The 288,358-nt window shown below is 44.3% G+C and overlaps 9 protein-coding genes across 16 annotated transcripts; 4 read left to right on the top strand and 5 right to left on the bottom strand.

Annotated features, from left to right (window-relative positions):
- Positions 1–13,665: 13,665 nt before the first annotated feature.
- On the top strand, positions 13,666–24,783 carry LOC308427446 (vomeromodulin-like; the record flags this gene model as incomplete). Its single annotated transcript, XM_080925567.1, has 14 exons — positions 13,666–13,930; positions 15,809–16,313; positions 16,623–16,724; positions 17,290–17,445; positions 18,204–18,282; positions 18,610–18,667; positions 19,378–19,448; positions 20,699–20,845; positions 21,450–21,572; positions 21,733–21,800; positions 22,022–22,052; positions 23,130–23,190; positions 23,862–23,941; positions 24,646–24,783. 14 exons carry the CDS (start codon positions 13,666–13,668, stop codon positions 24,667–24,669), a joined length of 1,770 nt encoding a protein of 589 aa, XP_080781693.1. The 3' UTR covers positions 24,670–24,783.
- Positions 24,784–36,869: 12,086 nt separating this feature from the next.
- CDK5RAP1 (CDK5RAP1 mitochondrial tRNA methylthiotransferase) lies at positions 36,870–66,202 on the bottom strand. Of its 5 annotated transcripts, none has more exons than XM_080925332.1 (14): positions 66,175–66,202; positions 64,040–64,362; positions 62,452–62,555; positions 61,801–61,835; positions 60,333–60,433; positions 54,207–54,417; positions 52,337–52,457; positions 51,487–51,717; positions 50,485–50,582; positions 49,046–49,101; positions 47,121–47,251; positions 44,072–44,221; positions 40,651–40,791; positions 36,870–37,076 (listed from the first exon to the last, which is right to left on the bottom strand). In XM_080925332.1, the coding sequence occupies exons 2-14, from the start codon at positions 64,341–64,343 to the stop codon at positions 36,990–36,992; spliced, it is 1,770 nt and encodes a 589-aa protein (XP_080781458.1). In that variant the 5' UTR covers positions 64,344–64,362; positions 66,175–66,202; the 3' UTR covers positions 36,870–36,989. The 5 variants fall into 5 exon arrangements, with proteins under 5 accessions (XP_080781458.1, XP_080781456.1, XP_080781457.1 ...); XM_080925330.1 differs by lacking the exon at positions 66,175–66,202 and adding an exon at positions 66,078–66,174; XM_080925331.1 differs by lacking the exon at positions 66,175–66,202 and adding an exon at positions 66,051–66,172.
- A 4,024-nt stretch (positions 66,203–70,226) lies between these two features.
- SNTA1 (syntrophin alpha 1) lies at positions 70,227–96,142 on the bottom strand. 2 transcript variants are annotated; one of them, XM_080924923.1, is made up of 8 exons: positions 95,575–96,142; positions 91,592–91,777; positions 76,762–76,966; positions 74,705–74,912; positions 74,472–74,602; positions 71,913–72,088; positions 70,918–71,105; positions 70,227–70,813 (listed from the first exon to the last, which is right to left on the bottom strand). In XM_080924923.1, exons 1-8 carry the CDS (start codon positions 95,864–95,866, stop codon positions 70,721–70,723), a joined length of 1,479 nt encoding a protein of 492 aa, XP_080781049.1. In that variant the 5' UTR covers positions 95,867–96,142; the 3' UTR covers positions 70,227–70,720. The 2 variants fall into 2 exon arrangements, with proteins under 2 accessions (XP_080781049.1, XP_080781048.1); XM_080924922.1 differs by having other exon boundaries at positions 71,892–72,088; positions 95,575–96,126.
- Positions 96,143–123,897: 27,755 nt separating this feature from the next.
- On the top strand, positions 123,898–213,421 carry CBFA2T2 (CBFA2/RUNX1 partner transcriptional co-repressor 2). 3 transcript variants are annotated; one of them, XM_080924967.1, is made up of 11 exons: positions 123,898–124,015; positions 180,304–180,447; positions 184,314–184,555; positions 189,682–189,771; positions 194,729–194,910; positions 196,647–196,900; positions 199,562–199,647; positions 200,242–200,437; positions 203,724–203,792; positions 205,424–205,611; positions 209,310–213,421. In XM_080924967.1, the coding sequence occupies exons 1-11, from the start codon at positions 123,982–123,984 to the stop codon at positions 209,604–209,606; spliced, it is 1,782 nt and encodes a 593-aa protein (XP_080781093.1). In that variant the 5' UTR covers positions 123,898–123,981; the 3' UTR covers positions 209,607–213,421. The 3 variants fall into 3 exon arrangements, with proteins under 3 accessions (XP_080781093.1, XP_080781092.1, XP_080781094.1); XM_080924966.1 differs by having other exon boundaries at positions 205,421–205,611; XM_080924968.1 differs by lacking the exon at positions 180,304–180,447 and having other exon boundaries at positions 123,974–124,015; positions 205,421–205,611.
- A 6,253-nt stretch (positions 213,422–219,674) lies between these two features.
- On the bottom strand, positions 219,675–234,174 carry NECAB3 (N-terminal EF-hand calcium binding protein 3). Its single transcript, XM_080925156.1, has 13 exons — positions 234,041–234,174; positions 232,464–232,488; positions 230,897–231,005; positions 230,240–230,265; positions 229,983–230,080; positions 222,681–222,817; positions 222,306–222,424; positions 222,074–222,153; positions 221,924–221,977; positions 221,489–221,601; positions 221,255–221,332; positions 220,480–220,571; positions 219,675–220,391 (listed from the first exon to the last, which is right to left on the bottom strand). The coding sequence occupies exons 1-13, from the start codon at positions 234,140–234,142 to the stop codon at positions 220,363–220,365; spliced, it is 1,062 nt and encodes a 353-aa protein (XP_080781282.1). The 5' UTR covers positions 234,143–234,174; the 3' UTR covers positions 219,675–220,362.
- On the top strand, positions 224,538–225,555 carry LOC308427181 (uncharacterized protein C20orf144; the record flags this gene model as incomplete). Its single annotated transcript, XM_080925210.1, has 3 exons — positions 224,538–224,663; positions 224,933–224,992; positions 225,148–225,555. The coding sequence occupies 3 exons, from the start codon at positions 224,538–224,540 to the stop codon at positions 225,553–225,555; spliced, it is 594 nt and encodes a 197-aa protein (XP_080781336.1).
- Positions 227,892–228,629, top strand: ACTL10 (actin like 10; the record flags this gene model as incomplete). The annotated part of the gene is made up of 1 exon (XM_080925091.1): positions 227,892–228,629. One exon carries the CDS (start codon positions 227,892–227,894, stop codon positions 228,627–228,629), a length of 738 nt encoding a protein of 245 aa, XP_080781217.1.
- A 1,180-nt stretch (positions 234,175–235,354) lies between the features above and the next one.
- E2F1 (E2F transcription factor 1) lies at positions 235,355–244,691 on the bottom strand. Its single transcript, XM_080925063.1, has 7 exons — positions 244,371–244,691; positions 239,551–239,641; positions 239,009–239,228; positions 238,106–238,258; positions 236,541–236,655; positions 236,231–236,447; positions 235,355–236,138 (listed from the first exon to the last, which is right to left on the bottom strand). Exons 1-7 carry the CDS (start codon positions 244,614–244,616, stop codon positions 235,891–235,893), a joined length of 1,290 nt encoding a protein of 429 aa, XP_080781189.1. The 5' UTR covers positions 244,617–244,691; the 3' UTR covers positions 235,355–235,890.
- Positions 244,692–261,438: 16,747 nt separating this feature from the next.
- Positions 261,439–278,191, bottom strand: PXMP4 (peroxisomal membrane protein 4). The gene is made up of 4 exons (XM_080924873.1): positions 278,025–278,191; positions 271,414–271,476; positions 267,594–267,792; positions 261,439–262,433 (listed from the first exon to the last, which is right to left on the bottom strand). Exons 1-4 carry the CDS (start codon positions 278,135–278,137, stop codon positions 262,170–262,172), a joined length of 639 nt encoding a protein of 212 aa, XP_080780999.1. The 5' UTR covers positions 278,138–278,191; the 3' UTR covers positions 261,439–262,169.
- Between the last annotated feature and the right edge of the window lie 10,167 nt (positions 278,192–288,358).

Here is a 288,358-nt window from a genome sequence, read left to right as displayed (position 1 = left end):
CTATTGGCTTGGAACATGATAGCATAAAGAATTAATTAATACCATAGCAATTATCAGATTCAGTCTTTGTCTAGTTTCTGCTATGCAGCATCACACACACACACACACCAAACACACACACACAAACACACACTCAAAAAAACACACATAGATAAGAAAGTTCAATGGCTTTTATTCTCTCTCAGAAACCCCTCCCACTCTCTGGAGTTTCTCACTTTCCTGTAATTCTTTAATAAAGCTTACTTCCACTTTGCTTACTCCTGCAAGCGTCCCTGCCCTGAATCTTGACTGGTATGAACTTGTTGCAGGATTGCACTTAAAGGTCCTTTGGTCAAGCACAACTTGTCTGAGAAAAGTCTCATCACACTCAAACATTATATCAACCTCGGAGATGGAGCTGCAACCCGTGGAGATCCAGGACTCTGGAGAGCACATGCTCATTGACCTAAGTGCAACACTTTATCCACTCAGGAAGCCTTCAGAGCTGACCCAGTACCTAGAAGACAGCCCACCTAATAAATCCAGGGAAGGCACAGTACCCAGAGTGTCACGTCTATACTGCCATCAGAGTAGGCTTATCATGACTTAGGATATGCCATCCTGACCTTGTATCAGAACAGTGCCCTCAGTGAACTGCTACTACCCAAGGTGCAACTGGAACATGTTCCCTAGGCCAAATCCAGTATTGGAAGAGATACCCACTTACTGCCTAAAGGACAGACTCAGTTCAAATAGAAAACATGGTGTTTTGAAAACAATGTAGGTCCAGGACTCACAGGGAAACCCACACACTGGACTTAGTTTACACCTGGAATCCAAGAGGTTGATTTCCTACTAATCTCAGAATAGACCTGGTACCAAGGGGACTGACTGAACCTTGCCCTTTAATTCAGACCCAATATCTAGAAGACCATACCTCAATAAACTCAGGGCAAGACCATAATTCAGAGAGCCACTTACACTGTAACTAGTGCAGGCCTAGAAACTAAGGAAAAATCATACTCCCTCTACATAATCCAGGACCCAGGGGGCACCCTCATACTGAACAGAGAGCATCACAGCTCCAAGCGTGTGAATACATGCTAAAATCAGGGTTTATGTAATGATATGAGCATTCTCAACACTGATGTAGGTGTAGACCTAGTACTCAGGTGACCACCATCTTGCTATCCCTAGTGTAGATCTGCTACACAGGCTCCCGTTAGTACAATGTTCCCTGGGTACTCTCAATATCCAGTGGCAGCCTGAACCCTGACCTCCACCTTAATTTCATCAATGGAGCAGCCTGACACACATGCTTAGTTAAGGTACAATTCCTAGAGTCTACTGGAATACCCTAGGGTAGACCCAGTTCCCAGGGAGCCAAGTGCATACCATTCCTTATTCAAACCCTATTCCTCAGGGGAGGGAAGGCTGTCTCCATGCTGACCCTGTTAGCCCAAGCAATACCTGTGGTCCAACAATTTACTCATCTCGAAACAGGTCTGGTATTAGGAGTACCTCTCACACTTCATGGCAGACCCAATTCCTAAGACCAGGCTATACATAGTAGATAGGGTAGGCCAAGTGCTAAAGACAGTAGTCACAATGCCCACGCTTAGGGTGACCCCAGTTCCCAGGTATGGAATGTAAAACCATGTCAGGAAGTTTAGTAAAGTAGAGCAGGTTAAAACCCAGAGACTCAGTGAACACACGCCTGAGACGTAGGTGACTCTCAGCTCCCTACCAAACTCCTGACTTGGAACACACACCATACTCCTCACATAAAAGGCCCAAAAGAGAGTTCTTTACACTAATGAGGTAGCTAGAGGCAGAACCCAGAGAGCTTAGCCAATAAACTTCCTTTCCAGACATTCCTCCCTGCAAAAGGTATTTAATGTCTGGCCCACCCTGAGAAGTGGGCATAGTTCTTTATGCATCCATTTTCCACCATGAACTGTTTAGAAAATCTCTATTGTCAAGATCCACCATGAAGAACCTGGAGAAGGCTTTTGTAATTCTCCTGTTGAAGGCCTCTCTGTGCTACCAGCCACAACCGCCACCAAGCCTGCCTCTGCTAAGCTAAGGAGAAAATCACCCATGGGACAAACCAGCTCCTGCTTTCCCACATCTAAGACTGCACTTTCCTACTCCCGATGCCCCACCCCCACTCCTCCAACCCCGACCTGAGCAAAGGCCCTGCAGCCTGGCACCTACACAGGGTAAGCACAGTCAAACGCCCTACATTCTGCCTCCCAAGAGGCCAAGGCGTTCACCTACAGAACCAACACCTAAGGGTGCCCCAAAACTCTACTTCACACCTCTTTGAACCTCTGTTGACCTGAACCAGTGACAGACCCTAAGAGAGACCAGTGTGTGAAAAACATTAAAATTTGGAAAGGTGGGGTCAGAAGACCTTAAACAAACCATGACTTATGGCAGCGGGTTTATTAGGAAGGCAACACTGTGGATCAGTGCACATGTCAGGAAACACAGTAAAGCAGCGTAGGTTCAGAAACCCCTGCACCCACCTGAGGACAGGAGGAGTCTCCCTACTGCCAACAGGATTCCTGGAGCACATGACCACAGCTCCCCTCATAAGCACAGGACCGCTGGTCACATAGCACAGAACACTGAGTCCTCTATGCCAATGAGGTCTCTAGATGGGCCCTGAAATTCAGCCAATGAGCCTCCCTTACCACATGCTCCTTCCTGATAAAGGGATTTCATCTCTGGTCCACTCTAAGGAGGTTGTACCTATTCCCACAAAGAACAATCAATAAACATTTTGGAACCAAAGTCTGTCTCTCTCATCAAGAACAGCTGCCAAGGGGAAAAGACTTCATTAGCAGGCCACAACAGCTAAGTCTCCCGCAGAAGGTCCCACCACACTCTTGGATAATTGCAGCTAAGCTAAGCAGGAGTTCCCCCTCCCCATGGCCCTAGCCTCCTGATTTCCAGGAGCATCTGAGTGTCCAGAACTCAGGGAACCCCAACTTCACTGAGGATCCAATATTGATAGTGGAAGAGATCACAGAAGCCAGAGATTGTGCACCAGACCAAGGAAGAATGACTCATTGTAATGAACATTTACAAGTGAAGATGTGTGGACAGAGGGTATAGTGTAGAACATGCTGTGGCAAAGTTTCCATGATTGAGGGTGATTATTTTCGTGTGTGTGTGTGTGTGTGTGTGTGTGTGTGTGTGTGTGTGTGTGTGTGTGAAGGGCACATAATAGGACTGGCAGATGAGTGAGAATGGAGTCCATGATATGAAGCTCACAAAGATTCAATAAAGTTTTTTAAAGCACAGCATCTTATACACAGTTGTAGGGTGGGAAAGACCCAGCAGAAAGGGATAGACAATGAGACAGAGTTATCAGGGAGCTAAGCAAGCATACAGCAGTCTATGGATTGATAACCATAACCGCTCAAGGTAACAGAGTTGAGCTTCTAGAATCTGGAGTGTAAGCTCCCCCACGGGCCTGACCCAAGCTTTGACTACTGGCTTTGTTAAGCATGTTCCTGGTATTAGACAGGGAACTACATTCCTTCCCCACACATAAGGGTCTCAAGGAAAGCTTTGCATTGGCTGACTCCCAAAATGTGTGATAGTCATGTATCTTAACCCTCAGTCCTTCTGTTCCTGCCTCCTGGGTAGAGACATCACAGATAACCTTCGAATCCTGACAGGCTTTGAGAAGTGTCCAAGACTCCTGTGACAGTCCTGACACTGAGTGTCCTCTCCTAGAATAGCCTGCACTTCTCTGGGGCCTCCAAAGGTATCCTGTACATTACTAGGGTTCTCTACTGCTCAACCACTTTCCCTAAAGTCTGAGGAACCTCCATTCTCGAACACTGACTAGTACCTAAGCCTGTCACAATTGCCTTTAAAGACTCATACACTTTTCTTAAAGGCATTAATATTATTTAAAGCCTAAAGTCAGTTCTCCCCTTCCACAATGTGGGATTTGGGGATTGAACTCAGGTTGTTGGACTTGGTGGCAAGTGAGTTTTCCTGCTGAGTCATATTTCTGCCCTGTTTATTTTTTTTTTTTTTTTGTATGTTGGTTGATTGGTTGGTTGGTTTTTGGATTTTTGTTTTAAAGACAATGTCCCATGTTGCCCATATTGGCTCTGAATTATTTTTTAATTATTATTTATTTATTTTATGTGCACTGGTGTTTTGCGTATATGTTTGTCTGTGTGAGGGTGTCAGATCCTGGAGTTGCAGACAGCTGTGAGCTCTCATGTGGGTGCTGGCAAATACCTGGGACCTCTGGAAAAGCAACCAGTGCCCTTAAACACTGAGGAATCTCTCTAGCCCCACCCCCACCCCCTGAATTCTTTATGGAACCAAGGATGACCTTTTGTCTACTGAGTGCTGACATTGCTGGTATGTGCTACTACACATGCTTTCTCAGGCTATTTATTTATTGAGACAGGGTTTCTCTGTGTACTCTTGGCTGTCCTTGAGAAGCTACAATGATGCACACCTCTGAATCCCAGCACTCTGGAAGCAGAGGCAGGATGATCTCTGGGTTCAAGACTAGCCTGTATTTCGAGGACAGCCACAGCTACCAGAGAAACCCTGTCTTATAAAACCAGAGAGAGAAAAAGAGAGAGAGAGACAGAGAAGAAAGAGACAGAGGCAGAGAATGAATGTCACCTAGGCAGACAAGACCACACTTCAGCTACAAATTTAAAATATTCAGAAATACAAAGTACCAAGGAGAAGGCCCTAGGACAGTAACTCCCAAAATCAGAATTGATCACCACAGAAACAATGACACATGAGGCCAAACTGAGGCTATATTTAGGGAGACCAGACAAGGACAAGCACAGGGGAAAACAGAAGATAAGGTGGTCCAGCAGGCGTGTGAGATTAAGACAAAGCTACCAAAGGTGGAAATGTCACTGTCTGTGTCAACAGAGCACCTTTGACTAAACCAGCCTATTGTGATCTCTTCACACAGAAGCCATTAAGAGTTGGCACCTACCATCCTTAACAAAGGCAGTTGTGATCCCAGGCCAGCTTTGGACATCCTTCAAAGGCACAACAGCAGGCCAAGTCACTTAGTGTCTGATCAAGCTGGCTTTTGTCACCCTTTTTCCCCAGGTGAGAAACCTGATCTGAATGACATACTCCATGCATCCTGGATTAGCAGAATTCAATGGTTGCCCAACCTCCTGAGAATCAGAGATCAGGAGCCACCACAGTCTACCTCCCAATGTGCCCACTCCAGCCTCTTCCTTACGTTGTTTTCTCTAAAGAACTATTGAGGACAAGAATAGAGGTCAAATAACTGAGAGGTGGCACAACTGGGACCAAAAACATGGCTCAGTGTCCCTCAACTGTCCAAAAAACTAAGACCCAGAACACTTGGGTTCTGTCTTCTCCTGAGCATTGTGGATAACACTCTGAGTTGTGCCCTGTGAGGATCGGCCAGCTGCCCACTGTTCTTTGCATCTGTCATGTCACCAGGACCACTCCGGGGTCTTTGGGTGTGGGAGCAACTGCTGATGTCACAGCAAAAACGTGTGGCTGGGGAAAAGCCTGCACTGGGCATGCTGAGGAAGAGCATAGTAGGGGAACAGGAAGACTGCACCAGGTTCAGCACGTGGGGAACTGGAGCTGCCATGAGTGACCTGGGGTCACATAACCCTCTCCTGTCTCAGCCCTGGGATTGCACCAGACACTGTGACATCACAAACTGATGGAAATGGCAAAGACTTCAGGGATGGGAACCTTGCAGCCTGTCTTAGTAATACAAAGAAAACCTCATCACAGAACAGAGGCACAGAAGCTTGAGAGAAACAGAAAAGAGACAGCCAGGAGTCAGGCTGCCAGACAGCAACTTACTAAGAAAACACCAGCCCCAAGGCAGACAACTAATATCTCAGATGCATCATTCTGTTACAGAACTTGGGGTCACACCTGTGCCACATACAACAATTACATTTAGACACCAGTTCTCAATAAGACAATTAAAAGTTAAATTAATGTTAAAAGCACGCAAAAAAGTTTTCATTAATATGCCAATGCTGGGAAGCAAGACTCAGAGATACAGTGACACACACAGTCTCCTTTAACTCCATTTTTAGGGTCCTGGCATGAACTCTCATTAAGTAGAGGCCAGAGCTATGTCCAGGTAAGCAGCCCCTGGTCAAGATGTGCTACCTGCTGTGAAACCCTCCTCAGGACACAAGAATCCTCTGAGAGGCAAAAGATCCAGCCTTTTGCTTCCCAGACTCAGATTCCATGGGTCACTTCTATTACAAAACAGTGCCTGGATTTAGTCGGAAGCCAGAGAGAACACCATGGTCTCCATACAATAGCCTCATCCTTCAATGTCCATGATGTCTTTCTTTTGATAAGAATATATTCCATTCTGTAGATGTACCACATTTTCTTTATCCATACATTCAGTTCAGGAACATCTATGTTGTTTCCAGCTGCTGGTTATTATGAATAATGGTGCTATATAGTTGAGCAAGTGTCTTTGTGGGATGGTGCAGCATCTTTTGGTATGTGCCCAGGAGTGGTATAGCTGGGCCTTGAGAGACAGTATTCTCAGTTTTCTGAGAAAACGCCAAATTGATTTTCAACGTGGTTGAATCAGGTCGCACAAGCAATGGAGGAGTGTTCCCCTTGCTACAGACCCTCACCAGCATTTCTTCAGTTTTTTTTTTATTTCATTTTTTCTGATGGGTGTACGATAGAAATTCACAGTTGTTTTGACTTGCATTTCACTGACGGCCCAGGACTTTGAATATTTTTAACTACTTATTTGAATCTAATAAATATCCTAATTCTTTATCCTTCTGTTACATAGATCAAATATCCTGCCCAATCATTCCCTGGACATAACCAACAGTTTCCACCAGGATTTCCCCTCCCTGTGCTGCCACAACACTTGATTTTACATCAGCTCCTCCACAATCCCTCTTTCTGTCTGACTGCCGTGATCCTACAGAAGCATTGAAGTGACTGTTTGTAGGCCTGCTACTTCCCAACACAAAGGCCACCAAGTTCCTATGGGAAGCTCACTCGCTCGAACCACCAAAGCAGCCTGTTGAAACCTACTGAGGTCTAAAGACCACTGCTAAAAAGGAAAAAAGTATCACAACCCTCTCTGAACATGGAACTTTTGCACTGAAGAAAATCAAGAAAAACATTTTTTTATCAAAAAAAGGACTAAATCAATGACCTACCTCAGATAAGAAAGTCCCAGCACAGACACAAAAACTGAACAAACACATATACACACACATACACACATACACATATAAAAACAAACGCACATACACACACATGGACACATGCATACAAACATATACACACATACAAACACACATACACACAAATACACACACATATAAACATACAAACACAAATACATACATATAAACGCACACATACACACATACAAACATGTACAAATGCACATAAACATATATATAAACATACATATATATATACAAACACATACATACAAACACACATAAACGTAAATACACACACACACACACACACACACACAGACATACACCAGTCACATACCCTCTCCCAAAAATATCTAACTGCATGGTAATGATTCCAAGTTAGAATTACCTAGAACTTCCAGACAAAGAATCCAAAAGAATGATTACAACTCTGTTGACACATATCGAAGAAGCTGTCACTATCCATCAAGGGACTGAAAACAAAGAGCTGACTGAAAGAGAGAGGTCATCTAAGATATGGAATTAGGACAATATAACAAAGTCAACAAAGAACAAAAGGCTGAAATGAATCTGAAATGAAACCCCAGTGCGCATCTACGCCATAGAATGGATCACACAGAACACAGAAGGTCAGGAGGAAAGGTAAAGTAGAGGAGGTGGATCACTAAGCAAACGTCAAAGATAAACCTTTACATGTCTCTCTGCACATGGAACATGGACAGCTGTGTGACACTAGGAAAGGACACACTTCACTTAGTGGACATGGAGAAGGAAGAATAACAGGATGAGAGAATAAAGAATCTTTATGAACCTTGTTAAGTTTATTTTGTGGGTTTTCATTTCATTGTGCAATGTTTCTGCGTGTATGTGAGCATGTATCCGTGAGGAAGCCTTGAAAGGCCAGAGGGTCATTAGATACCCTGGAACTCACTTACAGATGGTTGTGAGTTGCCTGGTGTGGAAGGGGAGAACAAAATTCTAATCTGCCAGAGCAGCAAGTGCTCTTAAGCATGTAGCCATCTCTCCAGCCACAGCATGTAACATATTTTCAATGAAATCACAGAAGAAATATTCCCAAGCCAACTAAGAAGAGATGCCAATCCCTGTCCATGAGGCACACTGGACACCAAATAGACAGGACCAGAGAGGAAACCCCCACAATATACTGTAACTAAAACACTAAAAACACAATAAAGAAAATGTATTTCAAGTTGCAAGAAGAGACAAATGGCTTGTAAGGGCGGGCTCATGACAATGATACATAAAAACCTGGTAGAAACATGAGTCAAGAAGAGCCTAAAAAGACATATTCAAGTTCTAAGGCCCAAATGCAAAAACCACACTAATTCTCCCAGCACACATACCTACTAATGAAGAAAAAATAAAAGCATTCTATATGAAAAACACATAAAAGAATTCAAGACCAATGAGGCAGCTCTACACAGAATATCAGTAAGAACAATGCAGATTCAAGACAAGGATGAAAACACTTAATGGGACCACAGGGGATAAGCAAACCTGGATGCATGAATCAGGCTGTGGAATGAGAAATTGGGGGATGTCGATATCCTGTGAAAAATGAAGAGTATATTAGAGATCTATGTGAGAATCTGTGGGTTAGAGAACGGGCTCAAAGACTGAGAGCAGTGACTGATCTTCAAGGGATGCTGAGTTCAATTCCAAGAACCAACATGGTGGCTCACAACCATCCTAAATAGGATTTGGTACCCTCTTCTGGTATGTCTGAAGATAGCTACAGTGCACTCATATACATAAAATAAAAGACCTTATATTAGAGAAAACAAAATGAAAACCTATAGTCATCCAGTGCAAGAGAGAAAGTTTTATTGGGAGAAGATGAAAAACAGAACATTAGTGACATGAAAGAAGACTAAAGGATTAAATGAGATAAGGAATCCTGGAGAGAACAGGTGGGGAAATTAACCCAAACTAAGGATGTATGAAGATATGTAATGGAAACCCACTAGTCGGTAAGCTAATGAGAAAACACTTCATTCATCTTCTTTGATTAGGCCTGGCTGTTCTGGAACTCACTCTGTAGACAGGTCAAACTCAGAGGTCTCCATGTCCCAACCCACAACTGATATCATCCAAAGCATGTAAGACCTTACACATGTGGAAATATATTTTTCTAAATTACTCTGAAACAGACAATCCTGCATGATGAGACACTTCTACTCCCAAAATGTAAGTTATTACATGAAATATCTCAGTGTCTAACATAGAAAACAATCCTCAAGTTATTGGTCAGTGAGGTCCCAGATGTACCAAAAACAAAATAGGCTACTGCTCTTGGAGTGCTCTGTTAGTCAGAATATCCATTGTTGCAACAAAACACAATGAACAAAGAAAATTTATATTAAAATGGCTTATTCAGCTTACACTTTCATGAAACAGATTATTACTGAACAAAGTATAGAAGGAACTCAAACAGGGCATCTTCTTAAAGTCAGGAGCTGATGCAGAGGCCATGGAGCAGTGCTGACTTGGTTTGCTCCTCACAGTGTGCTCACCCATTTTTCTTATAAGATTCAGAACCATCGACCCAGGGTTGTCACCGCCCGCATATAGAGGGTTCCTCCTCCAAGTATTACTAATTAATAAAATGTTTTAGGTAGACATTATTGAGCTGTTATCAGATGTGAGGATCCCTTATCTCTGATAACTAGTCTAGCTTCTCTCAAACTAACAAGGACAGGAATCTACCATAACTATTTGATAAGACCCTGTAACAAAGTCATGATGCAAGAAAGATGATGAACCTAAAGAAATCAAGCTCAGTGAACCAGGAAACTCTCCATGCTGGGTGGTGGCTTACATGGTGCCAGAAAGAATTAGGCAGCTTCTGTGGGTGACAGAAAGAAAGTCACCAAAGTGTTGACCAAACAACGATTGCTAGATGCGATAATTCTGATCCACATGGCAAGATATGGCTCCTAGTGAGTAGTGGAATGACAGTTCTGGGTGGAACAAAGCTTCTAAATACATGCACATAAACATAGAGACATTTGTTGCTCTGGACTTGGTCAAAACGATTCGTTCAGTAATGTGAAGAATTTAAGTAACAGTGACTGTTCATCTGTAGTAACTCATCACAACTCTCCAATCTGATAGGCTCAGGAGACACTATCAAAGAAAGAGACAGAAACAGTAGTAAGGGATGAAAAGAAGTATGAACTGCTACCTTCTGAACATGAGTGTTGCACACATATGTTCTAACCAAGAGTGTTCACGTGCACAACACATCCAAAGATGGAAATGCTCAAGAGGCCGGGATGGATGGAGCAAAGCCACACCAAGACGTACCCTGAGGGGATGAGTTATTGGCAGGTATTGAAGGGTGAGAAGCACTGACTCTCCTTAGGACATGGTAAAGGTATGCTGCACACACAAGAGTGGAAAGCCCTAAATACAATCAATATACATAACCAAAATAAACAAAGTGTGAATCTGTGATGGAGAGGAAGTGAGGGCTCTAGAAGCAGGTACTGCCAATTGACTATCATCACATTTCATTAAACAAACATACATTTTTTAAATGCATGAACATTACTGAAAATATAAATGCACACATACTTCTTCATTCATGTCAGGCCTGTTATAATTCCAGAGAAAGAAGAAAAGAAAGAGGTCACACACTATTATACAACTACTGTGCCTAACAGAATCCTAGATCACTACTATGTTTCTATCAGTTTACTCTGTCACTACAATCATCCATCCCTGTCCATCCCTTACTCGTGGGTACCTTCAGATATGCATGGATGCTTTGTGTCACTCATTCCTAAGACTAAGGACTTGAAAGGAGACCATCATATAAAACTATGACTACAGAAACCTTAGTTGTACGATGGGTGCCTATGATTTGGTTAATGGCTAGGTATTGAGTTTATACAGAAAACACTATGAAACACCATAAAAGTCCTTTCAAAGAACGGATCCCTGTCATGTCACTTGTAACCCTATATGTACTGGTATAGCACACAGCCACACAACATCATCTTGAATAAAAGGCACAAACACATAAGAAAGTTTATGAGCATGTAAAATAAAAAGAGGACAGATAAAACTCCTTATGTTACACTCCATAAACACATTAATGGGCGTAATTTATTGGCTTCTCCTCAACTCAATGTTGAAAACACAACACAAAGAACCATCAGGATCCTACAGATGTGGCAAAAATTCTGTATGATGTGCCTGCTAAGCCATCCCAAGTGCAGTTCTAACAGGAATAAGAACTTGCCAACAAAAGCAAGAACAAAGGTCAGCTGCTATTCTGGAAAGCACACTGATCACACCTGCCTTATCAGCACATCTATCTCCAGCCCCTTCCTCCAGCATGACCTTTCAAGGAGGCACTGGATGGGCTATAAAAGGGAGAAAAGGGTTTCAGGTTGACAAGCAGAACCAGGAGCAAGAGACACAGCTTCTGAAGACAACAGCCTTCAACAAGGGGCAAGGTAAGGACTGCCCAGAGGAAGACACACAGGGCAGACCTGGTGGAATGAGCCTGGAATAGGTCACCTCTGCACAGAAAACTAGGGCTTACTCATGGCAATCCAGAGTGTTTCTCTGTTGCTGAACTGCAGGACAGTGAGCTTAGCATAGGCTAGAAAATAATAAGGGCTAATAGACTGCTTTAAGAAAATGGGATACTGGATGCTGAATTCCCAGAGATACCCATCAGGTCAGCATACATGAATTCAGGAATACACACGTAGGTCTTGATTTTTCTTAGAGTGGTTTACATTAATGCCATGCTGTTTACCTTTCCCAGAGGTCAGAAAGAAAAGAGAGAAATCTGGTGTAAATGGGGCGAGATTTAATTTCAAATCAGCAATTTAAACAAGCCAAGGAATGAGCCATTTTCACCACTTTGCTATAACCATGGTCCAATGGTGATGGCAACACAGTACTTGACTTTGCTACTGTTGATACACAGTGCCAACCAAAACCAACATGGCATCCTCTGAGATTCAAACATATCACACATAGAACAGCTTAGTCTGAGAAGGCTCGGTCCATGAATATTACAGACGGAGGCAAAAGAATGGCATGATGCCTTAGAAGCCATATATCTATCAGGTGATGGGTGTTGCTATAAAGCTTGGGGTGTGGCTGCAGTATTGCTGAATGGTTTTTATTATCAAGAATCATTACGGGCCATTTTTGAAAATGTCATTTCAATGATTTGTCTTGAAGTAAGGACTTAACAGAAGGAAAGTGATGATGGTCCTGATAACTTTGCCAAAAATGAGGGAAGAGACCCAGCCCCGAGTTTTACATAACCTGACAGGCTACATGGAAGAAATGCCACCGTCCAACCAGTTTGTAGGAATGTGGTATGGAAGCATACCTCAGCACCACTCTACATGTTAGAGAGGGGCTGCTCAGATCACTCAGCTGGTCAAACTACCTGTCTCCCAGCTTGACGACCCAAGTGTGATCTCTGATACAATCGGCAGAAGGAAAGAACAAACAAAAACACATTGTAATGTGGCTTACAAACATATCATTGGGAACACATATAGGCACCAACAGAAAATAATGGATACATGGAATTAAATTAAAAACAGAGCAGGCAAGGTAGTGCACAATTTTAATACCAACACTGGAGGAAAAGAGGCAAGAAGATCTCTATAATTTCAAATCTACCATGGTCTACCAAGCAAGCTCCAGGATCCAGTATCAATAACAAAAAACACTGTCTAAAAATTAAATAGAAGTAAATGTCGGCGGGGGAGTAGCACTTAAAGATTAAGGGTGAGCAGGGAATATGACAGTCAGATATGGAATAATTACCAGAAGTCACCAGCACATCTCTGACCTATCAAGAATGACTTATGTCAACGAAGACAAGAAAAGCCAGAAAAAAATAAAGTCCAATACTAATTACTTAATGAGATTCTTAATGGAAAGGACCTGAGATTTTGGGCGAGGACACAAAACTTGACCTGATCACACAGATAACTGGGAGGCTGCAAAGGCTGAGGTCATCACACACTGGTAGAGCAATGCTACAAAATAGACAAGTCCTGTGTGCAATCTCAACACTGAAAACAAAACCATAGAAGGGACATTGATGCTAAGAATAACACCAAGCATATGGAACATCCCAGGACAGTAACAAATATACACATGGAACTAGGAAGAGAGACCTCAGGACAGGGCTCAGCTTACACTGACATACGCAGCCATTCCTGACAGTACACTGAGCCATGGGAGAAACACGGGAAAGAGGGGTTACTTCAAGATGTGTATTGCCATGTATCAGATCAAATTCCCATGAACAGATGAGAATGGAATTGTCCAGAATGTCAAAATATGCACCTACAATAGCCAGAAAGTCATCTACACAAAGATCAATGACAGCTCTAAGATCTGGTGAGATTGTGATGTGCTACCCATTTCTTTTCTTCAGGTTTCAGCCACAAAGATGTGGGTTCTCCAGGCCTTGGCCCTCATGCTGAGCATTCAAGCAGGAACACTAGACCTGGTGGAAACACCCCCTGTGGTGGGCAATATTCCTGCTTTTCTGCCTGCTCCCGTCAGCCTGCCTGGAGCAAACCCAGCTCTCTCAGTCCTCAAAGGGTCAGCCACCGATCAACGGTTGCCTCCCAAAAAGCCTGGACCTCCTTCCAAAGGCGGCAAGTGTGTACCTGCAGCCAGATACTTCGTCTCCGGTGGTAAAATCCAGGAATGTAAGTAAGACACATTTCACCTCTTACCTTAAGTCCTGGCCACACTTTACCCATGCTGCACTTCTCTGAGCTCAGACTAAATTCAGTCAATTTTCTGAACAAGTGGATTTAAACATGATGACACTGTAACATCTGCTTCATGCCTACAGAGCAAAGGGATTCTACAAATCCTGCTACAGCAAGAGTCTGAATCCAGGTCATCCTATGCCACTCTAGGATGGCACAGTGCTTGTAAGGTTTACTCTTAGTCCAGGACAAGCTTATGATACCCTGGACAAAGCAACTGTCCAAACCTAAAGGCTGTCTCACGATTAGCCCTCCAGTTTGGTCATACCAACTAAAGACTAGGTCACACGACAGGTTCCTTCTTGCTGGGTTTCAATTATTTGACTAGACTCCCACAGATCCTAAACCCTCACTCTGCTGTTCAGCACTAGGAAACAGAAAATTTAGGATGTCCTGCACACCCTGGAACACATATGCTCTCTCAAAACCCATTTCATCTCCTTCCTGAGACAATGTTCTCAGAGATAAAAGTTCTACTCCCCATGGTTTGCAAATGCAAAGCACACAATGAAGTAATTCTGTTTGAGAAACAGAAAATGGATAGGACTCATGGGATAAATAACAACAAAAACCCTTACACTTCTCTTAGCAGCTCCCTAGAGCAAGGGTCTAGCAAAGCCCTGCATCAGAGGAGGGCAGGATAAACATGCAGGCCCTAATCCATGAACTGGCATGGGTGGCTTAGAATTAACATCCCTCAAAAGAGCAACTTGTGAGACACAGAAGTCCTGGGCAAAGAAACAGCAGCTAGGCTGGAAAGGGTGCTTCAGGGAATTCCTTCAAGGGTGTTGAGCCAGAAATGTCCCTTGGCTCAAACAGCTTCAGCTATAGGTTCAGCAAGGTTGACCACAGTCAACATTTATTTCACTGTTCTGTTTCTAGGCCATCCCTCCCACAGCAGAAAGGCACTCAGGGAGAGCAATCTAGAGACTTGATAATCCTCCAGGCCATGGCTCACTCAGCCTCTTCTATATTTACCCTGGACTTCATCTCCCTCTTCCTACTTGAATCAGACGGGGACAAACACATGATAAGCCCCTTTCTGGAAACCAATGCCCAGCTTTGATCAAATGCAAAGCAAGAGATTATTTCACATTCAGGTAGCAACAATCTTCAACACAAAAGGGGGTCAAGACGAGGCAAAAGGGCAGAAGGACACAGGCATAATAAAGTAGAGAAAAGCCACCTTGTATCTTCTAGACACTGCTACTACTGTAGTCCCTCTACCTTGTGACAGATAAAGACATTCATAAAATGTTTCTTTGTCTACAAGCCTCCAACAAACACAGTGTGGCTCAGGGGACTGATGGAGACTCTAAAGAACAGACTGAAATTGGAAACTAGACACCAGAAAAAACAAACAAGCAAAATAATGTTGGCCTGATGCCCCTCAACAACGCAAAAACACCAGAACAGAATGCTATGCATACTGAGTGTGAGTGGGCCTGGACCAGAGAGAGGAACATATTTTACACGGTTCTTATTAAGAGGAAATAGAAGGACAAAAGAGAGCAAGACAAAAGAAAAATGACAAACATCAGTGATGCTCTACTCTCACTCCCTGTCCATGTAACTTGCACACAAATAGTCCCATCACAAGTTAGCAGCAGTATAGGGTAAAAGAACCTACTGACTCCAGCAATGGTAGATTTCTCTAACAGCAGGCTAACTCTTAACCAGGACAGTGAAAAGACTGGAACATAGAGGGCAGAATACAAAGTCCCTATGTGCTCCATATTTCAAAATGCTATCTTCAAGAAAGAAAGGGTCCTAGGGCTGAGCTGACACCAGATGTCTGTTGATCTCTTTCAGACCTCATGAACACACTGCCCCCACAGATTGAGAACTTGGTGAGGTGTGATGGCGTTGACCTGGAAGGCTTAATTGCTGATGTGTTAGCCACACTGCAGAACTCTGACGTGCTCTCCATCTTAGATGCCGCCTCCCTCCTACAAGGGGCAGGAGGACTTGGCCTTGGTGGAGTCCTAGGCAAGGAAGGCAATGAGGATTCCTCAAAGTCCTCCTCAGGCTCCAAACTCCCTGGTGGTCTTGGCCAGCTCATCCCCGGGGGCCTCACAGACAGCCTCCCAGGCAAGGAAATGCTGAGTGGCTTACTTGGTGGAGACAAGGGCTCTGGAAAAGGACTTCTGAATGGGAATGGGCTCGCCAACATCAAGAACCCTGTGGATGGCATAGTTGAAAATGCAAGCAATTTGACAGACGCTCTCCAGGACCAAGTGAACAATGTGATCCCAGAAGGCATCAATGAGCCTGTGTCAGATCTGCTCCATACAAACCTCAAAGACACTCTCCTCAAGTAAGTGCTTTCTGAACAGTTCTCTGGGGTTTGGACAAAAAAGCTGCTTGTGGGAACTCTCACATTCAACCTACAGCAATCCCAGGACAGCCACCCTTCATAGAAACATATACTTACTTCCCCTGGGATTCACTCGGGTAAATATGACGGGTATTTCGTGAGCACAAAGCTTTGCATGGTGTCGAGGGAAGCTCAGGGGTTATTGGACTAACTGAGATCGGGTGGTGGTGAACTTGCCACCTCTCAGGTATTTCTCATAAGGGCCAGGCTGTTTCCATGACATGACTGAGACTTGTTGTCGTTCTGCAGATTAGAGATCACAGAAGTAACAGTGGACAGCACTGATCTAACCATGAACGCTGATGAGATCCAAGTTCTCTCCATGGTTACTGCCATCATCGAAGGAAAGGGGTGAGTGTGTTTCCACAGTGGTGGCCTGGGTCAGCCTGGATTAGGGTACAAATGCCCTATGCTAGAGTCAGATGACAAAGACACATAATGAGACAGAAGAGCATTGGCTTACCGCCCAGCCAGCCTTACACAGTAAAATATTATCTCAAAACAGAAATATATACATAGCTATATATGAATATAAATCATATACATATACTGAAGTATCAGTAGCAGCCCATGCCTGCTACTGGCAGATTTCTCTTATGAACTTATGCTCAACGTAGAAGGTCTGAGACATAGACTTGGGGTGAACCTTTGTGTGGTAGCCTGTGCCATCAATAATGGGTGACCACCTCAAGGCTTGGTAAGAAGATTGTTTATGAGATACTGAATGACTGCCAAAAAATGACCAGGATCTTCTTCTCCCCGAAGAAATTAAGAACATTTGGATTCAAATGTTCAGTTCTTTCCTCTAGAGGATGACTATGGCCTGAGGCATGAAGCTCTTGCCCTAATGCCTAACCCTCCTCAGGTGCTCCAATCTCAGGCTGTACCCTATTCACTGTCACCTTCTTCTCCACAGCTTGCTTGGAACAGTCGCCACCGCACTGCAGTTTCAATCTAACATGGCCGTAACCATGAAAATTGCTGTTTCCTCCAACAACACCCAATGTGTCAACCTTGATGTCCAAGACACCCATATAGAGGTCAATGAAATGCACATTCAGTTAGTAGAGACGTACGTAAGACCTTTCTTTTTGTTACTGCCTCAATTCAAATGGGGGTGAGAAGGTGCCTGCTGCTCTGCCAGGGTGAGTGGGTTACAACAGTAGACTAGACAAAAAAGAAATGCCAACTAGCATTTTCCCACCTTGTTGAAAAACAGCCTTCTCATGCCTACATTTCATCTTCCCTCCAGACTAGTTTTGTAACCCTGACCATGTATTTAATAAGCAGTACACTGACCAGATTCAAAACTGCAAAAAATAACCATGTGGGCCACACAGTGAAAACCTCTCTGACAGCTGTGTACCTCGGTGACATGTTCATGACTCCTGTCTTAACCATAGCATGCATGCAGGCTCCTCTGATTTCCGGTCACACTGACAAAGCTGGAATGCTTTCCAACCTGCACAGACCTGGCTTTCACTTTTTCTCCTTCCCTGTGCTATTCCCATGGAAGGAGCCATTACATTTTCTTTAGCAAGAGCTTATAAAACTGTGAGTTCAGATTCACAACTTCACCAAGACAAGAAACAGGGCTGTGAATAAGGAAGCTCAACAATCTGAAGGGTCGAGCCATCCAGTTGAATTACGTGTCCTGGGCTTTGGCAAGGTGCCTTTGAATCCTCCTTAAAAACCAAGCCAAGTGCTCCGGCTCTCCACATATTGAGAACACGGGTATCATCCTGACTCCATCAGTGAGATGATTCCTCTAACAGGTGGACAAATCCAAAGGCACAAGAATCACTTATTTCAACATGTGTTCTTTCACAGCGTCACAGAAACTGTGCCTCTGCCTTTGCCCTTAAACGACCTCGTCCCAGTACTACTGACAGCAAAAGTGAATGAAAATGTAAGTCCGGGGAAGGGGGAGGCCTCCTTCATGGAGCTGAGTCACTGGGGAAACCCTGAGAGAAGGAAGCTTGCAGTCTGTAAATGGCCTAGGAGAGATTTAACAAACGCAGGGCTCTCTGGAGCTCAGGGACTACCATGGACAATCAGCACCTCTGGAACACACTGCCTAGCAGCAGAACTACAAATCATAAGATATGGCAGCTGTAGATAACTTCAGCCCATGGGATGCCAGGAAAATGTCAAAGAAGGGGAAGCCAAGGAGAGAAGAACAAGAGGTGGTAAGGCAACACAGGCCTCTGCTAAGCTCCCTGTGCTCACTTCACAGCTGAAGAAGTCCAACTCTTGTGACATCGTCCTCAACGACTTCAATGACTGCAAGAACAGTGAGTACTTCCTGAGAGTTTCTCTCAGAGCAGAGCTGGGCCTAGCACCTACAAAGTTTCATAGGGTGACATGCCACAGGGAGAGACCTCTAGGAGGCCATCCTCCAATACTACAGAAACACAAAAGCCTCCTCAGCACACTTAGAGGACACAGTGGCCCACTTGACTTATCCCTCATCATACATGACTTCTGCCATATGGAAGAGCATAGGACCCAGAGCCTCTGAGGTGTTCACCTGGATCTCACCAACCCGAAAACCTTTCAAAGGAAGCCTTGCATAGAGTCTGAATCAAGGGCATTCTCAGGACCACATCCCTGGGTATCTGAGATTGGAAAAGCTCACAGGATCCCAAAAACATGACGACAGACACAGTTGGTGAGACCTACTGTGTTGAACCACCTACAAAGATGAAGTGAAAAATGGGGCATATTTCTCAAGTTCCAGAGGATCTATATACAGGCTCTAGCTAGCCAGTTGTTCCTTCCCTGAGTAAAAAATATATGAGTACATAAATACATAAATTTTTAGTGTAAAACAAAAGTTCATAGCGTCCATGGAGATGTTGAAGGTATTCAGGGCTGCACCTTGCATCTGGCAGTAGCTGGAATCCATACTGGTTCTAGCAGGAAATGAGAGCTACAGAGTTTGAGGCACAGCAGCCACTGATGGTTGCTCTGTTCTCTCCATTCCTCCCTTTCTCCTCTGCAGCTACTGGCTTATTCAGTTACCAGGTTCATAATGCCAAGATCGATCCCAAAGGACTTTCCATCTTCTACTGTGTAAGTATTCACTGGCTTTTCAGTGGCAACTGGATGAAGGCTGGATGTATATACCTTAGCCACCAAACAGATCAGATGATCAGAACAGTAAAGCCATGGGCTCTATTCAGATGCCTAACGTTTTCCTGGGGTCACTCTCCTGAGTGCCCAGCTGGGACAAGGTCAGTCTAGAGCTCTTCCCTTCAACTCCACAGGACAATGTCCTCAGAGGCACTCCAACAGGGAGGAGCATCACTTGACCCAGTTCACAACTCTGCTGTCAATGAACTACACACACAAACAAAAGCACCCGCTTTTTCTAACCATGCACAACACAACCCGGAAAGCAGAAGCATACCATGACAATTAACAGAGGAGCAGGCATCTGCTGGATTAGGGAGGAGCTCAGCTTTTCTTCTGGAGATTCATCAAACAAACTCCACTCTCTTGCTGAAACACAAGTACATGCATAACATGAAATGAAGCTCATTAAACAACCTGATACACACACAAAGCACATGGCTAAGCTGAGAGTCTGATCCTTCTGCACACTACAAGTGTGGTAACCAGGCCTGGCTCTGTAGACAGTATGAAACATTCCCATCAGGGTGAGGAGTAAGCAGGTGTGTACAAGACACACATGCATGAGTGATGACGGACATGGGTCCCACTTCTCACTGTTCTTCACTGGATATGCCAACAAACCTTCCAAAAGAACTTACACATCAGACAGATGACAGGAGACAGCATACAAAAAAGAAAAAAAACTGAGGATAGAGAGCAAGAGAAAGCAAGAGAGAAAGACAGAGAGGGACAGAGGCAGAGGATGACAGAGTCAAAGGGAACATGAGAGGGGAAGGGAAAAACCAAGGAAATCTACAAAGTCAAGGAAGTTCTTCCACCGTATGATGACTTATGGAACATAGGAGGGAGGGAGGGAAGGAAGAGAAAAGTAAGGGGGACTGAAGGGAAGAAAAAAGAAGGAGAAGAAGAGGGAGCAAGGGAAGGAGAAGTAAGATATAACTGAAACATGACTGAGAATGGCCTTAGTTTTTTAGAACTGTGTCAAGAAGGGATGCAATTAGGAACCATACACATGTCCATGAAATGTGTCAGAAATCTCTACACTTCCTCAGCTGAGGATTTGTGGCCTCTCACAAAAGCTGGACTAAGGCCTCTTCACCCTGCATTTACGCAGCCAAGACACATGGCCTTCACACCAGTGATAACCTGATCAACTCAATAGATTTCCTCTACTTCCCCCTCCATAGGCTACAGCCAATATAGGCAACAAAACAGTGCCTGTGCCTGGAAGTCGGCTGCCTCCAATTCCAAAAAACGCCAGCATTGCGGTAACTGTCTCCTCCACAACACTGAAGACAATTGTGAAACATGTGGCCCAGCAGAGCTCTGTTCAGGTGAGTGTCCTCTGTCAGCCACAGGGCTACACTAGCCTGGATATCAGCTGAGTCTGTCACTTCTGAGGGAAAAGATTCTTGAAAGGATTGAAAAGACCAATGACACAGGACACATTACACTTAGTGATCAGCTGGGGCCTTGATGTCATCAGTGAGACAACAGAAGAAGGCTTGGGGGATAGGGACTGGGGGACAGGAAGGGCAGGAAACATAAACAGTATGAGTGTGACATCCACTTCCCCAGGTACCATGATCAGGTGAAATTGCACAGAAGCATCTCCACCACAGAGTCCACACGGTCATCAGAGATCTTGGGAGACAAAAGGGCAGAGAGACACGTTTCTTCTTTGAAGGGCTTGATTGAAAGGACCATGTCTTTCACAAGTTCCCTGTCCAAAGGCCCACATCATGAAGTAAACAGAGTTGAGGGGTGGGAAAACTCCTGCCATTTCTTTTTTCTCAGCTGCACCAGCACCCAAGCTGGGCAGTGGAGCCTACAAGACAGAACGCAGTCTCTAAACCAAGACAGAAGGACACATGCCTGACTCATGACACAGCTCCTCTGAACTCTTCCCCACACTGACTGAAATCTTTCTCATGACAGATGAATGACCTGGAAGCAAAAATCACCTCTATAGCATTTGCCTCCCAGGAAAACAATGTGCTCAGAGTGAAGTATAAAGTTGACATAACAAAGAATGGGGAGAGCTTCGCCACTGGGGAAACGGTGAGTGCTCACAAATGAAGGACACTGGGTGGAAGAAGGACTTGGTTGAGCGGGAGGAACTCTGTCCAATATCCTGAGGCCCATTTTGTCTTGATGTCCCCACAGCAGAGGGAAAGGCCAGGTCCCCTTGTCTCACACATGCTCTCTTCTGTCATTTCAGACACTACTCATCTCCCATGGCAGTAAGATTGCAAATTCCAAACTGGTACCCGACATCAAACTCACAAGGTACTACAGAACACCCTGGGGAACACACAGGCACAATGGGACCTGGGTCTGGCAAATGTTTGAATTATTAGAGGAATTGGGAATGAAGGCTTACATGATCTCATTTGCTTGTCTATTCTGTCAAGTCTACAGCTGACTCAGCTGAAGTAAGACCTGAACTCAAAACTTGAGTTGTACTGTTCTCATGGACCTAATGTTTCTCTGTCTTTTGTTGCTGACAGGTCTGATCACAGTGTGGTGCCCCCTGAGGCTGTAAGTTGATGTGCCCTTATGTTGATGTTTCCCATGAGAGGTGGGAAAGCATGGCAAAGTCAGACACACAGTGATTCAAGACTGGGGAAAAGAGAGGGCCAGAGAGACTAGAGCACATACCTAACATACCTGCTGTGTAACAGAAAATCAGGCCCCTAACATGCTCTCTGGGGAGCTCTTAAACCATAGCTGCCCATTCCCAGCTGGCAGGCATGCAGAGGTTCCAGAGGCTACAAGGAACATACACACAAACACATAGAAACTGACTCAAAGTCTGGTGTTAATACAAGAATACCCACAGTGGGTACCCAGAGATGGGACACCAAGTGTGTCCCTTTAACACTAGGAGAAGTGCAGGCCAGGAAGCAGCTGATTCTATGGTGACTCCAAGGCCAGCAATCCCCCCATCTCTCCTTAGCAGGGAAGTAACAGAGCTTTCCAGGCTTTGGCACAGTAAGAAGAACTGAGGATTGATTCCTGACCTCAGGCAGTTGCTCATACACATGGGACAGTTCTTTATGCAAACAGTATGCCTCTAAATGTTAAAGGGCAGAGTTAAGGAGTATTCACTATGTGCAGACAGTAGGGTGCTGTACAGTTGCACCCCAACCCAGTACTTAAGTGGTCTGACAAATATGGAAGCAACACCTATGCTTCCAGAGGAGGGTCCCAAGGGCAAAGGCACCAGCACGACACAGAGAGACACAGACCCACATGTCCTCAACCCACATCAGACCAAGCTAAAGGGACTAGTCAAAGTCTTTCTCCCTTTGACCTCTAAATTGCTCCTGAAGTCCAAAGCCACTTGCCATACATGTTGCACAGTAACACTGAACAGGACAATACCTCTGCTCAAGGACCCACAAGGCAAACAACTCCCAATAGTGACTCCCAAAACTTCAAAAGACAAGACCCCTAAGGATGCATGGAAACCCACCTCCACATTTGACCTTGACACATGACAGATTGTCAAGTAGAGAACCACAGGAACTAGCAGCCTGAGATAATGCTCCTGGGCGCTGAGGACAAGCAGAGGACTACAAGGCTTTACTGAAAATGTCCTCTCTTGTCTTGCAGAAGGAAGAAGTGGAAGGCATTATGTCTGAAGTCACAAAGAAGGCCTGGGCCAACTTCAATGGTATGTGGAATTAGGAACAGTAACTGTGAGCATAGCTGGTGCCCTTTAGAGATGGGAGGGGGACATATTACTTAACCACATATCCAAGCACATGGCCACCTTGTCATCTGCTGGGTCATATATACATCACCTTCTCTTTGCATGAATGGCAGCAAGTGGTGGTAAAGAAGGAAACAGATCAAATTGCCTCCTCTCCAGCTCCCATGATACCTTGTTCTCGGGTGTCTTGGGACCACTGTCGTCAAGATATACAGATACACAGTGGACCTGGGGCACCAGGGTCACTCCCCCATAGACATTAGCGATATAACACTGAAAAGCTATGTTGTGCCTCATTGGACAACAATGATGATGGTGCCACGTGCCAGGTGTACACATGTCTGCTTAGTTCTATCGTAGTGCCACTGACCCTCAAATAGGTCGGTCCATCGCTAGTCATCAGTGGGAGGAGACCACCTGGTCCACACCTGCTTTGGGTGCCTCTCTTCCCATACACCATCCTATAGACTGGGATGGACAGTATTCTCAGCACCATCTTGAATGGGTGTAGCAGTGACTCCTCCTAGGCCCACATACAGGTCAGAGACACCAAGTGTGTCTCTGGTCAAACAAGCCAACCAGATCATCATTTCCCTTAACTCCTGTCACAAGCTGATAACTTCCTTTTGCAGAACTGTATAAAAAAATGAATATTCCAGATGGAGTGTCTTCAAATACGTTAATGAATTCTGATGTCAAATTGCTGAAAAAGGTAAGTAACAGACACAGAATTCTTTTCTTTGCTTCTTTTGTTTTGCTCTGCTTTGCCTCAAATCCAGGACCATCACATATTCTTAATCTACCTGTACAAGCAGTGTGAAATGTGACACTGAAACCCTCAGCTTCTCTCAGATGCCTCGAACCTTCAGCTGGCCTTGAGCCCAGACTTCCTCCAGCTGCTGTATATCAATTCCTAGAGAATCTGAATGAGAGAACGTCAGCAATTGTCCACAAGGGCTTTCCATACTCTCATTCTTCTATACTGAACCTATGAGGAGCCAGTCCTGATCAGGGTCAGACCAGATGAATGACCTGTGCACTCTACCTACAGTGACAAGACACACAGCGCACAGTAGGTTATGTGATTGCAGTAAACAGTAGTTACTAAACAACCAGCATGATGCCAGTGCCAGCAGGTACTTCACTCAGGATCTTGTGAACACAAGGGGCAGTGTAGTAAATCTGCTGTCTCTGGGTAGATCCCAACCTCATCTGCATGGATCCACTCCTGCCAGAGGATTCACCTTCAAATTCTCTCTCATAGTGTAAACTCTCCCGGGCTCACTGGCAGGCGTCCTCTCCCATCCCTGAAGCAGTGCTATGGAGATCTGCTGGGGATGCAGAGTTGGCAGTTCTCATGCCTAAACTCAACTTCCAGGGTTAAAGGCAGAAACCATTGTCTTTCTCCCTCCTCAGAATGACCTTCAGGCAACAAACTGAGGCCAGCACAACTGAACCCAAAGTACTGAACAACAGACAACTCCCCTGCGAATTCTTCCCATGCCTCTTTCAGCCCATCCTTATGATTCAGGAGACAATAGCCATGGTCTCTCCGCATGCCTAGGTCCTCTGCCTTTGTGACAAGGTCAAGAAGAACAGTTGGAGGAAACAAGCATTGTTGTAATCAGCTCCTTAATAAACACTGCCTTCATGCAAAAGTGAGAGATGACTCATTCCTTAATGCTGGTGCATATTCCTGAGCAAGCAAAGAACTTCTTACTAGGGGATGAACAGTAACATGAGACAAGAAAATCCAGTGTTCCCAGGCTCTCCGGGGACAATGGTTAAACCTTTCTGCCACTCACCTCCCTGTCTCACTCTGGATCTGGAGTGCCTCACAGAGGCTCAGGTGGGAAAGCCCTGCTCCCCACCTGTTGCAATTGGGAGGTGGGACCTATGCTGTCTGAGGTAGTTCTTTAGGTCACTGGGAGCTTGCCCTTCAAGCACATGGGGAGGCCTGTCTCTTCTGAGCACTTTGTTTCCCATGAACATGCATTGCTATCCACAGGCCTAAAGACCAAAATAATAGGTCACAGCTCTGGTCCTCTATCACTGAGCTTATATTAACCTCTTCCCAGCTGAAGATGCTTACGTTGTTATGCTGTTGAAGATCTAACACCGTCTACAAGTCTAAATACTTCATTATGATTCAAAGCCAACAGACCTGAACCCAAATTCTCCATGTTGAAAATGGAGAAGCCCAGTTAAAATACAAAAGGTAAGATGAGTCAGAGCAGGTAAGAGCCTAATACCACTACAAACTGTGCAGAAAAGGCTGTGTGTCCCAGGTCAGTAAGTACAGTCCGAGTCATGTGACCCTGAGGGACAAGTCAAGACAGTAGTGGCTTTGAAAATATTTCAAATTGTGAATATTTTGCCTCACTGCACTATTTAGATAGAAGAGAGGGGGGAGAGAAAAATGGGGGAGGGAGGGAGGGTGAGACAGGCTAATTCATAAAAACTTATGTGCTGTGGAGACAGACAGTTTGATCTCTGGGGATTCTGAGTACCCAGACTAGCTTACTTGCTATATTCCAGTTCCGTGTGAGACTTCCAGGAAAAATTTTAAGATGCATTAATAGAACCTCAGGAACTACATTCAATGTTTTCTTCTGACCTAAGCACCTATGCACACAATTACACAAGTACCAAATATGCATTAACCTGTATGTACAGGAACAAAAGTAAACCAAACAGAAAAGCAAAGATGCCATGTCAATAAAGGTAAATGAGAAATTGCCAAGAATTCAAAAATATGCACGTATGGAAATATAACTGACATGTCTACCCTAGGTAAACTTCTGCACTACGCTCAGTGTCTGGGCATCATTTCTGCCATGATATCAGATAGAATGATCTTATGGAAACATTTTCTCAATTGAGACTTCTTCATTTCTGATGACTCTAGTTTGTGTCAAGTTGGAAAAAAAAGGGGGAAAAAAACTAGCCACAGATGCAGGTATGGTTCAATATATGAAAATCCACCAACAAAATCTACTATATAAACATACTGAAAAAAAAAATCATATGATCATCTCATTAGATGCTGACAAAGCCTCCAACAAAATCCAACACTCCTTCATGTTGAAAGTCTTGGAGAGATCAGGGATCAAGGCACATCCCTAAATGTAGGTTTTTGTTAAGGCAATACATAATTGGGCAGTGTAGGCAGGGAAAGAGGCTGGGGGAGCTGAAGATGGAGGCAGGAGGCAGAGACTGAGGGAAAGAGATTCCAGAGGCAACATGTAAGGTGATGTGTATGTTTCTTTCAGCATATCTCTAGCTTGATGAGGTTGTTATCATTATTTCTAAGGGTTTCTATGGGTCTATTTATCTCATATAGATAGGCAGTTTATATCTTTGTCCATTGGTTGTAAGCTTATTGCGTAAAGAATTTGTGGATTGAGGATTTAACATATAAACCTGTTTGATAAGTTATCGGACTGTGGAGACATGTTTGTTCGGGATGGTGTGGGAAAGGAACACACCAGGGTGATAGTATCCACCCAGGACAGAAGCAACACAGGCAGTGAAGTGAACCATGCCTGAGTTCTTAGAAGCAGAATGGAATACCAAGAGATTCCAGCAGTGTCAGATGGCATGGTGGGAGCCAGCGTGGCATGGGATAAAAGGTTAAGCAATCTTTTTAATATTTACCACAACACCTAAACATAAGAAAAGCAATATACAGCAAGCCAATAACCAACCTTAAATTAAATGAAGAGAAACTTGAAGCAATCCCACTAAAATCAGGGACAAGACAAAACTGCCTACTCTCTCCCAATCTACTCAATATAGTATTTGAAGTTCCAGCTAGAACAGTAAGACAACAAAAGGAGATCAAGGGGATACAAATTGGAAAGGAAGTAGTCAGATATAACTATTTGCTGATGATATGATAGTATACATAGGTAATCTGTACCAGCTGGTTTTATGTCAATTTGACACAAGCTGGAGTTATCACAAAGAAAGAAGCCTCAGTTGAGAAAATGCCTCCCTGAGATCCAGCTAGAAGGCATTTTCTCAACTAGTGATCAAGGGGGTAAGGCAGGGCCCATTGTGGGTGCCATCCCTGGGCTGGTAGACCTGGGTTCTATAAGAAAGCAAGCTGAGCAAGCCAGGGGAAGCAAACCAGTACATAACATCCCTCCATGGCCTCTGCATCACCTCCTGCTTCCTGACCTGTTCCAGTCCTGACTTCTTTGGTGATGAACAGCAATGTAGAAGTGTAAGCTGAATCAACCCTTTCCTCCCCAACTTGCTTCTTGTTCATGATGTTTTGTACAGGAATAGAAACCCTGACTAAGACACAATCCCAAAAATTCTATCAGATAACTCCTATAGCTGATAAACAACTTCAGCAAAGTGACTGGATATAAAATTAACTCAAAGAAATTAGTAGCTTTCTTTTATACAAATGATAAACAGGCTGAGAAAAAAAATTAGAGAACCAACACCCTTTACAATAGCCACAAATAATATAAAATACCTTGGTGTAACTTTAACCAAGCAAGTGAAGGATCTGTATGACAATGACTTCAAGTTGCTGAAGAAAGAAACCGAAGAAGACATTAGAATATGGACAGATCTCCCATGCTCATGGATCAGTAGGATTAACACAGTGAAAATGGCCCTCTTACCAAAAGCAATCTATAGATTCAATGCAATTCCTATCAAGATTCCAACACAATTTTTTACAGAACTTCAAATAGCAATTCTCAACTTCATATGAAAAAACAAAAAAAAAAAAAAAAAAAAAAATACCCAGGATAGCCAAAACAATCCTAAACAATAAAAGTTTCTGGAAAATTAAGCTGTACTACAGATCAATCATGATTTTTAAAAACTGCAGGGTATTGGTACAGAAACAGACAGGCTAATCAATGGAATAGAATCAAAGACTCAGAAATAAACTCCCACAACTATGTACACTTACTTGATTTTTGACAAAAAAAGCCAAACCATACATTGGAAAAAAGAAAGTATCTTCAACAAATGGTGCTGGACTAACTGGTGGTCTGCAGGTAGAAGAATGCAAGTAGATCCATATTTATCACCCTGCATAAAACTCAAGTCTAAGTGGATCAAGGACCTTAACATAAAACTAGATACACTAAATCTCATAAAAGAGAAAGTGGGAAATAGTCTTGAATGCATTGGTACAGGAGACAATTTCCTAAACAGAACATCAATGCCTCAGGTTCTAAGATCAACAATTGATAAATGGAATCTCATGAAGCTGAAAAGCTTCTGCAAGGCAAGACACTGTCAATAGGACAAAATGGCAGTCTATAGATTGAGAAGAGATCTTCACTAACCCTACATCTGATAGAGCACTAATATTCAAAATATACAGAGAACTCAAGAAGGTAGGCACTAAAAATACAAATAAGCCAATTAAAAATGAAGTAGGGAACTAAACAGAGAATTCTCAACAAAGAATCATTAATCTCAAATGGCTGAGCAGCACTTAAAAAATGTTGAACATCCTTTGTCAATCAAACAAAAATGCAAATCAAAATGACCCTGAGATTCTATCTTACACCAATCAGAATTGCTAAGATCAGAAACTCAATGGACAGCATGTTCTGGCAAGAATATGGAGAAAGGGTAGCTAGCATTCCTCTGTTGCCAGTGGGATTGCAAACTTGTACAACCCCTCTAAAAATCAATTTGGTGGTTTCTCAGAAAACAGTTCTACCTGAAGACCAGCTATACCACTCCTGGGCATATACCCAAAAGATGATCCACCATACTACAAGGACACATGCTCCACTATGTTCACAGGAGCTTTATTCGTAATATATAGAAACTGGATACAACCCAGATGTCCTCAAAGAATGGATACAGAAAATGTGGTTCATTTACACAATAGAATACTATTTGGCTATTTAAAACGAGGACATCATGAATTTTGCAGGCAAATGGATGGAACTAGAAAATATTATCCTGAGTGAGGTAACAACCCATACCCAAAAGGGCATACCTGGTATGTACTCACTGATAAGTGGATATCAGCCATAAAGTACAGAATACTCATGATACACCCCACAGACTCAAAGAAGTTAAACAAGAAGGAAGGAAGGTCCAAGTGAGGATACTTAAATCCCATTTAAAAGAGGAAAGAAACTGGCATAGGAGACAGAGGGAGAGATCTGGGTGGGAGAGGGGAGGGAGATAAGAATGGGTGGGCAGGATCAAGTGTGTGGAGAGAGGCCCAGAGAGCCAAGAGAATGAATAAAAACCTGCAGCTGTTGGGGTGATGGAGAGGCAGGAACTCTAGGAAGTCCCAGAGACCTGGGATGAGAGGAGGCTCCCAGTAGTCAGTGTGGGTGACCTTACTTGAGATGCCTAACAGTGGGCCATGGAATCTGAAAAGGCCACCTTCTGTAGCCAGGCAGGACCCACCGACTCCCACCCCACCCCCAGTGGAGGGAAAAGGACACCAACCCACCCACAAAACTTTTGATCCAAAATTTGTCCTGTCTAAAAGAAATGAAGGAACAAAATGGAGCAAAGATTGAAGGAATGGTCAACATATGACTAGCCCAACTTGAGAACCATTGCATGGGCAAATACCAATCCCAGACACTATTAATGATATTCTGTTATGCTTGCAGACAGGAGCCTAGCATAACTGTTCACTGAGAGGTTCCACTCAGCAACTGATTCAGACAGATACAGAAAACCCAAGACAAACATTGGACAGAGGTCAGAATTCTTATGGAAGAGTTGGGGGAAGGATTGAAGGTCCTGTAGAAGGAAGATCAACAGTATCCACTAACCTGGATCCTTGGGGCTCTCAGAGACTGAACCACCAACCAAAGAACATACATGGGCTGGACCTAGGCCCCCTGCTCACATGTAGCAGACATGCAGCTAGTCTCCATGGCTGCCTTGTCTGGCCTCAGGGAGCATGAATGCACCTAATCCTCCAGAGACTCAATGTACCAGGGTAGGGAGATATCTAGAGGAGTCCACCATCTCAGAGGAGAAGAGAAGGGAGAGTGGGGGAAGAGAGTCTGTGAGGGGGGACAAGAGGCAGTATTCGGGATGTAAATTAATTCATTAAAAACACTAGCCAGAACACCCTGGCTGACCTCAAACTGATGGTCTTGAGCTTGAAATTGGGCTTACTTCAAAGTAAAGGGTTAAACCCTAGAAAACTGAGGCCAGATTACCTGAAGGCCCACAGCTCTTTGCCCACATCTAAAGTCTTGATTTCTCCACAAGCCAGTGCCTTCTCTAGCCAATCCACTGAGGCAAAGAACTGAATAACCCACCTTCTTTCACTTCAAGATTCCCAGACTTCATTCTCCTGATGTCTTCTAAGTTCTACCACCCTGTGTCTTATTTAAGGTTTTCGTTGTTGTGATGAGACATCATGACCGAAAGAAACTTGGGGGCAAGAGAGTGTTTATTTCCTTTACACTTACAGGTAACAGTCTATCGCTGAGGGCAGCAGTTACCTGGAGGCAGGAGCTAATGAAGAAGCCACAGAAAAGTGTTGTCTACTGGATTGCTCCCCCTAGCTTATTCAGCCTATTTTCATATGGAATACAGGATAACCAGTCCATGGTGGCCCAACCTACCGAGAATGGATTGAACCTTCTTCCACTAATGACGATTAAGAAAGTGCCTTCCAGAATTGTATGCATCCTGATCTTATGGAGGCTCCTTTATCTCTGATGACTCTAGCTTGTGTCAAGTTAACATAAAACCAGCCAGCACACCCCAACTAGCCTCAAACTGGTGATCTTCCTGTCTCAGCATCCCAAGTACCAGAATCACAGGAATGTGCCACCCAGACTAAAATCATCCCTAACTCCTCCCGTACTAGCTGGTTCTGCATCAACTTGACACAAGCTGGAGTTATCACAGAGAAAGGAACCTCCCTTGAAGAAATAAATGCCTCAATGAGATCCAGCTGTAAGGCATTTTCACAACTAGTGATCAAGTGGGGAGGGTCCGGCCCATTGTGGGTGGTGCCATCCCTGGGCTGGTAGACCTGGGTTCTATAAGAAAGCAGACTGAGCAAGTCAGGGGAAGCAAGCCAGTAAGTGACATCCCTCCATGGCCTCTGCATCAGCTCCTACTTCCTACTTGAGTTCCGGTCCTGACTTCCTTTGGTGACGAACATTGATGTGGAAGTGTAAGCTGAATAAACCCTTTCCTCCCCAACTTGCTTCTTGGTCATGACATTTTGTGCAGGAATAGAAACCTGACTAAGACACCCTCCTTCCTCTTACCAATGCAGCAAGCCCACCCTGCTGCCTCTGCCTGTTTCTTTTGTAATCCTATTCCATGCACCACAGCAAAACTTCCCTTACTCTGCTGTTGCTGCTCCAGTCACCTACAGTCTAGCACACCCCAAGCCTGATAATCTGCTCTTTATAAAACATGCTTTTTTCCTATTTAAAAGACTTCTGACTAGGTTGTGTAAGATAAGGTTTTAAAAGCACAAATCTTAAGTGTTGCTGGTGGCACTATTTTAAAAAACCAAACACTTTTATCATTTTTGAATAGAAGGTTGTCAGTCCTCAAAAATTAAACATAGAGGCAGCATACTCCCCACCAATTCCATTCCTAGTTATACTTAAAGGCTGACCTGCAAACACTCAAATAAACTTTGAACATATAGCTCATAGCAGCTGTATGAACAATATCAATAGGTGTAAAGTACTCAAATGTCCATTTCTGGATAATTAGTGTTTTGTCTATATGCAATGAGGTATCACTCAGCCATGAAAAGGAATTGGTAAGTGCTGCACTGTGGACAAACCTCAAAAACACTGAGTGAAAAAGATCAAGACTTTTACATTGTTTTTACCATTTTATTGGATATTCTCTGTATTTACATTTCAAAGATTATCCCCTTTTCTCCCACTCCCATCCCCCTCCCCTTGCTCCCATGAAAGCGCTCCCTCTCCCAACCATCCTCTCCACCTCAGCGCCCTGGCATTCCCCTACACTGGGAAAACAAGCCTTCACTGGACCAAAGGCCTCTCCTCCCACTGATGCCAGACAATGCCATCCTCTGCTACATATGAAACCTGAAGCCATGGGTCTCTCCATGTGTGCTCATTGGTTGGTGTTTTAGTCCCTGGGAGCTCTGGAGGGTTTGGTTGGTTGATATTGTTCTTCCTATGGGGCTGCAAACCCTTTCAGCTCTTTCAGTCCTTTCTCTAGCTCCTCCATTGGGGTCACCATGCTTTGTCCGATGGTTAGCTACAGACATCCTCATCTATATCTGTATGACTCTGGCAGAGCCTCTGAGGAGGCATTCATATCAGGTTCCTGCCAATAAGCACTTCTTGGCATCAGCACTAGTAACCGGGTTTGATGGCTGCCTATGGGATGGATCCCCAGGTGAGGCAGTCTCTGGATGATCTTTACTTCAGCCGATGCTCTTCTATTTGTCCCTGTATTTCCTCCCATGAGAATTTTGTTCTCCCTTCTAAGAACTGAGGCACTCACATTCTGGCCATCCTTCTTTTTGAGCTTCATGTGGTCTGTGAATTGTTTCTTGGGTATTCCGAGATTTTTGGGCTAGTATCTGCTTACCAGTGAGTGCATACCTACCACCTACCATGTGTGTCCTTTTGTGACTGGGTTACCTCACTCAGGATGATAGTTTCTAGTTCCATCCATTTGCTTAAGAATTTCATGAAGTCGTTGTTTTTAATAGCTGAGTAGAACTCCATAGTGTAAATGTACCACATTTTCTGTATCCATTCCTGTTGTAGGACATCTGGGTTCTTTCCAGCTTCTGGCTATTATAAATAAGGCTGCTATGAAAATGGTGGAACATGTATCTTTGGTATAAGTTGAAGCATCTTTGGGGTATATGCCCAGGAGTGATACAGCTGGAACCTCAGGTCCTATCACTCCTACGTCCAATTTTCTGAGGAGCCACCAGAATGATTTCCAGAGTGGTTATACCAGTTTACAACCCTACCAACAGTGGAGGAGTGTTCCTCTATCTCCACATCCTCGCCAGCATCTGCTGTCACCTGAGTTTCCTATCTTAGCCATTCTGACTGGTGTGAGGTGGAATCTCAGGGTTGTTTTGATTTGCATTTTCCCTGATGACTAAGAATGTTGAATATTTCTTTAGGTGTTTTTCAGCCATTAGGTTTTCCTCAGTTGAGAATTCTCTGTTTAGCTCTATACCCAAATTTTTAATAGAATTATTTGATTCTCTGGGGTCTAACTTCTTGAGTTCTTTGTATATATTGGATATTAACCCTCTATCAGATGTAGAATTGAAAAAGATCTTTTCCCAATCTGTTGATTGTCATTTTGTCTTATTGACAGTGTCTTTTGCCTTACAGAAGCTTTGCAATTTTATGAGGTACCATTTTGTCTATTCTTGATCTTAGAGCATAAGCCATTAGTGTTTTGTTCAGGAAATTTTCCCCTGTGCCAATGTGTTCTAAGTTCTTCCCCAATTTCTCTTCTATGAGTTTCAGTGTACCTGGTTTTATGTGGAGGTCTTTGATCCACTTAGACTTAATCTTTGTACAAAGAGATAAGAAAAATCAAAACTTTTAAAGGGCCACTTTTTCTCATTCTTTGAGATAGGGTGTCAAAACTAGTCTCAAACTGGCTAGCAGTCCAGGCTAGCCTTGGATTCCTAGTGCTGATTCCCAAGTACTAGAATGTCTGTTCCAAGTATGTACCCCAAGACCAATTTAAGGCCACATTTATATTTTGTTTGTCTGAAACATTCAGATAAGCAACCCATGTAGACATAAAATACATAACTCTGTTAACCAGGGGTTTAGGGGTAACCCTAACTACTAACAGGGACAGGATTTCTTTCTGGAGTCTGGAAATGTTCTCAACAATGATGATTGAAGCTTCTTATGAATATTTTACAAATGTATACACTGAATTATATACATCAAAATGGTGAGCCCACGCCACAAAGTTGTCCTCAAACCTCCAGATGCCTTCTATAATGGACATACATATGTGAACATGCACACAAAGACACATGCGTACACACACATACATGCACATACAATATTCTATTTCAGAGAGGAAAGAGAAGAGGAGCTAAGGGTATATCTTAATGACATTGTGGTTAGCACACATGAGGCCCTGGGTTCAATCTCTCAAAAAAAAAAAAAAAAGCTAATAATAGCCAATTAGCCACAGGAGCATCTGAATCCTGTTATTCACCTAAACAAAGAGCTTCAAAGTATTTGAAACAAAACATGATAGCAACTGCATCAGAAAACACAACAAGCCTACAAGAGATTCATTAACACTTTAGTCAACAGAGCAACTTGAAGGATAAAAAGTCTAGTAGAGCTTTGGACAGCAGCCTGAATTAACTGACATCTATGAAATTCTTGTCTTAGTTACTGTTCTTGTTGCTGTGAAGTAGGTGGACAGATGCAATTTAAGAGAGAGAGATGTGTTTTCCTTAGCTCATCGCTCCAGGTGGGGCAGTCACAGCAGGCAGACAAGGGTAAGTAGAAAGTTAACACTACTGCTCTCCCAGCTTTCTAGTTTTATGCAGCCCAGGAAAGATGCTGCCAACCTTTATGATGGGTTTTCCACCGCAACTAAGCTAATCTAAGTAATTTTCACAAGTGTGTCCAGAAGCTCACCTCCCAGGTGATTCTACATCTTGTCAAGTTGTTAATCAATATTAACCATCACAAGCCTTTACCCAGTAACAGAATACATATTCTTTTCAAGTGTGCAACAAGCATGTATGTACTAGACACATTTTATTCTGAGTCACATGTTCCATCAAATGCAAATAATTAAAACCATAAAATGTATGTTCTGAATGCAGAATTTTAATTATGAAATGAAATGCAGAGGTGAAATTTTCCTTAGATTTAAACATATATAATAAAGAAAAAGGAGTAAGAAAGCAAATCTCCCAAACAACTATCATTGTTGCCTAACTCTGAGCTGTGAAAGCAAAACACTCCCCACTTACACAGCTAATTCCTACATATAACTTACACAGTAAACCCCTAAGGAGTGGGGAATCTTCTTTTAAATTGCAAGAGGTTTAAAAGGTAGAAAAGAATGCCATTATAGCCACACTTAGGCTATCTTAGAATATTTAGATATAGGTAAAACACATTTGTGGAATATTGGCTAGTCAGAAAGTAAGCAACCAATGCTCCTATTTAAAACCTGTCAATAGCTTCTTGAGCTGAAGATATCTGTAGGCCATCTTTGAGTTAAAAGACTTGTTTGGAGAAGAATCATTTAAAGGTTCATATTAGTGCTATAAATTTAGAGTGAAGACTTTTCTGTTGTTTCCTTTTTTTAAAACTTTACCCTTCATCTCTCTGGCAGATACCAAGTCTCTTTGGTGGCTGAGGTAAAAACAGGGACTAGAGTGATGGGAGGTAAAAGCTGGTACAGCACTACATGTGACCAAGAGTAGAGACCAGTTCTGATCTAACAACTCTTTAAGATGAACACTGAAAGAGAACCAACTATCCAGAGATGAACCAGCACTGAAGCAGACTCACATGGACTCTCATGCTAGTCAGCAGTGTCTGAGCAGATTATAGCTAGACACAATTAACAGCTCAGTATGCCCAAATATACAATACAGTCTGTTTCAGCAGTGAGTTTTTCTTTTTCTCTCTTTTTTTTTAAGTTTTATCATTCTTTTTTTTTTTAAGACTTATTTTATGTATATGAGTACACAGTCACTGTCTTCAGACATACCAGAAGAGGGCATCAGATCTCATTACAGATGATTGTGAGCCATCATGTGGTTGCTGGGAATTAAACTCAGGACCTCTGCAAGAGCCGTCAGTGCTCTTAACCACTGAGCCATCTCTCCAGCCCCAGCAGTGAGTTTTACAAGGACTACTTCCATTTGGTAAGAGCTTACAGTGAACCAGTGGATATAGTTCAGTTTATGAGGATTATTTGCTCAGCGTGCATCAAGCTCTAGATGTGACCCCAAATGTGCATACCTAGTGCAGTGGGTGGGACATACCTCTAATTCTAGCATTCAGAAGGAAGGAAAAGCAAACTCAATGCCAGCCAGCATTACAAAACACCTACCTTAGGGGTAGAGTGAGTGAGAACCCTCTAAACATTTTCTTCACCACCACCCCCCATCCTACCCCGCCCCCACCACACACACACACACACACACACACACACACACACACACACACAGTAATGCTGAGGATCTAACCCAGGTCCTTGCTTAGTCTAGGCAAGCACTGAACCAAAGTTACACACAGGGCATCATACAAGGCTAAACGAGTCAGGACTTGAACTAAAATCGAGCTCTAAATATCCCATGCTACCATCTCAGATTTTGATTTTCTTGTGTTTTTGTTTTTACTTCATGAAAATAGCTGCAATGGTAAATAAGCCAAAGACCATTGCTCAGAGCCCACTAATAGGTAAGAACATTTTCCAAAACTCCAAGTGCTTTTACATCTAAAAGATAAAGCTAAAAAGATGCCCATGAAGAAAATCCTCAGGTAAAATAAACAAACAAACAAATGGTGGTTAGCAGCTGAGTCAATCCCATTACATAACACTTGTGCTGAGAAGCACTCTAACAAAGAGACAGGAAGAACCCCACAAATAAGCCAAGACAAAAATAAAAAAGTAGAGACAAGGATGCCACCAATTTATGAAATTTATTATTGTAACAGTTGTTGGAGTACACTTGGTGCAAAGATGCTTCAAGTCTATTACCTTGTCTCCAAAGATGAGAAAAAACGGCCCAAGTCCACTACTAAGCCACCAACTCAGGTCGAGCGGTACATTAATGAGTCTTTCATGGTGGTCCTGCAGAGAATGTGTCCTTTGAGAGTTTGAGAACTGGCAGAGGTGATCTGAAAGAAAACCCATCAAAAAAGACAAGGTAAGCTGACAGTATGCAATGACAGGAAGTGCACAGAGCTTGTATGGCCTCAAGTCAGAAAGAATGAATCCCACAGTCCATCAGGCATGGAAGGCTTGTAAGGGACTGGGAACGTCCAACTGCCGTGACCAGTACTGTGGCAGGGCACACAGTTGCACGCCTGACTGGCTGGAGCCATCAGCTCAGCCTGAGCTGACCTCTGGCCTGCCCAGCGTGCAAGAGAAGGCCCAGCCTCCCACAGGAAGGAACAGAACCACAGGCTCCTGAGTGGGCTGGGCAGAGCAGGACACACCTGGGCCTGCTGGGAGCCTCACTAGTCAAAGAGCAGCAGGGGACTGGGAGGGGAGCTTTCTTCCCTCTGCATTCCCTTCAGTTTGTTACCACAGAGACCACTCCCTCGCTGCTGGCTTGCTTTCCACACTCTGTGAACTCTTCCTTTGTCAACAGAGAAAGGGCCTCCACAGGTCCGGCTGGAGTTTAGTGACATTGCTTTGTTTTCATTATGCCTGTTTTTAAGATTACTTTCTATTTATGGCATGAGATACTGGCTTTCCATTCATGGGGGGGGGGGGGGGGATCTAGAGTGTCCTTTTGAAATATTTACTGTATGGGTCTTTTAAAGTTTTTCAGCTGGTTGGTACCCGAGCTGAATGTATCTGTTAGACACACCTGTGTTTTACATATATAGTAGGTTTATAATGTAAAATTACAAAGTTAGCCTTATGATTTTTGAAAAGTCAGAAAAGTTAGTACTGTGACTTAAAGGAAGCCACAACAACTCAGAAGCATATGTATGTTCTTCTGCAGTGGCACTTAAAAAATTATTACTGCTAGTATTTTTCCTCTAGGGTTAGGCAGATCTCTAACACTTGAATCCCAGCTGTTACACAAACAAATAAAAAATGAAATAAATGGATTTTATCAATGAATACACAATTTGTAATGTCCTTGAAATAGTGTCTTGTGAGTATTTGAATAGAGGCTATAAATTTTTATATTGCATTTTGTCAGAGTTGTGTTACTGTGTTTAAAAAAAAAAAAAAGGTTTCCTCTTATTGAAAATAGACTTTTTTCCTCACATAATATATCCTGAATACAATTTCCCCTCATTCTACTCCTCTCATTCCTCCCCACTTCCCCACCTACCTCAATCTACTTCTTTTCTGCCTCTCATTAGCATGGCAGTGGCGGCTCATGCCTCTAATCCCAGTGCACTCTCAGGTAAAAGAGAACTCATATCTGACTGAAGTCACTAAATTAGGAGTGACATCAATCACATAACCTTCTCTATTTCGTATTTGTTTTTAGAGACTTATTTTATGTGTATTAGTTTTGCGTGTGTGTGTGTGTGTGTGTGTGTGTGTGTGTGTGCCCGCGCATGCATGCATCATCATACCCCATTGATCTGGAGCTATAGACAATTATGAGATGCCTTGTAGGTACTGAGAATAGAATCCAGGTCCCTTAAAGGAGCAGGCCAACCACTAAGCCACTTCTCCAGCACCCACTCCATCACCTTATGTGTGCGTTTTCTCTGGCAATGTTGAGCTGCTTGGTGGAGATGCAGTTTCAGTGAGATGGAATTCAGGAAAACAGGAAAGAATGTATGGATTCCATAAGGGAGTGGTTTCATGCAGTCAGGAGATGTTAGTGGAAACAGTGTGTGAGCAGCAGAGAGACTAATATAGTTTCCTTCCTCACATCAATCCTTCCAGTAAATCTATGTATGAGCTTTTATGTCAGGTGTGGGTGTAAAAAAGTCTTAAGTAACTAAACATCACCTTTTTCTGATCAAATGGAAATCTATTTTTGCAAAAGACTCACAAACAATACAATCTGATTACCAACCTAATCATTTTAATTAAATGACCCATTGTTACAGTGAGAAGAAATTAAGAGGTAATATGAGAAGGCAATATAAGTTAGGTCTCAGGCTGTCCAAACATCCATAAATGAGCTCAAAATGGATTATATAGAAGGATTTCTAGCATTTTGATAAAAGCAGTTTTCCTCAGGAACTTGTAAAACTCAATTCCCATCTGCCACAAGGAGTTATTTGCCTCAGCTCTGGCAGAAGGGACACATGACTGACTGACTACCCGTGGTTGCATATCAAAGCACAGGTTGGCTTACAGGCTCACTCCAAGTACTAGTTATACATTTCAAAATCCACACTAGCTAGCATCCTGGCCTTCTCATCTCAGACCCCTGCTCTCCTCCTCCCCAGCCCCTGGCTATGCTCTGTCCTCACTGTTCTCTTTCTGACAGTTCTCTCTTCTCTCAGACAGCCTTGGCCATGTCCAGTCTATTTCTCTTTCTCTGCTCTGGACTCTTCCATGTGCCTCTGGATAACCCCCATCTCATGCAAAATAAAAACCTTCCCTGACCATGGAGCAGTCATGATTTCTTTACTGCACCCCTTACATATAGCAACTAAATCTGAAGCTACATTGTATCTTAAAAAATAAACTTGGTTAGAGGCTGGAGAGATGGCTCAGAGGTTAAGAGCACTAGCTGCTCTTCCAAAGGACCTGGGTTCAATTCCCAGCACGCACCTGGCAGCTTACAGCTGTTTGATGACTCCAGTTCCAGAGGCAAAACAACAATGCACATAAAAATAAATTATTTTAAAAAATAATAATAATAATCTCGATCACTAAATAGCTCAGTGATTAAGAGCACATACTATAGGGACTGGAGAAATGGCTCAGCAGACAAGAACAATGGCTGCTCTCCCAGAAGACCAGGTTTCAAGTCTCAGGACCCACTTGGCAGCTCACAACTGTTTGTAAATCCAGATCCAGAAGAGATCAATGCCCTCTTCTGACTCCACAGGCTCCAGGCACACACATGATACATAGATATATATGCAGGTAAAACATCCACGTAAAAATAAATAAATAAATTTAGAGGGGAAGAAAAGAGAATGTATACTGCTCTTCCCTGAGGACTTGAATTCAGTTCCTAGTTCCCACATCAATAACTCATAACCACTTATAGCTCTAGATCCAGGGGGATCTGAGTCTTCTGGCCTCTACAAGTGTCTACATTCACATGCGCAAACATACATACAATTAAAAATAATAAAATAGGGTCTGAGAGATGGCTCAGTAGTCAATAGAACTTGTTTTTCTTCCAGAGAGTCTAAGTTTTGTTTCAGTACCCACACTGGAAATTCCCAACTTAAAGAAAGGCATTTCTTGGGCTGGGGTGATGGCTCAGTGGTGAAGAGCACTGACTGCTCTCCCAGAGGACCTGAGTTCAATTCCCAGCAACCACATGGTGGCTCACAGCCATCTGTAATGAGATCTAAATGCCCTCTTCTGGTGTGTCTGAAGACATCTACACTGTACTCATATAAATAAAAATAAATAAATAATATTTAAAAGATAAAGGGAGAAATTAAGTAAGAAATGGGGGGGGGGGGCATTTCTTGACCTAGTGTCAGGGAAGGAACAAAGGACTATAAGACCTCCAGAGAGTAAACTGGTTGTATTCTGAGGTTTTGTCAGATGGACAAAACAAGGAAACTCAAGACAACTCACCTTCACCAGCACATAGTCCCCAGGTTGAGCTCTGACCTTGAGCCCAGGGTTAGTGATATCCTCTACCTCTGCATCAGGGAAAATCACCTTAAGGTTTGCATCATTCCGGCCACACAGGTCTGTAGAAGAGCGTTTGCTGAACTGCAGAAAACAAAGAGAAAAATTTATGCATCGGTCAGTAATAAGTTTTAGGAGACAGAAGACAGACATTGAGCCTTTTATCTGAGACTCTCCAGGATCAGAACATTTCTTAATGAGGTAATCTAAAGGCTCAGTATGTGTGGCTGTTCCAGTAACAGGACAGCATGTGGTGCACAACTCTGATGACTCTTTACAGACTTGGCTTCTGCAGGAATGATTTTCAACAAGCATGAAGTCTAGAGTGATGTGCTTGACAAATCAACATTCATGTTTCCCAACCTCATAGTAAACACGTAGGACTGCTTATTTGGCTTGAGTTACTTGCCAACTAAATATGCTAATTTGAAGACAGTCTCTACCATAGCCTGGGACCAGAAAGAAAGATAAATCACAATGAGAAGTTACGTTCTAGAATATAAGCAAGTCTTTCTATGCCTGCCAAGATTCAGTGTCAGGAATCAAACTGACCCTCTAGCCTAAAACCAGAAAACAAGAAAAAATACCAGGAACAACTGTCTTCAGATATTAGAAAACAAGTCAGACAAGACAATGACCAGTTAGAAACAGAGCAAATGAACTGAGTCCTCCACTCACTCCTGCTTTCAAACAGAAAGGCAAATGTCAGCCAGAGTATGTAAAGCAGAGACATACAACATGGGGTTCTCTTTCCTTAACAAGAAAGATCTGCTGGATAAAGTAGAAAATTGTAAAGCAAATTCTAGAAAAAAGGAGAATTAAGTAGAAAAAGACTTTTGAATTATCTCTGGGTTTTCTGATTTTTTGCTAAATACATATGTGTAGAGTAAAGAATTTCATAGACTCAGGCCAACAGAGTAACCTGGAAATAGTCAGCAAGACAGTTAGTTTGGCATTTCACATGTTTTTGGAACGTGTTTTGGAATTTGCATATCAACACAATTAGTATGTAAGGGAGAGGGGCCTCAGTGTATAAGAAGCCCTTGTTCTAATGAGAACTTGAGTTTGAATCCCCAGCGCCCACATAAAAAGCCAGACGTGGACACATATGCCTGAAGGCCCAGTGATGGGAAGCAAAGACAACCAGCTTGGCAGACAATTAGCCTAGCAGAAAGGAAAGTAGAAACAAGCCCTCCTTGTTGGCCCCTCTTCCCTAGCTGCAGCCTGTCACTTCATACAAGGCCGGGTCTACAAACACACCCTGTGCCATATGTTAGAACTACACTGTTAGTATAGGGACCTAGAACCCCTTCCTGGGGTCCCTACACTTAGCCAAGAAGCCTAGAGGACCAAGCTCTCAAAGAAATTATGACTAAACATGCCTGAACAAACATAAACAATAAATCTAGTTCTAAAATTACGTATATGGCTTCCAGAAAGACGCAGTCATATTTCTCACTATTCTCAATATTTCTCATATTTCTCTTGCTAAGAGCAACTAATGTTGAGATACATATATATCAAATGTTAAAAAATAATTGACAAATAGAAATTTCAAAAACTAAAACAAACTCTAGAAGAATAAACAGAGCTTCAGACACTTATGGGACAAGACAAAATCTATCATTTGAGCTCATATTACATCACAATTCAGAAGAGTGTTCAATCCAGCAGCAAATACATTGAAATCTTAATAACAGAATGGCAGAAGAGGAAGAAAAGAGTTCAATTATCCAAGTAGTCAAGTAACAACTAAACATTTTCTCAAATTTGTGATGTTGTATAGAATCCTAACAGAGGAAATTCATACCAAGATACATTACGGCCAAACTTCTAAATAAAAAAACCTTGAAACCATCTGCTCTCTGCCATTTGAGGATACAGCACTGAGGACAGCCACCTGGAAACCAAGAAGTGGACCCTCTCAAGAACTTGACTATGCTCATCTCTGACTTCCAGACACAAAATTAGAAAAAAATAGTTCCTATTATTTAAGCCAAAAAAATAAAAGGGAGAGAGACAAGAAAGGCAACAGAAGAAAAAAGAAAATGGAGAGGAGAGGGAAGTGGGAGAAGAGACAGGAAAGGAAAAGGGAAAGAAAACAGAAAGATCAATAAACCTTGATGTATCCTTCCTAAAAGAGTATCTTTCCTAAAATTAGAGAATTCCAATAAAAATATCCACTATTTCTCATCAGAAACATAAAGACCAGCAGAAAATCAAGACCAGAAAGGGAAGCATTAACAACTCAGATTACAATGTACAACAAAAATATCTCCTCAGAGACTGAAGAGACAACTCAGCAGAACTAGAGCACCAGTGCTCTATCCTAAGGACCACAGTCCACGGTCCAGATCCCAGCACCCACTTGGAGGGACACACAAATGTAACTCCAGCTCCAAGGGAGCTGACACCCTCTTCTGACCTCCTTGAGCACTCATACACTCATACACGTATGCACTCACTCCCTCCCTCCCTCCCTCCCTCCCTCCCTCTCTCTCCCTCTCTCTCTCTCTCACTCACTTTCGAGAGCGTGTGCACCACACACACACACACACACACACACACACACACACAAATAAAAATAAGTTGAGGAAAGAAACAGGAATGACGACAAACCAAAATTAAGAAAATTTAGACAGAGGCTAGAGAGATGACTCAGCAGTTAAGAGCACTGACTGCTCTTCCAGAGGTCCTGAGTTAAAATCCCAGCAACCACATGGGAAGGAAGGAAGGAAAGAAGGAAGGAAGGGAGGGAGGGAGGGAGGGAGGGAGGAAGGAAGAAAGGAAGAAAAAGAAAATTTAAACAAATTTATCACTAGAATATCCACAGGAAGTTCTCTAAATGTAAAAGAAAATACTTGGTACATTAGGAAGGAAAAAAATTGGCATGATTATATACATAGAAAATTCAAAACATAACAAGTAAATAAGCTGGAACCAGTGTTTACCAAGGTCATGAGACACAAGATAAAAGTGAAAATTTGGGGCTGAAATTGTAGTGTTTCCAGCATGCAAGGGCATTAGGTTTGGTACAACATCACATAACCTGAGCATGACAGTGTATTTCTGTAATCCCAGTGCTTAGGAAGATACAGGCAGGGGGCTCAGAAATTCAAGGAAAAGGTCATCCTTGGCTGCATAGCAAGTTCAGGGTCAACTTAGGTAAGCCATATGAGACCAGGTCTCAAGACATGGTTGCTGTGTGTAACACTTGCTGTCCTAGAACTCACTCTGTAAACCAGACTGGCCTTGAACTCAGATTTTTCTGACTCTGAGTGTTAGGATTAAACGTGTGTGCCACCATGCCCAGCTAAAAAGTAAAATTTTAAAATAAGAAAAAGAGAGCGGTATGTAACCTTACCCCTTCAACCAATACCAGCTGGGTACAGCCCACTGAGGTCTCATTGGCTTTTGAAGCTTCTTCTCTGAAGACAGTGATAAGTTCATCCAAACGCCTTAACTTCACTTCTTCTGGAACATCATCTTTCAGCCTATGATACGCTCGTGTCTTCTGTAGAACAAAACAGGATAAAGGTCATTACTGACCTGTAGAATCCTCAGAGCACAAAGAGGGGAATATATTCATTCTAATCACAAGTTACAGACATATGATTTAGTCTAAAGCCCAAACCTAAACCAGACTTACTTCTCTGGTTCTAGGAACATTCCATGAGAAAGGGTAACTGAAATAAAATCTTTTTAGAGTCATTCTAAATCTATCAAATGAAAATCACACACGGCTGGCAGGATGGCTCAGTGGTAAAGGTGCCTACAACCAAGCCTAATGACCTGATTCGATCCTAGAACCCATGTAGTGGAAAGAAAGAACCAACTCCAACAAGTGGTCCTCTGACCTACACACATACTCTGCAGTACATGCACACCCTACAAAAGCAGACAAAGTAAATAAATAACATTTTAAAAGATCATCACAGACTCAAAATTAGTCTTTATATTTGTCCTAAGCTTATATTTGGACACAAACTAAATAATCCATACACTAAGATATTCACCAGTGTTGCTTATAAAGACATGTAAAGCGGTCTAAATACTCACCAACTAGTAAATTGTGGTTTATCAACACAATGGAGTATTATGTAACTGTTACTAAGATAGTTCCACGTGTACTAATGTAATTGCACTAAAATACTCTGCAAACTGAAACTAGCAAAGTAGAAGTCAATGTGCATGTCTTTGGTATGGAAAGTATTCATGTTTATGAACACATGAAAAGTGATAGAGAAGTTGCCTACAAGAAAGGAACTAAACCTGGTAGCAGTTTATGTGAAGTTAAACGAAAATGTGTTTTAACCCTGTACTTTACACTCTAAATACATATTACCTAGTCCGAAACAATAATTACCTTGAAAAGTGTTTTAATGTCACCATGGGTAAACAGTTACATATGTCTTTATGCTCATGTTCAAGCCAGGTAGAGAACCACTGAACTAGGCAAGAGCCAAGGAATAAAAGAAAAGGCTAAATACCACTGTCTGGAAATTCAAACCAATCTACCCTGAAAGAACCACCATACCCACAAATGAAAACAGAATGGGGAATAGGTGTAAGATCCCAAAGCACCGGGTTCTCCTTGGTTAACCGTCTGATGGCAGTTACTACACAAGAATCAAAACTCTAAGTGCATTATATACACTGTCTTATTTAAACTCCAGAACAACTCTGAGCTGGTACTGTTATTCCCACCTCACAGATCACTAAGGGCTGTAGATAAGGTCACTGTGACTACCTGACAGGCACAAGATCTCCACTGTGCTGAAAGGCCATTTCCCATCTAGACCAGCCTCACCACTTCTCTTGTGGATCTATGATGGCCACAGAAAGAGAAGCAATATGGACTATAACAGGCTCCTAGACGACTCATTTCTGAAATAATTTTGTAAAACAACACTGACTACAGAATACTACCCACTGTCAGGTTTTGTCTTAGTTTACTTATTTGTTTTTAACTTTTGTTTTTGAAACAGTCTTAAACTATAGCCCACGCAGCTTTTATGCTTGAGATTCCCCTGCCTCAGCCTCTTAAGTGCTGGGATTACAGGCACATAACCCAACCCAGCTACCATAAGTATTTCATAAATAGAAAAACCAGCATGGTATTTTTCCTATCGAACTCCTGAAGTTTGCTGGTTGTAGTGGCTCACACCTATAATGCTAACACTCAGGCAACTAAGTGAAATAGAAGGAAGACAGGATTGAGTCAGCCTGAGCTTCATGGTAAGACCTTATCTCAAAACAATGTCTAAAATTTGGCATAATATATAAAAATTAACTAGAGAAAAGAAAATAATTGATAGTAAGATCCAACAATTTAACTGAGCATGGTGGCACACACCTTAAATCCCTGAACTAGGAGCAGAGACAGACAATCTCGCTGAGTTCAAGACCAGCCTGATCTGCACATCAGGTTCCAAGCCAAGGGCAGGCACAACTGTAACCATTTTGTTCCATGCCTGCCAGCCATTTCATAATTCTGCTGCTGACACAGAAAAACAGCTGGAATCAGAACAGGGTTAAGTTGGCCACATATCCTGTTAGGTTCTGAGGTTTGTACTCATTTTCTTTAGAATTATTTATTTATTTATGTATATAAGTACACTGTAGCTGTCTTCAGACACACCAGAAGAGTATTACAGGTGGTTGTGAGCCACCATGTGGTTGCTGGGAACTGAACCCAGGATTCTGGAAGAGCTTAACCACTGAACCATCCCTCCAGCCCCAAGGTTTGTTATTCTTAAGAAAGTCTATAACCAGGCTAGAATTTCTCTACAACTGCTCTTCCAGAGGTTCTGAGTTCAATTCCCAGCAACCACAGGGTGGCTCGAAACCATCTGTAATGAGATCTGATGCCCTCTTCTGGTGTGTCTGAAGACAGCTACAGTGTACTCACATACATAAAACAAATAAATCATTCTTTAAAAAAAAAAAAAGAAAGAAATTCTACAACCAAAGACTCCACTTAGGACCAATCAGATTATAGGTCAGTTTCAACTATTGTGTCTAAATTACCAAAATGGTTTGAGTAACAGCTGACCACCCTACAATACTTTCTGTACCTGCATATGAGTTCATTGTGGTTTTTGTTTTTATTAACTGGCCCTGGGAAACATTGGAGGTCAAAGTCTTAGCCCCAGAGTGTAGGCTGCATCCCCTAATCAATAAGTCCTGGGTTGTGAGTTCAATAAACTATTCTTGCCTGCCTGAGACCAGAGTCTGTGTGGCAATGTCTGGACCCCAACAAGAAACAACTTTAAAAAAAAAAAAAAAAAAAAAAAAGATACTGGGATTTTACTAGGTCTGCCTTGCTGTCAAACCCTCTTCTACCAGACCATTGCCAATCAGTCCCAAGCTAGTAAGAGAATGACACTAACTGTCTCTTGTCAAGAACTTACTTGCCTCATGCTGTATGCAAACAGAAAACCGGTATTGTACTGAACTTCTCGAAGTAAAGACACTGTCTGCAGGTGATCATCCTCTGTCTCTCCACAAAAGCCAGTGATGAAGTCGCTGCTGAGGCTCACACCTGTCAATATATAACAAAGAACGAAGACCAGTGCTTAGAGTACTGCAGCTGCCTATCTCTAGAAGAAATGTGGGTGTCGATGACAGAGAGAAGGAAAGCAAATGGGATGAATTTCCAAACTACTCAGTCCACATCTAAGTAAAAAAGAAGTCATGCCGGTCATGGTGGTCATGGTGGTGCATGCCCATAAGTTCAAGGCCAGCCTGGTCTACAAAGTGAGTTCTAGGACAGACAGGGCTATTATACAGAGAAACCCTGTATTGAAAACAAAAAAAGGAGAAAAAAGAAAAAAAAAAGAAAAAGGAAGTCATTACAGAGCAAGAGTAAGAAGACTTGTTTTCTACATCATCCCAGAACTGACTTCTCACTTTACATTTCCTTCAGCACTAGGAAATAATTCTTGGCTTCAAATGCTAGATTCAGAGATACTGCAGAAGTGCAGAGTTGCCAACTGGTTCTGCATTTTGTGGGAGGGGTGAAAGAAAGGGTTAAAGAGTGAACCTTGTTATGTGCTAGGGAAGCATTCTACCACTAGCATTCCAGCTCCCAGGCCCTGCTTTTATTAATGAATCTCTCCATACTTCACAAAAGCATACACATCTATGTAATTTGTTTTTGTTGCTATCATTTGGAGATAAGGGATTGTTTTTCTACAGTACTAGGGATAAAACCTGGGGCTTTGGACACTCTATCTCTAAACTAGACTATATCTATATATTTTAATAATTCATAATAACTGTACATATGTATATATGACCAAACACTGATCATATAATAAATTTAATTTAACATTATGTTCATTTATAAAACAGTACCAAGGGGCTAGAGAGATGGCTCAGAAGTTAAGAGGCCCTGCTCTTCCAGAGGTCCTGAGTTCAATTCCCAGCAACCACATGGTGGCTCACAACCAGCTATAATGAGATCTAATGCCCTCTTCTGGTGTGTCTGCAGACAGCTACAGTGTACTCACATAAATAAATAAATCTTTTTTAAAACGTGCTGTTATGTCACTAGCTATTCAACTGCCACCAAAATCAGAAGGCATGAGCACTATTTATTTTACAAATGACAAATCTTTGTTGTCACATAGCCAGTGACACAGTACTCACTACAAAGCCAGTACACCCAGGTGCAACATCATCCTGACCCATCAAAGCACAAATAAGTCTGCATAATACAAGAATCAGGAAATAGAACTTGGAGCTGGGTGTGGTGGCACAAACCTTGAGTCTCAGCATAGGGAGAGAGAGGCATTTGGATCCAACCCTGTGAGCTTGAGGACAGCCTAGTCTACATATTAAGTTCTAGGCTCGGAAATTTTTAAAAAAACAGAATTTAAGAGAAATCTCAGACAACATTCTCAACCAAATCTTAGCAAAACAGACAGTAATTTTATTAGAAGGCAAGAGAAAGAAAAAAACATATAATGAGATCATGCTTAAAATCTGCTATAAACCTAATTATATCTGAATACATGGTAGCGCATGTTATAATCCAAGCAGTAGCAATGAAGATAACAAGACACAGTGTCAAAATCCAAGTGCAGAGATTCAGTTCAATGGCAAAGCATATGCCCATAAGACATGAGCCTTGGGTTCAATCCCTAACAACACGCACATACAATCAGAAAGACAGAAAGGAAAGTGAAACAGAGAGAGAGAAAACTAGGGAAGTAGAAAATGAACACAGAAGCAGCAGAAACTATGACATGATGTTGTAAGGGATTTGCCAGAGGCTGGTGTGGAACAAGACAATGTGAACTATGGTGATGCACTCAGCATTTCTCAAATGTACCTGGGATAGACTCTCTGATATGATGAACTAGTGCCACATATGCTTCTCTTGAATACCTGCAGTAAAGAAAAAAAAGAAAAGACCCAGATGAACTATTCATCCTTATCAGGGGAGGGGAGGGCAGGGTTACAAGGTCTCATGTAGCTCAAGTTAGCCTTAAACTTCTGTTCTTCCTGGCCTTACCTCCCAAGTGTTCATCGTAAGAGTGCACCACCACACCTGGATCAATCTTATTTAAATGAACACTATACAGAGACAACACTATGAACTTACACATATATTCCTCTGTCAGTTTGTGATTTCACATCCACAAATGCAGAGGAGTACCTAAAAGCACCCCTTTGGGCCAGTGAGATGTCTCAGCAAATAGATACTTGTTACCAACCCTGATGATTTGAGTTCAATCCCTGGAACATACACGGTAGAAGAAGAAAACCAACTCATGACTTTTGTCCTCTGTTTTACACACACACACACACACACACACACACACGCACACGCACACGCACACGCACACGCACACGCACACACACACACACACACGCACACACACTGCAGCTCCTAAGGTCCTTACATTTAACAAATCAAGAAAAAAAATCAAACATTTAAGAAAACCTCTAGGAGTTGGAGAGGTGGCTCAATGATCAAGAGCACTGTCTATTCAATTCTTAAAACCCACATGGCAGCTCACAACCATCTGTCCCTCGGATTTCAGGGGATCTAATGCCTTCTTCTAGCCTCCTTGAACAATGCATACATGTGACAAAGACATGCATGCAGGCAAAAGACCCAAACAATAAATAAAATTTAAGTCCTTTAATCTTTGCCTCTGTGTAAAACAAGGCTGTCTAGTTCTATGAACTCTGTCTTGGGCCATTTTATAGCCAATCTCACCTCTGCAAATTTATTTCCAAAGTGAGTCATATGACCTGCATTTATAATCTAAGACCTAAAAGTCTTTATTACTCCTGCAAGTTTTTAAAGACGAAAATTTCACTGGGTGGTGGTATAGCACACTTTTAGTCCTACCACTTGAGAGACAGGGGCAGGCAGAACTATCTCTATGAGTTTGAGACCAGCCTGGTCTCCAGAGCAAGTTCCAGGACAGCCAGGGCTACACAGTGAGATCCTGTCTTGAAAGACAAAACAAATCAAAACAACACTCCCACATACACACAAAGAAAAAAAAATACTAAAATTTAAAATATGGTGCCCAGTAAGCACTTACTTTAAAAAATATTAAGCAAATAGAGACTCAATCTGTTTAGGGGCTGCACAGCAGCAGATTCAACTGTCCACAGAATTACTCAAACAACAATCACGTGTTAATTCACTACTGTGTGTTGTATACTATATTAGGTCCTTAGCAACAAATGCAGTGTTAGTGATTCAGGAAAACTAGAAAGATAAAGAATATCCTCTCCCCAAGTAAGTCTGACCCTCTCCGCATGGCATCCAGTACACGGTTGCTTCCACTCTGGGCTGGAAGGTGGATCTGCTTACAGATGTTGTGTCTCTCATGAATCAGCTGCAGAACCTGATTAAACAGAACACATTATGGGTTACCTAAAGCTCACCAAAGAATCATGTAGAAAAAATATTTTCTACATTCTGGGAGGAGGCTGCTATTGTTTTGTTTTCACTTTTGTTTTGTTTCATTTGAGAACAGATACACTATATAGACAAGGCTGACATCCAACTCAGCAATCTGCCTGACCCTGCTTCAGAGTGCTGGAATTAAAGGCATGTAACGCAGTCCTTGGTAGAATACTCCTCTCACTGTTTCTCCTCAAAGGCTAATTTTCAAGTAATTAAAAGGTTGATTGGGTACACATTTAATTTCAGCACTTGGGAGGCAGAGGCAGGCAGAACTCTAAATTCAAGTGAGTTCCAAGACTACACAGAGAAACCCTGTCTTGGGAAAGAAAGAAAACAGAAGACACAGTCTTGCTAAGTTGTCCTAACTGGCCTGGCACTCACTTTGTAGCCAAGGCTGGCTTGGAACTCATAATCCACCAGTGTCAAATTCCCAAAGCTAGGATTATGACCACGAATCACACACCGGACAAGAGCTGGGATTTGGGCCCAGTGTGTCTCAGGCTACAGTCTGGAAACTTTCTCACTACATCACATTGCCTCCTCTGTTGTCACTGTCCCACCACCATCACCATCACTGCCATGAGCTGCCCACCTCGACAGAACATCTCACTACACAAGTGATGCCAAGCTCTCATTCAAAACCATCCTATCACCTTCCTGACCCTGGGGGACTTAAATATCTTGCCAAAGGACCAGTAGGTCTGCAAGGAGATACTGAAATGTAATATAGAATCCCCAAAGCAGGATTCAAGGTCACAGCTACATACAACTGGGCCCAGGCAATAACATGCTTTAGGGTGCTGATAACATTTGTCACAATACTAAATATCAACAACACTCACCTCATCGGGGAAATCCTTGGGGTGAGGAGAAGTGAAACGGATCCTCATTTCAGGATCTATTCTTGAAACCTGATCCAGAAGGTGAGAAAAACGAAGCCCTCCTTGTTTGGGTTTATAGTTGGTGGTAAAGCCACGGCTGAGGTTGGTAGACCCTGCATTATTGAACTGGACTTCTGAATTGTCCCGAAAACTATTAACATTCTGACCAAGAAGGGTCACTTCTTTTAGCCCCTACAAACAGGAAAAACATGTTGAAAACAACTTTAAAACCTGGTGAACAGCTTCATGCCAAACCACTGATAAAAAATTAGCTGAATCAAAAATAAAGGGCAGCTCTGCTGCTTTGTCAAGGAAAAAAAATTTAGCTGAATCAGGAGCTGAAGAGATGGCACAGTGGTCAAGAGCACTGGCTGCTTTTGCAAAGATCCTGAGTTCAATTCCCAGCAACCACATGGTGGCTCACAACCATCTGTAATGGAGATCCGATGCCCTCTTCTGGTGTGTCTGAGGACAGCGACAGTGTACTCATATATATAAAATAAATATTATTTTAAAAATGTGCATGCCTATAATCCCAACTCAGTAAGTAAAGGCAGGTTTCTATCACCATCAATCCCTTAAACAGAATATATCTATCCTAAAGAAGTTTTGTCCTATAGGGGAATTGAAAATGGGGAAAAGGGAGATAAATTTAGTACTTAGGGAAATAAAAACAGATTTTACAAGCTATCAGTGATGGAACTACCTGTGGCTAGGCAGTGGGAAGATATAACATAGGCTACATAATTAGAAAGGTTGTCCTTAGCTTGGTCAGAACACGCTCAGCAGAAGAGAGCTTGAATAACTTCACCTGCTCAGAAAGCTTCCTCACTTCATCTAGAATGGAAGCAACTGGCCGACTCCTCTCCCTGCCACGAGTGAAAGGAACGATACAGTAACTGCACATGTTGTCACAGCCCCGCATAATTGATCTAAGGAAGAAAGTATCAGGGCACAGTTAACAAGGGGGAAATGTCGTCTTAGCATATCTCAAGCAATGGGTCACAGCTCTACAGTTGTCTTAGGTTTCTCTTTGCCTCTAATGTCACACTGCACTAATGTGAGATCTGTAAGTATGTAATAACAGACTATGAACCAGAATATAACTGGTGGGGTGTTGGTGAGGAAGCACAGCGGTGAAGGCTAACTCAGCTACTGTTTTACAGGTATATTAGTGTATACCTATACTAATATTGCAACTTTATATAGAAATTAAAAACAAACTAACTCTATATCTATACATGTTATAAAACAGACCCTAAATTTAAAAATAGTTTGCATTTCTCATACAATCTTTTTCTTTGAAATGGGATCTTATGTGAGTCAGGTTAGACTTAAACTTCATATGTAGCAAAAAACCATAGATGATCTTGAACTCCTGATCCTCCTGCCTCCAACTCCCAAGTGTTGCATTTACAAATATGCATCACCATATCTGACCCCAGATTTGGTTTTCTGAGTCAGGGTCTCTCAATGGAGTCCTGAATTACTGGTAATGCTGTGGAGCCCAGACTCCCCATGAACTCACAGCAGGCAATGTTCCTGCCTCCTGCTCCCAACTGTCAGGACCTTCTTCCCAGCTACTATTTTCTAGTTCTAAAACAATGGCTTTCCAAATAACAGTGACTAGCCAGGAACACACAAAATGGCCACAAATGTACAACAATCTTTCTGCCTTGGCCTCAGATCACAAGCATATACTACAACAGCTTTAAAAAAAAAAAAAAAAAATCTATCAAAAAAGCCCAAGATATTTATTTCCATAAGTGAAAATAAACATAAAACAATAATATTGGGCTGGAGAAATGGCTCATATGTCAAGAGCACTGCCTGCTCTTCCAGAGGTCCTGAGTTCAATTCCCAGCACCCACATGGTGGCTCACATCCATCTTAATGAGATCTAGTGCCCTCTTCTGGCCTGCAGGCATACACGCAGGCAGACCACTATATACATAATAAATAAATCTTCAAAATAATATTTATGTTTTAAAAGGAGGGTAGGAAAAGATTCCATATGTGTATAGTTCTAGAAGGATTAAGTAAATGACAATCTAGGTGGTGGTGGTGCTTTCCTTTAATCCCAGCACTCAGGAAGCAGAAGCAGGTAGATCTCTCAGTTCAAGACCAGCCTGATCTACAGAGAAAATTCCAGGGTGGCCAGAGCTACACATAGAAACTCTGTCTTGAAAAAACAAAAAAATAAGGCTGGAGAAATGGCTTAGCAGTTAAGAGCATTGGTTGCCCTTCCAAAGGTTCTGAGTTCAATTCCCAGCAACCACATGGTGGCTCACAACCATCTGTAATGTTACCAGGTGCCCTCTTCTGGCCTGCAAGTGTACATGCAGATACAGCACTCTTTCATTAAATAAATACATCTTTAAAAAAAGAAAAAAAGAAAAAGAAAAACCAACACATAAATAATAAAAAGAAACAGAAGAAATGACTGACAAAGAAACCCTTGAGAAGTGACCCTCAGAGAGCAGGGAGCAGGGATGACAGGTGTGACAGAGATGATGGTATAAGGGAGTTTTACTGCATCAGAGGTTGGTCTCTGTATGTTGTACCATAACTGAGTAAACTTACTCCTCCTAGGTTCAACATAGTAAGATTAACAGGCTATTTCAAAAGCAAAAGAGAAGGGCTGAGGGCCACTCAACCCCGACTCTCACACAGAGACTCACACAAAGGCAGAAGTGGCACTGGGGCTCGTCTGGACTGGCATGACATCCGCGTAGGTCTCATCCAGAGAGAGAAGCACATTTGCCGCTTGCTGACCTGACTCCACAATGGCCAGCAGCCGGGGAAGGTCTCGGTAGGCATCTGGACCAGCCAAGAGATCGACCACTTTCTCCCTGTTGAGGATCTCTTCCTTCAGTCTCTCAGCCATGCAGCCTAGGAAACAAAAGAAACTAGCACCTTTTTTCCCAGCTCATATGTTCCTGGCTTTTGCTCAGTGCACATGATTTATAACTTACATTGAAGACCAAAACACAGAAAACATCTCTGAGAGTTACCCTTCAAACCCAACCCACAGCACTGAACCCATATTTTCAAATACAAGAACATCAAAGAAATATTCAGAGCAACTCAGTGTTTTCATGATTGCTGGAGATGGAACTCAGCACCCACATTCTAATTAAGCTCACTGTGAATGACTGAGCAGCGTTCTCTGCTCCTCAAAAGCCTCTCAAACAGGAACGGCTTATTCCCAAAGTTAAAAATTAATTGCCATTAAAATAAAAAATATTTTATATCAGAAGCCGTTCCTGTTTATATATATATTCTAAGTTTACAACTACACTTACACTTGTTTCTCTGAGCCTGTAATATTTGCCAAACCTGAGAAATTATATAAATAATTATGCCAATATAATTCATACCCCAAAAACCATTATTTTATTAAGTCCAGAAAACTCTAAAGTGAACTGATCGTGGTAGTGGAGGTAGTAGTAGGCAGCACACACTTTTAACCCCTGAACTCAGAAGGAAGAGGCAGGTGGATCTCTCTGAGTTCAATGAAAGACTGGTCTATGGAGTGAGCTCCAGGACAGACAGAGTTTCACAGGGAAACCGTCTTAAAAAAATAAACAAGAAAATAAACAAACAAAGAAAAAAACCTTTAAAGTTTACAAACTCCTTTTACTGGTCAGTTGTCTGGGGTTTAAGAATTTTATTTTTATTATTTTTGTTTATGTGTATGTGCACTTGTATATGTATGTGCACCTGCATATGAGTAACTGCACAGGAGTGAAGTTGCCATTTTTGTGAAATTCAGAAAAGGGGGTTGAACCCTGGATCTGCAACTCCAGGCAGTTGTAAGCTGCCCAACGCAGATGCTGGGAACCAAATTGGATCCTCTGTGGGAGCAGTATATGCTCTTAACTGCTGATACATCTCTCTAACCCCACAGTTTGTTTTTTAAGATTTTTTTTAAAGTTTTTATTTATAATTAGTGGGGCGGGGATGCAGAAGAATACAGGTGCCTGTGTAGGCCAGAAGAGTGTTGGATATCTCAAGAAGCTGGAGTAAAAGCCAACTCAGGTCCTGTGGAAGAGCAATATATGCTCTTAGCCACTGAGCCATCTCCCCACCCTAGCCCCATTGGTTAAGCTGTTAAGTTGACCCAACCTAGACTTGCCTGGTGGACACCACACAGGAAGAACAGCAGTGAGCAGGTGACCGTCCAAGAGACAAGCCACTATTTTGCACAGGTGTGATGGGTGCACCTTGAAGAGACACAGCCCCAGAGGCTTCATCCCAGGACTTCTTTTTGCTACTGATATGCCTTCTCATGTCTGTCATTGCTGTATTCCTCATATATCTGGCATGATTTGATTGTCTTGGGGAAACCCTCACTGCCTAAAGCCTGGTGTGATTACTTCCTGGATGACAGCCCACTCTGTTGGACAATTTTCCTGCAGATCAACATGAAGATGACCTTTCAGGAAATAATGCTGTTTAGATGATTAATGATTTTATGAAATTCCTGATTTGATTTAAATGGTTTTAGAAAGTTGGAGTAGTTGATAGAAGGTTTTGATTTAAGTGGTTTTGCCAGAAGATATAACAAAGTTAGAATCAAGAATAGGATGCGCCCCCTCTGTACAATAGTGAAGGCTGCATTGGGTACAAAAGGAGTACAGTGAGCTTTCACTCGCTGCAAGCACATAATTGTACTTAGAAAAAAAAAATACAGGCTTGGGACAAAAAAATGACCAAAGTAAACACTGATTCTGGGTAGAGTCTGAGTTCCTGGATTGTGTGATCTAGAGATGTGGCCACAGGTTTTGGTGTGTACCAGGATAAAAGAGAGTTATAAATACAGATGAATAATTCTATTCTAAGAGTAGACAATAGAGAATAGTCCTGCTGAACAGGACTTCAAAAGTAAGACATAAGATAGATGATAATTTATTTCTTGGTAAAAACAAATTGTCATCAGCTACGTTACAATGAACATGTAAAGAGAAAGACAGATGGGAAATGCTTAGTTAGGTATAAGTTTCCAAAGAAGAATATATAATCAATTATCCTGTTGCAATTGCCTTTTGTGTAATGATTTTAATCTGTTTTTGAAGAGTATGTGCTTGTGGTGATTATTTTTAGAGAATCTGTAACTTGTGGCTATGAGGGAATCTTTTTCTACATAGAGAACTCTGTCTTAGGTGGTATAAGAAGGTTAAGAGAAAAAGTAGTTGTCGAAGTCAACTGGTTGGAGTTTGTTCCATCCACCAAATATGTATATGTACTGGGCTGGAGAAATGGCTCATATGTCAAGAACACTGCTCTTCCAGAGGTCCTGAGTTCAATTCCCAGCAACCACATGGTGGCTCACAACCATCTGTATGAGATCTGATGCCCTCTTCTGGCCTGCAGGTGTACATGCAGGCAGAACACTATATACATAATAAATAAATCTTCAAAATAATAAATTTATGTTTTAAAAGGAGGATAGGAAAAGATTCCATATGTGTACAGTTCTAGAAGGATTAGGTAAAAATGACAATCTGGTGGTGGTGGTGCTTTCCTTTAATCCCAGCACTCAGGAGGCAGAGGCTGTGTGTGAACATATTAAGAGTGATTAAGTTAACTACTACAATTATAGTCTACTATGCATAAAGTTAAATATGTTAATCAAATTCTGGGACAGAAAAAATGCAGCATTTTCTTTTGATTAAAGTATTTTTGCATTTAATTTGTGTGTGTGTGTGTGTGTGTGTGTGTGTGTGTGTGTGTGTGTGTGTGTGTTATGTGTGTACTCCAGTATACAGAGGACAAAGGTGGTTCTCTCCTTCTACCATGTGAGTTCCCAGAATCAAACTCAGATCAGCAGATTTGATGGCAAGTGCTTTCCCCACTGAGCCACATTGCCAAAACCCAAGAATTTATTTTTGAACTGTTTCCTGACCACCTCGCCCAGAACTGTCCAACAGAGCTTTCTAATACTGAGAAGGAGTATGCCAGACAGAAATGATTGAAAATGCTGTACAAGCTGGTGGCCCCAGGTCATGTGTGGCTACTGAGAAGCTGAAATCTGTCTGATGCAAAAGAAGAAGTGACTTTAAATGTGATTATCAGTTACCATATTGGTCAGAACATACCTGCAATTTCACTTGGGCATGTTCAGTATTTCACATCAAAGATAACTAACCTGGAAATTCATGATGTCCTCTAGACTCCAAAAGCTACTCCAGTATCCATCACTGTGCATCTGTGTATACATACTACATCAGGCTCTAGAAAGCCTATCAGTCTAGGAAGCTCATCACCATCTGTACTGGTTTTGTGTGTCAACCTGACACAAGCTGGAGTTATCACAGAGAAAAGAGCCTCATTGAGGAAATGCCTCCATGAGATCCAGTTGTAAGGCATTTTCTCAACTAGTGATCAAGGGGGGAGGACCCAGCCCATTGTAGGTGGTGCCATCCCTGGGCTGGTAGATCTGGGTTCTATAAGCAAGCAAGCTGAGCAAGCCAGGGGGAGCAAGCCAGTAAGTGACATCCCTCCATGGCCTCTGCATCAGCTCCTGCTTCCTGACCTGCTTGAGTTCCAGTCCTGACTCCCTTTGGTGATGAACAGCAATGTGTAAGCTGAATAAACCCTTTCCTCCCCAACTTGCTTCTTGGTCATAATGTTTTGTGCAGGAATAGAAACCCTCACTAAGACACAATCTGAGCCTCTATTACTTCCAAGTGCTACAAAAAGCTCACAGGACCCCTCAGGTCATTCACAGGGGCCCCATATCAGATATCCTGCATATTAGATATTTACATTATAATACATGACAGTAGCAAAATTGCAGTTATGAAGTAGCATTGAAAATGTTATGGTTGGGGGTCACCACATAAGGAACTGTAGTAAAGGGTGGCAGCATTAGGAAGGTTGAGAACCACTGCTCCAAAGGAAAAACTCTAGTGCCAGCACCCAGTTTCCTGAGGGGGGTGGCGACGAGGCATGGAGCAAGCAATCATCAAAGCCAAGTCTCCTTTATTTTTGACAATTCTATTCTTTTAACTCTTTGCTATTCTAAGGCCAAAAGCCTCTGGCTTTTGGCAATTATTTCCTGCTGGCTGAAGCAGGGGATTAAGAAAGAAAAATCTAACTATTCAGGTCCTTTGTTCTTCTACTCATGGACCCCTCACTGATCAGGTGAGAGGCTTGGTGTCTGTTAATATTTCATGAGCCAAAGAGAAAAGAGAAGAAAAAGGGAGAATTCAAACATACACACGGACACACACGCTTTGACTGAATCCAAACACCTGTCTCAACATTTCCAAAAGTGTTCATACATACTTACATAATACACATATACCTACACATATATGTGCATACATATATATAAACAGACACATATAATATAGACATATTGTGCATGCATATACACATATACAAATATACATATATACAAATATGTATATATTTGTAGATGGGGCTGTGTGGAGAGCATTTTTGGCACCTCTGGACAGTTGGTGGTGGGGTAATATTAATTTTTTTTGTAATAGTAATATTAATATTAATTTTCCAGGACATCTTGAAGCTAGCCAAGGCAAGAATCTGGCTTCTGTGCTACACCCTGTAAGGGCTAGTATTAAGCACATTTGCATCTGTAGCTCTAGGCAGAGACCCTAAGATAAGGCTATAAGGAAGTACATCTACATCTGAAGTCTGGGGCAGGGCTCTTAAGAATGTGGCACAGGGAAGTACATTTGCATTTGAATCTCCAGGCAGAATCCTTAGGAATGCAGCTCAGGGCAGGGAAGATTTTGGGACGTAGGCACAGCAGTATCCATTTTTGTCTCAGACCTTTTCACCTGACCTCCAGTAAGATGTTTACAGGATCTTTGGTTGACATCTCACTTGTTTTCTGTCTCAGAAAAAAAATGTTACATTTGGCATGTAATTAAAATGATTTAAAAGAGGACAGATTAAACCAAGCTTCACTTTCGGTCATGAGGCTTAGGCCTCAAGTCAGGCCGAAGTCATGCTGCAACTTGAACTTGTCTTTCTTCTTTCAATCCTCGCTCTGGCCCTGGAGACTACTGTTGATTCCCCAAGCTGGTCTCGGACAGGGGTGACCCCCAAATGCCACATATACATTTGGGGGATGGGCAGAGGCCCAGATGCCACACTTTATTTCTTCTCTCTGGACTTCATATACTTCCTTAGACAAAATTTCTTTATAAAATTACCTCAGATAAAATGTTATACAAAAGGGAGGTGACAAAAGGATGCCTATAGTAAATTAGTAAGTTCAGAGCAGTGTTTCATTCTAAAGCTCATTGTAAGTTCAAAGCAACAGTTTCATGTGGCCTTGCTTCATAGTGCTCACCTGTGGCCTCATCCTTGGACCTGACCTACAATGAATGTTTTCATGGATCACAAATCTGTCCCATGCATATTTTCTTTTCCTAGTACCTTTAACCTATGACACATGAAAGTTTACAGAGCACTATTTACAGCTTTTAGAAGGCTCAAAATTACTTCTAGAAATTTAGGAATTACAAAATCATCAATTTGTCTACACAGCATTACTACATAAGAGTACAAATTCATGCTGATCTGCCCAATAGGGTGGACATGCCCAGGAATCATTAGCTATTTAATAATGACAGGAAAGAAATATCAGCAGCAGGAAGTAATCCTGGAACGAAGTCTCAAAAGACCCTACATTTTTAGAGCTCACCCATCACAGGACATCCAAAATGGTAGGCCATCTCCAGAAAAGTCACTTGCTAGCCCCTCCTAGATGGCATCTGTCACAAGTAACACAAGTCTCAAAATGGAATAACCTGAAAATGACTAGATACCTAGAATCCCAATCCTCAGAGGTACCCGGGAGCGTGGCCGCTTTGTCTTCAGGACTTTTAGCTGATGTAAACGGTTCCAGATGGTCTGCTCAGCCTTCTCCCTGCAAAGATCCAAAATGGCAAATATGAGCCAAAAATAAACTATAGAGCAGGATAGGAGAACAGGACAATGGGAAGAAAATAAAAGCCATCTAAGCCTGTTCACGGGTATGTACCTTTAACTCAGGGAAGTGCAAAGAGACAACCAGGGAAAGCACTTCCTACCATTCTTGATACCCTCCCAAATCCCTTCCCCAACTCTTCCGTGAGTCTCCTCCCTTCAAGAACACACACCTTAGTTCTGCTTCTCCTGAACTTGGCAATTTGTTTTTGTTGTTTCACACATTCTGTAGCCCAGGCTAACCTAAAACTCATTATGTACCCTACGATATTTTCAAACTCACAGCAATCGATCTTCCTTGACCTCCCAAATACTAGGGTTACAGGCCTAAGCCACCACCCTGGTTTGATTTTATGTTTACTTAGTATTTTCTGTCGAATGTTAGTGAGCTACTTATAGACCTGTCTTAGTCCAATATTAGACCAAACTCTTTAAAGCCTGTCTTTATGGAACGTTCATTTCTGAATCTCTCCTAACAGCTAGCACAGTATCATTCAACAGAGGCATAAGAAACATGTCAGATCAATGAGTTTATGTTAAAGGCAGCTGTGAAAACACTAACATGCTTTGAACAACAAAAGAGGGTACGTTCACCTTTTTATTAATCATTTCATTAATTTGTTATGTATGTTTGTGTACCCAACACCTGTGTGCCTACCGCCTGTAGAGGGATCAGATCCACCGGAACTGGAACTAAAAACTATCACTTTTGATGAACTTCTTGTGATCAAAGTACTTCCTAACTACCTCAGAAGATGCCACTCATTTCTTTTCAGAATCCTGTTTCCCAACCATTTGGCTACATATCAAACCAGGTACATACATTACAAGAATATGCCATTAGTAGCCAGAAAACATCAGAAACTTTAGGAGCTCAGCACTTTTGATTTTAAAATTCTAATAAGGTATAGAGCTTGGTTTGGGCACTTATGTGGTTATTCTTTCCTTTTTAGACAGGTCTTACTGTGTAGTCCAGGCTGGTCTAGAACTCACAATCCTCAACTTCCCTAGTGCTGGAACTGCAGTGTGCACTACATGCCCAGATAACATGGGTTTTATAAGAGAAACAATCTCACAAATTGCTACTGTGAGAATTAAATTAATATATCTGTGTATACTGTTCACATGGAACCCAACACACAGGACATACTCAGCAAATATCAGCCAGTTATATCAGGACTATCTCTGTTATATAAACAACTCTTAACTCTTCCTGACCTGTGGCCATTGGTTCATCTCCATAAGTCAGCCTCCCTGACATGATCATACACAATATACTCACTTCTTACAGAAAGAACAAATTTGTACCTGATAGAACACGTGACAAGGAGGATCACATCAGCCTAGTAGAGAGCAAGAAAAAGAAACTTATAAACTTTGAAATTAGCCTTGCAAAATCACCAGCACGAAGTCCACCTGCCTTTTTCCCATTATTATGATAAGACACATATAAAATAAATCTTATCATTTTAACCATTTTAAGGACATATATAATAAGAACCCTTGAACATGATAATGCAACCACCACCACTGTCTCCTTTGACAACTTCCCAGCAAAAGCTCTTTATCCATTATGCATTAACTCCTTAAACCTTACCCCCACTCTCCACAAGCTATCTTTGTTTTCCTCTGATTTGGTTTGGCTCTGGAGACATAGTCATCATGGCCTCAAATTCTACACCCTCTGCCTCCACTTCCCAAGGCTAGGATTACAGCCACGTGTTACCACAAGTTTGAAACTCCTTTCCTGAAGATGAACAGCATCACAAGAGCTCAAAATAGTTGAGTCACCAGTTTATGCCAGTCTTACAGTACAAGTCACTAAAAGAATTAACACATCACTCAAAGGAACTAACTCAGCAGGCAACATCCTCTTCCTGAGATTCACTGCATCTGAGAACCTGCACCAAAGCAAAGGAGCCCAAGCCCAGGAAACAGGGAAGCAAGGAATTCAAGTACCTCTTGGAGGCTGCTGGTCCGCAAGTAGCCACTCTTCTGTAAAATAGACCAGGCTATCTCTGTGTCGTTCACATTCATCTGACAGCCATAGGTCTCAAGGTAGACTGCAATGAAAGACAGGCTGACTCCAAGGTAAGCAGAGGGCCACATGTCTTGGGACTCCTTGCCAAAGCCCTCAGAAACACCCAAGGCAACTGATTAGCCACAAAGTCCAATGTTCCCTCAACCCTAAAACACCATCAACTACCAGAAGAACCCCCCCCACGAAATTAGTAACAGCCTTTCAGAACAAGGAAAGACATCATATATACATGCCTATTATATTCGTAGTATTTGAAATATGAGGGCATTGTGCCCCCTTAAGAGTCAAGGAAATAGGCCTATAGAAGCAACTAAAACAGTAAGGACTAATGAACATTTTTATTCATCTCAAGAAAATCCAAATTCAAGTCCCTGTATTACAGTCCTCCCTCTAAACAAAATGGTTCTCTAGCTCTAGAAGCAGCATTAGCCAGAGGGTACAGAATAAAAATAAAAATAGACATGACCATATTATGAAGTAAATATACGAATTTACACAAAGTTCCAAAACATGAATTTCACACTTCAGTAGGCTCTTTCAAATCATATTTCTAGTTACAACTCCATTACCACCAGCAGGCTATAATTCCAAGTGGAAGCCAGACATTGTGGTCATACCCATAAAGCCAACACATGGGAGGCCAAGGCAGGAGAATCATAAATATGAAGCCAGCCTGAGGTGTGTGTGTGTGTGTGTGTGTGTGTGTGTGTGTGTGTGTGTGTGTGTGTGTGTGTATGTGTATTGGAAGATAGTGGGCACATGTGCCATGGTACTAGTTCAGAGGTCAAAGGAGAACTTGTGGCAGTCAGCTCTCTCCTTCCACCATGTGGGTTCCAGGGATCAAACTCAGGTGATCACACTTGATTGCAAGCAACTTTACCTTCTGAGTCATCTTGCCAGTTCCAAGAATAAAATTCTAAATCAGAAGAGGTGGCAGATATCAATGATTCCATCAGTTAGGAGGCTGAGGCAAGAGGATTATGAATTCCAGACTAGCCTAGCTTCAAAAGATAGAGAGTAGGCTTGGGCAAGATGGCTCAGTGGATAAAGGCTTCTGCCACCAAGCCTGATGACTTTTAACCTCCCAACTCACATGGTGTGGAAGGAGACAACCAAGTCTCACAAGTTACCCCATGACCTCCACAGCTACCACATACATACAATAAATGATACAATTTAGATACAATCCTAAAAATTATCATTAAAACAGGGATTATAGTATCTCCATGCATAACCAAAGAGAGGACTGCAGTTCATGTGTGCACAGCTTTTGAGTTTTTTCCTGAGATGAGGATGTTGTCGGTGGAGCTCAGAGCTCCACGCATGCTAGGCAATCACCCTACCACATACATGGTAGGCTCTGATGATTTTATATTACGCAGCCTACCTACACTATTAACTCCCTAAAGCCAAGAATGTAATAAGAGAACAGTAAGAGCAATCAGGCCACAGACGCTGCGATGGAGCAAGGAGGGGGAAATATAAATAAATAAATATAAAGCCAACCTTTTCTCTGCCTTCCTAGAATTTCGCTCCCTGAGAGATAGGGAGGTGGGTCCTCCACTTCTGGAGAAGATGGTTTCTCTTGAGAAACTGAAGCACTTCTTAAAAAATGCTGAAAAGTTGGTCCAATGGCTAGCCTGGAGCTGAAATCCTTCTGAACTCCTTCTGAGCTCTTCCCCTTTGGACTAGAACAGGAAGTGCTGGACACACTGCTATGTGCCTTTTGAGTCCTAAGCAACACCCAGCACATGGAGGTCAGTGGTGTTGACAACCTCTGTGCTTGGAGAACACACTGTAAAGGATGCATGGCACCTGAAGTCCGAAATCTGCAAAAGAATGAAACACACCAGTATTTACTGCACATCAATACAGAAACTGCTCTGGATACTTCTCACTAAAAAAGAAGAAAGTATGCTTTTTCAGGGAGGCAGGGGTTTCATAAGAGGTGTTGAGACTTAATCTCAGGATTATCTTGGGCTGGCCTGGAACTCAACTCCCTGTGTAGTCCAGGCTGGCGGATTGTGAGGTTATGTGAGGTTAGGTTTTGTTTGTTTGAGATCATCCTATGTACCCCAGACTGACCTCCAACTCTCATTACTCCCACCTCAGTCTTCCAAATGCCAGACACAGGCACAGACTACCGTACCCGGTTTGAAGGCACAGTTTTATTTTGTTGCTTTTTTTGTTGTTGTTTTGTTTGTTTGTTTGTTTGTTTGTTTTTTCTTGAAACAGGGATTCTCTGTGTAGCCCTGACTATCCTGGAACTTCCACTATAGACCAGGCTGGCCTGAAATTCAGAGGTCTGCCTGCCTTTGCCTCCTGAGTGCTGGGATTAAAAAGCATGCATCACAACCTCCCTTGAGGTACTCTTTATAATAGTTTACCCATATTCCCAATAACTTGGGAGACTAAGGCAGGAAGATAGTTTGAGTCCAAGAGTTCCAGGACTGCCTGGACAACATATGAGAGCTCTTACAGCATACTGCGTCTTTAATTTACAGGTGAAAATAACTAAAGTAAAGCCAGTAAGATGGCTTGGTGGGTGAAGGCACCTGCCACCAAGCCTGATTCCTTGAGAGCCACACAGTAGAGGGAAAGAACTTACTTCCATAGATGACCGTCTTCTAATCTCTACACTCACACTATGGCACACATTCATGTGCATGAGCACATGGACAAAAAAACAAATAAAATGTAATTTAAAAAAAAAAAAAAAACACTAACTTACTCTCATGTCAGAGAAGAGACTTTTGGTTTGAGGTTATTTTTTTTTCACATTTTTATTTCTGTGCATCTTATGGTATATGAACCATCTTAACAACCCAGGTGTGAGCTTTCAGATCATCTACTTCTGCCCTTTAGTTGCTGTGTGACCATGTTTTAAAAGTCAAATTCCCACCTCTGGACTACAAATGTCACATCTATTTAAAAAAAAAAAAAAAAAGCACAATAGGACCTTACCCCTTGCCACGTTACAAGAATCACACAATAAAAACCTAGATGGAGGGGCTAGAGAAATAGCTCAGTGGTTAAAAACACTGACTGCTCTTCCAGAGCAGGTCCTAATTTCAATTCCCAACAACCACATGGTGGCTTCAACAACCATTCACTAACAGCCCACACCTCTTTTCACAGCATAGACCTTAAAAGTCAGAACGTCATTAATGCCTAGCCCGCTCTTGGCCGGGATCTGAGAACCTTCATTTCTGAGTGTTGGGATGGGGCACGGTCCTTTCTGATAAACCTGGTGGGAGGACCAAAATCTCAAAGTTTTGCACAGTACCGGACGGTGCAGAACCACCTACCACATCCAAGCACCGAGTGCTGGGCGTGGCAGCGGCGCTGCGTTAACGCCCGCACGAACCCGCAAGAACCCATAGCCACCTAGCGAGGCCTATAAGACCCACATCTCTGCTTCACAAGAGAAAACGCTAGGGCTCTGAAGGACGCTGTAACTTGGCCAAAGACATACAGAATAGGAAGCGAGGCTGAGCTACACTCGCAGCGGTCTTACTCAAGGCCTAACGCTGCCCAGTGATACCTTCCCCTAGCTCTTCTGGCTTTTCCTGGACGCCGCGAGCCCGCCTGCGCCACGGAGGGTCACTTCCAGGACACTAAGTCCATCTCAGGCCTCTCACCTCCCACAACTGTGAGGTCCACGACCGAAACCGGAAGTTATCAGCCTGCGTAGGTCCCCTCCCAGGAGTTCTCCGCTGTGCGCTTGCCTAGGTGTGCAACTTCTGTTCCGCCCTGACTTTCGCCCGCGGTGTTCTAACGGAAGCGTTTCCTGCCGGCCTCGAGTCCCAGGCTTTGAAATATAGACGTGTGTCAGACCCACTTCTTTAAATGCTCTACTTCCCCACCCCAAAAAAAATTTTAATAAAGCTTAAAACCAAGTGAGAAGTCTCAGAGTCTGTATCTCCCCTTGCCCCAAGAGAGTAAGGGTTTCTTAGGGGTGTTCTGCTCCCAGAAAATAAGAGCTCTGATATTTCCCCATGTCTGTCACTCGTTTGCTCCCTCATATCATATAAACTTTCCTTCCCTCCCACCATGGGGCTGGTGAGATGGCTCAGCGTGTAGGACACTTGCTGTCAAGCCTGAGGACCTGGAATCCAATCCTCAGAACCCATAAGATGAAGGGAGAACCGACTCCAGCAAGTCCTCTGTCCATGGCCATGCAACGTGCTTCCCCCCACTGTTACCCTCTAACCCCCCCCCAACACACACGTCTCCCAACACGGAAACACACTTCAGTGTTCTCAGGAGGGAGAGGTAGACTGACTCGAAGCCAGACAGAGATACATAGTAAGATTCCGAAGATGATAGATAGTTAGATAGATGGATATAATATGATATGATATGATGATATGATATATGATATGATATGATATGATATGATATGATATGATATGATATGATATGATATGATATGATAAATGTAAAAAGAAAAATAAGAAAAGTGGCTAAAGAGGGGTTTCTGTGGCTAGCTCTGAACTAACTGCCTTCACCTTTTCTGGATCTCCCAAATGGCCCTGAACAGCCTAATTGTTCCTCATCACCGCGTTGTTCCTGTCACATTCCTGCCTTGACCATCTCAGCCATTCTCCCTTTCCTGTGAATTGTGACTCTAGCCAAAGAACCTCTCCTCCCCCAGACCTAACCCATAGTCCCTACACTCAGAAAAGAAGCTGAGAACAGGATTCAGCCAGATCAGAGCCCTGAGATCCGAACCACCTTATGTAGCATAAGTGTTTTTTCAAACTTCACCATAACACCTAGTTTTAAAGTGTAAAACATTTTGGTTGAATAACAAACTGCATGTGGACAGTTGAAAGTCTACAAGTATAGAATGAGTAGCAAAGAGGCGCCCCCTCCTGACCTCTCCCTGTCATGACTCTCATCAAGAGACTGAATTTAGATGGCGGGAAGGAGCGGGGCATTACCACCCAGCCTTCCTCTTGGCCAATGGGCTTTTGTTGTTTTGTTTTGTTCTGCTTTTGTTTTGTTTTTATTTATGTGTTTATGTGTCTGTGCAAGAAGTTGGAAGAACCTCTGTGTGGAAACTAGAGTTGGCTCAGTGTGTAGGATATTTCCAAATGAAGCCAGAGTTACAAGCAGTTTCAAACCACCTAATGTGGGTGTCCAGAATCAAACTCTAGTACAATGCTGCAAAAACTGATCAGTTATCTCTCCAGCCCTCCAACCGGGTTTCTTTAATATGTTACCCCTGTGATCTCTGTGTATGACATTTTGGACCTCACTCTCCACCTCGTTCTTCTATTTCAATGATAGTCTCCGTGTGTGTCCCCGAAAATCCACATTTTAATAGCATAACCTTCACTAAAATGGAAATAGGAGGTAGGGTATTTGCACATTGATTAAGGTCATAAAGGTGGAGACTTCATGGTCTTCATGGTTAGCTTATTTAAAAGACATGAAACTGGTCAGTGGCAAATACATTTAATCCCAGCACTCAGGAGGCAGAGGTTGGTGATTCTCTGTAAGTTTGAAGCCATCCTAGTCTACAAAGTGAGTTCCAGGACAGCCTGGGCTACACAGAGAAAGAAAAAACAAGAACAAGGGCTGGAGAGATGGCTAAGCAGCTAAGAGCCCTGACTGCTCTCCCAGAGGTCCTGAGTTCAATTCCCAGCAACCACATGGTGGCTCACAACCATCTGTGATGGGATCCAATGCCCTCTTCTGGTGTGTATGAAGACAGTTACTGTGTACTCAATATACATAAAATAAATAAATCTTTTTTTAAAAAAAAAAGGCTAGAGAGATGGCTCAGTGGTTAAGAGCACTGCCTGCTCTTCCAGAGGACCTGAGTTCAAATCCCAGCAACCACATGGTGGCTCCCAACCATCTATAATGAGATCTGATGCCCTCTTCTGGTGTGTCTAAAGACAGCTACAGTGTACTTACATATAATATATAAATAAATCTTTAAAAAATAAAAATAAAATAATAAAATAAATAAAAAAAAGAAAAAATCCCAGCAGATGCAGGTGGATCTCTATGAGTTCGAGGCCAGCCTAGTCTACAGAAAGAGTTTCAGAACAGCCAAAGCTTCACGGAGAAACATCTTGAAAAATCAAAATCCAAAATTTTTTAAAGATTAATTCATTTTGCAAACTTAAGAGTGGGAATACAAAAATATTCACGTACAAAAACTCACACAGCAAGACAGAGCTGTACAGTCCTTGGGATCCCACCCACGGTTCAGGCTGATCCCAAAGCCCTATTCTTAGCACTGACTAACTCAACCTCAGGCTGGCTGGGTTCCCTCCAGGGCTGTGCTGCTGACAGTTGAATAACTATGGCCAACTAGTGACTGCTGACTCCAGTCTCCTTGCCCCTAGAGTGGCAACTGTGTGGTGAATACATTGCGTGTGAGCAAGAAATGGATAAGGAACCAAAGCCAAAGGATCACAAAAGCAATGGAGCTGTGGCAGTAGATCCATTGGGGATGGTGAAGGTTTAAAAACAAAACTCCTCCGATTTCAGGAGTTTGGAAACCCTGTGTTCTGCCTGCTTTAGGACCTGAACATTCTCCCTGCAATGATCATCTCTTTCATCTAGTAGGCGAAAATTCCCATGGTGAACACTCACTCCCCCTCCACCCCTCCACCTCACAGCTGTCAGGCAGATGACCTGAATGTGATGGACTGATCTTTGCATTCCACAGATCTACCCACAGGGCAAGCATGCCTTAGGAAGCCCAACCAACAGCCAGGAACAAAAGTGCCCTGCCCTGCCCAGCCCAGTTTTAACTAGTAAAACTGTCAGTGCACAGTCAAGGCTCATGAAAATAAATGTCTGCTGTCGAAGCCATGGAGACTGGACTGGGTTCATCCAGGGTAGGTGCCACAGTACTATCCCAGAAGCTGACTGAAGCTTCTCTACACTGCATCCACTTCAGTGTCTCCTCCTGACAGAAATGAAACCAGACAAGGGAGGTCCCACTGTCCTCTCTGCTAATGCCCTGTGTCTGACCACTTGGAATCACACATGTGATTGCAGGAGATTTTGATGAATTTCTATCCTACTGAGGATAAAGACCTGTCAACTTTGCTCTCAGCTACATCACTGAGAACTAGGGCAGGTACATCGTAGGTACTTCTGGGTGAAGTTGGTAGATGCATAGGTGAGACAGATGGATAAGCAAGACTGGAAAATCTCCACTTAACTGCATCTCCCCATTTCTTATTGCCTAATTCCTAACCGAGCTAATTAAGTAACTTTGTGGGACAGTTTTGTCATTGGCTGAAATTTCATAAGAGACCTAGGACAGGAATAAATTCAACTCAGGAATTCTCAGTTTTCTGACCCACAAAATGGAAGACATGATGAGCTGCTAGATGGTAGTCAATTGTCACAGAGCATAGATAAAGCTGGTGTTTTATCCTTGGAACTAGTTCTCCAGGAAAAAGGTCTTACATCTTGTTCTGGTTCCTCAGGGACTACAGAACCACCTCAGAGTCAAAGAGACACAAACCACATGGGGCTGGAGAGATAGCTCAGTGGTTAAGAGAGTGCTTCAATTCCAAGCAACCACATGGTGGCTCACAACCATCTAATGGGATCTGATGCCCTCTTCTGGTGTGTCTGAAGACAGCTACTGTGTACTACTCACATACATAAAGTAAATAAATCTTTAAAAAAAAAAAAAAAAAAAAAAACACAGACATGGATCCAGGCTGCCTATGTGCTCACAGGCTGTTTATTATTCAAGATGAAAGAGGAGAGAAAACCCAGAAGCCCCTCGGGGCTCAAGGGAAAGTGAACAGAAAGGCTCCTCTTCTTCCTCTTGCCACTGACCCAGAAGACTCCAGCTGCAGAGATCTCAGGGTGGCTTACGGGCCTACAGGAGACCTGGCAGCTCTGCTGTTGACTGGGGATGGGATCCCCATAGGGTCAGGCCCCAGGCTCGGAATGGCTTCTGTGTACACAAAATATCTCTCTTCGAAAGGCACTGGTGGAGGTGAGCAGTAAGAAGGCTGCCCCATCACAAGCCAGACTCACTGTCCCACGTCTGAGTTCTGCTTCCTCAGGCTGGTCTCTGAGGCCCTAGTTCCCCTCCTCTCCCTTCCCTCAGCCCACAGATGAGCAGTCAGTCCGCAGAAGGACAGGTCAGGCCACAAGATGAATGATCCTCTTCAGGGCTAGTGCATCTGACAACTTCTAGGCCAGGAGCCCCAAGCGGGTGACCTTGGCGGACAGGAAAGAGTGGATGATAAAGACCATGGTTTTAGGACACGAATGCAGGTCCAGCTGCTGCAGAGTGGACAGAGAGGAGAATTAGGGATTCTGTCCAGACTGGCTTCTAGGAGAGCATCCCCACCCCCCCCCCCATAATACAGAGGTGGCCCTCCACTTACGATCTCTCCTTCAGCACCCCCAAAGTCCAGGAAAAGGAGACTCATGCCATCATCTGATGACATCTGAAGTTTCTCAAAGGGCTGTCGGAGCAGCACGGCTCGGGCCGTCCCTGGCTCGGCTGCCCACAGCGTGAAGCCCTTGTCAATGTGCACAGAGAGGCTGCAGGGACGGCCATTCCACGTGCAGGCTGCAGGAGAGCAATGAACACAGAACCTGGCATCTCAGTGATCGCAGGCCCTACTCAAAAGGCAGCTCCCAAACCTGGCCATAACTCCCCCAGGGATGGGAGGCTCACTCTGTCATGACACCTGAACAACCACTGGCCCAGTCACTCCATCCTAAAATACAGAAGGGTGGGTATTCAGGGGAACTACAGCTGCTTCTTGCTCCATTTCTAGCCAAATCATGTGCATTAGGGAAGGAAGCTTGGGCGGGGGTGTGGCTCAGTAGAAGAGTATGCAGCTATCATGGACAAGGTCTTGGGTTCAATTCTCAGCACAATAAAAATAAATAGGAGTTAAATTCTGTGATGGACACAATGTTTATCCCATAAAGGCGCATGATTGGCATGGTTAAATTTAAATCTCATATAAACGGATAATTTAGTATTCACTGTTTACCTGAAATTCAAATCTAAATGGTGCACTATCTTACCTACAGCCTCACCCCCAAGACAGGGTCTCACTTTGTAGCCCAGACTGGCCTGAAACTTGCTATATAGATCAGGCTGGCCTCAAACCCACAGCAACCCACAGCTGCCTCTGCCTCCCCTCCCCGAGTGAAAGGTGTGCACCATGTTTCCTCACCAGCAGAACCACAGGGATAACATAAGAAAAGACACCAAGAAACAATGTTTCCTTCCTCCCAGAGAACTGGCATACCCAAAAGCTCAACCTCTGTTCTCTCCCTCCAGAAACACCATAAAAGGAGAAACTTGAATGCCTCTAGGCACAAGAGGCTCCACCTGGCACACCTGTAGACACTTCTTGCACACCTTCAGCAGCCCGGTGACAGCCATCCACCAGCTGTCGGGTCCAGGCTGCCAGCTCTTGCGGTGACTCCACACTGAACAGGTGAGTGTCCACACCATGACGTGTACCCGTGCGCAGGGCAAAGGAGAGTTCTGCGTCATAGGGCACTGAACCCTTGGAGGGGCCTGAGTGCACCAGCCTGTGTGCAGAGCAGAGGGCCAAACATGAGGCCTTGGAGTGGGGCGGGGCCAGGGCAATAGCCTGCATCCTTCAGTTTCTTACAAGGGACAGGAAATGCAGGGATTCACACTTATTCTACCTTACTCACATCTTCACACATGCTTTCTCTGCCTGAATACTCACAATCTCCCTCTGGCTCAGCCTCACTTCCTGTAGATCTTTGTTCAAATATTCCCTCCTCTGAGAAGATCTCTCTAAAGAAGTTCCTTTGTCGCTACCAGCATTACTTTTCGCCAGGATTGCAGAAATTATGCACTTAGAATGCTTTTGACGGGGTTTCACTATGTCACCTTGGCTAGCCTGGAACTCGATATGTAGACCAGGCTTAATTCTTCAGCTCTGCCCCCGAGGACTGGGATTACAGGCATGTGTCCCCACACCCAGCTGAAATTATATGTATATGTATATGTACATAATTTGGCCCAGCCAAAATGATATATTCAACCTATTAGTCTTGGTAGGCTTTTGGCTGGCCTTTTCACTTGCTAGACTAAGGTAGATAAATGTTCTTGTCTATTTTATCCAACACTATATTCCCAACAATTAATTAATGTTTAATTTTAAAAAAGTGTTTAATAGGGCTGGCAAGATTGCTCAGTGGTTAAGAGCACTGACTGCTTTCCCCGAGGTCCTGAGATCAAATCCCAGCAACATGATGGCTCACAACCATCTATAATGAGTTCTAATGTCCTCTTCTGGTGTGTCTGAAAACAGCTACAGTGTACTAATATACAGTAAATGAATCTTTTAAAAGTGTTTAATAAGTACTTGTCTGAATTAGCAAATCACTTGATTAGACAGACAATCTAAAATCTGCCCCTTGTCAGCTGGCCCAGAACCCAGTCCAGGGAGAGGAGTCATGGTAACAAGGACCCCAGACCCTGCAGCTTGATCCTCACTTGTTGTGTGGCCTTGGGCAGCTCACTGTCCTTCTCTGGCCACCAAACCTCTAAGTTCTGTCCCTGAGCCCTTCTGTTCCTCACTCCATCCCCTCTCAGTTTCCCTTGGGAGTGTTAACTGAAGCTCCCACATTTCGGCTCTGAAACTTCTGAACCACATTCCTTATGTTTCACACACACACACACACACACACACACACACACACACACACACCCCTGCCCATCTGGCAAGTGCCGAGCCTGTGAGTTCCCACCCATGTGCTTTCCACTGCAAATGTCACTGTTCTTCCCCATCTGTGTCCCCACCCACCTGCTTGCCTCAGCCCATGTCTCCCAAAGCTGTGGCAGCCTTCCAGCTTCTGCCCTTCCCTTCCCAGTGAACATTCTCTATGGCAATCATAGGGCTTCCTCTAAAACACAGCCCCAGTCTCCTGACACTCCCAGCTTAACCCCTCTGGCATAGCCTGCCACAAGTGTTAAGACAGTGCTAAGGAGATGTCTCAGTGAGAAAACTGCTTGCTGCCCCAGCATGAGGACCTGAATCTGGGTCCCAAGCGTCCACGTAAAAGCCAGCATGGCGGCAGACATCTGCAGTCCTGGCGCTATAGAAAGCGGAGACAGGGACCACTGACCTGTCAGCCAGTCAGTCTGGCCAAACAGCAAGCGCTCAGTTCAATGAGAGACTGTCTCAAGAGAATACTATGAAGTGACAGTGATACCTCATGCCTTTAATAATCCCAGCAGTTAGAGGCACAGGCAGGAGGATCTCTGCAAATTCAAGGCCAATTCGGTCTGTGCTGCAAGTTCCAGACTAGCCAGGGATACATAAATTCTGCCTCAAAAAAATTTTTTACATGTGTGTGTACATATGTATATACACAGAAATATTTATCTATACACACACATATATATATACACATAAAGATATATATGTTTACCATGTGTATATACATACATATGGACAAGTTCTAGCACTTCATGCCTCTGTACCTCTGACCACACCTACAATGTTCTTCCACCTTTCCTCAAAAGGCATACTCCTCATTCATCAAAGCCCATTTCAAATGTCACCTCCTCCTTATGCCTTCCCTTGCCAAGCCAGAGAGTTAAGTGTCTCCTATAACCTTCAATGTAATGGTTCTTCTGTGTCTGTCTCCCCACTTTTAGATTCTCCCTGAGGATAGTGACTGTCCCCTGAACCATGCAGTATAAGATGTAGGTGTCGGTGACTTAGTGACAAATTATCACTTTACATTTTTCTGTTCTGAGCCTCAACTTTATGAATGAGGAAGTGAGGTGTGGCCTAGAAGGAGCAGAACGTGCTTCAGATCACCTGGGGAAGAGCTGGAGGCAGAACAGGGTTAGGGTTTGGAGCTTCTGGGGCCCATCTGAATACCACTGTCCCAAATCTGAGTGCAACTCCGTTCCCCTGCCCCTCAGTACCTGGTGGCAATGAGCGGGGCAGTGCGGGCCGGCCTGCTCAGGGCCTCTCGAGTCTGAGGGAGAGAGCAGTAGAGCAGCAGCTCCTTCTCAGTCAGCAGGGCCAGGGTTGGTGCTGTACCCCCACTGGGCAGCTGCAAGCAAAATGGTGATGAGGAGAATGGAAGGGAAAAAGGTTCCAGGGCCAGGAGAACATGGGGTGATGAGGGGTACCGAAAGTAGGACCCAGCAAGCACCTGTTCTGTCAGCCAGCCAATCTGCTTGATGTCCTGGCTCCCAGCTGTACCTGTGGCTGTCAGCAGTGCCTGTAGCTCATCCTTGACCCAAGGTATGAATGTGCTGATCTGGGCTTGGATGGCACCTGCCCATGACCTTGCACTGGCCTCATCCTTGGCCCTCAAGAAGAGAGTGTCCTGGCCGTCTGCTGAACAGATCTCCAGATACCTGAAGGCAACATGGGATAAAGGACAAGACATGTCACTAGTCAGCTATCCAGCCTAGACATGTGGCCCAACAAACCCACCCACTGCCAAACGGAAGGAAACTACACAGGGCATCCATGAGAGATAAGGACTGAGTTTGTTGCTAGAATCCCAGCCAAAGGTGTTAGAACCTGGCAGGATCTAGAGACAAGAAGCCACAAGACACACATATACATACAAATGTCTACACACCCACTTAAACATGTACTAAGAGCTACATTATGGAACAGAGACCTTTTCTCCTGGTTTCTATGACAGGTTCCTGCTGAGATAGCTTTTCCAGTCATCCCTGATACCTAGAATCTAATTCACCTCCTTATATGAGAAATATATTTAAAATCTTATGATACAAAGTTTACTTATAATAAAGACATAGGCCAAGTGGTATACAAGTGGTATACAAGTACCAAGTAATCAGAGCACTATGGGGGTAAGGCAGACAAGAACACACTAAAAAGACTCTACCCCCACTTTATCTCTACCCCCCAAAAAAGCCAGATCTGGTGGTTCACATCTGTAATATCAGCACTTGGGAGGCTGAAGCAGAAGGATCTGAAGTTCAAAGTTATCACTAGGGCAGTCAAGATGACTCAGTGGGTAAAGGCATGTACATGTAGCCAAGCCTAACAATTCCTGACTCCTGAGACCATCACACACACACACAGAGTGGGGGGGGGGAGACACACAGACAGACAAACAGGCAGACAGACAGGCAGGCAGGCAGAATAAATAAGTGCAATAAAAAAAATTAAAACTTAACTACCTGGACTATATGAAACCATGTCTCAAAAAGAAAAATAAAAAGTTGGGAAAAGAAAGAAAGTAGAAAAGTGAAAAAGGCCATGCCAGCAAGTATGATGGGAGAGTTCCAGGGGGTAGCAATAGTGGTGCTGGAGAGGGTTTCCAAAATGTTTTAGGTTAGTACACTCTTTAGATTTCTGTACTACATGGAGTAGGACAGAAAAAGGAGGCTAGCTCTCAACACCTAAGCCATCCATGTTTACCCCTGCCTTCCTCTACTGCTGAACTAGAAAGCAAAGTACTTGAATTCATGGCTTCCCTTGCAGCTATGCTTGTCACATGACCCAATTCCAACCAATGAAGTATGCAGAGAAGTCTCTGGACATGAAAGGTAAACCTTTCCAAATGATAATCTCCAAAAACAGGTTCTACCAAATCCACCCCTCCCTACACACATAGTCTACTTCTCCCAGCAAAAGTATAAAATTCAAAATACCAAATGTGGTATTGTGTGCTGGTGATCCCATCACTTGTTAAGTGAAAGCAGGAGGATCAGAAATTCAAACTCTTCCTAGGCTATGCAGCAAAACTGAGAATAGCTTTATCTACTAGAGACCCTTTCTTTAAAAAAAAAAAAAAAAAAAAAAAAAAAAAAAAAAAAAAAAATCCAAGAGAAGCCAGGAATACTCCCTAGACCAAGAAACTAGGCATTGGTGGAACATGCCTTTAATCCCAGAACTTGGGAGGCAGGTGGATCTTTGTAAATTCAAGGACAGCCTAGTCTGCAGAATGAGTTCTAGGACATCCAAGGACACACAGAGAAACCCTGTCTCAAAAAAGAAGAAGGAAAAGGGGGAAGAAGAGGAGAAAGAGAGAAGAAAGAAAGGAGAAAGGAGGAAGAGAGAAGCTATGAATACCATCACCCCGAAAAATCACTTATGTATCCATGTGACCTAGAGGTTAATTAAGTACCTGCTACATGCCAGCACGGATGCTGGTATCATGTTCGTCACTTACATACATCATAGATATCTTGTTTGTACTGAGTGCTCCCCCCATTCCAGCCTCACCTGGGCTCCGGGTCAGTGGGAGTACATCTCCTTGAGACATAAGCCATCTTCAAAGATATATGTTTGGCCTCACTGAGGTTCCGGTGTTGGGGGCCAGGGGAAGAAGGCTGCCGCTGAAGAGGTGAGGCAGGAGGTGAGTCCCAGCCAACGGAGGTCCCGCCAGCAGAATTCTTGAAATACGGTGACACCTCCTTCATATACTTAACTGGTCAGGAGAGAGGGCATATTACTGTGACATGAACTCCATGTAGCACATATCACAATTGTCACTAGCTAATTAAGAGCTTAATTTAAATCTACTGTGCTAAGTTTCTAAGCTAAAGCCTTTGGCATGACAGAGGGTAGAAAATATTGGACACATGCAAGTACCCATCTACCCATTTAACCTGGTTTATGGACACATGACTATGTAGAACAAAGACTACACTTTCCAAAAAGGTGTGGCCAAGTGAATAAGTTTGAAGCAAAGAATCAAAAAGTTTGAGACCTTCAGGTGGCCTTTCAAAAAAAAAAAAAAAGTAGCCCACAGAAGCAATGGTGGCATATGCCCACAATCCCAACCCGGGCTACAAAGTGAGGTAAGAAAGGGCAGGAGAAGGAAAGGAAAACAGAGAAGTGTAGAGGAGAGAAGAGAAATGGGAGAGGGATGGGGGGAAAGAAGTAGAGATGGGGGAGAGAGGACAGTAGCTATAACAAGACAGACTCAGAGCACCAAGATGGAAATCAGGATGTGTGGCTGCTAACCACTGTCCTGGTGCTTGATTCTACCTCTTCATACTTCTTTTTCTTTAAGATTTATTTGTTTAGGGCTGGAGAGATGGCTCAGGGGTTAAGAGCACTGACTGCTCTTCCAGAGGTCCTGAGTTCAATTCCCAGCAACCACGGTGGCTCACAGCTATCTGTAATGGGATCTGATGCCTGCTTCTGGCATCCCTCCAGCCTCTCTTCACACTTCTTATCTGCCAGAAGAAGCTGAATGAGATAGTCCTATGGTAGTGTCCACTATTATCCTCCAATATATCAATAGCCCCTTAAGACTTCATTTTCCAGGGTCCTTTGCATTTATAAGTATCCATGTTAGTAATTCTGGCCAATAGCATGAGAGAAGAATAATGTCTGTGAATAGCAGGCTTTGACTGCTAAGGAAAAGGGGTATTCTTTCCTTGCCCCTCTGTTTCCTTTTCACTGCCCGGCAGCCGGACTGATAGGGCACCATCTACAACATGAGGGTGTGAGCCACACTCTAAGGAAATCCAGTAGAGATATTAGGAGGCTGGGAAGAAGGCCTAGCCATGAAGAGCACTTGCTGTTCTTACAGAGGACACAGGTTCTATTCTCTGCAGTCCACAGCTCACAACTGTCTCTTACTCCAGCTCCAAAGGATCCAATCCAGGATTCTTCTGGCCTCAGTGGATCATTCAAGCACATGATACACAGACACATATCAAGAAAAATACCCCAAAACATAAAATAAAATTATTTCAAAAATTAGGTAGTGCAGTCCAGTCCAAATATACATAAACAGATGCAGTTATCTCAGAATTACTTACCAAAACAAAACATTTGGGCTATCAAGCACAACATGCTTACATACAAACAAATAAATGTTTAAATTTTTTAAAAATAACTTTTTACAGCAAAACATCTACCAGCTATGGTGATACCAGCTGCCTACAATCCTAGCTATACAGAGGGCTGAGAAGAAGCATCACAAGTTTGAGGCTTGGTGATTTGGCCAGACTCTGCCTCAAATTAAAAAAAAAAAAAAAAAAAAAAAAAAAAAGGCCATATCACATGACCGTAAACCATGCATTTGAGAGATAGACAAAAGGAAAATCAGGAACTTGAAATGAGTCTGGGCCACATGAGCCCATTCCTACAGGGAAGGGAAAGAAAAGGAATCAGGCTGGAAAGACAGCTTGCCTAGCATACACAGGTACTGGGTTCCATCTCCAGCACCAAAGAGAGAAGGGGGAGGGGCAGGGGAAGAGAGGAGAATGTACTGAGGATGGTGTGACTTCTGCAGAATACTTACCTTGTATGTTCAAATCCCCGAACCCACAAAAAAAGAAAAAAGGAAGAAAAGAGGGGGTAAGAGATGGAGAGAGAGAGCAATCTTGAGAAGGTATTGTGGCTCACACCTATAATCCTAGCACTTGGGAGAGTTTAAGGCACTTAGATTGCCAAGAGTTCTAGGCTAGCCTAGGCTAAAAAAAAAAAAAAAAAAAAAATGCCCTTCACCATCTCAAGTAACTAACATAGGAAAAAGAAGTTAAGGAAATTAATTTAGTTCAGGGCATATGTGTGACACTGGAATTTAGGCCTTACTCTCAGCTTCTACCTCACAGCCTCAGGATGGCTGCCACAGAGCAAATCAATCATTCCTTATATCATAAGATTCAAAGCAAAAAGACAAGAGACAAGCAGAAAAATGGCTGCCTCCTTGCACCTGTATAATGTGCCTGGAAGCCAGAGGTGTTAGCACCCCTGGAGTTGAAGTTACAGGTGGGTGTGAGCTTTACATGAGTCCTGGGAACCCAGCGGCAGTCCTCTGGGGTCAGTGTCCCCATCTAGAGGAACACTGTAAGGTCAAGAACTTCATGAGACTCATCTATGTCCTCAGAGCCCAGCAGGCTTCTCATGTGCTACAAGCTCAGCAGATGAACATTTGTCAACTCTGAAGCCAAAAAACTGTTCACTTAGCCACTGCTCCCCCGGCTGCCCCAGGACCAGGCCATCTTTCCCTGCTCCCACAGGAATGTCCTATAAAGGAGTGCTCCAGCTCACTGGGGCCAGAAACAGGGCTTGGATTTCACAGACCAAGTGACCGCTCCCTGAATGAGGGTGGAGACCTGGGGGCCCCAGAGTCTGGCCATAAATAGCCCAGTTTCAAAGCTGCCCCACCCCCATTTCTGCCTGACTCACTAGAGCAGATAGGGTGGGACTGACTACAGACTCTGGCCTCCAGAGCTGAGGGCATGATCATGGCTAGTAGCCAAGAGTTTGGAATCTACAAGGATAGGCCCAGCCAGAGTCCACATTCTCCCCAGCCAAGTCTCTGGTCCAGCAGCCTGGTAAGGCTCACACAGGAAGCTGAGGCTAATGAAGGAAGCCAGGGGAAAGCCAGAGGTGAGCCCTCAGTTCCATGACACAGGAGACTCCCAGAGGCATTCCACTAGATCCCACAATGTAGTGAGGCCATTTAACTGCCCAATTTAATGGAGGGACTTGGGATCTCGTGTCCTGCTGAGAGGAGTCGCATTGTTTTGGCTCAATGCAGAAGTTTCCAGAGTACTTCCTAGGGCTCAGTAAATATCTGTGACTGAACGTCCTGGCCTGGAATCTTGGAAATCTGTTGGCCAGGCTCAAGCTGTTCCCTGTCAGTCCAGAGTGGGTGTTCACTTCCCCTGTAGAAATCAGACCATGAATTCGTCTTTTTACTAATCTAAGGCCTCTCTCCTCTAACCCAAATGTCAATACTGTGAACAGAGGAACCCATTCTCGTTTGCTGGGGCACACCCAGCTTCTACTACAGCACTTGACCTATACTAGGTATCAGGAATGCTTGCCTGCAATCCCAGCACTGGTGGCTGAGGCATGAAGAACAAATCAAGGACCATACAGGGGCTGGACAGATGGGCTCAGCAGTTACAAGCACTTGCTGTCTGGCAGAAGATCTAGTTTGGTTCCCAGCAGCAACGTAGCTGTGCTTAACTCTAGTTATTAAGGCTTCCTCCACCCTGAGGGTGCCACATACACACATAGTACATATACATACGTTCAGAAAAAATGTTCATGTACTCAGAATAAAAATAATTGTCTTATTAAAAAAAAAAAAAAAAAAAACCTATGTAGGCTACATGGGAATCCCCAGTATTGAACAATGACAAAGAAGTTTGTTTACTGATGTAGCTGATGACATTGCTCATTAGTAAAGTGCTCGCCTACCACACCTGGGGGAAGAAGAAAGGAAGATGGGAGAGGAACAGGAAGTGGGGGGGGAGGGACATTTGTCAAAAGAAGGCCCTATGGGGATTCAAATTCCCTAACCTGACGCTGATAGGACAGAGAAGACCTGAGATACCTATAGCCCTGGGTAGGGTAACCTTTAAAAACCTGTTAGTTTAGCAAGGCTGGACCAAAAATAGTTTCTGGACCCCTGCATGCTGACTGACTAGCAGATAGTCCACACTACTTTAAAGAATACAATCCTATTTCACTTCCCCTATACTACAGATGTGGAAGGGAAACAGCATTTAGTAAGATTCTGAAGACATATGAACCCTTTCTTCTAACAATAGCTCTCCCTGGAATCCCACTCCAAATATGTATTCACAGGATCGTAAAAAAGGCATACCAGGGTTGTGTAGGATGCAAGAGCCCATGGACAGCATGTGTGCCCATGATGGACATTAACAGCACAAAACAAGATGAGAACTCCCAACTGCCAGACACCATTCTGCCCTGCTGGACCAGAAAGAACTCGGTAAATATTTGCTATATGAATGAATGAGCTAAGCATGGTGCAGCTTCCCTGTAATCATGCTCAAGAGGTTATAAGCAATCACAAACCAAAGACAGTGACAGAGGGCCCATGAGATGGTTCAGCAGACAAAGGTGCTTGCAGTTAAGCCTAACATCTAAACACAATCCTTTGGATCCACATGGTGGAAGGAGGAACCTACTTCCACAAATCGTCCTCTGACCTCCATTCATGCCCAGCCACACAGACGCACGAACATCACACACATGCATGAGCACACAAAATAAATAAAAATGTAATTTAAAAATTAAGAAATGGAAGCCAGACAGTGGTAGTGCATTCACCTTTAGTCCCATGCTCAGAGGCAGAGGCAGAGGCAGGTGGATCTCTGGGAGTTCAAGGCCAGCCTGGTCTACAAATCAGGTTCCAGGACAGTCAGGGCTACTCAGAGAAATCCTGTCTCAAAACAAACAAACAAACAAAGATAACCACAGTGTACTAGGCGCTGTGTTTTCCCTGTGTCCTTTCATTGGGTTCCCAGTGCCATCGCCTTAAATGAGACATATTGTTAATCTCATCATACAAATGGGGACACATGAAACCTAAGCAACCTTGCCTAAAGGTCACATTTGCCTGGTCTACGTAGTAAGTTCCAGGCAAGCCAGGACTACAAAGTGAGACTCTTTCTCAAAAGTAAATAAACAAACAAAACAATCTTCTTAAATATTCCTACTGCAAGACATATGACCTAATTATAGCAAGATACACAGCACTATATAAAAACAAAGTAAATAAGTCAGGTATATAACAAAGTAAATAACAAAGTAATAAGCCACTTGGGAGACTGAGGCAGTAGGATTCCTAAGACCAGTCACTTATGATAACCAGGCCTGCATAGCAAGACCTCCTGCCTTCCCAAAAAATGTTAAATATGTCCTTAATTTATTAATAAGCACAAGCATAAAAGGTACCCTGGGAGCTGGAGAGATGGCCCAGCGGTTAAGAGCACTGACTGCTCTTCCAGAGGTCCTGAGTTGAATCCCCAGCAACCACATGGTAGTTCACAACCACCTGTACTGGGATCTGACCTCCTCTTCTGGCCTTCAGGAATAAATGCAGGAAGAACACTATATACATAGTAAATAAATAAATCTTTAAAGATAAAAAAACTTACCCTAATGTAAAACCATCAACAGTGGTTATCACTGTTAAGGGGAGGAAGTTGGTTGTCTTTTTTTCTTGTTGTTAAAACATGGTCTCACGTATGGCCCAGGCTAGTCTTGAACTCACTCCTTCTCCTGCCTCTACCTCCCAAGTGTTGTTACTTCTGTTCTGTTCTTTTCTAGTGATGGAACCCAGGCTCCTATTTATCTCGGCAAGGACTCCACCACTGAGCTATATCTCATCCTGACAGAGAGGTGACCACCTTAACTCCCTGTTGTTTCATTCTGGTGAACATATGTTACTTTTTAATTTTTAAGGCACCAACTTTATTTTTCAAAATGTACCACGGAGCCTTGGAGATGATTCAGTGGGTAAAGATGCTTACAGCCTAGACTGATAATCTGATTTCCAAATTGTCCTCTGAACTCCACATGTGCACCATGATGCAAAGGCATATATATGCATGCACACACACAAAATATATTAAAAAATTAAGCTTTTTTAATCCATAAGTAAGGCTTCTTTAAACTCAGAAATCCTAGACTCAGAGTTCTAGACACTTTTAATTTAATTTTGTGTAACAGAAATAGAAACAGATGTTTGTTTGTGAGTCTCACTCTGTAGCACTGGCTGGCCTGAAACTCACTATGTAGACCAGGCTGGCCTCAAACACACAGAGTACCTTATTTCCTGGTACTGGAAATAAAGATGTGTGCCACCACTCCCAGCAAAAAGAACATGTATTGGTATTGATTGTGTAGCAAGCTCCAATCTGAGGTGAACACTGACTGTCAAAATTGACAAGTGTCTGGGCACATCTCTGAGAGACTTTCTAGATGAAGCTAATGAGGTGGGAAGACACACCCTTGCTGTGGCTAATGCCATTCCACGGGCTAGGGTCACACCTGAGCTGAACAGCAACATTCATCTCTACCTGCTAATGGACTGCCGATGCACTGTGACCTGTGACCTTAAACCCTTGCTGCCAGGATTTCAAGACTTCTATGCCAGCACAGACCGTACATGTCCTTCCTTAAATTGTTTGTTGTTGTTGTTTATTTGGTTATTTGGCTGTTTGTTTGTTTGATTGGTTGATTATTTGGTTGGTTGGTTAGTTGGTTATTTGGTTGTTTGGTTGATTGGTTGGTTGGTTGGTTGGTTGGTTGGCTGGTTATTTCGTTGGTTGGTTGGTTGTTTTGGGAGCATTTTTTGTTTGGTTGAGTTTTTTTGTCAGTTATTTAATCACAGCAAGGAGAAGTAATTAAGATAACCTAACTTCCCCTATTAAATGAAAGGGATTAAAATCCCCTTGTAATGGATAAATTAGACCTCTGAGAGCCACATGCCTTGCAGTGGGAATGTTCAAGAACATCACTGGGTGATGGGGCGAGGGGGGTTATGGGAGAGGAGCGGGGAAGTGCACACACCTTTAATATAGGCACTCAGGAAGCAGAGGCAGGCAGATCTCTGAGCTGGAGGCCAACCTGGGCTACAGATCGAGTTCCAAAAGAAGATTGCTTCTGAGAAATCTGGGCTCAATGTTTATGTTTGTTTGTTGTGAGAAATAATCTCACTTTATAGCCTTTATTTTCCTGAAACTCACCAGGCAAGTGTGACCGTAGGCAAGAAGCCTCGCCTGGGTTTCAGTGTCCCCATTTGTATAAGATTCACAGTGTGTCTCATTCAAGGGGGTAGGCATTGGGAAAGCAATGAAATGACCCAGGGAAGACATGCCCAGCACACCATGGGAACTCAATAAGCAGCGGACACTGCTTCCTTTTTGTGTTACCGTTATTTCTTCTCAGCTTAGTAGCAGAAGGCGGTCACGGATGGGCATCAACCTGAGTGTAAAGACCCACAGGCAGCTTTTCTATGTGTTTGCTGTATTTAGGGGAGACGATGATGTTGGGGAGTAAGCACCCTGCCACTGTTCTACTTCCCAACCCCAACTCTCTTTATGAAATTCCACTTATATTATGTGTTTGTGTATATGAATAACACATGTGTTCAGAGGTCAGAGAACAGCTTTCGGGAATCGGTTCTCTTCCTCCAGTGTGTGGCTTCTGGTGATTCAACTCAAGTCATTAGGTTTGGCAGCAAGCGCTTGTACCTGCTGAACCTTGTCACTAGCAATAGCCACAAGCATTTCAATGGAGCTCTGCTGATCAGGCCAGTGCTAGGCGATGCCAAGTTTTGTCTGTAAGGAGCCACATGACCCAAACTTAATGTGTGTACAGCCAGAAAAAAAAAAAAATGTCTCCTTAAGAACAATGGTCAAAATAACAGGTCTTTGCATTCATGGGAGACCCAGACAGGGGTTCTATCTATGTCTATTCCAGGCACAGAAGTCCCCCTGGCACCCAAGGGACATAGAACATTCAGCTCAGCTGAATAGGTCACCCCAAATTAGCTACTTCCACTTTAAAGCTGTTAAAAAGCTTTTTTTAAAGCCAAGTCACATGGGACACAGCAATGACTACTCTCCCAGAAGAGGAGCCAGAGGTTGACTGGCCTCAGCGTTCCAAGGACCCATAACAGAAAAGCTCAACATTCACAAGCCAGAATGAACCTAGAGACCTTCTTAAAGATTTAGGAATAGTGACCACAATTATAAACGTTAACAGGAAAGCAAAAAAGGCCAGAGATAAACCCTACTGATTGATCCTCAAACACTCTCAAGATTCAAAAGGTCCCAGCCCTAGAGAGGGGCAGCAGGGCTCAGAAGTATACAATGGCTTCTGTTTCCAGAAAGCTTCCAGGTTGGCGATATAGCTCAGTGGTACAGTATTTGCCAGTCGTGCATGAGGTGCTTGGTTTGATTCCCAGCACCAGGGGGGAAGGAAGAGTTCTTTTCTAAACACTTGAAATGTACCCTAACATCCTAAGGAATGGGCTGCCCTTGGCTTTACATGCATTATTCTTTACTCTTGCAAAAAACAAAACATGGCAAAAATATCCAAGACTGGGGTAATCGTGGCCTCTGTATCCAGACAAAAATCAGTTCAGTTGTAGTCAGAATCTTCTTCACTGCGTAACTGAAGAAAAGTGACTTGCTGGTATAAAAACCAATAATAATAATAATAATAATAATAATAGCAATTCTTATTATTGTAGGCTGTCTTTTATCATGAACACTTATTATATGCTAATGTATACTTATATCTTTTCCTTCTCCTTTATTCCCTTTGGTTTGCTGGTTTGTTTATTTGTTTTTGATTCAGTGTCTTACTTATAGTTCAGGCTGGCCTGAGACTCATAGTAATCCTCCTGCCTCAGCCTCCTGGGTGCTTAGGATTAATAACATGCCCAGCCTTTTACCTTTTCTTTTTGCTTTCTTATTTAAAATAAAAAGATTTTTTTTTTTTTTACATCTGTTTGGATGGATGGATGGATGCCACAGTGAGTTGCTGCTCACAAAGGCCAGAAGAAGGTGACAAATCCCCTGGAGCTGGATTCATAGGCAGCTGTGAGCCACCCCAGTGTGGGTACTGGGAATGGAGTTCAATCAAAGTTTTCAAAGAGACCTCCTCGAGAGCAAAGACTTCCCTTATATGGGAAAGAATCCTTTCATCGTGTAGGTCTCCCCAGCGGACAACGTATCTTTTTTTAATTCCTCCAACAATTTTTCAGAAGCGTATCAACTCTCTGTTTTTAAACTTCACACATGAGTACATTCCTATCCTGACAGCTCTCCTCAGGTCCCCTTCCACTATACCCTTTCACAAACTCATGTCCTCTTCCTCTATAACTACTTTTGTTCACACACACACACACACACACACACACACACTAGTGAATCCCATAATTGTTACCCATATGTACACAGGTATAGGACGGATCACTTTGGCTTGGGTGTCCACACAGGGGGCTTATCCCTAAGGCAAACTGACTCTCCCCTAGTAACCATTAACTGCTTATAGCTCTTCAATAGGGGTAAGCCCTTGGAGCCTTCCCCCACCCGTGTTGGCATGGCAACTTGGTGTGCTCCATTGAGGGAACCATATTGTTGAGAGTTCATGGTTACAACGTCCCTATCACGTCCAGAAGACAATCTCATAGCAATTCCCTCGGCCCTCTGGCTCCAGCCATCTTTCTCCCACCACCACCCCTTTCTTTGTGTCCCTCCGTCCTGGGTATAGGGTTATCTTACAGGTGTCCCATCTGAGGCTGGGCACATCAATGTCACTCACTCTCTGCACCTGGCCAGCTGTGGTTTTCTGAAATAGCCCCTGACCATCGCAAAAGGAGGTTTCTTTGATGATCAATAAGAGTGGCACTTAAGATGGAGTCTCACTGTGTTGCCCAGGAGTTTGTTCTGTCCCACCCTGGCCATCATACATACGTGTGTGTGTGTGTGTGTGTGTGTGTGTGTGTGTGTGTGTGTGTGTGTTTTAACATACTCTCAGGGGAGTGTGGTAGCACATACCTTTAGACCCAGCACTTGTGAGACAGAAGCAGGAGGATCTCTGTGAGTTCCAGGGCTACCAGAGCTAAACAGAGAAACTTTGTCTGCCGGGTGAGGGGAGGAGAAGAAGAAAGGGGAGGGAGAGGGAGGGAGAAGGAGGAGGGAGGAGATCTCTGTATGACCTGTAACTTTCCCACTTTGAATAAAGCACTTAGACTATTAGCTTTTACTGTGCCTTGGTTTTATCTTTCAGTGCATGACAGATTCACTGTCACTGTCAGTATGTTGAGCCAAATTGGAAAAGGAACGAAAGAAAGAAGGGCATTTTCCTTGCAGGCATCCCTCCCTCTCCTCCCCGGCCTAGTCTCCAAGGGCCCAGGCTAGTCCTGGCATGAGCTCTGCACGCACAATGGGCCTCTCTAAGCAGCACACAGAGGCGTGCTGGCTGCCAGCTTGCGCCCAGGCTCTAGTCCCAAACATATCCCTGTGGTTGAGAAAGGCTCAGAAGATTGGGCAGATCCCTGACTTAGCAGGAAAAAATAGTTCTAGGAGGCAGGCTGGGGGGGCTGAAGCCTAGCTGAGCTCCCCAGCTTGGGCCAGGGAAGGAGGCTTATGGGAAACACCTGGCGTTCACTGGTGGCACCTGTTCTTGCAGGACATTTTCAGAATTCTATATCCATCAAGCTGCCTTGCCAAGCTCACATCCAAATGACAGACCTGCCTTCCACGGCTCTTCCAGGTAGCTTTAAGAGTAGGCTGGGGCTGGGGAAGTTGAGAACAATGTGACCTCTGATTTGGCTCTCAGGAAACCTAAGCCCCAGCAAGCTCCTAAGAATCCTGGTTACTACTTGGGAAAGTTGAGTGCCTCACCCAAACAAACTTCTCAAAGTCTCAAGGGACAAGCACAGCCCAGTATCCTCCTGTCCTCTAAGCCTTGCAATCACTTCTGCAGTGCAGGCTTTTGAGCCCAGCTCCTCACCCTATACCCCTCCCTCCATACCATCCTGTTGTGCTGAGAGAAGCCACCCCACCCCTTCCATGAGGCAGCTGGCCTAGAGACCAGGTCAAAAAGACTTCATGGCTGGGAACAGAGCTCAGTGGTAGAAAAGCACCTAATATGTGTTGCCTTTAAGTTCAGCTCCGGAACTCCCACCACCACATCAACACTAAAGGGAGCTGGAGAGAGGATGAGAATTCAGGAACGAAAAACTAGAAAGCAGAACACAGTGATTAAGATCTATAATGTAAGGAAGACAAATCTCTGAGTTCAAGGCCAGCCTGGTCTATGGCGTGAGTTCCAAGACAGCCAGGGCCACACAGTGAAACCCTGATTCAAAAAACAAAAAACAAAAACAAAAAAAACAAGATATATAGTCAAGGATCTGGGGCAAGATATGAAGGTGTACTCCTTGAATCTCAGCATCTGGAAGATGTATCTCTGTGAGTTCAGGACCAGCCTGGTCTACATAGTGAAATCCTCTCACAAAAATTTTTAATCAAAAAAAAGGAAATCCGGCATGGGGCTAGACAGAGGTCCAGCAGTTCAGAGCTCACACTGCCCTTCCAGGAGACCCATGTTCAGTTCCAAGCGCCCTCACAGGATGGCAGCTCCAGCTCAAGGGAGCTGACACCTCTGCAGAGGAGCTCACCCGCACACACATATGCAAACCCATATACAGACTTATAGCATCACTAAAATAATAAATATAATGTTTCCAAAAAACCCAGACATGGTGGTATATAGCCTGTAATCTCCACATTCAAGAGATGAAGGCAGGAAAATCAGGAGTTCAAAGTCAGCCTGGGCTGCTTGAAACTCCATCAAATAACCAAAACATAAAATGAAGGGTTTCAAGTATCCTTTTGGTTAGTATTCTTTTGTTTGCTTTTTGAAACAGAGTCTCATTGTATAGGCCTTGGCTGATCTGAAACTATGTATACCTGGCTTTTGGTCAAACTTCTGGAGATCTACCTGCCTCTATCTCTGAGTGCTGAGAGTAAAGATGTATGTACCACTACACCCAGCTGCTATTATTCTCTTAATAAGAAGTGTCTGTCTGTCTGTCTCTGTGTGTCTGTGTCTCTATATGCCACATGTGTGAGGATGCTCATGGAAGAGGGCATTGGATGCCTAGAGCCAGAGTTATAGGCAGTTGTGAACTACAGATCTTGGTGCTGGGAACTGGACTTAGGTCTCTAAACGAGTTTCAAGCAGCCACTGAGCTGTCTCTCAGCTCCCTCTCTCCCCTCCCCTACCAGACCCAGGCTGGCCTAACCAAGGATAACCTTGAAGTTTTGATCCTCCTGCTTCTACCTCTCACCAAATGCCAATCACCCATCCTTCTCAGAATGACATATGTGCTAAGTTGTTCTTGACCTAAAGATTAGAGGGTATGGATTCGGAACATAGCAACACCCTCTATACACTAAGATTTCAAAGAACAAGTCAGGTGATGTGGTACATGTCTTTAATCCCAGCACCTGGGAGCAAGAGGCAGGCAGATCTCTGTCGAGTTCAAAGCCAACCTAGTCTACATAGTGAGTTCCAGGACAGCTGCGACTAAATAGAGAGACCATCTCTCAAAACAAACAAACATTGGAAAGAAGGAAGGAAAGGAGCGCTAACATCCACTGCGGTGTAATCCATCCAGATGTGAACAGTCCCATACACACTCCTGCTGCCATAAATATAGCCATATCTTCCTGCCATCTTTTTTAACTTTATCCCATCAGACCATAAGCTTAAGATAAATCCTACTTCCTTAAAAATACAATAAAATGTGACGTCTTGATGAACATCAACTGTTTTAAATCACATCACTGACTATAAACATTAAAACAGTGAGACTTCTGGAGGGAAAAGTCTCTCTCATATCTGTGACATGTGTGATCCTAGTTGTTGACTCTGATGTATAGATGGCTGTTGGGGCTGTCTCACTGGTAGAATGCTGCCTTTTATTTTCTTTTTATTAGACTTATTCTTTTTTTTAATTTTTATGTGAGTATTTTGGCTGAGCATATGCATGTGCACCACTTGCATACCTGGTGCCCCCAGAGGTCAAAAGAGGGTGTTGGATCCCTGGAACTGGAGTTTTGGATGATTGTGAATCACCATGTGGGTTCTGGGAATCAAACCCAATCCTCTAGAAGAGGAACAGTGCTCTTAAATATTGAACCATCTTTCCACCCCAGCTTCCTTTTTTTCCTCGAGAAAGGGTCTCACTATATAGTCTAGTTGACCTGGAATTCCCTGTGTAGAACAGGCTGTACTTGACCTCACAAAAATCGTCCTGCTTCTGCTTTGCGAGTACTAGTATTCACTGCCTCGTGTGTGTGTGTGTGTGTGTGAGTGTGTATGTGTGTGGTGTATGTGTGTGTATGTGTATGTGTGTGTGTGTGTGTGTGGTATGTATATATGTGTGTGGTGTATGTGTGTGATGTGTGTGTGTGGTGTGTGTTACATACATAACTGATTGGTTTAGATGTATATCAATACCACATTACCAGGCACAATGGTACACACTTGTAATTCTAACACTCAGGAGGTTGAGGGAGGAAGAGCAGCACAAAGCCATCCTCATTTACATAGAAAGCTCAAGGCCAACCTGAGCTATATGAAACACTATCAAAACCAAACCAGATAAAACAAAACCACTATACACAATGAGATAAATAAAATGAATCAATACTAGTTATAGATATATGGCTAAAATATAAAATAAAACAAAACTGAATGGGAGTTAAGGTCTTGGACCACAAGAATGGCAAAGGTGAGGGTCTAGGGCAATAGCTCAGTGGCTAAGAGTGGTCAAAAGAAGACCCAGGTACTTACTAAACACACACAGAGTGTACAGATACACAGGAAGGCAAAACACCCATTCAAGTAAGATCAAAATTAATCCTTAAAAGTGGCAAAGGTCACACAGGGTCCCAAAGCCTCTTTATGTCTGTGTCATCTTGGAGACCCTCTCAAAAAGGCTGGCAGGCTTGTGGTCTGGGACTGACCTCTGCAGCTTTGCTAGTCATAGCATTGTCCCTCAGCCTCCACCATCTATCTCTCCGTTCCTATTCTGGGCAAGAAGCCAAAGCTACATTCCTCAGGCCCCTACAGGCTGGAGCTGACACAGTAGAGTTCGAGGAAAAGGCTGAGCAAAGCAGAAATCTCCTGAGAGTGTCAAAAGGCAGATAACCACATCAGGAGGCTTTTGGGGGAGGAGGACAATGGAGAAACTGAGAACCAGAAGAAGTGGGACTCAAGGCCACATGTGAACAGCTTTGCAGAGAGCCATACAAGTAAGGTTCTCCTCAAAACACTTCTCTGGTCTTCACTGGATATGATAGGACCCGGGATCTGAGATTCCAGGGTCCCTGGATGCTCAAAGAGCCTGGGGTTAAAAGCCCTTCAGCAAAGAATCTTAGTTTTTCTTCTGAAGTCCTCACTTTTCTTCTTGGACTTAGCACTCAACGGGCACACATCCTGGCCACAACCCAGAAAGTCAGGAGTTATGTCCCCATTAAAAGAGGAAATTAAGGTTCATAGAAATAAAGTGATTTATCCACACTACTACTAATGGGTAAAAAACAAGAAATGCAAACCTACTTAGCTCTGAGCCTGTTCTCCTTCCAGCAGCCCACACTGACCCCAGGTAGGTCCTGATTCTATTTTCATGCCCATATCCCCTTAAGCCCAGACTGGAGACACTTGGAGCCTTGGGGAAGGAGGAAAGAAATTAAAGTAGCCCTTAGCAGCCCTCTGGATTCTCTACCCCAGTACTTACCTTCCAATACAACCTCCTTGCCTGTCTTCTTGAGGGCCTGTACCGCTTCATCGTGGGTGGCAGATGACAAATCTTCACCATTCACAGATAAGATAGCATCCCCGACAAAGAGGGCCTCAGTCTGGTCTGCCGCCAGCCCCTTGAAGATCTTGGAAATGAGAATAGGCATCTTGTTTTCCCGGCCCCCTGCACACAGACACAAAACGAAGAGCAAACTGAGGCAGGTGCTTCAACACTTGGGAAACGTATCAAGGCAGAACTGACTCAGTGCTGGGAAAGGGGAGATGAGTGAATAATGAGAAATGAAGCCATGGTAAATCGTGACTAAAATCCCAGCATTCAGGGGGCTTAGGTATAGGAGTGGATTACCTTGGGTGCAAAGCCACCTAGAGATATAACAAGACAGGCTAATAACATTCTGAATCCATAATGCTGTAATTTGTCTTTGGATCTTCTGTTTAAATGTTTTGTGTGTTCATGGCTTTATTGATTTTCTTTTAATGTCTTATATTTTCAGCAATTTCCCACAATAGGAGAATTTATGGATAACCCCCAATCTAGATTTAGGAGGTGCAGTGACTATTGTGGCCTGAAAGGCCCTCTTCTATAACTACCAAGTTTTAGAATCCAGAGCTGGGTGTGGTACAGAATGCCTGTTATCCCAGCACGGAAAATAGAGCAGGAAAAGAGAGGTTGAGGCCAGCCTGGGCTATATAAGGCCATCTCAAAAAGTAACTAATTAATTAATTAATTAGGCTTTGTTAGCCAGGAATCACACTAAAAGGGAAGGCTTTAAGTTCTCGAAATTTCAAAGGCATATCTGAATCTCATCTCTGATATAAGAAAGTAATACATTTTACTGGATTACTTTACTATCAAAATCCTAAATGCCAGGCTGGAGAGACAGCTCAGCGATTGAAAGCACTGACTTTTCTTCCAAAGGTCCTGAGTTCAAATTCCAGCAACTACATGGTGGCTCACAACCATCTGTAATGGGATTTGATGCCCTCTTCTGGTGTGTCTGAAGACAGCTACACTGTACTCACATACATAAATAAGTAAATAAATAAATACATCTTTTTTTTTAAATCCTAAATGCCATTTTAAAACTTTAGCATGTATTTACTTTGTGTCTGTATGCATGCATTCAAGAACACACGCACTATAGACAGCACACATGTGGAGATCAGAGGACAACCTGTAGGGGCTGGTTCTCTTCTACCATCTGGGTCCTGGAGTCAAACTGCTCATCAGTCTTGACAGCAAGTGTCTGTACTTCCGAGCCAGTGGCACTCAAACTGTGGGTCTTTATCCCTTTGAGGAGTCAAGCAACCTTTTCACAGGGACTAAGTATCAGACATCCTTCATAGTGGATACTTACATTATTATTCATAGCAGTAGCAAAATTGCAGTTATGAAGTCGCAATGAAAAAGTAATTTTATGGTTGGGGGTCAGCACAACATGAGGGACTGTGTTAAACTGTTGCAGTGTTAGGAAGGTTGAGGACTGCTTCTGAACCATTTCATCAGCCCTCAGATGCCTTTTGCTTGTTTGTTTGTTTGAGACAGGATCTCACTCTGCAGCCCTGATGGGCCTGGAGCTCACTGTGTCCAACAGGGTATTCTGAAACTCCGAGAGATCCACCTGACTCTGCTTCTGGGGTGCTAAGACTAAAGACATTTGCCACCACACCCAGACCAAATGTCTTTTTAAAATAGTCAGCTGGGCTGGGCATGGTGGTACTTGATTTTAATCCCAGCACCAGGGTGGCAAATAAATAAATAAAGGATTACTGCACATTCAAGACCAACCCTTTACACATATGAAGTTTCACGATAGTACTAACAACACAGTCTCCAAAAGACTCAAGTCAGACCCTTGAATATCATATTCCTGGCCCAGCCTCAAAGTGCAATTATTACTGGCACAGAGCAAGAGGTCATTGTCTCAAGGTTATATAAGTCGGTGACATCTGAGCCTGGAGCACCTCTCCCAACCCCCACCCAGGCCTGACAGTTGCTGGTGGCACTGAACAAGGCTTGAGGCCTAGGAGAGGAAGGTGTTTCTATTTATATCTAGCCTCCCCCACCTAAAAGTAGGGACTTCAGTTCCATTTGAAGCTATGACCATTCCCAGCTGCCTCATGGACTCAGCTGGACCCCGGAAGGGAAGTTACCATGGCAACAGAAGAGCAGTCTTCAATCCAGGAAGAATTGAATGAAACTGTTACTTTCCCTAAAGTCCCATAAAAATGTCCTTCCAACACCTGGAAGTACAGATCTGAGTTGTGTCTCTGTACCTTTGCAAGACCCTGCTCCTCCGAGGGTTGCTTTATCAGTCTGCACAGTGGAACTTTGTAGACGTTTAGTTCCTTTGTGCTCTCATGCACTGAGTGTTTTCTTCTTTTTACTTGGTCTGTTTCCTGGGCCTATCCTAGAATTTGAGATGAAAACTGGTGCCTGCTCCCTGTTTTTCTATCCTCCCTTTAGACTCTTGGGGCTAGCCACCTGGGAAGGGTATTCCATGTACTGATTCCCCGACAGTCTTCAGGACAATAGTGGCTCTATAGTTAAGATGTAAATCCTGGTTCTGCCACTCACTGACTGATCCCGGGGAAATTACTTTTCCCTTCTGAGTCTAGTTTCTTCACCTGCAAAAATGGAGATTAAACTCACCGCTGTTGATTAAACTCAGCTTTCACCATGGGTGGTCAAGATGTACTAGACCATGAGCTAGGTGTGGTGGCCACAACACCTAACACACAGTTACACTCACCACCACGCTCACTCCCTAACCTGGACCACAGGATCTAAGCGGGGTATCAATAAACACAGCCACCTCCCAGGAGGCCTAGAAGTGTATGGACACTTTCAGTCTGATAGGCAGAGGGACAGGAATGGTGAGCCTAGCAGCTGGGTATGAACATAGAATTTTTAAGCACCACATTTAGTTGCTTCGGGAGTCCCTCCTGGCCTCTTTTTCTCTCGCACATGCTGGCAAGCCCTGCTCTCAGAAACATCCTCACAGTATAGTTACCGAACCAGACTCAGATTGGAAGTGAGTTGTGGAAGTTCATAGTTCTAGAGCTCCGAAGGCAGCCTAGATGAGCTGGGGGGAGCAGTCGGTAAAGTGCTTACCTGGCATATATACAGCTCTAGGTTTGATCTCCAGCACAACATAAACCTATTTTAGCAGCGCCTCCACCCCAGTAATCCCAGGCACTCAGGAGGTGGGAACAGGAAGATTAGCTATTCAGTGTTCTCCTTTGCTATACAGTGACTACGGGGAGACCCTGTCAAACAACTGTCAGTCTCGGAAACTAAGAATTCTCAGGAAGAATGGGCAACTCTGGGTTCACTCTCTCCATGTACCTGCCCATGTACAAATGGGCAGATGAGGAGCCTCAAACTTAGCCGCCAGGACTCCCAGCCTAGGCATACAGCCTCTGGAGCCCAAGACCTCTAGATCCATACTGGCCCCTTCTCTGTTTCCATGTCTGTGCTTCCTACCCATCTCTGGCACCCACACTGAGCTCCCAGACTCCAAGCCTTCAACCATCCACCTAGGTTGTGTCTCATGAATCCCCCGCTTCTTGTTCTGCCAGTACCCCAGGCCTCAATTCCCTTTCCTTTAGCGGCCGCCCCCGCCCACGTCTTCCCGAGGACCCTCCTGCCCTTGGTACCCATAGCTACCGTTTTCCTTCACAACAGAACTAAGCACCTATGTCCTTGGCTCGCCCCCATCCTTCCACACTTGTGTCTTCTGAGTCCCCTGTAAGACACCCGAACTCCCAAAGCCCCTTCCGACCTTGGTGCTCTTCCCTCACTCTGTTCCTTCCTCCCCCGAAGACTCCGCTCCGCCCTAGACAGGTTTTCGGTTACCTCTTCAGGGCGCTGCCAGCCCCCCCCCCCCCCGTGATCCCCTGAGCGCTCCGCAGAGGCACAGACAACACGACCCCGTGCCCTCGGTGCCCCGCACCTACCCTTGATGCTGATGCCCAGCCCGCCAGCGTCGGCCTTGCGCACCGTCACGCGGCGCCGCTGGAGCAGCAGCCCCTCTGGCAGCTGCGGGGGCGCCGCGCCGGACTCAGCGGCGCCGTTGAGCTGCGCGGGCTCCGGCTCCGGGCCGGGCTCGCCGTCGGCGGGACTCACGGTCAGCGCGTCCTCCGCCAGAGTGAGCAACACCCGCTGCCACCGCTCACCGCCCGCCCCGGAGCCCGCCCCGGAGCGCAGATCCAGCAACCCGGTGCGCGGAGCGCGCCTGCCTGTCGCCATCTTCGCCTCGAAGTCCCAGTACGCTGCGCTCGCCCGGTCCCGCCGTACCCGGCCCGCTCCGACCCAGCGCCCAGGGCAGAGGGCGGCGGGGCAGCAGAGCCAGCCGCCACCCTACCCCGGGCCTCGGGGGCGGAGCCTCGGAGGACAGGCTGTCAGGGGCGGTGCTAACGGGGGCGGGGCCCCGGGAGAGACTGAAGAGAAGCTCCCCGGCAACCTAAGGATGTGCTGCGGGATCGCTTTTGAGTGGGTCAGAGCCGGGTTCCCGCAAGGCCACCGTTAGAGGAGGTTGAGGGTGGGGTGCTGTGCGGGAACATAAAGGGGCTGGGTTCTGTGGATGGGGCAACACAAGGATCCGGTTCTGTGCGCCGTCGAGGATTGAAATGTATATGGCTCGTGAAAGCAGAAGGACAAGAAAAAGAATCAAGGATCCTGAGGCAGAGCTGCCTGTGACGGGACGGTAGGCTCCAGGGACTCTGCAGACAGAGTTAACTGGTAAACCAGCTAAGGAAGAAGACGGTTTCCCACGTCTTGTGTGCCATAGGGAGGGGGTACCAGAGGCGGCCTGTGTGTGTGACTCAGCGGGACGGTGCACCCTCTAAAGATGTAGGTCTACCCACCAGGAGGAGAAACGCCACTCCTATAGAAGAGTTGGTCCCATCACTTACAGTAGAAGCTGGAGGAGCTGCAAGTTTGAGGCCAGTCTAGGCTACATGAGACCCTGCCTTTAAAAATGCAAAAAAAGAAAAAAGACACAAAGATAGATAGAAGGCTCTGCGTTTAAGAGCATGTACTGCTCTTCTAGAGGACCAGAGTAAAAGTCACAGCATGATCTTTGGACAGTTCGCAGCCACTTGTAACTCCAGGTCCGTGGAGATCTGACAGCACTTGAGAACCTGTATTCACATTGCAAACACCTACACTGGTGCACACAAAAATAATAAAAATGAATAAAAAGACATGTGTTATATACATACATACAAGTCTGTCGCTTATTCTGTGTTTGCATGGCACATGAGCTGGCCGATCTATGATAGCATGTGTGCCTTGCGTAAATCCTGCAGACCAGATACACTGTTGCCACTTGTCTTACTCTTTTTTTTTTTTTTTTTTTTTTTACTTTATTTATGAGTACACTGTAGCTGTCCTCAGACACACCAGAAGAGGTACAAATGGCTGTGAGCCAGCATGTGGGTGCTGGGAATTGAACTCAAGACCTCTGGAAGAGCCTTAGGTGCTCTTAACTGCTGAGCCATCTCTCCAGCCCACACCGTTGCTATTTTATTGATGAGGAAACTGAGACACACTTACTAAAAGCAGACTTCTCTCCTAACCTGGGTCTTTCTGGCATCTGAACTCATATTTCTCTTCCTCCCTTGTTCTGCCTGCATAGCAGCAGGAGGTAATTTCACTATTCTCTGACTGAGTACTTACTGGACCAAGCAGGATGCCATACATCTGTGATCTCAGCGCTCTGGAGACTGAGGCAGGAGGATCATGAATTAAATCTAGGCTAGCTAGAGTTCATAGCAAGTTCCAGGTTATACTTTTTTAAATTATTTTAATTCTTACGTGGATTGGTGTGTTACCTTTATGGATGTCTGTGCTCCACATACAGTCCTCAGGGCCCAGAAGAGGACATAAGATCCCAGAAACTAGAATTAACGATGATTTTGAGCTGCCATACATATGCTTGAAATTGAGCTCCAGGCTTTAAGTTAAACACTGAAGGACAAGCTAGACCTACTGAGAAAGATCTGTAATCTCAGAGACTCAGAAAGCCTGAAGTAGGAGAATCACAAGTTCAAGGCCAGCCTGGCAACTAAGTGAGACCCTGTTTAAATTTTTAAAATGCAGCGACAGGTGATTGTAGCAGCACACACCTTTGATCCCAGAACTCAGAAGGCAGAGGTAGGTGAATCTCTGAGATTGAGACCTTCCTGGTCTACAGAGTGGGTTCTAGGACAGCCAGGACTACACAGAGAAACCCAGTCTGAAAGAAAGAGAGAAGGAAAGGAAGAAAAAAAAAAGAAAGAAAAAAGAGAAAAGGAAAAATAAATTAAGTTTAAAATATAAATGAGTAAAATGGTTAATTTTTTTTAAAGGAAGGAAGGAAATGAGAAGGGGGCATGCAATGAAAATGAAAAGGATCTGAGGTCCTTTCTCAAGACCAAGTCTAGAATTAGATCCTTAAAAGTCTCCCCACGTATTCCCCTGCTTAATGAACCCCAGGCAGACTTTCTGGGAAGGAACCTTAATAGAGAGCTCCTCCCCTAGGGAATGTTCTCTGTCGGCAGAGCTAAGGAAAGGGGGAGTGGGCAAGTAGGCATCCGTATACTAAGCAGCTAACAGAGAAGGAGAAAGTGAAGAACCAGAAAAGTATGTGCCAGGTGTGTGTGTGTGCGTGTGTGTGTGTGTGTGTGTGTGTGTGTGTTTAGCCATGATCACACAGCATCACTGATGCCAATCATCTGCTTCCCTCCCTGCCAGCTACCTCACCAACGTGTAGCCTGAGGAACACTCTACTCCCCCACTTAGTCAGCTGTAGCCAGAAATTGACCATACACAGGAACACACACACACACACACACACACACACACACACACACACACCTGGCTATCTACCAAACCCCTGGGCAAAGCTCCCAGAGAAAACTGGTTCACTCCAAAGAGATAGGAGGAGCTGGGAAAAGAAAAACCACAAGGGCACTGCCAGCCTTGAAGCCCTACTGGCTCACGGCATGAGAGCAGAGCAGGTCCTGGTCAGTGAGTTTCCTCTGCACAAGCTCCAGGACGAGGAGCAGGGGTTCCTGTGCTCCCAGCAGCCATGGAGGCTGTCTAAGGTCATTCTACACACCAACCATCTCAAAAAAAAAAAAAAGAGCAAGGCAGTAAGCCTGGCTCCCTCTTTGTGGGCACGGGCAGTGGAAATGGCTATTAACTGGAATGTGTTGTCTCTCCTTGCTGAGACTGACGATCTGTCCCAGGCACTACAGAGGGCTTTACTTAGTTGGGTTAGGTGGCACTCAAGAGGTAGAGGCAGAAAGATCTGGAGTTGGAAAGAAGCCTGGATTTCATGAAACTCCATCTCAAGAAGGGGGGGGCAGGTATTTAATAAAATTGCTCAGCAGTAAAGGCAGATATCTCTAAGCCTAATGGCCCACCAGGTGGGAGAATACCAACTTTCAAAAGCTGTCTTCTGATCTCCCCAAGCACACCTGTGCATGCACACAAGCAGACAGACAAAAAGAAAGTCCAAGGTAGAGTAGCTTGCCTAAGATCAGGTGAAATCAATTGGACCCGGTAATACACGAAGGCTCTGCTTTCTAAATGTCAGGATTTAAGATGCTAACACTGTTAGGAAATGAATGAAGAACTTGTGTGTGGGGGGGGGTATGCTTTATGAAGTTGCGACAAGGCATGGGAGCAAGGGGGATGTCTCTGGGGGACCCATTTTGGGAATCCCTTCCCCCTGAGGGACCAGCCACATGATAGTATAGTGCAGAATATAGTTTATTCGGGTCATGGGGGAAGGGGTTAAGAAGGTAGTAGGGACAGAGAGAGAAGAGGAGAGTAGAGAAGTAGAGGCCGGCCATAAGCACGTGGAGAAAGGTGGGGAAAGGGAATGGGGAGAGGAGAGGTAAGGGGGCTCAAGAGGGGGAGAGCAAAGAGCAGGAACACAAGAAAGGAGAGGGCAAGCACCCCCTTTTATAGTGTCAGATAAGTGGGGCGGAGCATACCTAGCTGTTGCAAGGTAACGGTGGGGTGGGGTTTACAGAATCCCAACACTCCTTTACACTAAATTCTAAAGTCTACAGTTGAAATTCTCTAGCATGTGAGATGTTTGAATCGGACAAACTGCTAGAGTAGCCCAGGAAAAGGGCTAAAGGCTTTGGATCCCAGGATATACTGATTCAATGAGGCCCAGCAACTCATCTCTATACTCACAGAACTCAGAGAGGACTGCTATGGGTCTGAGGCAAGCCTAGGTTACATAGTAACATTTAGTTTTGTAAACTGGGATAATGTTTCTCTGTTATGTAGCTCTGACTGTCCTGAAACTCACTCTGTAAACCAGACTGGCCTCAAACTCGTGAGATTTGCCTGCCTCTGCCTCCCAAACACAAGGATTAAAGACACGTGCTACAACTCCAGATATGTAAAAGCCTGTCTTAAAAACAAATAGGGCTGGAGAGATGGCTCAGTGGTTAAGAGCACTGACTGCTCTTCCAGACGTCCTGAGTTCAATTCCCAGCAACCACATGGTGGCTCACAACCATCTGTAACGGGATCTGATGCCTTCTTCTGGTGTGTCTGAAGACAGATACAGTGGACTCATATTAAATGAATAAATAAATACAAAGGAAAAAAAAAGCCCACAAAAGCAAACAAACACAGTGGGCAGGTAAGATTGCTCACTGTCTAGTGAGGTTGTATACAGACCTAATGACTCAGTTCAGTCCGCCAAACCCCACAAGGTGGCAGAAGAGAACCAACTTCTGAAAACTGTCCACATTCACATAGAAGTTTTCAAAAAAAAACATCAGCTCAGAGGGTAAAGGAATTTGCTATACAATCTTTGTGTCCTGAGTTCTAGTCCCCAGAACCCACGTGAAGGTGGAAAGGGAACTAATTCCAGAGTTCCACTCAGTTCCTCTCAGTTCCACAAGTGTCATGGCACACACTCCCATATGCTCATATCAAGCATAGCATGCACGCATTCCTACACTCAAGTGTACACACATATGTATACACAGTAATGTGTTTTTCTTTAAGGCACTAGAGAGATGTCCCTGAACACTGGTCATACTTCCAGAAGGCTTAGGTTCCCAGCTCTCACATGGCTAACAACTATCCAGTTCCAGGAAATCCAACACCCTGTTCTGGCTTCTGGAAGTACCAGGAATACATGCATAAATAATACAAATAAATTAATAAATCAAAAAAAGATAAAAACCGACCCTTAGGAGGCAGAGGGAGAGAGGGAGGAAGGAAGGATAGAGCTTTATGAGTTTAAGGGCAGCTTGTGTTCCAGGCCAGCAAAGGCTACACAATGAAACAGTCTCAAAAAAAGGGGTGGGGGGGAGGGAGGAAGCAGAAGGGAAGGAGGGCAGGAAAAGAGAAATGGGACACGGTGGAGAATTCCTATAATACCCACACTGGAGGGGAAAGAAGGACGATCAGGAGTTCAAGGCCACGGTCTGCAGGAGTTGACCGTGTAGCGTACAAGAGACCCTTCCTCCAAACGGAAAAATGAGACCAGGTGTCCTGACTCCTGCTTTTATTCCCAGAGCTCTGTGAGCTGGAGACCAGTCGACTCTCCATAGTGGGTCTGGTTAGCCAGAGACTCACCGGGAAATGCTGTCTCAACAACAAACACAAACAGTTGCTCATGGTGGTGCAAGCCTTCTTTGATCCCAGCACTTGGAAGGCAGAGGCAGGGGGATCTCTGTGAATTTAAGGCTACCGTGGTCTACAAATAGAGTCCCAGGACAGCCAAGGCTGTTATACAGAGAAACCTTGACTGGAAAATTCTAATCAAAAAAAAAAAAAAAAAAAAAAAAAAACCAGTTGGGGTGGGGGAAGACAAGGGGTTGGGAGTGGGAGGAAAAGAACCTAACGTCAGACCCCCCCTCCGTCCTGACGGAATTCCAGCCCATACAAAATAAGTGAACAACTGTTTGAGAAAGAAGGGAGGGCAGGAAAGCGGTAGATCAAGCCAATGGGACCTTTGGGATGACTTCAAGCCTGAAATGACAATGACAGAATCTCAGTACAACTGGAAGACTGTTCCACTCAAGCCAATAAAAGAACAGATTAAATACAGATGCAGCATTTCCTACTAATGTCCCCTCGTCTTTAAAAATTATTTATTAACTGTGCACAGACATTCAAGCAAACACTCTTCAAAACAAGCATACACATCAAAATTAAAATCTTAAAAAAATAAATAAATAAGATGCTTCTGCCTAATGTGGTAACAGAAGCCTTTATTCCCACAGGCAGAGGCAAGCAAATCTCTTTGAGTTCGAGACCAGTCTGTCCACATATTGAGAACTACATTTAGTGAGGGGGGGTGTTCTTACTATATATGGGATGTTGGTGAGGCCATCTGGGAAGTTATAGAATCCTGTGAAAAGGTAGGACGACTTAGTGGGTAAAGGTACCTGCCACCAAACTTGATGACCTCAGGTTCATCCTGGAGACCCATGTGGCAGGACAGAACCTGCCCCTACAGGTTGTTTCTATACAGGAACCATCACTTCATACAAATGTTCCTGTGCATGTACATGCATAAATAAAAATGTAATTAAAAACTGTATGGTAGGCAAACAGTCAGTGTCCATGTGAAAAAAGAGGCAACAAGAATGAATAAGGGAAGGCTGCAGAGATGGCTCAGTGGTTAAGAGCACTGACTGCTCTTCCAGAGGTCTTGAGTTCAATTCCCAGCAACCACATGATGTCTCACAACCATCTGTAATGAAATCTGATGTCTTCTGGTGTGTCTGAAAATAGTTACCATGTATATAATAAATAAATTTAAAAAAAAAAGGAGTGGAGAGAAGATATAATCAAAATCCATTATATGTATACATGAAAATGTCATAGTGAAATCCAGTATCATGCACTATTAATATATGCTATTCTAAAAACTATTTAAGACAACTGTGATGGCACAAGACCTTAATCTCAGCACTCAGGAGGCAGTGGAGGGCCAGACTGGCCTACACAGCAAGTTCCAGGCCACCAGAGCTAAGAAGAGAAGCCCAGTCTCAGAGATAGGTCAAAGAAGTCTGGAGGGATGGCTCAGCAGTCAGTTCTGCTTGCTGTCCTTGCAGAGGATCAAGGTTGGGTTCCTAGCACCTACATGGCCTCTCAGAACCATCTGTAAGTACAATTTCAGGAGACAAATGCCCTCTTTTGACCCCCATGGGCACCAAGCAAATAAAGCACATTTCTGTAATCTTAGAACTTGGGGGGGGGGAGTAAGAGAATCAGGAATTTAAATTCAACTTCAGCAACAAGGCTAGTCCAGGCTGCAAGACATCTGGCCAAAAATAAATAAATAAATAAATAAATAAATAAATAAATAAATAAATAAACAAATAAAAATTTTTTATAAAGGTCAGGCATGGCGGTATGTCTTTACTCCCAGCTCTTGGGTGGCAGAGGCAGTTGGATCTCTGTGAGTTCAAGAAGCCGACAATCCTTCCCAGCTCTTAGGAGGCAGAGGTAGAAAGATGACCACAGGTTTAAAATTAGCAAGGTCTATATCCTGTGTCCCATACTAATAAAGATTTCACATTGAGATCCTGACTCAAAATAAAAAGTTGATAAACCAATTAGTTAATTATGTGTTTTTATATGATATAATGATATATAAGTCAATATATATCTTTTTATTAATCAAAGGTAGCTCAAATTCACCTCAGTATCTTTATGGAAAACATACCAGAATAAATTTGCAGCATGTGATCTGTTTTAACATAATGGAGTGTGTGATGCTTTTACCTGTGTTTAAAGGTCATGCCAAGGGCAACTCTCTGCTAGCACTGGCACAGGCCAGTGTTCCTAGTCTTGGGGAGTTGTGGTGTTTAAGCTGGGGTTTCACAATGCTCCAACATCAATGAACATACACTTTCAAATAAAGAAGCAGACGAGGCCTGCCGAGGCAAAAAATTCACTTTTTATGATGGAGTCAACAGAAGCTGGGGAGGTGTTTATCAATTTCAGTTAGAACAACACTTCAGCCAGCCTTGTCCCTCCAGCCCAGGAGTCGCTGGGAAAAGGCCCTGTTTAGGGCTCCAGACAGACTAATACTGAATTCAGGACACACAGATTCTGCCTCCAAGGTTCACATCCCAAAACACCAGCCGGGCAGCACAGCCTGGGTCCCTGGGGACCAGTGCCATCCCTGCCCTTTTCCTACACCTTTTTCTTTCAAATTCAAACTTTTGTCTTGGGGTGGGAGGCTACCAGCAGGGGGCAGCAGACAGCCACGTCTGCCTGGTGTAGGTCCTATCCGGGTCTAGAAAACTCCCTTTGAAAACACAAAGTAATAAAGTAAAGTCTCTTCCTTGTCTCCCTCACCCTCTTCTCCCCCTTTATCTTTTGTTTCACAAAGGACCTACCAGCGTAGCCTCAAACTGGAAAATCTTCCCTCCTTAACCTCCCAAGTTCAGGAATCATAGGCCAATGATATTTCCCTTGTTCTTACTCTTATTCTTTGTTGAGACAGGGTTTCTTTGCATAACCCTGGCTGTCCTGGAACTCACTCTGTAGACCAGGCTGTCTTCAAACTCAGAGATCTGCCTACCTCTGCCTCCAGAGTGCTGGGACTAAAGGCATGTGCCACCACCGCCCGGCTATCAAACTAGGTTTTTTTGTTTGTTTGTTTTGGTCTTGGTTTTGGTTTTTCTAAGACACAGTCTGACTGTAGCTCTGACTATCCTGGAACTCACTTGTAGCCAGGCTTGTTTGGAACTCACAGAAATCCCCCTGCCTTTTCCTCCTAGGTACCAATATTAAAGCTGTGTACCACTAGGCCTGGCTTTAATACTGGGGAGTAGGGGGTGGATTGGGAGGTGATGTTATGTCTATGTGGGTGCCCTCAGAGGCTAGAAGAGGGTGTTAGATCTGGAGCTAAAGTCACAGGGGGTTGGGAGCCACCTGAATGGGTACTGGGAACCAAATTCCCAACTTCTGGGAGTTCCACCTGATTCAGATTGTCACTGTTTATCTACTTACCCTTCCTTATTCACTGTTTAGTAGCTGAAGATTGAACCCAGAGCCTTGTACATTCCAGTCAGGGCTATAGAGTTCGTTATTATATTGTGATTGCTGTTTTGAGACAGGGTCTCATTCTGTAGCCCGTGTAGCCCATGTAGGCTCAAGCTCATTGCAGTCTCCATGCCTTGGACATGGGGTTGCAGCTTGGGTCTGCTGAGATTGTTGGTTTTGAAGAGTTTTCTTCTCTTCCCCAGAGAATCATACATCCATCTTATCTATCATCACCACCACCATCATCACCATCACCACCACCATCATCACCACCACCATCATCACCACCACCATCATCACCATCACCACCACCATCACCACCACCATCATCACCACCACCATCATCACCATCACCACCACCATCATCACCACCACCATCATCACCACCACCATCATCACCACCACCATCATCACCACCACCACCACCATCACCACCATCAGCACCATCACCACCATCATCATCACCACCACCATCACCACCATCATCATCACCACCACCACCATCATCACCACCACCATCACCACCACCACCACCATCACCACCATCATCATTACCACCATCACCACCACCACCACCACCGCCACCACCACTATCACCATTACTGTATCAGCAGCCCATCCTACCTGTATTCCACCTCAAGGTCATGGACTGGGGCAGTAGAAAAAGAACCAATATGAAGAGCAAACTGACCAGGGTTACAGCCCTGGCTTTCTGTTGCCAGTGTGTGCCAGTGTGTGTGACCTCAAACAGAACTTTTGTCTCCTTAGTTTTACTTTGCACATCTGTAAAATAGGATTAGGGAAATGAAAGGTGCTGGGCGGTGGCACTGGGTGAGGCAGAAGCCAATGAATCCCTGAGTTCGAGGCCAGCCTGGTCTACAGAGTGAGTTCCAGGACAGCCAGGGCTACAGGGCTAAGGAAACCCTGTTTTGAGGCTGGAGAGATGGCTCATTTGTCCAGCCCCAAAGATTAATGGACTTGAGATATGAGTACACTGTCACTGTCTTCAGACACACCAGAAGAGGGTATTGGGTCCCATTACAGATGGGAATTGAACTCAGGATCTAACTGGAAGAGCAGTCAGTGTCTTAACCACTAAGCCATCGCTCCAGCCTTTTATACAGCAGGGTTAAGGGTGACAGGAAACAGCTGTTGAGATCATTGGCTGTTAGCACCTGGACAGAAGAGTGAGGGACTTTGGGGCTCAGGGCAGCCTGTGGGGTAGCAAGAATGTATCCTGTGGAGAGGGGTCATCACAGGAGTCTAGGGGTTTGGCGAAGCAGGGTTTCCAAGTTCAGCATAGACTGGAAACCATGGTTTGCAAGACATGCTAGGCTTGGGAAACAGAAACATATCCTTGTAAGGTTAGGAGACCTGACAATGGTTCCTGGTGTGGTTTCACAGTAGGTCCGTTGGTGGAGTGCTACGCTAACTTGCATCGAGCCCTGAGGTCAACCCCCAGAACATACAAAAGTAATAAAAATAGTAAACTAAGTGTGGTGGTACATACCTGTAATCCTAGCATGTAAGAGAGGCAAGAGGGTCAGAGCCAACCTCAGCTACAAAGCCTGTTAGAGGTGAACGTGGGCTGCATGAAATCCTGCTTAAAAAAAAAAAAAAAAAAAAAGCAAAGCTGGAGAGATGGCTCAGTGGTTAGAGCACTGACTGCTCCTCCAGAAGTCCTGAGTTCAAATCCAGCAACCACATGGTGGCTCACAACCATCTGTAATGAGATCTGATGCCCTCTTCTGGTGTGTCTGAAAAGAGTGGCAATATACTCACATACATAAAATAAATAAATCTCAAAGAAACATAAATGAGTCTCATCTTTAAAAAAGGGGGGGTGGGATAGGAGGTTTCTGGAGGGAAAGGGGATATTTGAAAATGTAAATTTTAAAAAATATCCAATATAAAAAAAGGAAAACAAAACAAGGAGAAAACAAGGGGCTATAACAATAGCTCAGTTAATGGAGTACTTGCTTAGCATGTAGGAAGCCCTGGACTCAATGCCCCAAAACTGCATAAACTAGGTGAAGCAGCCTGGGCAGAAGTTCAAGGTCATCCTCAGCTACATAGTAAATAGGAAGCTAGCCCTAGATACATGAGACCCTACCTCAAAAAAGTATATAATAATAGGAATAATTAATTCAAATTTCTGGTGCTGGCTTGAGGACTGTTTTACTGTTTACATTTTATTCAGCAGGAATTTATTTATTTATTATATATTATTATATATAAGTCCACAGTAGTTGTCTTCAGACACACCAGAAGAGGGTGCCAGATCTCATTACAGATGGTTGTGAGCCACCATGTGGTTGCTGGGATTTGAACTCAGGACCTCTGGAGGAGCACTCAGTGTTCTTAACCACTGAGCCATCCCTCCAGCCCCCTTTAACATTTTTAAAAACAACTTATTTATATTTTCTGTGCATTCGTATTTTGCCTGCATGTATATCTATGTGAAGGGTTGTCAGATTCTCTGGAACGGAAGTTACAGATGGTTGTGAGCTGCTATGTGGTTGCTGGGAATTGAACTCTGGTCCTCTGGAAGAACAGCCACTGCTCATAAGCACTGAGCCATCTCTCCATGCTTTGTGCCACCATGCAGGAGCCAGAGGCAGGAGGATCTCTATGAATTTGAGGCTGGCTTAGTCTGTATCACCAGTTCTCCACCAGCCAGAGCTCCACAGGAAGACCCTGTCTCAGAAAGGGAGGCAAAGGAGGATGGGGGAAGCAAAGTTTTCCTCTCACACTTGAATCTACCGCTTTTCACCACCCAAAGTCAGGGATTTCCTACAACCCTGCCCCTGGCTCCACAACCAGCAGCTCCTTTCTGAGGTTCTCCGCGCATCCTCACCATTCACACCGCCAGCAACTCTTCCTCACACACGTTTCACACGGTCTCGTTTCTCCTCAGAAATTCCCTCAAAAGCATTCACTGGTAATTTTTCCAAAATCACAGTAATTACCTCTTTACTTCGATATTAATAGACTTCGCTTGGCACCAGGGAGCCAAATTGAAAGTGCTCTGGCCCTGTGTGAGGGGTGGAGAGGGACCCTGAAGAGCAACCTCCGGACAGTTCTTGTTTTCCTCCCTCCCAAGTTATCCCTTACCAAGTTTGCCCCCACGTGTTCTGAGTGAAATTAAGAGAATTCTGGAAACACAGGCTCCTAAGAAAAATAGCAGAGGCCTAAACAGGCAAAGGAAAGAGGAAAAATAGTGGAGTCTAAGCCATGTACACTCAAGAGGCCTAGAGTCTCACAGCAAAGGAGAGAGGCAGAGCCTGGAAGGGAGGCCAGGGCTTCTGGCTACCCTAGGAAGCCTTCCCTCCTTTTCCCTAAGCTATGCCCCGAGGCAGCTCAGCCTGAAGAACATCTCTGGCCCTTTATTGATTTCCTTACAGCTCTGTTATTCAGTGTGGTCTGTGTATTGCCTGGTCAAAATTCATTTAATCCTCGGTACATTCTTACATTCTTATATTTTAATAATACGTAGGCCTTGTATTTCAAAATGCTTCTTGAAGAAAATGAGGCAACTGCGGTCATTTAACCCATTTTACAGATTAGGAGACTGAGTCAAGGCAAGAACACAAGCTTGTAGCCGAGGAGTCTTTGGGATTCTTTCTGGTCCTGAACCTGCCAGCTACAGATGCCCTAGGATTTCTCTCTCTCCACCTGGAGGCTTTCTTACCTCTAGACCTGCAAGTTTTTCCTAGATGTAGGAAAATGGTGAACTTTACCTGCATGTATCGAGTGCCTCTCTACACTCCACCTTACATTAGGTCACCTCACCCTTTAGACTAGGCTACGAGACCTCAGGTGATGTGTCCAAGAGTGTGCACTCAGCAGCCAATGTGGATTGACTAGACTCCCAGGCTTATTCTCCTCACCTTAAGACTCTTCTGCAAGCATCTCCCTCTCAAGGTCGTCCAGGACAATCTCTGAGACCACTGAAGAAGGCCCAATGAATGTCAGTTTATTGTGGTTTGCCCCAACCCTTTACCTGACCCTCTGCTGCATTTCGCCCTATCACCGCCTTTGAATCAGCAACCGGTCGTGACCATATGGCTGGCCACACTTATCCACTCTCCGATTGACAGATACGTTTCCAAGTCCAAGGCTCTCCAGGAACACTTCCTGGGAAGCTTCCTCCATAAATGGAATGGGAAGAGTGATAGTCTCAACAGAAAGCCAGGACTGAGAGTAATTGGGCAGCCAGAGACTTGACTGACTGCGATAGGAGGTGGGAGGGGCAGTATAGAGGATCCTTTGTTAGGCCAGAAGCTACAAAGCTGCCCCATCACCACCATCTGGCTCCTGCTCCAGCCCAGTGATGCATGATGAGGAATATTGGGGGGGGGCGCTAGGGGCTACCCACCTGCTCTGCCTCCTGGGATAAGCTGATCCAAGACCTCCCAGGCCCATCTGGTCAACACATCCCCAGGCCCTGACCACCCCTGGGACTCCTTTAGACAGACTGAAATTGGCCGGGAGTGTGGCCAGCCTGTCAGGGTCACAGGTCACCGTTAATCTGCCAGAACAAGAGAGGACAGGCAGGTGGGCAGGCAGGCGGTGTGGGCAAGGCCCTGGGAGTTCCTGCTGTCTCCTCTAGTGATCACAGAGGGAGGGTTTCCCCTTCTGGGAGGCAGGGAAGAGGTTATTGGACTCCAGGGAAATTGCTCACTCTCACACCTACCTAGTGGTCCAGTTCCAGATGGGAACCCTGAAAACTCTCCCTAAATACACTCAGGGTGTCACTGCAAAGATGTTTGAGACAAATCCTGGGGAAAACGTAAGTGCCTATCATAGAAACTGGGTCAATCGAAAGACTGAGACTGTTTCCAATGTTACTCAACTTCTGGGCTGAGAACTAGGTCTCTCTGTCAACTGTCTCTTTGGGAGTTTCTTGTCTGGAAAGACAAGACTATAAACCAACAGATCACCTACTGTTTGCTCAGGGAGTTCTTGCAAACCAATTTCTTTGGGCAGTTTGTTCTACTTGGCCAATACCTCTTTTTGTCAGACAACAGTTTCATTTCAATATTTTTGGAGCATCTTCTCAGAATCCTGACCTGTCAGTGTATGGGCTTGCTCCCTCGGGATTCCTCCTGGACTGAGGCTTGTGGCACCCAGCTCTCTCCTTCACAGCTGAGCATGCGGACTAAAGCTCCAACAGAAAACTGTTCTCCCTTTTAAGTTCCTTCTGGACCTGAGCATGCGTGGAACCCTCCATGTGGTGTATCGGTGACTCAAGATCAAACTAACTTACGTGTGAGTCACAGTGCCTCATGTTATCATGAGAAACAACTTCGTCTGGGACTCGGAGTCACTCTGTATAACTGCAGTGTGTTCAGACAACAAACAATCACAGCTGCCTTTCTTGTTTCTTCCCTGGAAACTGGACATTTCCTAGACTATACCTAGGTCATTTGGGAAATGAAAGAAATCTGTTCCCCCATTGGAAACAAGAAGTATTTTACCTATCTATCTGTCTGTCTATCTATCATCTATCCATCTATCCATCCATCTATCTATCTATCGATCTATCTATCGATCTATCTATCTATCTATCTATCTATCTATCTATCTATCTATCTATATGTTTTTCCGAGACAGGGTGTCTCTGTATAGCCCTGGCTGTCCTGGGACCCACTATATTGAAGAGGCTGTCTTTGAACTCACTGACACACCTACTTCTGCCTCCCAAAAGCTGGGATTAAAAGCCAGGGACACTACATGTTAGCATTTTGTCTAAGCTCTGCCCCACAGTTACCTGGCAATAGCCAGGTATGCTTTGCCCCCAATTACTTGGCAACAGCCAGGTGTGCCTGACTCACTTTAAAAGGGGCTGCTCGCCCCCTCCTCAACTCTCTTGCTCTTGCCTTTTCTGCCCCTGCTCTGTCCTCTCATCCCTTCCCCCTCTCTCCATGTATTCAGGGCCGGCCTCTACTTTTTTACTTCTCTACTCTCTTTCTCTCTGCCTCTACTACCCTCTTGACTCCCCTCCCCATATTCTGAGTAAACTCTATTCTACACTATATCTTCATGTGGCTGGTCCCCTCAGGGGGAAGGGATGCCTCAGCCTGAGCCTGCCGAAGTGTTCCCTTCCCCCATACCTCACCACACACATCCACTAGAACACATCCCCACTTTATCTTTTCATAAACACATCTGTACACACGGCAACATTTATGATTTTTTTTTAAAAGCCACTTTGAGATGTTTACTGGCTCTAAACTTTTATATCACAAACTTGCTCAGTCCCTATTAGTTTTCTGCCTGAAGAAGACTGGCCAAGAAGCTGGACTCAACAATTAAGAGGTTGTGCTGGTTTTGTAAAGGACCCAGGTTCTAGTACCAGCACCCACATGTTGGACCAAAACTGGCTGTAATGCTAGTTCCAGGGGATCAGACACCTTTTCCTGGATCCCATAGGCACCAGACACAAGCGGTACACATTCAATGCATTCAGGCAAATATTCATACACAAAAACATAAGGGGAAAAAAGGAATGGTGTACACACCTGTAATCAAGCTAGCACTTGAGAAGCAGAGGCTCCAGAGAACTAAGGAGTTATGGCCAACCTCAACTGCATGGTGGATTCAGGACAGCCTGGATTGCATGGGACTCATCTCATAAAACAAAAATAAGGCTAGAGAGATGCTCAGTGGTTAAGAACACGGACTGCCAAAAAAAAAAAAAAAAAAAAAAAAAAAAAACCTGACTGCTTTTCTAGAGGTCCTGAGTTCAATTCCCAGCAACCACATGGTGGCTCACAACCATCTGTAACGGGATCTGATGCCCTTTTCTGGTGTGTCTGATGATAGCAATGATGTAGTCATATAAATAAGATAAATAAAAATCTTTTAAAAAACTATTAAAAAAAATAAAGCAGGTATAGTGGCTTACATCTGTAATCCTAGCACTGGAGAAGAGCCTGAGACAGGAGGATTGCTGAGATGCTAGCTAGGGAGGGTTATGCAACAAGATCCTGTTTCAAAACAACATCAAAACCCATCAGATCCTCTTACATTGTAAGTATTCTTTGTAGCCTTTTGAGGCTTTCCAAGACTCAAGAACCTAGGGGCTACTACTGCTGACCCAATTCAGCGTATCACTGAGCTATATCACCCCTTATCCTATTTTAAATTAACTTATTTTTGAGACATAGGCCTTGATCTCAGAATGTAATCAAGGATGACCTCGAACTTCTGATCTTCCCACATCTTCTAAGCACTAGAGTTACATGTGTGCACCACCATGCTCAAGGTCAGAAAAGGGCATCAGATTGTCCGGTGGGAGAGTAGCAGGCAGCTGTGAACCGCCCAGTATAGATCCTGAGAACCAAACTGGTAGAAGTGCCATCTGAGCAGTCTCTCTGCAGCCTCAAGGCTACTTGGCTTTGAAAATTGAGACAGGCTTTCAAGTAGCTCAGGCTGGTCTCGAACTTGCCACCACGTATAGCAAAGCTGGCCTTGAACTCCTAAGCTTTCGGCTGTCGGTTGTCTAGGAATGTTTCCTGGTTGACTAGAATTCCATCAAAGTTCTATCAGTTATTCACAACTAGAAAATATACTTGATTAGAATGTTATGGCACGGGAGAACACTAATTAACATTCCTCCGCCACAGGCTTTATGACTTGAGAGCTCTCGCATGAATTGCATGCACCTCAGTGTTTCAGCAATTCAGGCTTCTCTACCAAGATGACTTTGCATTTCTTACTCTATCACCCTCCCTGGAAGGCCTTCCCTAAGTTCTTTCTGTTGCCCTGCCATCTTCTACACTTAAAAATATTACAAATGTATTCTTTCCCGGTTCCCGTAACACAATGCAGGAAGGCACTGGGGTAGAAATTTATTTTAGAACTTGAGGTTTGGGGGAGCTGTGTCTGTAACTCAGTAAGATGGTCTTTGACAGACTGCTCTGCCTCTCACCTTTGTTTGTTTGTTTGTTTGTTTTGACACTTGGTTCTCTGTGTAGCCTTGGTTGTCCTGGAACTCTCTCCATAGACCAGGCTGGCCTGAAATTCAGAGATCCACCTGCCTCTACGTTCCAAGTGCTAGGATTAAAGGCATGTGCCACCACCAATCAGTTACTCTGCTTTTCTCTCCCTGTGTTCCACCGTGTCCTAGAACCCAGGACTAACTGGAGATGTGTCATCTTCCTAGAGCTCCAATGTTACCATTACTGTCTCCAGATAGCTCTCCCTGGTGGCCAGATTTATTTGCCTCCATTGGCAAGCATTGTTTAAGCACCTGTCCATTTCAGACTCTGCACTACTTCTATTTAAGATGGATGCTAGCTAATAGTCTATCTCTCTCCCCCTCCCTATCTCTTTTTGTGACAGGGCCTCACTATGTAACCCAGGCTAGCTTGGAAACTATCCTTCTATCTTTGCTACCTGAGTGTTGGTCCTAAAGTCATATGCCACCAATACCAATGATCAGCTGGCTGAATTTTTTTTTTATACTTGCACAGATTCCATTTACTTTATACCTCCTGCCTAAACCAGTGCTTGGCACCCAGTAGCACAACAACATACTACACTCTTGCAAGCAGAATGGAAAAAGATTTGCTAGTAAGTGCTCTCAAGAATTAGAGAATGCAAGGAGGGAGCCAGGAGCCAAGACTTTGGGGTTCACAGCCCCTTTCTGAAGAAGGCAGCTACATAAAAACAAACAAATTATTTTTCATTCTAAAAAAAAAAACATTTATTTTTCTTTCACATATATGAATGTTTGCGGCATGTATGTACGTGTGCTATATGAGCCTAGTACCCACGGATGCCAAAAGAGGGCACCAGACCCCTGGAACTGGAATTACAGAGGTTGGGTGAACTTCCATGTGGGTGCTAGAAATTGAATCCAGATCTTCTGTCAGAGCAGCAATGGCTCTCACTCCTTAAACATCTTCTGTTATGACTTTTGCTGTTGTTTAGAGACCTAAGCTCTGGCCGGTACTCACTATGTAGACCAGGCTGGCGCGGATCCCTCAGAGGTCCATTTGCCCCTGATCTAGCTTTCTTAACTGTACGGAACAAAGCCCGTCATCCTAAAGGGCCTCCATGTCATAATAAATTTCTTTTTCTTAGAGTAATATATTAAAAATAATCTGTGTGCCTCAGTATCACAGCTGTCAGATGTGTATAACGTGAGCCGTCGACAGTAAATGGAGCCTGCAGAAATAAAGTTCTTACACTAAAGTTTGTCTTTTCCTTAAATCTACCAGGTACAGAAAGGTCTTGGGGCTTTGCAGATAAAGCTTTAGGAAGTAGGAGACTCAAGTGGAGTAGAAACACTTTTCCCCCCTCCGATTTGGGTTCTGTGGTGAAGTCCCTGAACGGTTCAGAACCTGGGGCTTCTCCTTTGCAAAGGGGCTAAAATAAAAGACCTTGGCTCCCAAAGCCTTCAACTCCAGCGGGAGGGTGAGGGAGGGATTTGAGTCTCACACCATATTGCTATTGTAGATAATGATTATTATTACTATGACCAAGGGGACTTTGGGAGTAGCAAACGGAAGGATATATGCAAATCCTCCAGCGCAATGTCTGTCACACTAGAGACCTTCATAAAGGGTTCTAACCGTCCCGTTTTACACCCTCATCTCCCCCAACCCAACCCCATTCACATCCCAGGCCATTTCACATAGGTTTTCCCAGCATCCTTCATGCCTTTCCCCCTCCACCCCCAACCCTTTGCGTGATCTTCTAGCCCCACAAGTCTCAGCAGAGACCACAGAAAGTGCCCACGGCAGCTGGCCAGGGTCCGGGAGAGGACCCGGCGCCAAGGGAGGCAGGTTCCGGGCAGACCCCCACCCATTGTCTCAGCTCGCCAGCCCGCCAGCCTGCGGGCCCGCCAGCCAGCTGATGTCTCGGGTCGCCGACACCAGCTGGTTAGGCCCCACACCACCTCTAAACGTCCTCCTCCCTGGGCCCTCCCAGTCTCTCAGCTTGCCCCACAACCGCCCCGCAACTCAGAGAGAATCCTGGGTGCCTGGGCTTTTGTCCTTCAAATCAGTGGTTGATTTGCATTCTTTCTCAATTTGCATAACTCATTCCTTTGTGGATGGCGAGGCTGTTGTAGAGCCCGCGTGGTCCTTTGGGTTAGTTTTATTCTGGTAATTCTATTTCTGTAACCCTGGCTGGCTTGGAATTTACAATGCAACTCCTGCCTCTGCCTCCAGCTATCTGCGATAACAAGTAGCACTATCCAAAACTGGAGCGCCACGAGGCGCGAATGGTTACTTAAATAATTTTAGTACTTTGGTGCCTCAGTTATAGGCACCAAACACACAGAGATAGATGTTTTGTTTTTAGGTTTCAATGTAATCCTGGCTGGCCTTGAGTTTTGCTATGTAGTCAAGGCTGACGTTGAACTCCTGATCCTCTTACTACTTGAAGTGAAGGGATTCCGGGCTTGCACCATTATACCAGTTGAGCTCCATCTCCTGTCCTCCAGTCTGGCAGCCACAAGGAGGGGCTGAGAGTGGCTGGATGGTTAAGCACTTGCTTAGTACACAGACCCTGAATTCCACCACCACACACACACACACACACACACACACACACACACACACACAAACTAGCTTGCTGGTCCCGCTGATGCACACTTGTGGAGAGAACTGTCAACATGTCTGAGGCCAGAGTGTTGGAACACAGTTCCGGGCTAGCCAGGACTATATGGTGAGACCTGTCTAAAAATAAGCAAGCAAGCAAACAAACAAAGCTAAACCTATGTAAGGACATGGTAAACAGTATAAATCAGGTATAAATCACCGGCATAGAAACTTCTGCAGGATGAGGCAGATTCAAACCCTTTAATTCAACTAGTTTTTTGGTTTTTCTTTTTTTGTTTTGTTTTGTTTTGTTTTAGAATAGAGAGCGTTCTTTTTTACAGCTCTCCTCCCAACCCCCCATCAAGGGAAAGGCCTTGGTGAGTAGGTGTTCTTTTGTTCTCAGGAGGCCTGCACCTGGGCAGAGGGTGGGGAGCAGGTGTGCAGCTGTGCCCCGGAGCATCAAAGAGGTGGGCTCCGTCGTGGCTCTAAAGCAAACAACTGCACCCAAGTCTTTGGATTCAGCTGGAGCCTCCATTGCCTGGAGGTGAATTGAGGGAGGAAAGGCTTGGGGAACAGTGAGCCCTGTCTCCTGCACCAGTCAAGGGGAACTTAAGGTCATCCCACCTCCTGGGATGAGTGGTTTCCTGCACAGCTGACACCTGGAGAAGGTGTGCCAGATGGAATGCGCTTTAAGGAGGGGGAGGGGAGAACTGGCAATCTGCCAGTGGTAAGGCCCAGCTGCCGCACCGGCTATAGAAGGCTTGTGTGGGACTTGTCTAGCCTACTTCAGGTTGTACATATCTCACACCCAGTGAGGCCCCACCTCACCTCTGGATAGAATCAGGAGTTTAGTAACCACAACAGTAAGATTTTTAGAGCCATGTGGCTGTCTTGCCATCCCAGAGTGTACACCCACACCTAAACTCCTGCTTCTGCTAATCCTAGTATGGTCTCAACCCATGGCTAGGCCATCCTTCCAAATACTAAGCCTTCAGATCTTTTATTTTGCTTTGTTTGAGACAGGGTCTTACTGTATAGTCTTATCTGGCTTCAAACATACTGTAATCCTTCTGCCCCAGTCTCCTGACTGCTGGGATTACAGGCATGACCCACTATGCCCAGACCATTCTGGTGCCCCACATAGAAATCCTTGGCAAACTCTGCTGCCTCCACCTTCAGATTATATCTGGAATCCATTCCCTTTTCAGATCTCCACTGCCTTCATCCGATTCAAGTATTACCCTAGCAACATTCCACCTTTGCCTTTCTCCAGTATACGTTCTTTCCTATATAGATCCGAGATCTCAAACTGGTGACTGCAAAACTGACTTAGAACAAAGCCATAGTCTTTATTAAGGTGCGGTAGGTCCCACACCAGCTCCAGTCCCCTTCTGTGTCTCTTGTTCTTTACCAACCTCCTTGGTGTGCTACAAATATTCCGTCTCAAGGCCTTCATTTCTTACCATCCTCTCCTTCATTCAAAGTTGGCAGCTCTTTTCCGGTCTTCAAGTTGCAGTGGTATAAACGTCACCTTAGCTAGGTCACACCTTTAATCCAAGCATGGGGGGGTGGGGTGGGGATAGAGGCAGGTGTTTCTCTGCATTAGAAGCTAACCTAGTCTACAGAGCAGATCCAGTACAGCCTGGGCAACGACACAGGAAAACCCTGTCTCAAACAAACAAACAAACAGACTTTCTTTGCTACTTTATAAAGAACAGTACCTGAACCACACTCTTCCCTTTTTTTCCTGCCTATGTTCTTCTCAGAATAGTGTTATTACATACCCCGTGTTAGCTAGAGGGCCAGATCCAGAAGACAGGAACTTTGTCTAACTGTTGTTATCCCCAGAGCTGAGTATAGTCCTGCTGCTCAACGATAATTTGAGGTGTGGAACAGTGGAAGAAAGTTTGACCAGTATGCTCAAGACTCTGGGATACCCTAGTATAGCAAATAATGGGGGGTGCTTTGTGTAAAACAAACAAACAAAAAAAAAAACTGTGTAGAAAAATTTAAAACATTTATATAAAAGCTTTTACAAAGTGGTAGAGATTTCTGAAATATTGGCCCCTGGGAAGCTAGTTACCTTAACAGAAAGGTAAAGCTAGCTACCTCTACAGAAAAAAATTCTCTCAACCTTGAGCTCAGTTTGTAAGGGAGCTGGTGATTAGTATTACATGTGGAGAAATAAGGTTTGGGGGCTAGGACCACTTCCTCACAGACCATTGGAATAGATGAAATCATTGTTCAGAGTAGAAGGGCTCTCAGTACCCAGTGCCCTGGGGGATCCAGTTGCATAGGGATGAGATCTGAGACCCCCTGTCCTGCAGAGGCTCCAACTTTTTGGATTTTTCTCCTCTAAGATTATGGTAGTACATTTATTTAGAAGGAAGAGTATGTTCTGTGTGTGGTGGTGGTGGGGGGAACCAGAGTCCTGAGGGCTAAATGAATCCATTCTGTGGTCTTCAAGTAGGCAGCAGGGAAGCCTATTCACCCTGGCTAGTGTTTTCTTGTCCCCTCAGCTTCGATCGCGATGGTGAAGGAAATAAAAAGCTCATAGGGAGCTGGGGATGTTGATTAGTTGGAAAAGTGCTTGTCTAGCACTGAGCCCTGAATTCCATCCCCAGCACCCCAAAACCTGACTTGGTGGGACATGCCTGCAATCCCAGTTACTCTGGAGGATGAGTCAGGAAGTTTGGGAGTTCAAGGCAAGCCAGACCAACTTGATGAAAACCTGTTCTTGCTTGCTGTGAGACAGAGTACCAAGTAGCATACACTGGAATCAAATCTAATAGTACCAGAGGATAGATTTGAACTTCTGATCCTTCTGCACAACCAACTACTCTTGGCAAAGCCTTTTTCTTTGTGTGGTTCCAAAGACTGAACACAGGTTCTTATTAATGATAGGCAAGCCCTCTACCACTAGACTATCTCTGCGACCTCTAATTTGCCTAATAGTCTGGGCCTCCTTTGGTTTTCCTGATCATTGGCAAATACAGATTTTTCCAATTATTATTGTTGTTGTTATTTTGAGACGGGTCTCACTACAGAGCCCTGGCTGTCCTAAAACTCACTATGCACAGTAGGCTGGCCTTAAATTCACAGGGATCCACCTCTGCCTAACAATGGGATTAAAAGAAAGGACAACCCACCCAATCCAATCTTAATTATTAATGTTAATTTTCAGATCATATATATCACAAGGACTCACACATTACAGAATAGCTAAAAACCTGTTAAAGAGGCTACAAGGTTCAAAGGTGAGTTACTAAAGGCAGGAGGCAGGGAGCTAATGCAGAGAGATTCTCGGAGAGTTACTGCAGGTGCTTAGATTAACTAACAACTGGAGGTTGGCACAGTTCCAGCAAAGGCAACCAACGCTCTGGCTCTGGGGTGGTTCCGGGGCGGGAGTGTTTCGCATCTGAAATTCTAGCATTTGCAAGGCAGAGACAAGTGCATCAAATTCTAGGCCAGCCTGCTACCTGGCCTACCGGGCCAGACAGGGCTATATAGGGAGGCTTTGTTTTAAAGAAAAGCAATGATACAAACTGGTAATGGGTAGTAAATTCTAGGCTTACTAGGTCCCCAGAAAAGATAACTGGCTTCATCAAGCCATCTAGGTAAACCAAAACTCTTAGGGCTCTGGGGACAGAGTTAGGAACTTAGTTGCTTGTGACTATCTTGATGATGTGTGACATCTTAGCCAACAGTAGGAGCCCCTTTTTACTGTATGATCCAAGTAAAGGAGTTGTAGCATTCTTTGGTCTGCTGTGTTTGATAAGTTTGTGGGCCTGCTTTCTTTGATAACGTCTCTCATCAAATTAGGTGGTAGCCAGAACAGGGACATCTCGGTGTCTGGTCCACTTGTGGTATTGCAGCTTTGCAAGACCAGCACAGAGAAGCCAAGGTGGAGAATTAATAGTTTAAGCCTAGACTGAAGGAAATGAGTCTGAAGCCAGCCCCAGTTACATAGTAAAACTGTCTCAATAACAAAAAAATTTTTTTAAAAGGTGCTTTATTTTCTTCATAATCGACTTGAGCATTTATGATTTTTTTTTAAAGATTTATTTATTTTATTTCATATATGTGAGTACACTGTTGCCCTCTTCATTACAGATGGTTGTGAGCCACCATGTGGTTGCTGGGATTTGAACTCAGGACCTCTGGGAGAGTAGTCAGTGGTCTCAACCGCTGAGCCATCTCTCCAGTCCTTAATTTGAATTTTATTTTACTTATTTATTTTGAGACAGGAACTCATTATGTTTCTTCTTTGTTCTTCTGGCTTACAAGTCTTGATCCTCTTGGTTTCTATCTCCTGTGTACTAGGTTTATAGGCATTAACCACCATACCCAACACAATGCTTTTGTATTATATGTTAATTTTCATCATAAGCATTTTTAGTCAGATCAAACTCATAAATAGCATGAAGTCTAACAGTACAGTTAGCATCCAAGAACTCTACTGTTCATGTCTTCTTCCATTGAGACGTTTTTTAGTCACCTTCTCTTTTAGAGGAAGTTTTTTTTTTTTTTTCTTAAGAAAGTCAGACTAATGACAACTATTTCTCTGTTACATAGACAGGTTTGGTCAAGTGCAAGGGAACACACCTGTGCTACTTCAGGGAACTGAAACCGGAGGATTGCTATGAATTCTAGACTGTGGAATTACCACATGGCAAGTAGTAAACCAGCCAGAGTCATCTAGGGAAACTCCGACTGAAACAGGATAATGATAACAAAATCTGGCCCCGATGTTGTACTATAATCCCAGGCAGCTGTGGGGTAGAGGCCCTGATCACTCTGCAAGAAGCTGGAAGCTGGCTGCTTGCCGGGAGGGGGGAGGGAAAGGTCACAGCTCCCTGACTCATGCTGGAAAAGTGAGAGGTCAAACTCCCAAAATGGCCAAAAAGGAAGAGGAAGGAGAGGAGGAGAAAAGGAAGAAGAGGAAGGAGAAGAAGGAGGGAGAGGAAGAAGAGAAAGAGAAGGAAAAATAGGAAGAGGAAGAAGAGGAGGTTGGGCCAAGAGGCCAATGTGGTACTGTAAGGAAAAGATGACAGGGCACCAATGAAAGGAAAAGTCACTGAAAGGAAAAGTCACGGGGCACCAATGTTGTGAAAAGATGATGTCCCGGGTTTCAGCACCAATGTTAAGGGAAGGATGAAGAGAGTGGGGGGCATATGGCCCATGGAGGTGTGTCAAGGCCTGGGGGCAAGGGAGATGCCTTTGGGGGGCCCAGGTTGGGAATCCCTTCCCTGAGGGACCAGCCACACATGGTATAGTACAGAATAGAGTTTATTCAGGTCATGGGAGAGTTAAGAGGGTGGTAGAGGCAGAGAGAGAGAGAGAGAGAGAGAGAGAGAGAGAGAGAGAGAGAGAGAGAGAGAGAGAGAGGAATAGAGGAGTAGAGGCCGGCCATGAGCATGTGGAGGGAGAGGGGGGAAGGAAAGGGGAAGAGGAGGGGTAGGGGTGGGAGAGCAAGGCTGCAAGAGGCCAAGAGGCCTAGAGAGGCAAGAGGCAAGAGAGACAAGAGAGAAGGGGGCAAGCAGTCCCTTTTATAGTGTCAGGTCACTGGGGCAGAGCATACCTGGCTACTGCTAGGTAATTGAGGGCTGGGGTTTACAGAATCCCAACAGGTACAACCTTTGCTTTGTCAGTGTTGGCCTACCTTTGGGGAGAAGAAGGACCCCCGATCTAATTCCTAAATTCTATTTTAATAATATAGCCACCTTGTAGGGTGGGGGGATGGGGAGGTGGGGACCAATCAACAAGCAACTAACCACCACACCACTATTATAAATAAATACATAAATAAAGTGACGGTGATGTTCTAGCAAGGAACATTGCTTAAAGGAGTTACTCCACAAGTCTGTAAGCAGCTTCTCTCACTGTTGTCTGGTTTGGCCCTGAGTTTATCTTATCATTCACTCAAGGGGAAGTGGTATGGCCTAAACAGATGGCAGGGTCTCTCTGCCTGCCCAGCTTTAATCTTCCTGTCATACTAACACCGAGGGGAAAAAGGAAGAAAAACAAATTCTGCTTGGTATGATCCCAGAATTTGGGATGCCAAGGCATGGGACTTGGACTTGTTAGGAGCTCTAGGCCAATCTGAGATATAGACTGAGATATAGAATCTTATAAAAAATAATAATGAAAGAAAGGAAAAAACAAAGAAAGAAGGAAAGAAAAAGGGAAGGAAGGAAGGAAGAGCGAGCCCAGAGGTCCAAGCAATTTCCATTTCCTTAGGTCTATCTGAACCTGTAACTTTTAGTTTGTTTGTCCACAGAGCCAGAGAACAAATCTGAAGCACCAGTTCATGTTAGGGAGTTCCTTTTTTTTCTTTTAGGAGACAGGATCTGACAGTAGCTCAGATTGGCCCCAAAGTAACTTTTTTTTTTCTCTGTTTCATGATACACTTAATATGTAGAATTTTTTCTTTTCTCTTTTTAAAAGAGTTATTTTTATTTTATACGCATTGGTGTTTTGCCTGCGTGCATGTTTGTGTAAGGGAGTCAGATCCCCTGGAACTTGAGTTATAGACAGAGTAAGCTGCCACGTGGGTGCTGGGAATTGAACCTCTAGAAGAGCAGCCAGTGCCTGTAACCTCTGAGCCATCTCTCTAGATCCTGTAACTGAATTCTTTCTGCCCCCTCCTGTCCCTATTCCCCACTCTCCAACCCCAACTTCAAAACAGGGTTTCTCTTTGTAGCCCTGGCTGTCTTATAATATGCTCTTTAAACTAAGTTAGTCTCAAACTCACTGAAATCTGCCTGCCTCTGTCTCCTGTGTGCTGGGATTAAAGATGTATAGCTGAATTCTTGATCCTCTTCCCAATCACTTACAAGATTATATGTTTGTGCCATTTCTCCTTGCAAATGCCACTGCAGCTCAACTAGGTTGGCCTCCCAGGTTGGCCTCTCTCTTTTTTTTTTAAAACAGAATCATTTATTTATTATATATAAATACATTGTAACTATCTTCAGACACATCAGGAGAGGGCATCAGGGATCCCATTACAGATGGTTGTGAGCCACCATGTGGTTGCTGGGATTTGAACTCAGGACCTCTGGAAGAGCAGCCAGTGCTCTTAACCACTGAGCCATCTCTCCAGCCCCCTCTAACTAACTCTTCATATAGACAAAGATAACCTTGAACTGATCTTCTGCATTTACCAGCCAAGTGGAGAAGTACAGCTGTGACCCACCATGCTTGACCTTGTTTTATTGAGATAGTCTCATTCTGTGGCCCAGGTTTGGGATTACAGGTTTGCCCCACCATGCCAGGCTGGCTTCGTTTTAGTTATAATTCCTGTTTTTGAATCTTTGAGATAATGAATGACAGCATTTATCCTTGGGTTGTTTTATGGTTTGAATTTGCTAACAGCAATAGGTGGACAAACCAGTGGGAAAGACTCTTCCTAATGTGTCGAAAAGGGGAGAAACTATTTGATGCTGTGAAGATTAATTGCATATTGTGTATAAAAGCAGCCACTGAAGACAGGCTAAGAACTCTTGCTTGTAATCTCAGTACTTGGGAAGTCATGGGAGGAGGGTTGGTGACTGGTGAGAGTTCAGACTATCATGGCTACACTGTGTGTTTCAGGCCAGCTAGAGATACAAATTAGACCCTTTTTCAGAAACAGCTGTTTGTGAGGCCTGTTGATGTTATAAACACAGCATTTGGGAGACAGACTTAGAAATAGGGCTTAAGGTTCAAGGCTAACCCGATCTAGGTCAGTGAGTTCATACTAGCCAAGTATACATTAAGACACTGTTTCAATAAACCAAAACAAACCTGCACTTAACCAGGCCTGGAAGCGCAGACCTTTAGTGCCAGCACTTGGGATACAGAGTTAGATAGATATCCGTAAGTTGCAAGTTCAAGTCCATCCTGTTCTACAGAGCTAGTTCCAGGACAGCCGGAGCTACAGGTCAAAAAAACAAAAACAAAAACCGTAACAAAACAAAACAAACCCCCCCCCCAAAACTGCACATATATGTGCTCCCCCCGAAAACAGAAATCAATAATGACAGCTACTAGTTATTTTAAACTTTTAGATTCCTATAGCCCCAAAAGACGTAGAAATCTGTGAGATTGCTAATTTGTCAAAGATGCTTACTGTCAAGCTTGATGCTGGAAATCTGATCTGCTGGATCCACAGGGTAAAAGGAGAGCATGCCCTCAACTTGTTCTCTGACATTCACATGCACGCGTTGGAATGCACTTTCTTAAACATATACACGCACACATATGCAATAAAATCAATGTAAAAACAAGTAAGTAAGTAAAAGGAGCAACATAATACCCAATACAACCGGCAAGGCATTGAGGCCTGTACCTGAAGCGTCCCTCCCCGAAGCCCCGCCCCAGAACTCCGCCCCCGCTCCTAGGTCGCCGCCCAGTCCCCATCCGGAAGTCTGGAGCTCCGAGAAGGGCGGTTCCGTGTGGCCGCGCGTAGCGCGCGGGAGGCGGGTAGAGGTGCAGACAGCTCCAGGATAGGACGCAGCCTGGCAACGGAAGGGGCGGGCCGGGTCAGGAGGCGGTGCTTCGCGTGAGCGCCCTCGGGCCGGGCTTCCGCGTGCGTTGGTCTGCTCGCGGGAGCGCGCGGCGGGGGCGTGCCGGGGCCGTCTGGGGGCGGGGCGGCGCGCGGCCTAACGGCGGCGGCGGCATAGGCGGCGGCAGCGCTGTTGCGGGCGAGTTCGGCGGGTGCAGGTCCCGGCCTGCGCCTGCGGAGGGCTCAGGCGGAGGGTCGAGGCGGGCGGTGCTCGCGACAGCCTGCGCTCCGCGATGGTGGGCGTCCCAGGAGCGGCCGCCTTCCAGCGTAAGTAGGGCGGGAAGGTGGACGGCTGAGGGGTGTGTGTTGAGGGGCCTGCTGCTCCACAGGCGCGAGAGCGCAGAGGCCCCCGGCGGAGGCCTGGACAGGGAAACTGAGGCCGGGATTGGGGCACTGGATCCAAGGTCACGCGGCTCCCCGGCCTTCCGGGGCCCTCGGGGCTATCCCGGCGCTTCCTGTGGGGCTCGCGGCTCCCGGTGCTATGCGGGACTGTGTGGAGCGGCCTTGGAGCTCAGGCCTGGCGGGCGCCCTTACGGACTGGCCGGGAGAGAAGTATTGTTTTGTTTTCGCGGCATCGGGGCTGAAAGTCTGGTCCTGGGAAACACGCCGGATTTGGAGCGACGGCTGGAGGATGCGAGGCTGTTATTCTGGAGGGCCCTGTTGAATGCAGGCTCTGGGGTCGGACTGCTTGGGTTCATGTTCCCGCTCCCCCGCGTATAGGCTTGTGACCTTGGCGCTCCCCGTGTCTCAGTTGCTCTGGTCTGAAAAATGGGTTGTGAGGAACGTGTCCTGAATTGCTCTGTGGTAGGGCTTAGTGAGTCCAGCAGAATGCCCTGAAGACAAGTGTGAAAACTCACTATCATAATCTCAGGTTGTTATATGTGTTCCTCGGAAAAGTCCGAAATTGGGATCTGGTTGTGTTTTGTTTGTTTTACGTATGTCTTTGCCTAGTCCTACTGTGTGACCCAGTTGTGTATTTACTCTTGCCCCATTTTCGCTATTCCATTTATCCGATGTACTTCCTAGAATTGTAAGATCCTTGGAGGAGGGATGGCATCGTTTAATAAGAACAATAAAAATTTAATTGTCATTAAATAGCAGTAATAGCTAGCATTACTTGAGCATCGGGCATTTTGCATTCGATTCATTTAATATTTATTAAATCATCTCTTAAGTACAGCGTATCACTCTAGGCCCAGAGACTATGGCAACAAACTTGACGGACTAGATTCTGGATTTGAGTTTGAGAGAGGGACTCAATGAATTGTGGATATTTCTTTCTCAATGCCAGGTGACAGGTATTTGAGGCACCTTGGAGGCAGGTGAATCTCTTGGGTTTGAGGCCAACCTGATCTATACAGTCAGTTTTAGGCCAGTCAGGGTTACATTTTGGGACCCTAACTCAAAACAACAACAAAAAAACAAAACAAAAACCCCTAAAAACCCAAAAATCCCTAAAAATAAAACAATAAATAAAAGCTGAAGTCAGGTATTTGGGGGTGTCTGTTGTGCAAGGATAAAATGAGGCGTATTGAGGACTCTTAATCCTCTTCCCTCCTTGCTCTTCAGCAGTTACAGCAGAGGATTCATACGGCCTTTTTCTTGGACACTCAGTCCCCATTGGATTGAAAAAAATACAAAATAGATTTCCCCACTAATGCCTTCTGTAGTGGAGTGTGCTGTTGCTGCTCTTGATGGTCTTGTGGAGGGTAACAGGTTTGACGATTTCATTATATAAGAAAAGTGGAAGAAACTTTTTCTGAATGTAAATTCATTTACTTATAGAGTATTGGGGATTGCACCCAGGGCCTAGTGCTTTATGCACTACACTGAACTGTATCCTTTATTTTCAGACAAAGTTGCCCAGGCAACTTGTAATTTTGTCTCAGCTTTCCAGTAGCTAAAAATACAGGCCTGTGTCACTAGGTCCAGATGAACTAACACATTTTTATCTCCGCATCTTTTATGTTTTCAGTTAAATATATTCCCAGAAAGTTGAGTGTGGTAAAAAGCCTCTGTAGCTCCAGCACTCAGGAGGCTGAGGCAGGAGAGTGTGAGTTTGAGGACAGTCCAAGCTATGTATTGAGACTGTTTGAAAAAACAAGAGCCACCAAGTAGGACTTTGTGGTTTGTTATGTAACTAAGTTTCTTTGCAAAAGTTAGCCTATAGTGGTTTAATATGCTTGCTTATTGTTTGTTATGTTAACATAACCAGGCTGTGTAGCCTTAGCTGTCTTGGAATTCATTCTGTATGTAGACTAGGCTAGCTAGCCTTAGATCCACTTGCCTCTGCCTTCCAGTGTTGTTAAAGGTGTGTACCACCACCACCCAGCTAGGCAGGTATTTATAACTCAAAACTACAAAATTCTCCTTCTTAAAAAAAAGGTCTCTCTGGGCCTCCAAAATTTTGGGTATTTTTTTGTTTGGAGACATGGACTCACTGTGTAGACCAGGCTGGCTGACTTAGAACTCACAGAGATCTGCCTACTTCTGCCTAGTTAGTATTAGTTCCAGGACAGCCTGGGATACACAAAGAAATCTTGTCTCAAGCAAACAAAAACAAACTAAACCACAGTAAAAGAGGCTCTTACTCCTTTTCCATCCTGGGCTGGTCCCACCTCCTTGCCAGGCTCCTCAGAGCTAGCGTTTCACTGGCAGGCATGTGTCATTTTCAGTGATTTCAGAAGCTTACCCACACTCTTCTTCAGTGTTGAAGGGACACCAGCTTTAATGAATGCTAGGCAAGTTCTCTAACTGGCTTGTGTTTTAACTGTAGTCCCTGGGAAAGGAAAGTGGGAAAGAGCTCAGTCCTAAGTTTGCTTTACCAAAGTGAAGTGATCCTCTGGTGTTCCATCCCATGAGGATAGATGGCTAAGTTTGCACATAGGGCAGAAATATTTGTTTTACATTTTATTTTATTTTTTCTGGCAGTGCTGATCAAAAAACAAAACAGAAAACCCAACCACAACAACAACTAGGACCTCCCATTCCAGAATCTAGGTTAAGTGTTTTATCCCAGACCTGAATATTTTGTTTCAATGAAGTAGGGTCTTATGCTATAGCAGAGAATTGCCTCAACTTACTAAGTAGATCAGGCTGCCCTCAAACTTGTGGCACAATTTCTATCCCAGATTTCACCCACCATGGGCAAGGCACTGGGTTTGATCCCTTGCACATAAAAAAAAGTAACAATTACAGTCACATAGTTGATGTTTTAACATTTCATAATGTTGTAAAATTTGCTATTTTAAGGAGTGACAAACTAAAATGTAAGTGGAAGTCACAGCATTGTCTCTCCGGACTCTGTGATAGTCACTACCCTTGGGATGGAGAGCATCATCTTAGAGTGGTTCTTACCCTGTGCTACTGTCAGACAGAAAAGTGTGCCTTACTCAGTAGAAAGTAGAATGCAGTAGTTTGGGATGACCCTTTTCTGACAGGGTTTCTTTGGAAATCCTTGGCTGTCCTGTGGAATAGTCTAGCCTTGAACTTGCCTCGATCCTCTAGCTTCTGCCTCCTGAGTTCTGGGATTACAAGCATGTAATCTGTAGCATGTTTCTCTGTGTAGCTCTAGCAGTCCTGGAACTCAGATCTGCCTGTCTGTCTCCAGAGTGCTGGGATTAAAAACCTGGGACAGTACCCTGGCTCATTTGCAATTTTATTCTGATTAGTATGTGAGAGTGTGCACTGTAAAATGCTTCAACAGTGCTAGGCACGCTGTTCAGGTGATGTTAGTGGCTCAAGATAAAAAGGTGGCTCCAGAGCTCACATTTCATGAGGGTACTGCATAGATAAATGGTTAATGGTAGTTAAAGTGCTTCCTTTTTTTGGTATTTATTTTGTTTTTATGGGAGACGTGGGGTATAAAATGTTTATAGAATGGCAGTAAGTTTCAGCTGGGTTGTGCCTGGGAAGTGCTACATGGCAAGAAAGTTCAAGAGTTCAACATGCAGATAAGATAGGTCACTCAGGTGTTCCTTCAATTTGCCCACTTACCTAAAAATGCAGACTTGCAGACTAAGTTCCTTGAGCAAGGTAAGTATGGTATTCATAAAGGGGCAAGAGGTTTATAAGTCAGTGACCCTTGAAAGAAGCCTAAACATAAATGATGTATAAATAGGTAATTACAGATATTTTTACAGTAGACAGGTCCTATGCATTCATTACTATAAATAGCTATAAGAATTGTTCTCTTAAGGACCTTTTCCTTATGTGGCACATAGCTATTAGGATGATAAAAAAGAAATGAAAATGTTCCATCGAGATCTTACTGAGAATGAACACCTAAGTACCTTCTGTTTGCCTCTCTTGCTCCACTCCTGTTTTTAGCCCTATTTTCTGGTTGACTTAGGTATTTGAACTGTATCTGTAGACCCCCTTCCCCTCTGAAATGATCAAGTTCTTTCTCTGCTCCTTTTTATCAGGGATCGCTCCTAGCTAACTGGGTTATCCTAAGCTCCTCCCCTCAGTGTAGCCCATGCTGACTTCCAACTCCAGATCCTCCTGTCTTCCCACCTCTCTAGTGCTGAGGTATGAGCCACCCCATGCCTGTACAGGGTTGCCATAGATTACCTTAGAGATGAACTGGGAAAAAGGCAATATTGGTTTAATAGCACACATCTGTAATCCAGCATTTGGGAGGTTGAGTCAGGAGGATTATTACAAGTACCAAGACAGTCTGGACCCAGACTCAAAGCAAAGGTGAGTATTAATAAATAGTAACTCTGGGCTGGACCTGATGTCACAAGCCTTTAATCTGGGTTCTTAGGAGGCAGAGGCAGGTGGATCTCTTGAGTTTGAGGCCAGGATCTTCCAGGACAGCAAGGGCTACACAGAGAAACCCTGACTGAAAAACAAAAAACAAGATTTGACTCTTGCTGGGCATTGTGGTATTTGCCTGCAGTCTTACTTTTTGGGAGACTGAGGTAGGTGATTATGATGCTGTCTGGGCTGTTAAGTGAGACTGTCAAGAAGGGAGAAAGCAAGCAAGCAAACAAAAGGACTGATTCTCCCTTCTGCTTTGCATTGTTAGAATTAAATGCAGACATCAAAGTAAAATTTGGAGTGACCAATGTAAAATTCTGAATTTATAGTTCTGGAGTTGGCAGACTTTTAAATTAAATTAGCTGATGGCAACAAATATGTAATCTAACCTTTCCAGCAGCTCAAGTGAAATGTTACTATCCGGCATCACACACATTCCTTGACACACAAAACTTTGACCTTTTCTCTTTTTACAAATGTTTGCCTCATTCCTCTGTTAGTTTTGATCATCATGTAGAGGTTCTGCCTGCTTTTAATTTTCGAAACCACATGAGAGCAAACATTCACATAGCACAGATTTATTCATTTAGGTTTCATATCCCTAGAGTAACAATAAACACACCCTCATTTTCCTGGAATTCACAACACTCCTGACCACTGCCACCCCCATCCCATAAAAGCTAATATGCCTTTGCTGTTTTCTGTAATTATTAAGACATGACAAGTTTTACTTTTTTAAAAAATTTATTCATTTTATGTATATGAGTACACTGTAGCTGTCTTCAGACACACCAGAAGAGGGCATCGGATCCCATTACAGATGGTTGTGAGCCACCATGTGGTTGCTGGCATTTGAACTCAGGACCTCCGGAAAAGCAGTCAGTGCTGTTAACTGCTGAGTGATCTCTCCAGATGGACAACTTTTTCTTGCCTTCAGTACTTTTTGTTTGTTTCTTGAGAAGTAATGACAGACTTGAGGGGAGGTGACAAGTCATCTTCCTGTTCCTTTTTACTTTTATCCAGGCTGGCCTGAAAATCAGACATTTTCCTGCCTCAACTGTAGGGATTACAGGTATGAACACATTCAGTTTACCTACCTACCTACCTACCTACATACCTACATACCTACCTATCTGTACACCAGGCTGGCTTAAAACTCAGAGATCAGCCTGACTCTTCCTCCTTAGAGCTTGGATTAAAGGGGTGTATCACCACTGCCTGCTTTTTATTTTATTTCTTTTAGTAACATATTGGGGACCTTGTACATGCTGGACAATCATTTTATCACAGCTGCATCTTGTGCCCCTTTTGTTTTTTACTATTTTAAATGTTTTGCTGTGGGGCTGAGTATTTTAGATAGCAGTTAGCTGCTCTTGCAGAGTATCTGGGTTTGGTTCCCAGCAGGCAGTTTGGCAGTTAGTTGTTTGTAACTCCAAGTTCAGGCATCTTTTTCGGCTTTGGTAGACAATGCACATGTGATGCACAAATAAACATGGCAAACCAAATGCCCTGTACATAGCTAAGCCTCCAAGTACTGTTGGGGCCCAGGAGACGATTCAGTGGGCAGAGTGTTTGCTGTTCAAGCTCCAGGACATAACTGAGTTTGGATCAACCCAGTGCTCATGGAAACAGGAAAAAGCCAGGCACAATGGCAAACACCTGTAACACCAGCACAAGGGGGTGAGACAGACAGATCTTGGGTCTTGCTGATCAGTCTGGCAAAAACTTAAGCTCTAGGTTTAGTGAGAGACTGTCTCAAATAAAATGAGGTAATTGGAAGAAGCCAAGCATTGACCTGGTTTCCTCACATTCATGTACAGGTAGTTGAGCACATATGTACCATACACACATGCATACAAAGATATGTTGGAAAGAGAAAAGAAGGAGATGGGGATGTTACTGGATAGAATACTTAAAAGTTTTTATATCAAGTGACAGTTGGGGAAAGATCTGAAGGAATTAGCTAAGCTGCCTACATTTGGCTAATTCTTGGAGATGAGCAGTATAAACAAAGAAAATATCAGATATCAGGGCCATGTGGGAACATGCCTTGTAGTTTCACAGATGAAGTACAGGTTAGGGGTAGAACTTGGGCATTGGATATGGTCCTAATAATAAAGAGTATTAGCAAAAATACTAGCTTTTCTGAATGAGATGGGAGACAGGGATCTTGAGCAACATCAATTTGTCAGTCTGTTCATCCATCCACAAGTCTAAGATGTGCTTAACTTACCAAGCTCTAACCTTAGCTGTATATATAAATATTTATACCTATATTTACTCATTGTGGTGTTAGGGGTCAAACCTAGGGCTTTAAAGCCAAATCTTCTGCTTCCTTTCTTTTTTTTTTCTTTTAAGATTTATTTATTTATTATGTGTAAGTACACTGTAGCTGTCTTAAGACACACCAGAAGAGGGCACCACATCTTATTACGGATGGTTGTGAGCCACCACATGGTTCCTGGGATTTGAACTCAGGACCTCTGGAAAGAGCAGTCAGTGCTCTTAACTGATGAGCCATCTCTCCAGCCCAAATCTTCACTTTTCTTATTATTCATTGTATTATTTTAGGTGTTGGTTTGTTTGAGCCAGAGTTTTATTCTGAATTACACAGGCTGATGTGCTCATGGCAGCTTTTCTGCTTTAGTCTTTCAAGTGCTGGTTATAGTAGACAGCAACTGGGCCCTGCTTATCTTTGTTTTTGTTTTATGTGTATGGTGTGTTTAATCTTTGTGTATGTCTACATGTGTGTCTGGGGTCCAGAAGATGGTGTCTGATCCTTTAGGACTGGAATTACGGAGCTGTGAACCACCATTTGGGTGCTGGGACCCAACCTAGGTCTTCTGAGAGAACAGCTAGTACTCTTGATAGCTGAACTCTCTCTCTAGCCATTTGTTCTTGTTTCTTTCTACAGTGCTGGGAGGTTTGTTAGATAATATCACTGAACTATAGTCCCAGAACCCTTTTTTTCTTTTGGAGACAGGACCTTCCAATGTATCCCAGGCTAGCCTGGAACTGGCTATGTAGTCTAGGCTGTATTCTAAGTGCAATGATCTCCCCACTTCTGCCTCCTACAACTGTGTAACAACTGTCTCAGACTTAAAGTTTTTGAGACAAACTCTCACTCTGTGATCTGGGCTGGTTTCCTGTTTTTAGACTCAAATGGTTCTCAGATTCCCAAATACTGGTATTGTGGGTATACACTAATAATAAATACTGGTATACACTAATGTGCATAGCTCCTGATTGTGTTTGTATTACTGTTTGCATTTCTTTATTTATGAGCATTTCCCACCAAGACAGGGTTTTTTCCATGTAGCTCTGGTTATCCTAGAACTTGCTTTGTAAAAAAACAGGCTGGCTTTAAACTTACAGAGATCTGACTGCCTCTGCCTCCTGAGTGCTGGGATTAAATGTGTGCACCACTGTGCCCAGCTGTTTTTATTGGTTTTAAATTATGTATAGATATGTGTCTGCATTTATATGGGTGTGTACACCTGTGTGCAGGCGCCTTAAGTGCAGGCGCCTTAAGAAGCCAGATTCGTTGGGTTTCCTGGAGCTGAGAACTACAGACAGTAGTAAGGTGCCTGGGTGCTGAAAGTTGAAGAGCACCAAGTACTTATAATTGCTGGATCATCTCTCCAGCATACTCAAGTTGTTTTTGTTTTTTAACTAATTATAAAAAACTAATAAAATTATACACACGAATTGGGTGACATGTTTTGATATCCTTTACACTTAAAGAGATCACTTTACTTGTGGCGAAAACATTTTGTTAATTGAAGGTGGGACCTGGGATACAAAGTAAGAAGTTTCTGATTTAGTTAGAGAAGGAGGTTTCTGGTTTGGATCATGTCTTAGTTAGGGTTTCCATTGCTGTAAAGAGATATAATGACCAAGGCATAAGGCATTTCTTATAAAGGACTTTTAACTGGGGCTGGCTAACTGGTTCTGAGGTTCAGTCTTTTATCATCATTGCTGGAAGCATGGCATCGGAGGGAGTGAGAGTTCCACATCTTGTTTCAAAGACAACCAGAAGACTTTCTGCCAGGCAGCTAGGAGGAGGGTCTTAAAACCCACCCCGACAGTGACACATTTACTCCAACATGGCCACACCTGCTCCAACACGGTCATATACCTCCTAATAGTGCTCACCCTAGGCCAAGCATATTCAAATCACCACAGACCAGAATATTTATTAACAGTGGATGCAGAAATAATCGCATTCACATCTATTTTTGAGATTCAAAATATTTTGAAGTCTTAGTGGGTGCCATACTCCCCCCTCGTTTTATTATTGTGTATATTATGATGTGTGTGTAAAGGTTCCTGAGATGTAGTGTGCTTGTGGAAGTCAGAGAACAACGGGGAAAGTTGGTTCTGTCCTATGATTTGAGTCCAGAGAACCCACCCAGGGCCTCAGGTTTGTCAGTCAGTAAGTGTCTTTACAGGCCGAACTGTCTTGTTGGACTGCTATTCTGCTTCTTTTAAATTTTAAATAATGGAGGTGTCAACTGTGTTGAAAGCTGGTTTTTCTTATTTTAAAAATTGGATTTTTTGTTCCATTATTTTGTGTGTATGTATGTATGTGCACATGTGCATGCTTGTTACTGGTAGAGGTTAGAAGAAGGTATCAGATCCTCTGGAATTGAAGTTATAGAAGCTAGGAGTTGAGCCTGGCCTTTTTGCAAGAGTAACAAGTGTTCTTAACCACTGAACTCTCTCTTTGGCCCCTTTTTTGTTTGTTTTTTGAGCCATGTTCTCACTATGTAACTCTTACTGGCCTGTAAGTCATTGTGCAGACCAGGTTGAACTTGAATAGAGATCAGCCTGCTTCTGTTTCTTGATGGCTGGGATTAAAGGTGTGAGCCATTATACCCAGCCCAACTGATTTTATTTAAATATAGGTTCCTATAGTCCAAGCTGTCTTTGACCTCCCTATTTATTTGAAGATGGTCTTGAACTCCTCAACCTTCTGCTTTAGTGCAAGCTTTATAAGACTGTGCCAGATGCTGCCACACCCAGTTTAGAGTTGCCAGTATTTGATTGTGGACTGGGATAGGGACAGGGGAAAGTCAAGGCAAAGTTAAGATTATTGATTAAGGTTACTAATTTAATACTTAGGGAATACTTGAATAGGCATGAGTAGGATAACATTTCACTACTGATTTCCTTAATGTGATTATAGCTTTCATTTCAGAAAAAGCTGCAAATGTTCTGAAATAAACAAAGATGGTTAATGTAGTTGACTGCTTCATGAATTTACCAAACAACATTTCCATCCTTCTGTCTTAGAGGTGGTAAGGAAGATTGTCTATTTTGGAGTTATTGGCATCTTGTTGAAATTATCTATTTTTTGTGGTTTTCATCAGCAGTAGACAAAGTACATAATGAACCTGTGAAGTTCTGTAAGTAGATACAACTCTTCTGGAAGTGTAAATTTAAGTCCCTTTGGCCATTTGACATAGGAAGGAAAGTATCAGGAAGGGAAGGAAGTCTTCCCAGGGGCTGGAAAGATGTCACAACAGTTAAGTGCTTGCTGCTCTTCCAAAGGATGTAAGTTTGGTTTTTAGTACCTATATCTGAGGATAGCAACCACCTTTAACTGCAGTTTAATAATACTTTGTTTTGGTCTCCGGGGGCACTTGTGTACACATGCCATATACTCTCCCACCAAGCACAAAATGAAACATAAAAAAAAAAAAAGCAGTGGTAATTTTTATGTTATTACTGATTAAAGTAATGAATTCAACTTTGACTAAATATTTGATATTACAGAACATATAGCATCTTCGGTGTCTTTTTACTTTATCAATAATTTGACTTTGTAATTGTTAATGCTGAGTGTGATACTTCACATAATGTATAAGTACAAAATACCAAAAATGTGTTTAGGTTATTTTAAAAGTTGTGTCCTAGGCCAGGTGTAGTGGCATATGACTTTACTCCCAGCACTTGAGAGAAAGAGGCAGGCAGAGATCTCTTGAGTTCTAGCCTGGTCTACAGAGTGTGTTCCAGGACAGCTGAGGTGGCACAGATAAATAAATTCTGTCTAGAAGGAGGGAAAAAAGGAGACTTCTCTTCACTTGTGAGTGTGTCTGTGTCTCTCCATTGTGTATACATACAGTTGCCAGTGCTGGATCCTGTGGAACTGGAGTTATTAGGCAAAATGGGTGCTGGGACCTGAGCCCTGGCCCTCTGGAAGAGAAGCAGTAAGGGCTCTTTTATTTAATTTATTTTATTCTTTAACAGCTTTTGTTTGGAAATAGGAAGTGGAATACGAATAAGTCTGTGCAAGGTGTATGTCTGCAAAGTGGATTTCATATCTCATCCCCCTTTTTCTTCCTTTAATGTGGACTGCCTCACTAGTCTGTGTATTCCAGGGCCATGCTAATCTTCTCTGCATTGTTCCACTTTTAGTAATGTGTGCTGCCAAAGTGTCTAATGCAGGCTTGTTGTGGGAACCTTACCCCCAGGTTTTCATAGCTATCTTCCTCTCTCTGACAGGCTTTCCTTTCTAGGTTCTGTCTTGTTAAATAAAGACATGTCTTTTCTTGCCCTCAATAACCATATAGATGCATCCTGCCACTGTCAGGGAAGTCATTTTTTTGTTCTTTGCAGCATCATGCACCTCAAACTAAGTATCTCCAGGATTTCTTCTTCCTTTTTGAAGCTCTTTGACAATATCAGTGTCCTCTCCATGTCTTTGCGTCTGTGTAATGGCACTCTGTTAAGTGTGGACTGGAGCGTTGAGACTTTTCTGTTGCTTGGTGTACAGTTCATTGATCTTCAAATCAGTGTTTCTGGCAAGCCTTAAAGAGATAAAGAAGCATTTCTTTATAACCTAAGATAATGTCCTGCCACTAGGTGCAGGCCTCAGAGGCTTCCCATGGCTACCTGCTTCACAGGTAGCAGCACCCCACAATAAACTGCCGAGTTTTCCTTTTAGGACCTGTGCTCCCAATTTGATTTTAAAGTTTTGGTGTTATATGTTCAGAAATCTACATTGCCAACTCACATTCAGTTTTGTGACTTTATATGTGTTTGTGACAGTTTTAATACACTGGTGACTGGGTCATAAAATTACCTGTCATTTCATTAGTTTTTAATTTACACAAGAAATAATTCACTGGCTCGTTATGGTGGTGCATAGATTTAATTTTAGAACTCTAATCCCATAATTGCGGCACTTGGGAGGCAGGGGCAGGTGGGTTTCTTTGAATTTAAGGGCAGCCCAGTCAATGTAATGAAATCACAAGGAGCAAAGGCTATGGTGAGACTCTGTCTCAAAATAAATAAGTAAAAATCACTGATTTAATTTTAATGCTAATGTACTTTTTTTTTTTTAAAGGTTTGTTTTGCATGTAAGTGAGCTGCCCCCACATGGGTGCTGGGAACCAAACTTGTCCTCTGGAAGAGCAGTAGTAATTGAGTCATCTTTCCAGTCTCTAAATTTGCCAATATTGGTGAATCTTTTAAGTGGGTGTGTATGTCACATGTGGAGGTTAGAGAACAGCTTTTATGAGTTGTCTCCTACCATGTGAGTCCAGGGGATTGAATTTAGACTGTCAGGCCTGATGACAAGCACCTTTACTTGCTGAGTCATCTTGCTGGTTCTGTGCCTGTCCTTTGTTTTGTGCTTTTAAGACAGGATTTCTCTGTGGAGCCATGGCTGTCCTAGAACTCACTCTTTAGACCAGGCTGGCCTCGAACTCATCTGTTTCCTGAGACCTGGGATTAAAGGTGTTTACGACCTCTACCCTGCCTGTGGCTCACTTAAAAAAAAAAGACTACTCTACCTTATTTGTTTGTTTGTTTGTGTATTCATTTATTTATTCTTATTTACTTATTTTTTATTATTTTTTTTAAGGCAGGGTTTCTCTGTTTAGTCCTGGGTGTCCTGGAACTTGCTTTGTAGACCAGGCTAGCCTTGCGCTCAGAGATCTTGTCTCTGCCTCCAAGAGAGCTGGGACTAAACATGTGCACCATCAATGTCTGGGTTTATTTATTTATTTACTTACTTACTTACTTACAAGGCTTGATCACTAACCATCTGGCTTGCTCTACTTATTTAATTATTTAACCAATCAATTATTTATTTATTTAAAACAACAAGGTCTGTCTGTATTGTCCTGAGTGTCTCTGATGCCCGCTATGTAGACCAGGTTGACCACCCAAAATTAATATAGGTAAATAAATAAAACTCTGATTTGTATTCCTAGCATATCCTCCCTTGGATATTATTATTATTACACTTTGGGATTATAGTTTTTGTATTTGAGAGGTACAAAGCTTTATTTAGTGATGATTTTTGTTTTTGTGTAGACAATAAAATAAAAAAAACTGACTGGGATTTGGTGTCTTCACAGCTAGCATTGTTCTGACTCCGTGGAATGGAATGGGTGTACTGAACCAGGTGTTTTACTTCAGCTGTGCCATCTGTGGGAGCAGGTGGGCAGGTTGCTGTCATCAGGGAAATACAGCTGGTGAGACTTAGAAGAACTAATTGGTTGCTTTCCCAGCTCTTTCTACCTGAATGCAGTTTTACCTCCACAAATGTATTGATTAGGATCTAATTAGGACATTAACAGCAAAAACGAACAAAAATAAAAAGATGCACTGTGTTTTGAGATATTGTCTGATATGTCTGCTGGCTTGAACTAGTATTGTCCTGTCTCATTCCCTCAATCTTGGATTGCAGAGGTATGTTACCACACCCTACTTAGTATTTTTAGATTGATACTGAGAAAGATACTTAAGGGTTCATTTATTTGTATTTAACCTTGTATGTGTATGTTCATATATGTGCTTATGCCTTTGAAGACCAGAGGCAGAGCCATTCAGTTTGATTTTTGAGAATTTGATAGACTAGGCTGGCTGGTCATCAAATCCCAGGGATCTGCATGTTCCTGTATTCTGAGTGCACACTAACCTTTTATGGTGGTGTTAAAGGTTAAACTTGTTCTTATTTTTATGTTGCAAATGCTTTACCAACTAAGCGATTTTTTTAGAACCTTACTTAATTTTTTAAAAAGAGGAGTGGGGTGGAGTTGTGCTTCTATGTTTGGGGGTTCAGAAGTTGGAGAATATTAGGTATCTTGCTTGTATCATATACTTTGTCTTAGTCCCTTGAGACATGGTCTCTCACGGAATAGAGCTAGGCTGGTGGCTGGTGACTGGCAGGCCCCAGTAATCCTCACGTCTTTGTTCTCAATGGCACAGCCACACCCTGTTTTGTTTTGTCTGTTTTGAGTCAGGATCTCACTGAGTAGTCCTGACTATCTTAGTACTTAATATGCAGACCAGCTGGCCTCCAACTCCAAGAGACCCACCTGCTTCTGCCTCATAAGAGCTAGGATCAAAGAAAGGCAGTGTTGTTGGCCTATCCCAGCACTCAGGCCAGCCTGTTCTACAGAGGGAGCTTTTTCTTTTTTTCCTCCAGTTCTGGGGATCAAATCTAGGGCTTTTTCTGTGGTTATTCGACCTTGGTTTGTTGACATTGGATCTGGTCTCACTGTAGCTCTAGCTGGCCTGATGTTACCTATGTCTCTTAGGCTGGCTTTTTTTTCCCCCTTAAGATTTATATGTTTTATGTGCATGGATGTTCTGTTTGTATGTCATGTGCCTGCCTGGTGTCCTTGTAGTTCAGAAAAGGATTTCAGATCCCTTGAACTGGGGTTACAAGTAGTTAGGAGCCAATATATGGGGGCTAGGAAGGGAACCTTCGTCCTCTACTGTGCTTTAACTGCTGAGATATTTCTCCAGCGCCCTTCCCCTGCCCTTTCCTTATGTGTGGGTTCTTACATAAGCTTTCTTCCTAGCACCCCCCCCCCTTTTTTTTTTAAACTTTTTCTTAAATTTATAGTATATAAGTACACTGTAGCTGTCTTCAGACACACCAGACGAGGGTATTAGATCCCATTACTGATGGTTGTGAGCCACCATGTGGTTGCTGGGAATTGAACTCAGAACCTCTAGAAGAGCAGGCAATTAATGCTCTTAACCACTGAGACATCTCTCCAGCCCTGTTTTAACTTTTAAGATAGTGTTTCGTTATGTTGCCCAGGCAGGCCTGAAGTTGCAGGGACCAAGCAGTCTTTTCTGTTTCATGCTCTTAGATCTGAGCCACCATGCCTGTTGCCCTTTAAAAAGTATTTTGTTTATTTATTTTGTGTGTGGGTGTTTTGTTTGCGTGTGTGTGTGTGTGTGTATGTGTGTGCACCACATAAGTGTAATGCCTTTAGGAGACAGAAGAGGGCATTGGATTCCCTGGAACTGGAGATGCAAGCAGGTGTGGGCCCTAGGAAGTGTTCTTAACTGCTGAAATGCTATCCAGCTTCTGTAATCTCTTTTGTTGTTTTAGGGAGGATCTTGAATTCCCGGATGTTCTCTTTGAGTCTCTTGAGTGCTGGGTGACAGGTGTGCAATAGGATATCTGGCTTTATTATTCATTATAGTTCTCCTCCCCCTCCCTCTCAGTACTTTCTTCTTCTTGCCTCAGTTATGGCAGTCTTTCTGTCTTAGTTTTACAAGTACTGGGCTTACAGAGGTGTGACTTACCTGACTTAGTGTCTTTTCCCCCAGTGGACATGGACTGCTTACCTACTTGTAGAAGGTGAATGAATAGTCAAGGACAAGGTAAAGGGCAAATAGACTCACTCTGCTTTTCATGCCACTTGCTTGCTTATTATTGGTCTTTGGAGACAGGGTCTCTGTGTAGCCCTTCCTGCCTTGGAATTCACTCTGGACCAGGCTGGGTTTGAACTCACCAAGATCAACCTGCCCCTGCCTCCCTAGCTCTGGGATTAGAGTCTTGCCCCACCAGGTCATAGTTTATCATGCTTATGCTTGACCCAGTTGTTAGGAACATCATCAAAATTGCTATGGGCCTTCCAGCAAAGTAAAGATTTTTGTTTTGTTTTTGACAGGGTTTCTCTGTTTAGTCCTAGAATTCAGAGATCTACCTTCCTCTCTCAAGTACTAGGACTGAAGGCATGAGGCACCATGCCTGGTTGAAAATTTGAGTGTGTATGTGTATGGTTGGTTTGGTTTTTAACATGTAATAAGGACGAAAGGTATAGCTCAGACATAGAGCACTTGACTGTCATGGGTGCTGACACCCTTGGTTCACTCCTTAGAACTGCTTCAAAAAGAATGGATGAAGAACAGGTTTAGGGACTGATAGGGTATAATGTTTTTATTTATTTTTTATTTTGGTATAGTGTTTTATAAACTTGTGTGGAAGGAATGATATGAGTTAACAGTCAAAGATGGAAAATGTGCAGGCTGATTGGGATTGCAGTTGCAGGTTATAAATAAGCGATGTTTGTTTTGTTTTACAAACAATGGCAAATGTTGTCATTTAAACCAGAATGAATGTATCTGAGATTATTAGCTGTAGATCCTTTTCTCTTTGTATTTGAGGATTTTGAAAGTTTTTCTTTTCTTTTTTTTTTTTTTTGGACTAATGTCCTGTTATAAAAAGATTCTGTTGCAGATCTACATTTGAAACTGCTTCAATATTCCTTCTGGGCCTTCCTAAATAATGTCTGGAGTTACATTGGACTTCATGTGTTCCTTTGGGGAACAAAAGCACATGATCACTGAAGCCTGTAGCATAAATGAGAGGCTTGTGCGGGTGGTGTGAAAGGAGCTCTCCCAGCCTCACATGCCTGGGTGGGCGAGCTACACTAATAGCTCCCAGCAGTTCTGAATCAGACATTGTGGAGCCAAGAGTCTAGCATTTGGAATTCCACTGCCTGTACTAAGGGTCTGTCTTTTATCCTCCAAACCACCATTTGTTAAGTGGCAGTGGACCTGTTGACAAGATGGGGGAGACTGGCAAAGATCAAGTTAAAAGGAAAAAAAAGTTCAAAGGTAGGAAAATAAGAGAAGGGTTAGTTATGTCTTCACCTCTCTCTGTCTTTGAGAGACAGGATCTCACTATGTAGCTGTAGCAATAGCCGTGGCTGGCTATTACAGACCAGGCTGGCCTGTAACTCTTGAGATGCCCAGCTTGCTTCTGCCTCCCTGGGTTTAATGCTGTGAGTTACCACTCCACGTTTTCCCCCTCCCCACTTACTTATTTGTTTATTTGTTTAATTTTAGTATTTGTTACACGAAAGTTTCATTCCTGAAAGCTGTGTTTGGTGGTGTAGTCTTTAATCCCATCACTTGGTAGGCAGAGGCAGGGGGATCTCTGTGAATTCTAGGCTGGTTTGGTCTATCTACATAGCGAGTACCAGAACTACTTGAGCTGTGTACAGAGACCCTGTCTCAAAAACAATCTTCCTTCCTTCCTTCCTCTCTTCCTTCCTCTCTCTCTCTTTCTCTCTTTTTCTTTTGGTGGAGGAAAGCTGTGAATCAAATCTATGGACATGCTATGGAAAAAGTTGAACACAAAAAATAGGACAGTGTACTGAATGCCCAGTGCTGAAAGCTGCAGTGAGTGGCAATTAATGAGGAGAAACCAGAACTCTGAGCCTTAGGTTTGGTTTCCATATTGGGTCTTGTTACATTTGCCATCAGACTCCTGCAGTAGAACACCATGTTTAGGCTTTGTAATAAGTGATATGTTTCTTTGGCCAGGGGTGGGAAGTGATGCCGAGAGAGGATATTTCTGTGTAACCTTCGTTATCAAAAAACAAAAACAAAACCCAATAAAAAAAAACACCATTTCAATGAATGTTTGAACCAAGTTTGATTTTCAGCAAGAAGCTTTATGAGACTGTGTTTATATCATACATTTTTCAGTGAAATGATCCAGGAGAGCAGTCACCAAGTTAGCTTTTATAAAAGCTGGCAGGAGGTGGAGAGGGTGGGTGGGTGCTGTGAGTAGTGTGGTATAGGTTAATGAGATAGTGACTGAGCTAGCTGCTGCTACCCTCTGACTTGTGCTCTCTCTTTTTCAAGGAGTGGTTCCTTTCGGTTTCAGACCCACTTTTCACGCTCACAGCTGGTGTCCATTTGGCTTGATTGCCTGTCTTCAGATCCAGCTGTTTCAGATTACATGGAGTCCTCAGGGATGGACTCTCTTCCTGAGCAAGCAGTGTTTCTTATTGGTGTTATCTTCTGAAGCCTTTTTTCCTTTGCATACACTCTTGTATAGTCTTTGTCTTAAAGAAGAACATGAGACATATAATATGGCCAGGAATGTAGGTAGATTGGTAGAATACCTGCTCCCCATGTACAAAGCTCAGGATTTGATCTCCAACACCAGGTAACCTGAGTGAGATATTGAGTGTCTGCAATCGGATTTTGAGGACACTCTAGAGGCCATGTCTCAGATCAACTTATAATAAATAATATATTTAAAATGTATAGTGGGTCTAGAGAGGTGCCTCAGTGGTCTCACTGTGTTATCTGTAGCTGGCTTGGAGTTAGCTATGTTGCTCAAGTTGTGTGCCCCACCCCACTTATGTATATGGATATCTTGCCTGTATTCGTGTCTGTCTGTGCAGCACTTTCATGCAGTACTCTTGAAAGCCAGAAGAGGGTGTTGCAAGTAGCTATGATCTTCCATGTTGGTGATGGGGCTTGAACCCAAATCTTTTGGAAGAGCAGCCAGTGCTCTCAATCACAGATGCTACCACATTACCTCATCTAGCCCCCTCCTGCCTTGTTTTGTGTTTTGTTTTTTATTTTTTGTTTGTTTTTTGAGACAAGGTTTTTCTGTTTTGGCTGTACTGAACTCTGTAGACCAGGCTGGCTGCAAGCTCATGGAAATCTATCCTTTCAAGTCCTTTCAGAAGACTTTGTTATTTGCTTTCTGATGGGAGGACGACCATTTCCTCTCCCTTTCTGAGAGGGCACTGTTCTTGTAACTTGCTTGCTTTTATTGGGCAATAGTATTTAGAATCTACAATCTTTGTGATAGAGCTAACTATGCAGATCAGGCTGGCCCCAAATGGTCTTTCTGCTTCAGCCACTTAGTTATGGCACGGTTTGAGAAAAACACCTTTTTCCTTTGTAAAAAATAAACATTATATTATGTACTTTCCATGGGTCGTAATTTCAAGTTGTCTTTCTGGTGGTAATAATTTGGTGCCAGCTATCAAGATTACTTACTGGGTACTAGAGAGATGGCTCAGTGCTAATGAGTACTAGTTGCTCTTTCAGAGTATCCAGGTTCAATTCCCAGCCTCCATGTGGTGGCTCAGAATTATTTGTAAGCTTCAGTTTATGAAACACAACCATCTACAGGGACCAGGTATGAATGTGGTTCATACACTTACTTTGCTTACTTTCATAGTGAACAAGCTGATACTGCGTTTTGATAAGAAATCTTGATTCCTTATCAGGTGGTCTTTCTATTAGAGGTGCTTGAATGTTCTTCTATAACTTGGTAGTTAGTTAGCATCCTCCAGGTGAGTAATTTGGAATTATTCCTTGTTCCCTTCTTCCCTCCTTTATTTCTTCTCTCTCCTGAATTACTTTGCTAGGGTCAGTAAATATTTGTGGGTATAACTGTGTTGCCCAGTCTGAGCTTGAATTTTTAGGTTTACACAACATTCTTGCTTCAGTTTCCCAAGTAGCTGGGAATACAGGTGTTTGCCCCAGTGCTACACTTCAGTAGTGTCTTGATTACTTTTCTTCATAGTAGTGTGCAGGGACCACAATGCTGACAGTAGTCACATGATGTTATATTTTTGTTTCTTTCCTCAGTTGTAACAGTGAGGTAATAATGTCTACCAATAGGCTGTCCTATAGACTGACAAATAAGGAACTAAAGGTTAGTCCTTGATACTCAGTACTTACAATAGAAACTACTGCACCGATTAATATTGCTGCCAGCTGCCTCTGGGGAATGAGTCTTCCTTTTCTTGTAAAACATTGCTAGGCAGAAAATGCAAGTTTATAAGTTTTATCTGTCCAAACATGGTAGAGGCTAAAGGAAGATATATCTGTTTGATTATGTATGTGGAGGTCTTTATTCTTGATGTTCGTTCATGTAAATGTTAATATAGGATTTGTATTCGTGTATTATGTAGGATTTGCCTGGGAAGAAGGCAAGCCCCTCCTTCATTTTATGTTTTTATTCTAAAATATTAAGAGGAAATTGAAAGCGTATAGAAAAGCTCACGAACCTTCACCCAGTTTACCCCACAGTAAGCTCTTTATAGTAACTGGTACAGTTTTCAGTTTTCATGCTCCAGAAATTGATTAAACATTATCTTGTATAAGCTGTTGGGAAGTGTCAAGAATTAAACTCTGACGATGTGTAGTTCTGTCCTTTCTCTGGATTCTCAAAATAATTACCTCAAATTTAACTGTATTCTTTATTGTTGAAACTTAGAAACCAACAATTCTAAATTTAATCATGGGAACTTTACATTCATATTTGCTTGATTTTTTTTTTTAAAGCAATTTTTGCATTGTGTTCTCATCTTTAATTTACAGTCTTTACAGCACCAGAGTCGTTGTTGCCTGCACTGTCTTAATTTAGTCACGTGCCGGTTTAGTAGAGCACCAAGTCTGGGTCTGGGAGGCAGCTTGTGTGAGTCATTTACATATATTTCTGCTTATGTTCCCAAAACTAATTTGCAGCTTTTTATTTTTTGATCCAATTATACATTTAAAATATGTTTACAATTTATTTTATGAAGGCTTTTGTCTCATATAGGGTTTAAAACTAGCCAAAAGAGCAGAAGCTATTAAACAATAGTAGAAACTACACAGTATATAGGGCTTTAAATGGTGATTGTTAAACATTTGAATGTCCCTCAAAATGTGAGTCTGTGTATACATTTATTCCACTAGTGACTCAAATAGATAGATAGGTTTTACATGATATTCTTCTGTTATTGTCAGCCGTAAACAAATTACATGCATTTAACAAGTTAATGTCAGGTTTGCCTGAAGCCACTAGGAGGTGTGTACTTAGTGACATCAGCTGGCAAAGTGCCCTGGTAACAGGGAGGGTGGAAGGGTAGTGGAGAGAGAGGAAGGAGGAGGGGGGGGAGGGAGAGAGAGAGAGAGAGAGAGAGAGAGGGAGGGAGGGAGACTGACTGTATCTAGGGATTCTGGCAAGGTGAAGAGCTGGTCTGTTTGGCAGGACCTTCCCATCTGGGATCCATCTGTGTTTCCCTGGAATGGGACAGGCAGCTCTAGTCAGTGAGAAATCGCAGATGTGAGAGAGCTGACACATGTCCAGCTAATGAAAGGAGGAGGAAGGCTGGTCTCCGATTGGGCTTTGAAGATTAGGGGGAGAAAACAGAGCTTTTTAATACCTATTTCAAGTACATTTGGTATATTACAAGTCTGGATTTTATAATTTGGACATTCAGGGTAAGTGTACATTTTAATATAGTTTTGGGGATAATAAAGTGAACAATTCTGCCTTTCCAAGGCTTTTTGCTTATCTCAGATTATGTTTATTGATATTTTATCAGGGTTTAGTCTTGGTTTCGTTTTGATACCTCATTTGATTTTCTGTTTCTAATTTATTTTTCACTTGCCACCTTTGTATGTTTTAATGGAAAGCTTAGTTAAAATCAGATGTAGTTCATAAATTCTATAGTTAGAAAAGTAGTCTCACAAATACTTTTTAAAAACTATTCCATATTAAATACTTCTTGAATATTCTGAGGGAATTTTCTTGTGTGTCACCAGTGTTGAAGAGATGGCTGCTGCAGTGCTCATTCTCATTGTTAGATTTTACCTCAAGCAATCAGTCCAACTAAAAGGTCTGTAGTAAAGCTAGTGTCTTATATCTTGTTATGTTTGCTCCTATGATGTTTTCTCTGTCTGAAATAGCATCAAATCTGACTTGAATTGGAGTTGGACACATACCTCTATGCCTACCTGGAGTCTTTGTCAGTTTGTGGTGTCTATAGGCTATTTCTGTAGTGTTTATTATTTTTTTAAAGGCTTCCCAATCAGTCCACCTATAGGTAGCACTTGAGTTTAGTACATAATTGTATAGAAAGTATTTCCTAGTTCTCTCATCTTGGGCAGTCTGATCTATTTCTGAATCTATTTGGTTGGTTTTTGCCTATCCCCACTCCTGCTTCTTCCTCTTTCTCGACTGGATTACTATGTATCCATGTACACCAGGCTGGCTCTAGCTCTCAGAGATCCACCCTCTTCTGTCTCCTCCCTAAAGGCATGTGCCACCACAGCCAACTGACTCCTGATTTGTGTTGGTATTGGGAAAATTTGTCCAGCACTTTTCTGGCACATAAAAGGCATACTGATTAGTTTCAGAAGAATTAGATATTTATTTTTCTGTTGTGATATCTAAACACTTTCATCTTTCCCTTCTACCTTGAGCCACAAATTATCTGGTCTAAATCAAAATTTTCAGAGCATTATTATTCTTGCTGCACCCACTTTATATTTATACTCTATATTTAAGTTTTTGTTTCATGTATGTGCATTTTGCCTATATGGATGTTTATACCACATGACTGCCTGATGCCTACAGAGGCTAGAAAGGCCCCCTTGGAACTCGAACTACAGATGGTTGTCAGCTGTAATGTGAGTGCCGGGAATTGAACCCAGGCCCTCTGGTAGAGCAGCCAGTGCTCTTAACTGCTGAGCCAATTCTCCAGCCCCCGATCCTTTGCATCTATTATGCTGTATGTCACCTTTTCCAAACCTCTCCCTGAAAGTGAATATGAATTCCCTTTGACTGTACCAGAACAAAGCTTTTAAAAAGTCTGAAAATTGATTTCATTACTTAAAAGTGCACCAATTACTTAAAAATATTTTAATGTTTGTCTGTTTTTCTGTTTTTCCTACTGTGTGGATTTCAGGATTCAAATTCAAGTCATATTAAGGCTTGGCTGCAAGGGCTTTTACTGAGCCATCCATCTCACTGGTCAGCACTATTTAAATTGTACCCGACTCCCCAAAGATTCTATGAAATGACAAATGGGAGCTTCAAAGAATAACAGTATCTTTAAAAATGATTTTTATTATTTTAGGTGTGTGTTTCAGCTGCATGTATGTGTACTACACAAAGGCCTGGAGTCTATGGGTGTCAAAAAGAGGGCGTTGGATCCCCTGGAATTGGAATTACAGCATTCTGTGGGTGCTGGGACCTCTTCTGAACCATCCCTCTTGTCCCAAGAATCTTTTGATTTTTGTAAAGTTCTTCAACCTAATATCACTGGGTGTTGTAAGAAAACTGTGGTGTGGTGTGGTGTGGTGTGGTGTGGTGTGGTGTGTGTGTGTGTGTGTGTGTGTGTGTGTGTGTGTGTGTGTTAAAGACTGGGTCTTACTCAGCTGGCTAGAATTTGCTGTGTAGATCTGTCTTGGCCTCAAGCTTGCAGCAGTACTCTGTCTTGCCTTCTGGGTCCTGGGATAACAGGCATGTGCCTGGCTGCAATGCAGTGCCCATTCAGATTCTTTCAGTTTTATCTCCCTTTCTGTCAGACAGTGAGAGCCTTTAAAATGCATCTTCTTAGAAGTTTCTTTTATGTTAAATTGACTGAAGTTGTAGAACAAAGTTGGGGAGTTTTGATAGGTACAGTGGATACCACTTTCTGAATATTTGAGAGACTATAGTGTTATATTGAACTTAACATGGTTGTCTTTCAGTGAGCAATATTGCACTCTTAGGAACTATATGTTCCTGGGAATGAGTGGGGAGAAAAGAAAGTTATGTTGAAAGTGTAGTGTAGGCTATACTCTGGGAGAGAGCTTAAAAGGAGTTTTTATTATTGCTATATGTCTATTCTAGCAACACTGTTTTTATATTTTGGGGCTTGGAATTGCATCCAAGACTTTGTGGATGCTAAAAAAACCATGTGTTCTATCAGTGGCTAAGTTCACTGTGGCCCATATTTGACAAAGACTGTTATAAACTGTGTTTATAGCACAGGCTGGTCTTGAACTAACAGTAACTGTCCAGCCTTAGCCTCCCAAATGCTGTGATAACAAATATATGTTACCACACCTGCCTTATGTGATAACTTATTGACTGTAAATAAAAGTGCTTAACAGTCTTGATGGGGTGAGATGAGGTCCTAAGTTCAGCCTTCAGTTGTGGGTAGGGGACCCAGCTAGGGCCCAGCAGTTAAAAGACAAAATCAGGGATGGGGTGGGGGTGGCATTTACCATTAATCCCAATACTCCAGGAAGCAAGACAAGAGTTAACTCTTAAGTTCAAGCCCAGCTTGGTCTACGTATTAGCTTCAGGACTACAAAAAGAGACCCTTATTCAAAACAACCATCACCACCAACAACAAAAACCAAAAAAATTTAACACCAAGAAATTTTATTTCTAAAGATGTGTTATAGTTTATTTATGGGTGTGTGTGGGTATGTGTCAAGTGCAAACTTGAACAGGCCCCATGGAGGTATGGGGGGGTGTGTCTCTTGGAACAGGAGTTAGAAGTGTTTGTGAGCTGTCTAATGGGATACAGAGTTATTTGATAGACTAGTAAGTACTCTTTAATTACTAAGTTATCACTCCAGCCCAAAACCAGAAAAGATTGTTTGAGTTAAATAATACTGAGAGGGCCGGAGAGATGGCTCAGCAGTTAAGAGCACTGACTGCTCTTCCAGAGGTTCTGAGTTCAAATCCCAGCAACCACATGGTGGCTCACAACCATCTGTAATGGAATCCAGTTCCCTCTTCTGATGTGTCTGAAGAAAGCTACAGTGAGCTCTTATAAATAAAGTACATATAAAAAAGTACTGAGAACATTATAGTACTTTCTGAGGGCTGAGGAAGTCACTCGTTGGAGATAGCCTTACAGATGTTAATTTCTCCTACCATGTGAGTTCCAGATACTGAGCTCACATTGCTAGGCCCTTTACCAGCTGAGTCATGTTATTGGGCCCAGGGAATGTTCTTTATATAATTTCATTATTGCATCATAAGTTGAGGGAGTGGGTCAGCAGTGGAGCATTGCCTTATTATGTACTAGTTTTAGTCCCCAGCAAGGTGCTTGTGTAGGAAGGGGGAGAGAGTCCTCTCTGGCACAGAGTTTTAATATCCAGCGGTTAAACTTGGAATGGTATTCTAAATTTCCAGAATAGTCACCTTAGTATGTATCTATGTATGTAAATTTTCTGACAGGGTCTTGCTATATATAGCCTTAGGTCCACTGGAATTTACCCAATACCTAGCTTTTAACAAATTCTTTTTTTTTTTTAAATGAAAGTCTTTAAAAAAAGATTTATTTATTTTATGTATGAGTGCATTGTTGTATTCAGACACACCAGAAGAGGGCATCAGATCAGTTGCTGGGAATTGAATTCAGGACCTCTAGAAGAACAATCAGTGTTCTTAACCACTGAGCCATCTCTCCAGCCCAACAAATTCTTTTGGTTGTATGTGTTTGTGATAATATCTTGAGGGTTTTTTTTTCCATTTTTTTGTTCTTAATATTTTGTGATAGTTTAACTGAGTGTCCAAGCTGGCCACGGTCCCACAGCTACTGGGATTTCAGATGTGTGCCACACCTAGTTTTGAGATTTGGAAGGTACAGGGGAAGATGTTGAGACAGGAACTCTGCCAATATTTGAATTTCTTCCCAGGTAGTTGCTGATAACTTTGAACATGTCTCCACCTCCCAAATGCTATGATTATAGGTGTGAATTATCATGCCCAGCTTAGATTTTATAATATTATATTATGTATACTTATTATAATACATACATGCATATGATTGTAAGCCAAAGTTTTTTTTTAATTGGATTATTTTTGTATTTACACTTCAAATGTTAGCCACCCCCGTACCCCCCACCCTCCATAAGCCATGTAACCAGTTGAACTATCTCTTCGGCCCAGACCTTTTTAAGGGTGGGCTATAGAGAAGATAAGGTCTAGAAGTTATTACTAACAGGGAACCAGATCTTTTGGAGAGAGGGTGACGTTTGATTAGGAAGGCTTGTGCTTCGTGGGGGAGCGCAGGTAGAAATGCACTAGTTTCCATCCCCATGGAGGTGCTGCGTTGGTCCTCCCTGGCTCAGACAGCAGTTCCTTAAGTTAAATTTTGTCAAGTGCATCCTTACTACAGTGAGTTAAGTTCTGCCATAGTTTTGATGGAGATGGGGGTCTCATGACCTAGATTAGTCTTGCACTCACTATGTAGCCAAGGCTGGCCTTTAACTCCTGATCTTCCTGCCTCTACTTCCAGGAGATTACAGGCACGTGCCACTATGCTCACTAGTATGCCATAGAATTTTCTTTTAATTTTATTTTTTAAATTATGTGTGCATATCTGTATGAGAGGGGGTAACTGCAGGTGCCCAAGGATGCTAAAGGTTTGGATCCCCTGCAGTGGCTTGGGTCTGAGCACAGGTGTTTGCTTATGAGGCATTTACCAATGTACGTACTTACGTATGATCTTCTCCCCCCTGAGCCGGTGGGTTATAGTCTAGCAAGTTCCAGTTTAGAAGGTAGTTCTGATTTGTGGAGAGTATGTGCATTGATTCCCTCCAAGTTCAGATCAGGAGTGGCTTATAGGAAAAACAAAGAAACAAACCAAAAACCGGACCTTGCTAAATGCCTTGTTAAGATAGTCTGACTGACTGTGATGGACTTCCCAGATGGTTAACTTTTAAGAACTATGTGGTTAGCTAGGCCTGGTAGTGCCTAAAATAGGCACTTCTAGCCAATTTTGTGAGGTTTCCCCCCCCTCTCAAAATAAGTAAAAAGGTGTCTATGGACACTGTATAGTGAAAATGATTGCATTAGGTTCCAGTTTCAAGCCATAGCACCACCAAGAAAACAACTGCATGTTCAGTACCCAGCAACCATAAAGCACACACCCTCAAATTATGCATTGACAGATTCATGCTGGGAGATTGAAAATGCATATGGGTTTACTTTTCTAAGCAACCGCTGGTGGAAATCCTGTTATCTTTCCATCTTGAGCAGCTGTAGGTACAGTTCTGTGTAGAAAATGGATTTATGCTAGCTGCTGTGTTGTCTGTCTCATAGCTGGAATTAAAATGTAAGTGGAGAATGTTTTGTTTTGTTTTGTGTTTTTTTCTTTGTTCATTAGAAACAGGTTCTCATGTAGCCCAGGCTGGCTTCAAACTCTTTGTATCTAAGGATAACTTTGATTTTTCTGAGCCTCATGCTTCTACCTGCCAAGTTCTGGGCTTGCAAGCATGTAGCACAGTGCCTAGCCTTAGAACATGTATTTTAATCTGATTGTGTTGAGAAAAATGGATGAAAATATCATGTGTAGGCTTTAACATTAGATTAGGTTGTATAACCACGAACATTGATTTATCCTCTAAGCCTCTGTTTCTTCAATGGTAAAATTGTAGCAAAATGAGTTTTAATCGTTAATACTTGCTACATGAATACTTAATAAACTCTATCTTCCTGTGTCTTTTTTTTTTTTTTTTTTTTTTTTTTTTTTTTTGCCCTCCCACCATTGGTAAGTCACAGTAATGAAAAAGCTAATTATGACATGGATGTTTTTTAATGTCTCCTTTTAGGCTGATGGAACCAGCTCTGTTTCCTTAACTAATTCTTAGTCACAAGAGAGAGGGTTTCAAGTAGAGAATGTATTAGCCTTAAAAACTCAAACCTGTTGCTGAATGGCAAGCTGTTTAGGGACCTTGCCTTACTTTGCTGGGAGAGCTGGGGGATGGGCCACTTTGAGGGTGACAGATGTGTCCTCTGCTCCTAGCACCAGGTGCAGCCATTGTTCTGGCTGGTCTCTTCATCCCTCCTGTCTGTTATTCTGCTCTTTGTAGCCCATTGTTTCTGTAGGAAATTAGCATTAAATCCATCTGAAACCCCCATGTCCCTCAACTGCAGGTGACTGTTACTGGCCCCAGCTGCCACCCTTGCGCTTGATTACTTCCATATGGGGCTGTGCAAAGAAGTAGTAGTCATTTATTGATTTCCACCACAAGCCCCCACCTCAAACATAATAACCTGAAATCTATTAGGCCTGCCATAGGCTGTAGCTCAGTTGGCACTACACTGTGATGAACGTTTTACAAGCAAAAATAATTGTCCTTTTTCTTTCTTCTTAGCCTCTTTCTTAAATATCAGATGGAGAAAAAAATATAGTAACGTAGTAATTTGAATGTCTAGCTAGATGCTTCTGAGTAGTAGAGCTTTAAGGGATGGACTTGTCCAGAAAATTTCAGTCACTATTTTAAGTATTTTAAAATATTTATAGTACTCATAGTGTTCAAGCAAACTATAACCTAATAAGTCCTTAGTATAGAGGTGGGAAGGGACACAAAATTTTATTACTTGCTTTATTAAATTATTTGGAGTGTTCAGTATGTTGAAAAGGGAGCCTAGTTTAAAAGGTTGATTGGGGAAAACTATATGCGGTCAGTGTTAGTTAACCCACTCTGGTTGTAGTTTGCCTCAAGCACCACGTATGATGGTTCATGGCTCAGACTTGTTTCTTTGTTGTTAATGTGTGTGTTTCATTTTGGGTTTTCTTATTTGATTGTAGTGGTGTGGTGACAAATGCCTAAGATCCCAGCTTTTATACCTTTGGAAAAGCAGTCTGTCAGTGCTCTGAAGCCATCTCTCCAGCCCGACCAAGGCAGTTCTTACAAAAGAAAGCCTTTAATTGGAGGTTGCTTACAGTTTCAGAGGGTTATTTCATTGTCACCATGTTTGGGAGCACAGTGCTAGAACTATATGATCCAAAGGCAGAGAGATGCTGGGTCTGGTGTGGACTTTTGAAACCCCAAAGCCCACCCCCAGTGGCACACTTCCTTTAATAAGGCCACATCTATCCAGCAAAAACACACCTCATAATCTTTCTCTAGTAGTGCCACTTCCTGTCAACTAATCATTCAAATATTTGAGCCCATAGAAGCCATTCCTACTCAAACCACTGCATCAGGGAAAAGAAAGTGGCATTTGGAACTGGGTCTTCTGCTTGTAGAGTTGGGGGTACATTGCAGTTTGGAACTAAAACAAGTTGGAACAGCTCTAAGTACAGTTAATGATGTAGCTATTACCGCTTTCAGGTTTGTGCCTATATTTTAATACTGTAAAAAAAACCTGAAAAAAATAAGTAAAAGGTTTTGTTTTTAAAATTGCATATAAGTTTTTTGCTTTGCACATATGCCTGGTGTCACTTGTGGGCCTGGTGACCTCGGGCAAGAAGAGGGTTAGATTCCCTGGAACTGTAGTTACAGATGGTTTTTAGTTATCATGTGTGTAGGACTGAAACCTAGGCCCTTGGGAAGGTCAGCTAGTGCTCTTAGTCCTTGAGCCATCTCTCCAGTCCCTCATTTTCCTTTTTTCAACTTTTCTATCTAAAACAACTAAGTGTAATCATGCCTGTAAATATTTCAGTGTGTAATTGTTAAGAGCTACAGACGTTGCTTATATAGCCATAGTTATTAGAAAGGTTGATACTGCACCATTAAACTAAAAGATGTTATTCTCAAATTTATACAGAGAAACAAAGCTGGGAATTCTTCTAGGATTGGAACAAAACAATCCTGTTATGTGTGGCTGGTCAACCTACTAAAAATAGTATGCTCCATTTGATAAGAGATAGAGTCAGGCAGACACAGTCAGGCAGCTCTAGTACCTGGGAAACAAAGGCAGGTAGGTCTCTTTACAATGAGTTTTAAGGTTACCAAGAGCTGGATGTTTGAGATCCTGTCTCCAGACAACAGGGGTAGTAGAAGGGGCTACTTACTGATGAGTAACATACCTACCAGTCACAAATGTATCATGCTATTCTTGCAGAGGAACTGGGATCAAATCCCAGCAACCACCTGGTGGCTCACAACTTTTGTAATTTCAGTTCCAGGGGATCTGATATTCTTTTCTTGCCTCCACAAATGTCAGATATGGTGGTACACACCTTTAATCCCAGCAGCCCTGGGGAGGCAGTGATAGGCCGATGTGAGTTTGAGGCCAGCATAATGAGTTATAAGACAGTCAAGGTTATGTACAGAGACTTGTATCCCATCCTCCTACCCCCAATAAACAAGCAGGCAAATAAACAAATAAATAAGCATGAATATGGGGTTAGGGATGCAGTACAGTTGACAGTATTCTGCCAGCTTAGTACAGGAGCATGTCTGTAATTTTAGCACTTGGGAAGTGCAGGTAGGAGGAGGATCAATTCAAGATTTTCCTTGGCTAGCTGAATAGGAAGTTGGAAATCTGCCTGAAATACAAAGTGCCCTGCCTTTAAAAACAAAAGTAAAGATCAGTAAATAGCCATCAACAATAATAGCAAAACCATGGTGTGATACTAAGTGATCAGTTTACAGTTACCTGAAGAAATAGACTATTCTAAATTACACTATAGAAATCTCATAGATTTCAGAAGAAAGACCAGGGCAGAGTTTATGCTCAAAGGAAAAAAAAGAAAAAAAAGACCAGTATAATTATAATGTCATGAAGGAATGAGATTGTCCCTGCCATTACCACCCAGCATCTAAAATGTTTACAATTACACATAAATATGTAATTTGCAGGAAGGGACACTTGTGCTGTGATTCACAGAAGGTCAGAGAATAGCTTTTAGGAGTTCTCTTCCACAACATCGTTTCTGGACGTTCAACTCAGGTTGTCAGGTGTTGTGGCAAGAGCCTTAATCCAGCCTCTCCAGTTCTGGTCAATTGTTTTAAATATATAATTTATTTTTATGTTCATTTTGTTATTTTGCCTGAGTGTGACTGTGTAAGAGTGTCAGAACCCCTAGAACTGGTGTTCCAAACAAGTGTGAACTGTCTTATGTGTTGGGAATTGAACTTGGATCCTCTGGAAGAGCAGCCAACACTCTTAATTGCTGCTCTATCTCTCCAGCTCTTTATAATTTTTAAAGATTATTTAATTTATGTATTTTATGTATGCACCACCAGAAAAGGGCATAAGATCCCATGGGACTGCAGACTGCATTTGGGGAGAGCGAGCCACCATGTGGTTTTGGAGAATTGAACTCAGTAACCTCTGGAAGCCAGTGAGTGCCCTTAACCACTGAGCCATCTCTCCAGTCCCATGATCCATTTTTTAACTTTTATTTTATTTAGGGTTTCACTATGTATAGTCTTGGCTGGGCTGCAATTCACAGAGATCTGCTGCCTCTGCTTCCTGAGATTTGGGGTTAAAGCCACCACCACCCCTTGACCATGATTTAAAGAATGGTGGGTAAATCATTTTGAGCTTTCAAAATGAAGTTAGACAAATAAACTTGGATGATGTACATATTTTATTAGACAGTTGGGGATGGCAGAAATATTTCTGGCAACCTCATTTTCATTTTTATCTGTAGGACAAAAAAGTAAACTTTTTCTCCCCAGCAGACCATATGGTGTTTGCACAGACTGCTTGTGTGAGGTAGCTGCATTATTTTTCTTTTAGGATAAAATGCTTTACCTGATGCCAGTGTTCTGAAACATTTGTTTCCTAATCATCAGTATGTGCAGCAATTATTCTAATCATTCTATTTTTTTTCTTTCTTTGCTTCTCCCACACCTCCTTAGGAAGTCTGTCTGTCTGTCTGTCTGTCTGTCTGTCTGTCTGTCTGTCTGTCTGTCTGTCTATCTATCTATCTATCTATCTATCTATCTATCTATCTATCTATCTATCTATCTATCTATCTATCTTAGGCTAGCCTAAAACTTTTTCAAGCTTAGGGTAGCCTTGAATTTCTGGTTTTTCTCTGTATCTTTTGAGCACTAGGATTATGGTTATGTACCCCACCACACATAATTTTATGAGTTACTAAGGGCTTAGCCTAGGGCTTCATGCATTTTAGGGCTAGCACTCTATCAGATAAGCCATTACCAAAGCTCTTCCCTGTTTTGAGACAGTCTCAATATGTGTCCCTGCATGACTTGGACCTCACTATATGTGTACCAGGCTGGCCTGGAACTCAAGCGATTCACCTTCCTTAAAATGAGATCTTTATCCCTGGTGATCCAGATTTGAGGCAGCCGTTCTACTTAAGCTGCTGCTGCTGAGTTTTTTTGTTTTGTTTTGTTGTTTTGTTGAGACAGGACTTCTCTGTATAGCCTTGGATGTCCTGGAACTCACTCTGTAAACCAGGTTGGCTTTGAATTTACAAAGATCCACTTGCCTCTCTCTGCCTGCTGACTGCTGGGACTCAAGGTGTGTACTACCACTGCCTGGCTCCCCAAACTTCTTAAGTGCTGATTATAAGTGTAGGACATCATATATCTATAGTTTTTAAAGAGTGCATTCCAGGACTGGGGAAATAGCTCAGTCGGGTGACAGTTGAGTAAGTACAAGGATGAAGTTCATATCCCCAGCACCAATATTAAGATTGGTATGGTGGCACATAGCTGTAACTCCTACAGTTGGGTGTTCTGGGGAGACAGGTGCATCCCTGAGGTCAGCCAGTCATCCTAGCTTGATTGGAAAGCTTCAGGTTTAGTAAGAGAACTAATCTCAAAAAGTAAGATAGAACAAAGAAGGACAACACTGGCTGTCATCTGTCCGTCTGCACACACTTATTCTCATCAGTACACACACCCAAAGATCATAGACATACACATGTATATGTACCACACAGAAACAAAGACATGGAAATTTCTCACTTAATAGTGTTTCTTTACATCGTCCTCAAAACAGATATCAGAAAGAAATAAGTTTTGGTTTATTGTCTCAGGAATAAATGACAGCTGAGTAAATCCAACCATTAGTATATTTTCTATTGTGATTTGTCATCTGCTTGCAGAGTTCTGCCTTGGTTAGTTAGAATTAGGAAAGTGTTTAAGGATCAATACTGTGTACTAATTAATACTAGATACTCCACTAGGAGCTGTAGTTAGTAAAATATAAAGCTCAAACAATTCAGAGAACCATGCAGAGCAAGAAGTCACTTGCCGGAAGATTCAGTCATTTCATTGGTTCTTGAGATGTGCTGGATGAGCACAGGTGCAACTGGAACATGAAAGAGATTCCAAGACAAGGAAGGCAAGGCATAGGAAGCACAGCTTTTTATATAGCAAAGGTTTGTTTTGTAATAATTAAAGTTTTTATGTGTTTGGGTATTTTGCTCACTTCTTATGTCTGTACAGTGTGTGTGTGCCTGGTGCCCACAGAGGTCAGAAGAGGGCGTTGGATCCTCTTGGATTGAAGTTACAGATAGTTGAGTCACCATGTGGTACTGGGAACCAATCTTGGATTCTCTGCAAGAGCAGAGATTAAGAGTTAGCCACCTCCTAAACTCCCAAAGATCTCCTTTTAATGTAATAGTAGGCATCGTAGTAGGTATTGATACTTACATATTTACTCTGATGGCATAGGTGGTTATTTGCTCTGCCAAAGTACCCATCTACCTTCCATTTGTGTTGTTTGGATTCAGTCCCTGCTATATTATAGCCTTACATTTACATTGTGCTTTTAATCTTGAAAAGCCTTTTATCCTCATAAAGGCCTCTTGGGTAGGAAGTAGAAGCCAGGTGTCATTTTTATCAAAGAGAACTAGGACACCATCGTCATGTCACTGCAGCTCTTAGGTAAGGTTGTTTCCCATAGCTTGACTGTAGACAGTGCTCTCCAACAGGAAGAACCTCCTTCAGGTATTTTGTATATTCCCTGAACATGCTACCCAAGTTCCTGGCAAGGCCGGCAGTGTGGTTGCTAATCAACCCTTGTGCTCCAGTCTGTATTTCTGCCTGCGTTGGTGAAGAATCACAGAATCTGGAAGAACGTAAGTAAGTTAACCATTCCAAACTTGGAAGTTTGCTCTGTGTGTGGGAGTGTTTTGTACCGAGGGCTGATCCTGAAATCTCATAGTCGGTACTGTTCTCTCAGTTCATTTATTGCCATCTTCAGTTCATCATCCCCATGCCAATTTTAGTTTAATGCCAAAATAGGATTGAGCTATCATGATAGATAAATTGAGTGGGTGCTAAGTGTGTCACGTAAGTGTCTGCCAAAGATAATTTTCTCTGATTTTGTTCTTCTATTCTTTTGCCTGTTTGGCAAACATAATAACCTGGTTACATTTTAGGGTATCACTGAGCAGGGTTGTTTATTAAACTTCTCTCGTCCCCACTTGAGACAGGCTCTCAGTAATTAACCTATTCTGGGTCCTGGCCTCCTACTCATGGTGACATTTTTCTTGCCACATTTTCCTAGGTGCCATGATTAAAGATGTGAACCATCATTTCAGGCTTTGTGGTTTGTTTTCTTAGGCTTTAGGAACAAGATTGTGCCTAGTGTACCTCTGGTTGCTTGGTAACCACTGCACATTCACACCTAACTCTAAGCAGCCTCCTGTTTCTTCCTGATTGCTGGGATTACAGGCATGTACCACTGTGCTGGGTTTATGCAGCCCTGGATATTGAATCCAGGAGCTTGTGAATTAAGCAAGTACTTTACCAGCTGAACCATATTTCATGACTCCTGTTTAGTTTGTTTGTTTTTTTCTGTGTAGCGTTGGCTGTCCTGGAATTTGCTCTATAGGCCAAGCTGGCCTCAAACTCACAGAAATAAGCTTGTCTCTGCCTCCATAGTACTGACATTAAAGGTGTGTACCACCTCTGCCCGGCAAGTTTGTTACTATACTTTAAAGCACATCTGTTGTTAATTCTTAAGCAAACCCATTATTTTGCTAAAGTGAGAAGCTTTTTTCATTATCGGTCAGGACATAACCGGGCTCTTTTTACTATAGCTTCTACTAGTTTTTATGGTCTGCATTAGATAAAGATTGCATTTACTTTCAGGTTTGTCACTTTGAGCTGTGATCAGTATCCTTTCTCTTAACTTCTTAGTCAAAATGTATAAACTTCAGTGAGGGTTATAATTTTCTCTCTCTCTCTCTTTTTGTTTTGTTTTGTTTTGTTTTGTTTTGTTTTTGAGATAGGTTCTCTCTCTCTCCTGGCTGTTTGGAACTTGCTATGTAGATCAATCAGGCTGGCCTAGAACTAAGAGAGATCTGCCTTTGTCAGCCTCCCAAATGCTGGGGTTAAAGGCATGTACTCCTCAGTTTAGATTTCTTTTGTTAATTTAGACTCTAAACTATTACATCCATATGTGTGTATGAATGTATATATATATCCTGAGTATAATTTAAATCCCGTACCTTAGTTTTTGTTTTCTCTGTGAAGACCAGGGGCTGTCCTGGAACTCATTCTGTAGACCAGGCTGGTCTCCAACTCAAAGAAATCTGTCTGCTTCTGCCTCCTTAGTGCTGGGGTTAAAGAAAATTTATTTTCTAGGACAATTTATGTATGATCGAGTTACCTTTTTATTGACTTTTGGTTTTTCATCTGGGCTTTGAGACAAACTGTTTCCAGGTATTTGTTGAGAGAAACTGGGCTGGAGAGATGCTCAGCGGTTAAGAGTACTCACTGACTGCTCTTCCAGAGGTCCTGAGTTCAATTCCCAGCAACCACATGGTGGCACACAACCATCTGTAATGAGATCTGATGCCCTCTTCTGGTGTGTCTGATGACAATGACAATGTACTCACATACATGAAATAAATAAACAAATCTTTTTTTAAAAAAAAGAAAGAAAAGAAAGAAACCATTGCCAGTAGTGTGAGTTTCTTTCTTTGTTTTTTTAATTTAATTATTATACATAAGTACACTGTAGTTGTCTTCAGACACTCCAGAAGAGGGCATCAGATGCCATTACAGATGTGAGCCACCATGTGGTTGCTGTGATTTGAACTCAGAACCTCTAGAAGAGCAGTCAGTGCTCTTAACCACTGAGCCATCTCTCCAGCCCCAGTGTGAGTTTCTTAAAAGAACTGTGTACTCAATAGTGTTGTCCCCTGCGCCCAGCTTGTTTAGTCATATTGTAAGCTTTCAGAGTTGTTAAGAGTGTGCAGTGTCCCATAGACTGGTATGACAACTCTCTGCTTGTAATGCCTAGAGCTGTCAACCAAAGAGGCCAAACACATGGCACTATAGTGCTTTTCCAGATGTCATTCCCTCTATTTGGATGACTTAGAGCTTAAGAAGGCTGTTTGCTCTTGAATAGCAGAAGAAAACTGTTCCTTTGGCATAAGGCCCACCCTGGCAGCATTCTACATCAGCTCTTGATTAGAAGTGAATGCTAGTCAGTCAGGATGTCTGATTATCAGACCCTGCCTTCAAGATGAAATAGGGTAGAAAAACTAAAGGGTGATTTAGCTAGCTTAGCTCTGTGAGAAGCTGAAAGAAGACCTTTTCACAGCTGTGGTACAGAGAGCCCGAGTTCTTTATGCATTAATCGAAAGTGTCTACATATAGAAACTGTTCTTAGAAAGGGGGCAGTGTGATAAGTGGTAGTACTGCTTCTTCAAAAGATATCAATAAAAATAAAGTACAGGTATCATATTTCCAAATGCTGATTACTGGTTCTTTTCGTTATATTCTAAAGATTTAGTTTATATAGGTGAGTATTTTGCCTGCATGTTGCATGAAGTATGTAGTATCAATGGATGCTAAAAGAGGGCATTGAATGCCCTGGAAGTGGGAACCAAAACCAGGTGAGTGTCCCCTTCCCCCCCAACCCCCCCAGACAGGGTTTCTCTGTGTACCCTTGGCTAGGATTAAAGGCATGTGCCACCACCACCCAGCTAAAGAAGTGAGAACTTTTTCTGGGGATGGGGGAGACAGGGTCTCACTACATAGCTCTGGCTAGCCTGGAACTCATGTGAACCAAGGCCAGTCCTGAACTCCCAGAGGTCCTCCTGCCTCTGCTTCCTGAGTGCTAGAATTAAAGGCTGGCTTTGTTTTCTTTTTCTTTATAAAATTAATTTTTTATTTTTAATTTACATTGGTGTTATGCCTGCATGTATGTCTTTGTAAGGATGTCAGATCCCTCAGAATGGGATTTACAGTTATGAACTGCTATATGGGTGCTTTGAATTGAACCCCAGTCTTCTGAAAGAGCAGCTAGTACTCTTAACAGCTGAACCATTTCTCCAGCCCCTTCTTAATTGTATCTTTTGAAAATAGAAAACTTGTAGATAGGCATGGCAGCATATACTTGTAGCCTTAGTGGAGACATGAGGCCTGAGTTTAGGGCCAGCTTTTATCCATGGTAAGTGCAAACCTTTTTCAATTCACTCTGTACCCCAGTAGAAAAGAAAGCTTTATTTTTATAGTTTTGTTTGCTCACTTAAGAGTTTTGATTGTGGGTTTAAAAATTACCCTTTTTAAAGATAACATTTTCATGTATGAGTGTTTGTCTGTATGTGTGTAGACATGAAGTAGTACATGCCTACTAATACCCACGGAGGTCAGAAGAGGGAATTGAAGTTACCAATGGATGTGAGCCACTATGTGGGTGCTAGTAATCAAACCTCAGTCTTCTGTAAGAGCAATAAGTGCTCTAATCTGTTGAGCTATCTCTCCAGCCCTTAAAACTCATTATAAATATTATGATTGTGTGGTTTGCATGTTGTAGTTGTTGGTTGTTAAAGATAAACTTATTCTGTAACCTTAGGCTAGATTTGAACCTGGCATTTTCCTGCCTCAGCCTCCTTAATGCAAAAATTATAGGCATGGACTACCATTTATTTATAGGGTTTTTTTGATTGTTGGTATTATTGTTATTTGAAAATATTTGCTAAAGCCATGTGTATAGCATGGATATTGGAATGATTGTGTACCAGTACATGTTGATGGCTTTCTTCATTGGGTACCTAGTCTTTTTGGTTTTGTTTGTTTGTTTTTTAAATTTTATTTCATTTTATATTTGAGACAAGGTCTCATTGTGTAATCTTGAATGTTCCAGAACTCAATTTTTGTAGCCCAGGCTGGGGATGAACTTTTTTCTTTGCAGGGCCAGGCGGTTGTGCTAGACTTTTCCCAGCACCCATAGGCAGATAGCCCTTTATAAATTTGAGGTCATTCAGGATTATATAGTGAGAATAGCCCCCAGCCCCCACCCATAATTTTTCTCCCAGGCAGTAGCCAGTAATCCTAGGTACTTAGGAAACTAAGGCAGGAAGATTGTTAATTTTTAGGTCAGTTTAGACAGTCTAGCAGTACCCAGTTTTCAAAATAAATTAAAATGTTTGGAGGATGTTAGGTTTGTGGTAATGATTGTATCATAGGAGGAAGGTCCTGTATTCAATCCTTAGCATCACAAAATAAATTTAAAATAATTTTTTTGCATTGGTGTTTTATACTTGTGATTGGTATTTCAAAACATATTAGATTCTTTATGTTGTTTTGTTTTGCTTTAATCTGAAGGAACCAGAGGTGTTAACCTATGTTTTAAAACTCACATTTGGTAGTGGTACAAACAGCTGTCACACTGCATAATTAATTGTCACATCATTATGAGAGTTGCTTGTTGCTCATTAATCTGTAGGTTTAAGTCAAGGAAAAATTAGTTCTTGTAAGAGTTTATGTTGGGTAGGCCATCTGCTCCTTATTCCTAAATCCAAAGGAAAAGTTAGCTCTAGCATTTGGAAGTCCATTAAGATGTGTATAGGAAAGTAGGCTTTCCTGTAAGTGAAGATTTCAAGAATAGTAGTAACCGAAAATATTATTGGAGTAATAAAATGCCCATCTGTGGCCAGAGCCAGCCTCAGCTATGGATTAAAACCATGTCGCACAAATAAGAAGCAAACAGGACAGAAATCTGATTCAGCTGAGATAAGTCTTCCCTTTTTGTTATACCTATACAATTTTAGTATAATGCATGGCATGAGGAGCTTGAGACAGGATTTTTATTGGGTGTCCTAGGTTAGCTTTGAACTCCTGGCAGCTGTTCTGTGTCAGCTTCCTGAATGTTGGGACCCAGTTCATCATAAATTCTTTGAAGCTGGGATTGTATCTTCGTGTTTTTATTTGTAGTACATTGCTTACTTAGGTAGGTTGTGCTAGCCTTTCAGTGTCCTTTGTACTAGGAGTGACAATAGCACTTTTTTATTAAAACTGTCTTATAATCTCTCCATATTCCTTATTCTGTCAAAGCATATTTTGTGTTATCTATCATTTCTATGGAGAAGTATGTCCAGAATTTTTAGTAACATAACATACCATTATTTTCATCAAGTCATATATATGTTACTATCTAGATATCTTTATTCTAGAACATAATTATTCTACAAGTTTGAGAAATCTAGTGTTTTTAATTTAGTTGTCAGTACGGAGTTTTACCTGCATATGGTAGTTGGTTCTTTTTCAGAACTGTAGCCTGTGTCCCAATCTAAAGCCTTATTTACCTTTTTTTTTTTTTTTTTTTTGTTATGTGCATGGCTTTCTAACTTTAAGCTCTTCAATTAATTATTTTATTAGAATATTTATTTACTAAGAGACAGGTTTCTAAATAGCCTGGTTGACCTGAAACTCAGTATGTAGACCAGGTAAGCCTTAAACTCAGAGATCTACCTGCTTCTGCTTCCTGTGTGCTGAGAGGCGTGAGCCACCACACCTGGTCCTTTTAAACTAAGTTTTAATTCTATTTATGGAAACAAAGTTAACTTTTCAGCTAATAATGTGAATACAAAATGTAATGATTTTTCTGTTTTCTTTTGCTTTGTCTGAGACAATTTCTTTTTGTAGACCAGGCTGTCCTCGAACTCAGAGATCTACCTGCCTCTGCCTCCTGAGTGCTAGGATTAAAGGTGTATGCCACCACACCCAGCTAAGATTTTCTTTTTAAAGTGAATCACATTTAGTAAATATTTTTAAGTATTTTTTCCAAAAAGATAATTAATGTATTTGGGGATGAAATTATTTGTTGAACTTAAATAACCATAGTTGAAAATTTACGAGATTTCTAGGTCAGTTTAGTTTGTATTTAGGTGATAACCTGTTTCTAATAGCAACATTGTGAACAACCATTTTGTCAGGTTTATTCTTTTGCAAGGTATTTTTTTAGATTATACATTCATTCTTAGCACTTTCACTGATGTTTGGAAGAATAACTTACAAAGTTTTGGAAACACTTCTGCACTCCCTCCTACATGAATTAGGGTGCTTGTCATTGTGTTTTATTTGCTTTGTGGTTTTCCATCCTCTTTGGATGCCCTCATTTTTGTTGTTTGGTTTAAATGACCCTTCTTTCCTTCTGACTTAGGGTATGCTTGCTGTGAAGAGACCATGACCACTGCAACTCTTATAAAGGAAAACATTTTTGATTGGGGTTGGCTTACAGTTCAGAGGCTTGATCTATTATGGTCATGGTGGGAAATATGGTGGCTTGCAGGCCGATATGGTGCTGGAGACTGAGCTGAGAGTTTTTGATCTCTAGGCAGCAGAAGACTGCCACACTAGGCCTAGTTTGAGCACTTGAGACTTCAAAGTCTTACTTTGACACACCCACTTCAACAAGGCCACACCTCCCTATGGGCCTAGCTTTTAAATCAGTCTATGTGGGCCATTCCCATTCAGATCACCACAACTTCCTCTTTCCCCATTTTCTTGTTTCTTTGCTTTTTGTTTGTTTCTAAAACTAAGAACTCACACATTTCAGGCTGGTCTCAAACTCACTATTCAGCTGAGAATTTCTCTCCTGCTTGCTAGTGCTTAGAATATAAGCATGTTTCACAGTACCTGGTTTCTGCACTCTAGCAACTGTATTGTACACATTCCTCAGTTGTTGATATTCTTTGTAATTATAAGTTTCAGTGCCTTCACAGTTTGCATTGACATGCTGTCCCACCAGGTAATTGATCATTCCTCTGTGGAATAAATTGCATTTCCCCTCAAGGTCACACAATCAAAGAGAATGAATATTTTGCTGGCAAAGAAATACTTATTTTTTTATGCCCTACTAATTTAATGCTGGTACATTGAAATACATTTTTTTTTTCTGCTCTTCTGACTACTAATAGTATCAAGTGAGAGTATAGATAATCTATAAAAATTTTTAACAGCCAAAACTGGAAATGGGGGATTATTTTCTTCTAAAAGTCACTGTCCCAGTTTATTGTGTTTTGGCAAAACTGTGGGGACTGGCAAAGGAAGTGTGAGGGGGATGATATTAAAGTCTTAGCTAAGTAAAAAGATTATTTTAAAATAAAAGATTTGCTATGTAAGAAAAGCATAGGTATTATAATATGACTGATATGTTTTTTATATATACATATTTTTTGGTTGTTGTTGTTTTTGTTTTTTGTTTCTCTGTGTAGCCCTGGCCTCTTAGCTCAATGGATCCACCTACCTCTGCTTCCATTGCTGGGATTAAAGGCGTGTGCTACCACATCCTACCTAATATTTTCTTTTAACAATTTTTGGTCTTTTGCATTTTATGTGTGTTTGTAGGTCAATGGACAGCTTGCAGGAGTCAGTTCTCTCCTTTCACCATGTGGGTCCAGGAATCAATTTCAAGTTGTCAGGCTTGGTGGCAATCACCTTAACCTGCTGAGCTAGCTCACCAGCCCAAGGTTAATCTTTTTGTTCTTTTCCTGTGTCTCTGAGTGATAGCTAATTAATGAATAAGGGGGCTGACAAGGTACAAAAGAACTACTAGTGTGTGCCTGCAGTCTTGTCAACAGTATGATTAATGATTATTGTCTCTGTTGTTGAAATGGAGAAAACTGAGGTTCTTGTTGATAATTACTCATCATTCCCCCTCCCAACACACACACACACACACACACACTCCAGTATCTGATCTGTTCTTTCTACCTATCTATCCCTTGATTTTCCTCATAACCCCACAGAATGTCCTGGACTTGTCACCTGATCCAGCATTTAGCAATAAGCTGCACTAGTAGCCCCACTCCCATTTTTTAAGTTTGAGACTGGCTCTTGCTAAGTCAGAAGACTTGCAAGTGCCTTTTCTCCTTTATTCTTAGAAGTCAGGCGTGTGTTATAAGCATCTGTATGTGCTAAGCCATTTCAAGGGCCCCAAAGTTGAGTTTCTAGGCTTTGGGTAGCAGAGCACTTGTTAATATTCTTTTTTTTTTTTTTTTTTAAGATTCATTCATTCATTCATTCATCGGTCTACAGACACACCTGAAGAGGGTATCAGATCCCTTTACAGATGGTCGTGAGCCACCATGTGGGTCCTGGGAATTGAACTCAGGACCTCTGGAAGAGCAGTCAGTGCTCTTAACTACTGAGCCACCTCTCCAGCCCCCTCGTTAGTATTCTTAAGTCCTTGGGTTTGTTTCCTTGACTAGATGTTCAAGAGCTTCTCTAGGAACATAATAACTGAGGCCAGCCTGGACTGCTTGAGATGTTTGAACTACTCTGGAGGTTAAGGTAGGAGGATTTCCTGTCAGTGCCCTGTGTCTTGGAGACCTTACTGCTTTGGATCTGTAGGAGCATCCCCTTCAAGTGCTCCAGCAGCTCATAAGCAGTAGATGTTGAGGGTGGACCTTAACTCAAAGCTCTGGATCTGGGCCTGGGTGGTACCTTAGTCATTCAATCTGCTCTCAGCTGGCAAAAAAATAAGACCAGCTCTCCTGTGCTCATACCGTCAGGGCTGACTCTCTCACCTGTGCCACCAGAGCAAGGTGAGGGGTGCAGCCCTCAGACATCTGCGTGGGCCATGGAATCCACACCCCTGCTGCAGCAGTATCATGGCCTCAGGCGGCAGCACAGGATACTCACGTCAGGCTTTTCCTCACCATCCTTGAGTTTCCTTCATTGTGCACAAACATTTCTACTTCCATCTCTTCACCATAACTTGCTAATAGTAGTAGTACATGACAGTGGGCTTGGCTCTCTGAGTGTCTTCCCTGTTTTGGCATTTATAACTGTTAACCCTAACTTTCAGGACTTCTGTCCTCAAGCAAATGAGGGCCAGATTTCATGTCTAGACCTTTTGTTACAAACATTGTTTCATTCAAATAGTTTAGTTTTTTTTTTTTTTTTTTTTTTAAGCTAGTCATGGATCATTGTTATGATGCCACTATGTCTGATGATACAAGGTTCTATTCCTTGGACCCAAGTGGTAGAAAGAAGCCACTCCCATAAATTGTCCTTTGACCTCTACGTGTGCACTGAGTGCTGAGATACAGTTATGCAATCTCATACTGGCGTATTGTTAACTATTCCTAGAAATCAGATTGAACCAAATACATAAAGCTTCATTTAATTTCTTGTTTGATTGTTTTGGCCTGACTTGCTAGAGCTTGTAAACATGTAAGCAGGACATTGAAGGGCCCATGGTTTGCATCTCCACCTGTGTTTGACTAGGCAGTTGTCTAGTTCCTCTTTTCATTTAATTGGCAGGCTATCTTTACATTATTGCAAAATGTTGTAGGTCAGAAGGTTCTTCCTGGATATTGGTATAGTTAGGGGTGTTGTCCAGAAGCGCCTCATCATGGGAAGCTTGGTCTTTGGTCTCTTTCGATCCTGAACCTGAAGTGCTCTTGTTTGTGTGTTTGTTTTCTCACTCTAAAACAGAAACTGTGTGTTCTTCTTGGGGCCATAGTAACATAATTTTTCAAATATTAAGGGATATACATCAAGGTGGAATCCTAGTGTTAGCTGGCAAACTCTGTAATAACGGAGTTTAAAAAATAAATATGTATAAAATGAAAATATTTGTGTAGTATAAGCTGGAATATAGCGCTATACACAAGCTGATTGTCCAATAGTACTTAAACCAAATGAAAATAAAAGGGAATCAAACCATCAAATGGACTAGAATTGGGTGGGGCCAGATGTATGTCACAAGCCTCATAACTTATTTATGGTGTTTCCCTCCCTCCCTCCCTCCCTCCCTTTCTGTTTACTTTCTGCCACCTTTGTATATCCCAGGAAACCAAAAAGAGGGTATTAAATATCACTTGAAGCTGGATTTATTGACAGTTGTGAGCCACCCAACGTGGATGCTATGAAGTGAACTCTACCAGAGTGACAAGTGCTCTTAACCACTAAGCTAGTCTCCAGCCCAGAGTTTTGGAGGGACAAGGTCGCTTATAGCCAGGCAGGTTTTGATTTTATTATTCAGTAAGGCTACCCTTTAGATCCTGGTTCTCAACAGGCACAGTCTCACAAACCTTTAACCCAGGCGTTCTGAAGACAATTAAAAAAAAAAAAAAAAAGCCAAGGCGCTATGTTTATGATATGATAGACTATTTGAAAGACACATGCCTTTGTATATGTTGTTTGTTGGTTTTTTTTTTTGTTTGTTTGTTTGTTTTGTTAGCTTGTTTTAGAGATCGTGTTCTTTTATGCAGCCCTAGCTGTCCTAGAAATTAGCCTGTAGAAATCACTCTGTAGACCAGGCTGGCCTTGACTCACAGAGATCTGCCTGACTCTTCCTCCCTGGTGCTTGGGATTGAAGGCATGTACTACCACAGACTGGCTCAGTTTAGTTTTTAAAGTCAGGATCTCATAATATTGCTATGGTTTGCCTGAAACTGTATAGACCAGGCTGACTTTGAACTAAGATTCATTAATGCCATTACTGAGTGCTGGCATTAATTAAAGGTGTACACCACCGCTCATTAGCTTATTTTCACTTAATGGAATAAAATAAAAACCTGAATGTAATGGCTTTCACCTGTAATCACAGTACTCCGGAGGTTGATGCAAGATCCTGCCATGAGATTAAGGTTAGCTATATAGTGAGTTTCAGGCTAGCATGGGCTGTAGGATGAAACTGTATTTAAAATAAAAAACAAAAAAAGCAAACCTACAAACATGGTATAGAGAGATGGCTCAGGTGTTATGAAGGACCCGTGTTTAATTCTCAACATCTACATAAAAGCTAGGTATGAACCTGTAATCCCATTGTGGAGACAAGTGAGTGCCTGAGCTCATCAGCACCCCAGCCTAGCCAGATCATCCAACGTCAGATTCAGGGAAGGACTTTATCACCAAAACTATGATGAAGAGTGATGGAAAAAACACCTGATGTGAACCTCTCTTGCCTACACAAATACACATGCACATACATCTTCACAGACAAATATGAACATGTGTATACACACAACCCCTCATACACAAATAATAGAATTGGTGGGAGGGAGAATGTGTGGTCAGTGAGATGGTTCTGTGGGTACAAGTATTTGCCACCTCTGCAGTCCTGTTAGCCTTCATTTGATCCCTCATCCCTACTTGGTGGTAGGAGAGAACTAACCTCTACATAGCCCCATGTGCACATTCATGTGTATGCACACAGTAAAATAAATGTTATTTTAAAATGTTTTAGGGGTTGGAGAGAGATGGCTCAGTAGTTGATAGCACTTGGGTTCAATTCCCAGCACCCACATAGCAGCTTAACAACTTCCTGTAAGTTCAGTATTCTGCACATACAACACTTATACATATAGGATAAAAATCACTTTCAAAAAAATTGTAACCAGAAAAATGAAGTGGGTGCTGACAGATCCTGTGAGTTCAAAGCCAAACTGGTTTATGTAGCAAGTTCCAGGCCAGCCAAGGCTACATGGTAAAAAGTGTCTCGGAACCTAAGTAACTAATTAAAGAAGGAATCAGAAGACCCACAGCCAAACATCAGACTGTGCGAACCCGGGTTGGAGGTGTTGATCCTGTCCCTCCACTCAGAGCTCAGGGAACTTGGTGGGAGAGTGGAAGGAGGGAATGTGGGAGCCAGAGGTGTCAGGACACTGGGAAAGCTGCAGAATTAACAAAGCGGGGCCTAGGATGGGGGGGGGGGGCTGCAGGGGTGGAGGATCACAGAGACTGAAGCAGCAAATCTCAGCCTGCACTGGTCTGTGCTAGGTCCTGTGCATATAAATGTTATAGTTGTTGACTTGGTGTTTTCGGGGGACTCCTTACAGTGGAAGTTGGGAGGTGTCTGATTCTTTTGTCTTCTTTTGGGACCACTTTCCTCCTGCTGGATTGCCTCTCCCAGCCTTGATTTGAGGGGTTTGTGCCTAGTCTTATTGTGTCTTGTTGTGCTGTGTTTGGTTGATGTTGCTTTTTTCTGGGGGTAGGGGTGGAGCACTGTGGTGGTGATGTGGGATCTGGAGGGGAGGGGAAGTGGAGAAACTGGGAGGAACAGAGTATCTGAATTTGGATCCATTCTCTAAATCCTCCCTCCCTCCTCTCTTCTCCCCTCCCCTCCCCTCTCTGAGAATCAATTCTCAAGTATTCTACCATTGAAATAAGCCCCTCTTTCCACAGACAGGTTCTTGCTGTACACTTGGCCTGCTGCACACTCTAGATCTTCTGTTACAGCCTTCTGACAGCTAGATTACAGAGGCATGCTGCCTCATTCAATGTATCTTAAATCATGTACTATTTATTCAATGCCATTAACTTTATGTAATCATCATCACCCTCCATCTTCAGAAACTTTGTCTTTTAAATTGAAATTCTATATCCACTAAAGAATAACTCCCCCATTCCTTTACCTGTTTCTGGCAGATACCATTCTCTCAGGAAACCTTATGAGTAGAGCCACAACATTTGCCTTTTTGTGTCTGGCTTATTTCAAATAGCACACCATTACTCTTTCTAACGTGCCAAAATTTCCTTCAAGGCCAATTATTACTGCACTGTAGGTATATACTCCATTTTCCCCAGGGACTGTGCAGTGGTGCAGTGTTTGGTTGGTGTTTTTGAGATGGTGTTATGTAACCAAGGCTGGCTTTGAATGTGGTATGTAACTGAGGCTCCCTCAGAATGCTCGATGCCACTACTTCTACCTTAACTCACTAGGATTACTGATATGCACCATTCCTTGTCTCTACTTCTCTTGCTTAGCTATTGTGAATAATGCAGTTAATGGGAAGTAATAGGCTTGCCTTTCAATTTGGTGACAGATAATTTTAAAAGCAGGTAAAATAGTCGTTTGTTCCAGATGTTATGTAGCTGGCTAGTGATAGAAAAACCGTCTATAGCTGGACACAATAGCATACCTGAAATACCAGGATTCAGGAGGTGGAGACAAAAGGATCTAGTCATTCAGGGGTCATCTTGGTGTGTGTGTGTGTGTGTATGACCCTGTTTTCAAATAAACAAATAAAGCAGTTGAGTCCCTAATGTCATTTTGAAAATCTATTTTCTCTTTCCTTTCCACTTGCCCATCCTCTTCCACAAAGGGGCTCTAAAATGCTCAGCAATTCCAGACCAAACTTTGAAAACTGTTTAAAAAACCCTGGAGAGTTCTCTGATCCCAGCATTCTGGAGACTGGAGATAGAAGATTGCTGCAAGTTCCAGGTCAGCCAGGGCTACATAGAAAATTGAGGCCTAGCTTAGGATACATAGGGGAAACAGTTGTCCAGTTTCCCATCAATAAGCAAAGGCAGAGTTGACGTTGTTAGAAGAGTTTCAGTTCATTTTTGAGAGGACTCATTTTAGGGTTTAAGTCAGCTATATTGGAAGTGTCATGTCCGAAGTAGGGTAGGGCCTAGTTGTAAGTGTCCATGGCTATGGCCTTACCAGTGGATGAGGGATATGTGCTATCTTGTAAAATATTCTGCAGTTGGACGGTCAGCATTTACTTTGATATCTGTGTCTGGCAGTTGTGTCAGTGGCTGTTGCTAGAGAGACCTGAGTTTCTGTCACAGGAGAGCTGTTAGTGGTATGAAAAGTTGACTGCTGCTTCAGACACGTAAACAAGCAAACGGAGTGAGAAGGATTGTATTTGAATAAAAAGACTGGAGTTAACTTATTTCCTCAGTCTCAGGCTTCTGGACTCTGGCTGTGGTAATAAATGTTTGGCTAGGATGTTGTTAATGCTACATAATGTTAAACGGTTGAGATTAGTAAATTTAGATTGCAGCAGAGGTAGCCCTCCCTGAAAAGGTTCAAGGTATTTGTCATTTTTCTTGATGTGAAAAATAATACCTTAGTGAAGATTTGAAACAGATGGTGTGCATTTGGAGTAGACTGTTACTCCAAATAAACATTGGGTTATAGCAACTCGAATTTCACTCTTCCATATTTACGTTAATCAGGTCAGCTGTGTTGCTGCTGCTTTTATTTGCATTCAGGTTATCAACAGGCTTTGATGTTGGCAGGCTGATTACAACATATCTTTAAATATTAAGATGATTAGTACTGGAAGAAACCCTGTAGTTATCTACCCTCCATACTCAGTGGAGTAATGATTGTTAAATGCATTCTAACGGGAGAGCTATCTGACAATTCCTGTGTGTGAATAATCTAACAGCACTTTCTTATCTCTGCTTGATTGTAACACCTTACTAGAATGGTTTGTCTCGGGTGCTAGTGTAGCTATCCAGTTAGTATTAGAATCAGGTTTCAGGCACAAATTCAAGATCAGTGTTGTCTTCCATGGCCTGCTGCAGAAGAGTAGCTCCAAACCTAGAGTCCTTAGCCCTCCTAGCATTATAGGCATGCTCCATCAAATTCAGGTAACACTGTCCTTCTCATCTTAGCTGCAAACAAACCTTAGCTGTGTAATAGCCCTGGATGTCCTGGACTGGCTTTGTAGACCAGGCTGGCTTCGAACTCACAAAGATCTGCCTGCCCCCTGTAACTGAGTTCTGGGAATAAAAGTATGTGCCACCCCCCTTCCCCCAACCTCCTGACTGGGCTTCTCTGTATGTATATCCCTGGCTGTCCTGGAACTAAGGACATAAGCCCTCCTCTCTCAAGATAGGGTCTTGCTGTAAACTGCCCAGGCTGGTCTCAGAGATCTCAGAGACCTGCCTGCTTCTGGATCAAGGCATACACAGCCACTTCCAAGCCTAAGAGATACTTTTAAATTGAGGAAGAAATGAACATGTTATGGGTTTGGTTTCATGTCAGATTATTAGCTCAGACTCATTGTAGTTGAGAACCTTAAACTTGTGATTATCTTGCCTCTTCCAGGTCCTAGGGGAAGAGTATATGTGTACCTGCTTCATGCATGTTAGATGAGGGGTCTGCCAACTGAGATAGATCTCAAGTCCTAAATGAACTCTAATGTGCCCTAAAAAGATTATAGCTATGGTGTTTGTAAGATTTGTGTGCAGTCTTTTCTGTTTTTATTCTTTGGTGAAAGGGCATATATTTATTCTTTCCTTGTTCCTGTGCTTTTTTTTTTTTTTTTTATTTATAAGAATGCTCTGTTTGTACAGCTGAAAGTTGGTAGAGGGCATCAGATCCTAGTATAGTTGTGAGCTACCATGTGGTTGATGGAAATTGAACTCAAGATCTGTAGAAGAGTAGTCACTGCTCTTAACCACTGAGCCATTTCTCCAGCTTCCTCCTTTGTTCTTTTTAATTCCTTGGCACATGATGTTCTTGAATCTTAACATAGCCAAGGATGGTCTTGAACTCATTCCTGTTCCTCCTGCCTACTTATCAAGTGCTGGGCATATAGGCCTTCATCACCACACCTGAAGAAAGATTTCAGTGGGTAAGTAAGAGTCCTTTCTGCTCTCAGCACTGGTAGGAAAAACTAGGTGTGGCCACCCTCACCTGTATAGTGTGAATATTGGGAATTGAACTCAGGCCCTCTGAAAGAGCAACAGGTGACTGTAACAGCTAGGGTGTGGGTGACTAGAGACAGGAGGACCACTGTGGTTGCTGACCACAAGCCTCCCTCCAGGTTCTGAGACATCCTGTTCCAAAGGAGTAAAATTAATGATTTTGGATGCCTCCCTGGCTACCCTATATGAAATCTACAGGATAAACAACAATTTTTAAAGTTTTGTTGTTGTTGTTGTTATTGTTGTCTTGTTTTTGGGATGTGATTTTATCAAGCTTTTCCACCAGAGTGGGAATAATGTCTGTACAAAACCAAATGTTTGTTACTATACCTTCTGTATCACAATTTAAATTCAGTTTTTTTTTAAATAATCAGCTCAGTCAAAACTCAGAATCAATAGTTCCTTCCCTTTTTTTTTTTTTAAATTAAAGACTCGATTGCACAAAGTTGGTTGGTTAGAAGGCTAATTAAGCCTCCAACTTGCTGGGATAGACTTACAAAAAGGCTAAATTGTGGTTTCCATAGAGATACAGTCCACTGGAATCATCAGCACTGAGTAGTTAAGGATATTTAGACTTGAAATAATTAAGAAATTCAGGCATCCTTAGACAGTCTTCTGTTATCCTTTCTTCCTAGTGATTTGTGGGTGTGTGGGCTTACACCACCACCAGCAATCGTAGCCTTGATCAGAGAGTCCAATTCTTCATCTCCACAAATAGCAAGTTGCAAGAGACGAGGGTAATATGCTTTACCTTTAAGTCTTTTGATGCATTTCCTGCCAACTCAGGTACCTCTGCAGTGAGGTAATCCAAGATGGCTGCCATGTCAGTGGCTGGTTGTCCTAGATTTCAGGTGTTAATGAATGTGGCCAAAGGGAACTGCTGGGGACAGCGTGGGAGGGGGAGTGGAGGGGTTGGCGGGGACCACCTTTCTAAAGTCATTTCCAGCCTTACTGCCAGCCATTTGGAACTGTCCCGAAGCTCAGACAATCACGTATGAGACAAGGCCAGGCAGATGTTCAGCGAGTTCCCAGTGCCTTCTTCCGCATACCACAATTCAAACTGAATAAATAAAATTTAAAAGGTACTTTGGAGTTGGAAAGATCGTTAAGCAGATAAAAGCTGCTGTATCCAAACCTTGTAACCTGAGTTTAATCCCTGGAACCCACTTAGTAGAAAGAAAACAATAGATTCTCCCAAATTGTCTTCTGACCTCCACACACACAAATTTAGAGGTATTAGTTGTTTTGAGACTGTGTTACTTGTGTATCCCTGGCTGGCCTCGTACTCACTCTGTAGACCAGGGTGGATTGGATCTCAGAGATCTGCCTGCCTCTGCTTCCTGGTGCTGGGATTAAAGGGGGACTAAAGGTGTGCACCACCATTGCCCTAGCTTTTTAAAGATTTGTTGTTGTTTATGAATGTCTTAGGCTTTTACTGCTGTGAACAAACACCATGACCAAGGCAACTCTTACAAAGGACAACATTTAATTGGGGCTGGCTTACAGGTTCAAATGTTCAGTCCATTATCATCAAGGTGGGAACATGGTGGCATCCAGGCAGGCATGGTACAGGAGGAGCTGAGAGTTCTACATCTTCATCTGAAAGCAGCTAACAGAAGGCTGACTTCCAGGCAGCTAGGATGGGGGTTTTAAGCCCTTGCCCACATTGACACACCTATTCCAACAAGGCTACACCTCCTACCAGTACCACTCCCTGGACCAAGCATATACAGACCATCACAGTGATATGGGTGTTTTATCTGCATGTATGTCCACACACCAGGAGAGGTATTGGATCTCATGAATCAGTGTGGGCTATCATGTGAGTGCATGGAATTGAACTTAGTAACTCTGGAAGAGCAGTCAGTGCTCTTAATGGTTAAGCCATCTCTCCAGCCCCCTAAAGTGAGAAAATTTAAGAAGGTTTTTATTACTAATATGTCTCTGGTTTTTAAAATAAATGTAAACAGCGAGTGTCAGTTGTAGTGGTGCTTCCTATATGTTATAGTCACTTCACATATATCGGAAAACTATGTAAAGGCACGGGGAAACAGTGGTTATCTGTATCCAAGGAGAAGATCCTAGAAGACACTAACCCCTGACTTCAAATTTCCAGCCTCCAGAGTTTTAAGAAAAAGTTTGTTTAAAGAAATCCGGTTATGAGCAAGCTAATCTAGTGGAGAAAGCAATCCTATAAAACTAGTTACTTTCAGTCTAGGAAAGTGACATCTTACCATATTCCTTTTCTTTTTCTTTCTTCCGTTTCTTTTTTTTTCCTTCCTTCCTTCCTTCCTTCCTTTCTTTCTTTCTTTTTTTAAGTTTACAAGGTTTTTCAGTGTAGCTCTAGCTGCTCTGAAACTTACTGTAGACAGTGCTGGCTTTGAACTCAGGCTGTCTCTGCCTTCCAAATGATGAGATTAAAAGCCTGCATCACCACACCTGGCTGTTTTCCTTTACTTTAAAAGAAAAAATTTTTAAAAATTTTTCTGTGTATGAGTGTTTTGCCAGCATGTCTATGTGTACACTTTGAATGTGCCTGGTGCGTGAGGAAGGTAAAAGAGGATGTGGTATCACCTCCCCTGGAACTGTAGTTTTACAAAATCATGAGCTCTACCATGTGGGCCTTGGGGATCAAACTTAGGACCTCTAAAAGAATAGCAAACATTCTTAAACTGCTGAGCCATCTCTCCAACCCCCACATTTATTTTTTCTTCTTTCCTTGTAAATTGGTTGTCTCAAAGGAGCTTTGGTTAGATCAGTGTTTTTCAACCTTCCTAATGTTGCGGCCCTTTCAGTTCCCCATGTTGTGGTGACCCCCAACCATACAATTATTTCATTGTTATTTTATGACTAATGTTGCTACTTATTATGAATCGTAACAAAAATATCTGATGTGCAGGGTGTTTGCTAAGCAACCCTCAAAGGGTTGAGAATTGCTAGTTTAGATTGCAGGCATGGCTGGGGGAGTTCTTAAAAATTACTTTCCAGAATTAAGTACTGGACATGGCAGCAAAGAAATGTAAAGCCAAATTTTTCACGGAACAGTTATGGGCAGATTGTAGAATGTACAGAGTGATGAGATCTGGAAATTGCTGCAAACCCACAGACACAGATTTCAATCAGACAGGACTTACTGAATTTACTACACCCCAAGACTGATCAATCAGGGGAGTAGTTCAGACTCAGAAACTGAACTGCCTGCCACCTTGAGTCAAGCTGCTGCAAGCTTTTAAGGCTGAAACCCAGTTATTTCACAATCAGGATTTAAAGATAGGGGACTTCTTAGGAACATGTCCTTGTACATTTATCCTGTCTTCGTTGTTTGGTGTATTCAACTGTGGCAGGGGACTTGCCTTACCCAACATTCATGTCTTGAATTGCCAACTTGAAAGTTAGTTACTAGGTCTGTTTCTTTCTGCCAAGTAGGATGTCAATTCCCAAGGAGGTCTTAGGAACTTAAAACTTTACTTGACCACTAATCAAAACAGAAGTTTTAATCTAAATGGTTTCTTATATTGTAGCAGGAGTCTCTCTTTTATTGGGGTCCATCCCAGGAAAAGTGCTTCTGGGAGGTTGGTTGGGGTCATTGTAGCTGACTATTCAAACTAGTTCCAACTCAACTATTGTGACTGGTTTCCAAGAAATCCAAGCACAGAACACAACAGAATATGCAGTCATCTTGGGCATAAGAAAGTTTCCTAGTAATTAATTGTACATGAGGCAATGTCCTTATAACACTGATAACAGCACGGAATGGCTAGACAGGCAACAGTTCCCTAGGTTTTAACATTCAGATTTGTGAACATTTGGCTTTGTGACCTATCCAAAGGATCAGTAGTAGCTTGAAAAGGATGGTCTGAGTAAATAGTTAAGGCTTTCTAAAGAGAAAGGGTACTTAATATGTAATACCTGCTTTTTGTTTGTTTTTTAAGATCGGGTTTCTTAGTGTCCTGGAACTAGTTCAGTACACTAGGCTGGCCTTGAACTCACAGAGATCCACCTGCTTGCCTCCTGAGTACTGGTATTAAAGGCAGGTGCCACTACCATCCAGCTACCAACCTTTTTTTTTTTTTAATTTAAATACCAAACATTAAAGTAAAAGCAGGAAAAAACAAACAGAAGAAATTGGATATGCCTGTACACACTTTGCCCCATACCCACACTCAGCCTGGTTCATAAAGACAACAATGACCCACCCCCCCAAAAAAACCCACTAACAAAAGACCCAGAAAACAGCAAGATCAGAAGTTGAAGACTTCATCTGTTACATAGTATATTCTAGGTCAGCCTGGGATTCACAGGATGCTCTCTCAAGAAATAAAATGTATTTAGTTAAGCCTGGAGACGTGGCTCAATAGTTAAAGAGTGCATACTGCTTTTGTGAAGGATCACAATTCAGTTCCTAGCACCCACATCAGGCAGCTTACAGCTGTCTGTAATTCCAGTCCTGGGGCCTCTAATACCTATGACGTATATGGCACAAAAATACAAAATAATATTTTTTATTAGCTGGTGACTTCCAGTTTGAAGCTGAAGTATTCTTCTATTTCCAGACTTATTGAACTATCTAATGGGAACATTTATGGTTTAGAGTCTACATAAAAACTTAATGTCCGGGCAGCCAGAGTGACAGATACTTTTAATCCAAGCATTCAGGAGGATCTCTGTGAGTTCAAGGACAGCCAGGGCTACATAGTAAGACCCTGTCTGGAAAAAACAAACTAACCAACAAACAAACAAACAAAGCCCTTACTGTCCCATTCAAAATAGCATCATTTCTTTCCCCAAATCTACTATCTTGCTAGTATTGTCTCTCAGTCACACCCATCACCTCATTGTGACCAAGTACATTTCCAGTGTTCTAATTTGAAGTATCTTTTTACACCTCCTCCCTATTTCATTACTACTGTTAATGCTTTTTCAAGCATTGCTGATCTTTTTTTCCTTTCTTTTGTATTTTTCTTGCCCTTTTTTGGAGGCAAGGTCTTCCTGTGAATTTTATTTTATTGGAGTGTTTTGTGTATATGTATTCTTGCCTGCATGTATGGATATATACATCGCTTGGTACCCACAGAGTTCAGAAGATGGTTGTCAGGTCACCTAGAAGTGGAAGTGCAGTTCTGGATGGTCTGGAACAAAACACAGGTCCTCTGCAAAAGCAATAAGTGCTGTGCTCTTGACTGCTGACACAACTTTCGAGCATTTATTTTATTTGCGCATGCGTTATGCCTGTATGCATGTATGTTTGTGTACATTTGTGCCTGATGCTGGCAGAGGCCAGAAGCACTGGATCCCCTGGAACTGGAATTAGAGACAGTTAAAAGCCACCACCATGTGGGCACTGAGAATTCAAACCCAGGTTCTCCGAATGAACAGCTGTGTTCTTAATCTCTGATCTGTCTCTCCAGCCCTTTCTCTGGTTTTTATAGCTTTCCTTTCAAAAGGTTGTTTTTATTGTCATTCATTGACTTGTGTTGAAAAAAAAGATGTAGAAAGGTGAAATCATTCGCTAAATTTTGTGTAGATCATGAGTAACAGGAGGAAGAGCCAAATCAGCCTTTTCACTCTGTATATCCTCATTACTGTTTGAAAGTAGAAGTGACAGTGCTGGTGCTGATTTGTGGGTAGTGAAGTAGACAAGAAGTAGGTAGCATGGCCTGTGTTCTTTTGAGGCTGGATTTTACTGACTATCTAAGCTTTCAGGAGATGAAGCATGAGTTGGAGTTGGGGTGACCCATTGTTGTTATCCTGCCAAGTGCTGAGTGTTAGAACACATCTGACTGCTGAGCCTCCTCCAGCCTTTGGCTCACTTGTTGTAAAGACAGGTGGTCTGAGAAAGATGCCCTCCAGGTTGATGCACACTGCACATAACATAACAGTACGAGACAACTGTCGGTTCCTTCCTTCCACCCCTCCAGAAAGCTGGGCCCCAGATGGAAGACCTGGAAGCATTTCAGCTGTTCTCTGAAAGGCATTGAGAAAACACTGGCAGGAAGGAAAAGGCAAGCGTAACAGCTCATTACTCTCCTAATCAGATAGGACGACCATCAATTTAATGAAGAAAGCATCCAGACTAGGGACAGCAAGAGCAGGAAGTTTAAGCCTCAAGGTTTTCAGAATACTATAGGTTTTGTAGGGGGATTGTAACATAGCAGATAGGGCTTGGCTTCCTTGATACTTTCTGTTTATATAACCCTTTCCAAAATATAGCCACTGGAAAATGGAACATAAAACAGTTTTGGGGGACATCTTCCCAGTCAGAAAATATGGTAAATGTGCTAAGATGTACCTTGTGGTTAATATGAACATGCTGGGACATACAATCTTAATAACTGATCCTACAAGAAAACTTTTGATTTTTATTTTTAAACTTTCTCATTTAAATTTGTTCTGTGGGGCTGGAGAGATGGTCCAGTGGTTAAGAGCATTAACTGCTCTTCCAGAGGTCTGGAGTTCAATTACCAGCGACCACATGGTGGCTCACAACTATCTGTAATGGGATCTGATGCCCTCTTCTGGTGTGTCTGAAGACAGCAACACAACTCATATATTTAAAAAAAATTTCCCCCCTGTGGTCTTGTGCATTTGAAATTGAAGACAGCCGCTACTACAGTACTTAAGTTTAACAAAACAAAATAAAACCCAGGAAATTAGTGAAAGGGATATAGTTAACTTTAAAGGTGAGCCTGTTAATCAAGTATTCATAGGTTCTCTTGAGTGAGAATTTATTTATTTATTTTATTACCAGGGTTTTACCTTATTTAATCCAAGATGTTTTTATAGCTAGAGTCTGGCTTTGAGCTCCTGATCCTTCTGTTTCTGCCTCCCCAGTGCTGGGATAGTGGGCACTGTGACACCATTCGAGATTCTGTTTTGTTTTTTGTTTTCATAATTTTGGGGATTTTTCTTAGGTGTATATGTGTTTTTGCCTCCGTATATGGGATTCCAGAAGAGGCTGTAAGATTGCCTGGAGCAGGAATTAGGGATGGTTGTGAGCTAGTAACTGAACCTCTGTAAGTGCATCCAGTGCTCTTACCTACTGAGCCATCCATTTCTCCCCACTTGACATCTTTTTTTTTTTCATGTGCATTGGTGTTTTGCTCACATCTATGTCTGTGGGAGCATCAGATCCCCTGGAATTGTAATTATTTTATAAACAGGAGGTGCCACATGGGTGCTGGGCATTGAACCCAGACCCTCTGGAATAACTGCTGAGTTATCTTTCCAGTTATTTCCCGCCTCTCCCAATCTTAAAAGGTCCTTTTCCAGGTCTGCAAGGTGGCTCAGCTAGTAAGGTGTTTACTGCCGAGCCTGATAGCCTGAATTTGATCCCTTGGCCCTACATGGTAGGAGAGAACTGATTCTGGAGAGTTGTCTTCTGACCTGAATACATATCACGGCACCCCCTCCCCCCCACACACAATAAAAAAGTAAAAATGCAATTAGATTTTTAAAAAAGAGGTCCTTCCCTATTCCCCAAATAAGGTGGCATTCACAGAGCTAGATGTTAGGATACACGGACCCTTGGAAGCTTCATCGTAACTTCTGAGTCCTGGAAAAATAGGTTTATTTTCAATTGTCATTGATATTTATTATTATTTTATAGAGAGCTTTGACCTCCTTTCTTTTATTCTTTGCAGTTGGTTGTGAGAAAAGGGTGCCAGCAATGCCTGGATCGCCTGTGGAAGTGAAGATACAGTCAAGATCCTCACCTCCCATCATGCCACCCCTCCCACCAATAAATCCTGGAGGACCGAGGCCAGTGTCCTTTACTCCTACAGCATGTGAGACCTCTTAATTAAGTTGAATTTATAATTCAAGTCATAATTTAGATCTGAGTGACAGGTTTACATTTAACCTTCACTATATATATCATTCAACATGACTACACACACACTGGTGATATATATTTAGAAGTATAGCAATGCTTTCCTATAATCTCAGCCTATAATCAGAGGATCCAAGAATTCTAGGGCAGCCCCTTGGAGTGGCTCATGCCTTTATTCCTGGGGTGTGGGAGGCAGAAACAAGTGGCTCTTAGGGAGTTGAAGGCCAGGCTGGTCTGTACAGTGAGTTCCAGGCCAGTTGAGCTACTTAGTAATACCCTATCCCAAAAACGGGCTGAGGGGGGAGATGTTTCTGTCTGACCTCCAAAAACTTATAGATTGACATGATTTTAATTATTTCAGACGGCGTCACTATGTAGCTGGATATATTTCAATTTGGGAAACTATAAAAATGTAACTGGGCAGTGGTGGCACACACCTTTAATACTAGGACTCAGGAGGCAGAAGTAGGTGGATGTCTGAGTTTGTGACCAGTCTGGTCTATACAGATCGAGTTCTAGGACAGCCAGGGCTACACAAAGAAACCCTGTCCCAAACAACAAAAACGTGATGATATAGTTTTATTTTAAAAGCTGTGAAAAGCTTATCTATAGTGTTAGAGTGACTACAACAAGCCCAGTAATGTACTGTTCTGGGGCACTTCAAAGAGGGTAGCTCTGATCAGGATGGATCTTTCAGTGGAAACAAAGAATTGAAAGACAGCTATTTGCAGCTAATTTTCTAGATTGGTGAGGTGAGTTTTTAAGTGTGGAGCTCTTTAGTAATCTCTTCAAGTGGAAGAAGAGAACTGTTCTCCCTTTTCCTTCAGTCCATTAGCTTTATATCAAATCAGCACCATTATCCTGAAACCTACCTTTTGCTAGGGAATAAACGAAGCAAAAGAATGAAAGAATGCGGGGCAGATAGCTCATCAGGTAAAGATGCCTGCTGCCAAGACTGACAACCTGGTTTTGATCCCCAGAACCCATGTTGTAGAAGGAGAGAACCAACTAACTCCTAGGTCTCAGAGGATTCCACATTCACTATAGCATGTGCACACATATGTATTGAAAGTTTACAAAAACCTAGTAATGTATATGGTATGGTAATATTTACCAAGCAGTCTTTCCTGATGTGTTGATATATGTTGAAACGAAGGGAGAAGTGGAAAGGACTCTACTTCAAGGCCTGTCTCAGAAAGCAAAAACCAAGTATATTTGGGGAGGCAAAAATGGTAGTTTTTTTACATGCAGATTTCTGGAACTCGCTCTGTAGACCAGGCTGTCCTTAAACTCATAGAGATCTACCTGGTTTTGCCTCCAGAGTGCTGGGAGTAAAAGTGTGCACCCAATGCCTGGCTCAGGTTTATTAAATCTATGAAATCTATTAGGATGTACGTTTGAATAAAGCATCACTATCGAATACCAAAGAAAAGGTCTTAACTTCAAGAAATAACCAAGGTATATATAATAAAGAAGAGTTTGCTGGTTCAGATTTGTATATTAGTCTGTCTAGGCAGAAGGAACAGAGATGGAGAAGTAACCGACTATTTTAAGATAAAGGAAGTATGACTGAAGTTCATGCTGGTCTTCATACTTGTAAATGATAGTTTCATTATAAGTAAAGGTTAAAGGACTAGCCTAAAACACAGCTGAAGTCTTATTTTCTGTGCTTTGTTGCTTGCTCACTTAACTTTTGTTTTTGATTTGTAGTCTTATGTAGCCCACTGATCTTGAACTCTATAAAGCCCAGCATGACCTTGAACTCTTGATGTTTCTGTCTCCACCTTCTAAGTACTGGTGGGATCACAGGAATGCCCCCCCCCCCATCCCTATTTTTCTTTTTCTAAGATGGCTCTCTGTAGCTCAGTTTGGCTCCCAAGTTGGAATCCTCCTAACTCTGTCTCCTGAGTATTGGTTTTGTTTTGTTTTGTTTTTTTATGGTGTCTATGGTTAAATATTCCTTCTGTCCCTATGAATTTTCTTTCTTTTTTTTTTTTTTTGTTTTTGTCTTTTGTTGTTGTTTTATGTTTTTTGCAACAGAGGCTCACTATAGCCAGGTGTCCTTGTATCCAATGTCCTCCTTCACCCAAGGGCTGGGATTACATTTGACATTACTATAGCTGACTTTTTTCTATTCTTTGTGGTACCTTATTACAATGATTGTGCGTGGATGTTGTGTCTGCTTGGGTTTTGGGTTTTTTTGTTTTTTTTTTTTTTTTTGTAAATAATGTATTCATTTTGTTCTTTGATAATTTCTTACAATATATTTTGATCGTGTTTCGCCCCCTCCCCCAACTCCTTCAGATCTTCCCCTAGCTATTCAACTTTTATCTTCTCTCTTGTTTGCTGTGTCTGTGTCTATCTGTCTCTTTTCACTCATTTCCCCCCTCTAGTTTGTGTTGCCTGACTACCTCTGGGTGTGGTTGATAGACCAGCTATAACTACATTGAGGAAAATGGACTTTATTTATCCCAGCAAGAATCAAATGCCAATAAATACTCGTGGAGGGGGGGTGGGCATGGCATGGGATGGGACTGGGCTGGATGGGATGGACAGACTTTATACTCACCTCTCCAATCCTCTTCTGTGCTGAAGTTTTATCTGGCTTGAACTTGTGCATACATTTATAATCAATCTCTATAAGTTAATATGTGGATCTGCCTTATTATAAATGAAAAACACTGTTTCCTTGAAGACATCTATTATCTCTGGACCTTATAGTCTTTGTCATAGATTGCCTAAGCCATGAAGGGAGGAGTGTAATATAGATATCCTCTTTAGGGCTGAGCGTTCTGAAACCTTGTATTCTGTGCGTGCAGACCAGTTGTGGGCTTCTGTGTTAGTTGCCATCCACTGCAAGAAACTTGTCTGAAAGTTGAGTGATGCAGGGTGCCAGCAAATGACAGTAGTTCCCCTTAGGACTGACTCATGAGCTGTCTAGCCAGAGGTGCTTCTCCTCCTCGGTCTTGTCAGCCAACTCTTTACTGTAGCTTACAGAGTTTATGTCTGGGTTCGAGACTGGTGGTTTGTTGTCTTCTCTAGAAGCATACATAACATCCTTTTAGCATTTTGAACACTAGCCTGTAAAGGTGAAGCTTCTAGTTAAGTACAAACTAGATTTCTCTGTGTTTGATGACTCCTGCATTGCTATCTCTCGCAGTAGGGCTATTAGAAAGTCCTGGAGAGTAACAAGTTGCACAGCCTTTAAAATTTGGGGCTGAGACTCCATTGTCCAACAGCGTAAAAAGAATTTTCTTAGGTAATGTCAACTGTATAGTTGGGGTATTGTTTCCCCTATTATAGAGTATCACTATTTCAACCCCCTTTTCTCTATGTATTTTAGGAAGCTTCTACAATAGTATGTTTTCTGCATGACCCTTTCAAAGGGCTTTTAATGATGCTTCCCATGTTCCTTCTCTATCCTGCCTTCCCCACCTCTTTTTTTTTTTTTTTTTTAATTTGTTTGCTTGCTTTAAGTCAAGTGTCACTATGTTACTAGGTATAGCCTTATATTCCTGAGCATATACATTTTTTCCCATTCTGGCCCTCTGAGTGGCCATAATTATAACAGAAGCACTTATCACACTTCTGCTTTAACATTTGTACAGTATTCTGTCACCTTTTTTTTTTGTTTGTTTGTTTGTTTTTGACAGTTTGTCTTGACACACAGCAAACTCGTTGAGGATGGAAATACATTTTTTACGCTGAAATGCTTGACAGAATTCAAATGAGTAGATGAAAGAGAACATAAAGGTGAAAAGGTCACCAAAAGATTTAAATTCTGTATGTCAACTGAGTCTTCTCATTCTGGCTTTTTTTTAGTAAGCAATGGCATCAATCATTCCCCTCCTACCCTGAATGGAGCCCCATCGCCACCACAGAGATTCAGCAATGGTCCTGCCTCCTCCACGTCATCAGCACTAACAAATCAACAGTTGCCAGCTACTTGTGGTGCTCGGCAACTCAGCAAGTTGAAACGCTTTCTCACTACTCTGCAACAATTTGGAAATGACATCTCACCTGAGATTGGCGAGAAGGTGCGGACTCTTGTTCTAGCCTTGGTGGTAAGTACAGCTTCACCTCCATTTGCTGCCTAAGAAGTCGTGGTATTTCTGCTCCTTCCCAAACCATGTAGATAGTGTGTGCCAGATTAGTTATCTTACAGGTTGTGTAAAACTGTAGAATCAATAGATTTCGCAGCAGTATTTATTCATCAGAAAAATCTTCAATGTGTCTTATTATCTAAGGTGTTGATTTAATTCCAGGAGGCAGCTTTGGATCTATCTTCAACAGCCATCACAGGCCAACCAAGTTAATAGAAAGTTGTTTGTATGACAGTATAGTTAGTAGCTTGTGCATTATTTGAAAACCAGTTGTAATTTTCAAAACATTATTTTGTAAAATTAGAAGTTTCATTATCTAAATAAATACTAAGTAGTTTTGCTCAGCTCCTTCTGCATAGTTTCTTTAGTTTTTATTTTATACTGATCATAGTGAGCCTGCTTATAATGGATTTAACTTTTCTATATTGCCTTCTGGGTAAGATTGAATATTCTCAATTTATAAGGGAAGTGCTACTAGCTCTCAGAATTTGCAAATAAAATACTGTGAAATTAACTCTTGATAAAAGCATTCTGTGTTTTTTAATGCATGTTAGCTTCTATTTATGATGAAAGATGAATTATGGTACTAGTCCTTAAAGGTTACATTTTTTTTTCTCCAAATACAATTTAGGAAAACCCCTGGGGTTCCCCAGTATACTGGAGGCAGGGGATGGAACATAGTGGTAGATCCTTGTCTAGTACTGGGTACAGTCCCAGTACTCTGGGTCTTTGGGCAGAAAGATCAGGAGTTACATTGTTTCACAATAAGTGAAGCAAAGCTATGTGTGTATCAGATCCTATCCTCAACCAAAAACCAAACAGGGTCTCATGCAGGGCAACTTGCCTTGATCCAGTTATAGTCTCGGACGTTGAACTCGTCTTGATTCTTCTGTCTCTACCCTTTTAGCACAAGAATTTCAGGCATGAGCTATTATTATTTTGCTGTACTGGTTTATAATACCATAATTTCTATGCTCTGTCCTTTGACAAACATTTGAATTGTTTGCATTTAGGGTTAATGTGTCAGGAGTCCCTAATACTACCCCACGTTTATAGATTGGTTATCTTCTCTAGACATGATATATAATAGTGCTCGTAACCAACATTTATTCTAGAGATAAAATAAAAATAGACAGGAAGATCATAAAGGAGAATCTACATGGGCAGAGCCAGGGAGAATCCATGTACTGCCTTCTTTGACTTAGGTTCTCCTCATTCCATGATTACACAGAACATACTCTCCTGAGCAGAGAAACTAGATAATAGTGCTCAGAGAAGCCTGAAGAGTGCTCAGGACTTGTCCTGTGACTGGGTCTTGTTGACCATCTCTCTATACCTAGCTCCTCATATATGGATTCCAATGTTTTGGCATAATCAGAAACAGTGAGCCAATTCTATAGCTTAGAGAAAGTCTGAGGTTAATTCCTTTGTTTATTTAGAGAAAATCCTACTTATTAGTCAAAATATAAACTAGCATTTTTGAATTGAGACTAACTTAACCCCCCCCCCTTTTTTTAGTTTATTCTTGTATGTGCATGAGTGTTTTGTACACACATTGTGTGTGAAGTGTCAGAGGAGGCCAGAAGACGTGCATGGGATGTTGGTGTCACATGGTCCCCTTAAAGAAGGGCCAGTGCTCATAACGAGCCATCTCCCCAAGATTTATTTAGTTTTATTTTATATATATGAGTGTTTCCCCTGCAGGTATGTCTATGCCTAATAATGTGTAGTGCCCAGAGAGCCAGGAGAGAGTATTGTATCCTTAGGATCTTTGTTCAGTTTAGTGGTTTTTCTCAGTCCAGAGCTCTTCCAGCCCTCACTTGCTCTGGTGCTGTCTCTGGAGCTTGGTGGGTATGAGAACCCATCTCATCACTGTTTTTGTACTTTTAAGTTTTAATCATATATTTTATATACAGATTACACTACAGTCATTTTAGTTTTTAGTAAGTTGGAACAGTAGGTGAAAAGTAGAAAACACAAAGGTGATGACTTCCTCTTCAAAGAATTATTCATTGCCCCAATTAGTGACAAAGTGAACAGTCTATAAACAAGCTAAGGCATTATAAACTGACTGTTGATGGAGGGTAGAGTTCAGGGGCCCAAGTGATAACCACCTATTTTGTTTCTGAGGGAACAGGGCCAAAAATCTCTAATGAACCTGGGAATTTATAGAAACATACAATAGGCTATATTGAATCTGGTTTAACAGTGCTGTAGTGTAGCTTCTCCCAACCCTAGTTAAGTGGCAACAGAAGCCCTTTAAAGCATTAACAATGTACAGATTGCACTAGGTAAGTGAGCATTTGCTTCCAGATACTTGAATTGCACCTCTAAGTACATAATAGGGCAGAACCCAGAGTGCACAGGCAGGGGCAAGCAGCTTGGACTTAGTAACTGGACATGCTCTGATCTCAGTTCCCTTGCCGTTACTGGTTTTGTGATTTCATGGAGGAGCTTGGGAGCCTTGTCTGTGGCTGCCAGACAAGCTGCTGCCTATCTCTTGCTGCCATTTTCATCCTCTCCAACCATCAGCTTCAGCTGTGTTGTAGCCTCTGCCCCTGGCAGTGTGTACTTCAGGACCATACCTGTGGCTTGAGTGCTTGCCTGCTCCAGGAATGAAGCTTTCTGTGTAATCTCAATCTCATAATGGCTGACTCCATCCAGAATCAAGCATCTCTGGTTGTGCAAAGTCTACAAACCATGGTCTCAGGCTTCTCTGAGTACCCAGCAGTAATAAGGAAGATAGTTCCACTTAGGAGCACCTTGAGCTGCTAGTTGTAAAACTCAGCACACTGGAGTAGTGGGTCAGGTAGCACATGTGCTGAAGTGCCACCTTCTGGCTGCAGCACCTGTCATAGAAGCATTTCCCACACCGGGTGCAGTGATCCTTTCCAGTGATAACACTACATACATCTTAGACATTCCTTCTCAAGAACTCACTGCTGTTCTTCCAAGCAGAATGGGCTTGCACTAGTACGTACCATAGTTCCCTGGGTGAGCCCTTATGCCACTACCCATGCTGAGCCACACAGGGCAGCTCACTTTATCACTTTCAAGTTTATAATGCATTACATTCCCATGTGTGCCACTGTGGTCACAGCTAGCATCATTGCCATTCATCTTCAGAACTACTTTCATCTACTTGGTTTGTCAAGATTATGTCTCATGTAGCCCAGGCTTAATTCATTGTGTAGCTAAAGATGACTTTAATCTATTTTTCAGCTTCTACCTCCCCAGGGTTAAGGCTATAATCAAGTGCCACCATGTTCAATTATGTTGTACTGGGGATCATATTCAGGCCTTCATGTATTCCAGAAAAGCACTGTACCAATAGAGCTTCCCCTCAACCCTGTCATGGTCTGACAATGACATGACGAGTGTGCAAGTGCTTTCTTGTGTCATCTGTGTGTCCTCTGAAGAGTGCTAAGTGTTGCTTCTGCTTTGTCAGTTAGGGGAAAGTTTTCTATCATTGTAGACTTTTCCATTTCATAGTCTCAGATCAGCTGACAATCTGCTTTTCATGCAGGCCTGCATTTTCTTTTCCCTTTTCTTTCTATTTTTATATTTTAATCTTATTTATTTAGAATATTTGTAGACATGACTGTGTTAAAGGAGTTCTATTGTCCTTTTCTGGCCTCCACAGGCACCAAACACTCACATGTTACATGTACAAACATGTAGGCAAAATATACACAATAATCAAAAATATAAATCTTTAAAATGTTTGCAGAAGCATCACCTTAGGAAGTGAATTTAAAAGCTGTGTTCAGGGGAAATGCATGTCATACAGCTTGGCTGTAGTGCTTTTCTTTACGAAGCCATCTTGCTGCCAGCCCAAGACCTGTGTACTGGGCTTGACCAGTGGCCAGTATATAGACACTGTGTGTCAGTGAGTTTCATAAGATGCTAACAGTGGAGGAGATTAGAGAAATGGCTCATTATATGTAACCTTTCTAATTTTAAATTTTCTATATAGAAATTATATAAAATGTAGCAAAAATAGAAAAAGGGAAGGTAAGCCTGTATGAATTGATTGTGTGAGTAATTTGTCTTGTGTACATCTGCATACCATATGCATCCTGGTACCCTCAGAGGCCCAAAAGAGGATGTTATTAGATTATAATTTTTCTCAAAAAAAATTAAAAGGTATACATTAAATAGTTGTAGCACTTGGTAAGCTGTTCACGCTACCCTGAGTCTCAGAGAGATCCTGTCTACACAGACAAGCATGCGGGCCTGTCTCTATCCTACTTTATCTTCTGAGTCCATTGCAGGTGTTCCCTAGGACTAAATCTTCTAATAGTTTGTCTTTCAAATTTTCTTTCTCCCAAAAATTCCTGAGCCTTTAAAACAAAAAATTATTAAGCTGGATGGGGGTGGTAGACACCCTTAACCCCAGGGTTCAAGTGAGTCTCTGTGTTCTCAGACAGCCAAAGATACAGAGAAACCCTGTCTCAAAACCCTTTGTTCCCTAGGATGAGATGTAGTAGTAGTAGTGCATAACTTTAATCCCTTCACTCTAGCAGATAGAGTCATGAAGAACTCCAGAAGTTCAAGCCAGCTAAAGCTACATAGTTAGATGCTGTACCAAGAATCAAAACAAATTTTTAAGAATTTTATTTATTTCAGTATTGTTCCTGTGTAAACACTTGTGCCATTGTATGTACATGGAAGTCAGAGATGGCACTCAGGTTTGGCAGTAAGCACCTCTACCCACAGAATCTTCTCACTATTACAATTACAAGAAACCTAGTAATCTGATTTCCTGCTGGACTGTGAAGGAAAGGAGATAAAAAAACAGTTAAGCAAAAACTAAACAGTTCTGTTCTTAGTGATTTAACAGTTGACTGGAGGCAGTCTGGTACGACAGTTCACTCCTCTGAGATGCAGTCTGCCCTACTTTGGCTCCACAGGAGCCTTGAGTCTCTTCCAATGGAGTGAGTCACTGCTAGAAATTTGTATTGTTACTTTATCTATCCATAGGGAAAATTCAGATCATTCCTCTGGCCTTTCTGTACCGTTAGTCTACATAACTTTTTTGCTGAGTATGCCCAGTTTTGGATGTTGAATACTATTTATCTTTTCAGAACTCAACAGTGACAATTGAAGAATTCCATTGCAAACTCCAGGAGGCTACAAACTTTCCTCTTCGTCCATTTGTGATTCCATTTCTCAAGGTAATTCTGAGAAGCGGTCATTGTAATTTATCATCAGCATTTCCTCAAGGTCTACTGGTCATTGATCACAAGGTCTGTGATCTCAGCAAGGACAGCTTGTGCATTTTCATAAAACTTTGTTTTATTTGGGGCTGATAGGTCTGGAAATCGGCTTCATATATAATGATTTCTTACAGACACTGTAGTTAGCCTCCAGGAGCAAGTACAGGAAGAAAATGTATGAGTTTGTGGGAGTGGGGATGTCACTACATCTTGTAGGTGTGGTCTAAAGATAAAGAGTATGTGTTATCTGAGAAGAGACCCTTTTCAAAGAGAGGCAGTGGTTGTGTTTCCTCAAAACCCAGATTATACAGTCTATTGATGTCATGTTGAATTATTGTTCTCTGAATTATTGAATTATTGCACATAACCTTTTGTGTACATTGCTTTAAATTATGCTTACACTGTCTTAGTTAGGTTATTGCTGTGAAGAGATACCATGATGATCATGGCAGGTCTCATAAAGGAAAATATTTAATTAGGGCTGGTTTACAGTTTTAAAGGGCTAGTCTATTAAATGTCATGACCTGCTGGCAGACTGAGTGTTGGAGAAGGAGCTGAGAGTTCTACATCTTGATCACTAGGTAGCTGATGACTGTGCATATATGAGACCTCAAAGCCTTCCTCCATGATGACACACTTCCTCCAGTAAGGCCACACCTACTTCAGGGCCATACCTCCTAATAGTTCCACTCTCTATGGGTCAGCCATTCAAGCACATGAGTTTGTGGGGGCCATTTCTATTTAAAACACCACACATACTTTCCTAAAAGTGCTTTTAATTTTAAGAAATTTTGTGCTGTAAAATGGTACAATATGCTTCCTTCGTGGCCTCAAAACCAATTTCCCAAAAAGGAGCATTTCATAATCATTTCTGTTTTTCTTCAGATATTTTTTTAAAAAGTTGATGTGACACATTTAAATTACCAAATGAGAAATTCCATTTTTTCATGATAGTGAGGATCCAACCTGGGGCTTCAAGCATTCCAGGTACATGCTCTCTCAAGGATCCGTGTCCAGAGCCCTTAATCAAGATGTTAACATTCTGACAACACCTGTGTCTGATGTACAGACTTTATCTTTACTAGTATCCCACTAATGCTCTTTACAATAAAATTAAGCCTCTGTTATCTGTATGTGTGTGTGGGTTAATAAACTGGATTCCTCAGTCATACAAAACATGCTAAAGGGAGTTGGGAATGAAGACCGTCTCATAGTTGTTAAAGACCACAGAATGAGCAAAACTCCAAAATTTTCAACCTGTAGCTTTCTAGATAATAGGGCACAGATCCAGTTGGCTGATGGCTAAGAGGGATGGATTGGGGAGAGAAAGTGGGTGTGGTGCATAAAGAGTTTTGAAGGGACTAGCAAGTGTGCCTGTCTCTCTTTATTTTTTATCTCCCTATTGGCCCTGTGTCCCTTTCTGTTTTATCTCCCTATTGTCAAGAGGACTCTGCCACATAGTATCACCTAATTATAGCAGAGGATAGAACATTTGAGCAGGAAGCTAGGTAAAAGGACTGGTTACATCAGTTTCCTCCACAGATGCTATCTGAGGGACGATTCTTTTCCTCTCAGCTACTGGCCTTTTCTTACACAACTAAGGTATGGGGAAGCCCACTGTGAAATTATCTTCCTGGTGCATCCCATGGTTTATCCTCTGTGCCTGTGCTATTGCTTTTTCTAGTCAGCTAATATAATGTCTGGAAAGGGCTTGAGGGACAATAATGAGATGGGAGTGGGAGGTGGGCGGGGAGCATGGCCCAAGTCATGACATTAAAAGAGACAAGTTGAGGACTCTTGTCTGCCCAGTACACCAGGAGGCAATTCCTATTCTCTCCTATTCTCGGTGGCTTTGGAACACTAGAGCTTTTGTATGAAGTACTTGCCACCATTAAAGCTTCTGCCATCTCAGAAATGGAAAGAAATGTAATTCTTAAAGATTCTTTTCACTGTGTAGTCCTTATTGGCCTGAAACTCTCTCTCAGTGGACTAGACTTGTCTTGAGCTCAGAGGTCCTTCAGCCTATGCATCTGCAGTGCTAGGATTACAGATGTGTGCTACCATGCCTCTGCTTTACAAGTGAAAAACCCAAGTTTTTTGTTGAATGTGGGATCATGGTCTGGGTCTATATTTACATGGCTCCATACACATTGCATGGAGTATTAATCTGGAACAATTTCTCCACTTTTAATGAGTGTTTCAGCTTTGAATAATTTTATTTTTAATCATCTGTATGAGTGTTCGTGCTTGTGGAATCCAGAGAAGGGTATTGGGTCCCCTGGAACTGGCTTTACTGCTGGTTTTGAGCCATCTGTCCTGATTACTGGGTTCTTTAATGTGAGCCATTTTTCTAGCACCAAGAGCTAAATAGAGAGCACTGATCATTGTAAAGAAGCTTAGCCTGCTTTGTTCAGGCTTCCTTCTCTTGAAGCTTAAAGATATTTGATACATTTTAGTGAAGCATTTCAGATAGGTTAGTATATGGTGTTGCATGCCTATAATCCCAGCATCTAAGAGGCCCTGGTCTATATAGCAAATTTCTGGCTAGCTGGTGGCTACATAGCAAGATCATTTCAAAATCCAAAGACAGTGTATATGTATAAATCTTCACCACCCCCTAAAAAAAGGAATTACAGTAAGAGGCGTCACTACATACATGCTGACACAGTGCATAATAATGATTAGTGATGCCTTTGATAATATCAATGATTGGTAATCATTAATAATACCTTTTTTGACAATTTAGTAAAGCTGATTGTCTGCCATGTTTTTTTTTTCTATAAAGTTAATATTTTCTCTGATTAAATGATTATTTTCCCACATGATATGTTGGCACACAACTGCATTTCCAGTACCTGGGATGTTAGGCAAGGGGATCAGCTTCCCAAGTGCTAGAACTAGAGGTGTAGGATATTGTGCCTGGTCTGTTGCTAGTTCTTAGAATCGATTTGGACTGTAGTATAGCAGGCCAGTCACATCAGGAAGATATTCTGGAATGAAGTTTCCAAACCTATACTCAGCTCTGCTTCTAGCTTGGAAACCATGGAGGATGAAAGGATGACAGTGACCCTTGTCAGCTCTGTCAGCTTTGGAGCACCTGTGCTGCTTGTACCATGTCTGAATCTGTATACAATTAGTCACTGAGAATGTACAATAAAGAAATCATTATTAGTTATAATAAAATCAAGCTAGGCAGTGGTGGCTCATGCCTTTGATCCCAGGACTCGGGAGACAGAGGCAGCCTGGTCTAAAGAGTGAGTTCTAAGACAGTCAGGACTACACAGAGGAACCCTGTCTCAAAATGCCAAATAGTAAATAAATTAAGAAATTTGTGTTAACTGAACATGTCACACATGTAAAGATCTGACATGCTTCTTTTTCAATAACATTTTTACAGTTATAAGATTAAGATTCTAGACCAGACTTAAGAAGTGTTTCATGGGCTGGAAAGATAGCTCAGTGGTTAAGAGCATTGGCTGCTCTTCCAAAGGTCCTGAGTTCAAATCCCAGCAACCACATGGTGGCTCACAGCCATCTGTAATGGGATATGATGCCCTCCTCTGGTGTGTCTGAAGACAGCTACAGTGGACTCACATAAATAAATAATCTTTTTTAAAGCAGTGTTTCATATTGTCCAGTTCTCTATTCTTAACTATGTTATTTGGAAAACAGCATGAGGTAGGTTGTTATAGCAGTTTTTTTGCTACCATTTCAAATGCTTTTAAAAACGCACTAATTCTGGTGCTTGCTAAGTTAACCCTCAGTGAGGGTGTAACTACTTGAATGCATTAGAACTTTGACTTGTTTATTTGTCCCTTGAGGTAAAGGTCCTCCCTGTATTATCTTTAAGTATAATGGAAAATACAATTTTTTTGATGTATATAAAAAGAAATCTGGAAAAGAATTAGAATTTTGGCGTGTGTGTGTGTGTGTGTGTGTGTGAATCTATCAAATTTTTTTCTTAATATGAGAAGGAAAAGATAGCAAAATACAACCCCCCCCCCAGATTACATTATTCCCAGTACTCCTCTTCAAAACCCCATTTCTAAAGTAATCCTGGTTTCTGAGATTACAAGATTTCTCCAGAGAACCCTAAGAGAAAGTTGAATGCCACTATCAGAGAAGGGTTGTGATTAGAAGAGAGAAGCAAGGACTTGTAATTCTCCTTTTTAGGAATTAGTAATTTTCTAACTGGCCAGTCTTCAAGAAAATGTGTATTTTGGATGCTGGAGATACAGTTTTGCAATAGAGCATTTGCCCATTCTTCATTGGGCCCTAGTCCTGTTTCCCAGACTGAAAACATTCCTGCTGAAATGTGTTTTAGGGTTGGAGAGATTATAAGAGTGCTTGCTGGTGATGTAGAGCACCCATAGTGCTACGGCTCACAGCCCATTGTAACTCCAGCTCCAGGGGGTCTGCACTCACATCCCCAAACTCAAACACACAATTAAAAATGAAAGACATCTTTAAAAAAAAAAACTAGAAAAAATGAATGTTTTAAAATTATGCTCAATAAATCTTTATTGTGCTCTGTATCAGGCCATAAGAATAACTAAGGTACAGTCCCTTTAAGAAGACTGAAGTCAGCACATGCCTTTTAATTCCAGCACTTGGGAGGCAGAGGCAGGCGGATCACTGAGTTTGAAGCCAGCCTGATCTACAGATCGAGTTCCAGGATACCCAGGGCTATATAGAAAAAACCCTGTCTTGAAAAACAAAAAAGATGATTGAAATCTTCCTGGGGGGAAGAAACAGACCAATCAGCAACTCAAAAAATGTCCCTTTACTACTTGGATGTCACTACTAGTGAGTGTTAGAGGGAGAAAAGCAGAGGGCTTTGTTTGGTCTGTGAGCACATTGAGACTTTAATGTCTGTAGATAGGGCTCAGCAGAAAACTGCCTCTTTCTTTTCAAGGCCAACCTGCCCCTGCTGCAGCGTGAACTGCTGCACTGTGCCCGGGCTGCCAAGCAGACCCCGTCCCAGTACCTGGCCCAGCATGAGCACCTTCTGCTCAACACCAGTATCGCATCTCCTGCTGACTCTTCTGAACTGCTTATGGAGGTTCATGGAAATGGGAAGAGGCCCAGTCCGGAAAGGTGAGCAGAGAAGAGTCTGTTTTGTTTTTCTAGAGCCACTCTGCTTTAAAAGAAAGGGTTTGGTTGTTGGGTTGTAGGCATATAATATCTTAGACTTTCCAAGATTAGTTTTTCTTTGTCCCAGCAACACTTCAGGTGACTGCAGATTCCTTTGGAGGACCTCTGTCCTAGAATTTAGACAAGTTCACTGTCCCAGAAGTGGAAGAACACCCAGTCCCTTGATCTTTTTACTCTGCCACCTGCAAAAAAGATGTCTTTATGAGATTTGCGGGACCTCACCTCTGGGAAGCAGCAGTGCCACAGCATTCGTCAGTCAGTTGTCTTTCACTGTTGTTCTCTGCCTTGAGATACAGCTAACTCACAGGTTGGAGACTCCCAGGATTGTCATCTCCCTTAAGCCAATGACAAGTGTCAGGTTGTGATTGTGAATGCTGTTCTGTCAAACAACTGTGCCTCCTTTGCTTTATTCTCATTGGCTATTTCTGAATAATGGTCTCTAAATTGGGATTCTTTTGGTGGAAGTGGGGTTCAAGACAGGGTTTCTGTGTGTAACCCTGGCTATCCTGGAACTTACTCTGTAGACCAGGCTGGTCTCAAACTCAGAGATTTGCCTGCCTTTGTCTCCTGAGTGTTGGGATTAAAGATGTGCAGCACCACTGCTGGGCCAAATTGAGCTTCTTAAAACCTCCTCAGTATTGTTTAATTGTTCATTGTTTCACAGAACTCAAGAACATTAGCTGGCTTATGATCAAGGATGTATTCATAGGATACTGATGAACAGTATAGGTAAAGGCATGGCACAGAGTGGCACTGGGTATGTGGAGTGGGTCTGTCCTCTCCTGGTAGTTGCACCATCATCTCCATTGAGATGCTTCATTCCATAGGTGTGCTTGATGACAGCTAACTCATGATTGACTTAACCGCCAATCACCTTCCTTCCCTAGGGGTGAATAGTGTAATTCTGCCTTGGTCCTTCTCATAAGCAGCCCCAATCCTGAAGCTACCTAGTAGTTGCCAGCCTACAGTTTCTTAGACTTTGCACTTGGAAGACTCTACGGACTTTATGACTTGCGTGTCAGAAAGTGGGATAAAGTGGCTGCCACAGTAACGTACGAGTTGTTGAGGAAGCAGTATTGAACAACAATAGAAGGCTTATTACAGTTAAACCCATATTGAGTCATAGAGGTAGTTTTCTTCTCAGCAACTCACCTCCATAGTCACACATTTGACCTTCAGCATTCCTAAACTTCCTCAGTTCTTGTCCCATTCAGTTTCCCTCTTCCTGTGTCACGGTTGGGCTCTGCCTACTTTTGAGTGAATTTGGACTCTCTTCATGCTGGAATAAAAAAAGCACTTATAAATTGTGTCTGGCCTGAAGACAGTTTGGTTCATACCAAACTAGGTATGGGAACACTCACCAGAAAAGGCACTAAAGTCAGGTCTCTAGTTTAGCTGACAGCTGGGACAAGGGCTGAAGGGCTGGGAGTATAAAGTATGAGGCATGTGCTTAGTATGTGGGCTGCAGCACCAAAAATAGCCATTCTTGCTTTGGAAATTTCAGAAAAACCACAGTCATCCTGCTTTGGAAAGTGAATAGAGCAAAATATAATGCTCGAGGGTTCTGGGTTCCATAACATCAATGGTGCTGGGAAGAAGCAGCTATCCTGAGACTTGTAGGGATGTTAACATAGACACTTCTTGACAGGCTCCTATAAGCACTTTATTTTCTTCCACAGGAGGGACGAGAATAATTTTGAAAGAGATGCAGTTCCTCCTGAACCGCCTGCCAAGAGACTGTGTACTATCAGCCCTGCTCCTCGGCATAGTCCAGCCCTCACTGTTCCCCTTATGAATGCTGGGGGCCAGTTCCATCCTACTCCACCACCTCTTCAGCACTACACGTTAGAAGACATTGCAACTTCTCACCTGTATCGGGAACCAAACAAGATGCTAGAACACCGAGAAGTTCGTGAGAGGCACCACAATCTTAGTAAGTGATCTCAACAGCATGACAATGCTTTAATCATGAAGAAATTCACAGATTGCTTTCCTATTCAGTGATGAAAGCCAAATAATATCATTGTTGCCTTTTTCTGTTGATAAGATGATGCTATGTAGCTGAATATAGTGACACATACTCTGATTCCAATAATGTAGAGGCTAAGGCAGAATGATTAACTTACAGTCAACTTCAGCTGCCTAGTGAGTTTTCAGGTAGCCTGTATTATAAATAAAAACGAGTGAAAAGGCTGGGCATGGTGGCACACATTTATTATCTTAGCAGTCAGGAGAATCACCCCAAGTTTGAGGCTAGTTTGATCTACATGAGTCCCAGGACTGTCCAGCTAATTTGGCTCTCTCTACATGTGTAATCTAATGGAAATTGCATGGAATCTGAGAATAATAACTTCTGAAATGAATGAACACAACATTACCATCTCTGCTCTTTTGTTATGTTTGAAATGCCTGAAGCATGGGACTATGTTAACTATTAAATTTCAGAATAAACACTTATTAATTTATTATATATAAGTACACTGTATCTGTCATCAGACACAACAGAAAAGGGCATCAGATCTCATGACAGATGATTGTGAGTCCCCATGTAGTTGCTAGAATTTGAACTCAGGACCTCTGGAAGAGCAGCAGTCAATGCTCTTAACCACTGAGCCACAGCCCGAGATCAGTTTTTAAAAGAGCTTTTTATCACATTCTCTTCTGGAGTTTTAAGTGCTCAGTATCTATCTGCCAGGGTGAAGGAAAACACACACACACACACACACACACACACACACACACACACACACCTGCCATTTTGTAGGGTTTCCCTTACATTCCAGCTTTAGTGGTACCTTGGAGAGAACACAATGATTCTTTCTCATTCTGACTTAGGCTAACAAGCATCTTCCCAAGACATAAACCTCAATAGGGCATCAGGCATCATGCCATTCTTACTGAACGGTGAAGGCCATGAGAGATTTGTCTCCATGCATTTAGAGTCTCAGCTATGCTTCATTATTTGATTCAGTCTTTATAGAAAGTCCAACCAGTCATTTCTTCATACAAAGAATACCAAAGCAGCTGTGGCCAGTGTTACATAACTGGTAAGTTGTCTTGACAAGATTCTGCTCCTAAGCTGCTTTCTGGAAGTTGAATTTGGCTATATTGGGAACAGATGATGATACACACCTTCCTTGGCATCCAGTTCTTATTCTCCCATGTCTTGTTCTTTAGCTGTTAAAAACTGGATTTGGGGGTGGGGGCACTCAGCAAGATGGCCCAGTGAGTAAAGGCACTTGCCATTTAAGCCTGGGGACCTGAGTTTGATTCCTAAAGAGAATTAACTCCACATAGTTGTTCTCTAACCTCCATTTGTCATCATGATGCACGTACAGATACAACAACAATAGCAATATTAAATTATTTTAAGAATTACTCCTTCATATGTAATGTTTGCTATTAGAGAAAAGAATGGTGAAATGTAAGTGTAACTATTTTGTTAGATTTTTTTTTTTTTTTTTGTATTTCTAATTAATTTAGGAAAAACTCTTTACATCTGGAAGTGTACCTTGAAAAAGACTGTTAGTCACCTTTCATGCTGAGGCCACCAGACTCAGACTTCTGTTTTCCCTAGACCTATTTAGACATGTCTGCCCTATTATACTGGTTCTCATTCATCAAACCATCACTTGCCTGTCCCCTCAATTTAATCAATAAGTCTACTCCCATTATTCTCCTAAAATGAAATCTATGGACACTATAGTATATCTAGATTCATAATTTTAGGGTCAATAGTCTATGTAAAACATGGAAAAGGAATTTACAATAAAAAGTACTAGTTCTTAGGCATAGCTATTTTAGAAGATAGCAATGAAAAATACAGGGTTTAGAGTACCACAGTAGTAGAACACAGTCTAGTTCTCTTGCCTCTGTAGTAGAGTTACAAATGTGTGCTACAACATAGTCTTAGTCTGTGTTCTCCTGCTATGAAGAGATACCCGATCACAGCAATTCCCATAAAAGAAAGCATCTAATCGGGGCTTGCTTATAGCTTTCAACCTTTAGTCCATTATCAGCACGACAGCAATCAGGGGAACATGGTGCTGGAGAGGGTCTATAGATATAGATCCAAAGGCAGGAAGAGAGCCACTGACCCTGGCTCAGGCTTTTGACACCTCAAAGCTCACCTATGTTGACATACTTCCTCTTAAAAGGCCACACCTTTCAAATAGTGTTGCTTTCTGGTGACTAAAAATTCAAATATGGGGGCCATTCTCACTCAAGTCATAACAACATCCAACTCAACAGACTATCTGCTATTTTATCTTGTAGAATGTTGGCTATGGAATGGTGTGTGAACAACGGAAAGGGATGTGATAACTCCTGAATACTTAGAAGCTTTGCTGTCTTCATGCTTATGAACTATCTGTTCTTTTTCCTGATATAACGTGTTGCAGTTTGTGGTTGCTTTTCTTTTCTGATATGAGTACAAACTCTTTATTGGTTGGTATTCATTGGTTTTGTCCTTTTGTGGGTCTCACACCAGTTATGGTAACTTCATTAGTAGTTTGCTCTAAATTGATACAGTGATGTGTATTGATAGAATTCAGTTGCTCTGTATTCTTTAAATGTGGTCTCTTGTTTCTAACAGGTCTCAATGGAGGCTATCAAGATGAGTTGGTAGACCACCGTCTGACAGAAAGGGAATGGGCTGATGAATGGAAACATCTTGATCATGTAAGAACCGCAGTATATTTCATTTTCCCAAGCCCATTTCACTTTTAAATCTTCATGCTTTGTTTCACGTTTTCTGTTTGTTTGTTTTTGTAGTTTGTGGGTTTGCTGTGTGGGTAGTTTGTGCAGTGTGTGTCTCTGAGTGCTCGTATCCATACTTACACCGTGACATGAATGTGGAGATTAAGATAGATACTCATCTTGCTTGACAGGAAGCACCCTTACCCACTGAAGCAATTTCTCTCTCTCTCTCTCTCTCTCTCTCTCTCTCACACACACACACACACACACACACACACACACACACACACTTCTGTTTTTTTACTTTCTATTCAGGCATGTATCACTGCATCTAGCTCCTAATCCTTCATTTTTGATTTTTCAAGACAGGCCTTTTCTGTGTAGCTTTAGAAGCTCTTGATGCTTAAGTACTACCAGTAGTTCTTGGGTGCTTGAAGTGAACATGACTTTTTAACAGAAGTTGTTTTAGTGAGGGGCCCTTTTTTTCCTTCTTCCGATTGTTTATCCATCCTTGATTTTAGTGTTTTTTGTTTATGTTTCTCATCTCATCTCTGCTTCCCTGTCTCTCTGTTTTAGGCCCTGAATTGCATTATGGAAATGGTAGAGAAAACGAGGCGCTCCATGGCAGTTCTGAGGCGCTGTCAGGAATCTGATCGTGAAGAACTTAACTATTGGAAAAGGCGATTTAATGAAAACACGGAGTTGAGGAAAACTGGGACTGAGTTGGTCTCTAGGCAGCACAGCCCTGGGAGTACAGATCCTCTCAGCAACGGTAAATAGAGAGAGGGAATATAAAAAAAGCAGCAACTTCCATTCCGCCTAAATTGAGTTTTATGTTTTTGTTTGTTCTGTGGTTTGGTTTGGTTTTTGAGACTCTTTACTACATAACTTAAGCTGGACTCAGTTAATGTTGGGTTTGTGTGGGGTATGTGAGTGTGTAGATAAGAGGACAACTTAGAGTCAGTAATCTTCACACATTGTGTGTTCATATTCTTACCTGCTGTCTATCAACTATCCTTCCCATAATTCCTTTTATAAGGTTTGTTCAAGCTGTTCACAGGCTCAGGGAAGCAAGCTTACCTGTTTCTAAAGAACATACATAGAGAGATGCAGAACACAAGGTCTGGGGAAAGGAGCACAGGGTTTCTCTGGACCTGCCACACTCAAGAATTGCACAGTTGTGCTAACCAGCTTTCTGGATTCTGTACCTTATGACTATATCATTGCAGTTGAATTACAGTGGACTGGGTAGGGAAAACAAGGGTGGCCTGTGTACATTGGTGGGTTTTGCTATTCTGCAGAATTTCTTCTCTAGGCAATGAGGCAGGAACCCCCACCGTGTGTGTGTGTGTGTGTGTGTGTGTGTGTGTGTGTGTGTGTGTGTGTGTGTGTAAAATCACAGAAGCATACATTAAAACAGTTTTGATATTGTTGGGTTTGGTTTTCAAGATGTTTCTCACTCCATAGCCCAGGCTGATGCAAACATCAGCCCTGCATCTGCTTAGATTACAGCATGAACAGCCATCCACAGCAAATCCTATGGTTTTTGTTATGTCCAGTTCCAGTATAGAAAGCTTTGTTAGTGGTTGGGCACAGGCTAGTGCTTTTGTAGTCTGCCTTGAGGAGGAGAAATTTAGGCTCCAATGGACAAGATTGTTAGTTGCCAGAAACAATAGATGACACCTGAACTTTGGTGACCGGGTGTTCCCTAATGGTGAGCATTTGCCGGGCTGAGCAGTGGCCTGGCTTCAGTCCATCAGTACAAAGATCAGTAAGAGAGAAAGAAGAGAGTACTGACTATGTCATATCACCACTAGGTACTTTGATGGTTATGTTCACCATATTCCTTCTTGAAGATATTTACCTCACTTTGCTTTCTTTCCCCAGTTACCCTCCATTGCTTAGAAACTATATCCAAAGGTCAGCTTAGACAAAACTATGTTATTCATGTTGAAGCAGCATAAATGAACAGGATACATTCAGGAAGCCAGAGCTATCCCCCAAAATGTTCCATCACTTTCACCAGAAGCAGAAAAAATGTCCTATCCAAAAGGCACAGCTGAATGACAGGCCATCTGTGATCACACTCTTTCTCCACCCACCCACTTAAAGCTCCCAAATGTTCATCAAGGAGAATGAATTTCTTATTTCAGTGCTAGCATTTTCCATGCAGGACAGCTGTTAGTTTCAAAAATTTAGACGGAATGCCAGCATTAATAATGTGTGTCCTATCCTAAATAGACTCTCCTCATTGACAGGCATGGCTTTTGAGCCAGCTATTAGTTGTACTGTCTTATGTGAGATAATCTAGTATATGAAGAACCAAACAACTTACACACAGACACAAAACTTTGATTAAAATTTTCAGAACCAGTCGAGGCTAATTATCAAGTAATTCTTACAAATCTGAATCCTTGCAAATAGTCTCTGCAGCAGCACAGAGATCCTTGTCTAAGTTCAGCATCTACAGTTACATATATGCCATCCATGAGTGTGTGTGTCCAACTGAGGTGGCAGAGTGCAGGCTGACAGCACTCACTAAAACACACTGTGTACTGTCTCTGCTTCACACAAAGCACCCTTAACTTGAGGGTCTATCTGGGATGACCATTTTGTCTAGTGTACCTGGACAGTTCTTATTTGTTTCTATGACCTGTTACCCACACCTCACTTTCAAAATGAAGACAATTTGCATGATAAATTCTAGTTATTGTAGGTTTCGTGCTTCATGGATCCAATGGTTCCTATTAAAATTTTGAGAAAATTACCAACATGTCTGATTTAAATTGTGATAGATTAATTGGCACAGTGTTTACTTAAGATGCACTGAGCCCTGGGTTTAATCTCTAGCTCTAAATAAACTGGATATGGTCTTAGTCCACACCTGGGATTCCAGCATTTGGTAGGCAGAGACAAGAGTTTCAGAAGTTCAGTGTTAGCCTGGGCTTCGTGAGAACCTATGTGAAAGGAAGGGGAGGGAAAGAAGGGAAAACTTGGTAGGGTAGGAGCTAAAGAAATGCTTCAGTGACGTAGAGGTGCATGCCTTTAATCCCAGCACCCAGGAGGCAAAGACAGGCAGATACCTGTGAGTTGGAGGACAGGGTGATCTACATAGTTAATTTCCAGGACAGCTGTTACACAGAGGAAAAATAAAATCCTGGACAGGACTCTGAGTGGCTCACAACCACTTATAACTTCAGGATATATGTGCTAAATATACTTGTGGTCAGAGGAAAACTTGATCTGCCAGTCTCTGCTTCCTTCATGAGGAATTAAAAGCATGTACTACCATGCCCAGTTAAATGCTATTTTATAAGTAATTGTAGTATGTAAATGTCATGCAAAAGCACTTTGGAAGCTGAGGCAGGACGATTTTTAGTTTGAAGCCTCCCCCCTGAATTGTAACATACTGAGACTTTATCCCCAGTCCCTCCAAAAAACCAGATCAAAGATAATATTGCAGAAATGCTTTCTTCTTTCCAGTTTTAAGAAAGTTTCCCCAGTTTTTTGTTTTGACATTTTTAGTCTGAATTTATTGGCACAACCCTATAATCCCAGCTACTCAAGAGGCAAAATCCAGAGGATGAGCTCAAGGCTTACCCGAGCTGCAAAATTCAAGGACAGCTTGAACAACATTGGCACACTGTCTAAAAGTGACGAGTGACGGGAGCCAGGGGAGATTTCTAGCCAAGATACACTGAATTCATGTCTGTGATATCCCTATTTTATGTGGCCCACTGGTGGAGCACTTACTTATCAAGAATAGGAGCCTGGGTTTGATTCTTAACACCATAAAAAAATGTTAAATTCATATAATTAGATATAAAGTTCAGTATACTGTTTTATAATTATTCTGAATGTTTTATATCAAGCAAGCATACTTATTTGGATCTAGGCAGTAAAAGAAGTTTGATGAAAACTTCTTGTATCTTAATTTAAAATCGTGTGTTGGAGCTAGGGATCATTGTTGAGTATTGCCTAGCATATATGAGATCTTGGGTTTTGAATACTGATTAAAGCAGCTTCTGACACCTTGCTCTTTTATTTCTCTTGGGTAGATTCTCAGCGGGAATTCACCAGTAGGCCAGCAACAGGATATGTGCCTGTGGAGTTTTGGAAGAAAACAGGTGTGTATCTGTCTCCAGGAAGTCTGTCTTTACTTACTAGTTAATGCAAGCTGGGCATTTATATACTAGGGAAAAGTTTGTAACTAGCCTTTCAACTGTCCATAATGTCCTCCTCATGGAACTGTTGGCTTCTCCTGCTGGACCCTGGCTGATTACCTCTCCAGGGCCGAACTGCATGTTTGATCCTTGGCACATCAGGAGTTTGGAATGGTCCCCTCCAGGTTTCTTATAGCCTTCTACTGGTTTCCATTGAACTATGCAGTGCCTAGCTCTTCATTTTAACAGAAGTTGAATTTATTCCTGCGTGGTTTCCTGGCTAATATCATAATGTGTTCACCCTGCCACCACATTTGCTTAATTCTGTTTTGTTTTAATTTTTTTTGTGTTTGGATACCACAGTGTAGAGAAACGGAGGGTATCTGCAGTCTCAGTTCTTGATTTCTACCTTTTAAAACCCATCTCTTGTTTGCTGCTTTGAACACCAAGCTAGCTCTTACAATGAATTCTCTTTCCACTTCTGTCTTCCTATGGAATATGCTTCAAAGCATACTTCCACATACTGCCTGCGCCCTGCCATTGTGAGCTGGTAGATGCCAACTTGTTGTTGGGCCAACTAGGTCTAAGTCCTCAATTTGCTACAGTGTTCTCTGTGACCTTAGACAATCTCTAGTAAGACAGCTATCCAAACTATGATTTTGGTTTGATTTGATTTTAGCCTTAGTCTCATGTTTCCTTGTGGACTTATAGATGTTTTATAGTCACATTCTCTTTTGGCTAAAACCCTTGTCATATGGAGTGTCTTCAGCCAAGCAAGGTGGATCAGGGAGGAAGGGTGGGATCTGGACCAAGCAGTCCATGTTTTTCCAAGTTCCCCGTTGTTGGTTGCACCTGTCCAAGCACTTCAGCCATCTCACATCCATGCTTTCTTTTTGTGCCCATTCCATGGCCACAGCTGCCATTGTCCCATACCCACACACCCAGACCACCCTGGCTGCTCAGCCCCCAAGTACCTGTTTTACAAATTCAGAGACTTTTCTCTCAACTGAGTCACACCCATTTTTCCACCTGTTTTCTTTCTCATTGTATACCATTCTAGAAGTTCACATTTCCTTTAGAAAATAAAATATTAAAAACACCTTTTGATCCTCTTGCTCTTGTAGAGTTGGCAGCCTTTGTCATTGAAAGTCTTGTCTCATTTTGGCATAAGGCATCTAAGCCATTGGGGTACTTGATCCCTACAGAAGGATGGATGGTGTCTGCTTACTGATGTCTTCCCAGCTTTACCACAGCATATGCTTCCATGTCTGTACCTAGCATTTGCGTGGCTGCTTTAGGAATAATGTATGGGAAGGCTTCACGACATTCACCCCTGCATCTCTTGTTTAACGCTTTTTCCTTAGCAGTACTGTGGTTGGCTAGTTGAGTGTGCTGGCACATGCCTACAGATAATCTCACTGCTTGGGAAGCAGAATAGGATTGTGACAAATTTGAGACTAGCCCAGGCTGTATAGTGAAAACCTATCAAACCCTACCTCTTCTGCCCCACTTCCCACTCCCACCCCCTAATGCTGTGGATTGGAAGGGAAAAGATTTCTCTGCCAGTTGATTTTACTGTTGCTTTCTTCCAGAAGAAGCTGTGAATAAGGTGAAAATTCAGGCCATGTCAGAGGTACAAAAGGCTGTAGCTGAGGCAGAGCAAAAAGCCTTTGAAGTGATTGCAACTGAAAGAGCCCGAATGGAGCAAACCATAGCGGATGTCAAACGGCAAGCTGCAGAAGATGCTTTTCTGGTCATCAATGAGCAAGAAGAGTCCACAGAGGTCAGAGCTACACTGGGCTATAGGCTGGGCTGGGTGGCTGAAGGGGAGCAAGCCCACTGCTTGCCACTGAGGTACTGGGTAGAAAGAGTCTACTCTTGAATTAGATGATGGGATTTTTAGCCATTACCAGGAGACTTTTTTCTTACTTGAAGATAATACTAAAACCATTCTTTTGTATTCATAACAGTGTATCGCACATACATACACACACATTTTTAGCTTCCATGAAGTAGAATTTGTCCCATCGTGTGATGATGACCAGCAGTGATAGAGTAGGCTCACTGTGTGCAGATGTAGATACCCAGCAATAGATGTAGTGGTCTCACTGTGTGCAAGTAGATACCTGGATGTGTATGTATACTTTCTTTCTAGTCCTCACAGTAATCTCATTGGGTAGATGTTGGTTCTAAATTTACAAACAGGGCAGATAATGTAGACCGCCCTATACCCTACCCAGGGCCCAGGATCCAATACAGAGTTCATATGACTGGGTACACATAGGAGAAGGCAGGTAGATAATAAAGAAAGAAGGATGTTAGAGAACCAATCATATCTCTTTGTGTACGTGCAAGTACGCATGCACACTCGCGCACACACACACACTACTGGGGATTACTTAGGGCCTTGGATACATTTGACAAGTGTGTTGCTTTTTAACTGCATCACAGTCTTTTAATTTTGAGTCAGGGCCTCACTAAGTTGATAAATCTTTCTCTAGAGGAGCTGGAACTGAAGGGGCATGTATTAAGCCTTAGCACTAGTATATTTGAATTCAACAAACGTTTTTCAGGTGGTAGTGATGGTTGTTGTTGTTTGTTTGTTTGTTTGTTTGTTTGAGACAGGGTCCCTTTGTTTATCCCTGACTTTGTTTATCTGGAACTTGTTATGTAAATTAGGCTGACCTCAAACTAAGAGCTTTCTGCCTCCCAAGTGCTGGTATCGATCAAAGTTGTACACCACTACACCCTAACTCCCAGCTTGTAACCTTTTTGAGACAGGGTGTTTATATATATTGCCCAGTCTGGCCTGGTGCTGTGAATCCAGGTTGGTCTGGAAACTAAAGGCAATCAATCCTGAGTGCAGAGATTGCAGATGTGTACCACTGTACTAACCTTCTTATTTTAGTCATTTTTTTTTTTTTTAGGCTTAGGACATAAGGAATAAGACTGTAGGAGCTGTAATTTTAAGCAACAAACTAAGTAGCCAGCGTGAGATTTTGGCAAATTTGTATTTCAAAAGGAAGAATATACAGCCTAAAGTTTTGTTGAGTTTGCATTGGACCAGCAATGCTGATTCTCTTACATTTCATCAGAAAAGTCCTTCTTGCAGTTTCTCCATTTCATAAGTTGTGTAACATGGAAGAAGCACGCCACTCCCACCTCGTCTGCACACTGGCTTTGCATTATTAAGGAATCCGTTCTCTATGGGATGTTTAGCTGCCTTGTCCTATTGGCCTGGTAGCTTTTAGGGAGATAAACTGAGTTTACAGTATGGTACTGTTCAGTTCATAAGGGCTTTTCTGTGATGTGTAACCAACAGCAGCTTTTATGTCTGCAACAAAACCCTAGATCCAGGCTGCTTCCTTGCCTGTGAGATAGAGGGACAAGAGTCTCTTATCACCTTGTCTCTCCCACAAGGCACATTCTGTCTCCATCTCCAGTTTTCTGACAAACACAATAAACTAGCAATTAACAATGAAGAGGAAAGTTTTCCTCCTGTGGTCCAGAGCTGTCCAGAGGTCTACTTGGAACCTGAGGCTGTTTTTAAGCCACAGGTAATTCTGATACAGATCATATAGCTGGGAGCCTCTGCTTAACAAAAAAAGATTCTAGGGCTGGAGAGGTAGCTCAGTGATTAAGAGCACTGACTACTCTTCCAGAGGTCCTGAGTTGAATTCCCAACAACCACATGGTGGCTCACAACCATCTATAATGAGATCTGATGTCCTCTTCTGGTGTGTCTGATGACAGCTACGGTGTACTTATATGTAATAAATAATCTTTTTAAAAAAGAAAATTCTAGAATCACAGTTCTGACCTCAGAAGGTTCATAACCTTTGCACACTAACCACAGAACACTACTGACCTATGTCTATATCTCAGGTTTTGAGGAATGCTAGTTTGAAGTGTTACTAGACGATAAACATTTTGCCTTTTTTTATTTGGAGCAAGGGGTTGTTCTAGAGATAGTCTTGTAGGCTGGCCTTGAATTCACTGTAAGGCCAAGGCTTACCTTGAGCTCCCAACTCACTTGCTGCCATCTCTAAATGCAGGAATTAATGGCAGCAAGGACGGAAATGTTGGTGGCTTGGTGCTGTGACCGAGTTCTCAGGTACCCTTACAGACACCTGGAGGCAGCCTATATAGGTAGATCCTGGCTTCTTCCTCACAAGTAGCATCATTTTGCTGAGGTGTTGCTCATCGGTGGCCCATCAGACTCACAGTGTTTTGCCTGAAGATGTGTAAATGTAGCATAATTATATCCATTCTCTAGTTCTGTCCTCTGAGGCTGGTAGTGTTGGAAAGATTTACTGTCCCTATAGTAACATTTCTCAAGAAGCATGGGTTAGAAGAGATCTATAGCTTGTTCTGATGTACTTTGAAGTAAATCTATATGTAGATTATTTGGGCCTCAAAAAATCTACTTCTCAAGCTTTTTGAATATCCAGCCCTTTGATATTCTAGCCTTAGCACATATGCCTCAGTTTTCCCATCTTAACAATGCTGGGAAGGAGCCAATAAGCCTGTTTTATACACTGATCAAGCATCCTGAGTTCAAAAGGAAGGCTGTCTTCCCAAGCAGGCTTTGAGATGGGCCTCTGCCATTGTAGTGTTCCTTGTGGGTGAAAGGCTAGTTATTTTGTTGTTCATAGTTTCACCATGCTACAACATTACCAGTGGGTCTTGGGTGTCTTCAGGTATAGATTCACATATCACTAGTATTAATGCTGAGGCTACACGGGGCTGGCATTTTTTTATGTTATCTTTGCTCCCAGCCACCTGGGGGAGAGGTAAGTTTTATATTTAATGACTGTATGCTGTTTTCATGGCTGCTCCTTGAGCCTGCATGAAACTTCTTGGTTTTACATTCTGTGTTATAATTACTATTTATAGGTGCCATTTCTGCTAAGCCTCAGGATTGTTTACCCCACTCATAATAAATGTAACAAGTAGTAAGAAAACACTCAAGAGTCCAGGTCAGGGACTCCGGGGCTGAGTGGCCTTGAGAACAGACTACAGTCTCTTCTCAGCCCATCTGCTCTGTGACATAAGAATGAGGTCAAAGGAGGCAGCAGCATGGTCACCCCTCTTCATCGTCCTGCTTCCCTGGACAGTAACTTTGGAGAAAAGTCTTTTTCTATATTCCTTTAAAAGTCTTAAAAGATCAAATATTGTCAATATAAACAGTGAAGATGGCTCCTCCTTTGGGAGCTATAGAAAATGTTTGTTAAAGCTCATATATGGATATATGCTCTTCAGAAGGTAGTTGTGGGACCTTGGTCCAGGTGACACATACCTGTGATCCTGGCATTTGGGAGGGAGAAGCAGGAGGATCAAGAGTAAAAGGTCATCCTCAGAGACTTAACCCACAGGCCTGTAGCTCCACAGCCCTTGCTGTACTATGCAGATGACAAGTGACAGTGGCAAGCCTGCCTTTCAAGAAGTCAGCAGCCACTAACCGATGCCTGTGTCTTGCAGAACTGCTGGAACTGTGGCCGGAAAGCCAGCGAGACGTGCAGTGGCTGCAATATTGCTCGCTACTGTGGTTCCTTCTGCCAGCATAAGGACTGGGAGCGGCACCACCGCCTTTGTGGCCAGAGTCTACATGGCCACAGTCCCCACAGCCAGAGCCGGCCACTGCTCCCTGGAGGGCGGGGCTCAGCCAGGTCTGCTGACTGCAGTGTGCCCAGCCCAGCCCTGGACAAGACCTCAGCTACCACCTCACGGTCCTCAACACCTGCCTCTGTGACAGCCATTGATGCCAACGGGCTCTGAGCTACAGACTCCACTTTCCCTGAAGATCCCTCCACATGGCAGAATGCTTGCACCAATCAGCTGGCTGTTAGAACAAATAGCTGTTGGGTCATCAGCAAGAAAGGAAGTGGCAGGAAGCATCCAAGAGGCACTCCACAGCTCTGGGATTTGCCACGTGTCCTTGGAAGAACTAATTCTCTGCACACAGGAAGTAGCTTGAGCTGCTTCCTTCATGGCTTTCCTGAGGTTACTCTTCCAGCTAAGCTGGCATAACCAGCCCCTTCTCAGTGTGTACACCAGCTCCCTCTGACTCATTATGTCAGCAGATTGTCAGTAGTGTTCCAGCAGGCACCAGTGTCCAGCCCACACTGTCCATAGTCGAGGCCTGAAGGCTGGTAGCAGGCTTAGGAGGCGGCCCTTCCTTTCCCTGCCTTCAAACAGTTCCTTGAGCCTCATATTCACCCTCAGGTGACACTGATTGGCCTAAAAGAGACTTGGGTAGCACAAAAGCAGTACTCGGACTCCTCCCTGAGCCACTCAGAGCTGTTAAGATGCTCAGAAATGCAAGAAAGAAGTCACTGTTTCAGTAAAATCTCCAGTAATGATAAAAAATTAAATTAGTCTTCCCAAGCATCATGGATCATTTTGGACAAGATTTTCCAACCTGGCTGTCTTCGTTAGTTTGGAACCCACCCTCCCCAACTCCAGTGTTTCTCTTGATTTTGCTTGTGCTAAAAATAATCTCCATCGCATGGATTGGTCTGAGAGAGGATAAAACCATTGTGTTAGTCTTCTCTGAGCATGTTGGCCAAACTAAAATGTTCAATGGATCCTTGGAAATGCAAAACCCTCTGCCACTGCTTGACTGTTTAAAACAGTCACCTTGTTCTATGTGTCCTTTTCTCTCTTGGACTATGCATGTCTGGATCCTTGGGGGTGTCTCCTGCTCATAGGTTCTGCTTGGCACCTGTTTAAGCAGTGCTTCTGACCCTGATGGGATTATTCGCACCTGGTTTTGACACCACCTCATGGGTGTATTTATAAGGTGGACATTCTTGGCATCCTTTTTCTGTGCTATGTGTTTGATAGTGTCCCTCACAGCTCAGAGTTTATGAACAATGGGAACCGTTTTTGAAGATCCTGACCTGTTTTTCTTCCCATCTTCAGGAACTTTTCCAGTTACCTGATTCTCCAAATAAAAATTGGAGACATTGATCCATTAGTCATTACTGGACCCTATTGATCAAGCCAAGTACTGCTCACATCTTTTTCCTTGCCATCTGGTTTGTTAGTTGCCAGCACCTTGCCGTGGCCACTCAATATATTCCAGCATCCTTTTGCCCAGTGCAGTCAATTGGGATAAGTTATTGCCTTTGATCCTGTTTGCTTTTAAAAGCTGTGGTCACTTTTTGTACAGTGACCAAGTCAGAATGCTAGCCCTTACCCCATAAAAGTATGGATGTATTGTCATTGAACACAGTTCTGGCTGACTTAACAATACTGAGTCCCTATCTTACTGGAACAAGGGTTTTCAGACTTAGAAACTTAGACAACTTAGACCTTTAAAATCATGTTATTGTAGCATAGAATACCCAAGACCTACTGCTTGCCAGACAGCCTAGTACAGCCTGGCCTCCCTGGTCCCATCCAGTAAGTCTAGTATCCCAGCCACTGTGGACAACTTTGTTTTACTAGGTAGAGTTATTAGTACCAGCACTTGTCCATACTCTCAGACACAAAACTGTCAAGAAGATCACAGGATTCTGTGAATCTCAGAATGTCTCCTGGGTCAGTTATTAGTAAATTAGATGAACACCTTTTAAGTGTTAAAATCTTTTTGCCACATAACTACCCCAGATTGCTGGAATAAAGAGCTAGAACCAGTACACTAGTACTTACCAGGTCAGAGATAAGTTTGTGCAGCAAAGGTTTGGGATACAAAATCTAGCCTACCTTTGTGGGCTACATGGTCGGCCTGACAGATTCCAAGTTTCTGTAGTGCTGTTGGGGACCACTTGGCTTCTGTGTCCTGCCCCAGGTTTGTTTACAGACCAGACAGTACCTTACACTATATAGTTCAGCTCTCAGACTTGTCACTGTTCTTGCTTCTGGTCAGCATGACTCTCAAATGGCATCTGCTTAGGACTTGCTTTCCAGATGTAAGGAGTTCCTTTCCACAGTTCTCCAAATCCTCCCTAGGCAGAGGTTGGAGTTACAAGTGAGTCCTGGTTCCCCACTTTATTTCTAGTCTGCTTATATGACCTACTACCATTAGACTTCGAGTGAGCATAAAGCTTCTCTTTATGCTCAGAAGTCTTGACCACAAAAATGGTCAGGGCTTGGTCATCCTGTACCAAGTGAGGGATAAAACTGCAGAAACTAGACATCAGAAGTAGCCAAACTGGGAGCTGTGTATGCACCGTTCTTCACTCCAGCGAATGGTAAAAACTTGTTGAAGCTAGGTTGTGACTGGCTTATTTGGTAGCGTGGTTAGCATGGATTTGATTTGATTGCCAGCATGACCTAAACCAGCCGTGGTGGTGCATTCCTATAATCCTAAAACTTGGGAGGTGGAAGCAGAAAGACCAGAAGTTTAAGATTATCTATAGCTGCTTAGCAAGTTTGAAGCCAGCCAGAGTTACATGAGACCTATCCCACAAAAAGTCTGCAGCTCCTTCACATTGGCTTGTGCAGGGAGGTGGTGGTGAGGACACAGGCTGAATGGCTTTTTTCCTGAGGTATAAAGTTATGTGCTGCCATGAATCTGCATGGAACAACCTGTCTGCCCACCTGAGGTCTGTCCAGGCGTTGGTTTTCAATCTTGTGTAACATGGACGGACTCCTTTACCCATTTGATTCCCAGGAAGTGCTTCTTCACATCTTGATGTCAGCTTTACCATTTTTAGCTTCCAAAGCGGAAGTATACATCTCATTCATATTCTCGTCACCTTCTCATAGAGAGTGGTTCTGGAGACGATCTCAGCAGGTGTGTGAGGCCTCAGCTTAACTGCAAGTGTGTGTTAGTGGGTCTCCCTGGAGCATAAGGAATGAGCAGATGGCCTTCGTTCTGGAAACTACAGACAGGATTGTGGGTTGAATAAACCTTTACAAATAGGACACATCTTGGAGGCTTACTTCAGAACTGGACTGGAACCAAGGTCTAGCCAGTGTACTTTGATGAATGTTAGCTATTTGCAGAGAACTGGGTGGTGGCATGTTTGAACCAAATGTGAAAAAAGCCAGAAGGAACGCTGTTGGAAGATTCTTGATCCAGCAGCTGCTTAACAGAGCCTGGCCACTCAAGTATATTCCTTTAAAGCCAAAATGCTGACTACCTGCTTCTGCCTCATGTTGACACCCATTTCCAAAGATGATGGAGCAAGTGTGAGCCAGGAGGAAGCTGAGCCCAAGAGGTGGTACTTCCTACTCAGACCCTGTCTTGTCAGGCCTCCAGCTGCCCAGTGTAAACTGTCAATGCTTAAACCAAAAAGGGCATATGCAGCTGGTGTCTGTCAGGGACAATCCAGTCCCTGGCTTGTAGTTGCCTAGAAGAAGCTACAACAATTCAGTGAATAGTTAAAGTGCTGTTTGATATAAGGCCTTCGTTCCACTCCTGTGGCTTTCCAAGTTCCTGATGAGGCTACAAAGGCTCCATCCATACAGAAAACCAATAATGTAAATAAAAGCCAATCCTGCAAGCATGGTTTGCAGAGGCGGGTGATGAATGTGAAGCCACCCGCGGGATGCATTTGAGTCTGGTTTTTCTGTGCTTTGTCATTGACTCAGTAGGAACTTTTGTTACTCAACTCTGTGCATAACTTATTTAATGTACTGTATAAATGAACCAAAACTGTTAAATATGTATTTAGTTTGTTCTACTTAAAGTAGTTAATAAAAATGCTATATTCCTTTTCTGACTCAAGCTGGACTAGACCTGGGGAAGATGGTACAATGGTGAAGTGCAAATGGCCTGCCTCAGGCTTTGGGGTTGTCATGTGGACAGTCTCCCCCTCCCCCAAGGTCTTTGAAGGACTCTAAGCATCCTTGCTATGGCCAAAAGATCATGGGATGGGAGGTAAGGACAGGAAGGAGGTCGACTGCTAAGGAGATATTAACACAGAAGTCCTAGAGTGCTTGCAGTTGGACCCCTCCGTGATGACAGCCACCTTCATCAGGTGACAGCAATAACAGCAATAGCCTTGTTTCCTCGCACTCTGCTTCATTGAGCCATCTCTTAGTAATAACATCCAGCCACAGAATGGAGATGAGTATTTTTTTCCCAAGTAACTGCTATTTTCTTACAAGATTTTAACATTAACAAACTTGGACTTGTGAGATTTTTATGTCCTTTGGCACTAAATCTTAATTTCACTGATGTTGAAGGTTTGTAATTTAAGGCAGTATTTTTCTTCCAAGCTTCATTCAGCTTCATTTTCTAGTATCCAGTGCCCTCTGGAGGACAAAAGAGGGCCTGCTGCTTCTGCTTCCAAGAGCTAATTCCTATGGGGTGATCCTCTGACTGCTTTTGTTTTCTGGATTTCAGCCTTTTCTGAGACCACCTCTATCCCCTGAGTTCAGATGATGTTTTCTGGGTACATTTAGGAAATTCAAGAACAGCTCAGGATTTAGTCTTTTTTCTTTTCTTTCTTTCTTTCTTTTTTTTTTTTTTTTTTTTTTTTTGTACTTGACTCTACCTTGTTTTGACATCCCCTAGACCCCAAGGTTTGGCCTTGGCACATTGTGGGACTAAGTAAAACCTTTCATCATCCCTACATTAGCTAAGATGCTCCCACCCAAGGATGCCCACTTTCAATGCCTTCCTCACTTCACTGCACCAGAGCAAAACATGTAACTACATCGTCTCCTATAATATGGGGGTGATAGCAGCACCTACCCCTGAGTTGTGAGGGTAAAATGTGATCATAAGAGCCAAGTTGTGTTTGTGGGATTAGCTTTCAAGCTGCAATCCTAAAGAATATAGGGTACATAGTTATGGATTGGGTGAGGAACTGGAACAGAAGCACCAAGTGGAGTGGGGAGAGGAGCTAATATTAAGAGCCATTTGAAAAGTTGTATGGAAATCTAATACATACAGTAGGAGTTTCCAAACATACACATATATGAAAGTAATCTAAATGAAATCAAATAACTGGCTCCCTTCACCAGATGAAACTTAAAATACTGATGTGAAATCTAACTGAGCTGTTGGCCAAAGGGGTCCCATGGGAATTCCCAAACAACTCAGGCTGCTGCCAAGACTACCAGTTCTTCTCCACAAACTGCTGGGAAGGCCCCATTACTGAAGACAACACCAACATAACTCAACAGGGAACCATTGAGCTGAGGCCTACATACAGCCTTCACCCTACTCAGTAGTAGGCCAGTCTCTGAGCTCAAGGCCAGACTGATAGAGTTCTTCGGGACAGGCAATGCTACACAGAGCAACCCTACCTCAAAAAATGTGACAGAGTAATGGCATTCTGCTCGACTAGATTAGTACCTTGCTTCATCAGCCAGGGAACCGTGGGAAAAAGAGGCTAAGAGAGTACAAAGGCCTGAGGGTATGGAGGACATAGACCCTCTAGATCAACGTGCTCAAAGCTCATATAAACTCAGACGGGGCAGCAAGCACGGGTCTGCCGGTTATTGTAGCTTCCGGTTGGTTGTTTTATGGATTCCTGAGTGTATGAGTGGATCTCTGATGCTTGTGCCTTCTCGGGCTCTTTTCCTTCTGTTGGTTTGCTTTGTCCAACTCTGATGTGTTCTCATTATTGTCCTTTAAAGGCTTTGGGAGGAGCAGAGGGAAGATACTATCAGAGTATAGTATGTGAGAGGGGAAAGTCTACTTCCTAAGTAAAGGAGGGAAAATGCTGGGAATGGAGTGTAGTGGCACATACCAGCATTTGGAAGTTTTAACAGGAAGATTTGAGTCTGAGTTTGGAGAGGTGTTCTTCCAGAGGACCCAGGCTCAATAGCATCCACATGGTGGTTCACAACTGTCAATACCCATAGTTACAGAGAATCCAATGCCTTCTTCTGCACTCTACATGTACCAGTCTCAGTACACAGACCAATACAGAACCAAATAAAAAGACAAAATTTAACATGTTTTAGGGGGTAGAGATAGCTCACTGGTTGAGAGTACTGCTCTTTCAGAGGACTAAGTTTGTTTTCCAGCACCCAGCTCTCAATACAACTCCAACTCCATGAGAACCAAAGCCTCTGGCTTTCAGGGGCATCAGTGTGCACCCATGTGCATGTGCACACACATTTTTTTTTAAAGAATAAGTAAAATCTTGGGGACTAGAGAGCTGCCTCAGTGGTTAAGAACACTTGCTCTTCCGGGAGATCTGATGACCTCATCCAGCACCTGATACATGACATATACACTCATTACACATGAATAAAAATTTCTTTATGTGATTTTAAGCCAGATACAGCAGTCATGAGGCATAGGCAGGATTGAGGTCAGCCTACTCTGCATAGCAAGTTCTCAGCTAGCAGGTTCCAGGAAGCTGCTGTTAGCATGGCTGTTCATGCACTTTTTCCCAGCCAGTCTGATTTTTGAAGATTCACTAATCCTCAGCCCTTTGCATGGAACATGCAGAATTTACTCTGTAACATTTAAGAATGTATTTTCTGGCACTTGGAAGGCAAAGGCAGGTTTGCCTTTTGAGTGTCAGGCTAGCCAAGGCTACGTAGTTAGGCCCTATTAAGAATGACTTCTTGGGCTGGAGAGATAGATGGCTCAGCGGTTAAGAGCACTGACTGCTCTTCCAGAGGTCCTGAGTTGGATTCCCAGCAACCACATGGTGGCTCACAACCATCTGTAATCTGAACTGATGCCCTCTTCTGGTGTGTCTGAAGACAGCTACAGTGTGCTCATAAAATAAATGTTTTATAAAAAAAAAAAAAATTGGTAACCCCAATTTACAGTCCCCTCCTTTTATCTTAGAGGCTACATTAGCAGGAGCTGGTGTGTAAGGAGATAAGGCTATAAGCAGTGGGCCCTGTCCAGTTTGCTGCACCTGGCCTAGCCCCAGTCAAATGTATAGGCAGTTGAGGCTTCAGGCCTCACTCAGCCTGTCATGGCCTACTAGCTAACATTTTATTATCCCTAGCATCTCCCACAAAGCATATCCCCAGTAGCTGTTGGGAGGACTAGAGCCAGTCATAGCAGGCTCTGAGGGGAAGGGTGGTAGGAAGTGATTTCAAGTTCGTGGTTTTGCCCTGCTGCTGAAAGGCCAAGGCAGTGTTTCTCTGAAGTAGACATCAGTGATAGACTGGTAAGATCAGGGCTGGAGAGGTGGCTCAGCGATTAAGAGCACTGACTGCTCTTCCAGAGGTCCTGAGTTCAAATCCCAGCAACCACATGGTGGCTCACACCATCTGTAATGGGATCTGCTGCTCTCTTCTGGTGTGTCTGAAGACAGAGACCATGTACTCATATATAAATAAATAAGTCTTTAAAAAAAAAAGACTGGTAAGATCAGTGAAAGAAGGGTAACTGAGCCTGGGCCACCAGCCTACATTAGGGAATGGGAACTGAATGGATCGGGCATGGGAAAGGCCTCAAATATCAGTCAAAAAATGATTTCAGTGGAGGAGAAAATAGGAGCCATTGAAGGGTCTTGACTAAAGGGATGTGGTGATCACAGGAATGAACATTGTGAGGCCCTTCTGGGACATAGTGCAGCCTGATGTAGCTGCTGCTGCTGTCACTGTCCTGAGCTGTGTGTCATGATGCAGATGCTAGACAGAGATAAGGTAGGTTGTGAGAGTACATAACATTAAAGACACAGTGTGTCCCCAGTACCCTCACCACAGAGACTAGACACCTGTACCTCTTAGGCCTTGTTACTTCAGGGCAGCATTGCAACTGCCTGGGGCTTGGCCTCCAATTACTCCCTCTTCATTCTGTTCCTTTTGCACTGATCTGAAGCTCTCCTGCCCCAACACCTCTCCATCCACTAAAGATCCTGCTTACGTGTGGAAATGTCAAACCAAATCACTCTGTCCTACAGGACTCCCAGAAGTATGGACCAGCTTCCACATAGCGGTTCTGAGCCGTCAGCAAGGGAGCAAGGATACATGTGGCTTGAATTAGTTGGACCTCGTAACATCTAAGGAGGCTGAGGCAGAAGAATAAAAAGTTCAAGACATGGGCAAAGGGGAGTTGCCTTATGACAGAAAAATGTGTAAGGTAAAGAATAAGAATAAAATGAAAAGTTTCAGTCACACAAAAAAAAAAAAGTTCAAGACATGCATTGGAAAGTTAGGGACATCCTATCACATAACCAAAAGTTGAAACTGAAGTGGGACATCGAAGTGTACAGTGAGGCAGGAGCATCACCCAAGTCTCACACTATCTCAGAACTAAGATTACAAGATGGAAAGTCTGAGGCTGTAGCTCAGCACTTATGTAGCATGTGCGCCCCTGGACTCAATCCCCAGTACTTCAAAAGAATAAAATAAAAATAATAATTCTGACACTTGGGAGGCAGAGGCAGGTGGTTCTCTGAGTTCAAGTTACTTAGTGAGACTGTCTAAAAACAAACTTGAAGGCCAGCTCTACCTCTAGGCCTGTGTCCCAGCACTTAGCAAACTGAGACAGGAAAATCTCAGCAAATTCAAGGCCTGGCTGAGGACCTTGTCTCAAAAAAGTTTTTTTAAATGTTAACTCTTGCTGAACAGAAAACATCCTGGGACATCAAATTAAAGATACACCCCTTGAGAGAGGAGCAGCTGGCTTAGGTTTTAAGCATCTTTAAGATATCAGTGGGGCCAGATGTGGAGGCAGGAAAATAACTTCAAGGCCAACCTGGGCTACATAGTAAAGCCTTGTCTCAAGAACAAAGCAAGAGACTGGTGAAACAGCTCAGTCAGTAAAGCTTTTAAGACCTGAGTTTAACCCCTAGGATCCGTAACTTTCAAAAGCCAGATAAGGTTGTGTTCTCAGTTCTAGGGAAGTAGAGACAGATGGATCCCTAGGGCTAGTTAATTAGCCAGCCAGCAAAGCCTCAGCATGTTCTAGGTTATTAAGAGATATTATCTTAAAAACCAAACCAGAACCTGAGGAACCATACTGAGTTGTCCTCCTGGCACACGTGCACATGTGTATGTGCAGACACATACTGAAAGCACAGTGTAGGTAACAAACCTCTCCAAGGAGACTTGGCCCATGTGGAACAGGAACAGATGCTGACTGCACATTCTGGAGCCTACTGGATTTAGGCTGCTGGGCCCAAAGCATCCAGGCCTCTCTTGAGGCCACTAGGGAGAAGCACAGAAAGGCCAGGCCTGCACTCCTGCCAGCAGAGCAGCAGAGCTGCTTTCCTGGCCATACCCCAGCATCCAGCAAGGGTCTGGCAGTCAGACACACAGGGTCATGAACGAAGCAGCACTCAGACCCTGGCCATCAGCCTTGCCTTAAAACCTACTGTAACTTTCAGAATGACGCTCCTTTAAGGGCCCTGCCTTCCTGGCTGCACCCCCAGTCTTCCTTTCTTCCCCCTGGTCTCAGTGTCCATCTTCTTTGGCTTCCATTGGTTGGCTGGAGATGAGTATCCCTGCCACTCTGAGCTTGGGATCCCAACATTCGAGACAGGTGACATCCATTCCATGCTTTTGTGAGACCGAACACCTTCCTACCACTTTAGGTGTCAGGTGTCATCATTGGCTACTCTTCAGGCTTGCCCTGGAGAAGCACTCCTGACCTACTGTGGCTGGTAGGACTCTTGAATATGCTATTAGGGGACAGTGGATAGGACAGGCCAGCCTGGCAGGTTCTGCATGAGATAGGGTCCCTCATGGAATCCAGCCAAGCAAGCCCTGTGGAGCTCTGAGAAGGCTCTGTAGGGGAAGCTGAACTTAGGCTGTGCCATTCCTCCTTTCCAGACAGTGCTCTGGATGGAGGGTCTGGCATAAGAATGCCTTTAGCTGAGTGGATGATGATGAAACTTCTGCCAGTTTGGCTGCTTCAGCTGGAAACCAACCACAGCTCTAAAGATAGGCTTTCTTCCCTGAGTCAGAGAGAGAGAGAGAAAGAGACCACCACAGGTGACTACCAACTTTATTGCCTCTGTGCTGAAATCCCAGGCTAGGGTTCAGAGATCTCTGGGGGGCAGTAGGCAACTCTAGGCCCAAATTATTGCTACTTTGCAAGGTCATCTTGGGGCTTCCCAGAGTGCCCTGAGAATGGGTGGGGTGAGAGCATGCAAATGATATGTAAATGACATGCAAACCAACCCAGGGTCTTCCAGAGGTCTCTGGTACAACCACTGATGCTAGAAATTTTAGGGCTAGTCCCAGAGTGATAGACACACAGGTCTCTACTCTATAGATTGAGTTGGTGTAGCCTCAAGGGTCAAGGTTCCAGGGTTTGGGGTGGGGGGTCCCTGAGCATCAGCCCTGGTTCTGCCACTGGTTGAGGAAGAACAGAAACTTAACCCCAAAACAGTAAGCAGAAAGTAGGACTCCCCTAGGCAGCTAGAGAGGTGAGGGATCTGCCTTGGTCACACAGCAAGGTAGAAGAAAAGGGGACCAGAATCTGGGTTTCCTGAATTAGGCAGAAGCCCAGGTGTTTGGAAGCTACAAACAGTAAAATAAATATAGCAAGCAAAAGGCCAGCTCCTGATGCCTGGGCTGAGAGACCCTCTACCACCTGACCAGGCCTTTAGCCTGGGAACAGGCAGGTTCCTTGATCTTAGTGTAGAGTTGGCCACTGCAGAGGGTTCTAGAGTGATAGGCAGGACTGCAGTCACCAGCTAAAGCAGACTCAGTTATTATTCATAATCCACCAGGAGGCTGTGGGTGAGAGGATAGGGAGTCAGGAGATATGGAAGGCTCCCCTCCTGGATCCCAGAGCTGTTGAGAGGACAGGGGTACAGCGCACCTGGGAAGAACACAGTGGTGAGAGTGTCCGGCGCCTGCAGGTGATCGATGAGGGTGCGCTGGAAGGCCTTGCTGCAGGGTGACTGCTGGTGCCTGGGAGGCCACGGAATACACAGGCTGAGACATCTGCTCTAAGATTAGTGCTCTAGGTCATTTACGCTTAGTCTGGCTCCTGGACTCAAGGCACCAACCTTTCCATTACTGCTTCTAGCTTCAGTCTTCCCCTTCAAAAAAGCTGGGAACAAGGTGCCTACATCACTAGGCTACTGCTAGAACTAAATAAAGGCCCCTAACATAGGGGCCTACTGACAGTAGTGTACACTCATCGAGTGCCTACTGTGCATCTGTATTGTATTGAGTTTGGAGGGTTTGGAGTTGGACAGGGTCTTGTTTATATATAACTGAGGCTATCCTTGAACCATCAAGTTCTCCTGCCTCTGCCTTCCAAGTGCTGGTGCAGTCAAGGCCAACTTGTATTATTGTTTTGTTTGTTATTTTGGTTTTTTGTTTGGTTGTTTTTTGGAGGTATTGGTTTTGTTTTTGGAGACAGGGCTTTGCTGAATTTGCTGTGAGGCCCAGATTGGTCTTGTAGTCTGAGCTCTCTTGCCTTTGCCATCAGGGTTGACATAATAGGCACACACTCAATACCTAACTTCATTTATTCCTTACATCTGGGACCCTGAAGTCACACAGCCAATGAATAGGAGAGCAGGACTTGAACCTGGTCCAACGCCTTCCAGAACCCCATCAGTGTCAGATGTTAGACCACCACTCACCTTCTCCAGGAGGCTTCGTCCTGCCAGAACTCATATAGGGTGAAAGCAGCATTGTCTAGCATCTTCTGGGCAGACACACTGCAGAACCAAAGAGGTAGCCAGGCTGGACCACAGCTCTGACCTCTCCTGCCTACCTGCCAAGGGTCTCATGGGAACCCTGCCCAGAGTACCCAGCCCTCCATCCCTCTCACCTCCCACCCACTCACCCATCCCACTGACTCTCCTGAAACTCACTGCAGACAATGGCTTTGGGCCCCTGTGAAGTTCATGTAGCAGCAGAGAGCACGATGGAAATCCTGCAGGGTATCCTCTGCCACCTGTACTTGCCTCTGTGCCACAAGGATGTGCTGGCAAGAAAGCACTAGTCAGGGGTAAGCCATGCTCAGTATAATCCAGCCTTCCTAATGTCATCTAGATCTGCCCCTGTGGATCAAGTCCCCACAGCCAACAAGACCTCCCAGCACCTGACTCCATCCTCCAAGCCATAGACTGACCCTCTGCTGTACCACCTTCCACTGTGCCTTCTAGCTTCCATTCCTACCCCAGGCCTGACTTCCACAGACACAGATGAGATAACAGAGAACCTAAGGTAGTCACAGAGCAAGAACCAAAACCTAACACCTGCCTACCAGATCTGGGTAGACAGATCTTGAGTACTTCCCAACTCACCGAGTCAAGACCCTTGGCAAAGTCCTCTTCATGCGTGGGTTCCAGCCTGGGTGCCTGCAAGAGACACAGAATATAGCCTCTAGTATGTATGGGCCTCGGCAGGTACAACACAAGTCCTCTCTAGGAGGCACTGGCCACCCAGCCCCTTACCTTGCACTCAAGCTGGTCTATGAGTTCCTGGAGGCGGTTGACCTGCAGCCGCCACTGCAGCTCAGCCTCTGAACTCCGCCCTGCAGAGGGACCAGACATCAGTCAGGGGCCCCTGAAGGGAGGCCACTCAGGGTGAATTGGGAACATTGGCAAAGCAAAGCCCTGAGAGAACAGGAGATGCCACACCTTTCCTGGCCCTATGCAGCCAGATCCTACCCTGCCACAGGCACACCTGTATCAGAGGATCCAGGAGACCAGGTTGGTGACCAACTGATGCTCCTCAGGGCTCTGCGTCCTGCCCTCCGGCTGCCACAGGACCTACTCTGCACTTTGATATTTTCTTCAACCAACCTAGAAAGTAGAAGGTTAGTCCAGTGTCTTTAGACCCATAGGATCAAGGACTGAGATTTCAGCACAGGTCCAGGCAAAAGGTGGGGCAAAACAGGTCTCCTTGGTCTTTGAAGCCCAGCCCCCAAACCACTAACCCCTTTTCAGCAGCTCATGCCTCTCTACGCAAGAATGTGGCCTACAGAAGGCTGGATGGAAGTGTGGAATTTGGGAACAAAAGGTACCCACACACCTGCAGCCCAGCAGCACCCTTACATACCGCTGACTACGGGCCTGGGCCTCCAGAGTGTCTGATGCCCCTTCCAGGGAGGTCTGCAGGGCGTGTAGCTGGTTCACAGTCTCCCGCAGCAGGAACCGTGTGACAAACTGGTCCACCTTGGAGGCCTGTTCATATTCCTGTGGGCAGGGCAGAGGGTGTCATAAGAGGGAGCTTATCTTGCTCACGGGAGCAACAGTGAAAGCAGATGGACAGGGCATGCAGGCCCAGGACAGGCTAGTTAACACCCACTTCCTAAGCAGCATCTTATTTTCTAGCCTATGCTTGCCTTGGCTTGTGATCCTCCGGATATGCCTTCCTAGTGCTAGGATTAAAGATGGGTACCACTCTGCCCAGCTTCTAAGGTCTCTTTTCCCAATCCAGATGGGCTCTGTTCATCCTTGCAGATATAAGGCTGATTCACAGGAATCATACCCTGCTGGCACACTGGGGTTTTCTAGATCTAAATTCCTCTTCGAAGTTAAGGATCATTCTCACCTTTGCAACTGCTAGTGAGGACTCTGGGCACACCCAGGCAGGGTGAAGGTACAGGGCATTAAGGCCAGTTTTACACATGGCACTGAATGATGTGGGATGCCACCCCTTATTGGCCTGCATTCGTTTGCTCTTTCATCCCATTCAGTGATCCATTTAATAAACATTTAGTGCATGCATTTTGTTGGAAGCTGTATATACAAGACATCTAGGTAACTGAACAGACACAAACACTCTTAACTACCCTGAGGCGAGCTTACACTACCAGCCTCTACTCAGTTCCTTGAAGGTGAGCTGAGAGGGATCCTGACCATACATCAGACCTTATACCAACCATCTTGGGACACTCACAGTCCTCAGCTGCTTTCACCATGGGCCTCAGTTTCTCCCACAATACTCCATTAAGATTCCCCTCAATAATTTCCTACATAGGACTAAGCCTAGTACTTACAGTCTAAGTTTTCAATCTGAAAATGTCACCACTGTTGTGGAACATAAGAGATCTACCCAGCTATATGCATGGACAGCCAAGGTTGCCCTTAGGAGCCCTCACCCCACCACCAACACCCAAACCTAAAATGGGAGTCCTGAGGAGCCGCAAAGATCCAGGCTCCATGACAACGCCAACAATGGGTTTCATTCAACTACGATGGTAGCTTCCGGACCAGGCTATGACAGACTGAGTCCTGCCCTGAGTCTGTGGGTTCTGCTTCCATGACATCATTTTAGTAATTTCCCTTTGGAGGTATAAGTTTGGTTTTCTGCTGTTTGCAACCAAGCCTGGATGGCCCTCTTGTGGTGTTTCTGAAGATAGCTATTAATGTACTTACATATAATAAACAAACCTTTAAAAAAAAAAAAAAGGCCAGGTTGGGTGTTGGAGAATATCTCAGTGGTTAAGAGCACCGGTTGCTCTTCCAGAGGATCTGAGTTCAATTCTCAGAACCTCCTCAGACCAGACTCATCCCAAGAATTTTGTTTAACCAACATAACAGTTTTTAGTAACCATAATTGACTCCACTTTGTATCTGAGGCCTTAAGAGGTTGAATCTTAGCCAAGGTTAAGCAGCTGATTAGTGGCAGGCCAGGATTCACATCAGTGCCGTAGAAACTCCCCCCTACTCACCCTTAAACACCCTATAAGCATTGCTTCGTTAAAGCACTAGCCCTGTTTTGCAGCCAGGAAGCTAAACAGTGGCCAGATTCTCCTAGGAGTTCCAGGGGAGGAGCAGAGCTTTGCTGTGGCCAAGTCACTTGTGAGCTCACAATACAATTCCCCTGAACGGGCGGGGTCAAACTGGGGCCCCTGGCTAGAGGGTAGGGCCGAGGCAGCATGGGCAGTGGCCTCTAGTAACCAGTCCTATCATGGGAAACAGCGGTTCTCACAAGAGGACCAAAGCACCCAATCAGGCCAGCAAGGACAGGCCACCTGACATGGACAAGGCCCGTCACAAGCAGTTCTTCAGCCACCTCAAGCGAAAGAAGCCAAGTGTGAGTATGGAGAGGCTGGAAGGAACGCAGGGTGCTGGAGGCTACACCTTTAGCCAAGAGCATGAGGGGTTAGAGAATCCTCTCTAGAGGAGCAGGATCCCTGGAACCTGTGTAGGTAGTATAGGGGTTCTAGAAGCAAGGGCCGGGGGTGGGGAGTGCTCTCTCAACCAGGAATCAAGCATGGTGTCTGGAACCACAGACCTAAAATATCCTTTACTCCTTCTCTCCAGCCCACAGCCTCGCAACATGCCACTTTCCCTTTTTTTCAATGGCGAGAGGCTCCTGACCCAGCCCGGGTGGGTGAGAACCCCCGCATCAAGGCTGGGAAAGTATGTAGTGATTCGCCCTAGGGTGGACAATGGGCTCCTGTGGGGAGGCAGGGGTCCCGGGGTGCGGGGCACAGTGGGGCTCGGGAGGTTGGGTACAGAAGAAACCTCAGGCCCTGCAAGGGCGTGTTCTTCTCTTCACACCGGCCTACCCCCAGACCAAGATCGTGCTGCTCTTTCCGCTGGACAAGCGGCTGCAGCTGGCCGAGACAGCGGCAGGCCCATTTGTGCGGCCCATGCGGCCAGCTGAGGACCCGCTCGGTGCCCCAACGTGCTTTCCAGCGGTGGCGCCTATGCTACGTGGGGCAGGCGACGGCGTGGACAGGCGCGAAGGCGTGCGCGCACGGGAGATGAAAAGGATCCTGGTGCTGCTACTGCAGCTGGACGCGCGGCTGCAGGAGGAGGGGTATCGAGTGGCAGGCAGGCAGGGTGGCGGGGCCAAGGCCCCGCAGTGCTGGCAGCCACTTTATGCACACCTGCTGACCCAACGCGAGGCCTGTGGCGAAGGCGACCCCCGTGAGGAGCAGCCACGCAAGCGGCGCCGCTGTCCTCGCCCGCGGCCCTGAGTGTCTGGCACAACCCCCTAGCGCCAGGACTCTGCTCAATAAAAGAGCACATAGCAACCCCCGCGTCTGCCACTTCTGTCCCTGTCTATCCTAGGGTCAAAATTGAGGCCCTGGGTAAGTAAGAGTAAATGGTACTTAGCACAGCCACAATGACCTAGAGCCAGGGCTGCCTTTAACTTACTTTCTGTGCACTAAGGTCAGCTCATGCCAAATCCATAGACTCAAAGTGGACTTGAGCTAACTTGGAAATGTTAGGAAGAACTTGTTTCAGGCAAAGCCTTGAGGACTCCAAGAGTCCCCAACATTCAAAAATCTCTCAGGCAGAAGAAGGGTTTCAGACTGCTAACAGACATCATCCCAGGAAGAATAATAGGTAGGTGGTCAGCCATGGTGGTGCTGGAACATCAGAGTCTGCTTATGGACCACACTCAGTAAAAGGGGCTTGAACTTCTAGTCTCTTACCCTACTGCCTGACAGTTCCCAAGCACTCAGCTCCCCCAAATTCTAGGGTTCCTTAGTCAAAGCACTTTCCTCCAGAGGTTACCTGTTCCATCCTCTACCCCATTTGTGGCCAAAAGCTTCTTCCAAACCACTAATCTGTCTATGGCAAATTAGTTTCCCTTGTTCATAATTCCCACTGTCTCTCCTCTACCTCTCTAAAGGCCAAGGTTAAAATTAGCGTATGCACACCTAGCACCCCATCCTGACTACCTCAGTGCTTGCCCTCAGCTCCTCCATACTGATACGGCACCCATGGCCTCCAGTGTCACTCTTACTGGACAGAAGCCACACCCAGCTCCAGACCAGACCCTAAAGCCACCACTTCTGACTGTGACAATACCAGAACTCAAGAGGTGAGGTAGGAGCATCTTGAATCCCGTGCCATAGGTTGCTTCAGAAAACAAAAATTCCTGAGTCTCCTTTCCTGCTACACACTGAAAATGCTTCACCTGGGGCCAGAGGTGGCAGGATGTCTCAGCTCACTAGAACTGTAAGCTACAAATTAAGGATGCACTTTTGTTACTGTCCACGGGCTGGGATTGTGTTGGAAGATGTGTGGCCCATACACAGCATGTATCTCCCCACTTGAGAGCTAACTGCTTGGCTCAAGCTACCTTGATGATCTCCCCCACAACTATAATTGGGAACTTAGAGACTATCCCGGTTATAACCATATGGTCAGATCCTGTTCCTAAGACCGGTTTTGCCCCTGTGGTCCACAAAATATCCAGGATCCTTGTATTAAAACCCTTATTTCAGCTTAAGTGCATCTGAGTCTTCTGTTTGCAACCAAAATGGTCTATCCAGGGGGCAGGGCTTATTGCCACCTTATGGAGTTAGAAAAAAGACCACGAAAGAGATTTGGACTTGCTTAGGCTTGCTTTGTGAGCTTCAGAACTGAAGGGGTCAGGCCAGACCCCTGGCCATCAGGGCTGGGCACGAGGGAAGTGCCTGTGGATGTGTTGTTTCTCTTTAGAACTGAGAGTTAAAGTGTTGTACATCTGGCCAGAGTACATAAATATTCCAAACAGTTGGGAGAAAGAATTAAGCACTGTGTTGGCCAGACAGGCCCTTAACATGGGCTCCCAAAGGGCTGCTGCCATCAGCCCATGCAAGGGGTGGGGGTGGAGTGCCTACAAGACTGAGGTCATAATGAGCCTAATCTAAGTTCCTTTCCTAAACGATTCCTTCCTTATACAGCCAAGCTAGGTGACGTGCCAAGAGAGCTGCCTAGAAAGGCCGGAACTCTGAGGCCCTAAGGAGGAATCAAGTCTTGACTGACACTTTGAGGTAGTGCCACAAAAAGGAACAGCTACTCTTAAGAGGCGGAGCCTCGCAGCCAGAGGCGGAGCCGAGAACCGAGAGGGCCGGTTATCCGCCCAGAAGGCCCATAGGGCTTCGGGGTACACTGAGCCCTGAAGGTGGCGTCTGTGCACCGGACTCGCCGCGCCCGCAGGCTGCCTTCATTGGACCATGTTGCTGTGGTAGTGGACCAAGGCTCCGGCTTCACTAAGGCAGGCTTTGCTGGGGAGATCAAGCCGCGCGTAGTGCTGAAAAGCTCGAGTCTGATGCCCAGTTGGGACCGGCCTGTGCTGCCAGGAGCACCAGGTTGCGAGCTGGCAGGAGGCGTGGCACGTGCACATCCTATCAAGCATGGAGTAGTAGTGGACTGGGAGGCACTGGAGGGACTATGGGAGCGCCTAATGGTGGGAGGCCTGCAGATCAACTCCGAGCAGTGGCCTGTGCTGGTGAGCGACTCGCCATCAGCACCACCCGAGGGGCGAGAGAAGGTGGCTGAACTGCTGTTCGAGGCCCTGACAGTGCCTGCGTGCCACATGGCCAGCACGGCGCTGCTGGCACTTTGCTCCATCGGAGCTTTCAGTGGGCTGGCTGTGGAGGCGGGAGCGGGCGTGTGCCACGCCACACCCGTCTACGCTGGTCACTCATGGCACAAGGCCACCTTCCGTCTGAATGTGGCAGGCAGCACCCTGTCGCGTTACTTTCGAGATCTGCTGGTAGCCGCATGCCCAGATCTTCAGCTGCAGGCCCTGCCCCGCAAGACCGTTACACAGCTCAAGAAGCGCTGCTGCTATGTGTCACTAGATTTCCAGGGTGATATCTGTGACCCTGCCCGCCACCAGAGGGCCTGTTTTTACCTGGGCAATGGCTGCTACGTGCGCCTTGGCAGTGAGCGCTTCCGCTGCCCTGAACCCATCTTCCAGCCAAGTCTCCTAGGCCACCCTGAGCCAGGACTGCCCACGTTGGCCTTCCAGGCACTGCAGAAGGTACCCACAACACTGAGGACACGGCTGGCCAATACGGTGGTACTAGCTGGTGGTTCCACCCTCTTCCCCGGCTTTGTGGAGCGCATGAACCTAGAGCTGGAGGCACAGTGTCGGAGGCGTGGGGACCCAGCCCTGCAGCCCTGTGTGGTGGCTCATCCTGAGCGGGGCACAGCTGTGTGGGCTGGAGGTTCCATGATGGCCTCCTTGCACTCCTTTCGGTGCCGCTGGATGACTCGGGCCATGTACCAGGAGTACGGCCCTTTCCTGGTGCGAGAAGTGTTCAATTGAGTTTTGTATTGATCCAGAATGGATAGTGTCACCAGGGGCTACTTCAGGAACAGAGGCTGCAACTCTGTCCTAGCATAGAGAACCAGATAAACAGATTCAAGTGTTCACTGCTGGCAGGGTTATCATGTGGGAATGGGCTGTCCTTTTCCCTTTCTGAGCTAACCCTGACCTCCATTTTGCTTTCAGTTTGAATACCCAAACCAGTTTAGAGAATGCCAGTTCAGCAGGGCCAAGCTTAAAGAATAATACTTGAAAAATTCTTACATGAGGGAACTAGAAGTCCTGTTCTCAGCTGTGTGCCCAGGTGAAAGACACCTGAAGGTGTCTTTTCCCTTTTTTTGTAGAAAGTGAGGTCAGAGGGCAGAAGAATAGTTATGTAGCAGGTGCAAGGCCTTGGGTTCTATCCTCAGTACCAAAACCAGTACATTCAGGTAAACCCCAGGCCTGTCACCCCTACCCCCAGGAGAGCCAAGGACACAGGGAGAGAAGATCTGAGACAGGATCTCACTATATTGCCCAGGCTGGTTTCAATCTTAAGCTCTCGTGCCTCTTCCAAGTGCTGAGGTTAAAAGTGTAAGCTACCTTCAGGCAGTGGTAACGTAAAAATTAATCCCAGCACTCAGGAGGCAAAGGCCCGTGGATCTCTGTGTTTGAGGCCAGCCTGGTCTACAGATTAAGTTCCAGAACATCCAGAAATACACAGAGTTAAAAAATGCCACACCTGTTCTTGGCAAAGATGGTTCTTAACACATAAAAGGAGGGTTGCTTTTGTTTTTGGTCACTTTCAGGGTCTGGAACACTGGCTGTCAACACTTGTCTATACAGGTTATAGCATAAGCCACCAAACTAGGCATATACCTACTGTCTCAAATGTCCTGAAGTCAGGCCCTGCCTATCCATGTACCTGTGGGCATTTATGAACTCCTCTATATCCCAACCTGTGCCTATTGGGTCCTGGTTTGACAGCCCCCAGCAATTATAACAGGCCAACAAAAAATTTGCTATGTTGCCTGCATTGTTTTGGATACAGGGAACAGAGCAAAGAACAAAACATAAGATGTCTGCCTGCTCCTCCCCCAACAGGGTCTTACCCTAGCCAGACTGTCATGAAACCGACAGCAAATCGTCCTGCCTCTGCCTCCTGGACATTGAGATTGCAGGCGTGAGCCACCACAACCCACTTAAGTGTTCATTATCACCCCTGGCTATAGACGGAGTTAAGGGCATAGTTGTTAAGTGACAGAACTTGAACCCAGCCTCCTTTTCCACATCCCTGAGCCACAGCAGGACAGCTCTCCACTGCCTCCCTGAGCCATGTCACTTCAGGTTCCCATAGGCCTTCCTTGCACTTACCAGCTTTGTAGTGTCCATGGCAGTGAGCACAGCACGGTTCAGAGACTCCAGCGCAGCCAGCACAGGCCGATAGACACCCAAGTGTGTGGAGAAATAGTCTGTAGACAGAAGAGGTCCAAGGGTTCCAGCCTAAACCATCTCCCCAGCCTGGAATTCTTCAGCTGCCCCAGCCCTCCAATCCCAAGAGGCCAGCCCCACAAAGCATCACACCCACCCGCCCAGGGGCTGGCACCAAGAGCCAGCATAGGCCTACTCACCACACAGCTTCTCTGTTTCTAAATTGCTGTGGGGGAAAGAAAATACATCTTTCAGACTCGTAGCTCCTGGGCCTGAGGAGCCAGACATAGATGCTGGTGTCCTTACCCCTTCTACTCAGCCTCACATAGTATGTCTGGTGGGGGAAGGGTCACAGGCCCTTCAGAGGGTCAATCCAAGTCCTTGAAGCCTTGAATGCTGACCTAATCTGGGATTTACACTACGGAAGTGGGAAGGGAAGGGAGAGGGCAGCTGTGCTAGTCATGGCGTGTGTGTCCCCAAGTGAAGAAGCAGGGAAGGAACATACACTTGAACCAGATGTGGACATGTGGGAGGCGGGAAAGTGTGGATTCCTGCATCTGCATCCACAGGCAGAGGCAGGCAGAACCCAGCTGTCCTCAAACATCCTCTGCTTGGGAATGGAAGGGCTGAACATAGTTGGTGACTCAGGTCTGGTTATTCTGGGGTCCCAGCTGGAATCAGTGTAGCAACAAGACTGGAGCTGGAGAAGGTGTGGGCGGGTTGACAGAGTCAGCACTGGCCCTGTTGTCTCTCCCCACCCCCTGTCCTCCAGCAGGGACCTGACAGCAGGGGACACAGTGGGTTGGGACAAGCTGGCCTGGCTCTGCCACAGCAAGCCAGCCCTCTATTATACTCACTCAGTGAGATGCTCATCGATGCCGCTGAACAGTTCCTGCAGCTCGGCAGAGCTGAGAACCCCATCAGCAAAGTAGTTCTGGAATTCTTCGAACGAGAGCTTACCATCATCTGGGAAGAAACAGGGGTGCTGTTGCTACCCTTGAGTCACTTGGCCAGACAGCCTAGGGTTCTGACCTCACTGGGGGCCCTGACTGTTCTGAACAAAAGGACGAGTTCCCCCAAAAGCATAGGCTTGAAAGAAATAGGGCCTACCCTCTTCAGGATACATTTGGTGGGGACTTAATGTCTGCCGAATGGAAATATGAGAGAACAGCCTGGGACACATCAGAGCACAGCTTAGGAGTCAAGGGCACAGTCCCTGGCCCCACAAACTAACCTTGCCCCAGGGTAGAAGAGACCTCCAGGTTCCAGCCCCAGGACCTTCCCAGGAAGTCACAGAGAAGAACGTGAAGCCTACCCACCAGCCAGACTCTACAAAGCAGCAAACTGGCTGGGATGAGAATGAGCTCCCCTCATGGGGGCATGTAAGCAGAGGCAGAGAGTAGAGAGCAAGGTGATAAAAGACAATGGGGTCTGCTCTGTCTGAACTACACCAAGATGGGGAGGGTATGAGCCTCTGCAGCAGAAGTTATTGAGAGTAGGTATCTTTTGGGGGAGGGTTTTTTGTTTTTTATTATCTTTTATTTTCCCAAGACAAGGTACACTTTCTCTGTGTAGCCCTGGTTGTCCTGGAGCTCACTCTGTAGACCAGGCTGACCTCAAACTCGGAGATCCACCTGCTTCTGCCTCCCAAATGCTGGGATTAAATGTGTGTTATGTTAAATTATAAGTATGTTAAATAAGTATGTTAAATTAATGGTCCCCACCAATTTGAAGAGACCCACGAAAGGGCGAACACTGGGACCACAAAAGAGACTGAAACAAGAAAAGTGAAGGCCAGATGAGTGCCTCACCCAGCCCTCATTCAGAGACCCTAAGGTGATGTACCCACACAAGGCTGAATTCTAGGCCCACAACTGACTCACTTCTCTGAGTCTCTACTCCTTTGCCCATAAAATGGAATGAAGGATTCCCACCTAGCAGCACACTGTTATAAGGACATAACAAGGTTTTGCATACCCATCACCCTGAGCTTCAGTACTGTCTTATTTTTTTTTTAAGATTTATTTATTTTATGTACACTGTAGCTGTCTTCAGACACACCAGAAGAGGGCATCAGATCTCATTACAGATGGTTGTGAGCCATCATGTGGTTGCTTGGAATTTGAACTCAGAACCTCTGGAAGAGCAGCCAGTGCTCTTAACTGCTGAGCCATCTCTCCAGTCCTAGACTACTGTCTTAATATAAGCCCACCTCCAGCCTCAGATCAAAGTGCACTTCCCTGACCCTATTCTGTACACTCTCCAGGAAGGGTTTCTTGCTTGATCTCCCATTTTGGGCTCTCAAAGCTGCACCTCCAAGGCCCGGGCTCTCGTACGCTGCCCCGTACACACACACACACACACACACACACACACACACACACACACACACACACACGGACCCAGGGGAAAGAAACCACTCACCATTCTTGTCTGCTCTGCGGAAAACCTAGGGGACAAAGGGAAATAGTGGGTGCTGTGAGTGGAGCCAGGGAGGTAGGAGTCCCCCTCCCAAGCCAGTGGAGCTCCAGCTTGCCAGCTCCCCAGCATTGCCTTCCTGCTCAGGGCGGTCCGGCAGGAGTCTCCAGCAAGGTAGCACAGGAAGATCACACAGCAAGCCCTAATGCTGACTCCCTCCTGCTGAAGGGCTGGCTTCACAGTGGGTGGGTGCTCCTGGCCAGTTCTCTGTTCCTTCACCTCCCACAGCTGGAGTGGAGCCGGAGTTCGCTCTGATGTAGCAGCCTTTGGCATGTCCCCAGTTTGAAGAAGCTTGGACAGATGGGCTAAGATTCATCCTGAGAAGCCTTGGAAGCCATGTCAGATCTGAATCCCCACCGCCACCCAGACTTTTCTGGGTGTTCTCTCAAGTCCACACTATTTTCCATCTACCCTCGCTGAACAGGCTCTTTCCCTTGTGCCTGTTTAAGACTGGCAGGCAGTGGCTGGCCGGTTGTGGGTGCTTTGGTTTTCTCACTAGTGTGTGAGGGAGCAACTTAGAATTTAACCCTTCCAGGGCTGGGACCGCTTACAAGACCAACTCATCATTTAGACTGTGGGCATCTGTGTATACACGTTTGTGTAAGGAACAAGAAGGATGGCAAAGGTCAACAGATTTTATTTGCAGAGGCAATGATGAAACAGACAAGTTCAAAGCCTGAACAGAACCCATATAGCTCAGTGGCCTGAATGCTAAACTCTTCCACCTAGTTCCCTCAGAGTCACTGGGCTAATCAACCAATATAACCTGTAGGCCAACTCAGAGAAGGTCTGCTACTAGATTGGGATCACACAGCAGCTCAGTTAATGCTGGGGTCATTAGCATGGGAGTGGGGCTGGAGAGCTAAGCTTGGAATAAGACACTCCATCCACATGCCAGTGCCTCTTGACCTGGAACATGCCTCCTCGGGCCTGAAGGACCATGATCAAGGTGCTGAGTCACTAGGGCACTGGGGAGGGGGCTAAACAGCCTCTTACACTGGCCGGGACTTCTGGAGTAGAGCCAGGAGAGAGCCAGGACCTGCTGAGCACACAGTAAAAGGGAGAAGAGGGGTGCTCAGAATAGTGGCTGACAGAGGCTAGGATGCTCTACAGCTACAAAAGGGGGCTCAAGGCCACCTGCTGCCCATAAGAGGAGTCCCTTACCAACTGAAAGACTTCCGCCCGTGATCAGGCCTGGGGCTTCTGGGGGCAGGACACAGCTCCTTCTAGGTCTAGGCTCCCCTATCAGCCCAGCAGGGGCTGCCCTGGAACAGGCTGCTGTGGCTGAGTGTTGGCAGCCCCTAGCCCCAACGGGCACATTTGGGGTGAGGGGCAGGAGAGGGACAAGGAGAGACTCGGCAAAGCACAGACAGCATAAGGAACACAAAAGCAGGAAGATCAGAACAGCAGGATCACAGATAGTCTAGGAGAGGGACCAAAGCAGAACCAACAGATGTGGAGAGACAGCGACAGAGGACTGAGACCTAGAAAGCCCGATGCCCGCCCACCGGTGCCCCACTCACGTCCTGGAAAAGCGCGTGTCCCGCGGCAGGCACAGAGTGCCGCGGCGGCTGGGGCGCAGGTGGCCCGAGCAGGCACACAGTCAGCAGTCCAGCGCACGCCATGGCTCAGAGGCTTGCAAGGCTGCGGGTTGCGGTTACCAGGCCGCCCAGACTGGCTGGGGGCGGGGCGCACGCCCATTGGCCCAAGCACGGCCCCGCCCCCACCTGGCCTCGGTTTCCCCCGCCTGGAAGAAGCTTCTAAAAGAAACGGGGTAAGAAGTCACCCCAGAAGTCACTGGCAATGACATCTTGCCAGGAGTCCCACAGGAACGGGCGCTCCACCCAGTTGGGTGTGGGCAGACAAAGCTTTAAGTGCAGGAGCCCTAATAGATCAGACCCATAAAGCTTTTCACATCTGAGAATCTATGCGCTTCCCAGCCAAATGAGGATAACAATGCTCTCCCGCCGAACCCTTAGAGCTTAAGATTGTAAATGCTCAGTTCAGAGGACTTCCACCTACAGCCATGGATTTCCGGCCACCCCTTCCTTCTCCCAGATCTCTGCCCCAGCACCTCTTCCAGAAAATTCCCTGGTCCTCTCACAAGGCTTAGAGGTAATGCTGCAACGCACATACACACAGGAAAGCAAACAACACAAATACAATTCACTGTGTGTGCTCCATCTTTACTAGTGCTCAGAAATGACCGGAAGGTGCACAGCAAGCTGACTCTGACACGCCCTTTTCCGTACTCAGGTAACATGCATAACTTCCTATCTACCATTGGGTCAGTTTTCTTCTCAAGGGGTTACAAACTGAAAGGAAATTAAGTCAGATAGGAACAGGGAACGAACATTCCCCCCAACACTAGCCTCACACTGGTGTAGAGTCCCAAACCCAGCCCTAACATCATCAAAATGTTTATTAAAATCAAAGCAGGAGGGAACAGAACTGTTTGAAAACACAGGTGCAGACTGGTGACTGGTGGGTAAGGACGGTGGAGGAGCACTTCAACCACAGGGAGGACCACACCCACCCGCTCAGTCAGCCAAGGTCCTCACTCACCCTCGTGCATTCGGCCAGGGTGCTGGTACAACCTTCTAAAAACGGGAATGTTTCTCCAGCCCATCCATGGCTGTCAGTCTGTCTCCCTCTCCCTTTCCCAATAAATAAACTGCTTGGGCCTCAGCTCCTTTTGGGTAGGGGACCCTGTCCTTGCTTCAGAGAACAAGGAGTTGGGGTATCAGCCCCACATCCCCCCTACCCGTTGCTTATTGCCCAGGTTTGCCAGGCCTTGATAAATAAATAAATGCTCCATTAAAGCTTCGATCGGAAAACTTTTAAGCAGTGCTCTTGCTGCCCTGCAAACCCAGCCAAGCTGCACCATGCAACCCGGCTGACACACAGGATTCTGGAAGCAGGCAGCCACCCTGGGCCTCATAGGGCCCCTGCAGCAAGGACACCAAAAGTGCAGTTAGAGCCCCACTCCCACCCCAATGCGCACACATGGATTCATGCACACATGTGCACACACCAGGATGTGTCTGCAGCACACATACAGATGTGCTCACCTTCATTTCCCAGTGTGCGCTCGCACACACACATACACAGACACACAAACACAGACACACACACACACCCCAGGTACACAGTGTGCAGTATGGGGTGCATGAACACACACTGTACAACATCTTTCCCCTTTTGGTCTGCTCAATGTGGCAGCAACCAAACCCCAGAGCTAGAAGCTACTGGACAGAGAAGAGGGTATGAATCGTGCTATTCCAATGAAGCAGGAAGGATGGCCCAGGGCAGGAGGCTCCAAAGCTGCAGACAAGGTGGGCTTCTCCAGACACCCTGAGTCCCTAGGCTTCTGTCAGAAATCCAGAGGGGTCAGGTCCCCAAAGTCACAGTCAAAGAGCTCTCTAATGCCCTCACCCTCCTCGAGACCAAAGTGATAGTCAAGGGCCTCGTGGGGTGGGGAAAGGCTGATGAACTCCCCAGGGAGGAGCCCAGAGAAGTCTTCTTTAACATGCTCCAGGAGTGAGTCAGCAGCCACCAGTGGTGACAATCGGTCTTCTTCCGTGGGGGCCCTCAGGTTGCCCATTCGTGGCAATACTGCTTCTGGAGAAAGGAGGCATTACAGGTTAGAAACGACCCAGCAGAAGGGCTGCCATGATTGCCTGCCAAAGAGAACAAACCCTGACCCCACCTACCTTGCTCCAGGCCTAATAGGGATTGGCTGGGATCCAAGGTTGGGGATGTGGAGGGAGGTGATGGTGGAGGCCCTGTGGTCCCAGGGTCTGCGATCCTGTCCTCCCCAGATGTGTCCTGGTATGAGGTCGTCCCAGGGCTAAGCCCCTCTGCACTCTCCTCAGGACACAGGAAAACATCGATGGGGCCTTGTTTGCTCTTAAGGGAGATCTGAAATGTCTAGGTAAAAGTAGCAGGCAGTATAGGTGAGGCCTAGGTGACCACCAGTCCAGCCCACCCTGTCTTGATCAGGCTTGAGGTCTGAAGTCTCACCTCTGAAGAATCCACAGCTTGCAGTTGGGTCTCAGGAGGGGCCTTGATCACTATGACCATCTGTTCTGCAGGGTCTGCGATGCTACGAAGATCCTGGCAGGTTACGTAGGCCAGGGTTGGGGGAGTCAAGGCCCACTTGACCTTTGCAGTACCACTGACTTAGCATATACCTTCCTAGTCACTCCTGTTTTGACACCCTCAGCCCCGGGCCTGGCACACAGTAGGTGCTCAGAATCTCATTCCCAAACATCAACTTCCCCCACAGTAATTCTGTCTACCCATCCAATTCCAAACTATTCCACATCAAATGCTCAACAGGTCTCCAGGCTGAAAAATGGAAACTGATTTTGACAATTTTGCTGTTAATTAACAATAATTCACCAAAAGGCACATTTTCTAATGCAAATTCTTTCTGTGAATTAAAAAGTCTTAACTTTGAAGCTACAACCAGAAACTAAATTAATGACTATGAGAGGAAAGCTTGTCATCACTGGAACTAGGTTTTCTCTTTGGTGACAGGGTCTCACTGTGTCTGGGATTATTTTTGAGTCTCACTATATAACCTCAATTGGCCTTCAATGTTATAGTTTCTGTCTCATACCTGGATTACAAGTATATAGCACTATACTGGGCTTTTCTTCTTTGTTTGAGACAGGGTCTCATTGTGTAGCCTAGAAGTATGTAGACCAGACTAGCTGTGAGTTCAGAGATCCACATTCCTCTGTTTCCCAAGAGTTTGGATTTTAGACTTGTACCCCCATACTCAGCCTGGTCTTTTCTGTTTTCCCTACATGTATACGCACCACACAAGTATGCAGTGCTTTTGGAGGTCAGAAGAAGGCATCAGAAGCACTAGAAGAAAATTACAGGACCACCATGTAAACGAAAGGATTTGAACTTGGGTCCTCAGTAAGAGTAACAAATGCTGAGCCACCTCTCCAGTCCTTGGCTTCTTTTAAAATGCATTACTTATTTTAAAAGTTAATTTTATGTATCTGTATGTACACACTCATGCCACAGGAGTATGTTTATGAATGCACATGTATAGGTCAGAGGACAGCTTACAGGCATTAGTTTCCTCCTTCCACTGAAGACTCAAACTCAGGTGGTCATGATTGGCCAAAAGCACGTCTATTTATCAAATCGTTAGCCTGTCCTTCTTCCTCTCTCCCTCTCTCTCTCTGAGACGCATTTCTGTGTAGCCCTGGAACTGGCTCTATAGACCAGGCTGGCCTCAAACTCAGAAATCTGCCTACTTCTGCCTCTCAAGTGCTGGGACTAAAGGTGTGTGCCACCAATGCCTGGCTCTGTGTGTGTGTGTGTTTTTAAGTATGTACAATTTTAGAAATGGAATATTACTGTCCTCTCTTTTACAGATGAAACTGAGGCCAATAAAATCCAAGTAACTTGTTTGGTATCATGTGGTGATTAAATGCAGAGCCAGGTCATTTCCAAAATCAGAAACTTTTATAATCCAAGCCCTAGGTATTCTCTATGGTCTCAGCAGTGTGGCGCCACCACTGGCCAAACCTGCTTTCAATGCACCCCGACCAATCCAAGGATATCGCTGGCTGTCTGAGTCCTCAGAAAGCAGTTGCAGCTGTGTGGTACAGATGCGCATCAGGTGATCCAGCTGCTGCTCACTCTCCTGCAGTTGCTGCAGGTCCTGGGTCAGGCCTTCAAGCCGCTTACCGATCCCCACCATGGTGTGGCTGCCTCTGTGGGAAGCCAGTGAAGAATTAGCCGACCTTGAGCACATCGTCAGCCCTAGCCCAAGACGATCTATTGCCGCCACTATTACGTGAGAAGCTGGCAAGTTCTTTTTCTTCTGTGGCTCTGCTCCACAACTAGGCTTTGAGTTAGGCTGGCATGGGCTCAGTAAAATGCCTGATCGGTCAACAAATACTTATATATCCCCACCAAGGAGGCAGGTAAGAAAGTAATAGCACAAACATGCCATGGAACGACACAGCTGAATCAGTTGTACATAAAAACATTTCTGAGACACACTATCAAGTGAAAAGACAATAATACAGAATGAAGAACCAAGGCAGATATGCCAGAGAAGGCAGCAGGACGCCTGGGGAGGCGAAGGCACAAGAGTAACAAAACCAAAGGGTCTGTAAGGCCAAGCTCAATGATGACAGCAAAAGCTGGAATGGTGGTAGACAGTGGTCTAAGAATGGGCACCAATGGGGGAAGGAACAGGAAACCTTCAGCAAGGCAAAAGTGTGTGTGTGTGTGTGTGTGTGTGTGTGTGTGTGTGTGTGTGTACATATGGGAAGCCTTGTACAGCTATAGGGAACTGGGTGTCTGCAAGGCCAGTACTTCTTCGCCTTCTATAACCCCGGGAAAAGTAACTCTCTTCCGACCTTGGTTTCCCAGCTGTTGGGAACGCAGGAAGCCACTGTAAGCAAAAATTGGCTTGATCTGGCTGCTACCTGCCCACCTGCCTGATGAGTACTTACAGCCACTGGATATGATTCTTGGACTTCTTGGCAATGAGCTGAATGCCCTCCAGGACATTGGTGATGTCATAGATGCGCCGTTTCTGCACCTTCAGCACCTCAGCTGCCCAGTTCAGGTCAACAACACCATCAGCTGAGTGGCTCAGCAGCTCCAAGAAGCGTTTGGTGGTCAGATTTAGTGAGGTCTCATATCGTGACTTCTCCCCTGGAGATTTCACACCTGGGGGGCAGGGGTTAGGCTAGGCAGGGTTCCTCACTCAGCCTGCCCCCAACAGGCCTGTCTCCCTAGTAACATAAAGTGGCAAGATGAGGCAGGAGGCAGATGACTCTTTCCCCTTAGTCAGGCCAAACAGAAAGGCTCTGTGGCTGTCGTCTGCCAACCAAAGCATTCCTCTTGTAGCTGGGCAACTCCCCACCTCCAAGGCCTGAATAAGTCCTGTTAGACAGCCATTCCAGCCGCCTGCTGGGGCCCCAGAGACTACAACCATGTATTCCACGCCCCTCCCCCAGTATGGGCCTGAGAAGCTGGAGTCAATGGGCACCTTTCCCTGGGTGGCGGCCTCTGCCCCGGAACGGCCCGCTGCTACCAGCCAGGCACTGATGGTCAGTCTCCAGATCCAGCCTCCGTTTCACCTGTGGCAGAAACACAGGAAAATGCCCAATAACCAGGACTGACAGCACAGAAGACAGGGCTAAGAAAGGGCTTGGTACCCCAGCCCCAGTCTTACTTCTCCGTTGGGATGCCCAGGTGTGCGAACAGAAAACGGACCCTGAGGTCAAGTACAAGGCTAAAGGCCTGGGTTCAAACTTTAGATCCAACATTATCTCCCTAGGGCTGGTGGTGGTTTTTAAATACATCAGCAATCATCTCTGTAATGCTAGAGAATAAAATAAATGCCTTGTGAAGACTACCACACAATCTACCAATTAGTCTTAGTTCTTACAAATATAAGGTCCCGCTATTTAGTCCAGGCTGGTACTATGTAGCCAAGGATAACCTTGAATTTATCTTTCTGCCTCTACCTCCCATGTACAGCATTGGGCTTTCAAAGAGAAGTGCTAACTTTCTCCCCTTAAATGCAAGCTGTGAGTGATGGTGTCACTTCTGAGACTGGCCACTGCCGCAGTGGTGCTTCTTCTGAGGTGGCAGGGGGCGGAAGAAAGCTTTGTGCCATACTCTCAAGTAGCCCTAAAGATAAGTCCTATGGCAAGAGCTGAGAACTCCTCCAGTGAGGACCGTGGCAAGCCTGGAACCTTAGTCCCACTTCCAGTTAGAGCCAGGGAGCTTCCTGGCTGCTGCAGGATTCCACCTCAGGCTAGAAGCACTGGCTAAATCGCACTCAAGTCCTGACCCACAGAGACTACAGAACAAGTGCTTTAAAACACCAAGGGAGGTGTAGGTCCCCCAGGCAACTCACTCACAAACCTATAGCCGTGGCAGTAGCTGGGGCTCACTCACTGTTTTGTGTTCAGTGTACTCTGCTCTCTGGACTGGCACCACCACAGCTCCACTTACAACCTATGTGTAAGGCCACAGAGACGTGGCAGAGCCACAGTTCCTACCCAAGTCTGTCTAAGAAAGACCTGGACCTGCTAATCTTCATGCCCTCTAACATAAGTTCTAACTTCACAGTGACGGGAAGGACCCTGAAATCCCACAGATAGCTCAAAACACACTAACTGGACCACACTTGCTCTCCTCGGGCCTTTCTCAACTAGACCCTCTCAACCGGGCCCAGTACCTGTCACATTCTTTTGCCAAGAATTCCACCCGCAGGCATTCTCACCCTCCCACTGGACAGGACAGCTGTCCCCACGCTGGTCTCCCACTACATCACTCCGCCTCAGTAAAGCCTTCCCACAGCACTCCTCACATGAACTGTGGAGACGAGCTTCTTCCAGTCCCCACTCTAAGGCTGTCCTGTGCCCTCTCCTCCTGTAGCTGCCTCCTGCAGAACCCTTAAAGATTGCTTCAGAGAGCCCCGACTGTCCTCTCTCTCTACTACCTCAAAGCTGGCCTCTCCGTTACAAACCACTGCAGACGTGCCTGTCCTCCCGGTACCGTCTGCCTAGAAAGTGTCACTGGACACTGGATCAGTAAACCTCTGCATTCCTGCCTGCCACAGGCCTCAGTATCAGTCAACAGGTGCTGACTAGACTCCCCACCCTCACCCTGCCACCCACTCCTGGAAACCCAGGAAGAGGACATGAGAGTCAGACCACCATATACGCAGGCAGGTAACTAAATTCCCAATCATTTCCTCAGCAAACTCTTGTCTGACTGCAGGACCTAAGGCAGTGTCGACCTTAGAAGACCTGTCTGTAGCCAGGGAGAAATCCAAGTAACATGCATTCGCCCCATGACCGACACAGCCCCGTTCCAGGAATGCTCTTGCCCGTCTCCAAAGACAAGCTTTAAAGTAAGGACTCAGACTGATGATTGTCTGCCACTCATCTTTAGACAACCCTAGCACCAAGATCCCAAAATCTACGGGTGAAGAAACGGATAGCTGAATGCTTCAAGCATCCATCACAGGAAGGGCACAAAAGCTTTATGTAGTCCCTGGAACAGCATGAAGTCTCAGTAAGACCGAAGGCGAGCCCAGGCCAGCACAGAATGTTCTCACAGACATACAAGGAAACCACTGTGACAGGCTAATGCATATATGGTCCCTTCCTGGACTAAAAAAAATCTCAGGAGCTGTTCTCCAGTTTCTAACAGAGTGTGTTTCAGAAACAGGGGCGCTTAGGCGGGAGAGCCAGGGCAGACTGTTGCCTCCTCTGGGCAATGTGAATGACGTACTGTTTGAACATGGATCAGGCTCAGGAAAACCTTGAACTCCTGATCCTTATACCGCTACTTCCCAAGTACTAGTTATAAAGGAGCCATGGCACATGGCTCTCAGAAACTTTAGAACTATTAAAAACAAACGAAGACCGGGGACTAGCAGCGTACTTATTCGGTATGCACTCAATTCTGGGGTCAACCCCTAACAGCATTAAGTGCTCAGTGACCTGGCTTTCTACCCTAAGCCTGTCTTTTACAGATTTAATGTATGGTGCCACATACTTTCCACAGTAGACAAGTATTACATTATAATGGGAAACCTCAGCTTCTCGCTGTAACTGTTTTGAAACAGGGTCTTTGTAGTGCTTTGAACTCAAGACTCAGTATCCTTGTTCTTGCTTGCTTGGATTATAAGATATGTCAATTAACCAAAATAGACTGTTGGTGTTGTTATATGTAATTTATTTTTATTCAACTAATTTCCTTTTAAATTATTTTCTTTTTAAAAAGAGAACTGTGTCCGTATGAAATGTATGTGAACATGGGCACCCAAGGACAGGAGAACACAATATCAAACCCCATTAAACTGGAGTTAGCCATCTGTGACCTCAGTGTCGGGGCTGAGATCCAAACCAAGATGTCATAATAGAGTAGCAAGTGTTTTCAATGGCTGAAGTGAATCTCCAGCCCAACTTACTTTAAGGTAAGCTTTCACTGTGTAACCCTGGCTGGCCTTGAACATGTCAATTCTGTCTCTGCTTCTCCCTAGGTAACAAGCCCCCCCCCAATCTACACACACACACACACACACACACACACACACAGCCATGACAAGACAGAAGTAGGTAGGCAAGTAGGGCAAGGAGGAATGTCTGAACTGCAAAGAGGTGCACAGAGGTACACAGGAAGTACCCAGCAAGTGCTCACTGGGTGGAAGCCAAGCCTGTAGCTTATTTCAAGGACTACCCCCCCCCAAATTCCAAAGCAGTCAGTAGAGGCCAAAATCCAGACTTGCATTCCTGGCCTTTGGCTCCAGGATGGTGTCAACCTCTCCCACAGAAAATGTTTGCTGGCCCTTAAGTACCATGGGGCAGGGAATCCTTTAACTACCTCTGCACCTAGCACATAATGGGGACTAACTCCACAACTTGAGCTAATGGAGTGTTTAGTCAAATGCAGAATACCTGCCCAGGGCCCAGGCTCTTATCTATAGGTCTAGGCCCTTGGGGTACACGGAAGAAAAGCCAGCTGACCCACCAAATACTGGCCTGCTTCCTCACTGGGAGAAAAGGCCTTTAACAATCAGGAAATACTGCTCCCTAGAAGAATGATTAAGAAGTTCCATCATTTGTGGGCCTCAGCCTCATCTATGAGAAGGATGAAAAAGTAAGGTTGCCCACAGGGTTAAGCGGGTGAAGTGCTTAGCACAGAGCCTGGCACACAAAACATCCTCAAAACAATGGTGGTTGCTATTATTATTATTAGCATCTTGGTGATTCCGGAAGGAAGGCAGCACTGGGCACAGGGCCAAGGGGGCTATGGGCCTTCTCTAAGATGCCTCAGGACCAGCTGCCACCCACATCCCTTCGGTTGAACAGCTTCTACTCTCTACTGGGCCTTGTCCCTCCCACTTGCTCCAAGCCCCCTGCTGCGAACCCCTCCCGCTCGCTCCACCCCTACAATAAAGTTGGTGGCCCACTCGCTAAGCCTGCCCCTGCTTAGATCCAAGTTCCACTCTCCACTTGGCTGCCCTTTCTAGGCCCCCAGCCTAAACTGGCCTTGAGCTACTTGCTGCTTAGGATCAGGAAAAGACTTTATCCAGGGGATCTCCCTCCCATGTCTTCTCTCTCCAGGAACTGGAGGCCCCTTCTTAGGGGCCCAGCCTACCCAGCCTTCCAGAGGCTCAGGGTTCTGTCCGCCTGATTAATAAAGTTCCATGGCAACCAGGGGCTGGAAGGGTGGCAGATGGAAGGACAGGCAGAAGAAGGGTTGCAGCAGCTGGCCCAGAACCCCGCCCCTGCAGAAAAGGCCTCCCAATCAAGAGGCCTATCCCCAGAGGCCTAGAAGGCCAGGCCGGCACCTGGCAGAGCCACTAAGGAGGGTCTCTCGAACATATTTCCAACAGTCACCCTCATTCACTTCCAACAAGCAACCATGCGCATTACCTAGCCATAGGTTCTGCAGCAAGCCAGCAGACATAAATTCAAATACCATCCCCACCATCTGCAGCTTCGTAAAGCACTTCCCTGTCTCTGGACCTCAGTTCCTCCCTCTGACAAATGGGCACGTGACAACACCCAGCTCACAACAGAGTTGAGAATTTCGGCCGACTCCAAGAGTGCCAAACCCCGGGTGTGCACTAAGCAAGCACCAGCTGAATACACGTGAGCCATTATCATTCATGAATCCGCCGCCCTGGGGAAGACGCTGAGGCCCGGAGCAAGGCTCAGCAGACAGACAGGCAGGGCAGTCAGGCAGCGCGCACCCCGGGGCGGAGCCCTGAGGCCCAGCCCAGGCTCCGCGCCGCCCAGCGCTGCAGCCCGCCCCTCCCCCGCCCGCGTCTAGGGTCCGTACCGGCGGGCGGCCGAGAGCCGGGCGCGGTGCACTAGGCGCGGGTCGGGGCGCCTGCGGCGTGGCGAAGAGCAGCACGTCAGGATCGCGAGGGCCAGCGGGCGGCGCGGCGGGGAGCTGCGGGGCGCCGACATCGGGCGCGGTGGAGATGATGACGATCTGCGAGGAGTCGAGCAGCCGCAGCGCGCCCGCCCCGAGCAGGGCCTCCAGCGCCGGCGCGTGCTGGCCGCCCGCGGGGGCTACGGCCATGGCGCTCACGGCCCGCGTGGCCCCGGAGGCAGGCGGCGGCGGCGGCGCGGGCCCATGGCTGCAGGCCGCGGCGAGGGCTCGATCCCGCTCCGCCCGGCCGCCGCTGCCTGCAAAGTCCCGGCCACTTTTACGCGCCAAATCCTTTTTGCCGCGAAAGAGCCACGCGCCGCCGAGCGCCTCCTCCATTGGCAGGCGCGGCTGTGACGACGGCGGCTCCGGTGGCGGACATTGGTCGCGGCGTGCGGGGCAGGCAACGGAGGGTGGGACCAGGGGCGGGGTGGCCAATCCCGGGGTGGGGCGCGCGCAGGCTTTGTCCGGGCGGTGCCGGGCGGCTTCTCCCCTCTGCCTCTCGCTGTGCCCTGCAGGGGGCGTGGGCAGTGGACCCCGCCCCCTTCACCGCCTACTCGTTGGGTGGCGGGGTCTGGTGAAGAGAACAAACTTTGTACTCGGTTCTGCACGTCCGGCAGTCCCCACGTACCACATGACCCCTTAAGCCCTCAACCTGTGGTCTCCACCCCCTCAGTGTACAGTCCAGAAACTGCCTCTTCTGCACGAGCAGGCTTACCTCCAAAGCTCGCTTCAGCCACATCTCCGCTCTTAAGACCCATTTAGTCCATGAGTTCACATCTTGCGTTCCCCATCCAGAAGCCAAGACCCAGAGAGGTGCCAGAAAATGAGTAAGGATGTGTGGCTTTGATCTCAGTCTCGTTTTACTGAAATTTCTTTAGTAGCCAGTGCCCAGCTAGCGTTCATCCATGTGGTCACTCCCCACAATGGCGTCTGTTTTAATCCCAGCACTTGGGAGGCAGAGGCAGGCGGATCTTCCGAGTTCAAGCCATCCAGGACTACAAAGTGAGACCCTGGAGAGATGGCACAGTGGTTAAGAGCACTGACTGCTCTTCCAGAGGTTCCGAGTTCAAATCCCAGCAACCACATGATGGCTCACAACCATCTGTAATGGGATCTGATACCGTCTTCTGGTCTGTTTTAAGAGAGCAACAGTACTCACATATATGAAATAAAATAAATAAATCTTTCTTAAAAAAATCACAAACGCTTAAAAGCCTGTCCCATCCTCAGTCCAGACCTTGACTCCTGGCCTAGCAAAGAGGAAAAAAGGGAACTGAGAGGATTGAGATGTGAAGAGATCGCTCCCAGTTTTAGGCCTCACAGAGGGTGGCGCTGGGACAGGGAGAATGCGTATGGATGTGGCTTTAATCAGCATTTCTGATTGCTCAGGTCAGCCCACCTGATCAGCATTATTGTCCTCTCTACTGGGCAACGTGCCAATACTGGAAATAGAAGAGTGAGAGTAAAACAGGACCTGCAAACTTCCTGCCCTCGCGGGTGGGGATGACCACTAGAAAAAAGTAGCTGACAATATTCAAGTCCCCAAGTCCAGTGTAAGCTACAGGGAGCTCTCAAGCTGGGGTTACTTTCTCCATTGCCTCGTGCTACTTTATCTCGGTCCCAACTTTCAGTTACTCTGGGCTGGCTTAGCAGGAGCTGTTTCTCAAACCCTTTCTGGGTATGAGAGAAATGGGGGCTGGGGGCAGAGGTGAACAAGACACATAAGGAGGCTGTGATTTCCCAAGGCCCAGAAATACCAAGGCACCATTTAACTTTGAACCACCCTGGCTTGGCCAGTTTAGAACCAGTCCTCAGCCTCTTGTTTTTTGGGTTGTTTTGCGGGGATGGATATCTTGTTTGTTTGTTTTTTTGAGACGGGGTCTCATTATCTGGCTCTGACTACCCTGGAACACAGTTAAATCCGCCTGTTTCTGCCTCCCAAGTGCTGGCCACTATGCCCGGTTTATCCCCCTTTTTAAGAGATGGAATCTTGCTGTGTAGTAACTCAAAATGACTCAGTGTAACCTTCCTGAACTGCCTCCTGAGTGCTAGGATTTCATGCTTGGGCCACTATACCACTACACCGCTACACCGATATACCAGCTATACCGCTACACCACTACACCACTATACCTCTACACCGCTACACTGCTATACCGCTACACCGCCACACAGCTGTACCGATATACCAGCTACACCGTTGTGCCACTATACTGCTATACCCAGCTCCAGTTTGGAATCTTTTGGTCAAGACTGAAGAGAGTCAGTCCCAGGATGGCATGGACTGTGATAGAGCAGGAATAAACAAATAAAAATGTAAACCAAGAGACACGGGACACGGATGCCCCCAGATAATGTGTTGATCTTTGAAAACAAATGGGGAGTGAAGTGGAATTTACAACTCCTACAGCACACGCCAGGAACCCCAGCCGGTAGATGGGAGACCAGGAGAGCTCTAGTTCATCCTTGGCCATATAGGCAGTTAGGGATACATGAGATCCTGTTATAAAACAAGCAGATTGCAGCTCCAAGGATGCTTTTCAGTTCAGTTTTGTGTAAAAAATAACCGGGGATGGGGGCACCTAGATCTTGACTCGGCCATCTCAAGTTTTCCTGAGACTAAGAGCAGAGGGACTCCGATGTATTCTGTAGACTCTGTGGTGGTTTGGAAAGCAGCAAGAGTGGCTTCCCTTCCCCCACTCACGAACAGTTTGTGAAATTACTCATTGGAAATCCTGGAATGTGTCAGAACAGGGAAGAACCACAGAGAGCACATGAGCCTTTCACTGTACAGATGGGAAAGTGAGGCCCACTCAGGGCTAGTGCCTGCAAATTCAGTAACAGAATGCAGCCCATGCTAGATCCCCTGACCTGGGTCTGCCTGTGCCCATTCTCCACAGCACAGTAGAGAGGCTGAAGGCTAACCTTCAGCATAGCCAAGCCTGACACCGCGTTGCCGGGGGATGAGAGAGGTTGGCACATTCTCATATCAGATGTACAGTTTGCTGTCTCCTAGCTTTCCTAAGGGATCCATTAACAAGGACACTCGCTTTTGTAAAGCCTTCTGCTTCTCAATAGTCATTCAACAAACACTGAGCATCTGTTATATATCAAGATGGTTGCTGGAGGGGGAAACATAATACTGTCCCATTTTACGATGATTAAACTCAAGTTTTCCTAGAAGGTTAAAAGGCTATGCCACCCAGAGTTGGGGAGGCCAAGGGCTTTGCAAAGCTTTACTCTTCCAAAATATTTAACCTCACATCCTATAAGTGCTTAAAGTCACAGGCACTCAGGGGGTCAGGGTTGGAAGGTCGTCTCAATCTAAAGAGTCAAAGACATGTGAGCCATACAGGGAGAAACAGTCATATCCATTAAAAAGAGGGAGTGGATCTTACCAGGTAAGGTGGTGCCTGACTTTAATTTCAGCACTTAGGAGGCAGAGTCAGGTGGATCTCTGTAAATTCAAGACGTGCCGGCTCTATACAGAATTCCAGGCCAGTCAGAGTTACACAATAAAACCTTTTCTTTTAAAAAACATAAATAAATAAATAAACTATATATCCAAATGACAGAGGTGTCATTTCTTACCAGCACCCCAGGCCCTGAGCAGCAGAAAGGGGTGTAGGGTGAGAACCAGATTTTCCAGTAAGAAAATGGACTTCTGGACCTGTTATTAAGTGGACAGCTAAAAAGAGCTACAGAGTTGGACCCCTCTGCCCAGAGCCTGGAAGATCCTGATAAGGCTGTTCTCAGAGTCAGCAGTTCTTCTGAGGCTGACTGGCATCCAAACACTAATCCACCATCACTGGCAACCACCTCAATTGATGCTCTTCTTTCAACCTCATAATCCCCGAAGTGAAGCTTGTTTATCTGCTGGATGCAGAAGGGAATCGGCTCAGAGAGGGTCCCTCACAGCTCAAGGTCACACAGCAAAGTGAGGTGGGAACTTAGCCTGTTCCTCTGCAAAATCCAGGGCTGCCCTTGATAATGTCCCAGGAGCCAGAATTAGGATTTGATTTGAGGCTTCCAAAGGATATAAGGGTGGATTCTGGCTTGGTTAGTAGGTACCTACCACAACCTACACCAACCCCATCTCTAAAGGAGAACATAGAGGTGGTGGCTCCTGGTCCTGTGCCTTCTCCCTGGAGACATCTTGCCTCTGGTTCTTTCTGAGATGCAGAATGGATGTGGTGGCTCAAGCCTTTAATCCCAGCCCTTGGAAGGCAGAGGCAGGTTAGATCTCTGGTTTCTAGGCTAGCACAGTCTACAGAGTGAGTTCCAGGACAACCAGGGCTACACAGAGAAACCCTGTCTCAAAATAATCAAATAAATAAACAAGCAAGCAGAATGGTGAAGCAGTAAGTGGCTGGACCTGTCACTCTGAATATTTAAACAGACATTAAAGGAATCCTGGGCTGTGTGAGCAAGGTTCACAGTCATTTCCCTTGAACCTCACTCATCTGTGCCATGCTGTTTACTGAACACCTGGTGTGTGTGTGTGTGTGTGTGTGTGTGAGGGGAGGAGGGAGAGAGAGAGATTGTAGAAGCTGGGGCTCTTCATCCATGAGCCCTCTCTTTATCCATGAGGAAAGCAAATGCATCTGAGATACCTGTAGCCTGCAGGCTAGTACAAGACTGAAGAATTACTTCCATGGGACCTGCACAATACGCTCGCTCGTTAAGAAGTTTGACACGTGACAGAGATAATTTAAATCTATTTCCTCCACACAAACCTCCCATAAATATACATTCTTAGTTAAAAATAAAGAAGAATTCTAAACATGAGTATCCCATCATTACAAGTGACACATAATTGGAAGAAACGTCTCTATGGTGACTTCATGTCATTAAGGGGCACTGAGGCCTCCATTGTTGAGTCCTGGCAGAAGGCAGTGGGGAGTTCTGCATCTGCGACATCTCGTTCCTCTTGACTGATCCCATGACGCTACACTGACTGGCAGTTTACTGTCCCTAGAGATGTTCTGTCACCATGCCAGCTCTGAATGCGTAGGCCCCCCGACCCACTGGAGAGGTGGTCTCATACAAAGGCAAGCATTGAGAGCCAGCTCACCCTGCCTGGGTGACCGTGCCTTGGTTCGGGAGAGGTTGTGCTTGTCCCAGACCCCTGAATGTGGGGAGCAGTACTAGCACAGGTGTTAGGGTGAGATGAAGAAACAGGAAGTAGTTTTCAGACTGGCCCACAGAATGGTTTAATCTTGAAACTCAAGCACCCGGATTTCTGATAAAACTGGTAATAGACCTTTAATCCCAGCACTTGGGAAGCAGAGACAGGCTAATCCCTGACTTCAAGGCCAGCCTGGTCTGCAGAGTAAGTTCCAGGACACTAGGGTTACACATAGAAACCCTGTCTGTCTCGAAAAACAAACAACAACAAACCAAACCAGCAAACAGAAATAGGGTGTAGGGTATAGCTCAGTTGGAGAAAATGCTTGCCTAGCATTCACAGCGCCCTGGGGCCCATTCCCAGCTCTGCATTAAACTGGTTGTACACACCCGCAATCCCAGCACTAGAGAGGTAGAAGCAGAAGCATCAGAAGTGGGAAGTCATCCTTAGCTATCTAGCAAGCTCAGGGCTACCCTAGGCTACGTGACACCCTCTATCAAACAAAATGAAGCAAAACCAAAACCTGTAGTCGCTGGCAATTGGCAATACTAGGACGGGACATCAAAGGTGCTGAGCAGCTCCTGCTTCCTCCCCTGGTCACAACTGAACTCACTTGCCAGCCTTGGGCCGTGATTATGTCCAACTTGCCCTGCTGTTCCAGGTGAGTCTGCAATTCCTCACACATCCTGTCCTGGGGGGCACAGAGGGGTCCCCAGTAAATGCCACATTACTTGGGTACCAACAGTGTCTCTTGTCTGCAGGTCATGAAGAATAAGACTTGCACATGGGAGCAAAGAGAAAGCAGACATTCCTGGTGTCACTGTGTGGTCCTAGCCATCAGTCAGCCCATATGTTTGGTGGAAGAAACTTCTGAGGGATCATGGCTCTCCCAAGAGAGCGGGAAAACCATAGAGTGACTTCATGCCCACCCTGACTAGGTCCACACAGATGAGGTAAGAGAGTCTGATTCTTTATCTGTAAATGGGGATAATAAGATGATGATGGTGATGATGGTGATGATGATGTTTGTCTGATAGGGCTGTTGCCATGGCAAATGAGCTGCCATACTGCTTAGAACAGTACCTAAAGTGCCAAGAGTGTTCAATGCAATGTCAGCTGCTGCTATTAAGAATGAAGATAAAACTGGGCAGTGGTGGTGCATGCCTTTAATCTCAGCAGTTGGGAGGCCAGGGATATATGTGAGTTCAAGGCCAGTCTGGTCTACAGAGCAAGTTCCAGGACAGCCAGGGTGAAGCCCTGTCTCAAAAAACAAAACAAAGGCCGGAGAGATGGCTCAGTGGTTAAGAGCACTGACTACTCTTCCAAAGATCCTGAGTTTAATTTCCAGTGTTGTTGAAAGATGACATCCTGGGTTTCAGCACCAATGTTAGGAAAAGGATGAAGAGAGTGGGGGGGGATATGGCCCATGAAGGTTCTGAGAAGCCTGGAGGCGAGGGAGATGCCTCTGGGGGAATCCATGTTGGGAATCCCTTCCCCCTAAGGGACCAGCCACAGGATGGTATAGTACAGAATAGAGTTTACTCAGGTCATGGGGGAGCTAAGAGGGTAGTAGAGGCAGAGAGAGAGAGAGAAGAGAGGAGTAGGGGAGTAGAGGCTGGCCATGAGCACATGGGGGGGGAGGGAAAGGGAAGAGGAGGGGTAAGGGTGTAAGGGCAAGAACAAGAGAGAAAGGAGGGGCGAGTAGCCCCTTTTATAGTGTCAGGTCACTGGGGCAGAGCACACCTGGCTATTGCCAGGTAACTGAGGGGTGGGGTTTACAGAATCCCAACACCCAGCAACCACATGGTGGCTCACAACCATCTGTAATGAGATCAGATGTCCTCTTCTGGTGTGTCTAAAAATAGCTACAGTGTACTTATATAATAAATAAATTCATTTAAAAATACATTTAAAACAAAACAAGCAAACAAGAATAAGGAAGATGAAAGCTGAGTGGTACAGTCTATGAGTTCAAGGCCAGCCTGTGCTATAAAGTGAGACTTTGAATGAACGAACGAACGAATGAATGAATGAATGAATAGTAAATTGTGCTCTTTAGAAGCATTCGAGCTTGACTCTCAGCATACTTAGGTCAGTAGGTCACCTTGCAATCCTCTGTAACTCTAGCTTTACAGGACCCAGTCCCCTTTTCTTCTCTCTATGGACTCTCTGTCTATCTCTGTCTCTCTCTCTCATATACTCTCTCTCTCATACACACTCTCTCTTTCTTTCTCTCTCTCTCTCTCTCTCTCTCTCTCTCTCTCTCTCTCTCTCACACACACACACACACACACTCTGAATCTTGCTTGTTCACTTGAGAGCAGGAAAGTTGTCTAAGATAGCTCGATCACACCTCTCTCTCTGTCTGTCTCTCTCTCCCCCCCATCCTCCCCCACATACTTGAGAGTAGGAGAGTTGTCTAAGATAGCCCAATCACACCTCTCTCTCTCTCTCTCTCTCTCTCTCTCTCTCTCTCTCTCTCTCTCTCTCTCTCACACACACACACAACACACACACACACACACTTGAGAGCAGCAGAGTTGTCTAAGATAGCCCAATCACACCTCTCAAACTCTGTGAGGCACAGACAGGCCCAGAGACAAGGAAGGGAAATACATTTGGAGGACAATTGAATGAGACAAACCCCATTCCATTGATCCTGGGGGGAGGGGTTAGGATGGAGGGATTTCCTGTATCTAAGGACAACCTTGAGCTTCTGAGTCTCTGGTCTTCCCCTCCTAAGTGGTAGGACTGTAGGTGTTCATAACATACTCGGGTTCTGAAACGTTCATATCTTAACATCTCTGAAGGATTTTTCACTCTCCTCTTCCTTTCTCTTTCCCACCCCTCCCCCTCCTCTCCTTTTGGTGCTGAGGGCGAGGGGCCTTGTGTGTACCACATGGTAGCAATACTTCCCTACTCAGCTGCATCTCCTGCTCCTCTCTTGCTTCTCAGGGAATCAAAATGATGCATCTTAGATCCTGAATGGTGTCTTAGAGGTGGTTAAGCTACGGAGCACAGCAAGTGCCAGGTGGGGCCGGATGTGACAACAGTAAGACAACCGGTGCTCAGCCTGTGTCACACCAGCTTCCGTCCCTGACACCAATACACGCAGGACCCAGCACCTGCCATATCATAAGCCCTCAGGTTACCCTTGGTCTTCAGCAGAAGCTGGCCACAATGGAGCAATCAGCTTTTCTTTCTTTTTGTAGCTGACACCTGCATTAGGGCCCCAGGTTGACAGGCACATTAGATATTCAGAGGAAGAGTCAGAGCCCTCCAGCCCCTACCCCCACCTACACACTATTTTTGAATTAAAAAAAAAATCTCTTCTGGAAGCCAGAGTTATATATATGCAAGACAGGCCAGGAAACCCAGCGGGCCTCCTGGAACTGGCAATGAACCGAAACAGGGGCATTGTATCCAGGCCACTGGATGGCTGAGGGGGCATTGTTAGGGTCTGGCCTCGTCTGGGAAGAGGGGGGTGAAGAGGGCAAGGGGAGTGTGTTCCCATGACTCCCTGGGGAGCAATGACAATCAGGGCCAGCTGCGAAGCCTGGCATGCCAGGGGCCTGGTAAGCGGCTGGCCTCAGAAGGGCCATGGAGGGCAGGAGAGGACTGGAGAAGAACAGGGAGGGGCACAAGGTTCAGGCCTATCTCTTTGACTGGAGGCAAACCCTAAAGTAGAAAAACATGAAGGTTACTCACTACACCCTTCTCTCTCACTCCTCCTAAGCCCTGGGCCACTGTGCCATTCTCCAAGGACACCCCAGATTTGCCCACTCTCCCTTCACCACCTAATCTTGGCCCAGCACACCCTGAACCACAGGACTTCTTGCTGGTACACTGAGCCCATGTTGTGTTCCTCACATGAAGGCAGAAACGTCTTCCCCAGAGGGAACTCACATCATCCTAGTGTTCCCTTGCTTAGGCCGACCAAAGGCAGGTCTGTAACAAGCCAGAGGACTGCAGGCAGCACCTGAGCCTTCACTAGTTAGAATTCACCAAGTTCCTAAGCATGCTGGGTTGGTGCAGGGGCCCAGGTGACGGTTAGGCTTCCCATACTGTTGAAATCACAGTAGGTTTTTTGGTTTTGTTTTTGTTTTTTTCTGGTTTGGACTTTTGCTGTAGTTGAGATACGGTCTCATTATGTAGCCCAGGCTGGCGTGTAACTTGCTCGCCTCAAACTTGTGCTCTATGCCTCATGAATGTTGGGATTACAAGTGTGTACCACCATGCCTGGGCTTTTTCTTTTTTTTTTTTTCTTCCTTTTATTATCTTCCAGTTTATTGATGATTTTGGTATGCTCTTGTTTCAACTTTGTGATACTTCTGCCTCATCTTGAGTATGGTGATCATCCATATTATATATATATAGTTATGTCACTTTGTTTTGTGGTTTTGCTGTTGAGACAGAATATTGTTATATAACTTTGGCTGAACTAGAATTTGCAATGTAAATAAACCTGGCTGGTTTTGAACTTGGAAGAAACCAAACCTAAAGGTGTGGGTCACTGCCACCATGCTTGGTGAGTTATTTTATTTTTAATGATGTGTATGTGTGCTGGCTTACAGCGATATGTGCACGTGAGGACAGGTGCCCCGTGGAAATGAGAAGCGTCAGGTCCCCTGGAGCTGCAGTTATAGGTGTCTGTGAATCACCTGATGTGACAGCAGAGGGACTGAATTTGTGTCCTCTGTAAGAGCTTCAACATGCTCCTAACAGATGAGCTATCTCTTTACTCCTGGGATTATAGACGAGTGTGCCTGTAACCAGCTAGAATCTGTTATGTAATGCAAAGGAGGAGGAGGAGGGCATATTGTGTTCAACTCTAACCCAGCACTTGAGTGACTGAAGCAGGAGAAGATCTGAATCCAAGGGCAGTTCGACCTAAGTAACTTTTAGATCAGTCCGGTTTATATAGTAAGAGCTCATCTCAAAACACCAACATATATTAAAACAGTAAAAGGAACGTATATTCCTAAGTCACCGATGGGCAAGTGACAGTTTCTGTGCCACTGAGCTACGTCCTTGGCCTAAAAAGGATTTTTTTTCTAATGTTTTTTGTTTTTGAGTCAAGGTCTCTCTGCAGAGTCCTGGAACTCAGTAAGTAGACCAGTCTGCATTGAGCTCATGCCCCCAGAGTGCTGAGATTAAACGTGTGTCATTGCACTGAGCCCCCCAGAATATTTTATTTTTAATTTTGTTTGTCTGGTGGGGGAGATGTGCTCATAGCATCTGATGTGGGTGCTGGGAACCGAACTCAAGTCCTCTGCAAGAGCAGTACAGGGTCTTCATCATTAACCAGCTTGGTTTTCACTTTTGCTTCTGGTTCTTGGTTTTTTTGTTTGTTTGTTTGTTTGTTTGTTGTTTTGTTTTGTTTTGTTTTGTTTTGTGACCATGTCATGTAGTCCAGACTGGCTGTCCAGGTTAGATTTTTGTCAACTTAACACAAACTAGAGTCACCTGAGATGAGAAAACGCCTCCATCAGACTGGCCTGTGGGTGTAGCCATTGGGCACTCCGTCATGATTGACAACATGGGAGGCAGTGTAAGGGCTGGGTGGTTTAAGGAAACAGACTGAGCCAGCCAGAGAGAACAAGCCAGTGCAGCATTCCTCCATGGCTTCTCCTTCCATTTCATGGGTTCATTCCTGACCAACTTCCTCAGTGACTGGGTGTGACCTGAGTACTTAGAAGATGAAGCAAACCCTTTCCTCCCCAAGCTGCCTTTGGCCACGGTATTTTATCACCTTATCACCAAAACAGAAATCTAAGACACTGGCTCAAACTCACTGTGTGTAGCAGATGATCTCAACATTGTGTTTATTATCCCTTCGAAGTCATAGTTTTTAGATATTTCATTAGATCTTAAGTTTTGTTTGGGGCCTTTTTACGGGGGGTATTTTGTTTTGGTTTGGTTTTGAGACAGGACTTCTCTGTTGGTCCTGGCTCTATGTACTTTATTGTATGGGTTTTGGAAGCAACACTCTGAATGGGGACCACGGGCTCCCACAGATGCCAGAGGATTCCATGACATAACAAAGGAGCTCCAAAAGAAGTGTCCAAAGAGCTGATGCGGCCTGGCCCTGGATCTGACTCTCAGCTGACACCCAGCCCACAGGGAGAAGCCCAGAAGAATAAACAGGGATCTTGGCATTCACACCAGGACGTGTGTACAGTTCAGCCTCCCTTCTAAGTCACGGCTTCCACGGGCGTTCTTGAGCAGAGCTGGTACAAAACACAGGCTCCCGTATTTCGAGAGTTCTCAAACCAACCTGAGAAGAGAGCTCAGCTCTCCTCTGTCCTCTGCCAGAGTATGACTGCCCTTGTCTGCCTCTGCTTAACATCAAAACCCAAATACCCTTCAAGGCTGAGTAAGACATGTTCCCTCCCTGGGAATCTGAAATAAGACAAGGGAAGAAGGGGAAACACTTTTGCTTTTATAAATATGCTCAAAGAAAAGGACAACCTTAAGTCACAGTTTGTCGTGACATGGCTTCATTCTGGGGGGTGGAACATGGTGCTCTGGTTTAGGAGAACGAAGGATTTAAAGCCTGCCTCTTATAAACCAATACACTCACAGGGCAGACAAAGGGACATTGTGGAGAGAGGGGCTGGTGCCAGGACCCTTTCTGAAGCACGAATATGGAGGCCTGAGTGGCGGGCATCACAGGCAGTTTCCTGGCATCTCAGTCTGCAAATCGTTGCTTTCACGTTGGGCTTGTTTGATGATCTCTAATCTGGGCGTGGAGAATCAGAAGGGTCCCACATTAACATCTTCCTTCCCCTTCACTTGGACGTCTGACTACTTAAGGAAAGGTTTATTTTTGGCTGCTGCTGTGTGTGTGTAGAGAATAAATAAAAATGTTTTATTTTATGCATACGGGTATGTGAGGATGTTTATTATGCCTACTTTTACATCTGCCCACCAGCCCTGGGCATGCAGTGCCTGAGAGAGCCAGAAGAGGGCGTTGCATCCCCTGCAACTGCAGTAACCACTGCGAGCAATCATGTGGGCGCTGGGAATCAACCTGAGTCCTCTGGAAGAGCAGCCGGTGCTCTCAACCACCAGGCATCTCCCCAGCCCTCCAAAGGCCCGCTTTATACAGAAAGTGACCCAGGCACACAGAGAGCATGAGGTCCAGGGTTGGGATCCGCAGTATCCACATAAAATGCCGGGTGCAGTAGTGTGTGTCTCTAACCCCTCCATTAAGGACACGGAGACAGGGGATGCCTGGGGCTCGATGGCCGGCTAACCTAGCTGAATTCCTCCAGGTTCAGTGAGACTGAGGAATCTCAAAAATAAAGCAGAAAGCTACTGAGGTAGACACCCAATGTAGGTCTCTGACCTCTACATGCTCACACATACACACATATGCAAGTTTGCACATGTGCCTGCATACACACACAGAGTAGAGGGTATTCTCATAGTGGGTGTCCCTGGCAAGGGGGTACTTAGGACTGAGCTCAGGAAAGATGCTTTTCTTCCTGTTATACGATTGTTATACAGCTCGAGGTTTGTTTTGTTTGAGACAGGGTCTCATTATGTACCCCGGCCTGGCCTGGAACTAACTGTATGGACCAGGCTGGTCTTTCAACTAACAGGCCATCCTCTGACCCCCAAGTGCCAGAATTAAGGAACGAGGCCATCCTTGTGTTTTTATAGTATGTGTGTGCTTGCACATGTGCACTCGAGAATGTGTGTGTGTGAGTGTGAGTGTGTGAATGTGTGTGTGTGAGAGAGAGAGAGAAGCTTTTTGAGACTAAATCTGTCATTTATGTGGCTCCTGCCATGCAAAGATGAGAATTAGAGGAATGTATGGAAATCTACCATCATGGCTAACTTAGGCTGTACAGTGAATTGCTGGGCTATAGAGTGAGACTGTCACACACACACACACACACACACACACACACACACACACACACACACATGTTGGGGGGAAGTGGACCATGCCATTCGAACAAGAACTGGTAAGGTTGAGCCAGCCTAAACCCCAGGAAATCTCAGAATTCAGAACGGTAGGTGTGAGCCCAGCTCCCTGCCAAACTACTGGATCTGGGTTTTGTAATCAAGACCCTCCACTGAGAGAACCATGACAATTCGTCATGTGGCATGAAAACCTACAGTTCTCCGTTCTAATGAGGTAACTAGACAAGCCTTGAGTGTTTAGCCAATGAGCTCTCCTTCCTGGGCATCCCTTCCCACAAAAGGTGATCTCTGGTTCACCCTGAGTAAGATGTATGCATTCCTATCTGCCAATCAAATAAAGCAGGCTAGACAAGCAAGAACCCTCTCCTTCATAAAGGCAGGGGGTCTTCATCCTAAATCTCCGGGAGAAGGCCTTCTTTTTTCTAACCCTCCATATTCTTGGCGCTCACTTGGAACCAAACTGGATTTTACCTCAGTCCTAGGCTCAGCCATCCCCTTCCGGGACAGGGATGGGACCCTTATCACGGACCGTGTTCTGCGTCTCCTTGAACGGCTTACTAGTGGCACTTGGGGCAGACACACAGCCCAACAACCATGCAGCATGGTAGCACACATTTATAGTCCTAGTATTCAGGAAGTGGAAGCAGGGGGATCAGGAATTTAAGGCCAGCCTGAGCTGCACACTGAGTCTAAGGCTAACCTGGGCTACATGATATCCTGTCCTTTTTGTTTTGGTTTTGGTTTTTGAGACAGGATTTTTCTGTGTAGCCCAGGCTGTCCTGGAACTTGCTCTGTAGACCAGGTTGAATTCACAGAGATCTGCCTCTGTCTCCCAAGTGCTGGGATTAAAGGTGTGGGCCACCACTGCTAGGAATATCCTGTCTTTAAAAAAAAAAAGCCCCCTCCCAAGGAAGAAAGTTATTTTAAGTTTTTCAAGCAAAAGGCTCTTACACAAATGTAGTAGGCAGTAATTGAAGATTAATCCACTGTGCTGTTTAGGGAAGTCGGATGGCAGTAGCTCCTTTCCACGTGCCAACGGCCCTTCAGCAATCCCTACACACAGATCATAGAAAATGGAGACTCAGCTAGGGAGGAATAAAGCTGGGCTCTTCCCAAACTTGCTGAAGACAGGCTCTGGTCCTCTTTGTGGGGACCACCCCGCCTTCCTCCCTGGAGTGTGCAGTTGGAGGCACCAGATGCTCTGGCAAGATCCAGAGAGATACCATCTGCGAGGGAAACCTATTCTTAGAGAGCAGAGCCAGTCAGCGGTGGAGCCGGCCACCCCCAGCAGTGGAGGAGGGATGTCAGGGCAGGAGTCCAAGGCTGGCTGCGGAGAAGGGCCGGCTAAACACAGGGCACACTTATTTCTTACAACCAGCTCCCCCCTGTATTTGTTCTACTGGAAATAAGGGCAGTGTGTATTGAATGCACACTTTACACGTATCGCTTGTTCCTTCCAGACACCACGAGGTGCGTGTGTCATCACGACACCTCCTTTACAGATGAGACACAGATGGCTAAGCCACTTAATCGGTCAGGTTTGAACCTGGGCGTGCTGATCCCAAAGCCCTTGTCCCTGCAACCATGAATACTGCCTCTTAGTCTACTGACCAGTGGTCAGCTTTAATTTGGGTTTTTCTCCAATCCTAAACCCCAAGATAAGGGTTTGAGTGTGAGTGATTTAGTGGAACCCAGGACACAGTGGCTATGGCGTGGAGATAGTTTCCACCATGGGCACCTGGAGTCCAATCGTGCTTGGAGCTCCAGCAAGCGGCATGCAGAATGCGTGGAGGCTTTTCTCCTCTGAGGGCTGGGAGCTCTTTGTGACGGTATTTCTTAGTGCCGGGTTAATGCTGCTCAAGGGGCATATTCATCTCTAAAACTTCACACCTGCTGCAGAATGGTAAACCAGGCCCCAGTGGTGGGCGTCCTCAGGCTAGGGGAGGGGGACACAGGGGTGGGAACTGGAAAAGCCATGTGTGAAGAGAGAATGCCAGGACTCCCCACCATCTGCTGGAATAGACCTGCCTGGCAATGACCAGCCAGCCTCTGACAGTCTCAGAGTTTTTCCATCTTCCAGTCTGAGCAGAGTAAGAAGCTCCTCCAAGCCATCTGCTCTGAACTCGAATCCACTGCTGTAGCTGGGAGCACTGGGGAGTCAGACACAACCCTCTCTACCCCAGAGCACTGCGCATGCTCAGCTACCTGAGACAACTTGGCCCTGCAACCCTCTCTACCCCAGAGCACTGCGCATGCTCAGCTACCTGAGACAACTCTTGGCCCTGCCCTTCGCCACTCCCTCAGCAAACTGGCTGGGTTCAGGGAACAGCACCCACATCCTGGGGGAACTTGTAAGACAATCAGACTCTGGGACCAGTTCCAGACCCCCGGGGTCGGAATTTGTATTGTATTCATTCATTTGATTGCTTTGTTTTTTTTAGATAGAGTCTCAGAGGTTCAGGCTGGCTTCCAACTAACCTTGTAACAGAATATGACCTTGAACTCCTTTCCTCTTGCCTTTACCTCTCAGGTGATGTGAATACAGGCATATATATGTCTCCATGACTGGCCAGAACCTGCACATTGATGAACACTCCACGTAGACGTCTACTGGTCATTTCAATCACGTAAAAAGACTGGAGAGGGCGTGTAAGCAATGTACTGCACTAAACCAAGCATCTCAAATCGGTAGCCTCTGGACCAGGCTTTTGAGAGCTGTTTTACTCCTTCAGATGGATGGTTTTTAAAAATTCCCCCTGGCACACAATGCTCCAGTCCACTGTGCCCCCTGCCCCCGTACCACAGCACTCCAAGCACTCTCATGTATGCCACCAAGAGCTCCTGTGAGCATCTGGGTTGGTTTCAGATGTCAGATGCTATAATCAACAATCTCAAAGCACAGCTGAGGTTTCAGGCAAGTTCAAATCATCATGAGACTACGGTCATAGCAGCCATGTTACTTTGGGCAACTTACCTCTCATCTGACTTCAGTCTCCAAACCTCGGAAACATGGCTCATGCATCCTTGCAAGGTAACTATGGATTAAAGGCAACCATGTGCAAAGCGGTCAGGAGAAAGTAGAAACTAGCTATGCTGAAGGAACAGTTGTAGTGGTTTAGGTTTTGTGACCTGTCCAGTGTGGGCCTCAGGTTACCGTGATTAACCTCGTTTATGAGGCTGGAGGTGCTGAGAGTTGAAAAGCCTTCCCCCAGGGATGTATCACAGAGGGGATGCGGGGCTCAGACTGTATCTTTAGTTCCAGATTTTCAGTGTTCTCTAGTATCTTCTGTGACCATAGCTGTGTAACCTGATACACGCACTGCCAGTGTTGACGTAGTCTAAGAAAAGCCTTTATAACAATATATGTTGTGATGATCAGGCTTTGGAAATATTGAGTTAATATATATATGATTAAAGTCTGAGGCTGGAGAAATGGCTTAGTGGTGAGTTCCAGGACAGCCAGGGCTACGCAGAGAAACTGTCTTAGAAAAACAAAAAAGCAAGAAAACATACAACAACAAAAACCTAAGTGCTGTTGCAGAGGACCAATGGTTTCCAACACCTATATCCCCAGTTCCAAGGGATTCAGCACCCTCTGCTGACTTCTGCTGGTACCACACACACACGGTGCACAGATGCACATGCAGGCAAAATATATGATTAAGATGAATCTTACATATTCTTTATTATATTTTCATTCATTTATTGTATATGTGCATGTGTGTGTGTGCATGCACACATACATGCCAAGGCACACATGTGGAGGTCAGAGGACAATTTGCAGAATCTGGTTGTCTTCTTCCACCATGTTGCCATGTAGAACGCAGAGATCACACTCAGGTCACTTGGCAGCCTACATCTTTACCCGCTGAGCTATCTCCCAGCCCCCCTCCATTTTTTGAGACTGAGTTTTTTTTTTTTTTTTTTTTTTTTTTTTTTTTAATATATCTCCGTCTGGCCTGAAGTATACAACCCTACTGACAGCCTTCTTAATGCATCGCAAAAATGTGGTCACTATTAGTTTTTATTCTCAGCGCTGGTGACAGGATCCAGGGTCTCGCACAAGCTTGGCATGTGCTGTGCCTCTGAGCTCTTGAAAAACCTTAATTGTACACATGGCTCATGTTGTGTTCCTATTGGACAGTGTGCTCCAGAGCTTCTCAACAGAATAACTTAGACAAAAAGAATTTAGTGGTTTTTCTTTTTTCTTTCTTTCTTTTGTAACCTATTGCCCACTGGAAGGAGCCCACAGTACACAGTAGAGGGTAGGACATCACGTGCACCGGGAAGACACTCCCCTCTGAGGGTCCTCCCCGGAACTGAATGGCCTGAGGTCCAGGGAGGAGTGAACTTGCCCTGGCCTTACAGAAGCTGGAAGAGCCTAGAATCAGACCACAGACTCCTTAATGGGATCCAGCCACTTGCTACAGTATTTGAAAGTACCTGGTCGGTATAGAACTCAGTACTTCTACTTCAGCAAAGGGGAGCCTGGGATAATAAAAGTTGGAGTGTGAGGTCCATGACTTTGAGAAGGCAGGACCCTCCGTACAGGTAACCAACAGAACCGTGCCCTGAGCAGCAGCGGGGCGCTGCCTGAACGCTGTCTGGGCGGAGGAGTCCCTGAAGCACCTTGGGCTGTGTTACTTGGAGGGGCTGCTCTTGTTGAAGATGAGGAAGTCTGACAGGTCATGCCACACGTTGCTGTCCTCGTAGAGGTAGGTCATGGATGACTGCAGTGAGGGCTGCAGAGTAGGCCGGTGATACTCGAAGAGCCACAGCACAAGCCCCCAAATCACTGCCGTGTGAAAGGGGAACGGGTCCCACTTGAGCGCAGGGATGTAACCCTTCTCCACGCCCAGGCGGCACAAGGCAAACAGGACACGTGATGTCAGGTACATGTTGATCTGCAGGGAGGGAAATACTCGGGGTTACTTATCAGCACAGCCTCTGAGAACCTTCTGCCCACCCAACGGCAGGCCCTGGACATCCACTGCTCCGCCATTTCAAAGTTAGCCTGCAAGGTGATGGAGGTGGATGCCTCAGACATCTTAATATTTCTGTGTGTGGTGCGTGTGTCTGTGCACGTGAGTCCCTGTGTGCTGGGTGCTTGTGCACACAGACATGTGCATATGTGAGTGTAGAGACCCGAGACTGACACTGTCTCCTTCACTCTCCTCTCTAGCCTAATTTTTTTTGTTTTTTGGAGACGGGGTCTCCCTATTAATTAGGTCTCCTGAAACTTGTTACGTAGGGCAGGCTGGCCTGGAACTCACAGAGATCTCTGTCTGCCTGTGCCTCCTGAGTGCAGAGATCAAAGGTGTGCGCCACCATGCCGGGCTCTAGCTTACTTTCTTTCTTTTTTTCTGTGTCAAATTGACAAATATAATTTTTCAAAAAGCCAACAATGTCCTAATAAATGTTTCCCTTTATAACCAGGTGCAGCGGTACCTTTAAGCCTTTAATCCCTTGTGAGTTTGACACCAGCCTGGTAGCCAGTGAGCTCTCAGACAGCAGGGCCTGTGTAGAAGAATCCTGTTTCAACAGCCCCTTTTAGCATACAAATGTTTTCTCTTTTTAAAGATTTAAAAGCATTGTTAATCTCTGAGCTATAGATCCCTCCCGTCCTCTACCCTAATTGTGAGACTAGATCTTCTCAGTGAACATGACAGAGTACCAATTTGACTAGGCTGGCTGGCCAGGGCGTTCAGGGGTCCATTTCTTTCATGCTTCTGTGCCTGGCTTTCAAAAAAAATGTATTTACTTATGTGTGTGTGTGTGTGTGTGTGTGTGTGTAGTGTATATGTGTGTTCTCTATGTGTGGTGTATATATGTATGTATCTAGTGTGTGTGTATATGTATACATATAGATATGTTTGTGTATGTGTGTGTGTTTGTATGTGGTGTGTGGGTGTGTATAAACCAAAGGACACTCACTGCCTCCCCAGTGCTGAGATTACAAGTAAGTACCTTACTGCCTAACTTCTTCAAGGATAACTTGAGGGCTGGAGAGGTGGCTCAGTGGTTAAGAGCACTGACTGCTGTTCCAGAGGTCCTGAGTTCAGTTCCCAGCAACCACATGGTGGCTCACAACCATCTGTAATGGGATCTGATGCCCTCTTCTGGTGTGTCTGAAGACAGCTACAGTGTACTTATATATAATAAATAAATAAATCTTTAAAAACAAAAAAGATAACTTGAAGTTGATACTCTCCTCCTATTACATGGTTCCAAGGATCTAACTCAGGTCATCAGCTTTGGCAGCAAGCACCTTAACCTGCTCAGATCTTGTCAGCCTATGTGTTGATTATTATTATCATTATTATTATTATCATTATTAGGGTTTTTGTCTTTTTATTTTTCTAGACAGGGTATATTACTGTATAGCCCTGGCTGTCCTGGAACTCACGTAGACCAGGCTGGCCTTGAACTCACAGAGATCCTCCTGCCTCTGCCTCTCCAGCATGGGGATTAAAGGCATGCAACACTACACCCACTCCCTCATTAGAAGTTTTTAAAATGAATTAAATGCAGTTCAAAATTAAAAAAAAACAAAGAACCCCCAAGAAGAAAAAAAAATAACATTTTGGATCTCCTCGAAATACCATTTTTTTCCTCGTGAAGCCAGCCGAGCATATGGAATATTCCTGGCCAACAGGGGCTACATGCCAAGACCTTATCTCAAAGGAAGGAAAGCTACAGATGAGAGACATTCACAACGCATATCTGCAAAGCATCAGCGTGTAGACGATTTGAAAAAAAGTCCTCAGAGCTCAAATGTAAAACATGAACTATTCCAACGGGAAAATGACTAAAGTGTCTCATCAAAAAGGTTACACAGGTGACAGATAAATGACAATGAAGATGCCATCAGGGAAAAGCAGAGTCAAGTCGCAATGAGATGCACTGTCACAATGGCTGAGACAGGGCCAGTGAGATGGTTTAGGGGTTGGGGGAGCTTGCAGCAAAAGCCTGACAGGCTGGGTTAGATCCCAGAGTCAAGAGTGGAAGGAGGGAACCAACTTCCAAGAATTGTCCTCTGATCTCCACACATGCACCATGGCAAGTGCTTCTCTCTCTCTCTCTCTCTCTCTCTCTCTCTCTCTCTCTCTCTCTCTCAGACACACACACACACACACACACACACACACACACACAAATAAAAATTTTAAAACATAGATAAAATAAACCATGCAACAAACCAAACGTCAGTTAGGCTGTGGAGAAAGTAGACAAGCCATTCCTAGCTCCCTAGTGAGAATGTAAAAATGACAGTCACTCTGGAAAACAGCTTGGCAGAGGGTTGTTGGGTTTTTTTCCTTTTTCTTTCTTGGCAGGTTGTTTTAAAACCAAGCATGCATATACCACACAACCCACAATTACACTCTTGGGCTTTTATCCCAGAACAACTAAAACTTATGTTCACAGAAGAATCTATACAAGAGTGTTCTTCTCAGCTCTACTTGTAATATTCCAAAGCTAGAAACTGCCCAAACGTCCTTCAACAAATGATTAAAACAACCACCACCACCTTGTGATATGCCTATACTACTTAGGAATAAAAAGAAATAAATTAAGCCAGGCTGGCCATCTATGGCTATAACTCCAGAGCCCCAGAGACGCAGGGAGAACTGTCAAGACTCAAGGCCAGTTTGGGCTTCAGAGCAAGACGTTGTAAGAAAAATAAAGTAGCTGGTTTTGGTGACACATACCTGCAATCCAAATGCTGGGGAAGAGTTCAAGGCCAGCCTCAGGTATGTGTTTGAGAATGGCCTGGGTAATATGAGAGCTTGTCTCAAAAAATAAAAGGGACTGGAGAGATGGCTCAGCAGTTAAGAGCATTTGCTGTTTGTACAGAGGACCCAGGTTCAGTTCCCAGAACCCACATATATGCTTACTACTTTCTGTAACTCCTGTTCCAGGGTATCCAACATCTTCTTTTGGCTTCCCAGGTACCAGGCACACATACGGTGCACACGCACACATGCAGGCAAATACTCCAAAACATTAAAAAACTTGTTTTAAAAGAAAGGAGCTAGGCAGTGGTAGCCTTTAGTCCCAGCACTCGGGAGGCTGAGGCAGACGGATCTCTAAGTTCAAGGCTAACCTGGTCTTCAAAGTTCCAGGACAACCAGATCTAAAGAGGAAACCTATTTTGAAAAACATTTTTTTTTAAAAAAAGAAAATCTGGGGATGGAGCAACGGCTCAGCAGTTAAAAGCACTGGCTGTTCTTCCAGGAGACCCATGTTCAATTTCCAGCATCCACACAGCGGCTCACAACCATCTGTAAACTCCAGTTCCAGGGGATCCAATGCCCTCTTCTGGCCTCCATGGGTACCAGGCACACACATGGTGCAGACACATATAGACAAAACACCCATGTATAAAAAGAACCTCAGAAAACTTCCTTACAAAATGACAATGCTCCCACAGACCTCTCATTTCTAGGAATGTGCAGTCTGACACATGTACAAAGTGCCGCATGTATGATGGCCAAAGGCTAACTCTTCCCTGTCTCCATGCAGTGGGCATGACGGAAGCCAAAGCCCTACCCATGCCTGGGCGCAAGCACAGACATCGGGGACTGGATCTGTCAGTGGCTGGAGTTCTGGGGCTGGGGGATTGCTTTTGCATTTATTTTCTGATTTTATCATAATGTCTCTGACCACCTTCGAGCAAGCCAGGCAGGGTCTGCCCTTCTATCAGATACTGGTCATCCACACTGTCTTTCCTGAGTGGCCCGGAGCACATTTTTCTTCCTAAAGAATCAGTCTATTTCATATCAGCTACCAAGTTTGCGAAAATAGAATAGTAATCCATGGTATTCAAGATCTTTAAAAAATTTATATTTCATTTCTTATTATTTTATTTTAGGGGATACAGGACTAGTATCCCATAGTGCATGGAGAGACCAGAGGAAAACCTTCAGGGGATGGTTTTCTCCACCATCTGAGTCCCAGGGATCAAATTAAGTTGTCAGATTTAACGGCAGGCAACTTTACCTGCTGAAACATCTCACAGGTTACACAGAGAGACCCTGTCTCAAAAACAAAGAAACAAGCTATTCCTGTCCTGGAACTCACTATGTAGACGAGGCTGGCCTCCAACTCATACAGATCCTCCTGCCTCTGCCTTCTGAGTGCTGAGATTCCTCAAGGTCTTTTAATGTACACAGGACATTAAACATAACCGGTGCCATTTCTAGTAGTGGTAAAAGTCTTTGTAGGTGACGCTGGGGTACAGGCTTATTGATTTTATTCATCTTTTCAGAGAACTGGCTTTTCTCTTTTGATTTCCTATTTTCAAATTCACTGGGTTCTGCTTGTTTGTTTTAAGATGCAGCCCAGGCTGGCTTCAAGTCAAGGCCTTAGTCTATCAATGTACCACCACACCCAGGTCAAAGTATGTTTTAAAAATCTTAGTCTGGAGAGATGACTCAGTAGTTAAGAGCACTTACTGTTCTTGCAGAGGACAGAGTTCAATCCCTAGCCTCACATAAGGCAGTGGCACACAACTCCAGCTCCCTCTTTGGCCTCCATGGATACCCACACACAGGTACACACCCCACATAGAGGCAAACACACATAAATAAATAACTTAAAGAACCATTGTACCATTAGGTGATGTGTATCTGTAATCTCAGCACCTGGAACAAGGCAAGAACATCAGGAGTTCAAGCCAAGCTCAAGGCTTGCCTGAACAAGATGAAACCTGTCTCAACCACCTCGAAGATCTTTGCCCCAAAGAGCAGCAGACATATTGATGTGAGGAACTGTGGTTTGGTTTTACAAATGGGGAAAACTTCCGCTGGGCTGTGCTGGTGCAAGCCTTTTATCTCAGAACTCAGGAGGCAAAGACAAGCAGACCTCTGTGATTTCAAGGCCAGCCTGGTCTACAGAGTGAGGTGTACCCTGTCCCAAAACACCCACCATGAGAAAAATTTAGGGAGAAATGACATAGACACAAAGTCACACAGGGAATGGCGATTCTTAGACCTCAGTCACAGATGCCAGCCAATTTAAAGGGCACCCCACTGGCCCCCATCCAATTTCAGGAAAGCTTTTACCTGGCTATTAATGTTATTGTTTTCTCCAAACAGAAGGAGGCCCCCGATGAAGGCAGCCAGGAAAGAGTGCATCTGGTGGGTCTCGCCTTGCACACAGGACTGTAGGGCATGGAGACTCTTATAGGTGAACACAAAGCAGGCTAGGTTCCGAGAGTGGGTGTACGTGGCTTTCAGGATGGCCTGCAGCTTCTCTCGGAGACTGTACAAACAGAAAGTCCTGTGAGTGCAGGCCCACCTGGTCCAGGATTCCCGGATGTATGTGCAGATCTGAATTAGGCATGGGTGCTCCATGTCCTGGGGGCATAGCTCCCACACCAGGCTGGAGCCACTCCCTGACACCTTGAGTTAATGAGTGCCCACCCTTCCCTCACCCGTCCTTCTTAGTCCTTGGTATAAGCCTCCTGCGGGTCGAGATTTTGTTTGTCTGTCTTAAGGGCACAGAACCCGGTCTGGCACACAGTAGGTGCTCAACAAAAGGAAGAGGTGAGCAGACAAATGAGTAGGTGCCTACTATGAGCTGAATTCTGAGAAACAGACAGATCTGCTTTCTGATTTTGTGGGGATTCTCGGGGGGGGGGGGGGCAGAACAAGACAAGAATTAAGACATTGACTTTGACAGTAGGTTGTCCGGGAACCAGGAAAGAACATGCTGCTAGCTCGGCAGAAGACTCACTATACACAAAGGCTCCAAGGACAGACATGGAGGAAGGGAGTGAATGGAGAGAGGCCAGTGTGGGCTAGAAACAGGGGCTGTGTGTGGAGAAGGGGGAGTGAGGTCAGCCAACTGCAATTGCTCCTCTTGAGATAAAGGACTGATTCAATCTTGCTTGCATGTGAGTACCTACATAGACCAGAAGAGGGCACCAGATTCCCTGGACCTGGAGTTACAGGGAGTTGTGAGCTGCTGGTGTGTGGGGTGCCAGAAACCAAATTCCAGTCCTCTGTCAGACCAACAGACATTTGCGATGGCTGAGTTATCTCTACAGTCTCACTACGGGACAGCAAAGACAACCCATGGAGAGAGCATACTGCTTAATTCTAGACAAAGGCAGGGTGGAAGTCAGCCAGGTGACTGGGAAAAGCCAGCAGCAGCTGGTTCTTGGCTCTTGCGGACATAGGCCCCAGAAGTACCTTTGTTTGTTTAAGGGTTAGCTGGCTGGTTTTTTGAGACAGGGTCTTTTTATGTAGCCCTGGCTGTCCAAAAACTCACTATATAGACCAGAGTGTTTGAACTCAAGTGATCCACCTGCCTCTGCCTCCCAAGTGCTGGGATTAATGGAGTATGCCACCATGTTCAGCTATGAACTCCATTTTTAAAGCAAGAAATTTGGATTACAGTTGGGCACAGTGACACGTTCCTTCAATCCCGGGTGAAACAGGAAGATTGGGAGTTGGGGACCAGCCTGAGCTATGGAGCAAGACCCTGTCTCAAAAACTAAGTGAAAAAGTAAGGCCAGACATTGTGTTGCTTGCCTTCAATCCCAGCACTTGAGAAGGCAGAGGTATGCATACCACTGTGTGAGGCCATCCTGGTCTGTACAGTGAGACTCTGCCTCAAAACAAAACCAAACCAACCCTGAGAAAGTAAGTAGCTGGCAGGAATCGATCTTCCCTTGAAAATGCCTCAGAGTCCAACTGCTGTCCTCCCGGCCGCCACCCAGGTCTGGGCCACCGCCACGGATATTCATGGCTTCTGCTTTTGTGTGGTTCCTTCTCTCTAAGCTGTTCTCAACCAGGCTGCTACACACACAGAAGCCACAAACCTATTCTTCCAGCCATCTGGAAGGCTGAGGTGGAATGGGAGCCTCAAAGTAGGTGGGTAGGCTGACAACAAAGCAAGACTGTCTCAAGGAGCAAAGAGGAAACAGAATGTGTGACGCTTCCCACAAGGAGTTGGAGAGACGGCTCACAGGTTAAGAGTGCACACTGCTCCCACAGAGGACAGAGTTCACTTCCCAGTACCCATGTCAGGGTTCATCTCCAAAGGCTCGACGCCCTCTTCTGGCCTCCTGGGCACCTGCACTCACGTGCACATGTTCAGATATGTGTGTATATATATTCCAAACCAGAAAAAAAAAAAAAAAAAAAAGAAACCAACCCTGCAGGAAGTCAAACAGTGGCATGCCCCTGCTCCAGTGTTAGTTCTGTTCTCACTTAAAAGGGAAACCACTCTCCTCTCTCAAGTCCAGAGCTGGACAGGCCTGGCCCGGTACCTAATGTGACCCTGGATAGTCTTTCCCTTCCAGCCTTTTGGTGGCCCACCCATCAAGCCTCACCAGGCACGCCCCCACTGTGCGGGCCTCCTGCTCACTACCTCCTGCTGGAAGATTACAGGGAGAAGAGTAGGAATCCATGTCTGCTTTGTTCGCAGCCATCTCCTCAGCAGCCCAAACGGTGTCCATCTCATAACAGACATTCACTAAATACGCGGGGACCGAATGAATAAGTTCAGGCTTTAAAAAAAAATTAGGGGCTGCAGAGATGGTTCAGTGGTTGAGAGAGTCCTGGTCCTGAGTTCAATTCCCAGCAACCACATGGTGGCTCACAACCATCTGTAATGAAATCTGATGCCCTCTTCTGGTGTGTCTGAAGACAACTACAATGCACTCATATAAATAAACTAAATAAATCTTTAAAAAAATGATATGGCCAGGCATGGTTGCACACACTAGGTAGGCAGACTTCTGTGAGATCAAAGCCAGTCTGGTCTACAAGAAGAATTTCAGGGCAGCCAGGGTTACACAGAGAAACCCTGACTTGAAAAATAAAAACCAAACAAACAAGCAAACAAAAGATGTGGGGCCCTGTCTCAAAACCAAAACTCAACAAAACAAAAAGAAGCTGGGGATTTAGCTCAGTGCCAGTGTGCATGCCTACTGTGTTCCTGGCACTGGAGAGAGAAGGAGAGGGGGGAAAGGAGGGGAGGGAGGGGAAAGGAAAAGATGAGATTTGGAGGGCAAAAAGCCCCAACAAAGATAAGTAAAATAAAACTGTCAAAACAGAAATCTCGCAACTTAGACTTAACCTGCCCTCTGAGTATGATTTTGTTTTCGGATGTATTTGTTTTCTATTTCATGTTTGAGTGTTTTGCCCGCCTGCATGTTTGTAAGCCACATGTGTGCTTGGTGCCTGTGGAGCTCAGAAGAGGATGTGGGAGTCCTTGGGACTGGAGTTACAGATGATTGGGAGCCACCATGTGAGTGCTAAGAATTAAACTCAGGTCTTCTGAAAATCCAACAAGCGCTCGTAACCAATGGTGCCATTGCTCCAATCCCTGGGTGTGGTTCTCGTAAGCTGCAGGTGTGTCTACAGCCACTAAAACTGGACTGCAGTGAGTTTTCTGAGTAAGGCCATGAAGGAAGGGTCATAGGAACGCAAAAGAAGGCCAGGGCACGGAAGCCAGTGAGGGGAGAACAGAGACTGATCCCCGGAGGACTGGACAGGTTTCCAAGAAGGAAATAAAGGCTTGCTAGAGGAGGACAGGGCACTCCAGGAAGTGGCCATGCTTGGGCAAACGTGTGGGCGTGGAAAGGGCAAAGCATGGCCTGGAACAGAACTTGTGTGCCAAGGAATCCCACGCGGGACACTGTAGGGAAATGGCCGTGGCCAGACCACAGAAGGCCTTGAAGCCCAGATCTGACGGCTGGGTCTCTTCAGAGGATATCGAGAAGCCACAGGCATCTTCAAGTGGGGGACGTAGAATCAGAGTTGGTCTTTAGGAAGAATTGGGGCACAGGGAAGCTGGTCCCAGCTAGGAACAGCCATCTTGGCCTGAGGGGGAAGCCATCCTCGCCCTGTGGCATGCAGAGAGGGAAGGTACCTGCCACTCCTGAAGAGAAAGGTCATCACCAGTGCATGAGGTGCCCGGATTTTGACGCCGTAGCTGTAGAAACAGAAGAAAACAGTCACTAACCCACTACTGTCCCTTGGACCCCTGGTCCTCTCTCCCACCTCCAATTCTGATACCCATCGCAGAGGAAATGATGTTGGCTCTCCACTTATATCTGGGTTCAAGTCGTACACCTTCAGGGTAGAGTGACCTTTGGCTTATCTTTACCTTCTCCAAGCCTCAGTTTCCCCAACTAGAAAGGAGTGCTAAACCTTAGAGGGATGGGTATAATTCTAATGGGAGAAAATGAAGTATGCAAAAGGTGGGCACCACTCCTACTCGCCTGGCTTTGCAGACACACCCTTCGCTCCTTCCTGTACTTCAAACTGCAGCCAGGTCCACCTTCTATCAACTTTAGGTCTGATTTGTTATTGTTATTACTAACAGATTGTTGACACAGACTCCATCTCTGTAGCTCTAGCTGGGCTGCAGCGCCACATGTACACCAGGCTAGCCTCAAGCTCAGAGAGTCCGACTGTGGGGGTGCACACCTTTGATGCCAACGGGATCTGAGTTTAAAACCAGCCTGGTCTGCATAGTGAGTTCCAGGGAAGGCAGGGCTGAGAAGTGAGACCCTGTCTCAGAAACAAACCATCATCACACAAAACAATACAACAACAACAAAAATCCTCAAAAAGGCCTGGAGAGGAGGTGGACACTTGGGAAGCAGAGGTAGACAGGCCCCTGCAGGTTCAGATCTCTTCGAGTTCAAGGCCAGCCCGGCTTACAAAAAAAGTTCCAGAATAGCTAAGACTGTTATACAGAGAAACCCTGTCTCGAAAAACAAAAAACAAAACAAAAAAAAAAAAAAAAACTCATGGAGACCTGCCTGCCTATACCTTCTGAGAACTGGAATTAGCATGTCACCATATCAAGAGTTTAATTTTTAGTCTTTGTTCTTTATTATTATTAATTATTTTGATAGATTTAAAAAATATTTATTTGTGTATGTGTGTGGACATGTATGCTAGCTGGTTTTATAATAACTCAACATAAGTGATAGTAACTTGAGAGAAGGGAACCTCAATGAGAAAATGCCTCCATCAGATCAGGCTGTGGGCAGGCAAGCCTGTGGGGCATTTTCTTAATTAGTGAGTGATGAGGGAAGGCCCAGGCCATGGGTGATACCAACCGTGGGCTGACAGCCCCGGTTTCTATAAGAAAGCAGACTAAGAAAGCCATGAGAAGCAGGCCAGTAAGCAGCACCTCCCCAGGCTCTGCATCAGCTCCTGCCTCCAGGTATCTGCCTGATTTGAGTTCCTGCTTTGGCTTCTTTCAGTGGACCGTGACTTGGGATATGTAAGTCAAACCAACCCTTTCCAAGTTGCTTTTGGTCAATGTGTTCCATCACAGCAGTAGTAACCCTAAGATACACCTTCACCCTTATTTCTACAACTGACTCTAGCCTTCAGTCCTAATATCCCTTGAAGGCCTGGGACAATGGTTGTGAGCCTCATACTGTTGTTCCTTGAATATATGGGAATATTCACTGCAGGCTTCAAAAAAGAGGAGCTCCAACACTTGGGAGGCAGAGGCAGGTAGATCTCTGAGTTCGAGGCCAGCCTGCTCTACAGAGTAAGTTTCGGGACAGCCAGGGATACACAGGAAACCCTGTCTCAGAAAAAGCCAGGGGGCAGGGGGAAGTCAAGGGACTGGTTCTTAATGAAACTGCAAATGTCTGGAGTCAGGCACAGGGTAGATGGCTCGGAGAGTAACGTGCTTGCACAGTGACCATGAAGATCTCATCAGCAACCCCAGACCATGGGGACAGAGAGGGGCAGGCAGAGTTCTGGAGCTCACTGCTCAGCTGGCCTGGCCAATGGATAAGCTCCAGGCTCAGTGACAGACACTGCCACAAAAGCCAATGCAGAATGTGATGGGAGAACTGACGTCGGCCTCTGGCCTCCATACTGACCTACCCACGTACCTATGTGAGCATGTGCCTGAGAGAGGTGGGGGTGGTGAGAATGGTTTCCTTTCTCTGGTTTCATTTTACGTGTGAGGAAATGAGGCCAGAAGAGACTGAGAGGAAACCGAGCTGACTGTGGTGGCGCGTGCCTTTAAGCCTTTAATCCCAGCACTTAAGAGGCAGAGGCAGGCTGATCTTTGTGAGTTCAAAGCCAGACTGGTCTACATGGAGTTCTAGGTCAACCAAGGCTACATAAAGAGTCTCTGTCTCAAAAAAAAAAAAAAAAAAAAAAAAAAAAACACTAGTTTGGGACTGAGGAATTATGAGGCAAATAAAGGAAAGGTCTGGCAACCACCGAGATGGCTCAGTGGTTAAGAGCACCGACTGCTCTTCCAGAGGCCCCGAGTTCAGTTCCCAGCAACCACATGGTGGCTCACAAACATCTGTAATGGGATCTGATGCCCTCTTCTGGTGTGTCTGAAGACAGCTACAGTGTACTCACATATATAACAATAAATAAATCTTAAACTTAAGTGTTGCCCTTGCAGAGTACTTAAGTTCAGTTCTCAGCACCACAACTCATGACCTTCTACATCTCCCGCTGCAGGGGATCTCATGCCCTCATCTGGCTTCCACGGGTACGAGGGATGTACGTGGCACACAAGCCCACATGTGGGCAGAGCATTCCTACACATAAAAAATGTATCTTAACAAGTAATTAAATGAACGTTTTTAAAAAGAGAAAACAGATGTCAGAAGAGATGAAGACTCACTCGATATTCAGATCAAAAGCATTAAGATCTGAGCTGGGGACATGACCACAGAAGGCTGGAAAGGTTCACTGGGAAGGATACAAGGAGAACAGAAATGGGAGACGTACAAAGGCCTCACTGGGACATGTCTTTGGGATTTACAAGAACGATGTGGAAACGTGTAGGTGATGTAGTAAAGACTATAAGGTGAGGAAGGTTAAAGGTGGGGGTTAGATGTGTCTGTGTGTGCATATAATACTCTGAATGAAGACATAAGAGACTCACACAGGGACATCTCCTCAGAGAGGGACCACTGACTGAGGACATTTGCCTAACTTTACTTTAGAGTTGGGGATACAACTCAGGGCCTCTTGCATACTGACTGAGTGCCCCTGACTTTTGTGAATGAGTTTCCTAACTTCTTTTTTTAAAGATTTATTTATTTCATGTATGAGTACACTGTAGCTGTCTTCAGACACACCAGAAGAGGGCATCGGATCTCATTACAGATGGTTGTGAGCCACCATGTGGTTGCTGGGAATTGAACTCAGGACCCCTGGAAAAGCTGTCAGTGCTCTTAACTGCTGAGCTATCTTTCTAGCCCCAAGTTACCTAACTTTTAAAAGATGAAACTAAGGGGAAAAATGTAAAGTTAACAACTTTAAGTGGTGTTTTTGTTGCAGAAGCCAGCAGGACGCTTTTTTATCTTTTCCTCTGCCTGGCAGTGGCCACGAAGTTCCCATCTCAGTCTCTGTGCCTTTCTTCCCCCAGCACCTTCAAACCATATCTCCTCCTACACAGAGGCCTTCAGCCTCTTCCAGGCAGCCAGTGCCTTCCTTTTATGCCAAAGACAAGCAGCCTGTCCTCAGGTCCCTACATCTGAAAAGCCCCTTCTCAGAATCCTCAAATTCAGATGGGCTGTGCTAATCCTGCCTGCAGTATCAGAAACTGGATGGCTGAGAAAAGAGGGCCCTGGCTTTGCGATCAACCTAAGCTACACAGTTATGCCCTGGGGTTTTTCATGTGTTTGTTTGGTCTGGGATTTTGTCTTTAATTAAAGTAGAAGCTAGAATGATGTCTTGGTTAGTAAAGTGTTTGCCTTATAAGTGTGAGGACCTGAATTTGGAAACCCTGGAGCCCATGTAAAAAGCAAGGCATAGTGGTGGGCACCTGCGTCCAAAGCAATGGTGAGATAAGAGGTGTAGATTCTTGGAGGTTGATGGCCAACTAGCCATCTGGTGACACTCCACGCCAGTGAGACCCTTTTTCAAACAAAAAGTGAAGGAACTCAGTGAGGTGGTCCTTGGACCTCCGTGTGTGCAGGCGTACTGGGCATGAGGGCAGCTCACACTTGTGAACTAGTTAGGTGTGAGTTAACTGTTCACAGAATTCAAACATCTCAGTCATCCATGCTGACGTCTCTAAACTGATCACATCTCTTCACAAATGCAGCACTTTTTCTCCCGCCTCCAGGCCCTTGTTGAAGGCATTTCCGTGGCCAGAATGCCCTTTTCTCCCTGGAAAACTCTAATTTGGCTTCCAGAATATCACCACCACTTCCCCTGAAAAGCACTGCTGAATACTGCTTTGCACTGGTGTGGCGTTTGTTTCTTGGAGTTTTGTTTTTGCTTTGCTTTGTTTTTGGCTATAGAATCTTGCTATTCAGCCGAAGCTACTCTCAGACTCTCAATCCACTTGCCTCTAAAGCATTATAATTACAAGTGTGTGTTGCCATGCTCAGCCCTATCCCAGTAGTTTGTGAGGCTCCCCCTTGGACCTGTGGCCCTGGTAGAAGGCAGAGCATTGGTCACTGCCAAGTATTGAGTTCCCTGCCTTGGGGACTCGGATCTGGCTGACTTTATAGTTTTAATTTTACAGAGGAGGAAACCAAGACCAGACAAGACAGAGAATCGCTCAGTCTTTACAAAGAAAGTATTGGGATTGGAGCCCAAGCACCTGACCTCAGAGAATGTCTGTCTGGGAAGGTCCACGGAGGAGGACAGAGAGAGGTGGCATAGGGTCAGCTGTACAAAGACCATATTGGGCAATGCTTGCTGGCACAGGGGCCAGCCCCTGCTTTGTACAGTGCACACCTGGCAAAGGGGCTACTGATGTTACCTCAGGGCTCACCCCATCCTGGTCAATGAGTATCTGATATGATTTGGCCAGATTCAGTAAGACGCAATTTCTTCCTGACTCTACCATTTGAGTTTGGATCTGGATTGTAATGCTGACAGGATATGACCAGGAGCAGTTGACAGACCTCCTATAATCACAGTCCACCCATCTGCGAGGCAGAGACAAGAGTAATTCCTCTTTTTTCAAATATCCATAAAGGAAAATTTGAGTGCCTATAACAGAGTACCAGGACACACAGAGGACAACATAAAGATATCTGTCCTCGTAAAGCACTTTCTGTTGCTGTTCTTAGGCAGGGTCTCTCATGGTAGCCCAGGTTAACCTGGAACTCTTTATTTTGCACAAATAAGCTGTTCCATCCTCCTGAGTGTTGGGATGACGGGCCTGTACACCACCCTAGGCTGATGAAGTACACTTTCTAGTGAGAGACATGGATCGGGGAAAAAGATTATTCAGTGTCTGATGACAACACATACTATAGAGAAAGTAAGCAGTGATCTTCAAAGGGTCCATGAGCCAGGCAGACAGTGTACCTGTACCAACATGTGTCAGTGTACAGACACACACCAGGCAGACAGTGTACCTGTACCAACATGTGTCAGTGTACAGACACACACCAGGCAGACAGTGTACCTGTACCAACATGTGTCAGTGTACAGACACACACCAGGCAGACAGTGTACCTGTACCAACATGTGTCAGTGTACAGACACACACCAGGCAGACAGTGTACCTGTACCAACATGTGTCAGTGTACAGACACACACCAGGCAGACAGTGTACCTGTACCAACATGTGTCAGTGTACAGACACACACCAGGTAGACAGTGTACCTGTACCAACATGTGTCAGTGTATAGACACACACGACTCAATCTTCAAAACAGTATAAAAGTACTCTGGGGGACCTATTTTCCAGAAAGTGAGACCCAGAAAGGCTAAATGATTTGTTCAAGATGAAGAACATGGTAGCTGACACACTCACAACCATGCCACAACCTGCTACCAGGATGCCAACTTTAGGGGCCAGAGAGACTTTGGGTTCTTCTCTGAGTCACTGCTTGTGCTGTGATCGTAACCCCTCAATAACTGTTAAGGGGTTATTAACATGAGGTTAAAGAATCTGGGACTCCCCTTCAGGCACCAGTCAAGCAAAACGACCCCAAGATCTCCTCTCCTACCTATGAGGGGATGAGATCAATTTACCCAGCAAATATTAGCTACTTTTCCTTACATACATTCTCTGTCACTTCCCACGAATCCCCAGTGAAAATGAAGGATGAGGTGAAGTCCCATATAAATGTGAACCTGTTGGCAATTTAACTGGGGGGACCTATAAGGTGACCACCTGCCTGTTAAAGGACAGAGTTAAACGACAGTGTGTGTGTGTGTGTGTGTGTGTGTGTGTGTGCATACAGAGCTACAGAAGCCAAGTAGGCCAAAGGTCACAAGGCAAGATAAGATGACTTAGACGCTACGAGGGGATACAGGTGCTGGCACAGGAGGCAACAAAGCCAAGAGTGCCAGATTGGAAAGGACAGAGGACCTAGAAGCAGGACAGAGGAAGCCCTAGCTCAGGACTGGAACTCAGAATCCTACATCTGCTGCACCAACGGGGTACCAAAAACTACAGACACCTGAGGCTTCCTAGAGAGTACACAGCATAGTGGCCCCGGGCCTTGAACTCGCGACCCCAGGTAGGCCCGTCCCTCAGCCCTGACCGAACTCCGCGGCCCTACTCACACAGCCCCGTTCCGGAAGCCCTTTATCACGGCCAGCGCAGCGTGATAGCGGCGCTGGCGCAGCAGCTTGTTGACAGCCTGGAGAAGAGCCCGTAGTTGCGGCGGGGCGGCCATAGCACCGGAGAACTCGGTAGAAGGACCCAGCTGCCCAAGTACTGACAGCCCGGGACTCTGGCGGCACAGCTCACTGCATTGGAGAGCACCTCCCCGTCGTTGTATCCATAGGCTGAGTCTCCTGTCAATCATATAAGAGAGCCAGTTACAGAGCGCATTTGTCTGCAAGGGGCCGAGACCTGCTTACTCTTCGGAATATCTGTCTGATTGGAAGAGAAAAGAGAGTTGGTAACCAATCGCCGGGACTCGGAAGGTCTCCTGCAGGACTTGCCCAATGAGGAGGCTGTCTTCTTGGAGAGAAGTTTGTTTCTTTGTGGGCTTAGGAGGGGTTTGTTGCTCTTACGAGTCGTAATGGGTGGTGTTTGGAAGGTGACGTTGGACTTATCATCATACTTGACACTTGCCTAGCGAGTATCACAGCTAACTTCTCAGAACATAAATTTAATTACATGTCACTCTTGTTTTTTGCTTTGAAACAGGATCTCTTGTAGCCCAGGCTGGCCTTGAACTATGATCCCCCTGCCTCTACTTCCCACATGCTCCCACAGGCCTGTTTCTACTTAATTTTTAAAATACAAACTCTTTCCCAGGGCCCCCCAGGAGCAGACTTATTTATGTGAGTGCTAGCTTTTGCCTCTCGTTTCACATCATCTCTTCTCTCCAACCTACTGGCTTAGTTTCCATTCCTCGAGTAGACCAAGAATCCTTCTGCTTCAAAGGAGTTGCGCCCGGTCATTCCCTTTTTGAAGTGCATATTCTTTGTACCTATGACTGACTTCTCAGTACTCAGGTGTTGGCTTAGGTGGTACCACCTAATCAAGGAAGCCTGCACTGGTCGCTCTGATTTCTAAGCCCGGATTTTCTGTTGTGCTGTTTGCGTTTTCTCTATTGAACTCTTCACCCGTTGTAATTGTTGCTACTCAATGTCAATCATCATCACGTGGTCTGTTAAGGTTCTCGAGGTCAGAAAGCTCATTGTCTCATTTTCTGCTGTAGCCCCAGTACCCACCACAAGTGTACAGAGCAAGTAAGGTAATAAATTACCACTGCCAGAACATTGACCGGTGGTACTTACATATGGTATTTCTCTGCATAAAGGTCATTAGATAATAGTCACACATTGAGGTCTACTGGCTGTAATTTGGGAGGTCTTTCCCTGGTACTGGGGTCATGGAATATTTACTTGTGATATTGTCTGGGCTAATATCAGAGGATAGTGTCAGAGGCTGGTAAAGAAAGTAAACTGTGTTGAGCTATTTCCTCATCAAGATCGAGTCTTTTTTAATGATCAACTAGTGTATTCAGTTAGTCCTCTAAAAATCATATATTAGAAAATTGTGTCTAGGGCTGGAGAGATGGCTCAGTGGTTAAGAACACTGACTGCTCTTCCAGAAGTCTTGAGTTCAAATCCCAGCAACCACATGGTAGCTAACAACCATTGTACAAGGAGTCCAATGCCCTCTTCTGGTGTGTCTGAAGACAGCTACAGTGTACTCATATACATAAAATAAATGAATCTTAAACAAAAAGAAAGTCTTGTCTAGAGGCTAGAACAGTAGCGTGTTGTTTAGCCTGCGAGTGCCCGCTTGATCCCCAGCACCTCACAGTGGGGTTTAGTACCATTCACCTCTCATCCCAGGATGAGGATATGAAGAAGGCAGCTCAGGTGTTCAAGGTATTCTCAGCAGCATGCATAGCTAGTTCAGGGCCAGCTTGAGATAGAAGAGATCCTATCCCGAGAATGGGGAGAGGCTGCAGAGATGGCTCAGTCAGAAAAAAATGCCTGCTGTCAAAGTAGGAGGACCCGAATTCAGTCATCAGAACCCACAGGAAAAGCTGGAGTGGTCATGTGAGCTTTAGATCCCAGTGCTGGGGAGGCAGAGACAGGCATATCCCTGGAGCTCACTGGCCAGACAACCCGGCTCCTGAGAAATAACACCAGAGATTGACCTCTGGCCTCCACACATGTATGCATACATGTGCACATGCACCTCCCTACACACATCAAGTTCTGTCAAGACCTGAGACACCTGATGAAGACCGAGGCTCATTCAGCACTGTGTCTGATCTGACACTTGTATGTCCAAGGCCCACACATCAAGACCACTATTCATTATGGTCATAGCATGGGTAACTCTTCAGGCATTTTTGTTAATAGTTAATACGTCCAATATGTCTATTTATATAATCCTCTTATAAACACGAAGATGCTTAAAAGTGTGAGGAATGTCCAGGCCAATTACTGAGTGAAAATTGGTAACTAGACAGTTAACAGGAGGGCTCAGATACTGGCGCACCAAAGCACTCATGACAGGAGAGCCTTGGCAAATATTGACCCTGTGAATTTCAATTTGTCAAACACACAGGGCATGAAATACAAGAGTGAAAGTTCAGGCCCTGCTCAAAACAGGAGGCTTAGAGCAGACCCTCCTGAGTTAATCTGAGATGGACCTCTAGGGAAACAACAGTTACAACCAAAAAGATTTCACCTTCCAGGCTAATGTGACAGGAACCATTGTATGACCACTAGCCCCAAGGAACCCCAGAAAAGGCTGCTTCAGAGCCAAACACAACAGTGGAAAAGAAGGAAAGGGGGATTCTTATTTTAAAGCTCTTTCTTGGAGCATGTGACTGATGAGTCTTTCTGCACCCTGGGGAGTAGGGTTTAGTATGTCAAGAAACGTCAAGCTGTGTCAGCTGTGGTGGTGCACATCTGTAATCTCAGTCCTGGTGAGGCAGAGGCAGAAGGATCATGGATCTAGTCCAGCCTGAGCTATCCTGTAAGACCCCAGGCAGGGCATCTGCCATCACCCCTCCCCCCATATTCTTTTATAAAACGTTATTTGCACTGCTGTTGAGTGTGTATGTTTGAGTGTTGGTGATCAGGACTGTTGGACTCATTTGTAAGCCACCCAATATGGAGACTAAGAACCAGACTCAGGTCCTGAGCAGTACATGATTTTAACTGCTGAAACATTGATCTCCTCCTCAATATAAAAATAAGGAAAACCCCTCAAGCCACGAATGGTAGTTACTGATGTCTCCACACCCATGTAGAGGTCAGACTTAGGGGTGAGGATTTGGCTAAAGTGGTAGTGCTTGCCTTGCCAACTTGAAGGCCTTAAGTTGGGGCTCCCTGGAACCCCAAAAAAGAGCTTGTGGGTGTGTGGTAGCCTAATGCTCGCCGTGAATCAGAGCACTCAGGAGGAGGAGCTCCAGGCTAGCCAAGGCTACACAATGACACCTTTTCTCAAAACAAAGTGAAGAACAGCACATCTCCTTTGGGATCCAGGGACCCAAAATAAATCTCACAGGTGGATTACCAGCCTATCATCAAAGATAAATGGGTTCCTATGAGATCATGAAAAACCAATAGATCAACACAGATGATAAAGATTGTAACTCAGGCACAGAGTTTTGAGAAATTACGATGAACGATGAACAAATTTGTAAGCCATCTCTTAATTGTGTGTGATATGTGCGTACAAGTACTCTGGGAGGCCAGAGAGTCCCATCCCCCTGCAGCAGGAGTAACAAGCCTTTGTGAGGCTTCTGATGTGGGTGCTGGGAACTGAAATTGGGTCCTCTGCCACAGCCATCTATCCAGTCCCAGGACTGTTTGTTTTAAAAGTGTGATACAGGGTTTATCTGTGTAGCCCTGGCTGTCCTGGAACTCAACTGTCAAGCAGGCTGGCCTCAAACTCAGAGATTCACTTTTCTCTTCCTCCAGCTTACTGGTATTAAAGGTGTGTGCTACCACCGCTCAGCCCCAGGAACAATTGTTAATATGTCAAATTAGGTAATCCTAGCTTGGGAGGTGGAAGCTGGAGGAATAGGAGTTTAAGGTCATACATACTCAGCTTCATAGTGAGTTTGGAGCTGTCTAAGCTACAAGGGACCCTGTCACAATATCTCTCTCCCTCTCACCCATGTGTGTGTGTGTGTGTGTGTGAGAGAGAGAGAGAGAGAGACAGAGAGACAGAGAGACAGAGAGACAGAGAGACAGAGAGAGACAGAGAGATTTGGAAAAGAACTAAGCAAAAGCTATTAGAAATGTCATCTGCAACTTGAGTTGTGACATGTGGCCCAGCATTGGGAGCAGGTATTTGGAAACAATTTGGTTTGGCAGGTCTTCCTGTATTCTATCTCTTGGTAAGCTCTTTCTTAGGTGGATGAATAAGTTTCTACCTTTCTAAGCCTCCCATAGTGCTGAAGGGAAAAATGTTGCCACAATACAAACATTTATTACCTAGTGACCCATTTTCATTTTGCACAACTCTAAGCTCCTCAGGACAGATCTGTTTATTTACCTTTGCCCAGGAAAATAAAATTTACTAAGTGTGCATCTGTAGTGTGCCGTGTACTGGCTTCCTGAATGCCTTTGTGTGTGTGTATAGTGCTGGATGTCAACCTCTGGGCCTTATGCAAACTGAGTGTCCTGATACAGAGCCACACCCACAGCCCTTAAATAATTTGCTAGCAGTCTCATTCTTATAGAAAGTTTGTGAGTTAATTACTACAAAGAACATCGGCTAACTGAGGGGAAGCGGAGGTATATAGAGGCAAAGTAACTTACCCTGATAAAGGCTAGAGGAGGGGTTTTAGTCCAGGTCTCCTGGTTTGTTTCTCAAGTCTGTGATCCTAACCATATAGTTTGTTAGTACTGCTGTGACAGAGTATCACAGAGACTTGCCGACAGAAATATATCATATTAGAATCCTAGTCAGTGGATGTTAAAGACCAAAGTGTTCTTAGTCTATTTTAATTCTCTGGAGACCTTTCTCCCTTGTTTTTAAAAGGAAGTGCCTTTAAGGTGAGCTCTCACACAGTCACCCCATTAAAAAGAGAAAGTGAGAGATTGTTATCCAGTTGTGGTATATAACTTTTATCTCAGCTCTGGGGAGACAGAGAGGCAGGTGGATCTCTGAGTTTGAGTTCTAGGCCAGCCAGAACTACATAATGAGACCCTGCCAACAAAAAAGTCTTTTAAAAATTGTATTTATTGATTCCTGTGCAAGAGACATGTATATGTGCCACCAAATGCCTCTGGAGATGAGAGGACAACTAGGGGTTAGTTCTGTCTTCTAACACATGGGTTCAGGGCACTAAACTTCAGGCTCAGGTTTAAAGTCAGAGCCCTTTACTCACTGAGCTATAATAATAGTAATATATAATGTATAATAATATGTATAAATGCTGTGTGTGGGGGTGTTTTGCTGGCTGATATGTCTATAAACCATTTCTGTGCCTTGTGCCCACAGAGTCCAGAAGAGAGCATCAGATTCACTGGAACTGAAGTTCCTGGTCATTGTGTGTGGTCATGTGGGTTCTGAGAATTGAAACCAGGACCTCTGTAGAATATCCAGTGCTCTTAACCACTGATCCATCTCTCTAGCTCCCATCTCACTTTTAATACATATTTTTAATTATGGCTATTTTATTCGTGTGTGAATGTTCACAAGGAGCACACTGCACAGGAAGTGAGAAGACAACTGGCAGGAACCGGTTCTCTCCTTCCATCACGTGACAAGTCTCTTCACTTGCTGAGCCACCCTGTCAGCCTCACCCTCCAACCAAGGTCTCCTATATCTCAGGCTGCCCTCAAACCGACCCTGTGGCTGAGAATGACTTGAAGCTATGGTCTTCTTGCATTCACCTGCCTACAGGCATCCCACCATGACCATTTGCTTATACAGAGCTGAGGATCCATCTGGAGCTTCCTGCCTACCAAGAAAGCACCAATTTGACTACACCCCAGCCCCCGACATACAGAAACATTCTGACCACTGGGTCTAGGCCCTCTGGTATCATGGGCTGGGGGGTGGGAGGTGAAGGTGAACTCTCAATTCTGTGTGTAACAATGGCCATACCTTGCTACCTCCTACAGACACCAAAATGTAAGGATGTAGTTTTTCATCGAGCTTTTCGACGGCTCACTTTCTGCCTTAACCTGGGATCTAGTTTTAAGTTCTGTCTGAGTACCTTACATTCTGCTGGTCACTGGAGTGCTGACTGTCAAGTTCGTCGGTAGAAGCTTCTCAGTCATCCTTTTCCCTAGTTGGCCCTTGGCCTGGAGTTTCTACATTTGTTGCTTCTGAAGTTCAATGCCAATCAGGTAGCCCGGAGGGACTAGGACAGGGGACTGATAGGGATTGTGACAGAGGAAGGGATAGAGGAAGGGACAGTGGAGGGTTTGTTGGAAGGAGCAGTCTGCCTGGAGGAATCCATCTGTATTAAGGCTTGGCATCCCTGAAGCTTTATCAATCTGTCCCATTCAACAGTCATGCATTTCCTTGCTGGTTGCTGGGGCAGCCTTGAGGCCCAACCCGAATGAATGCAGTGCCTCTCCTCCTTGATGGGTAGACAGATAACTGCTAATGGAAGGAAATGATCACACTACGGGGGTGGTGCCTGGAACTGTGAGAATTTAGGATGGCCAGGCCGGGTTCTGTACCGTCCTGGGAGGGAGGTCACAGAACATTTCTCAGGGGAGGCAAAAAGACAGGTTCCTATTGTCCCAGGGAGGATGGTTAGAAAAACTGCCCTTTAGGAAGACAGAACAGCACACAGAACAGATGCACATGCACCCCTGCGTGAGGAGAAGTATTAGAGAGCGGCCATGGCTGCGTTTATGGAGCCTTTCACTGTCTGTCACTCTCAGAACAAAGTCTCAATAGTTAGTCTCAGCTGCCCTGAGTGTGTGGGGCTGAAGGAGGGCGGGGCCGCATTCAGAGCCCTGGGAATGAATGCTAAGCAGGTGTTCTACTTTGAGCTTCACCCCAACCCTCGGCCTCCAATTTTGACCTCAGACAACTCTCTCCATCTTCCACTACCCTTCCCAACAGCTGACAACACTGTTTCTTCTGTCATCTACCTCCTCAGAGAGGCTCTTCTTGACCAACTATCCTGACTAACATAACATAGCTTCTCTTTGTAGTTGGGATTCTGTAAACCCCACCCCTCAATTACCTGGCAGTAGTCAGGTATGCTCCGCCCCAGTGACCTGACACTATAAAAGGGGCTGCTTGCCCCCTTCTCTCCCTCTCTTGCCTCCTGACTCTTTTGCTCTCCCACCCCTACCCCTCCTCTTCCCCCTCCCTTTCCCACTCTCCCTCCACATGCTCATGGCCGGCCTCTACTCCTCTATTCCTCTCTCTCTCTCTCTCTCTCTCTCTCTCTCTCTCTCTCTCTCTCTCTGCCTCTACCACCCTCTTAACTCTCCCATGACCTGAATAAACTATTCTGTAGGGATTCCCAACATGGGCCCCCCAGAGGCATCTCCCTTGTCCCCAGGCCTCACCGCACCTCCATAGGCCATATGCCCCCCTACTCTCTTCATCCTTCCCCTAACATTGGTGCCAGAACCCCCCCCCCCGACATCATCTTTTCACAATATTGGTGCCCTGTGACTTTTCCTTTCAGTGACTTTTCCTTTCATTGGTGCCCCATCTTTTCCTTACATTGGTGCCCCTTCATCTTTTCCTTTCATTTGTACCAGAGCAAAATTTATTTCCTCTCTCTCCGATCCCTCATTTACTTCCTTGCCTATGGCCCATCTTTCCTGCTGGATTATGACTGAATGAAGACATTTTCTTTTGTCTTGGCTATTGCTTCTAAAATCTAGAATAATATCTGGCACTTAGTAGGTGTTCAACAAAAAAAAGTAAATTTTCAAAAGTTACATTTTCACTTTTATTAATTTATGTGTGGGTGCATGTACTGTCTGGTTTTGTGTCAAGTTGACATAAACTGGATTTATCACAGAGAAAGGAGCCTCAGTTGAGAAAATGCCTCTGTGAGATCCAGCTGTAAGGCATTTTCTCAACTAGTGATCAAGGGGGAGGGCACAGACCATTGTGCGTGGTGCTATTCCTGGGCTGGTAGAGCTGGGTTCTAAAAGAAAGCAGGCTGAGCAAGCCAGGGGGAAGCAAGCCAGTAAGTAACATCCCTCCATGGCCTCTGCATCAGCTCCTACTTCCTGACCTGCTTGAGTTCCAGTCCTGACTTCCTTTGGTGATGAACAGCAATGTGGAAGTGTGAGCTGAATAAACCCTTTTCTCCCCAACTTGCTTCTTGGTCATGATGTTTTGTGCAGGAATAGAAACCCTGACTAAGACAGTGCAAAAATTTTTATTTTTATGTGCATGCATAGCTGTGTTTTACATGCATGCAGTGCCCTGGAGATCAGAAGATGTTGGATCCCCTGGAGCTGGAGTGATGGAAAGTTGTGAGGCGCCCTATGGGTGCCTGGAACAGAACCTGGGTCTTCTGCCTGAACGAGTGCTCCTAACCACTCCACCTTTCTCCAGCCCCAGCGACTAAAGTTAAATTAAAAGACCGGATAGATTAGAATGGTAATAATAATGCTAAGAGCTCTGCCAAACAAAACTTTAGGAAAGAAATAAAAATCTGAGGCCAATGGTGATGTTAAAGATGGGAAAGAAGGAATTCTGGTGTCACTCCTGGAAGGGTAGTGAGAAAGAGGCTTTAGATCGGAGTGGGCTTTGGGTCTGCAGAAATCCCAGGAAAAGGACTGACTGGCCCATGAAGTCAGTGAGCATGGCTTTGTTGTGGTGGTGATAGTTTTAATTTTATTTGAGACAGGGTCTCACTATGTAGTCCTGCTATGTAGACCAGATTAGCCTCAAATTCAGAGATCTGCTTGCTTCTGCCTCGGGAGTGGTAGGATTAAAGGTTGCCAACAAGAGCGGGATAGTGCTGGCCCAGGCCTTTAATCCTAGCTTTCAGAGACAGAAGCACACGAACCTCTAAAGTTCAGCAAAGGAGTGAGCTTTTGTAGGGGAGATTTGCTTAGTGCCCGGGTGCCTTTGAGGATGGGAAGTAAAGAATGACAAGGGAGATGTTTGATATTTAGGGCAGGTTGAGGAGACTTTGAGGGTGTGGGCCTGCAGAGGGATGACAGGCATTTGTAGGCACAGCAGTAGTTTTCCAACAGAGGAGTTCCGGTGCATCTGCTTTCTAATTTTAGTTTAGTGAGGAAAGTGGAAATTGTGGTTTGCATTGATTATTCCTCTGGCTGAGGCTTAAATGAGCATGTGCAGTAAAACAAGAACATTTGGAGTCGAATCCCTTGAAGTGCAGTCTCAGAGCAATGTGGTTATGATCATGGAAACCATCCATTGTGGATGACATCTCTCTGGTTCCCCTTTCTTGGTGTGGGCTTCCAACTCTTTCTTGCTGCCCAAAGGCAACAGACTAGTCTCACTATTCCACATTGTAGTTAAGTATTTTTAAAGATTGAATGTCCATAATATTAACCTACGTTCCTATCTCTACCCACACAATAGTGTGGCTCTCCGCCATCATTACAGAACTTTCTTTGTGCAATGGACAGCAGTTAAGTCAGAAACTCACAACTGGTTAGTCAGTAGACTGTTCAAACCACTGTAGAACTTCATCTTTTTCTCTTTCTAAGACCCAGGCATCATCATGAACGAGGGGGTGGAAAGATATTGTAACAGCCAGAGGTTGGGGAGACCTGGGGTGGAATAGCGTCTCAGAAATGACAGGACTACGCGCCTACGAACTCAGACCAGATGTAGGTTTCTGTGCCTGCGCAGGATCAAGCCAGTCATTCCAGAAATGCATGGGGGAAGGAGCTCACAAATCCCCACCCAGGGCTGCCTTGGGAGGGAAACTCAGTTTCCTCTAAGGGTATATGTTCAGTGAATGGCCCCCACACCAATCAATGTGATATACCGGCAGTTCCAGTTGGACTTCGTGGATGGCTCAGCTGGTAAAAAGTACTTGCTGCAGAGACGGAGTTCAGTCCCAGGGTCTCGCATGGTGGAAGGAGAGAATCGATTCCTGAACATTGTCCTCTGATCGTAACACATGTGTTTTGTTGTGTGTCTGTGTATAGATACAATCCACGTGACTCCACATACAAAACAAAATTAATAAATATAAGAAGAGGACATGAAGCTGGGGGCGGGGTGGATCCCTATGAGCTTGGGCTAGGAATGGCTGAAATGGGAATAGGGTCATGAAAGAAATGCGGTCTTGAGGTGTGTGAATGGGAATGGAGGTCCTTCCAAAGATGGAAATTGGGGTTAAGAAGAGCCCTGAGGGGATCTAACATATGCTGAGGAATTAAGACCAAGCAGAGATGGGAGTCGTTCGAGAAGGCTGCTTTCCAATCTGTATGGCACAGTTACAAGGTATAGGGTGTCCTTGTAACAGGCAATCCCGGTGAGGTGG

Source organism: Micromys minutus (genome assembly GCF_963924665.1).
Source record: "Micromys minutus genome assembly, chromosome: 11".
Lineage (NCBI taxonomy): Eukaryota > Metazoa > Chordata > Mammalia > Rodentia > Muridae > Micromys > Micromys minutus.
The sequence above is the reverse complement of the archived record's forward strand: the minus strand, read 5'-3'. Positions and strand labels throughout refer to the sequence as shown.

Excerpts from the sequence above, each read along its gene's own strand:
- CDK5RAP1 (XM_080925332.1), bottom strand. The coding sequence starts at position 64,343 with ATGCATCCTTTACAGTGTGTTCTCCAAGCACAGAGGTTGTCAACACCA. Across the intron at positions 60,434-61,800 it reads CTTGTCACGTGTTCTATCAG|GGAGAAGGCTGAGCAGACCA; the intron begins GTACAAATTTGT and ends GGATCTTTGCAG. Across the intron at positions 54,418-60,332 it reads TCTGAGGATTGGGATTCTAG|GCTGCATGGCTGAGAGACTG; the intron begins GTATCTAGTCAT and ends TTTGTTTCCTAG.
- SNTA1 (XM_080924922.1), bottom strand. The coding sequence starts at position 95,866 with ATGGCGACAGGCAGGCGCGCTCCGCGCACCGGGTTGCTGGATCTGCGC. Across the intron at positions 91,778-95,574 it reads GCTGGGCATCAGCATCAAGG|GGGGCCGGGAAAACAAGATG; the intron begins GTAGGTGCGGGG and ends GTCTGTGTGCAG. Across the intron at positions 72,089-74,471 it reads GCCCCGCTCATTGCCACCAG|GCTGGTGCACTCAGGCCCCT; the intron begins GTACTGAGGGGC and ends CTCTGCACACAG.
- CBFA2T2 (XM_080924966.1), top strand. The coding sequence starts at position 123,982 with ATGGTGGGCGTCCCAGGAGCGGCCGCCTTCCAGC. Across the intron at positions 200,438-203,723 it reads TACAGATCCTCTCAGCAACG|ATTCTCAGCGGGAATTCACC; the intron begins GTAAATAGAGAG and ends TCTCTTGGGTAG. Across the intron at positions 205,612-209,309 it reads AGCAAGAAGAGTCCACAGAG|AACTGCTGGAACTGTGGCCG; the intron begins GTCAGAGCTACA and ends TGTGTCTTGCAG.
- NECAB3 (XM_080925156.1), bottom strand. The coding sequence starts at position 234,142 with ATGGCGTGCGCTGGACTGCTGACTGTGTGCCTGCTCGGGCCACCTGCG. Across the intron at positions 222,154-222,305 it reads TCCTGGATCCTCTGATACAG|GGCGGAGTTCAGAGGCTGAG; the intron begins GTGTGCCTGTGG and ends GTCCCTCTGCAG. Across the intron at positions 221,978-222,073 it reads TAGACCAGCTTGAGTGCAAG|GCACCCAGGCTGGAACCCAC; the intron begins GTAAGGGGCTGG and ends TGTCTCTTGCAG.
- E2F1 (XM_080925063.1), bottom strand. The coding sequence starts at position 244,616 with ATGGCCGTAGCCCCCGCGGGCGGCCAGCACGCGCCGGCGCTGGAGGCC. Across the intron at positions 239,229-239,550 it reads AGGCCGCCACCCAGGGAAAG|GTGTGAAATCTCCAGGGGAG; the intron begins GTGCCCATTGAC and ends CCTGCCCCCCAG. Across the intron at positions 236,448-236,540 it reads AAGCTGTGGATTCTTCAGAG|ACATTTCAGATCTCCCTTAA; the intron begins GTGAGACTTCAG and ends ACTTTTACCTAG.
- PXMP4 (XM_080924873.1), bottom strand. The coding sequence starts at position 278,137 with ATGGCCGCCCCGCCGCAACTACGGGCTCTTCTCCAGGCTGTCAACAAG. Across the intron at positions 271,477-278,024 it reads GGCTTCCGGAACGGGGCTGT|CTACGGCGTCAAAATCCGGG; the intron begins GTGAGTAGGGCC and ends CTGTTTCTACAG. Across the intron at positions 267,793-271,413 it reads TTTCTCTTCAGGAGTGGCAG|TCTCCGAGAGAAGCTGCAGG; the intron begins GTACCTTCCCTC and ends CTGTTTGTACAG.